The sequence below is a fragment of the Marmota monax genome, unplaced genomic scaffold, assembly GCF_021218885.2.
Source record: "Marmota monax isolate L192 unplaced genomic scaffold, Marmota_monax_Labrador192_F-V1.1 WCK01_AAM20220418_F8-fsc00008, whole genome shotgun sequence".
Classification (NCBI taxonomy): Eukaryota; Metazoa; Chordata; class Mammalia; order Rodentia; family Sciuridae; genus Marmota; species Marmota monax.
This window is the reverse complement of record NW_026694432.1, coordinates 2,870,617-3,158,974: the sequence shown is the minus strand read 5'-3', so window position 1 is coordinate 3,158,974 and position 288,358 is coordinate 2,870,617. Positions and strand designations below refer to the sequence as shown.

General features: G+C 49.4%; 1 protein-coding gene and 1 long non-coding RNA gene across 4 annotated transcripts; one reads left to right on the top strand and one right to left on the bottom strand.

Annotated features, from left to right (window-relative positions):
- Positions 1–728: 728 nt before the first annotated feature.
- On the top strand, positions 729–12,489 carry LOC131423192 (uncharacterized). The gene is made up of 3 exons (XR_009224284.1): positions 729–1,066; positions 4,680–4,759; positions 12,343–12,489. It is a non-coding gene; the product is annotated as an uncharacterized LOC131423192 (long non-coding RNA).
- A 50,187-nt stretch (positions 12,490–62,676) lies between these two features.
- Trabd2b (TraB domain containing 2B) lies at positions 62,677–280,534 on the bottom strand. 3 transcript variants are annotated; one of them, XM_046468715.2, is made up of 8 exons: positions 279,840–280,534; positions 277,287–277,847; positions 101,135–101,281; positions 95,170–95,232; positions 94,902–95,076; positions 79,422–79,512; positions 76,287–76,394; positions 62,677–68,119 (listed from the first exon to the last, which is right to left on the bottom strand). In XM_046468715.2, the coding sequence occupies exons 1-8, from the start codon at positions 279,939–279,941 to the stop codon at positions 67,915–67,917; spliced, it is 1,452 nt and encodes a 483-aa protein (XP_046324671.1). In that variant the 5' UTR covers positions 279,942–280,534; the 3' UTR covers positions 62,677–67,914. The 3 variants fall into 3 exon arrangements, with proteins under 3 accessions (XP_046324671.1, XP_046324669.1, XP_046324670.1); XM_046468713.2 differs by having other exon boundaries at positions 76,287–76,556; positions 279,840–280,532; XM_046468714.2 differs by lacking the exon at positions 95,170–95,232 and having other exon boundaries at positions 76,287–76,556; positions 279,840–280,529.
- Between the last annotated feature and the right edge of the window lie 7,824 nt (positions 280,535–288,358).

Sequence of the window (288,358 nt, the reverse complement as noted above, 5' to 3'; positions counted from 1 at the left end):
ACTCAGGGGGTGAGCAGGGTGAGTGGGGGGGGGGGGAGTGAGGGCCCTCTTGTCACAACCCCATTGAAAGTGGGTGGACCTGTCAGCAATGACAGAGAGTGAGTGAGAAGCCAATGAAGGGCCGAGCTGGTGGCTGGGGGAAGAGGGCAGGACCCAGAGGGCTCAGCCCAGCCAACGTGGACATCCAGGCAGGCAGTTCTGCCGCAAGGATGGGGCGACAGGTGCCAGGTGGTTGGCCAGGTCCTCAATCTGGAACCTCATTTTAAAATGATGACAATAGTGTAGATTGTTTCATGATGGATCAGGATGGAATTTATACCCCAAACCACTGGGGACTGGATCTTTCTGGAAACATCAGGGTTGAATGGGAGCTGGGGCATGGAGCTGGTGTGACGACAGACCAGTCCATTCAGACAAAACATCCTGTCAGGACCCCTGCAGGACAACCTCCCGGGTCCCACAGCTGATCACTGCAGACAAACAACCCACCGGCTCAGCCCAACAAGGGGTCAGTTTAGACACACAGCACATCTGTCCAACCACAACAGTCTGTTCAGTTATAAAAATGACGGGGGTGGGGGGTGGGTGGGAAGGACAACAGAAAAACAGCAATAACATCAGTTCAATTTTTAAAAAATAACCATGCAACTTCCTGGATTATTATATAAGGAAACAACCAATCAGTTCAAGGACACAATTACCCAGTAATCAACCACATGACAGACTCGGGGTGAAAACATTTAGAAACCGTCCTTTTGGTCCAGCCTGACTCCCTGTCTCCTGCTGTGGAATGGTGTGGAATTCCAATCCTGTTAGAACTGGTGGAAAGCAGGGCTTGGGAATCACACACCCAAGCTTCACCCTTCCTCACTGCAGGGGTGTGGAAGGAAGTTCAGATGGAGGAGCCCAGGGATCTCACCAAGATGCCACAGGATTTCCAGCAATTTTTCTTCTCTCTGTGTGTTGAACATCCCTCAGTGTCAGAGAGTTCTTCCTTATGTCTTACCAGACTCTCTCTTGCTGCCGGACCAGCCCAGATGCTCCTCCTAGTGGCCAATCTCCAGAGGTGAGTGTCCAGGTATGTGGAGCCTGGGAGTAGGCCAGTGACCCCTCCTCCCCTGACGTTCAGAGGGTCCGGATGGCAAAGGAGAACCTGGAGGGCCCTCTCTGTGTTTGGTGAATAAACACAAGAGTCAAGTTTCTGGCCTGTCACTCTCCAGCCTTTCATGGCAGGAGAGACCAGGTAGGCCGGAGGGAGTTCCCACTGGCTGTGCATGAGAAGAGGCCGGAGCCTCAGGGGCTGAGGCCCAGCCAGGCAAGGCGCAATCTGGATGTCCAGTCACATCAGCATTTGCAGCATGGGACTTCACACCTTTGAAAGGCTCTGGAGTGGCCCGCAGGAAAATAAACGGTCCTTCCAACCACAGCGAATGGACCATCCTCAGGGGCTACTCGTCATGCCATGAAACCCTGTAAAAGGACCCAGTGTTTCCTTTTCCACTCCCTGAAAGGAGCCTCGAAGGACTGCCAGGATTGGACAAGAGGGCTGGGGTCCCGCCTGCTCCCGGGGACAGCCACCGGCTCTGAGCCCTGGTTTACACATCTGGTGACAGGAAGAAAAGGACCTGCGTGGGGGGCAAGTTGTGTGTCTGACGTGGAATGAGCCGTGTGCCTGTAGAAGGCAGCGTGTGGGAGGGACGGTCACTGTCCTCCTCCTTTTCTGTCACCTAGAACAAGTTGAGTGCCTTCAGGAGCCATGGTGCTCTCTGTCAAGAGGGGTGAGCGCCCACATGTGTGAGGATGAAGGGAGACAAAGGGCCTGGCCTGGGGTCGGGTGCTCAAAAGGTTCTCCTTTGGTCACCCTCTTGGTTCTTCCTCACGGGGCCCAGGCACTTGGTCTTACAAATGCAAACAGTGGTGGGCTCTTGACCCACTGGGTTAAGAATGCTGTGAGGACCAACCCCTGCCAGCAGCACTCGATGACCTTGCTACACCACAGAATCACAGGAGAGGCTAGACTCCAGGTACTTGGGAAGCAAGTGGGAAGAATGCAGGGATTAGAGAGTCCTGGGATTATTATAAATCTTGTCTCATTGAATGACAGTTCAAGCAGGAAAGTTGGAAGCCTTGAGGAGAAAGAGGCACTAGTGGTCCCTGTTGTCTGTGGGTTTCCTGAAGGAGCTGTCTGTCCAAAGCCAGGGAGCTCAGTTTCCACCCAGGTCTAGTAAGCTGCAAATGCAACACACCCAGCCAGTGGAGAGATGGCCCCAGAGGGTCCATGTTCTCCTGCCTGGGCTTTTCAGAGCTGGGAAAGACAAGCCAAACTAGGATCAAGGGGGCTGTGCATGGAAGAGCAGATCCTTTCCTGAACATGTGGCAGTGGCAACTGAGCTGTCTCCAGAGGCCATGATGTCCCTGTGACAGGAGGTATCCAGTAGAGGCTGAGGACCTGTGACAGATACTGATGAGGCAGGGCACTGGATGGGAAGGGAAATATCTGAGAGATAGACTTTGGAGTCCGGCACCCTGGGGGCTCCAGTGCTGGCTTTATAATCCACACTTGAGTGACCCTGGATTAGTCTCCTAACCTTTGTAAAGTCCCACTTTCCTCATGGATATAGTTGGTAATCTCCACTTCAAAGACTTGTTTTGGGGATTAAATGAAAGAATGCTTGTAAAGCATTTAGTTCAGGGTTAGAAAGTTGAAGGAAGATCCCCCGGTCATGGCTGAGGTTCTAAGATCTGGCAGGTTTCATTTTATAGGGGGTTAAGATCCATAACTTTGAGGATTCTGAAATTACAGAAGACAGACATTAATTTAATACTTATCCTATACAGGATACTTTCTAGGGGCTTGATAAAAGTTAACTCACTTAATCTTCACAACAACCCTGTGAGATAGCTTACTACTGTTACCCCCAATTTATAGATGAACAAACCGAGGCAGGAAGTTAAATAACTTGCCCACAGTCTCACAGCCAAGGAAATGGTAGAGCTGAGGCTAGACTCTGGTCCAATGTCTTATGCACATAAGATTCTAAGACCCCAGATTTCAAAACCACTCCGTGTTCCTAACATTTCAGAGAGTTGGAGACTGAGGGGCTTTTATTATTAATAACAAACATTCAGGATGAGATTGTTCTAGAACAGGGGTCAGCAAACTTTTTCTCTAAAGAGCCAGGTGGTAAATATTTCAGGCTTTATGGGCTGCAGGTCTCCCTTCATTGTTGGGGCTGATAACTAAACAAGTGAGCATGACTGCTTCCAATAAAACTTTATTTACAAAAGTGGGTGGCAGGTGCATTTGGCCCTTGAGCTGTAGTATGCTGAGCTCTATTCTCCAGGCTCCTCGGACATCTTCTACTCTGCTGAGCACCTCAGTGGGGGCTCCTTCAGGGTTGAGCCCCATAGGAGCTCAGATCGGCCTCCCCTTGTCCCCAGCTTCCATTTGGAGATGCAGAGAGGCCTGCTTTGGCCAGGGCGGCTCCTCGGGGTGTGGGGGCTTCTGAGTGTGGCTGTCCCTTTCTGTCCTAGAGAGGCTGTTGAAAAGGCTCCTCTCTCCAGCAGTGCGGCCTCATTACTCTGGGCTGGAAAACAATGTTAATTTTCCCCCAAGCGGGAAGCAGCTGCACTTGTGAGCCAGGGCTCATTTTGCTGCATGAATATTTATGGCCTGTCCCCTAATTAAACCCAGGGGAAAAAAAAAAAAAAAACTCTATCCTGCTAACAGGGTCCACGGAAGACTGGGAGGCCATGTCAGGAACCAGCCTCTTGTGCCTGTGAAGTAGATTGGCAATGAAACATTTGTTTCCAGAGCCACTTGGTCAGGGCCAGTGTCCAGAGGAGTGGCAGGGTGGGCATTTCCCAACAGGTCAAGCACCCTTGGTGTGGTCACGTGCAGGTGCAAGGGGCTGCCTGGGCCACCTTGCCGAGCAGTGGCGGGTGGCTATTGTTCCAGAACTGCATGGGGTGACTCAGGGTAACTGCAGGCCATAGCCCTGGCAAGATTGTTTTTCTTTTAGTCAGGTGACTCAGGTATTTCCCGATTGTGCCTCAACGGTCACTCTAGTGGCAACAGCCCAGAGAGAGAGGGCCTCAGTGTGGAAACCAGGAGAGCTGGATTTGACACTGATTCTGTAGGACCTGGGCTCTCCCAGCCTCAGTCCCCAAACCCCCCTCCTCCTATGTCGTGAAACTGAGTTTGGAAATCTCAGGACCAACACCCTAGAGAAGTGGTTGCTGAGAATTATATGAAGATGATAGAAATACAGGTTTAGGGGAATGGACTCTGGGATTTCTTTACCTCCAGACCCTTCTCTTAAATCCCCAGAGCCAAGAAAAGTTGACTCTGCCCAGCCCAAGTAACCTTGAGGGTTTCCGGAAACCATAAATCTTGGCTTTTCTTTGAGGGGTCCTATCTTCAGAGAACAGCTTGGGCCCTCATATCCTCTTCCCTAGAGCCAATAAACCAAGCAAACACCATAAAGCTCCTCACCCGTCTGAGCTTTCCTGATGGTCAGAGTCAGCTGGGTCCAGATTCAAGGATATAAGAGCCTGACCATAAAGTTAAATATGGCTCCTCCCCTTTCCTTTCCAGAACAGAAAAAAGAATGGAACTTACTTTGATTTCTCTCTGTTGCAATGCTTTTTAATGATTTTCCTCTTTGGTTTCTTCACAGCACGTGGGAGACCCCAGCTTGTGTCCCCTGCCTTCTTCCGCCAGCTGCGATGACCTGGGTGAGGAGGATGCTTTCCCAAGGTGGGTCCGGGGGTGCAATCATTTCAGGGCCTTGGCAAACTGTAAATTCAAAACTTGTAAATTCAAAAGTCAACAAGATGTGGAAGTGGAGGGGACCCTCAGGCAGAAGGGGAGGAGGTGGGGACGTGAGAGTGGGCCTGGCCTGGGAAGTGGGTCAAGGGTGGCTTCGGAGCCCTTTGCCTCCCCTGACAGGGCCTGCCCCACCCCCCTGGAGCCCTGGGACTTCCTGTTCTCTCTCTACCTTCACATCCTGAGCTCAGATCTGATTCCAGCAACAGACTGGACTCCAGAAGGGACCTTAAAAGTCCTCTCTCTCACACTTTCACCACAGATGGGGAGGCTGCAAAAATGGGGAGAGCGGAAATAACACTGGGCTGCAGTCAGGAGACCTCAACCCTGGTTCTAGCCTTGGTTGGGTCCAGACCCTGGTCATACACAAAAGCCCTGAGCCTAGCTTCAGACTGTAGCCTTCATTACAGTAGCCTTTCTAATCCCAGGTCAGTGTCGAGGTAGCCATAATATCACAGCTTCCAATGGCCCATCTTACTACAAAACCACTCACTGCTGTTGGCATCCAGGACACCATTTTTACTGATAAAGGATGCTGTGCCCTTACCAGTTTGGAAGTTTGACATAATGGCCCATCAGAACACTTTAGCAAAGATGTGACTGTCAGAAAAATCACTTTACCTCTCTGGATTCAAGTTTTCTTATCTGCAAAGTGGGGGTTGTCATCCACCCTGCCCCCAGCCTAATCCCTTGGCTTCTTGAGGGCCAATTGAGATTATGAAGATGCTTTGCTAGCTAGATGTGCTTTAGTATAGATGAATGAGTGTTGAAGTTGTACCTATTGTTTATGTTGTTATTTGCTAGCCAAATTTGCTTCTGGCTAACCAGAAAGATCTGGTGTCCTCTGGCAACTTAGGACCTTAGAGCAAATTTTATAGGTTAAAAATGGACAAGAGGAGGCCCAAGAGCTTGGCCAGGGTCCCCAGACCCCATAAGACTTGGGGAGCTGCTGGGTTAGATAACGGAGACCTCATTAGCCTTATATAGGTCTGAGTCTATTGGCCAGACTGTGGCGCTGGCAGTTAACCAGCTCCAGTGTGTCACAGGTGAGTCCAGGCAGACACTTGAATGCCCAGGCTTGGGCTCTGATCATTGTGGTCCCACAGAAATTCCCAGACTCTGCTTGAGAGGAGCAAAGAGGCTCAGGTGGGTGCCTACATACCAAGGCCCCTACCTCTAAACTAGCTTCCTTTCAATTTCCACCAGCTCCTGCGTTTTGGGGAGGAAAATTCAGTCCATATACTTTTGTTTTATTTGCATGAAAACTGTCACAAAACCTTGTCAGAGACATTTGTGTTGTAGAACCCTACAGGGTCTCTTTATCACTTTTTGAAGATCTTTTCCTTCTCCCAGGGTAAACAGGAATTCATACTGTGCCAGGTCTGCACCGCCAGCCTCCTGGCAATTGGAAATGAGAAGTCCCTCAGTTTCCCTTGGAGCAATGCTTGGCCATTGCTTCCCTTTTTGATTTGCCGCAAGCCCTCCTGGTAGCATCCCCCTGCCCAACCCCACCACTGGGCAGGGAATTAGTCTGTCCGGCTATGAAGTAATGTTTGTGGACACCTCTGTTTATGCCATTCTGCTACCTGACTGAATTTCTTCCTCACCATTCCTGAAATCTTCCTTGTTCTTTGAGGCCCAGTTGCAACTCAACACAACCTTCTCCTGATCATTCCAGGTGAAGTGATTGACAGCTCAGGATTCAGTACTGTGTGACATCAGTGAAGGTTTACTACAGAATGAATGAATGAATGGAGCTGGGCACAGTGGGGCACACCTGTAATCCCAACTACTCAGGAGGCTGAGGCAGGAAAGTTCGAGGCCAATCTGGGCAACTTAGTGAGACACTGCCTTGAAGTAAAAAAATAAAAAATAAAAAGAGCTGGGAATATAGGTCAGTGGTAGAGCACCCCTGGATTCTATTCCCCAGTAGTAGGGGGGGGAGATAAAAGGATGGGTAAAATATGATGGATGATAGGTTGGCACAAGTTACCCTACACATCCCTTTTTTCCTAGAATGTGTCAGGTGGGGTTTTGGCATATGCAGAAGTTTGATGAATGCCTGAAGAATGGCTGTAGGAATCCATTTATACAGCAGGGTCTATGGGGCAGGCACAGTGCAGAGGCTGACGTGGCAGCTGAGAATCACACTGCTTCCTGCCCTGCTGCCCTCACCGTTCAGCTGAGTAAGGTTTACACAGAGAGCCACATTACCCATTTGGTGACTTTTTGGGATAAATGTCACGGGGAGGGAATATGAATAAGTCAGTAAGTGAATGAGGAATTGCGAAGAAGGGGAATGAGCAAACAGAGTGAGGGAGAAAAGGCATATGTGAATAAGTGGATAGTGGGGAAGATAAAGGAGGGGATGGATGAGGGTCATTATGAAGGGAAAAAATCCATGCCACGGGATGTAGTGTTTGTGGACACAAGGACTAGAGGCCAACGTTGGCCGAAGTCAGCCCCTCTTGGGAGAGAGGTGGGCAGGCTGGGCAGGGGGAGGCTCCCAGGGCACATGCGGGGCTCTCTGCATCCTCAGGTAGGCACCTCTGCCACTGCCTTAGCATCTCTGGGCCAGAAAGAGTGGCCATTTGGAATGAAGAATTGAATGCACAGATTCCTGGGCCTCTGGGGGCTGAATTTTGCTCCTTGCTGGGGAGGAACTGCAAGGTTTCACCACCCTATCCAGCAGCAAGGGACCCTCTATATTAAGCCAGTAGTCTTGGGAAGGGGAAGCGCACCACCACCAGTGACCTGACCTTAAGGGGCTCTAAGAGGACTCTGCTGGAACTAACCACGCCCTTTGTGGACCAGCCCTCTGCCTCTGAGCTCCTTTTCTGATCGCCTCCCCTGCAGCTTCCTCCCTCCCCTGGCACATGCCAGGCCTGCTCCTGTCTTAGAGCCTTTGTGCTCCTGATTCTCATTCTGGGATCTCTCCCCAGACCCTGGGGCTTACCTCACTTCCTTCAGTTTTTTTCCCAAACGTTACCCTATGAATGCAGGGCCTTCTGGGGCCACTATACATTTATTTGGTCGTATATCCCTTCCTTATTTAAACCTTTCTTTGGCTTTGAATTGTTTACAGAGCATTTATCCTTATTTAACGTACTGTGCAGTTTTCTTATTTGGTTTACTGTTTCTCCTATGAGGATGCCCACCCAGGAGGACTGGGATTTGTGCTGCTTTGTTCACTATTGTGTTCCAGCTGCCATACAGTAGGTGCCACTAAATATGTATTAAGTGAGCAAATGAAGCAAAGACTCCAACTCAGCCTCTCCTCCCCACACACAAGCTACCGTTACCATCTATTCTTGCCTGGATGCTGGAAAAGTCTTCCCCTAAACTCAGCTCCACCCTGACCCAGCCTCCTCCCAGACCCTAATTTATTCCCTTATTCTCAGCCTCCTATCTTAACCTCCAGCTTCCTCCCGGACCCTCAGCCTTCACCCTCACCTCTAGCTTCCTCCCAGGCCCTCAGCCTCCTCCCTGACCCAGGCAGTGAATGGGGCCTTCACATAGCCTTTTCTGGACTTGGGAGTCAAGAAGAGAAGTCATGGTACTTTGGAAAACACATGTTCTTTTAAGGAAGAATTTTTTGTTTTCATTTCAAACAGCCCTGGCTGGTGACGAGTGGTGAGGAGAGGTGCCCTGTTTTCCATCCTGACACCTATTTCCAGGTGGGGGCAGGGAGGCCTCCAAACCTGAAATGTTATTTCAAACCCTTTCCGGGCCTTGCGACTCCATTTCCAGCCCACATGCCTCAAAGCAAAGCACCATTTCCCATTACGTCATCGTCGTGTTGCCCTTTCTGGTCTGAGCACCTTTCAAAGGGGGAAGACCTGGGCTGCTTCAACACTCCCTCCTGCCCCCGTAAATAAATAAACAGCCTTGCTTGGGTACCGATGGTCACACTCCTGATAGGCCAGCTCGTCAAGGGCAGCAAACTCAGGCGGTTCCTCCCTGCCCTCCAGAGAGAGATGAAACTGGTGTTGGGCAAACACTCTGGGCCTGCTTTCTGCCATCTGAGGCACATTCCAAAAGGAGCAGGCCAGGCGAGGCCTTGTCATCTGCCAGGGTGCAGACGGAGATGGATGACGCCCTCCCTGCCAGAGAAGGCCACATTTGAGACACTCCCAGATAGCCAGCTGCCACTTTATTAACAGCAAAGATCCCCATCTGAATCAGGCTGGGAAAGAAAATATTTATCCTTGCTTGTCAGAGGACCTTCATTTTTCTTCAGAGGAAACCAGCTTTGGTGCAAGTCCAGGGATCAGGGAGTGTGGCAAGTCTGTGGGGCCACTCCAGGCCTTGCAGAAGCCCCAGGGTTGATGCCCCTTGAATGTCCTCAGGGCAACTCTGGATGGGAACAGGGGTGGTGGCTTCAGGAGAGCTGTGCATGGGGAGTGCAGGGGAGTCAGGATACCAGAAACCAGAACATGCCCTGGCACCTATTAGACAGTAAATGACGGATCTACATGTAGGAGTGGGGCTGCCCTCAGAGTCAGGTGGACAGAAAGCGTGGGTTAGTTAGAGAAGCAACTTTGTGCTGAGTTAGAAGAAAATAACTTTGCACTGTCAGAAATGTCAACATTGGAGCTGAGTCTGTCATCTTAACTAGGCATATATTAAAAACAGTTTATATCATTACTTTTAGGGTGGTTATTATTTTGATCAAAACTCGAAAGTCAATTCTTTAGCAGTTTCAGGGGTGCCTGTGAATCTGCATCTTGAGAGACAGCTGTATCCAATGACACTGAGTTATAAGGTGTGAGGCTGAACAAGCCAAGTGAGCCCAGGGAAGGGAGGGTTTGTCCTCAGAGGGGCAGGATTGTTCTCCTTGGACCCCAGTAAGATTTCCACCCCCAACTCCAAATGAAGATTGCCTGTCATCCAGTGGTGGTGCACATCCGAGTCAGAAGGCCTGGGTTCAAATCTCGATTTAGCACAGTTGCTTAGCAGTGGTGGGACCTAGTCAAGTTTTAGTCTCTCCTACCTTGAGACGGAGCTGCTAAATGTCTCCCTCTTGGGGCTGCCTGGAGGAAAGTGAAGTAAGTCTGTGAAACCTGCAGCTCAGTGAGAGCTGGGGAAGTGGCAATAAAGGAGGAGTCTCAGGCCTGGGGTTGCAGCCTCTCTCTAGGAGCGCCTTGGTCCTTTTTATTTATATGTAAATGAACAGGTACAAAGGCGCGTTAGTATGATTGCTAGTTCATATCTGATAGTGGACCCAGGCTGCTATAACAAAAATACTAAGGACACAGGTGGCTTGAATAAATAGCCATTTATTTCTTGCTGCTCTGGAGACTGGGATGTCCAAGGTTGGGTGCCTGGTGAGGGCCCTCCTCCTGGCTTTCTGGCTCTCTCTGCACATGGCGGAGGGCCTGAACTCTGGTCTCTTATATAAACTCCTCTTCTTATATGAACACTAATCCCATCATCAGGGACCCACCTTCAAGAATCTGTCTAAACCTAATCACTTTCCAAAGGCCTTCCCTACAAATAGCATCACCTTGGGCATGGGACTTCGACATAAATTTTAGGGGAACACATTTGGTCCCTAACAACATATGGGTGTGAGATCTGTATCGTTCATACCTGCAACTGCTTTTGAATCTGTGTGCTGAGTAGGCATTTATGTCTAGTTACATATTACAAGTTAAAAAATAAAGAACAGTGAGGGCCTGGGCCTTATAGCCATGTGTGTAACCTATGTTCAGGCCGCTGCATCCATGAGAGTGTAGCAAAGGTTAAGTCACAGGCTCAGACTACAGGCGTGAGTCAGTGTGTCACCTGTGTACCTGTGTGTATTTATAAGCCCCATATGGCAAGTCTCCTGCTCCCACCAGTCTAGGGCAGTTACTGAGGGGACCCAGAAGAGGGACTCAGAGGGACTGGGGACCTGTTGAGTCTGAAATCTGGCTGCAGATGCCCAATGATTTGTTTTATGCTGTGTAAGAACCCTTGGCCCTGAGAGCACAGTTTTCCTGGAGGAAGGACATGGAGTCTGTCCTTGATGTTGTGGGGACTTTATTAGCTCATCTCCATCCAGCGTGGGACCCATTTTCATCTATCCAGATGGATCATTTGTCTCACAGATCGCCTTCAGAGCTCCAGCTCAAGTGACATTTGCTTAGCAATTGGCCTGTTTGAAAAGCTGATGTGCTAGAGCCCAGGCATGCAAACGCCTCACTGTCCTTCTGAGCTGGGGTGCTGGGGGGGCCAGGCCCATGGGAGAAGGTCTGAGGGAGGGGGTGGGCATTTGGTTGGGTCAAGGATCCCACAGAAACAGGCAAACACATTATCCACTCCAGCACCGGCAATTTTTTCCCCCAGGGTAGCTAATTAGCAGGCAGCTGCCTGGGCTCTCTACTTGACTTGCAGAATTAGAATGCTCCGCACAGAGATCTGTGTTGACGCTCAAAATCCAGAGTCTTCTCCAGCAGGAGAGGAGCTCTGTGAGCTGAAGCTGACACTGTTAGATTGCCCTTCCAGGCCTGGACCAGCTCCTCTGCACAGAACCCCTTCCCTGTTGGAGGCTTTGGAAAGTGGGAAGTCGGTCAGTGCAGGCACAGATGTCACCTCACTTCCATAAACACGACAAAGGCACAGACACACAAATTCACCCAGGCTTAGGTTCAAATCTCGGTTTAGCACAGTTTAGCACCCACCCACAGAGCACACCGACTGCACACAAACATTCAGACATACCTGAGATCTGCACTGAGGTTCCCTGCTGGGTGTAGTGGCACATGCCTGTAATCCCAGCAACTTGGGAGGCTGAGACAGGAAGATCACAAACTCGAAGCCAGCCTCAGCAATTTAAGGAGGCCTAAGAAACTTAGTGAGGCCTTATCTCAAAATAGAAAATAAAAAGGGCTGGGAATGTGGCCCAGTGGTTAAGCACCCCTAGGTTCAATCCCTGGTACCAAAACAACAACAAAAAACACACCCACACACATGCATGTATACATATACTCCTATGTGTGTATGGCAGATGCACCCTTTCAGGTGCCTAGAAACACACATGTAATGCCACACAACTGGGCACAGAGAAGCTTCTTAAATGAATTTATAAAAACAAAAATTCTCAGAAACCTGCATTAGGATTCTCAATCAAATCTCATGTCAGCATCAGAGATGAGGTTATATAAGAATGACACATCAGATGAGCTACCAGATATCTGATGCCAGATTCAGAAATTATATGAGAATTAGAATTCTTGTAGCAGAATTAGTGGGGAGTTTTGTATAAAATCCTGTGACCCTCCAGAATCTGACAAGTCATTGAGTAAGATATAGAGAATTTTGAAAGGCTCCCCCATATAATGAACACAGAACATTTTTATCATTAGAAATAAAATTAAATGACCATCTCTGATTAAGAGGAAGAACATTTGAGTTGGTAAGTACTGTCAGGAATTTTAATTTAAGAGATGTTTAAAAATGATATTTTATTGTTTCAGGAACAGAATAACTTGGAACCAAAATTTTCCTGATTGATTTTTTTTTTTTAACAGATTGGAATGGTGACAATGGATACAACTTGCCCAGGAGATTTTGATGCAACTACATATGTTTCTAGTCCCTTATCTTCTTGCTATAGACCTGGAAACCGAGGTCCAAGTTGGATAAGCTCCCGATTTAAGTCATATAACTATTTACCACTTCTGTGAGTTAATGTATGTAGAGCACACAGTAAGTGCTCAATAAGTGTTAGCAGCTATATAATTTCCATGGTCATTACAATCGAAAGTCATTATCATTAGTCAGGCAAGGCTAAGAATGCAGAAATCCTTCCTCCTCACCTGATGTAGGAACTTGGGCTTTCCTTCTCAGTTGAGAAAACACTCAGGGGTTAGTAAATGTCTGGGTCCGGCACCCAGTCCTCCTGTCTTCTCCTAAGATCTAACTGAAGAATGCCAATCTTCCCACTTTCAGGAAAAAGTCAAAGGAGTGTTATTGACAATGGTAAGGGTGGCAGCATGATGATCTTTATGGGAAAGTCCTCTCTGCTCAGAGGCTTCGAAGGACAGCAACCTCCTGCTGGTCTTATGGACACAACTTTCCCGTCTGCAGGGTCGGGTCGATCACAACAGCTGCAGGTAGTGGGGTAGTGGGGCTGCTGAGCTCTTTCTGCTGACTGCTCCCCGGAATCTCTTCAGGCCAAGCAAACTCTGATTCTAACCACTTCTCCCTAAGCCAGGGCTGCTGGGTGGTCTAGGGGCAGAAGGACAGAATGGGGGCGGGGCAGGGCAGGCCTCGGGTGGAGGAAGGATTGAGAGAGGGAGTGGGGCTGTGTGGGTGAGGGTGGGGAGGGCTGGCGCATGGTGTCAGTGTTTGGGGACTTTGGAAGACTGGGAAAGACTAGCTGATGTCAGAATTCCAGGAGAAATCCGGGAACCTGGTGGGGGTCCCCAATAGTGTGGTAGACATGGAACTCCCTTTTCCGAAACCCCGTGGTCCCAGGTGGTTAGCTGGTGGGGTCCACCGCCAGCCCTGAGCCCCCTACACTTTGTGTCTGGGGCTCCAGAACATGTGGCCGACACCCCCGCCTCCAAGGTTGCCATTTGGAACGCATTTGCAGACACATGGATTGTTTTTAAGTTAATGCTTTTTAATTCACTCTGTTTCCAAGTTGTCGTTTTTTATTGAAAAGGCGGATTCTGCTGGTGTGTGTTCCTTTGCAGGGGCGGGGGCGGAGGTAGCTTCGCCGGCAGAGATCGGAGGAGAGACCAAGGAATGGCAGAGACAGAGACAAAGGCGCAGCGAGACAGGGGGAGACAGTGGGAAACGCGCAATCAGGGTCAGAGAGGAAGAAAGGAACAGACTGGGAGAGGGAGGTGCCGCGGCCGCGCCAGAGAGGCCGAGGAGCCCGGCCGGCGAAGGTCCCGGGGGCAGGGTCGGACGAGGCTGGGGACAGCGAAGTGCTGGGGAACCGCGGCCGACGCCCCCACCTCGACTAAGGTCCCTGGGATTGAGCTTGCTTTCCTCCGGCTCCCTGGTTCCTGTCGGCAGGCCGTGTAGACGACGCAGCTCTGTCCCAGGGAGAGGGCTGGAGGGATGCGGTGGGAACGGACTCAGTACGCAGGACCAGGGTCGGCGAGGCCTAGGGATCGAACCTGAGCGCGGGGAGAGAGGCCCTGGAGGCGGAGGCGCCCGCTTCCTCCCCGGCGGACCCTCTGTTTCCGAGCTGACTGTGGCCGCCAGGAGTGGAGCCCTGGGCCTGCTGCGCCGCCTGGGAAGAGTTCCCCAACCTCTCTGAGCCCGGGGCTATGCCACTTGTGCGACCGGAGAGCGGGTGGCCCATTCCAGCAGGAACGAAACGGCTCCGAGACCGGGGAAAGAGGGACCGGTCGATGACGCCTTGGCTCGGCTCGGCGGTGACCGGGGCATCTCGGCCGGGTCGCCGCCCCGGGCTCGTGTTCAGCCGGCTGGCGGCGGAGCTGGAGCGCGGGCTGCGGCGCGGTCCTCCTTCTCCGCCGAGAACAGCCCGTCCCCTCCCCCTCCCGCGACCCCTCCTCCCGGGATCCGCGCGCCCGGCGCCTGCGACCCTTCCCCCGCGGCGTCTCCAAACGCCCGGCGGCGGACTCGCCAGGCGCCGGCAGCCAGCACGTGGTGGTGGCGGAGACGCGGGGAACGCGGAGACGCGCAAGGTCCTGGGGCCTCTGGCCGGGCCCGGGGCGGAGGGCCGCGGCCGCCCGGGGGCCGGGCGCTCCCTGGTGGGAGTCGCGCTGAAAGCCCGGGCTAATGAGAGCTAATGACTGTGTGCAAACAGCCGCCGCCGCCCTCCCCTGCCCCGGCGATCCCCCGGGCTCTGCGGGCGCGGCTCGGGCCGACCAGGGCGCGCGGGGAGCCCGGAGACCCCGAGCCGGGCGCCGCAGCCCCCCCAGTGCGGCCGGGGCGCACGCTCTGCTGCTTCCCAGGTGTCCCGGGACCGCAGTCCGCTGTGGGGCCCGAGGCTGGGGTCGGAACCCGGGACCGACACCGCTGGCCTTCGCACCGAGCGGGTCGGGACGGGTCGGCCCGGGCATTCGGGCCCTGCGGCTCTTCCGATTGCTTTGGCTTCCTGAGCATCCCGGACTCTGCAGAAGATCCGAGGTGGACTGTCCAGCACCCCGCGCTGCAGGCTGTGGCGGAGGCCGCGGAACCAGGAAGGGACGGACCTGGAGCAGCCCGGCTATGCTTGGACAGGCCCATTCGACCACCGAAAAAGCAACTTCTGCGAGCCTTCTAATTGGAAGTATGCGAGGCCAAGCATGCCTCGTCTGAGGGGCCTCAGATGGAGCCCAGGGGCAAAGAAAAAGGGCTTTAGTCTAATTCAAGTATGAACAAGGCTTTCCAGTTTGCCCTTCGAGCCTGAATCAAAAATCTCATTCTGTGGGTTTAGCAGTGGCGTCAGGGGAGGGAATTATAGTTCCATAATCACAGATAAAGCTCAGAGAGGTCAAACGTCTCCCTAGAGGTCACACAGCAAGGAGAGGCAAGTGGTTTTTCGGATTTTAAAATTTTAATCCAGACCCTGGACACCTTCTCCACCCCTCCCGAACGGCACTGGACCCCGGGCACATCTTGGCGCTCCGCGAAGCCTGGAAACTGCCGGCGGGAGCAGAGCTCGGAGAGCGGTCTCGGTCGGGGGAAAGGGGCCGCCAGGGCTCGCTGCGGGCCCATGGCGCCCTCTTGCGCTCGCGACCGGAGGCGCGCCGGCTCTGGGGTTGGCTGGTCCTCCGCGGGTCTGCTAGACTTGGGACCAGGCATCTAACACCTCAGCCTCAGTTTGCTGTTGTGCAGGGGAGCTTGGTAGCTGCGCAGAGGGTGACATGAAGATGGGCTTTGTATACTGTAAAGCCCGGTGCGCACTCGGTCACAGCGTTTGGACACCACCGCAGTTTCCCCCAAGCTTCCTCCTCCGTCCTTGATTTTCCTGGAGTTCAGTGAGGCCGGCAGAGGGGGAACTAGGATTCCCACCGTACGCTTGGGGCAAGCGAGGCAGCTCAAGGCCGCTCACTGCGAGTAGTGGAGCCAGCGCTCAGACGGGGTCTGCTGTCCCTCTCCATGTTGTACCTGGCCAGGTGCTGGGTTCTGGCTGCTGCCCAGGTTAAGGAAAAGGGCTCTGGCGTCAGACTGACTTGGAGTGGGGGAGGGGCTAAGGGGCCTGACAAACTGGCGGTGAGATCTCAGGTGAACCGTGGGGAGATCTTTCTGGGCTTCAGTTCTGAATCTTCAAAACTGGGATGGTGGTGCTCCTCGGGATTGCTGTGGGTGGGTCTGTCCCAGTCAGAGGGCACCTGCACTGTGGATGCTTTATCAGGAAGGATGGCAGTTGCTGTGACTACCCAGGCTGGAGGGGGTGGGATGGAGGCTCACATCCCTGCCGGGGGCCACCCTAGACCCTGAACCTTGAGTAGCAGTGCTGGTTGCTGGCCTCTCAATCCAGCCACCTTCTGGAGGGTCTTGGGCAAGTTCTGGGAGGCCTCCCACTCTTTACTAGTGGGGATGCACAGGCCCTGAGACAGCGGCCACTTTCCTAAAGCCACACAAGGGAACTTGGAGGGCACCGGGAATGAGGGCCAGCAAAAGAGGTGGTGGCAGGTAGGGTTCTGTTCTTTGGAGAACTGATCCAAGAGGATTGTAATGCGAAGGGTCTCCAGGGCACCTTGAGGTGATACAATGGAGGGGCTAGGAGACACATTTGGGGGCCCAGTGAGAAGAACTGAGAGAAGTTTGGAATTATAACCCCTGTCCCTCTGCCAGCCTGGGAGTCTGGGACAGAGATTCTTCTTAGATGAGCCACCAGTGTGGGGAAGGAGAGGCTTTGGGGAAGACAGGTGCCCAACTGCAGGTGCAGGGAGGGGGTGCAATTTGAGCCCAGTGGCTCTCAAACTTCTGAGTCACCTGTTGGCTTGCTTAGCACTTGCTGAAGCCCTTGCCCTGATCCGATGAGTAGGTCTGGGTGGGTGGGCAGAGCTGGCATTTCTTACAAGTTCCCAGGTGATGATGATGCTCTGGGTCTGGGGATCCCACTTGGAGAATCACTGCTCTAACCCTTCAGAGAACTTCCCCCAAGGCTCCTCAGATTACCAGCTGCACATTCACCGTCCATCTTTCAGGGTGGCTCTCGTTCTGACCAGTTGCAAAGAGCAATTCCTAGCCTTGCCCACTGCATGGGCAGGTGCAGTGTGAATGGACCTCCAAGTCCCTCCCTCCTGTCCCCCTCCCTCCAAAGGCTCAGAGAAGACTGATTTTGCAGCCACTAGAGCAGAGGGGCAGGAGGGAGTTGGGGACAGCCCTGCTAGAGGCTGAACGGTGCAGACAGAGCCACTGTAAGATCCTCTAAGAGCTGCGTGTGTGCACTTCAACGACTGTGGGTCCTGCTCAACCCCTCCCGAGACACACACAGCCCAGGGCGGAGGACAGTGGGAAGGGATACTGCAATACTCACTCAAAGGAATGAACTGGTGCCAGTCAGGAGAAGGCCTGGTGTGAGCAGGACAGGCCCCGTGGTTGCCCCATCAGATAGTGGCTCACACTAGAGCAGGGTGGACTGGCCTCAGCAGCGGTCCTTCCCACCTTGACTTCTCCATCCAAGGAACTTGCCGAGTGTGTCTGGCAGTTCCCCTGACCTTCCCAGGCTGCCAGCAGGATAATATATGGAAATTGCTTTGACCTCCTGAGAAAAGAGGGTCTCCAGGAATAGAAAGTTCAGCCACTAATCCCGTCCCCCCAGACTTGCCACTAATTCCTGTTTCCGATGTCAGCCTGGCAGGTTGAGTTTAGCAAAAGAAAGAACAACTTAGAGGGATGATGGTTTTTCTAATGGCCCCTGGTTCTCCAAACACACCCACACACAATACACACACAGCCTGGTCACAGACCCACCCTCACGCACAGCCTCCGGACCCTCCCTCCCACATGCCTCCCGCCGAGCACTCATAATTGCAGGGAATAATTAGAACTAATGTTTGCACAGTGTCCTGCCGCTAACTGTGGGCTTCCACCCGGCACTTTTCGCTTAATCCTCACAATGACCCGAGAGGCAGGGATTATTGCTATTATTAACTGAGGCTCAGCAAGGTTAAGTGACTTGCCTAAGGTCACTCAGCTAGTAGGTGACAGAAATAGCTCCAATTTGGGTCTCTTGACTCAAAGGCTATATCCCTTTTGCTTCTGGAACATGCTACTTGGATCATCTGCTCATTCGTCCCTTCACTTAACAAATATTTCCTATGCCGCGGTGAAGGCCAGACCTTGTGCCAAGTGCCAGCTGCCTGACTGAAACCTTGTACCCACCCTCATCATGAGCTGGGTGCTTTCTCCCTGCTCCCCCCCCCCCACACTTTATAGAAGAAGAAATTCCAGAGAGAGAGAGGGAGGGAGAGAGAGGTATGTGGGAGGGGAGGGAGAGAGATGAGATGGAGCCCATAGTGGGAGTCCAGAGCCCCCTACAATGGTCACCTGTTCCCTGGTGTGCCCACACCCAGAAATGCCCCTGCCCCAATACCCCTCTGCTTTTCCAATCCCTCCTTTCCTAGGCAGGGGTTGGAGCAGCAAGTGGCCTGCCCAGGCTGTGTATCCAGGGCCCCAGCCTGTCCCTGTCACCTAGACATTTCAACTGAACAGGCCTAGAATCAAGGATAGGATTTTCTCCAAAATGCCATTGGCATCTCTGGGGACAGAGTCACATTTTCCTGCTGATTACACAACACGGTAGCATTTACAATAGTCACTCCATCTGTCAATATCAGTCGGAGGCAGCGAGAAATGTCCCCCTCACCCCACCTGTGCCGACCGACTGCGGCTGAGAGAGAGGCTGGATGGAAGGAAGAGAGGAAACGGTCCACCCCTCACAGCCCAAGGGCGAAAGGGAGATGTGCTCCCTCGGGGGCCCTGGGGGCTGTCGGCCATGACGCCCTTGGATCTCAGAGTTCCACAGTCAAGGATTCTGATCTGGGCTTTGTACTTTCTGAGTACGTAACTAAGAGCAGCTCAGCTCTTTGGGAATCTCAGTTTCTTTATGTGCAAAAGGGGTACATGACCTTTCTCTTCCAGGTTGTCTGTGAAGACTTACCGAGATCACATTCTGAGAACTGGGGGCTTGCAGCGCGGAGGACCTGGGCACAGGCACACCACTTGACCCCAGCCTGCAGTGGCTTCCTCCTCTCTTGGAAGGGCAGCCTCAATTTCCAAATGGAATGGCCTAGAATGTCCTCTGCTCCACGCCCCCAAAGAAGCTCTCCATGGGGGTGATGGTGAAGGGGGGTGGGCAATTCATTGTGCACCTACCGCACCAGGACTGTCCAGCCATGCTCAGAGGTCTGGATCCAGAGGTCTCTTCCCTTGACTGTGAGCTGGTGGGCGGGAAGAACCTGGGTGACCTGGTTCAGGCAACCCCAGAGGGAGAGAAGGGAGAATGGCTGGTGTGTGTGCGTGTGTATGTGTGTGTGTGTGTGTGTGTGTGTGTGTGTGAAAGAGAGAATGAACATGGATTTCTGAGCCTGGATTTATTTTCTTATTTATTTAGTAAATGTATATTGAGTCAATATATTTATTTAAGCGCTTACTGTGTGCCAGGACTGTTCTAGATGCTTGAGCTAACACCATGAACAAGTGAGCAAAACTGATTACCTCATGGAGACTGGATTTTAGTCAAGGAGACAAGACTATTTGTGTAAGTAACAATAGCAACAAATGGTTTGTAGCTCTGCTGTGTGTCTTCAGGCAAGCTACTTGGCCTCTCTGACCATGAATGGCTCTTTGGGATGTTATAGAATGGCTCCTGCCTATGGTGCTCTTCTGAGAGAATGGACGTGAACTGAAGATGTCTTGCCAACTGGAAGGCCCTGTGCTCGTGCACTTTCCTTTGGGAGTGTATAAACACGTGTGCTTGCCAGCACCCGTTTTCCTTGGCTCTAGGAGCCCAGCACCTGTGGGACTCCGGAACTGGTCCCAAATTCCATCAAATCCACAACTCCTCCCACCAGAAATGTGGGGAGGAAACCATATGGCTCTTATATCCTGACTGGGTTTGGTTTTGCCCCGAGACAATACATCCTGCAAGTTTCTCTGCTTGGAACTTATTTTCCAAGCCTCAGGCTGGAACAGATTTCATCTCAAGGAGGGCAGAGGAGGCTGGGAATGTCTTCAGCCTGGGCACAGGTCTGGCTTGAGTGAAGAGCACCTGGGCCTGGCCCACATCGGGGAGAGAGAGCCCGATGATGGAGGACTGACAGGCCACTGCTGTCATCAGTGATGTCATCCTCCTAGGCCTGCCCTCCTAGTGCCACCCAGGGAAACACCCCCCTGGACTCAAAGTGCTGGAGTTCAAGCACTGGCCTCACAGTGGCCCCCAGTGCAAAGCACCCTCCAAATCCAACCCCTGCCAATGCTGCCCAGCCCCACTCCACCAGTCAGCTCAACCACCCGGGTCTCAGACTCTCCAATGTCACCTGGTGCAACCAACCTCAGCACCCCTGAGCACAGCCAGTCCCACCCAGGCCAGCCTCACCCTCCCGACCCATCCCTCCCTTTCTGCTTGGCTTGTGGGGACAGATGTTGTAGATTTGGGCCTCTTCTCTTCCCTCTTTCTAGAGTGTCTTTGTGTCTCACTAAAAAGCCAGACTGGTCTATCAAGAGAGCTAGGGATCTGATGTGGATTCCGCCAAGTGCTGTCTATTCATGCAGAAGTGAACCAAGTGTGTGTGTGTGTGGGGGGGGGGCGGGGTGTGCAGAGGGAGGGGAAGGAGGTATCCATTTAAAACAGTATTTATAGAAACAAATATACCTCTATGTCCCCCCAACCCTGCTTCCCAGTTATGACCATTTCCCCAATTTTGTATGATCTATCCAAAGAATTTCCTCACCACATGTTTTTGGCTGGAGACGAAACCTGTCAGTGCCTCCACACCGAGGTGTGCGTTCAGCTGGTGTGGACATGCGATGAGCCTGGCTCTGGAGCCAGAAGCTGGAGCGGCGGCTTCCTGATTTGGCAGATGGCTTCCTGATGGTTTGCAAAAGAAGAGGCCGCCTTGGTGGTCCAGTTCTGCAGTCAGCTTTGGGAGCTGGTCCTGAAGATGCAGCCTAGAATCTGTTTCTTCAGCTTTCCAAATATTTCTGTAAGTCATTCAATACCATTTGTGTTTAAATTATCCAGAAAAAATTTTGTCTCTGCAGTTAGAAGCTAAGGAAGCCCCAACCTACACTGTCCTTCACTCGGTTTAACCCTGCTTCAAACTGGTCCAACTTCAACCCTTCATTCCAACCTCCAGGCCTGTGGAATCCAAGTCAAGGTTCAAGTCTAGCTCAACAAACCAGCCCCAACCAACCCAGCCCTGACTCACCCCCTTCCAGCCAGCCCATCTGAACTCAATCAACTCATCCCAAACCAGCCCATACCAACTCTTAACCTAAAAACAAACAAACAAACACATTTTATTTCCAACCCCATCTATATGATCCCCTCCAACTCAACCTACCCAATGAATCTCAACCCAACTCATTCCATGTAGCACAGCCCAAGCAACTTCATAGATACCAGATCTCTTTTGGAAGCCACTGCACAGAGCAATGAGAACTTGAACTTCTCTACAGAGGTAAGGCTGCAATCTCTGCTTAGCGTCTCCTCCTTTCCTTTCTGTTTCCTTTTTCCCATTTCTTTCCACACCATAGACCCTGCCTCCTTGCTTATGAACTTTCCCTTTGGCTACCCAGTGTCCCTACAATGATTTCTGATTTCAAGACACCCAGGGACATGCTCCACACTGTCCCAGCTCTGCCTGCCTAGAGACTGCCCCCGGACCTCTGCTCTACACAGCCTATTCATTAGCAGGTGGGATTTCTGTAATCAGAATCTAAAGATGTTCTGCCCTGACCTCTGGAACTCCTGAAGATACTGAGACATGGCTCCTGTGATTGTGTTATATGGTACACTTCACTGTAAGTCAGGGATATTATCCGGGATTATCTGGGTGGTCCCAGAGTAATCACACCAGCCCTTAAAATGCAGCAAGCTTTCTCCAGCTGCCAGCAGAGCAGAAAGTCAGAGACACACAGAGGGAAACTTAGAGGTACTTGAAATGTGACAATGACTTGCCACACGGTTGCTGGCTTTGAAAATGGAGGCAACATGTGAGAAGGCATGTGTGTGGCCCCGAGAAACCGTCAGTCAGCAAGAATCAGGGAATGCAGATCTACAGCTGCAAGGAGCTGGATTTTGCCCACCCTCTCTACGGGATTGGAAGTGCCTTCTTCCCAGCACCGCCCCAGAAGACTCCAGCCAGCACCTTGACTGGGTCTGTAAGACCCTGAGCAGAGGACTCGGATAGCCCATCTGGATTTCTGGGCTACAGAACTGTGAGATAATAAATGAATGTTTCTATAAACTGCTGACTTCATGGTGATTTGTTAAGTAGCAATAAAACAAAAATGCCTCATCTGTGTCCACTCTCTCAGAATTAACTCAATTTCCCCCCAATCAACCTGAAGGATTAATTATTATAGAATGGGGCAAGGTCAGTATTGGGCAGATACACCTGGGTTCTATCCTGGCTCAGTCACCTACTATCCAGGTGACTTCAGTCAAGTTAAATAATCTTTCTAAGCAGAGCTTTTTTTTTCCATCAGTAAAATATAAAGATAATAAGTTTCCTGTTCCATTTGCTTAGAAGATTAACTGTAGCACACATTGGGTGCCTGACCACAGTAAGGACTTACATGGTATTTTATTTGTTTGCTATCATAATTAAATAATAACAAGTAACCAGTTCAAAGATACTACAGAAAGTGGTACTATGTATTTCACTACCAGTATTCACAGCAGGACAACTTTTATTAATATGTATATTTTAGTGGACATATAGCTGTACATATTTATGGGGTACAGCATGGCATTTCAATATGTCTGTAATATGCAATGATCAGGTCAGGGTCATTTGCATATCTAATACCTCAGATATTTCTTTGTGTTAGGAACATTCAACTTCCTCTCTACTAGCTGTTTTGAAATATTCAATTGACGGTGGTCCACCACAATTATCCTGCCAAGCTGTAGAACATTATCCGTGTACCCCAGCACCCACTAACCATCCTGCCTCCATCCCCCACTCCGCACCCCTTCCCAGACTCTGGTAGCCAGGATGATTCTTACTCTCTAACTGTTGGGTGTTTCTAGTAGCACACCCCTGACTTAATGCAGAGGATGAGCTCCTGAAGGCACTGAGGGCACTCTGCTGAGGAGGGTGCTCTTCAGATCCCCCAGCCAGGCACCCCTTACCTGCCTGGGTGAGGTCTTGGATCCGTCAACTGGAAACGTTAGGAGCCCAGGCTGCAGGAGGAAGGAACTGAGCAGTGAAAATGGCCCGAGGCTAAAGAGATAAATCAGTGCAGCACCTGGAGATGAGCCCACCTGGTCTGTGGTCCAGACCACAGGAACTGCGGAGCCCAGCCCTGGCTTCTTCCCTCTGGGACCTGTGTGGGTGACAGGGCAGCTTGCTCATTAGCAAGCTGCTTGTCAGGAATCAGCCAGTTCCCTTCTTCTCCCAGCACCTCTATACTTGGTGCAGAGAATGAACAGTTTTTGCTCCAGAGAATGCCAAGCCCTGGGTGCTGGCACAGGACTGATCGCAGCCCGTGGAGGGGAAACAGGCCCTGCTCAGACTCCGGGGGCTGTCGGGGCTCAGCATTTTGTCTACCCTTTCTTCCTGGACACATGGCCTCAGCCCCACACCCAGCCGTCCCCTGGGGCTTTTGGGTTTGGTGGTATCCTGTACAGATCTCCAGGTTCCTGGGAAGGCTGGGTTCTCCACAGCGGTGTGCTGAAGCTCTTTGGGAAGGATTTCTGTCCAATTTCACTATTTGGCAACCTCACTTTGGTAGCTTGAAATCTGTCATGGTGACAGGATGCAAACTGGCAAAAGCTCCTCACTGGGCTCTACCCGTGGAGAGCTGGAGCAACGTTTACAAAACCTCTAGTCTCGGTGGCCCAGGGGAGGGACCCTCTCTGGGCCTCAGTTTCCCTCTCAGTCAAGACCTAAGCTGCCCTCTAAGGCCTTTTTTTTTTTCCTTCTTAAAAAGCACATTAGATACCCAAGGAAAGAGAGGAGGTGCTAATTCAAAATCACTGTTTTCATAATAATGCTTTAACAATAAAAATATTGCTCAAAATGGTCACTGGAAATATCTGTGTATGAGCTAAGTACACTGATAAGCTTCCCATCGTGCTTCAAACACACACTTGTATGCACGCGCGTGCACGCGCGCGCACACACACACACATACCTTATTCCATCAGCCAGTGAGCTATCCGAGGCTGATAAATTTCTTTCCCTTTGGTTCTGAACCTATAACCCCGGGTTCCACCACTTTCTAAGTATCTTTGACAAAGTTACTTAATTTCTTGGTCTCTGTTTCTTGAACAGTAGAATAGGGGTAATAATAATGGTTTTCTACTTCTTAGGATTATTCTGAGTATTAAGCAAGAAAGTCCATGAAAAATGCTTAGGTGTATCAGTCACATAGAAAGTGCTAAATAAGTGTTAAATATGATCACCCTTATGTCTGAACAGAACATCCCAGTCCTGGTCCATGGCAGAATATATTTGTATAGGAAAAGAAGGAAGAGAAATTCTTTAGATTAATTACTAAATGAATTGTTCACATTTACTTTCATGTACTTATCTCACAATCACCTTCATAGGTATTCTAGAAAGAATTGGGAATTCATTTAGTCAGTCAACAAATATTTATTGAGCACCTCCTGGTGCCAGACCCTGGCTAGATGTGAAGCTACTTACGTCAGGAATGAGTTCTGCGTTTAGCAGGTGCACAGCCCTGGAGTCTGGGGTCTTCTGGTGAGGAAATAGGCTCAGAGCAGCCATGAGCCTGGGGCTTGCTGGTGGGATGGGTGATGTCAGCTTGAGAAGCCGAGATGCCCAACTTCCAGGTGTGGTTTTGCTCCTGCTGCGGAGCTGCTACTCTGACCCCTGGGTTAGACGGTCTGTATTTGAACCCTGGCTCCTCTATTTATAAGCCACATCAGTTGTTCTTGGAGCTGTTTCCTCACAAGTAAAATCTGGGTGAAACACCCTCCCTGCTTCAAAGCTTGAGTGTGTGTGAGGGGCAGTGCTGGCCTCCGCCCCACAGCTGAGCTTTTAGAACCATCAGCTTAGACTTTCTCCTTCCTCTGGGCCACAGTCTGAGGTAAGAGAAGGAAACTAACATTTCCTAAGCTCCATAAGAATTACACAAGAAGTTAATTCTCACAGCAATTTACCTGGCAGGTGCCCTATTTTTCAGATAAACAGAGGTCCAGACAGTTCTGTGAAGAGACTTTCCTAAATCCCCTCACTGCATAAGGTGGGGGACAGGATGCCAGCCCAGCTCCTCACTGTGACTTGGCTCACTGCAGGGGGCACTGGCCCAGGATGGAAGAGAAGCTACTGCGGACCTCAGGTGAAGGAGACCCAGGCCGACTGCAGGCAGCGGGCAGGGCTGGGGTGTGGAGGTGCAGAGAATCTCTGCTGGGAGCCTCCACTAGTACCATACACATAAACCCAGGTGTGGGCCCGGGTCTGGGGCTCACTGGGGACTGTTCCAGAGAAGGGCTGGGTTTCACTTTTCCTCCAGCTCAGATGGGGAGTGACAGGCTGGGGGGCTGTCTGACAGTTCAAAGACGGTATGTGGCTCCCAGGTCGAAGTTCAGTACAGAAGTCATTCCCTGGCCCCTTCAGCTGGGAAAAATGTGTTCAAGCTGTGCGCCCGCCTTTCCCCTGCCCTGTCCCTCCCCGAACTGCTTGGCAGGGTGGGATTACTGTGGGACTCAGAGAGCCTGGCTCTGGGCCCTCCTCCTGCAGGAGGTCCCCTGAACATTCTTGCCCCCATCAAGCTCTTTATTCCCCATTCCACTGAGCACCTACTGTATACCAGGTGCTGGTGATGCTGAGGTGGATAGAACCCCGCTGTAAGAAAGAGCTCCTGGGCTCAGTGAGGGAAACTGTCAACCCCAGGAGCAATGGTAGCCTCTGTTTATTAAGAGCTTATATGAGCCTGGAGGGTTAGATGCATGATATAGTTTGATCACAAGGAATATAATGCCTGCACAGTAGCTGTTATTCCATGTGATAGTGGAGGACAGTGAGATTTTTTTCCCAGGGCAGCATGCCCATGTCACATGGCAAGGAGCCAGCCTGTCATCTCCATAGCCTTGCTCTTTCTACCACCTGCTCCTGGCCCCAGGGGCTCTGGCCAGCCTGGGGAATTGTGGGGATGCTTCCGAGAGCAGACTGTACCTGTGGTGTGCCTTGAAGGAGCAGGCACTGCCCAGCTGGCTTGGTGGAGGGGTGGTTTGCAGACAGAGATGAGGTCGTGCAAAGATCCAGGAGCTTAATGCCAGTCCTCTCTTTGGTGCCCACTTTGGGGTTCTGTCTGCATCCTCTTCTGTCTCCCCTCTTCTCCCAGGCCTTTCCCTTTTATTTTGCATCTATCTGGTGGATCCTCTTTCCCCATGTGAACTGAGCCATGCCTGTGGCTTCAGCAGCCGTGTCTGTGCCAATGACATCTCTCTCCTCTAAGCTAAGAACAACACACCCCACTGCCTAAGGCCCTCTTCAACTCCATGTCTTAAAGGGACTTGACATGCCAAAGACCCCAGACAGAACGCCTGTTCTAAGGCTGCTGGCCCTGCCAGGTACCAGCATCCAGTCAGTCGCCCATCCCACGGGACAGTCAGCCTGACACCTGCTCCTCCCTCACCTCCCCAGCTGACCATTGTCAAGGCCTGTGGACTCTGTCTATCCACATTGTCTACTTCCCCCTGCACCCGCGGTCCCTTCTCTGTCATCCCAGGCTTTCACTGTGCAACAGCCCCCTCTCCAGCTGCCTCTCCACTCCTGCCCGCAGTCCAGCCCACCTCAACACCGTTGCCAGTGTGATCTCCTGGAAGCATATTACCTTCTGCTGCTTCTTACACCCACAGCCAGCTACTGCTTTTAGGATAAGATTCCAATTCCTTCTGCGGTTCCAGGGACCTGTGTGACCCAGGCCTGCTGATTTACTTCAGCTTTACTTTTCTGCACTTATCCATGGAACTATCACACCAGCCACGGTGGTCTCCATGCTGACTCCTACCTGAGTCTGCAAAAGCCCAGATTGCACTGTTACTGTCACTCTTGGCCCAGACAAATCCAGGCCTAGTTAATTTCTCTGCACCTGTTAGCGACCACCTCAAATTATCTCATTAGGATAACTTCCCTCCATATTCGGTACCGATGAGCCTCACCTGTGAGGGGCCTCGTTGTCTCCTGAGATTTTCCTTCATAGCACTTGACCATGGGTAATTGCATATTGGGTTAAAAAGGACACTTTCTCTGTGAGAGCAGGACCATGTGTTTCTGGGCACAGTATTGAATTCCTAGCATATTCGATTGCTTCAAGGATGTCCCTTTTTCTTTTTGTCCTGTTCTCTTATCCATCAGGCTGGAAGCTCCTCCAGGGCAGGGTCCAGGCCTGGTTTATACCTCTATGCCCCCACAGTGCCCAGCACATTGCCCAGTCCAGCCTAGGCCCCAGCCAGTGCCAGCTAGGGAAGTCTACCAGGATCTGGCAGGGTTTGCTGGTGGTAGTCTTGTGCAGCTGAGGCTCAGGTTGCCCAGGGAAATGCTGAAGGGCATCTGGGGAGCACCCTGTATCTGTGACCAACGCTTCACATCCTGAAGAGCAGAGGAGCTCATTTCACCGCTTGCTTGCTGTGTGAACTGGCCAAGATCCTGCACTTCTCTGGGTTTTAAAATACTCAGGAGATTGAACGCATGACCTTGTGGCTCAGTCCAAGATTCCAAACTGATAAATTCCTTGATCCTGGAAAGAGGTCTGGAGTATTGAGGCCCCATCTGTACAGGTCCCTGGAGAGGGGAGGATGGTTCTCAGGCTGTGGAAGAAGATGTGGAGCTCGGGGTCCTTGGATCTTCTTTTCCTGTTCTTGCTGTACACAGAAGGGCAACCACAGCCTCACCCTCCATCCTGAACTTCCCCAAGGCTGCTAGTTCTCATCTCCAGAGAGCAACCCAGACATCTCCAGGGTCACTTTAGACCAGGGAACAAGGTACATGTTGTGTTCATCCAGAGTGGGTGGCGACAATGAAGAAGTGAGCACTACTGGGGATGTGCCTTCATCCTTCATTTTGGGGATCTAATTTGTTATCTTTATTTTATAGTGGGGTCAATTGAGGCCCAGAAAGGGGGAGTTGTCACCCCACAGCACACAGCTAGGCAATGAATGCAGAGCTGGCCCCTGAGCCAGCCACCTGAGGTTGGTGCTCAGGAAGATATGGTGGGTGAGGCAGGGCTGGCTGTGGCCAAGGGCAGGTGCAGGGACAGAGTGTCTGGCTGAGAGTCAGTGGCTCAGTGTGACCTGGGCAAGTGACCCTGCTTCTCTGGCCCCAAGGTCCTTGTCTGCCTGATGGGAGAAGAGCTAACAATCAGGCAGAGTTGATACCAAGGTGGAGGAGCATTGATGGTGGTCTCTTGGCTCCCAGAGGATGTGGAGGGCCCTCCGGTGGCATGATCTTCCACTGATAACCCTACAGGGCTTGGGGCCAGGTCCTTTCCTCTGCAGGCCACTCATTTACCAGGGCACAGGAAGAATCTTGTCTAATCAGAAAGGATCAAGGAAGTGCATGCTGGGGGCTGAGGAGACAAAGGGAGGGAAGGCAACCAGTCCCTTCCTGGGACCACCTGCTTCTGGACCACAGACCTCACTGGCAGACAGGGTTTGGGGCAGACAGTTCTGCTGTGCAGGACATTAGCATCCCTGGGCCAACCACTGTGACAAAACAGCCCCAGCATTCCTCATGCCCCGTGGGAGGGTCTGCACACCCGCTAGCCCACCTGCCATCTTCCTTATATTTGAGTCTATTCACCTCTATGTGTTGATGGGGGACTGGGACACCAGAGGGCCAGGGTCTTAACCAAGTGGCATGCAAGTCACTCATTTCCTAGTGGGGACAAGGACTGGGTCTCTTTCCTCTCTGACTCTGTCAAAGCCTGATGACTGTCTTCAAGAACCTGAGCCCCCTCTTGTAGCACACACCACCATCAGCCAGCACCAGGCTGCTGGGGTCCAGGTTGTCAGGAGCTTAATCCCTGCTCAGATGCTAACTTGCTGTGTGAGCTAAGGCAGCTCCCTTTCCCTTTCTGAGCCTAAGTTTGCTAGGCTGGAATATAGGGATAAATGGGAGCCCACAAGAGACCAAAAGACGTTGTCTCACCACCCAGGTAGGTGCACACAGCATTCTCCTCACCTTCTACCTGAAAGGAGCTGGTGTTTCAAGTCACCTGTCCCCAGAGTTACCGGTAGCAGCACAGCAAAGTGCAGTAGGCAGGGCAGGGATTGAAATCCCACTTCCTCCATCTGCTGAGTTTTGCCATCCTGGCAGGTTGTCTCCTCTCTCTGAGCCTCAGTTTCCTCTTTTGTAAAAAGTGGAGGAAAGAATAGGTTTGAGAGTCATGTGAGGTCACGGCAGTGCTGGGGGCTTCAGGCGTTCATTAAATGCGCAGCAGTGTCACAACAGACCTCATTGCGAAGTGGGGCTGACGGATAAAATGGCCAGGAGAGCAGGACACCTGGCCATAGAATGTGGCCCAAGGCTGCCTGGACTGTAGAGGGCCAGCAGGCCCCAGAGGGCTTCTCAGCAAGGAGCCACTCAGACCTGCTCAGAGGTACCTGCAGCACCTGGTCTGTTACAGTCAGAGCTGGGTTTCTGGTGCACTGCCACACCCCTGTTCATTCACACAGGTCACCTGCACTCACACAACCTGGCTACCCTTGAACCCATCCCTGCCTGTCCAGGGCCAGGCTCCCAGTCCCACCTGCTTCAGGAGATGACACAGACCTAGAGGGCAAAGGCACTTTCAGATTGAGACAGGGCAATAGCAGAACCAGACAGCACCCTGGGCTCCTGCTTCCCAGGGTGGCCGGTCTGCGATCCGTTTCAGATGGACGGGGGTGAGAGTGCACACCAGGCACACTCACAGTGTCACAGAGCCTGCATCCACACGGGCGGGCGCTGGGAGCCAAGGCAGAAACCCAGCACAGCCCTCCCAGCCCCACCAGGAGCCACAGGACCCCTGCAGGTTGACCAGGAACGAACCAGACCAGGGCACCCATGGCACTGAGGTCCAAACATACCACCCGGCCGTCCCCTGCCTGGGTCTGCAGGCCAAGCCGCCCTACCCGGCCGACCAGGGCGGCCCCTCGGCCTGCTCTTAACCTGGGGCTGGGCCATTATGCGGGCGCATGGCCGGCCGCGCCGGGGCGCAGAGCAAACTTAACCTTCATTTGGGAGCGCCCAGCGGCCGGAGCGCGCGGCGCAGCCATCGATCGCCGCTAATGGCCTCGTCTAAATGCGGAGCAGCTGCCTCCGCCCCGCGGGTCAGGGCGCCCCCGCCCTCGCCCTGCGCTCTGTGCAAAATGGTGTTTACCAAAGTCAATATTGGCCGCAGCGCCGCCAGCCGCCCGGGCGCGCCCGGGAGCCCCTCTGGCCGCCCCAGTCCAGGGTCGAATCTGGGCCGCCAGGGCCTTGTCCCGGGGTCCCAATCGGCCCTGGCCCTGAAGAGGAGTTTAAGGGTCAGGCACCAGCAGGACTCAGCCAAAGTCGCCCAAGACCTGGGGCCTCCGTGGTGCCTGGGGTTGTATCCACGCAGGGGCAGCGCAGGGAAGAGGGAGTGGATTTGCCCTGGGACACTCCTAGGCAGGACTCCAGACCCCATCTCTGTATAACTCTGGGCAGGCCCCTCCCTCTCTCTGAGCCCTCAGGGCTGTTCCTCTTCCCTGAGTCCTACACAGTTCCCTTCTTCATGATACTGCTGAGTTACTTGCTGCCTGTATTCGCTTATCAGGGACACAGCACAGACTGGAAGTTTCTCCACCTGAATCCTGGCCTCATCTTTACATGCAGAACCACACTGTTCCTAAGCAGCATGGCAGTGGGTACCACTGTGAGAAGCCCCCAGTGTGCCCATGCAGAGGCCTAGGCCTTTCCAGGCTGCAGCCAGTACCAAGTATTGAAATGGCACGTGTTGCGCTCATTTCATAATAAAACCACCTCCTTTCTTGGGTCCCCTTTCATTCTTGCTCTGCAGATCTTTGGATTGGAAAAAAAAAAACACAAAACAGCCAACCAACCAACCAAACAAAAACCCCATAGATATTGAAGCTTCTCTTCCCTGGCCTTCACTCTGTTCCTATTAGAGACAAAAACTTAGATGGGAGCAAGAGGGAAGTCTTGGGGGCTGGTCCCAGAGCAAGCTCCTTGGCCCACCTGGTTGGGGAGAGACTGGCAACCCTAGCCTGCCATCTGGTGGCCATGGTTATGATGACAGCCCTCTTCCCAGAACGTGGTCCTTGTCCCCAGGAACTTAGAGCCACAGAAGAGTCAAGACCCTTAGAATCACAGGCTTGCCTTCCTTTTGGATGGGGGGATTTTAGACTGTCAAAACATCATGCTCACAGAAGCTTAGAACAGTAACGGTACCTGCAAATCTCTGAGTGATTTCTCTGTGCTGGAGATGACAGAGTGTTTTATGGCAATGTTTCTTTTAATCCCCTCTGCAACGCTGTCCCATGGACACTACCTTTATCTCCATCATATAGGTGAGAAAACTCAGCTTCTCATTAAGGAATTTGTCCCAAATTACACTTCAGTAAGCACTAGATGGAAATGTGAACCCAGACCTCCCACCCCCAGGCCTATGCTGGCGGCCACATTTACTCTAGAACCTGAAGACCATGCAGCCTGAAACTTCCAGAGCTCAATGTCCTAGATGTGTTGTATTAGCGTCTTAAAGCTGGGGCATCTTAAAATTTTGGAATCTTGGAATCCTAGGAAGAGGACATCTTGGGCTTGCAGACTTGGGGACCGTGCACAGCTAGAACTAGGAGGGTCCTTGGGCATCTTTGGTTTTGCACATGAGGTCAGACAGAGAAGGTGCCAGGCTGGATGGAGCAGTATGTGATGGGAAATCCAGGCCTTCTCTCTTCTGACCCAGGGTTCTTTCTACTGTGGGTTTCTCAATCAAGGCTTCGCCAATCATGCGTTTTTATAGCCACTGCAATAAAGCTGTGGACTTTTGCTCCAGAACAGCACATAAAATATCCCATTATTTGCCTCTTAACCCAAGCTTCTGTTTTACATCTTAAGTCTAAAGTGTAAGCCTCATAAAAGGTAATCATCTAAGGCCTGTTCAAAGAGAAGTCATAAATTGGCCATTTAGCCCAATCAGCCTTTATTGTGCTCCTATAGAGTACCCAACCAGTACAAGCCTGGGCCCCGAAGAGAGGAAGGGCCAGCATAAACCTCAGCCCCTGTGAGCTACTTAACTCTTTTGGAGAGGAGTGCACAGATGCAGAGTCAATCCAAGAGACAGAAATGTCATAGGGGATGTCATTGCATGGTCAGCTACACAACAAGGTGGGGGAGATGGGGGGAGCCCCTGTGGGCTGTAAAAGCGTGAAAGCAGAGGGGGCGGGTTTTTTTTTTCTTTTTCTTTTTTGGTACCAGGGATTGAATTCAGGGGCACTCGACCACTGAACCACACCCTTAGCCCTATTTTGTGTTTTATTTAGAGACAGGGTCTCACTGAGTTGCTTAGCACCTCGCTTTTGCTGAGGCTGGCTTTGAACTCTTGATCCTCTAGCTTCGATGGCTGGGATTACAGGCAGGTGCCACCAGGCCGGGCTTGGTTTTGTTTTTGCTACTAATTGTTAACTAACAGCTACACCCTGGACCCCGTACTAAGCACTGATGTACCTTGTCACACAGCATTCTCACATAATTCTATGTGGTTGAGTGGGCACACGCAGGCTGAGGGAGATTAGTGGTTTACCCATAGCTACATAGATGGTGATTCCAGAGCTATACTTTGAACCTACTGATTTCAAAGATTTTGCTTTTAACCACTGTGTCACACCACACTGCTTTGGAATTGGGCCTTTACTGACTACAGTGGCTTATGAATGGAGGCCACACAGAGTCTGCCGTGTGTAGGGTTAGAGGGCAGGAAGAAGGTGAGCTCAGCCAGAAGACTACTTCTCCGTTCCAGCTCACCCTGCCTGCTCTGAACTCATCCTGAGCTTCAGTGGCTCTAAAATGATCAAGAAGACAGGGCTTGCCAAGCACAGTGGTGCATGCCTTATAATCCCAAAGGCTCAGGAGGCTGAGGCAGGAAGATCCCAAGTTCAAAGCCAACTTCAACAACTTAGTGAGGCCCTAAGCAACTTAGTGAGACCCTGTCTCAAAATAAAAAACAATAATTAAAAAAATGGGCTGGGATGAGCTCAATGTTTAAGTGCCTCTGGGTTCAATACCTGGTAACAAAAATAAATAAATAAATAGCAGAAGTCTTCTGCTAGCACTGGAGACCCAGAATTCAGCTTCATTCATAGACTGTCTAGGGCTGGGCCTGGCTGAACTATCCTAGTCAGTCCAGGCTCCCTGGAGCTACCTCTCAGGGGGACATGGCCCTCCACACCTCCTCAATAGAGGATGCTTCCTGCTGTCTCCTCTCTTGCTCACCAACTCCCAAATCTCCTAAGTCCCCCAAAAGTCCATGAGAGCCCAGGCAAGGGCCTTGCTGTACCTTGAAAGGAGAATGTGTGAGGGAAGAGATTTGCAATCCATGTCCCCATCAGGGTCTGCAACAGGACCAGAATGTAACTGTGGGGACTCCTGCTGCTGAGGTTGCTCGGGACTCCACTCTCTCCCCCATCGCCTGCCTCCTTCTTTATTGCCGCACACCCTCCCCACCTCACATGTCCTCAGTCTCAGGCCTTATCTCTCGCAGAGCATGAGTCTCCTCAGGTCTCCTGGCCTTCCCTCTCTCCTATTTTATCCCTGCCTACCAATGTGTTTTGGGCTCTTTTGGATACAGGGCATGGTCCTGGATTTGAATTCTAGCACTACTACCTTGGGCCATAAGATCAAGTTACTCAGCCTGTTAAACCATACACTGGGGATAATAATAGGAACCTTCACAGAGGCACTGCAGCTTAAATCACAGAACAATGTAAAGTACTCATAGCATTGCTTTGCACCTAGTAAGAACTCAATAATACCCTCAGGGTTAACTATCATCATCAATTTCTAACTATAACCTTCCTGTACCAAACCACAAGTTGTAAACTTAAATAAGCACATTGTTTTGCATCGTGTGAACTACAATTACAAAATTTTATAATAAACTTTTGACTCTTCCAAACTCATGAAGCAAACAGATAAAACATATAGAAAACCAAATTATTAAAACTTCTCACTGTGTTAACATTTGTATTTATTCTAAAAGCATCAGTTCTGTGGCTTAATTCTATGTCCTTATCATTATTATACTTAATGTTATACACTTTAAAATTTTTAGGTACTTATTTTGATTCCTAGTTAGGGTGAGTAACTTTTCAGATTGAAAAGTAATATTGAGTTTGGGCATGGTGGCGCACACCTGTAATTCCAGTGGCTCAGGAGCCTGAGGAAGGAGGATTGTGAGTTCAAAGCCAGCCTCAGCAACTTAGGGAGCCCCTAAGCAATCTAGTGAGACCCTATCTCTAAATAAAATATAAGAAAGGGGCTGGGGATGTGGCTCAATGGTGGAGAGCCCCTGGGTTCAATCTTGGTACCAAAAGAAAAAAAGAAAAAAAAAAAAAGTAATGCTGACTCATACCAGGATCTGAATTGCCAGCCATCTGATTCACGATGGGGCATGGAATGAGGTCTCAAGTCCCAAGGGTTTCAAAGAAATGTCACTGGTCCACACAGGCTGGGCTGCACTGTTTTTTTTTTTTTTTCTCCTTAATCTTCACTTGTAACATTAGTAAAATTTGTAAGCCTGGGCTTTTCACACAGTCTCCAGTTTTATTACAACCTGGTGTCTCCAAACTTTTAACACAGGGAGTCTCATGTGGCCCCGGTTACATAACCCATTGTCCCGTCACTGTGACATATGGATCTAGTCTGTGAGCATTATTTAAGACTGCTAGATCCTTTTATTATCTTATAATTAGTGGGGTCATCTGGAGGTTTCATGGGAGAAGAGGGACTGGGTCTGCCTGCTTTTCTGCTCCCTGGGACCTCCAGCCCATTCATCACCGTAAACACCTGGTGGAATGAGTGCCATGGCTGGCTGCGGGCCCGGGGCCTGTGGGGCTGGCCCACCCGGCTCTTCTTCCACTGATGGTCATGAGACCAGCCCGCTGCCCACTCCTTTCGTTTCTTAACGTGGTTTTTACCTTTTGCCATGATTTACTGACTTACTCGTGGTGATTCCCTGTGATTTTTCTTCCTATTTCCTGATACATGGCAAGCCTTTATGAAGACAGACATTTACTAGAAAAATAAGAGGTCCATAGGTAAACACTCCCCAATTTATTGAAATAATAAAAACTAGTGTATCTTATTATGTTTACCTTTTATTTTTTTATTTTTTTTTTTATGTTTACCTTTTAGTTAAAGCCACCCTTTTGTTATGTTTTGCATTAACTTTTTTTTGGTGGTGTCATGAATTCACGGCTTTTCTTTTTTTTTTTTTTTAATTTTTGAATTCACGGCTTTTCATGAACTGATTTTGTTCTAACGAGCCCTATGTTTTTCTCTCCTCCTTGCTGTCCTTCTTTTGGCTGTTCAGACGATCACAAATTTGCCCGTGGAAGGCAGTTTAAGCTGGACTTCTTAAAAAAAAAAAGAACACGCACACAACACTGATTTTCTTTAAAGCTATCTTGTTTGTTGGAAACAGCAAGATGCTCCAAATCCATCCTTATGTTTAACTCTCTCTCCAGGGCATACAGCCACCTGCCCGCCAAAAGTGTAAGTTATCTGTAGTGGACAGCAGTATCAGAGTCCAGGACTTGGGCACTGTGCTGTCAAATGCATCCTTGATTCTGTGACCTCAGCTTTTTTGCTCAGGTTCCCTGTCATGCTGCCACACAGGACAAAGGTGGTTGGGCTTCATACTCTTGGTGATCAATTGGGATGTCCTGTTCTTACCACTCTTGACCTTGTGAAGCAACAGGTACAGCTCTCCCCTCTATCACTCTGTCGGCTGGTTCCCTGCATTTTTCATAGAAGAGTGGAGGTAGTATATCTTTTAATGGGAGGGTTCACAAAAGACATGGTATTCAGCAGAGAAGAGCACAAGTCTTGCAGCCCGAAAGCAAAATCCATTCTAAGATCACTTTCCAAGCATTCCCAGCCTGACTCCCAGTCTGTATCTCTAGAAGAGAGGCTGGGTCACACCCTCCCATCCTTACCCCAGCTGCAATTCCAAGGAGGGTATCTACATCAGGGATTTTTTTTTTTTTTTAAATCTGGAATTGAACCCAGGGGTGCTTAACCACTGAGCCACATCCCCAGCCCTTTTTATTTTTTACTTTGAGATAGGGTCTTACTAAGTTGCTGAGGGCCTTCCTAAATTACTGAGGCTGGCTGTGAACTTGTGATTCTCCTGCCACAGCCTCCTGAGTCACTGGGATTATAGGTGTGTGCCCCAGCTCCAGGCTATATTAGGATTTCAAAGTCAACCATCACAAGCCTTGATGAGAAGTTTCCTCCCATGCCCAGTGTGGTGGACACTGGCCCATTCTTCCCAATGTCCAGATGGCTGGCCGTTCTGGATGGTTGACCATAGAAATGTTCATTTTCTCACTCTCAAGGATGAAGCCTTGTCCTAAGCACCCAAGACAATCAGCTCAAAAGGCAATAAGTGAACATTAATAAGTCCAAGCCATTTTAAGCTTAAATAAACGGTGGAGAACATCAATGATCAAAGTCAGTTTGAGCTTTGTCCAACCTGTTAATTGTGAATACTGGCTCTGCAGGTAGGGTGACTGGACATCTTTCTAATTCTAAGCTTAGACTCTGTGGTGAAGAGTTATTAAATAAGAACTCTCACACACAAAGCATGATGAAGTCTAACTCATATAGAACAAAGAAATATCACATCTAAATATCTATGTCAAAATTTTTGAGACACTTCTCAGAAGAAACTATACAATCAATTAACAAATATATGAAAAAATGTTCAACATTTCTAGCAATTGGAGAAATGCAAATCAAAACCACTCTAAGATTTCATCCCACTTCAGTCAGAATGAATACAAATTTTATTAAAAATACAAACAACAATAAGTGTTGGTGGGGATATGGGAAAAAATGCACACTCATACATTGCTGGTGGGACTGCAAATTGGTGCAGCCAATATGGAAAACAGTATGAAGATTCCTTGGAAAACTGGGAATGGAACCACCATTTGACCCAGCTATCTCACTCCTTGGTCTATACCCAAAGGACTTAAAATCAGCATACTATAGGGACACAGCCACATCAATGTTTATAGCAACACAATTCACAATAGCTAAACTGTGGAACCAACAGATGCTCTTCAGTAGATGAATGGATAAAGAAAATGTGGTATATATACACAATGGAATATTATTCAGCATTAAAAGAGAATAAAATCGTGGTATTTGCAGGTAAATGGATGGAGTTGGAGAATATAATGCTAAGTGAAGTTATCCAGTCCCCAAAAACCAAATGCCAAGTGTTTTTTCTGATTTAAGGATGCTGATTTCATAATGTGGTTGGAGGTGGGGCATGAGAGGATTAGGTGAACTCTAGATAAGGCAAAGGGGACAGGGAAGGAAGGGGGCATGGGGGTAGGAAAGATGGTGGGATGAGATGGACATCATTACCCTAAGTACATGTATGAAGACATGAGTGGTGGGACTCTACTTTGTGTACAAACAGAGACATGAAATATTTTGCTCTATGTGTGTACTATGAATTGTAATACATCCTGCTGTCATATATAACAAATTAGAATACAAAGTTATGTAGACATTCAAGTTATGTAGACATTCCCCAAAATGGAATGCAGTGTGGGAGTTGTGTGTTTGCTTTGTAAGATGCAATTTAATGGCTAGTTCTTATGTTTTCTTAAAACAAATGGGTATTCTGCCCTAAGGACAGAAATCACATGTAGATTTTTGTTTTCTAAAACAAAATATTTTAGAGATGGAGTATATTCACATGTCTCTAACTATAGCAATTGTACAACATCAAGTGAGAAGTTTCCCCCACCCCATCCTGTCTCCAGCTATGTAGCCACTGCTCTCCAGAGGATCCAATGCCACCAGTTTCTTATGCCCCTTTCCAGAGATATTTTATGCATTTAAAATGAATGTGCACATATGGTCTTCCCCTACTGCTTAAAAAAATACACATACATTGTATTCTGCATCTCACTTTTTCCACTGAACAATGGATCTTGCAGGTTGTTCTGCACCACCTCATAAAGAGTGTGGTTCTTTTTCCATAGTTGCAGAGAATGGCTTTGATGAATGTACCTTAATATTTGTATCCACCCACTAATGAGATTGCTGTCTATTTTTCACTATTATAAACAATTCTATAAATAACTCTGTTTACACGAATGTTACTTTGCATATGTCTCACTGTATCTCTAGGATAAGTTCCTAGAGCTGGAGTTGCTGGTCATGGATTCCTTCTTCTGTACACTGAGGTTGCAAAGTTGCCATTAAGAGGAACAGACTAGTAGACACCCCCCACTGACCTGAGACTGTTGGTGTCCATAAATCTTCCAACAGAGTATGTTATTGAACTTTTTGATCATAGTCAGTCTGGTTAGCATAAAATAGATCTTAGTGAAGTGTTGATTTACATTTCTTTTATTATATCTGTGAGCATCTCTCTATATATTTAAGGACCATTTGTATTTTCTTTTCTTCAAATTGTGTGTTTTATATTCTTTGCCTGTTTTTGGAGGTGGGGTAAAGTGTTGATCTTTTAAATTGATTTTCAGAGCTTACATTTAAAAGGAAATTGACTTTTGCCTGTGATATAAGCTGAAAGTGCTTGTTCCACTTCATTATTCCTTATGGATAGTTTTCACATTTACTTTTCCATATGAACTTTAGAAAGAGTTGGTGAAGTTCTAAAAAAAATTCTCTTGATACTTTTATTGAGTGTTTTTACCATCGAAGAAACTTTATAGTTTTTTTATAGCCAAATTCATCAGCTCTCTTTTTTTTTTTTTTACTAGTGGCTTCTTGATTTTGTCATATTTAGAAAGGTCATCCTTGCTCTGAAATTATAGTCATTTTCTCATACTTCTTCTGAACTCTTACTTTTTATATTCGGCTCTTGGAACCATTTGGAATTTATCTTGGATAAGGTGTGAGGTTACACCCAACCTTAGTTTATCCCAAAGGACTACTTAGTCATTTCTATACCATTTATTGAATAGTTCATCCTTTCCCTGCTGATATGAGATGCCAGGTTCACAGTACACTAAATTCCAGTATTCACTTTGGTCCTTCTCTGGACTTTTTATTCTGCTTTGTTGACCTGCCTGCCAGTGCCATATTGTTTAAATGTGTGCATTAATAAATATTGTTTCAGCTGTAAGGTTAGTCACCCTTCATTGCTCTTCCTTTATAGACCTTTCTAGAATAATACTGTACACTTATTTTACCATAAAAACTTTAGGATTGACTCATTCAGTTCAAAGGATATTGTTAATCTTTCCATTGGGATGACAGTTCATTTTATAAAACCCAGGGGGACTTGTCATCTTTATGACGTTGGGTCTTCCCAGTTAGGAACGTGGTCTGCCTTTCCCTTTGTTCTAGTGTGTTTTTATGTCTCTCAAGAGTATTTTCATTACATAGATCTGTCACATTTCTAGTTGAGTTTATCCTTATTTTATTGTTATTGTCGACATTATAATTTTTTTCTCCCATTACGCTGTGCCTTCTAATCGAATGCTATTTGTATATCTTAGAGCTATTTATTTTGCATCCAGTGGAATTCCTGAACTCCTTTAGCCTTCCAGTCGATTCTCTTTTGGTTTTTACCACTTCCTTTTCAATTTTTCTATGGCTTGGGTTTTTCTTTCCTTTTCTTTGGTCTTGCTTTATGTTATGGGTTGGATGTGAGGTGTCCCCCAAAAACTCACATATGAGACAACATAAGAGGATTCAGAGGGAAAATGATTGAGTTGTGAGAGTTAACCCAATTGGTGAATTAATCCCCTGATAGGGATTAACTAGGTGGTAACTGAAGTGGGAGGGTGTGACTGGGGGGACATGGGAATTAGGGCGTGGCTTTGGCATATATATTTGTATCTGGAGTGAAGTCTCTCTCTCTGCTTCCTGATGGCCACTATGTGAGCTGCTTCCCTTCACCACCCTTTGTGGCCATGATATTCTGCCTCACCTCCAGCCCTGAAGAATGGAACCTGTCTTGTATGAGCTAAGACGTCCGAAACCATGAGCCCTCAAATAAACTTTTCTTCCTCTAGATTCATTCTGGTCAGATATTTTAGTCACAGCAGGAAAAACAAACCAACAAAGAAAACCTGATTAAAACACCTCAGTGCATTGGCTAGTTCTGCTGGAACTTCACAGATGTTAACAGCAATTTCCTTTCTGTTCAAGTTCTGAACCAATGGAGACAAGTCTTTGAAGTAGAAGAGGGTCAACACTCACCAGTTTTACTGATGAGGGCTGGTTATTGGAGAATGTGGCTCCTATCTGTGGGAGAAGGGGTTTTTCTAATACTGATGCACTCATCCGGTCATGGGCAACATGGGGATGGGGGTGGTCAGGCTCACGTGGTGAGGTCGGCAGCAGCTGCTCCTGTAGGATGCAGGTATGGATGTAGGTCCTCCCAAGAGGAAGTTTCCAAAACTCACCAGTTTTCCCTGGAGTGAAATGAACGAGGGAGGCCAGATATGTTATTCTAACTAGGCTCTCTCAAAGAGGAAGGAAACATCCAAAGTGGAGAAAAAAATAGTCCTTCACTCTGCCTCTGGCAAGGGGTATCACCAGAACAAGGACAAGTGATAGTGGCAGCAGTTGGCCTTCTCTATCTGTCTCCTGGACTGCAGTGATAGTGCTTCTGCTACCTTAAAGATAATGCAAGAAAGATATGCTCAGGAGTCTCTGTTTCCATTCTCTTCCTTATTTTATTTCTTTTTCATCAAGAATGTTTGTTGAATTCTATCAAATGTGTTATCATTGTCCATGGGCACCATCATCTGAGTTTTCTTCTTAGCTCTCTCCTGAGTCTTGCTGCATTCTCCTGCTGGCCTTCAGTTCCTGGGCTTGTGCAATCTTCCTATCTCAGCCTCCTCTGTAGCTGGGACTATAAACATGCACCATCATGCCTGACTTAGAGGATACTTACTATTGACCTATCTTTTCAGTCTGGAAAACAAAATCCACTTGGAAATAGTAGTAGTCTTTTAATATTCTTCTGGATCCTGTTTGTTAATATTTTACTAAGGATTTTGCATCTAAATCCTGAAGTGCCATAGTCTTATGTTTCGTTTCTGTTTGTGCAACATTTAAAAAAAAAATTGTCGTGATCTCCTTTAAAATATTTTAAAGATTTTCCCCTGTTCCTAAACAGTTCAGAAAATGTTGGACCAACTTCTTCTTGGTGTGTGTGTGTGTGTGTGTGTGTGTAAGACAGAGAGAGAAGAGGGAATTGAGGTGCAGGGAGGAGAGTCAGGTACCTGTCTTTGACATTTTGTTTCTAGTGTAAGCTTTTATATAACAGTTCTACATTATCCACATTTTGAATAATCTTCTCTCAACATCCTCCAGGGCACTCACAATGCTAATATATCTTGTGGCTTTGTGTTGAGTTCTGTGGATCCATAGATAAACCAGATATTATTTCTGCCCCCAAGGGAAATAAGTAATTTGAATGTGATATCCCAAGTTATGACAGAGAAGGGTGGTGGTAAATGCAAATGTAGTTTAAAATGGAAGCTTTCCTTGTTCTGGGAATTGAGCATCTAAAGTCTAGAGGCTCAGGTTTCAGCTTGGAGGGCAGGAGGTGGAGGTTCCTGACATCAAATCTACCTTCATATTTCCCACTTTCTCTGACAGTGCAAGGGTGTCCCTCCTGTGTACCCTATATTTCTTTTGTCCTCCACCCACCCCACCTGCCTGCTTAGGAACCAAATAGCATTCACCATCCACTCTCCTTCAACCTCTCTCCTGGCTCCTTCACACCAGTATTAAAAATAGACTCCCTTGTCTCCCACCCTTACAAACAGAGAAACCCACAAAAGCAAACTTGAACAGTTCCCCTGTTACTGATGTCCTCCCTCTATCTCCTTCTCAGTAAATTTCAACCCCTGACAATCTGTCTTTTTTTTTTTTTTTTTCCTTCTCAAACCAAAGTAAACTCCTCTTGCAAAGATCACTAGTGACCTCTCTGGGACTCCTAACAAGCACTGGCGCCCTGCCTGGAAAGCCCTCTTCGATTCCCCTGCCTGGCGACCTCCTGGGTTCGTGTCTTAGGATCTAGCTCGTAGGTCATTTCCTCTGTGAATCTTCTCTGATGCTCTGGACACTGTGATGCTCTGGTTCCCTCTGGTCTGTCACCCCTTGTGTGAAACAGAGTATTTACAATTTGCTCCCCATCAGACAGGAAATCCCCCGAGGGCACAGCTTGTCTGACTCACCTCATTCTTTCTGGTGTCCAAGGCAGAACCTAGCATGTGTGAGGCAGCACGTGTGTCTGATGAGTGGAATTAAAAGATCTGTTTAATATTCACAATAGTGCTACAATTTGAGCATTATTATTGTCTTCCTGATAGAGACGAGAAAAGTAGGGTTCAAAGGGCTTTCTTGCCCAAAGCCAACAATCAATTAATAAGATACTTGACTCAAGGTCAGGTCAAATGTAAACTCAAATTCCTGTTTTGTCTGCTCACTCCTTCCACTCCTTCATGTAGCCGTGATTGAAACAGTGAAATGAAGAGCTTGGAGTGGATGGGTCCAGAGACCATGTTTCAGCTCTGACATTTTCTAGAAGTGGGTCCTTGAGCAGAAGCACTTTAACACTTGCCATTCAATTCCTTTCCTTCTCTGTAAAATGGGTATAATAATGCTCTCTTCTCAAGTGGTGCTGTGAAGATTGAATGAGGCAGAATGTGTAAGCACCCAGCATGGAAGGATCCAGATGCAGCTGATATTTAATGATCATCAACCAAAGCCTGGTTCTGCCCGCAGGGCATGTAGAGGTCCCCTTGCCCAGCCCCTGATCCTCTGTAATCACACAAGCCCAACACAGGGGTAACTGAGGTGAGTCCCACAGTGGTGGGAGCAGGGAGCTAGCAGTCAGGTCTGAGGTAACAGCTTTCACGCTATGGTCTCTGGTTTGCTTTGCTTTCTTTGACCGGGATGCTATGTGGCAGGCATGGTGACTGAGATGAGCTCCCCACTACTGGGGTCCAACCACTTTGTTAAGCACCAGGAGACGCTTGCTGAGACCCTGGCAAAAGGCAGACTATTGCCCATTCTTGACCTTAATCTATCTGGTGAGTCTCAGAACCCTCTCTGTGGAAAATAATTAGTCCAGAGACTTCCCAGTCTCTGATGAGGAATTTTATATAGACTATTCAGAAAACCATTTTAATCTAGATTTATTCTATATTTTTCACAATTTTCTTCTTTCAGATTATTTCAGTAATCTGAGATTTGTTATTATTTCATTACAAATAAATGACAAACTCATTACAAAGATTTTAGGACATGGAGAAAAAGAAAATAGAAAAGAAGGAATCCTCCAGAACAACCATAGAGAATATTTGAGAGTATCATCTTACACACACTCTTTCCACACTGTATTGTTATTTTACATAGATGAGGTAACACTTCGTGCATATATCATACACTGTTTCTATACTGCCAACTAGCTTGCAAGTGAGTCCTTACATTATGATAAAACATCTATGTGAAGGCTGGGGCTGTGGCTCAGTGGCAGAGCGCTTGCCTAGCATGTGTGAGGCACTAGGTTCCATTCTCAGAACCACATATAAATAAAATAAAGGTATACTGACAATTAAAAAAGCATTTATGTGAATTATTTTTAGTGATGACATAGTATTTAAATCCCACAATTTACCTGCCTCATCTTCTACACATTTGCCACTGTGTGCTACCATGCACTGAGCATTCTTACCACAGACCTCTGTCCACACAGTGGGATTGCTAGACTGATTTTTAAGGCACCTGGTCCAAACTGCATATTAAGCCTGTATTTTTAGAGGATAAGTGGCAGCTCAGGACCAGAGCGCTTGTTCCCTTTTGCAGGTCTTCCTCAATAAATACAAGTTGCTTTTAACACCTTGCATGGGGACTTTAATCTTGTTTCTCATTAAATACTTGCTGCCTTGTAACATCAACTGAAATTATTAGCTAAAGGTGAGTAGAGAAAAGCAGAACTGGAGAGGAACAGGGAAAGGCAGGCTGATCAGGTTCTAGAGGAAGATGCTACTGTGAGCCATGTCCAGACCTTCCTTGTCTCATTTCAGTTCGGCTTCAACGTCTCCATTAAGCACTCTGGGGATTATGGAAATGATGGTGTCTCAAAGCCAGGAAAATGAGGTGTGAAGATTCAGAGATGTGCTCAGAACACAGGGCAGAGCGGGCCAAGGCAGAGTTGGGTTCCACTGGGGCTGGACAGCGGTCAACTGCTCTGGCAATGAACTATCCTCTCAGATGAACTCTAGGTGGCGCTGTGGCAGCAAAAGTTTTGGGCTGAAGAATTTTGGCAAAGCTGTTAGGAATCTTTGGGAGGGAGAAAGGAAGGGGAGAGAAGAAAAGAAAGAGGACGGGAGGGAAGGAGGCATGCACACATTGACCGGAGTCGGGGAGAAGATGCTACAGGCTGTGTTTGGACTAGAAGAAATGGCTGAGGGCTCATTCATTCATTCATTCAGTAAGCATTTAAGGTCCACTTTGGTCTGTCTCTGAAAGATGGGGTGAGCAACCACATCTTGGACAATCATGTGGTTTATGAAAAGTAAGAGTGACTAACACCAATTCACCCCCAGGTAAGTAAACAGTGGCATACTCGAGATGAACCCTGAAGGATTAGGATGAGGGTGACCTGGTTTTAGAGAGAGGGAGGACTTCCAGAGATGGTTGCCCAGTGGTACTTGAGGTAAGATTTGAAGGTAGCCAAGAGCGAACAAGAGGAGAGAGAAAAGAGAGACTTCTGAGCAGACAGAACTGCACAGGCAAAGATCTGTGCCAGGCATGTGGGAGGAATGGATAGGAGAACTGCAGCCAAAGCAAGACAGGGGCAGAGGAGGGGACAGAACAGGGCAGTTCATGCAGTGCCTTACCACACCAGAGCTGGGGTCTTCATCCGAGGTGCATGGCAAGGGGATGAGGGTTTTATGCAAAATATGTGACACACACACAGGTGGTTTAGGAGAAGATTTGCTTTGGTCAAAATGTGGCAATGGGTTGGGGACTGACTGGTTGGGAGACTCTGCAGTAGGCAGAATGGAGTTGCGTCAGCTGACCGAGCGTGGGAATGGTTGGCCAGGGATGAGAGGGAGGCTGACAAAGTGTGACTGGTGAGCACTGGTGATCCTCATGGATGGACTCCTGACATTGGCCCTTGGAGGGATACTGGTGCCAGCCCTGAGATGGTGAATCCTGGAAGATGACCAAGTTTGGGGTGGAAGACCATGCCTTTGTTTTTGGACACCTTTGTAGGGACAACCACTTTCTCATTCTGCTGTCCTTCTTTGGCTCATAGAATAGGTATGCCCACTTAAGGAAGGTGAGATTCCTCCAATGGGCAGGTGTGGCCTTGCCACCTTCTCGTTCCCCTGCCACCTCAGGACGGCATGCTCTGCTCTGTTTCCTCTTTCATGTGGCGAGCGCTCTGGGGCCGGGTCCTGTCTGTCTTGTCGAGCTTTTCTGGAGCTCAGTGTGGCTCAAAGGCATAGAGATGGGATTCTACAGGATGATGCTTGATCTCCTGACACACATGTCACCTGGGCTTACGATCCCGATGACTTACATGGGGGCAAGTTTTAGGAAGCAGAATGGTGGCCATGCACCCGAGCAGTTTTCGAAGTCCAGATTCGCTGGTGCTAAAGCCCAGAGTTTTCTCCTCTCCTGGAGGATGATTCACTTGTTTTTCTGTCCTTTGGTTCAGGATGAAAGAGAGGAGTGTGACTTGTTGCCTTGGAGACATCAAAGTGCGGATGTCAAGTGGGTCTGAAGCTCGGCGGAGACGTGTGGGCCAGGGAGAGCAACGTGAGTCACCAGTGAAGAGACGGACGCAGGAGGGAGAGGAAAGGGCTTTGAAGAACGCCAGCATTTAAGGGCGGGGAGAGGAAGATGGTCTGGCAAGGTAGACCAAGCAGGAGGGGCAGAGGGAAGTCGGGATGGGGTGGCAGCTGTGAAGCCTGTAGAAGAGGGAGTTCAAGGAGGATGGGCCACGTGTCTGTTAGCTTAGGTGACAGGGAAGCCATTGGTGACCTTCGCAGTCCCTGTTCGGGAGGGAAGTAGGGGCTGCTTGTAAGCCAGATGGTGGTGGGAGACAGGGTGCAGGGTGCGGGACAGAGGCAGCTGGTGTGGACAGCTGCTTGGACATTCTCTCTGGGGGGGTAGGCGGGCACCGGCCATTCCTCTTGATTGCCCATCCACATTGCCTTCCTGTGTTTGGAGAATTCCCTGCCCATGATCCTTTCTGGCTGGAGCAGAGGCTGCCTCCCACCACACACGAGGAAGGTGCCACATACTTGTCTTCCTGGCTGGCCTTGGGCTGGGGTGGGCAGAGGACAGAGCTCGTCCATCAGAAGTGTCACCCCTGACCTGAAAATCAAAGCTGTTGTAGTGCAAGAGGAAGGGACTGGAGGAATGCTTTCTAGAGCAATGCAGGCTGTGACAGCCGTGGTCCCTGGGCTAGCTGGCAGCAGAGCAGGCACCAGTGATGTGACAGAACATTCGGCAGCACCAACAGAAAGGGGAGTGGTGGCAGCAGAAGTAAGAGAAACTGACCCAAGCTGGTGTCCTTAGGGAAAAACAAAAATGTGTGGCCTGTGTGACCACTACTCTCATCAAAATACGGACCACGTCCGGCACCCCCAAAAGTTACCTTGTGCACTTTGCAATTTTTCTCCCAACCCCCTGGCCCCAGAGAACTCCTTATTTCTCATATATCATGAGTTCTGTCTGAGTTTTATATAAACTCAGTCACTTTCATTGTATCTTGCTTCATTCCTTCATGGAGGTGAGGCTAAGAACATTTGTGTGCAAGTTTTTTTTTTTTTTTTGGACATGTGTTTCAACATCTTTTTAATCAGTTCCATTTTTGCCTAGATCGGCATGAGCTGGCTTCTGTTACTTGTAGCTAAGAAATCTGACGGCAACAGAAGGGAAGAGGAGAGATTTGCTGATTTGCTGGCAGCTGAAAGGGGTTGTTGGGTCAAGGAGAGGATTTCATTTTTAAGATGTAAAAGACTTGAACGTGTTTAAATACGGATGCTCGTGATCTAGTTGAGAGGGAGCAGTTGAGAAACGGGGAGATGGATCATGTGAATCCCTGCCAAGGTGGGAAGGCAGCGCCCTCTCTCCAAGCCCAGGTGGTAGGAATACCTTGGGAGGGGCAGGCAGGCACGTGTGGAGGAAGCAGAGCTTTTGTTTGAGAGCTTCAACTTTAGCTTTGATGCAGGAGGCCAGGTTTCCTACCCAGACTGAGGGAGGAGGCAGGGTGTCAGAGATTTGGGGATGGGGGAAACTGCAATGGCCACTGGAGTGGGGAAGGGGCAGTGAGTGGATCAAGCAGTGGGAATTCTGGGCAGCACTGAGAGCCCAGTTGAGGGTAATGACGACAACATAGCACAGTCCCCACTGCCCCATTCTAACTCCTCCTGCAGGAGCTTAGTCCTCAGAGGCAGGCCTGGAGAAAGGGCTGAGCGAATGGAAGATTTTTCAAGGAGTTAGGTGGCTGTGGTCCAAATCCTTGCCCTGTCCCCAGGATCTAACTTGAAGACTTGCCTGTGGCTGGTTAAATATTTGTTGAATGGATGTGAGAGTTTAGAGAGGATATGGGACATTGGAACCCAGCTCTGGTCTGGTGCAGCCTCCTGTGGTGTAGAGGAAACACCTGAAGTACAAACAGGGTAAGGGACACTGTCAAGGTCACACGGCAAGCTCATGGTAGCCCTCAGGTGTGTATGATCTCCAGCCCAGGGCTCTTTCCAAGACTCCCTTATCACTCTGGATCGAATGGACGCAGGTCTGCATTCAAGTCGTGTGTCTGCCTGTGACTTGCAACAGGAATCTGGACAAGCACCTAAGTGCCAGAGAAACATGATTTTCTCCGTTTTGTAGAGGTGGAGACTGAGTCTCAGAGATGCTAAGCAGGGAGCCTAAATCCATGTGGCTGGGAACAGGTGGAGCAGGGATTTCACACATTCCCTAATGTTATTAATATTTATGGGCTTTTGGGATAATTTAAATTTCTGATCCAATTTTTTTACTCCATTATAAAAGGACAACACAGCCACACTCTGCCACTTCCACTGCTTCTTCCACCGATGCTGGGTTTGGCCATATGACTTGGTTTGGCCAATAGAGAGTCTGTGGACTTAAAGGAGGTTGTGTTTTGGTGATTGCCACAGGACATGCTCTAGAAACTCACTACTCTTCCAGCCTGTCCAAGAAGGAACACTCATGGACCAGAGCCAGCTGTCCCACAGTGTGGACACTGACACACGCCTCCCCAACCCCACAGTGGAATCCAGACCAGAACACTCAAGATGAAAATGACCTGAAAGCAACTCATGGAACAGAATGAATGCCTATTATTGTGAACTGATGATTTTGGGGTGGTTTGTTATGCAGCATGGTTATGGTGGTTACTGACTGATACAGGACGGGTTCTCTGCTAAGTGCAGATGTGGGTTACAGATGATCTTGCTCTTCTCAGGAGCTCACAGTCTAGTGGAGGTGGGAATGGCATCATTTGAGATTGGTTTTTAAATCAAATTCTGATTTCTAAAATTCACTCTAAATCTAAGAGGCAAATATACATTTGCTCAACACATTTATTAAGGGCAACCTTAGATTGTCTTTAGAAAATGAAGCTGACAAATGAAAAAAAAAAAAAAAAAGACTTGCTGACTCTCTTCAGTAGTCTGCACATGATAGAATCTAATTTGTGATCAAAAGGGGCAGCTGAACAGGGAAGGTAGCTTTATTAAATGAAGTCACCAAATAGTGCATTAAATGAGGTCAAGACAAATATCAGCAACTGGTTTAATGAAAGAGGTGAACTTGATTCTTTATTTGAGTGATATAAAAACATGCATGTTAATAATAATTTCACCATCTTATTTCTTTTCTCCTCAGTGCATACTAATGACGTTCATGAAAACGTGTTAGTTTGCAAAGTGCTTGAAGCAGACTTCAACCAAATAGAAGTTCCTGGTGCAGACTGAATCCCCCGGATCCACAGCTGAATGATCCCCTGGATCCTGGGGTCCATGAAGGAGCACCTGCATGCGGGCTGCTGCTGCATGTCCCTCCTTTGGAGTGAGATGCCTCAGGATGCCACCCAGGATGCCTTGCCTCCAGGCGTCTGCTCCCTGATGGTGGTGCACCTTTAACAAGGCAGCCCCCATGGCTGATTTTATTCAAATACAATAATAGTAACTTTACTGTTTTTTTTCCCTCTCTTAGTAGGAGTCTGTAAGGAAGTCAGCCTGGCTTTGGAAACAGACGATCTTCAGAGAACTCAGAAGGTACACGTCCAGGTTCTCAATCTGTGATTGAGTTGTCTTTAATAAGTTAACTTGGCATTGAGGGGTGGAATCTATGGGAGCTTTCCACTGGCAGAAGGAACCCAGGAAGGAGGAGAGGCCAAGGGTGAAGGAGAGAGGGGTGACCAAAGGCTCAAGATGCTGGAGCAGGTGCAAGGAGAGGGTCAGGGTCCTAGCCGTGAGTGGAGGGGCCACCTGTGAAGGAGGAGGGCTCCTCCATTGGCTGAGACAGGCAGGGTGTTGTGTGGAAGTGGTTGGTTTGTCTGGCCGATGGGTGCTGGAGCAGGGCAGAGAATGGATGAAATTCAAATCAAAGCCTCAATGAAGTAGGATGCAAAGACCTTCCCTTGTGAGTGAGGGCCACAGATGTGGGAAAGAACAAGAAAGGGAGTGGCAGCAGAATGGGAAGGGACCAGGGGCTGGCAGAGGCAGTCTTGGTGATGTTGGCAGGGCTGGTCCTGATGAGGCCGACGGAGTTGCTAAAACCCTGTCTGTTCAGTTGGCGCCTTTATCTTCCAGGAATGCATCTTTGTGGCTCAGCTCCTGCAGTGCCTCCCCTAGGAAGTCTTCCCTGATTGCTGTCTTGTGTATCCACTCTTCTTCCCAAGCTGGGTGGCCCCTGGGTTTTTCCTCCTGCTGATGCTCTTCCCAAGCTTTGTAGCATCCTCCAGCTTTATATCCCTAGCCCAAGAAGGTCCCTGATATTAGCCGGTCCTGGGCCTGCTACACTGGATGGGCATGCAGACATGGCATGTTCCCCTTCCTGCAGGCAGACCTGGGCCAGATGATGGAAACTGGGCAAGGCTGCTTTGCTGCTTTCCCCTGCCCTGTCCCCCTGTTGCGGGTCTCCTCCTTCTCCTTACTTTGATTCTCCTTTGGCCCTCACACTAAGCAAGCCCCTTCCTTTCCTCCTGCAAGGAGCTTGTGTGCTTCCTTCCTGTGACCCTGCCCTCCTGCCAGGGACTTAGTTTTCCCACCTGTAAAATGAGAATGTTCTGGGTCAGTCCCTGAATGAGGCTGGATCAGGGAGGGCCTACGAGGCTTGAGCAATGGTGATTCCATTCAAAATCGGATGGGAAAGCACTGGGGACTCTGAGCAGGGGAGGACGTGCTTTAATTTATATTTTCAAGGCTGACATGACCTCACGGAGTGTAGCCTGGAGTTGGTGGCAACAATGGTGACGGAGAGGCTGGAGGGCTGAGGGTGGCTCAGAGTGATGGCCGTGGGGGTGGGAAGTGGTCCATTTCTGCATGTCTTAGGCTAGCAGAGCAACAGGATGCAAAGCAGGTAGAGGTCGAGGGGATCGTGGTCAAGGCTGACTCCGCAGTGCCTGGTTTGAAGGATTAGGTGTCACCTTTCACTGAGGTGGCAGGCTGGAGGTCTGGGATAGATATTGTAAATTTAGTTTTGAATTTGTTAATTTGGAGACGCTCTCTGACCTCCAATTGCAGAGGTCCCAGTAGCAGTAGGATATCAGGGAGAGGTGGGCTGGGCTGGAGTGTAGGTTTGGGGCTCAGCAGAGTGTTTAGACTCACAGAACTGGCTAAGGTCACGAAGAGAGTGGGTGTGGACAGAGGAGAGGTCCTGGATAGACCTACTGTAATGTCATTGAATGCCATTGCAGCAGTCAGACGGACATGTGCTGTGAGGAGACTAGCAAGTGTAGTGTGATAGGTGGTTCAGAGTCAGGGGACGCTTCTCTGAATGTTGGAATTATCTGGGGGACAAGGGTGAGCAAGATCTGTATAGGGCAAAGATTTAGGCATCAAAAGGCAGATGCTGAGGCTGGGCCAGTGTAGTTATGGGAATTTGGGGGTGTGATTTTTTTTTTTTTTTGCGTGTTTGGTTTTTGTAGTGCTGGTGATTAAACCCCAGGAACTCTACCATTGATCTATACCCTGGCCCCTTTATCTTTTGATGCAGGGTCTCACAAAGTTGTGGAGGCTGGCCTTGAACTTGCAATCCTCCTGCCTTAGTCTTCTAAGTGGCTGGGATCACAGGTATGAGCCACCATGCCTGGCATATTAAGGGTCTTAATTACTCCCAAGCTCTGAAGTCTGGGGAAAGGTCCTCATCTTTCAAACCCTCAGCATCCATGTCAATACAGGGTCAGTAGCACTAACTTCTCAGGGTCATTTCTGCACAGAGCCCCAGTGGGAACACTGGGAAAATGAGGGGCCAAGATCGTGGGTGTCGCTGGTGGTTTGATACTGGCATCTCCATGTGAGGCATGAACTTGAGTGCCAAGTTTATGAATTAAGATCTTATGTTAAGCCAGAGGAAGCCATTTTTAAGGGTTTCTTGTGTAGAGTCCTTTGACAAAGTCCCGTGGTGCTGGCAGCTAGGTTGGCTCTTTCTGGACTCCAAAATCTGGACTTAATGGTCCACCCACTCAGGATGTGTCCACACAACAAAATCTGCAAGTTTTTTTTTTTTTTAAATAACTCAGACTCTCAGTTTGGGAGTGTTTGAGTCATATCTTGGAATAACATTTGTACTCGGCTTACTGTGTAGTTACCACAATAATAATTATATTTAATCATTCTGAAGTGCCACAACAGTGGGTTCTGAGACATGTCGCCTGTGCCCTCTTCCATGTTAACTGGAAAGAATGATTGCCCAGGTAGCTGAGGGCAGAACCCAGTAATTCTTTTGGATTCTTTACCTTGCCCTTCCTGGTACTCCTGGTGTGGCCCTCTCCAGTGGCCCGATTTCCAAATGTAACCTGTTCATTGATCTGGTTGGACCTGGTCGGGTACAGAGAGGAAACAACTTTAATTTCCCCCCCAACCATCCCTTCAATGGGCTGCAGACATGCCTGGTGGACCCCTCATATAACTCCAATAGGACTCCCATCACTATTAGGTATTGGAAGAGTCTCCTTTTCACTTATTAAAAATTCTCATCTGATTACAATTCATCAAAATTTTCACCAAATCCAAAGGGTGTGTTTTCCCCCAGCTCTAAGTCCACACGTTTTGTCTTCTCATTGGAGGTGCCTTTTGGCTCCTACAGGATGGGAGGGGAAGTGAGATGGAAGGGAAGGAGGAAGCCAGCCTGGGTTTATTTAGAGCCATCTGTTCTTCCTTGATGTGATCAAAACCCTGTTCCTCTTAGTCTCCTTCAACCCCACCCCCAGCAGCTTCTGCTCTGACAGTCCACTCCTCGTTGTCACATATCCCTGAGACTCCCTGGGCTCAGGAAGTCAGCCTATCATCTGTTGGCAGTGGACATGGGGCTTGTATATGAAGTTCTGAACCAGTTTTGTTATCTCTCTGCAAGTCCTGCAGGGTGGAGGGGCCCCCTTCTTCGGCATGGAGATGCACTTCTTCACCTTTAGGGTTTTAGTTGTGACTCGTGGATACCAGGAAAAGTTCCAAGTAACATCCTGTTTTAGAAGACATTAGATCTTTTTCCTCAAATGCCTAACTTTTAAGTCTAGAAACATGGTTGAGACTGCAGGTTCTGGAGTTTGACATCCTCTGAGTGACCCTGGACAAATCATCTAACCTCTTAGAGTCTTGTGGTTTCCTCATCTGTAATTCAGTGACAATGTTCTTCACTCTCAAGTATGCTATGAAGGTCGGCTTGTTCTTTAGATATCAGGTGGCACATAGCGAGTCCGTGGTAAACAAAAGCACTTGCTTGTGCATTTCTGAGACCTCAGTTTCTCCAACCTATCCTGGATGTCAGTTCTTGCTAGGCCAGGCCTGGCTCCCTCCTGATATTTCCCTGGCCTGCAGGACTCTCTTTGATAATGACAGTACATCTTGACCACATTATCTCATCTACACCTAACAACCCTGCAGAGTCATTGACATTATTGTCATTTTCATTTGTGGATGATGAAACTGAGGCTCAGGGAGGCTGAGTCACATTGCACAGGGTCAAAAACCTCTCTAAATAGTGGAACTAAGATTGGACCCCAAGTCTGTCTGATTCTAAAACCTGTGCCTACTCAACTACTCAGTTAACCCCCTTAATCAGCTTGCCAAGAGCAACTCCTCTGCACTCTGTGGCCATAATAAAGTCACTTCCTGTTTGGAAATACCCAAGCCCTCTGGAAATCCCTCCCACCCCCATGAATGACACCTGCTGGGTGGCATCACCACAAACCCCACAGCAGCTTGTAGAGGTCACACTCATTCTGTCCACTTTCCATCTACTGTTAGTGAAGCTACAGAAAGTTTTATCTATCTATCTATGGTTCTGGGGATTGAACCTAGGGGTGTTCTACCACTGAGCTACATTTCCAGCCCTTCTTAGTTTTAAATTTTGAGACAGGGTCTCCCTACATTGCTGAGGCTGGCCTTGAACTTTTCATCCCTCTGCCTCAGCCTCCTGAGTACCGAGGTGTGTACCTCCATGTCCTGTACCTACGGTTTCATTTTTCATGAAAATCATCTAGTTAGCATTATGGCATTGATTCAACATCGACTTGGTATCCAGCACTGATTTGTCAAAAAGGAAAGGTGTTTTCTGATCTTAAGCCTAGAATCTATCTTGAGAGGTAAGACATGTAAAACACCTGCTTCTCCCACAAAAGCAATACATATGTGATCAACACCCACGAAGGGGTACAGGAAGTTAATACTTTAGCAGCTCCAAGGAGAGAGAGTTTATGCTCTGGGAAAGGAAGTCACAAAAAGCTTCCTGGAAAATTCTGGGCAAGGACTGAGCCTTGAAGGCCTGGTAGAATTTGGAGAGGGGAAGAGGAGAAAGGCCCACAGGGGTGCATTCGCTTTGCAAAGAGCTAGCAGGGGCCAGAGAGACAAGAACCCAGCATGGGCGCAAGGATGCATTCTCCCAAGCAGCTCTCTTTAATAGCCACGAGCCTCTCTGCTCCCTGCTTGGGGATTTTTATGACCCCATCCATCTGTTTGCAGTCAGCCTCAGGTTTGCTTTGAAATTCAAAAGCTGAAAGGGAAGTGTGATTTGGGAGCCAAAGCAGCAGGCTGAGCAGTTTTCTCTGGGCAGGAGGGAGCGGCCTCATGGAGCATAAACCTCTGCAGGCAGAGCACCTCTTCTTGCTGGCCTGAGTCCCTGTGAAATGTGGGACCAGGCATGCTGGCAGGGGGTGGGGGTGGCGAGTCCGGGAGGAACTTCACGGCAGCCCACGAGGGTGCGTGGCCAAGTGTGGAGAAGCAGGGTCCTTTAGCGGGGCCTTCGTGCCTGATCCTGCTCCATTCAGCTTGTGTTTGTTTCTTTTCCCTGTTCTGGCAGGCGGGCCTGGACCCGCTGGGAGAGTTGGCTCAGCCCTCCAGGCCTCCTCAATTCTCTGGCTCTGCTGCCACCCCCTGCATTCCTTAGGAGCCTCGGTGTCCCAGAGAGACAAGACTTTTCCATCCTCTGAATAAAATGCCAGTCACTGATTAAATCCAAGATTCACAGTCTGGTCTGCTGGACCCACTCCTTCCCTCAGTGCCATGTACCTAAGGCCACTCCCTAACATACTTTGCCAGGCCCCAGACACTTCCTCTAGCACATCTCTCCACCCCTCCCCTGTCATTCACACGTCCACCAGAGTATACCCACCCACTTGTTTGGGGTTCTCTTGGGTGGCTCCCAATTACCCATCCTGTCTAAACCCTACACGTCCATGTCTGCTTTTCTGATTCATTGCAATCATCTCCCCTGAGGCCTGCTCTCTGCAATATAGTCAACACTTACCCTGGGGGAGCCTCCTCTTCTGCCCGAGGGGGAGTATTTGGAGCACCTATAACATCATGGGGCTTCTTGCCTTGTCCTGAAGGATGGAAGTGGTCCCTTGAACACAGCCAAGTTGTCAGAGTTGGATGCTGGTTGGTGGGCTTCAGCATTTGACTTTTTTTTTTTTTTTAAAGAGGAGATGGCCCCAAAGCTTGAGAGTTGAACTAAGAGGTTGGAAAGTGGAAAAAGATCTTGAAATTCCAGCCAGTCAAGACTAGAGATGATCTGCTCCAACTCCTGCATTTTTCCAGTGGAGAAACCGAGTCTCAGTAAGAGATTGACATTCATCTGATAATACTTGTGAAATCAGGGATGGAACAGGACTGGGACCATGTTTGAATGAACCATAACCTTGCACTTACCCACTTAGGCCCCTGGGTGAAGGTCGGGATTGTGGAGATTTAGGCCACATGCTTCTTGCCTCTTTCAAGAACCTGATGACACTTGTTGATGATGATTTAACAAATATGAAGCATTCCAGGTCGGCTGTCTGAGCTGATGGCCATTCCAACTCTATAAATGCAATCACCTCTGTCCCCATTTCCCAGATGAAGCCACTAGGACTGAGGGTCAGGTGACATGCCCAAGGAAAAATCTCCAGCAAGTAGTCAAAGCAGATCTTGGGCCGAGGCTGTGGCCCTTTGCAGGGTATCAGGCTACCTCCCTCTCCTTCAAAAATGGTTACCCTCTTTAGGAAAACCATGCAGCAAAGACTGGGCTAGAAACAGGGCAAATGTACTTTCATTCCAGGTCCCAGGGACTGGACCACAGCTCAGAACTTCTCATTTCTCACAGCTGAGAGAAATAGACAAAACAATGACTTTCCACTCCTTCAGACCCAATGTCCCATATTAGTACAAATATTTTAGAATGCTCCTTTCCATACGGAAATAAAATGTATCAATAATTTAACACACCTTGCATAATGAATTTAAAAAATTAATTTAATGCCTTAACTATAAGGACAAAGAAATAAAAGGAAAGTTAGCTTAAAATAAAATAATGAGTAGTGTTTCAGCACTGTGCCCAATACCACTTGCAGACACATGAGGTAGTCAAAACTTGTACCTGTCTATTGAATCATTGTAAAAGTGACAGCTAACCTGCCAGGGGTACCGGTGTGTGTTGCTTTTATATCTCAGATCCACAGGTAGTGTTGTCAGTAAGGTGGGTCCAGAAATGCTGAGCTGCTCTTGGTGAAAGTTATATAGGGTGATTGCATTCCTGTAGGAGTCCGAGTATATTGAAACTTTGCAAACAAATACTTTGTGTTTATATAAAATGGATTTAAGTTCTCAGCTCAGATAATTACAGATGGATCTTCCTACTCTCAGAATGTTTGGCAGGACATGCGAAAATTGTGCAAGATGGAGGATAGTTCTTTATGTGGGACTTTTTGAAGGTCACCAAGTATCCCCTGGCTCAAGGCCTCAGCCCCTGCCGCCCAAACAACGGCATGAATATCCAAAATCCTCCCACTTGTGGGTGGTGACGCTACCCTGGTGAAATACACTGATTTGGACCTTTCCTCCTAAAGGCTGTGCATAGAGGAGGGAAAGCTTGGGCTTGCGTTGTACCTAGAGGATTTCATTTCTTTCAGTTTTGCTTTTGCTGAACATGATTTAATACTAACCTTAATGGTGCTTCATCTTCAGAGTTAAAATCGATGAAACAAACATGAATCACACGTCCTGTACTCTAAAGACCATTTACTTAGGCCATGCAAAAATGAGCAAGACTTGGGCTCTGCCTACACCATGGGCTTCACCTTTAAAAAAACAGTAATAAGACATACAGATGTCGTAATCTAAGACTGGATGGATACAAAGCCTGGCCTTTCAGAAGAAGTGTGAAGTGTGAGGCTTGGGGGACCAGGGCAGCCTCTGGAGGAGGTACAAATTAAACTAGGCCTTGAAGAATGGGAAGAAAAATTTCAGGTGAGAATGGGGGGATGGGCAAGTAGCTATAGAAGGGACAGCAGGGACTGAGCTGAAGGTTTTGAAGATAAGGTGCACTGTTCTGTTGGGTCCAGTGCTCTGTAGCAGGGTGAGCCATGGTGCTTTGAGGCCAGTAGAGGAGCCTGGGAGTCGGGAAAATGGGCTCTGCCTCCCCCTCCAAGAGGCCTTGGTTGAGCTGGCCTCTTGGGGGACCCTTTCACTGCAAAAAGCAGGGTCAGCCAAGGCTGTGTCATGCCCTCCCCTACCGGCAACATTCTAGCCCCTCCTCCTTTCAGGTCACCTGTTTAGAACCGGAAATCATGGTCTGAGCAGCGCTGCCCCCTGGTGGCAGCTTCAGATGGCAGGAAAATCAGTACCATCTTCTAGGTCCAAATTCCTGCTGTGGCCAGGGAGGCTTCTAGGGAGGTTTCTAGCTTCTCTATCCGTGGGTGTGGCTAAGGTGGGCTCCAGACTTGGAGGGGAGGGGACTTGGTCCATTCCTCTTAGGGGCTCCCAGGAGTGTGGCCAATCGTCTGCCAGTCCCACTCCCCTGTTAGAAATCCCGAGGTGCCTCTGGGAAGTAGCTCAGCAAGGCACTCTTGGCTTCTCAGAAGGGCTTACTACCCAACCTGGCAAGCAAGCAGCTTGGGGCGGGGGTGCAGTCTGTCTGTTTTTATCCCTAACACCACACTGCCCCTTACTCTGATAGGAGGAGCTTGGGGTTGCAGTCTACTGGATCTGCTAATTTTAAAATTGGGGAGGGCGAAGGGAATCACTATAGTTAAAATGGTTACAATTGGATCTTCACACGTGGCTATGATTGGACCTTATATCCCAACTATGGCTATATGCTGAATACTATATGCTGAAAATGGACCACTGAACTTTCTATTTCTCACAGCCCATGAGAGCCCCTGGGATCATGTGATTTCATGGGTCATTCATGGATCAGGTCTGGGACATGGAGCCTCAGTAAACCCACTCCTCCCTCCTCCCCTTCCTCCTCCTCACCACCAGCAGCAGCAAAGGACTCCAAGTACTCGGGCTCTATGAGGCACATCTACTTTACTCTAAGTCCTCATGGTAACTCTGTGTGGCTGGGTTTCCTTCCCATTTTATTGGTGGGAAAACTGAGGCTCAGTGGGAGGACATGATTGGCCCCAGGGAATCAGGTTTTACTCTACATCATGCCACTCTTCTGTCCTAAACCTGTCTGTGGTTCCATTCTGCCTACAGGGCAATGGCCCAGAGCCTTGCCCCCTGGCTCCTGAGTGCAGCCCTGCTCTATTATATCCCCTCAGCTGCACCTGGGAGCCCTGCCCCCTGCGTGAGAAACACATGGAGGCCCCCAGCTCCCCTGGCTGCTTCATGACCCTCTGCCAGCATTCTTGGTCTCTGTTGCGTTCAGGGGCAGCTGTGACAATGGCTAACCCATGCTGCAGCCCTTGGTTTCCAAGGCCCCTTTACATTGATTATCTCACTAAAACCTCCTTCCTCCTCCCCTTCCTCCTCCTGTGCCAGAAGTGTTTTTTATTATCTCCCCTATAGTGGTGAGGAAAATGAGGCTGAGAAAGGGAAAGAGATGACCTGGGGACAAGCCCAAGCCCAGGCCCCTGGGCTCCTGACAGCCAGCCCGAGGTCTTGACCAAACCTGGAGGACCTTTGGGTAGGGATGGAGAAGGAGGAGCTGCCCTCCTGAATGGGGGCAGCCTGGCCAGTCCTGGAAGCCATCTGTGTTTTCAGGTCTCCCTTGGAGGAGGCGGCTGCCCTCTGGAAGGAGCGGTCTCCAGTGGCCCACTACCTGGGGCCCGCGTCCCTGGTCCAACCTGCTCTGTGAATCTGAGGCCAGCTCTCCTGGCTCCTGCTGAGACTCCAGTCAGTCCTGTCTCTGCTCAGACTTTCTCTCAGCTGTGTTTTTCTGTCTTTCCCACCCGGGCCCCTTCCACCTACACCCCCTCCTCTCTGGACTGTCTCTGCTCTGCGTCTTTCTTCTCTGTCCTTACTCGCTCCATTCATCTTGCCATGTATTTTCCTTCTTTTCTCTTCCTGCATTTCTCTTCTCCCACCCCTTTGTCACCATTCTGCTTGGCCTGTTTCCATCCTCCCTGAGTCCCAGTGGAGAGGATGTGAATGAAAACCAGGAAGAGGCATCTGGGAAGCCCTTGAACCCCCAGCCCTTCCTTCCTGGGAACTTGAATCTTCAGGTTAGAAATTTGATCCCTCTTTTTTTTTGGTCACTGAAGAAAGAAATGGAAAATAAGAAGAAGAAGAAGAAGAAAAAAAAAAAAACCACAGGAACTGTTTTTAAAGTCCAGAACCAACCAACATAAAAAGTGATTTTATGAAAAATTTCTGAAAATAATTTTATTTTACAATGCCATTAATGGCGGCCAGCCCAATTGTGATCGCCTGGCTCCCTGGCTGGGTGAGCAGCACCTGAAGCCATAGTCTGTGCCTAGCTCAGCCCCATGCAACCTGATTTCTGTCCTGCAATGTCAGCCCTGGGAGGTGTGAGGAGGTGGAGAGTTTGTTGCCTGGCTCACAGATCCCTGGGGCTCCTACCTCCCTCAGCTCACGGAGCCAGGCTGGTAGGTCCAAGCATATTCTATCCACCCACAGCCCAGATATGGCCAGGGCATTCTGACTCCAAAGTACCTGGTCAAGGTTGTCCTAGACACCCAACTCCTCAGCTGGGGCCCAACACTCTGTGACACTGAGCTTGCTGCCTCAGCCTCCCCATGCCCACTTGGATGTGATCTAGGCCCAGTCTGTGGTCCCCTGTTTCAATTTTTCACCAGCAATGGAGGCCTGCTGCAGACTGGCTGGCATTTGGGGTTAGGATTCTGGTGGCAGTGGTGGACACAGCTATTTGCAGTTTTCCTCTTCACCGAGGAGAGGTAGTGCCGCCTCCCTTGGTTTCTCTCCACCTTCCCAGCTCCTCACCTTTTGCTTTGGTTTGTGGTGTGTCCTTCAAAACCCATTGTTAAAATCTTAGTCCCCAGCATAGTGCTATGGGAGGTGGTAGAAACTTGAAGACGTGGCTGGTGGGAGATGGTCAGGTCCCTGGCAGTGGGCCACCAAAGGGATGTGGGCCAGGGTTTCTTCCTTTCTTTTTTGATTTCCAGCCATAAGGTGAGCAGTTCTGCTCTGCCATATGCTTCTACTATGCTGTGCTGTCCTGCTGCAGGCCCAAAGCTGTGGAATGGATCAAAGGCATAGGCCCAAGGCAATCAGCATGGACTGAAATCTCCCAAAATTTAAGCCAAAATAAACCTTTTCTCTTTATAAATTGACTTATCTCAGGTATTTGGAATAATTTAAAAAGACTTCTCTTTCTTCTGTCTGTTGATTCCATTTCTCCTGCTCTCCTTTTCAGGAATGAAATACTAGAATTCCTCTTACAAGTCAGATACAGTATCTTCCCTCCACCTGCTTGGAGTTGGGAGACTGGTTTTCCTTCTGACCTCAAGCCTTGATGAAGGCAGCCCCCCAACTCTAGTGACCTCAGAGTCAGAGGGCAGGACTTCCTGGGCAGAGGGGCAAGCCCTCCAGGGTAATAGGCACAAACACTGGGGTAGCCCTTCTTGTCACCTGTTGCCATGTGGAAAGCCATATATCAGAGGCTTGGAGGAGTCCCTTGTCCCTTCAGTCACCCATTTCATTGCCCGAATGGGGTCCAAGACCCCATGGCTTCTTCTCCAAGTAGTTCTTGAACTGAGGATTATGGTTCCCAAGGAAGGTTGGGAGGTGGCTTCTGCACTGAGCTCCTGGCAGGTGATGGCAGGAGCTTCCATGGGGGGAGCAGCTGGTGTGGAGGGGCAGTGCATTAGGGTTCTGGCCACATCAGGCATCCTCCCCATGGATGTCACCCCTGAAGACCTTCAAGGGTCATGGGGAGCAGGACAGGGATTTTTTTTCTGGAGCTCCATCCAATAGCTGGGTGGGACCTGGGCATAGCTCACTATGTTGGGCCTCAACTGCATCCTAATTCACCCACTGGCCTGTGAAATGTGGGTGCTGATGCCTTCCATGCCATAGCTACAGCTCACGCACAGTGGCTCAAAATAGCTGGATAAAAGTGAAGAATCTGCTTGGACCTTGACAACTGGGGTTCCTGTCCTGGCTCCAGCTTTTATGAGCTGTGTGATCATAGTTTTGACTTAAACTCTCTGAATGCAGCTATTTCATCTGTAAAATGAAGTTAAGGAATAGCAGCTTTGAGATTTAAATTATTCTGGCATTAAATGCTCAGAACTTTGATACATAGTAAATACTAAACAAATGTTAGATTCCACTTGCATTATTAATACTTTTTCTAGAAACGGGGCCACCGCATGCAGTCCCTATTGCTTTTAATAGGAGCTGGCAGAACTCAGTGACCATGTCCCACGAATGGCCTCTGGTAAAGTCGTCTGGGGTTTTGGAAACAGGGAGACTTGTTCCACTTTAAACTTCTCTCCCTGGTAGAACTGCAGCTGGTCACCTATCCCAGCCAGCTGACCCTCCATGGTAAGCTGTGCTGGGCTGTGATATAAAGAGCACCATGTATCTTATCTGAAACCTTCCCTTCTCTTCTAACTTTCCTTCTGCACTGACTCCATCATTCTTCTATGAGCACCCACTGCATACAGTATCTCCATGGAAGATATAAACCGGTGTGCTCAGGGCTGACTTACACAGAGATGCCCAGCCATGGTCCTAGCCCAGGGAGCCAAGAGGAAGGCAAACAGGGGCAGAGACTCTCAAACAATCTGCAAGGGCAGGGTGCTGTGGGGACACTGGAGGAGCGCCAACTCAGCAGGGGGACAGAGGGAGGCTGCACGGAGCTGAGCGGAGCGGGTATCACTGAAACCGAGTGTGTGGGACCTGTAGGGAGCAGCATGCGCCAAGCCAGGTGGTGGGGAGAACGGGATGAACTTGGAAAGCACTGGGAGAGAAACTGTTGAGAGGTGATTTCCATGTTGGAGACACGGTCAGGGACCTGATCCCAAAGGCCTTTGTCAACAGTATTGTTGACCTTTATCAAAAATAACCAGGGAGACATTGAAACATTTCCAAGGCAGGGAGAGAAGTGGCTATTTTTGTGGGTTGTAGAGCTCACTGTGGCTCCAGGGAAGAGAGTGGAGTGGAGGGGACAGAGATGTAGGTGGCAATAGTCCTGATGAGGGCCTGGGCCAGGGTGGAGCCATGGGATGGAAAGAGGTAGGCAGGATTGGTAAGGAACAGTCACAAGTCTTGGTGCGTGAGGGAGCTGGTATAAGGGAACCTCATGGTGACCTGTGACCAGCAGGTTCCATCTGTGCTTAACATACCCAGTGCCTCCTGCTCCGCACCTGTGGGTAACTCCCTTTGGCCACAGTATTACCTGCGTCTCCTTGACACGAGCCTCTCAATTCACAGGGCCCTGCTCAGACCACCCTCTGAGCTCCTGCTAGAGCCTGTGTGGAAAGTGAGCTCACTGTAGTCTTCCACATGGTGCCTCAGGCCCTGTTGCAAAGCAATTGTCCAAAAGTGCCTGACAGGAAGAGGGAGGGAGCCCTCAGCACACAGAAACTCCAAGCCGTTGAGTTCATAATGTCTTTTATTAATATATTATGCTACAAAAATATTTTTTTGGCAAAATAACATTAATAGCATCTTTCTTTGTCTTCTATTATACTCTTAAAGAACTCTCCATGACAATTCACAGCGGCGAGGGAAGAGGTGGTCAAAGAACATTGTGAGCACCTTCCAAATACATCAAGGACTGAAGCCCGCAGGGCATGGCGAGGCAAACTGGGAGGCCATCGGCAGTCTCTGTGGGCTCAGGAAGGGGCAGGGGCTCCGGCCTCTCCTCTTTGGGGCTATAGCCACCTTTGACCAAGAGGTGGCCCCTGCCCACCCCAGCCACCAGGGACCCAAGGAGTCTGAGAGCTATTTGTCTCTGGCCGCTCATGGGAGACACCTTAGACTTGGATCCTGTTCAAAACCCACTTTCCCTACAGCAAGACTTGGGGTGGAAGGGGCCTGCTACTCCATGGTCTTTCCTGTCTGCTACATGCCCTGCCCCTGTGCGGGAGTCATGGTTCCTGGGAGACAGCTCAGCCTTGAGCCTGAAGGAGCTGAGCTTCACTTTCATGGATCCCCATTCCAGTCCCAGAAAGCAAGATCTCCATGTGACAGATGAGGAAATGGAGGCTCAGGGAGGGGCAGAGACTTGCCCAAGGTCACCAGCAAGTCGAAGGGGTACCCAGAGTACCTCTGGGGAGGAAAAGCCCAGCTTGCCTTTGAAGAAAGGCTGTGGAGAGCTGATACTCCTTGGAAAGGGTCAGGTAGGGACCAGTAAGTTCTTGTGAACCTTCTCTTCTCTTCCAGGGTTGCGGGCAGGAAGAGAAGGAGCTCTGGGTTGGGCCTGAGGGCCTGGGTTCCAGTCCTGCCCCCCACCCCTTCCAGAGGTTCCCATGCCCAGGGCAACAGGCAACCTTGCCAGTTCATGGGGACCTGGCCGGGCAGTTGTAGAATGGGATTGGGGTGAGGGGGAGGCTGGACTGAGTCCTGAACCCTACTGGTTTAGACAGCCAGCTGGAGTGCTATTTTTGGCTGCAGAGATGAATTTTTGTAAAAATAACACTGTTCAAAGAACCTGAGCCTTACTGAGCCAAGAGGCACCCTCCATGTCATCTACACCAGTGCTGTGCCAAGACGTCAATTCGCCTACCACGTCTCCCGTCAGTGGGGACGGAACACCTCCACTGACAGGAAACTGCCCCCTCAGGGCACCATCCTCCACCAGCTTGGGCTTGGTGGAAGTTCTCCCACCGGCAGAGCTAAGTCTTTCTCCTTCTTTCCTACCTTCATTCATTTCTCTCTGCTTCCTCCCCTCTCTCTTTGCCTCTCTCTGCATCTACTGAGAACCACCTTTGTGCCAGAGGAGGATACAAAGACAAATTCATGGGACCCCTGCCTGCTAGTCACTTTCAGTCTCATAGAGGAACCAATTCACAATGACAGTCACAATACATGGAAGTGGGTATTGTGACAGATGCTGTGAAAGCACAAAGCCATCAGAGGGGGCTTCCTGGAGGAGGTGCTATCTGGGTTGATCCTCACAGGATGAGCTGTTAGGGGGAAGAGAAGGGAGTTTCCAGGTCTAGGGAGTAGCAGATGTAAAACATCCTGTTTATTCTAGAAGTGACAAATACAATTCCATCTGGGAGAGATGAGAGGTGAGAGATGAGAGATTCCATAATGGGAGACATGAGAGGTGGCCAACAAGGTCAGCGGGACCAGATCATGGAGGGTCTAGAATAACAGATGGAGGACTCTGGCTCTTACCTCATAGTCACTTAAAAAACTATCACCAGCCCCGATTCTGTTCTCAGTCACAAAGGATGCCCCCAAAGATTTAATCCCTGGGTGGAACTCTTCTCCTTCATTGTGCTTTAAATAGACTTGCCTTTTGGTAAAGGAAACTTTTACCTCCACTTTGGGATCTTTTGTGACAGTGGCACGGGGCTGGAGCCTGGGCCTTTAGGACAAGGGGCCTGAGATCCCAGGTTTGTCCATGTCAAGATGAGGTCAGGTGATAGAGGCCAGAATTCCATGTGAGGAAAATATGCTCTGGGTCTTTCATTGTAAGGGTAAATGTGCCCACAGGCAGCACAGGGTTCCACTCATTATAGACTCCAGATCTTTGACCCTTGGGGTTGGAGTGTCCCTGGGCCGCCCTTTGCCACTCCCTGGCAGTCTGATTCTTACATATCCACTGTGGATGATGGGGTTCTTCCTGTCTTCACCTGGTTCTTGGTGCATCAGACCAGCCACCAGAGGATGACCAGAAGAAATGGCCTTGTGACCTGCTCCAGAGAGCTCCTGGCCATTCCATCATCATCCTTGAGAGATAGGGGACACCACTAGCATGCTGCCTACCCTGCCTACCCTCAATCTTCTGGATCTCAGGCCTTCATCATTCCTGCTTGCTTCAAGGTTCCCAAGAAATACACACAAAGATCTCAGAGGAACAGGACATTTTATAGGCTAGGGGAATAGAACGTTCCAAAGGTGGCTGCTTATAGAATAGTAGTTCTATGGCACAGGATGAGAGAATTCAAGTGCCCCAGCCATGCAGATTCCTGTTTATGAGCTCCAGGTCTCAGGTGACATAGTCATCAGGTTCGGTTTGGTGGCCTTGGGGACCCGTGAACTCTAACTCTGGATGTCTGACCCACATTAGCCCTGGCTCTCCTCTGGCACATGTCTACCTAATCTGTAGGCTACATTCGCCTTTTTATAAACACATGACTGGTTGAGGGAGAATTTGAAATCTCCCTCTGGTCCAGTGGAAGGATCTGGAAAGATGAGGGCTGAATGGACCTGAAGTCAGGGGCCAGCAGAGCACCAGCTGGATGGGGCTGCCCTTCCCATCTTGATAGTGAGTTTCTGCAGACGAGGAAGGGTGGTTACAGTCAGCCCCAAGTGCTGTGAGCCGGGCCCTGCATGTGCTCTGTAATTACATGCTGCGTTAATTCACCTTTTTGGCCCTATTCCTGGCACAGATCTGGGCACAGTCAGGTGCCTGGACTGTTTCCCCAAATGCTTCATCTTTAATTAACCTCAGGCTCAATCTCCATCATCTCATGCCATTCTCTGCCCCAAACAGAGGGGAATCTGGCCTGTGTGTTTCTAATTCCTTTACACTTATCTCATCCCAATAGCGCTCTGCACGATCCGTTTGATGTCCAACTTCTGAGCCTGCTTTATAAGTCAGCTAAGCCCTTTCCTGCTCAGAAATAGGAAGTCACATTTTTTTTTTTTTTTTTTGCCAAGCATAAACTGACTCCAGTCCTGGCTGAGGTCAAGTTCAGTTTAGAACGTGGTGCCCATGGGGCTGGGATCGACTCTCTGAAGCAGAGATCCTAGCTCCTGCCAGGTCTCAGGCTCAAACTCGTCCGCTGGGACTGAGCTAGAAAGAATTCAGTTGCCTGCCAGGATGTCAGCGAAACCTCTGGCCATCCAACAAGTGGCCCCAAATTTTGCTGCCTCAGAACAGAGACAGATGCCAAACTGCGCCCGATGGCACTGGGGTCAATCAGATACCTCCAAGTCTGCCAGGAAACCTATGTACAGAGAAGCTAGTCAGCATGGGGCTGGAGTCAGTAGGCCTGCCTAGCTGTGTTGCCTTGGAAAAGTGTCTCCCTCCTCTGGGCCTCATTATTGCTCTTACTATTATTATGATTTATCAAGTGAGAGTTGTTTTTTCTTCCTCCTTTTGCAGGATCTAGGGCTCTGAATATAATTAGTGAGCCCCAGATCAGCTGAGAGGTCAGGGCTCAGAGTCAGCCTACCTGGGTTCTCTGTCTCTTGAGCCACCACCTTGGGGAGAGAGGGGTTGGCTAAGTCTGTCTTAGTCTCAGCTGCCTGCCTGTCCCCACATCGCTGCTCTGTCTTCCAGGGCCCTCCTGGTTGTACCCCACTTCCAGTCTCTGATTTGGCAGGAAAGTCTCTCCTTGGCTCCAAGATTTGACAAGTCGGGGCATAGGACACGTAGCACCTGCTGTTGCCGAAGCTCTTAGGTCATAGAGACCAATAGGAATAACTAGTCAAATGGTCACTCGGCCGGCATGGGAAGGGTTGAAGCTTGGGCATGTCCCAGTTTGGTGGGCTCTGCCTCCTTTAGAGCTTCCCTGAGCAGAGAGAACATGGACCACAAGACAAGAATCACTTTTGTGTCACACAGATCTAGAGTTGGGTGACCTTGCACAAGTTCCTTCACCTCTTTGGGGGTGGGGCTCAGTTTTCTCATCTGTGAAATGGAAATCATCGTATCTAGCACTGGCATGAGGATCCATGATGAAGTGAATGTGCCAAGTGCCCACCATGCTGTAGGATTTGGACAAATGGCAGCTCTCATCACCATTGTTATCATCATAACAGGTGACCCCTAGAGCCCTGTCCCTGAAATTGCCTTCTATACCCATTTCTGTCTTTAAGCCCAGTTGGCTTTACTTAGCCGTGTCTTCAACAACAGCCCTTATTTAACCCAAGTTGGAACAACAGTGCCAGACAAGGCCCGGAGACCCGTGTTTTGTTCTCCCATTGGCATCCCGACCTTGGGCAGCCCCAACTGGCTCTCTTTGGATCTCGTTGTAGCATCTGCTCTGTGGCACTGGGAACGCCTCCCTCCGCACCCCTGCACTTTGGTTGAAGTACTCACCGAGAGGTCTGGAGGGCCAGTTCACAGACGCTCAGGGGTTTTAAAATAGCAGCATTCTTTTTCTCAATGTGTCTTCCAGGCCCCGGGATGCATCCAGGGGAGGAAAGGATGGCCAGCGTTCACACTTCCGGCTCCCAAAATCCAGCTTCACAAAAGCTAAGCCTGTTTGCTTGCCCCACCCTCGGAGCTCCCGCAGTGGGAGAAGCCAAGCTAGAGTCAGGAGGCTTCTGCCATCCAGGAGCAAGCCGGTTGAAAGCCACGGTCCACACGAGGTCATAGATGTCTTGACAACCGGGGATCCCCACCCCTGAGTTGATGATGTTGGGGCTAATTCAGGAGTTATAACATAGGCCACATAAAAATAGTTTTATCGGTAGAATAAATACATTTTTCTCTTTTAATATGGACACATATTTTACAAAAGAGCCCCATAGCACTATGGGAAATTAAGACCTTCTACAAAAAAGAAGATGTAACTTGGGTAAAATAAAGCTCTAGTGTTCTAATGGGTCCCGACTGGACTGCCCCAGAGGGGTTGGACATGCCCCAGAGCGGTGGGGTGTGGCCGAGGACCCTTGTTTCTCTGGCTTCTGCACGGGGTGGCGGAAGTCAGGAGGGCCCCAGATTGTGCAGCAGGAAGGGGGCCACAACGGTGGCGGTGAGGATGGGGAGGAGGCCCAGGGTGGGCGCTGAGCTGCTGGCGGGCCCTGCTGGGTCCTGCTGTTGGGGCTGGTCCGAGAGCTGGAAGGGGGTCTTGGCAGTCCCAGAGCTGGGGGTGGGCTGGAGGGGCAGCAGGGGTGACGAGGCGGTGGTGCTGGAAGGGAGGAAACACACAGTAGAGTGACCATCAGAGCCTCGCCCTGGGGCTTGGACTGGATTCTATCAGATGCGTTTTCTGATTAAAAGGGGAAGGAAACAGGGGCGTGGATAGGGAAGATGAGAGCCCAGGTAAACTCTGGAGGTCACACTCTCCTGTGCCGGGTGTCAGGCCAGATCACCTATCACCGTTCACAGGACTAGGTCCCAGGCAGAAAGAGGTACAGTGCTAGGAAGGAGACAGTTCTGGGGGTGCCTGGAGTACTGAGCCCTCACACCAGGCCATAGGTGCCCCTGCCTCCTGCTGCTTCCCCTCCCAGCTGCTGAGAGACAGAAAATGAAGCACGCTACCGTTTTTATTGTGCTCATCACTACACCACCATCTGTCAAACACCCCTTAGCCAGGCACTTTAAAAGTCATGTTTCTGGTTCTCAAAGCAAACCTTCAAAATGGGTCTCCTTTTCATAACTTTAGGAAACTGGGGCTCAGAGAAGCTACCTGATGGCCAAGCCACAGGGGAAAGCGGGGTGGCATGACCATGGGGCACTAGGCCCAGCTCACTTTGCACAGCACAGAGTGACAGGTGCCATCCTCCATGAACTTATGAAAACAGAGACCATTTTCAGAGGTAACCAGTGAGATTCTCGCCTCAAGAATGTGACAGAGGAGGAGGGAAACAGGGAGGGAGACAGGGAAACAAGGGGAGACAGGCAGGAGGACTCTGCAGGCTGAGCCCAGCCCATGGGGCCTTGGGAAGCTGGAGGGGGAAGGCAGGGCCCACTGGAGCTCAGGACCAGGAAAGAGACAGATGGGAAATGGATGAAAACAGAGGGAAAGGTAGGGATGGGGAGGAGAGGAGGCAATGACAGAGGATGACAAAGAGAGACCACAGGGGAGAAGTCTCATAGATCAGTGGAGAAGAGGAGCAGGCACTGCGATGAAGGAACGGGCCCCAAACAATGATCAAGCCTACTTACAGGGAGCTGGATGAAGATGAGAACAAAGGAACCCACGAACCCCATCACACCCAGAGGGGAAGGCAGGGCCTGTGTGCAGCAGGAACACAGAGAGGCTCTGTTTCAACACAGGACCAGGAAGGTCTTGAGGGAGTGGGGACACTGCAGCCAGGAAGGTTTGCCCATGGGGAGGGCACACCTAGTAGTTGAGGCAAGAACCCACAGGGCCCTGCTCCTGTGTGAAGCACTGGCCTTATCTTAACCTTTGGTACTCAGGATGGCACTAGGAGGTAGGGGCCACCGTTACCCTGTGTACTTAGGCAGTTATTAGAAGGTGGGCAGCTAGGAGGCTCACCCCTCCCTGGGCAGCCTATGGGGCAGGCTGGTAGATGTGAGGCAGGGCAGTTTGCACAGGTTCTGCCTGGGTAGCCTCTTCCATGTGGGTCACTGCCTTCTTCCTGATGTCTGCCTCCATCCCTGACAGGCTGCTTACTCCCCAGGTCATCTAGGGGTACCCCTGGCCTACGTTCTTTGGGCTGGTTCATTAAGTCCTGACAGCTGGCCATAATCACCATGGCAAGCCCTGGAATAATCCCCAGCAGAGCCTAGTCTCCGTCCCAGCCTGACTGTTAGCCTCCCACACAGCTCAGACCCAGCCTCCACCTGGGTGGGTCTGCAGGGAACCTAGGGGTCAGCAAGCACTCCCCTGTCTCCATATAGGTTCAGGATGACACCTCAGCTTGAGAGTGGGAATCCAAATGGCTTTTGGGTACCAGTCCAGGCCTTCTGGATCTCAGGACAGGAAAGGGTCCTTACCCTCCCTGGCTCTCCCTCCCCATGCTGCCCTCATGCTCAATCTTGCTCAAGGTCTCTTTCCAACCTGGAGCCTACAGATGTGATGTACCAGAACCTTGGTCTTTGGAAAGTCCCAGAGGAGCTATCGTGAGAGGAGAGAGCAAAACCTTGTCCCACCCCGAGGACAGAGGCACAGCGTTCCTGCAAAGTGTGCCTGTGGAACTGGGTGGGCCAATGGCTTCTAATGCTCCTTTTAACTCACGGAATCCAGTGTGCCTCGCCTCCTGTGGGTGCTGGCTTCACGCCACCAGAGACCCATCACGATCTGTTCCCATGGGGGTGACTTCACCTTTCACAGTTTCCCTACACAGTGCCTCTTCAGTCACACTCTCTGCCTTACTGTCATTGTTCCATTCACCTTCAAAGGCCTGCCTCTTCCCTGGAGGACTTCTTTGATCTGTCCTGTATCCCTCAATGCCATCTGGCAGAGTTAAGGCTCCACAAAACCTTGGGCATCTCCCATTGACCTCAGTGAGTGGTAGAGACATATTATCTGAGGTTTGAATGGGTTTTGATGTGTCTTAGGATAATGCCTGGTAGCCAGGCAGCGGCAGATGGTGGGGGCTAGTTTAAGGGCAGTGTTATATTTGTGCCTGTGTCTCCACCACCAATGACATCTCTTATTGATGAGCCACGCTATGTGCTGGCAGACGGTGTGCTCGAAGCAACCACCTGCATCATGTTCTTTTAAATTCCCACTTCCAGGATGAGGAAATTGAGCTCGAAGGAGAGGAGGCTTCCTGCAAGAGATAGGATGTGCAGGGGCCGTCTGTCCCCTCCAGCCCAAGCTGCCAAGGCACTGTCCCTGCCTGAGGTGTGAGCAAGCACACGATGCACAGCCTGGGGAAATGCTGTCTTCTTGCTGAGACCTCGCCCAGCCCTGGGTGGAGGCTGCCAGGGTCGACTGAGGCCCTGTAAGGCCTCAGCTCCTGGAGGGACCAGTGTCTGTGCCTGGCAGGGCCATTAACTCAGCCCCTTGCCTCCCTTTCTTTTCCAATGAAAAGAAAAACTAAAACCAAAAAACACAGCACAGAGTCCATAAAAATTCCTTCCTAGCTGCTGCCCTGTCATTCCAGCCTGAACAGCAGGGAGGCTCAGCGAGCTGGTGTGTCCTGTGAGGCAGTTGGAGCCGGGACCCAGGCTGGCCCCGGACGGAAGGCAAAACCAAGTAGGAGTTATGAGAACTAGTCTCACAAGGCGCCCGAAGGCATTTTCTTTCACACTTTGAAAACTCCCCCTTGGAGCCTGAGTGGGGTTTTTATTGCTTGGAAGGAGTCCCAGGGAAATGAGGTGGGACTGGGGAGGGGGATGAGCCCCTCCAAATGCCCCTACCTCACCTCCCCAGCCCACTGTGTTCACAAAACTCAGTCCGTCCCCCCACCCCACCCCGTCCAGATCCCTGCCCGCCACCCCCCAGGCTCATGCTGGGGAAAAGTCTCTCATGGCAAAGTGGCCTTGGGGCCAAAGCAAACACTCTGAGCATTCCCAGGCTCCACAGATGCCTGGCACCAAGGGCAGTCTGCTCTGGGTAGACAGGGCCCCTGGATGGGAAAGTGTCCCTCGGCCAGGGTGGAAGGTAGAAGCCCTGCGCTGGCCTGGGCTGTGTTCTTGTCTTGCTGTGTGACTTGGGCAGGCGCTGTCCTCAGGCTCAGCCTTCCTGTCTATACAATGAAGGAGCAGAAACCCAGGATCTTTAAAATTTTCCAATGATAAAAACCAGAAGGATGACCTTAGGCAGAAGCTCAGGGTGGGAGCACAGAAAAGCAGAGCCAGTGTCGGCTGTTGACCTGAGTCCCCTCCAAAGGGGTTCCTGGAGCAGAACCAAACTTCAGCACTAAAGGTCTCTGAGAGCCACCGGGGGTTAGGTGCTGGGCAACTCTTGCCTTGGATTCCTTGCTAATACAAGGGCCTGGTGCCTATGCCTGGGGAGCTCTTTACAAAGCTTCATGGAGATGTAAGGAAAACCAGCTTTGGGGCATACAGGGCCTGGGTGATGGGAGCCCTGCCACCTGAGGAGGAGACCCCATTGTGATTCTGGTTTGGGCTTCTGCCTCTCTGGCCAAGCAGGAAGACCTAGGCAGAGACCCAATGTGTCCAGTGTGCCTGCAGCTCCACTTCCTGTTATCTGGGTCCTGCCAGCCTCACACCTTTTCTGCATAGTCTCTAATGCTGGGAACACCTTCATTCCTCCCTTAGCCTGTGGACTGGCATGTTTTCAAACAGCTTCATAGCAGACCATAGCTGGAAGGGCCTGTCCATCCCTGAGATGAAAAACTGGGGCTCAGAGAAAAGAGGTTTACTTAGGAGCTGGGGCTCAAGGTCTCTTTCAGTGATACCATACTGAGGAGCCATCTGTCCCTGACCTCCAGCAGCACTAACCACAAGACTCGGCAACCAGTATGTGCCGAAAATGTCCCTGAGAGCCTGGGGGGAGTTCACAGCACTCTCTCGATGGCTCATTTAATTAAAGCTTTTAGTCTAAGACATGCTACAGCATTTCAGGCAGCAACTGGGGAGAGCCGGGGATCCTGGACCAGAGACTCGTAAGTCAAAGGATCAACATTAGAGGCAGCTGGCCCAGTGGCACTGATGGTTATTGCTGGTCTGAGGTCAGCTCAGTGCCTACGGGCATCATCTCACTTGATGTCTAAACCCCAGAGCAAATGCAGGGTGGGGATGAATTTGTACTTTTATTCATTTAGTGATTCTGTTTCTCACGTCTCATGGGGCATCTTCCGCCTCTAAATTACATAGGATCTTAGGCTCACATGGAGACTCAGACCATCCCAGAAAAAGACCTGCTTGTGTTAGGAAAAACCAGAGCCCGAGAACTTGGGCAGGAGGGGCAGGCCAACAGGAGGTGTGCAGAGCCCCCCCAGGATAGGAACACTGTGCTTCCTTCTCTTTGAGGGCTTTGTCCATCTGCTCAAACTTCAGGGGAAACTGATGCCCAGAGGGCAATGGGCCTGGCTCCTATGTGTCCTGCACCCTCTGCACTTGCTTGATGGCACTCGCCAAGGCTCTGCATCCATCACTTACTGATGCTCCCTTTGGGCAGTCTTGCCGTGGTCCTGCCCAGCGCTCAGAAGGTGTCCTCTTCTCTACAGAGTGGGTCAGCCACTCTGTTCCCTTATTGATGCAATCCTCCACCCTGATATATGCTCCTATGTGTGCATAGGTATCTGTGTGCTTGGAGATGCGCAGACTTGGAGAACAGAGCTGGCATGGCCTCCAAAGACCAGCCAAGGCCCTAACTGCATAGAAGAAGACGTGGGAGGGTTTCCACAGGGCTCACATGACTTGGGAATGGCCTCTACCTTGGCTTGCCCTGGTCACACCCCACCCTGCTGCCCACCTCTGGCTCTCAGAGGCCGAGGATCCCAGAGAAAGCTCTGTTGCCATGCAGCCATCTGCGGACACACTCTTGGCCCTTTCCATGAATACCCATAAATCATCCTGCCACGGGCTGCTGCTTCTCTAAACTTCCTCTACTGTGTTTACATCTTGGGTAATGAGGGGCGAGGGGAAGCTAGCTTGCTCCAGGTGGCGATCCGGCCAGGCACTTACAGCCCACACCCCTGGCTCCTCGTGCTCATGAGTACATTCAGCAAACACCCAGCAAGGCCTCAGGTGACCCAGAGCCGTCCAAACCAGATCTGGTCCCCAGGGCCCCCTGGCCTAGAAATACAAGTAAGGAACCTGTGGCAATGGTACCAGGACAAGAGCTGCCACAAGGGTGCTGGGGGAGGAAGGGCGAGCTCAGCCAGGCAAGGATGGGAAGGACACTCCATGGCAGTGGGTGATGAATGTGACCCTTAGTGTTGGACAGACCCGGATTCGGGTTCTGCCTCTCTGTGACTTTCTGTATGGTCTTCAGGAAGTTCCCTGATCGGCTACATCTGTTTCTTGCTTGTGAAACTGGCTTGCCTTCTGCGACTCTTGGCAGAAGCAGGCCATGATGGATATCAGCACCTGGCAGAGTGGGAGCTCGACAAAGGCCACTTGCACCTCACCCGGAGGAGAGAGAGGAGCAAGTACAACAGGGTGCAGGGCTGGGCCTGGCGCACTGGGGCCTGTACATGGCCCACAGGGGTTGGACCTGACAGTACCTGGGGGAAGAGAGGCAGCTGGGGAGGCAGGAAAGGCGAGGCTCCTATAACTGGGCAAGTTTTCCTGGCAGTGGGAACCCTGCAGGAGCTCCAATGGAGCAAGAACAATGCAGGAGGGCGAGGCCTGGTGCCAGGGGACCCATTAGGACCCTGCGGCAGGATCCTAGGAGGAAGATGAGCAGGGAGAGTTGACAGAGAACATTTGGGGGAAAGAAAATGAGAAAACTGAATAAATTAAAGCTCCAAAGAAAATGATTTGTTCAAAGGGCTACAAGTGTGTTTCAGATCATCTCTCAGAGAGCTCTTCTCTGCTTCTTCTTGGAAATTTGGGGATCCCTGGAAGGTATGGAGCCTGTGCCCTGCACTGGGCCTCTTGGGGAGCTCAGGCCCCACTTACCCCAAGAAGCAGTGAGAAATTTAACAAACAGGCTGCCCTTTGGTGGAAACTTCCTTCTGCAACCTGACCAGATGGAGAAAAGTTGGCCAACCACAATTTACCTGTTGGGATAGAGAAGGGGCTCCCTCTTGCCAAAGAAAAGCTATTTTTCTTGTGAAACCAGGCTCTGTGTTTCAGATCGACATGTTGTGAAAAGGAAACCGTTTGGAGTCATTTGCCCACATTTACCTTTCAGACGTGGTTAGGGGCTGGGGGCCCATGGCTGGAGCTGACAGCCCAGCCCTCTGTCACCTCATGGGTTGGACCCACCTCTGGCGGGACTCCTGGTCACCCTGGATGGTGGACATGAATGCCCAGCCTAATTGGAACTCTTAATGGCTGCCAGCTCTTTCTCTTGCCCCTGCCTTGTTGGCAGCATACAAAACCCTGCCCACCACCGAAGAAAGGCACTCCCTGCAGCTCTCTGCCCTGGCTCCTGATTAGACAGGGGTGGCACATATGTTGCAATAAATATAGCTACAGTGATGCCTCTACCTCAGATAGGTAGGGAGAGGGAGAGCTCGGTAGGAGTACATTTCCAGTGCACCAAGCCAGGTGCTTTGAAACCCACGCCCAAAGGCTACAAAGCTCAACTCATTTTTGTTCCAGGATTTTTTTTTTTTTTTTTAAGATAGTGCACACCCTCCGCTTTATGGCAGGGGGCTGATAACGTCAACTTTTTTGTCAAAGGCTCAGTGATCGGGCTATGGAAGAACCATGTAGTGGCAAGTGTAGGGAGCAGCCCCTGCTTCCCTGGGTGGCCCTAGACAGAGCCTCCCCCTTGGTTTATCCTCCATAAGTGCAGAGCTGAGCAAGTGTTTCCCAAAGACACTGGGAAGAATCTCCAGGTGCACATTCACACGGGCTTCCCAGGCCTCTGCCCCGAAGATCCTGATTCATTATGTCTGTGGTGGGGCCTGGGGATTTGTTTATTTAACAAGTACCCAAGGTGATTCTGTCCAGGTTGCTGAGGAAAATTCTGGATGATATCTTTAGGGTACAGATTGGACTCTGGATTCCAAGGTCCCACTGCTGGGGGCACAGGATTTGGGGTGTACTGACAGTCCCTCCCTGGGACTTCCCTGGTATTCTAGGGAAACTCTTCTCTGTATATGGAGATTTCTGCTAAACGGGAATATAGGAAGACTGCTCTATAGAGACTGCAGGCAGAGGACAGCAGAGAGAGTCTTGTGACAGCAGGAGTTCAGGTGATAGAAAGAGGGGATGGTTCTGGTGGCAGGAGGAACACACAGAAAGAGGACAGGGGGATCTCAGTATTTTAGGACGATCTGTACCTGACCATTTACACAAGGTTTACTAGGACTGCTTCTGAGATGGAGTCCCCAGCATTAGACAGCCATTGTCTGTCTCATCTCTCTCAAAGTGGAGTCCCCTCAGCAGCCTCCATGCCCGATGTCACCACTTAGACTTTCCAGGCACAAGGAGCTTTTGGCCTAGCAAGCATGTCCTATTTGTTACTAGGTGCTCCTCCTGACCATTGGACAACTAGAAACTGCTTGGCACACCTCAGGTGGCCCAAGGAGGCTAAGTGTAAAGCAGACTCCATTGCACCGGAGCTTCACTTATAAAAGAGCAGAGAATTGTTCTTGTTCTTGTCTTGAGACTAAAACTGCAAAGTCAGACGTGGATGTGCTCTAAAAACCCTGAAGGAATCCTTTGTGTAGAGGGAAGATACAGCCTCACTTGCTCAGAGCAAAGCTCGCCTGGTGACCGTGCACCCCACCTTGGGGGCATGGGAGGGAGTGTCCATATCCAACTCCTGGGCCACCCACCCCTGTCCTCCTCACCTGTCCTCGATGCGGACCCAGAGGTCATTGAATTGCCGCGGTCGCTGGTGTTTATTCTGCCTCTTGTGCCACTTTTTTTGCCGTCCAAACTCCTCCAGCTGGTTGAGGCTGTCAGGGAGCAGGAGGTGCGGGGACAGGGCTGGGTCATCCTCCTCAGGCGGGGTGGTGGGGGTCACTGAGGGTGCTGCAGGGACAGCGGCAGCTGGGGTAGCTGGGGCAGGGCTGGCTGAGGTCCCCTCAGGAGGGGGCACTGGGCTCCCAGCAGCAGGGCTGGAAAGGGGAACATCACAGGAGTGTGTCATGCATATGTGATAGGGAAAGCAATTCTGTGGGAAAGTCACTGGGGAGGATAAAAAATGCAAAGACACCCTGCCCGGCCCTGTGAGAAGAAGCCCAGGAACACCGTCATCTGGTGTGAGAGATGGGACACCGATTCCGCCTTTCACCTATGTAGTCAATAAATATATATTAAGGTCCTACTTGGTACCAGGCACTCTTCTAGGAATTAAATATCAGCACAGACCAAAACAGATACTGTCCCTGCCCTCTTAGAACTTCTATTTTGGAGCAGAAGACAGAGTCGAACATATAGGACATCAGATGGCCACAACTGCTGAGAAGAAAATAGAGACAGATAAGAACCCAAGGGAGAGAGGGTGCTGGTCAGGGATCAAAGGGTGACATGTGAGCCTAGACTAGGAGGCAGTGAGGGAGCAGGTCTGGACGGTCTATGGGCATGTCTGATCTTGGTCAAGGTCAGGGTCTCACACAGCCACAGATCTGGTTGAGGGACGGTAGGCAAGTTATCTCTCTTCAGTGTGCTTCCTTAAAAATGGGGCTATGACAGCCTGTGCCTCACAGGGCTGGAGGATGATGTAGGTGAAGATGGGCACAGCACTTAGAATAGGGCCTGTCTCCTAATGCACCTGTCTCTGATGTTGTCCATCAGCAAAAGGACCTTCCTGTTGGGCAGGCACTGAAGTGTCATGTAGGCATGTCTGTGGAATTCATGGCCATACAGGGAGGGGTACACACATAGGCCCCAGGCTGGGAACATCCTCCACTCTCCCCACTTTTATTCTCTCTACTCAGTAGCCTCAGCGGAATTCCTTTTGGGGACATCCAACCCTGGGAGAAGGTTGGGAGTGGTTTCTGAGCAGGCAGCTTGCAAAGGTAGGTGGTACCCAAGGCCGCTTACAGTCCTGAAGCCTGTCCCCCCACTTCATTCTCCCAGCACAATGGGTGAGGGGCATCTCTTGCTTTGATGGAAAAAAGGCCATCAGCTCAGCCTGTCCTCTCCCAGCCCCCATGGCAACCCCAGATTCCCAGGGTCCAGGCTGCTAGGAGATGTCGCAGCTGTTGGGGAGATAATTCAAAACAGTCAGACAAAAAGATAGATCCAGGAAGCACCTGTGGCTGAGGATGGTTTTTATTGCTGGAGCCTACTCAGCGTCCCCACCCCCACTTGCTCCCTGTGCAGGAGACGAGGCTGAGAACCTGCAGAGCAGAGCCCGTGGGGGTGCAGTGGCGGACTCCTCCATTAAGGCCTGGTTTCCAAGATGAATAGGAGGCTCCCCAGCCTCAGAGCCTGCCAGCCTTCTCTGCCTTGGACAGGCCACACACAATGAGCTTTTAGGAAAGACCTTCAGGGATGTGCCGGGAGGGGGAGGCAAGGGGAGAGGAGGGAACTTGAGGAATGTCTTGACCCTGAAACTACCTTGGATTCTCCACCTCTTAAGCAAGACTGCTGGCCTCCCTCCCCCATACAAACTGCTTTGTGCTGGGTTCAAATGGTTCCTGCGGGAAGAGCGGTCTTTCAGGTTAATGCAGAAGATGCACTGGGGAGGAGGCTCAGTGCCAGTGTTTAAAAGTTCCTCTAGGAGTGCCATGGAGCCAGGGAAGTATGGCCTGCAGCTAGGAGATCGGCAGCTCATGTCTCTGGAAGATCAAGGTCTCAGTCCTTCCAGAACCCCCACTCCAACCTCCAGAGTTGGTATAAAGAGAAGTTAGGAGCTCAGGAGGCCCAGAGCCAGGCTGTCACTTACATGAGCTGAGTTTCCTACTGTAAAGACCTTCACCTCTCTGGGTTCTTTCACTTATCAAGATGGGGACACACAGTTCCTCCACTGCGAGGTTGTTGTGAAGATAACAAGTTAGGAGTTAGAAGGAGCCCTTAGAGTTTGGTACAGAGTAAGCAGACATTAGTGACCTGCTGTGACTATTCAAGCTTTTTCTCGGTCCCTGGGCCCTATAACCTTAAGGACAGGGGTTGAAGTCATGCTATGGTCCCCTCTTACAGGTTGGTGAAGAAGGTTTTTGTGTAATGAATAGAGAGTGGGCTTCACGGAACCCTGAGTTTGAGCATCCTGACATTGACCTCTGGGACTGCATGTGATCTAAATCCTGGCTCTTTCCTGGTGCTGGTGCTATGGACCCATAGACAGACTGAGCTGGTCCTTGTCCTTGGGCAGCTCCTGAACTTGGTGTTGGGGATAGGGCAGGAAACAGGGGATAGGAAGAGAAGATGGGGAACAGAGTGGGTGTGCCTGGCACAAAAGTCAGGGGCGAGGGGTGGGTGTGTCCTGGCAGGAAAGCCAGAGGCAGCCATGGAGAGGGTGCAGGCAGGAAGGTGTGGACCAGGTGAGGGCATGACAGCAGAGCTGCCAAGGAATGGGGCTAAATGCAGGGAAGAGGCCAGGCTGTGGCTTGTCCTCCCACAGCATCATGGAGATTTAGGGCTGGGGCATCCACTAAATCCTCCAATCCCCATCCAATTCACCAGTGTTTCAATTCCAAGCCTCTGACAAATCCTAGTGCTACCCACTAAAATTCCCTAGTGGGATTTGCAAAATCCCACTGCCTCATCTGGTCCCACTGTGACCTGCCATCAAGATTGGATACCAGCACCCTTTCTGCTTTCCTACCTGCGGTCCTGCCTCCAGTTGTAGGTGTCTGGTCCAGTTGGTCCCCAGGAGGCCCCATTACAATATTATTATTTTTTTTTCCAAAACTCTACCCTCAAGCCTGAGCAGGAAGGCAGGGGTAGCCAGCCATGAAGCACGTGTTCAGGCATGGCCTGTGACAGGCAGCTGCAGGCCAGCCAGTCCCAAGATGCTCTAGGCCCCTGTTGCTTACCTGTGGATGGCCTGCCCCGCAGGAGTATGGTCCACCTCCAGCCCTGCCTGCCGCAGGACATCAATGACAGTGTTGTTCCCCAGAAAGTGACCTAAAACATAAGACACAAAGCAGGCTCAGTCACATGTCAGGTTGCCTGTCAGTGGAGACAGGCTTGGGACATCCCCAGCATTTGTGTTTGGACCAGTGAGCTGCACCAGTCAAGGCCCTAGACTCCAAAAGGCAATATGGCTCCCTGGGTAAGATGTGGTCCTGCTGCCACCCTATCTGGGTTCCTATTCTGGCTCTGATGCTCACAGCTATGATTAAATCCCCAGTTTCCTCATCTGTAAAGTGGGAATGATTGGAATGTTGGTCGTAAAGGTTATAGAGAGCAATGGCAGGCACATAGTAAGGACTCCAAGAGCTTCCAGTTGCATTATTGTGCTTCCTGCCATTAAGTCGACCCCAGCCACTGACTGTCCAGGCTGGAGAACCCTTCAGCAGTCACGTAAACCCAGCTCCAAGAAACTCTCCAGCCCCAGCAGGCCTACAGCTCATCTTTGTAAGTTCTAACTTGTGCCTCCTCCTACAGCATGGGGTAGGAACCTTTGTATCCTTGTGGGTCTCCTGGACACGTCCCTAAGGACAGAGACTACATCACCATTGCCTAGTGCCAACTCAACACATACTGGTAGGGTTTGAACATCATAGATTCATTTGTTCATCATCTACCCAACATTTCTGGAGCACACACAGTGGCTAATATCCTGGGATGGCCATTGAGGTCTCAGAACCCTGTGGGGAAGCCCAGTGAAGCCCTGCTGATTGCAGGGTCCAGCAGACACAGACAGTGGCCTAGAGGAGGTACGAACACAGAATGATCCCTCCAGGGGTGGTATCAGAAGTGTGTGTCGTGGGGAGGGGAGCTGTCTTCTTAAACACTCCCTCCACTATTCATTTGTTCAGCAAACATTTATGATGCCCTTACCCTGTGACCTGCTCTGTACCAGGCACTGTGAATATACAAATGGAGAACTTAGTGTAAATCTGCAGAAGAGAGAGGGGAAATGCCTTTTTTTTAAAATTTTAAATGCAGGCATGAAGTCTGAGAACTCAGGGGAAGCCTTTCCCAGGTTCAGGTTAGGGACAATCCTCAAAAGGCCAAGTGACTATGAAAGCAGGGACTGCTGGGAGTCAGCATCCTGCAATGCCCCTCTGTTTCCTGGTCCTCAGATTCCCTCCTACTCAACGTGAGCGTTGGCTGGGTGCTTGCCCAGGGCCCTGGCCCCTCCCACTGTGAGTCAGTCTTGTGAGGCCACTCCCCTGAGCAGCACTCCCCGCTCCTGCTCACCTTTCATCCCAGACCTGGGGGGATATCTCTGCCCTCTGACTCTGATTGCCTGTGATGGGTGGTGACAGGTGGGAAGCAGGAAGGTCAGCATGCTGACAGCCCCAGGGAGGTGGAGGAGGACAGAGAATGGACAAGCCGGCAGGAATGGACAGGCTTCCGGCGCAGATGAAGCCTGGCTGGGCCTGTGCAACAGCTGGAGCAGAGGGGCCTGTCCTACAGCCCTGTGGCCTGCCAGACTCCTCTCCTCTCCCAGGTTGCCCATCACCCACAGTCCCTGCAGTCCCACCTGGGGATCATGGGAAAGACCACTGGACTAGGAAGGCCAGATGTTATGGACCAGCATCCCCTCCGCTGAAACCCTGGGCACATCCAGTACCCTCCCATCCCTCAGGCGGGGAGAGTTTATACTGCATGGTGTCCAGGGCTCCTCTAGCTCAGTCTGTACAAAGGTTTTTGTTTGACTTGAGACCGTTACAGAAAGACATTCCCATTCCTCCCACTCCCTACCAATTTATTCCATTTGCTTAGCCAACACTAAATGCTATCTTGCGCTGGACAGTGGTGTCTAGGCAGGGGCCATTCCAGGTAGTTTTTCTTGAAAATGGGGCTCTTGTGATTGGAGTACTAAGCATGATGCAGATAGACACATGACAGCTGGTGTGGGCACACGGGAAACATCCAAGCCAGCTTGGGGGTAGGGGGGACTTCTGGGGGGTAGCTTAGGCAACAAGGTGAGTATGGGAGTGGAGTGGTACTTGAGAAAGGATGGCATGTGCAGAGGCTAGGATGGGAGTGGGGTGTGTGGGGGAAAGAGACCTGGAGAGCACAGACATGAACAGGCCCTTTTGGAGCTCTGGCCCTGACTTATGCTGTTGAGAACAGAAGACCTATGCTCTTGCCAAGCTCTGAGTCTCCTCCTCAGTCCATGGTCCTGGACAAGTGGCTTCTCTGCCACCAGCCTCTATTTTCCCATATATCAGATGAATCCATAGCACTTTGGCTCCTTGGGGAAAGTGATAAAGCTCTAATGAGGTAGGAGTGGACACCTTTTGGAAAGGCCAGAGCTCTCATGAATGATGGATGAGCTGACAGTTCTGGCTAGTCCAGAAGCATCCATCTTCTGGCTTGCTCTGTTGCATGGGTGGGCTAGAAGGGCACAGACAGTGGTGGCCTGCAGTGTCCTGGCTGCACACACACCTCTGCCAGAAGCCCCTGGACTCTGTTCCTGGCAAAAGAGGGAATCCCTCTGCCTCCATGGAGACCTGAGTTTAAAGATAAGGGCCTCATGGTCCAACACTGGTCTCTGTGTCTACCCAGAGGATTTCAAGAGTAGCCAGGGAGGGCAGCATGCGTCAGGCTGCAGTGGAGCAGCAGCAGCAAGTATCTGCTGACTGCTGGAGGCTTGGGCCTGGGCGGAGGAGGCATTCAGAGGGGCCTAGGCCCCGGCATGGCCCCAACACAGCCCTGACCACAAGGGCCTCTCAGGACACCACTGGATCCTGAGCACTGTGTGGCAGTGTTTCCCGGATCTGGTTGGTGCTTCCCTGTGTTCCCTCAACTCAAGGGTGTCAGACCACTGCTGCTCTGAACAGAAGACTCGCGATATCTGGAGAAGATGGCAGCAATCAGGGGAGATCCTGATCTTCTGAAATTCTCATCCTCTCCTGCCGCAAGCCACATCTGCCCCTCCCTTGTTCTGGGGGTGAAGAATGGTGTCCTCCCTCTGCTCCTTGTATAAGGTGCGCCGCGCCATGTGGTCTGCGTGGTCACGCACACCCAGCCTGTGCTCCCACCATCCCTCCCTCTCTGGGGCTTGACCTCACAGACCCTAGAGCTGGACTGATGAAAGCTGCACTCTCCAGGTCCCTGGACCTTCTCCTGCCCTGTGCATTCCTCACTACCCCGCATGGCTCTGGCTGTGTTCTTCCTCGTGGGCTTTTTCCTCCTGCCTAATATAATGCCAAGGCACTTGGGGTCCTGCCCTTGGTCTCTTTGCTCTTCATTCCGCTCACTCCAGGGACAAGTCATCCACCCTGCCAGGTTCAATTACCACACAATGCTGATGACTCTGGAGTTGTCCCCTTGGCCCAGACTCATCTGTCTAGCCACCTGTGGACAGCTCACCTAATGCTCCTCAGCACCTACCAACCAAGCTTGCCCTGCTTTCCAGAAAAGTCCTCCCCAGACAAGCCGAACCACCCCTGTGTGGATTCCTTTCCCTCCTCATCCTCCTTCAGTCACCAATGACCTCTGATGTTTCCTCTCAAAACACATGGGACTGCCCCTGCCACTACCACCTGCTGCCTGAGCCTCTGCAGAAACCATCCTGTTCTCCTTAGTCCCCTCTCCCTACCGCTGCTACACTGACCTTCCCATACCCCAGAGCTGACTATCAGAACAACGGCTCCCAAAGAGCCATCTGAAGGGGGGACTCCAAACTCTTCTAGAGTGAGGCCATTTCTGACCCATCTTTGTTCCCAGAGCCAAGCCCAAGTCTGATGCATGGCAGTGACTCCATGAACATTTGTGAGCGAGTGAGTGACAAAACCTGTTACTCCACATCCTTTCTGTGATTTCATCCTACCCCACGAGACCCGAGTCCCCTCCATTCATCCCCTGCCTTGTCTCTTGGTGATACTTCTCCGCATTCCACCAACCTCGGGAGCTTCGCCCTCTGCACCAACCCTTGAGCCAGGGTTCGGCATGTGTTGTCCCCAGGGGCTGGCAGACAGGGCTGAAGCTTGTCTCTTGGGTCAGAAATCCTGAAAAATGTACCACACCCATTCTGGAACCTGCAGGGAAGGTTGTGGAAAGTTTCCAAAAGGGCCTCATGGAGTTTGGACTCGGCCTGCCTGGCCTGCGCTCCCTGGGTCTCCTGGCTGCTGCTCAGCAGCTTAGCCCTTCAGCACTGGCTTCCAGCTGTCCTCTGGCCAGCTCTCTGCAGGAAGCCTCCCCCATATCATCTGCAGAGGCATGGGTGAGCAGAGAAGGAGGGAGGGAGGGTCGGGGTGGGTGGGGCACACAGACCTGCGGTGACAAAGAGAAGGAGGTAGAGAGAAGAGAGAGTCTCAGAGAGGGGCATGCAAGAGGAGGAGAGCTCCAGGACCTGTGGGAACAGATAGAAGGACAAAGAGGAGAAGTGGAGAGACAGACAGTAAGAGACAGAGACCATGTAGGGAGAGAGAAAGGGAGAGACACCAAGACAAAGAGAGAAAGAGATGGAGACAAGGACTAGATAATGAGATCTGGAATACAGAGAAGCCAGAGAAGGAGAACAAGGGAAAACGGAAGAGACCAGAAAGAGAATCCAGAAGCCGAAGGCCTGGAGGGAGACCACAGGTCTTCAAATTGATGGGGGTTGGTGGGCGCTTGCCTCCCCTGAAATAAGCCAGGTCCCACTTAAAGAATATTTATACACAACAGGACAAGGCACACTGCTCAGAGGGACCAGCCCTGTGATGTTTCAGAGCAGAGAAAAAGGCTCCCTTTCTTCTGCGTGCAAGTGGGGCTGTGCACTCTGTGGAAAGGAGTCCATACAGGGTGGTTCAGCTTGGCTAGTGGGGCACAGGCTGGGGGAGCAGAACACAGGCCAGATCTAGCTGATCAGCCGGATAGTCCCAAATGCTCCACCGATGCAGAAAGACTGGTAGGACAGGGCCTAACAGAAAGCCCAGCTCATCAACTGACCGTGTGACCTTGGGAAGTTTCCTCTCCATTCCTGGGGCCGTTTTCTCACATAGAGTCCCAGGGTCTCCTGAGTCCTCCCACCCCTGTGCTCCCATTACAGGTGACCTGAACACACACTCATACTTCACGAAGCTCCCAGGTACGTGATGCTTCTGAACTGTTTCATTTCATCCTCACAAGCAGCCCCTGGGAGGTCCCCAGTGTACAGATAAGAAACTGAGGCTCAGCGAGGGGATGGGACTTGCCCAAGGTCATACACGTGGTAAGAGGCAAAGCTTGGACTTCAACTCAGAGATGTTCCAGTTCGCTGCATGTTCCGGTACCCCCACCGTAAAGAACGGGCGGCGGTGAGGGATCCCAAGTTCGCGTTTGGGGGCAGGAAATTGTCAGAAACTTGTGCACCTTCCAAGGTTCAGCAGATTGGAGAGAAAAGTGTACGAATGCTCAGTGAGAACAATACACCAATTAACAGGGCAATTCCAAGATCACATTGGGGGCTGGGCAGAGGAGGAGGAGGGGAGAACCAGATGTTCCTGCACAGGCCTCAAAGTAACGTGGGCCAGCACACATGTTTTCTCTCCAGTGAGTACGCCGGGGCTCTAGCTTTCTCCTCCTGGAGGAGGAATCCCAAGCCCGTATTTATGTTCCGTCTGAAATTAATGCAAGGGAAACTTTCAAATGAGAATCTCATTGCCAGGGCCTCCGGCAGGATATCAAGCTACAGTAGTGTTTGTTTTTTTGAGGAAGTGTGACAGGAGGACTGGATGGGTGGGCCAGCAGAGGGATGGACAATTGGGGGCACCGAGAGCTTCCAGTCTGCCAAGGAATGTGTGGCAGTGAGCAGGCAGACATGAGCCTCCTCTTCTGTAGCTGGCCCAGGCAGGGCTGGGTCTTCTCAGATCAGTGAGGACTAGAATGACATCTTCTCTGTACCCAGCTACAGACCAGAAGCCGAGGCTCAGAGTCCCTACCCCTGAGGAGGTCACAGCGTGGAGGGGGAGACTGGCTAACAAACACTTACAGGCCAGCATGAGCCATGAAGTGATGGACGGATGCCAGGGAGGATGGGGCTGAAGAGGAAGGTGTGGGACCCAGAGGGAGAGGTGGGAGGGTGTTCCAAGAAAGGCAGAGGGCAGCGCAAGGACAGGCGCAGAGGAGAGCAGCCGAGTGGGTCTGCACCAGCAGGATCTGCAATTGGAATACACAGGGAAAGGCCAGGTGGGCTTCAGTGAGGTTTGGGGCAAAGGGACCAGTCATAGGATTCTGATGGCTTCAGGACAAGGTGAAGGGGCAGATTTTTGGCTGCGATCAAAGAATTCTCTGCCCAATGGTAAGGGAAGTGGTGCTCCATCCTTGGGGATGTGTAAGGCTGATAAGTGCTGGTCAGGCCTGTGCCAAGGGGGACACTGGCACCCTACAGGGAGTTGGTGATGTCTGTGTGGAACCAGCGCATCTTGCCACCTTAGCAGGCTTTAATTCCTGCTCTGCTATGGGTGGTGCTGGAATGTAGGAGGTCAGAAATGAAAGAGCCCCGGGACATCACTGGCCAGCATGGCTTTGCCCTCAGTATTGCAAAGGCAGATACAAATACTAAGAGGAGCAACCCGCCTATCATTGCTCCAGCACTAGGAATGTGCCAAAATGCTGTGGATTCATTTACCCATTCAGCTTCATGAGAGTCCTGCTGAGGCGAACACAACTTGCCCAGTGTCACGCAGGCAGAAAGGGGCAAGCACGGCATGGGGTGTAACTGTGTCAAGGGACGGTGGAGGCGGCTGTGGATGCTGAGGCTCTGGAGACAGAGAAGGCTTCCTCTGGAGTCAGAGAAGGCTTCCTCTGGAGCAGGATCTGCTCTGGGGCTTGCGCCACATGTCTGACAGTTGTCCAGACTGGGTCCCACTCAGGACCTCCCCTAGGTGTGAACTTTCCATTAGAAGGTGTCCCCCATTGCTTTTGGTTCTTCTAAAATCCTTAAGGTTTGAATCTTTCATTTTATTTGGGTAAGATCCTTTTAAAATTAACATTTGGTTAGAGACCAGGAAGCCTCCTCTTTGTGAATGCTGTGTCCCAGGGGTAAGGACATAAGCCCTGGGTGTTTTGACCTAAGTCTGGGCCCTGAGGGCTTGGAGCCCACAGTACTTTCTCCACAAGACTTTACTGGGGCTTACTACATGTGAGACATATGCCAGGCCCTGGGGACCCTGTGATGATTCAGAGATGGTCCCCTTTCCTCCTAAGCAAGACCATTTCAAATCCAGGCAGACTGTGCAGGGTGCTCCCAGGCCAGCACAGGAGGTGGCTTGTGATGGGTTCTGTGGACTGCAAGGGTCAGTGCTCAGCCCTGGTAATCACCCATTGTAACTCTGCAGACCCCTTTCCTGAATTACAACATCTCAGGGCCCCAGGACTCCCTGTTGGCTAGCAACCTGGGCAGGGATAGAGGTTTACCACTTGCTGGGCCTCATTGTCACTTGGAGTTGACCCCAGCTCTAGGGATTTCCTTGTACTGCCACAGAATATTTCATTCCCTCTGCCCTGTCCTCCTTTCTTGGTGTAGGAGTTCTGTCCCTAGAGGACTTCAGGCTCTGAGGGACCAGGTCACACTGATGGAATGAGAGGGCCATGCCAGGCCCTGAGTGCACAAGGGCCAGCCACTGACTCTCAGGCTTATCACAGAGGAGGCCTCTGAGGATGGGGAGAGCAACTGATCTGCCCAAGGCTAGTTCTCATGAGAGAGGCCATGAATTTCTAGGTGACACAGTCTGGCTTCAAAGCGCCTGCTCTAAACCTATGACCCCTTCCTCTCCTCTCACCTTCCCCACACTCTCCATCTAGCAAGAGTGCCAAGCCTCTAGCTGAGACCCATAACTGCTCCTTCAAAGAGCAGCCCAGGGACACAGGCTGGGATATCACTCTCCATTCCTCTTGACTCTCCCTGTTTCAGAGCAGGAAAGCTATGGAGGAGTCAGGAGGGGATGCTGCTCTGGCCGGCTGGGTGCTTTGGGCTGAACTAGGAACGGCGCCTCTGGCCAAGGATCACAGCCCATAGCAGATGTGCCAGCAGCCAGATGTATCTGTGGTGGGCGGCAGGGATCCTTTGAAGCACCATCCTTGGAAATTCTGAAACACTTCCAGAGGCTGTGTGGCAGGCCAGGGGATGCTTGCCTGGGAGAGGAGAGAGCAGCTGGGCTGGGCGTGTGCTCTCTCTACTTTCTAAGGTTTAAAGGCCCTAGAAGGACCATGGCTGCTATTCTAGGACCAGTCTCAAGCTCTGAGGGTCTTCAGTTCCTAAGCCCACTCATGAGTGGAAAACCCAGCTGGGAAGGAGGTGGGTATGGGTCTTAGTCTGAGGACTCTGGGCACAAAGGGGACCTGTGCAGGGGACATTTCCACGGGCTCACCCCTCCTCCAGGAAGCCTTCTCTGACATAGCTTGCCTCCTTCAGTGCCAGGTGCTGAAGCCTTTGCTAGCAAGCATGTAACTGCTGGGTGCTGAGGCTAGAAGAGGTTGATACCTCACTTTGTCTCAGCACCTTACTGTGCAGGTGGGTAGGGGGAAGTCACACACAAGGTCTCAGAAAGCAAGACATTTGCAGGACACCTGGCTGTTTCCCTTTTCTGCTTTCATGGCCTTGACCTAACACTCCCCCTTGTCCTTTCTTTCCCTTTTTGCTGTTCTCTTCCTAACCATCTCGCTGCCTCCTCTCCATAAAAACCCTCCTGCTTAACACTGAACCACTTCCTCGGCCTCTGCCCGAATGTTTAGTCAACAGGACCTGGGACTCTTCCTCTTAGGTCTTTTTTAATTTGTCAATACCTTTCTTTGTCTCACCTTCCAAAGGGCAGCTATGATGTTGCTGGACCCCATAGCTTCCCAACATGGGGCAGAAGACTCAGTTCTAGACCTTGTTTTGCAATGGGGTGATGCAGGGGCAGGGGCAGTTCTGCTTCTAAACCTCGGGGTTGGTGCAGTCATTCATTCAACAAGTAGGGGGTGAACACCTTCTCAGTATGCAGGGAGTGGGCAGTGGGCAGCCTGGACTGAACTAAGACAAATATGCTCAGCATGAGCAAAGCTGTGGGAGGGAAACCTTGGGACTTGGAGGGAGCCCAGTAGAAGAGGGGAAGGACATTCTTAGCAGAACAGAAGGTCTAAGAACCAGCTAAATGGTTTTCTTAGGGCAGTTGGTCATCAGCAAGAATCACTGAGAGGACTAGCAGCATTTCACTTTAGTTCTCAGACTCTTGGAAATCCCATCTGCTCTTGGTGTGCCTATTTGGCAAATGGAATGAGAAATACCATCTCATTGTCTCCCTCCAGGAGAAACTGAGGATGTGGGGTCATATGAATTGATGGATATGGGTGCTCTTCAAGTAGGATGGTGCCCATTCTCCAGGGAGCAATTGTTGTTGCCATTAATAAAAATATGTTTGGAGCTTATATCTCTCTTTGCTCTCAACTTGGGGTCTTCACTGCTAATCTGTTCATGCTCCAGCCCCAGAAGCATGATTGAATGGTTCTGATTATGGGTTTGTTGCACTTTAGCAGTGTAGGAAAAAGACAGGAACTTGGTGGCTGAATGTGATGGATATGTGGACACTCAGAGATGGTAGCTCTGTCTATAATGTTCACAGAACTGCTTTAGAACCCTTCAAATCCTGCTTTCTGTTTGGACTTTTGCTTCCTGTGTGGCAGGTGATACCAGCCCTACCAGGAGGGATCTCCAGGTCCTGGAAGGCTCTTAGCCCTACACTTCTCCCAAAGACTCCAAGAGTAGTTGAAGCAAATTGTACTAGAATGTGAGAGTGCTATGCTGCTAGAATGTTAGTATATTAGAACCAGGCAATCTTAGAAGAATATTGGGGAGGAAGGATTTTGGAATGTCAGAAGTTAGCATTCTATTCACACCATAGAGTGCTAGGGATATAGATTGTGTGACAACCACTGGCTGTCAGAGCCAGTGAATGGGAAATGAATGGGCCCTCGAGAGTACCTGGCTCACCTCTGAATCTGGTTCATGTTTCAAGCCCAGTTCTTCTAGTTCCTACATGAAAAAAAAATGGCTGGAGGACTCGTAGGTAATGACTAAATATCTTGAGAAAACCTTTTTCCTTGTAATTAGTACTAAAATTGTCATTCTCTTCTAGTGCCCAGGACTGAGACATCTTCCACACACCCACCACCACCATGAGGCCTGGGGATACCAGGAGATACCATGTGACTAAATGGAATGAATGGGTGTCTACATGATTTGATCCAGCGTGTCTTTCTAGAACGTCTACTAGGTGTTGACAACTCTGAGGTGAGTGGGCCCTGTCCTGGAGTAGTTTACATGTAATGGGGTGGTCACTGAGGAGGCGGTGCTAGGGTAAAGTCAGGAGCAAGAACTGGGAGACAGCATCTGCCTTCGCACTCTAGCTGTTTAGTGTTGCCAGAGAAAATATTAAAAATTGCTACTTGTTAGTGTCATGGGTCCTTGTTCCTAGCAGATAAAGTAGGTACATTTCAGGCATGTGCTGGCATTACAGTCCACAGCACAATCTCAGATCAAGCAGGACTTTTCTCTGTTGGACTCTGATGTGATTTGATCTCCCTGTACAGCATCACATTCCAGGTAGCTATTACCAATCAATCACAGTTGGCCCAGGTGTTAAATCTATTAACTTCCTATACTGGTGGGTCTTATAGCCAATCTCTCTTGCATTTATGTCAAATATTCTCCTCTCTTCAAATCAAGAATCTTCCCACCTTCCTCCTCTTTCCCTGCAGATGACTGCACCTTCCACTTAGAGAATGGAGATCTGATTAGAAGCCATCAGTAGAGGACTCACTCACCTTTGAAGCACCAAGCTACCTGCCTGCGGACCCTCTCCGTCCCTTTCTCTGGTTTCAGGTAAAGAGGTTTCCTCCTCTACCTGATCTCTGCTCCCTCCTTTCCTGGCTCTGGAACCTCTTTTTCTCTGTTTGTGCAGCCTCAGCCATTCTAGGGCATTCTTCCATTGTGTCTTGAGCATGCTGAACGTTTTCCTATCTTCAATAACAGGTGGGTGAATTGGGGGAAACATAGTTACCAGTTTTTATAAATACTTTCTCCAGCTTTTATTTTGCTCAGGAAGGACCTTGAGACCCCTTTCTGTCTTCTATCATCACAATTTTTTAAAGTAATGGATGTTTTAATTTCAAATAATGTTAACAAGATAATTCCAGAACACTAGATAAACCTGCAAATTGAAGAAATTTAGCTAATAAAGAGTTTACCATCATACTCCTTTTCTTCAGTTACTTGCCAATTAGAAAAAAAAAATCCAAGAATCCACTTCTACAAGTGAATGGACTAGGAGATCTCAGAGGCTCTTGTGCACATGCATGAGCCTGGTAGTTAAGAATGGGCCTCCTCTCCCCATGGGCTGGCATACATCACCCATGGCAGTGTTCACATGGTGTGTTCCACACTGGCCACAGTCAACTCCCAGTGAGGCAGGGTTTCCATCTGAGCCTCCAAATATTACCCAGGCATGGGTCTATTACCCAGGACCCAGGACCCTGACAAATAGCAGGTGGCCAGGTGTTTTTCTCTTGCATGTCTGGACTCTACTGTCTGTGAGCCTGCTGCATAACCTCTGGGAGAGGTCAAGTTGTGCCACATTGCTGAAACATCTCAGACACCAGTACACACGTACATCTGTGAGATGTGTCAGCTAAACAAACACCCCTTTGCAGGCAACTACCAACAGTTCTGAACACATCCAGCAGGGGTATAATGTGCAGGAAAGGGCTAAGACTGCACATTGTACATTGAAGGCCAGGGCACAAGTTGAAGATTTATCTGTGGGCCTGGAGAAAGCCACTCATCTGCACTTTAGTTTTCATGTGCAAAATGAGGAATCTATAATTAAACCCATCTCATGGCGTTATTGTAAAGATCAGAAGTAACATAATTGGAGAACCTGGCATGGTGGCTGGCACTTACTAGGCATTTTTATTAAAATAATTCCTCTAACAGAGCCGAATGAATGTATCTAGCATAATCTAATGAAGCAACTGCATTATCCCCATTTTTATAGACGAGAGATTGAGGCCCTTGGAGGTGGAATGGCTTTCCTAGGGTCTCCTAGCTGACAGTGGTAGAGCCAGGTTTCACATCCAGGCCTCCTGACAAGATCTCAGCCTTTGAAGCCCCTGGAGAGCAGCACAGAGAAGGACCAGACTGCCCCAAGGAGTAAGCATCCCTGCCCGTCCTGCTGGGCTCACAGGGCAGGGTTATGGAGCTGGGTGGGGAAGGGCCTTCATAAGTGCTGGAGGGTCCAGGCAGTTGGAGGCTCAATCTCTCACCTTCTTTTCCTGGGCTGGATTCCAAAGGTGACCTACCATGTTATGGCAGGACCTCAGCCTGGAAGGGCAGGACCTTGGCAGTGCCTGGTCCCACACCTGGTGAGGCTATTTCCTAAGATATTCTCTGGAAACACCCATGGAGTCTGGCTCAGAGAGTCTCTGGAGTGAGCAGACAATATGCCTGGGGTGGCTAAGTGTCTTTCTGGTGGTGTGGGCCCCCCTCATTCCCGCAGCCTTGGGGTTCCTCTGCTTTCCTTGAGGACCCAGCAAGGATTGGCAACAGGAGGCCAGCTGAGCCTCAGGTCCCCCTTCTCAGTCTGGGATGCCCCACAATGGACCCACAGAGGCCCCAGACAGGCGCTGTACTGAGGGAGTGTGCCACTGGGGTCCTGGGCATAAATCCTTCAGCCTGTCCTCTGGTGTGGGACTTGGGAGTGACGTGCCCACGGGAACCTAAAGAGCAGATTAGGCTCTTGTCACCAGTTTTGTGTGAACACGTTCTGGGCCAGTACTCTGTCTGCTACAGGCCCACTCTGTTGGCTGGCTGCCCTGCTCACTGTTCAGAGTTCTGGGTCACAGCTTCCTGACTGGTGTCCTGACTGGCTCGGTCCCCAGCTCATTGAGCTTTGCTCATGCCCCTGCCCTTGTGGCCTTCAGTTTGCCCATGGTTAGTTGTGGCTGGAAGGTTGCATAATTCCTGGGTTGAGAGATTTGCTGTGCAGAGTTGGCCATTTGTTCTAGGCATAGCTGAGTAAGAAGTGGTGGCCACCAGCAGGCTGTGTGTGGCTCCAGACCTTTTGTTTTGCCTGGAGGGTCCATGAGAGCAAGGTGGGGCTGCTTTACCCCACTTTACTGCCGGCTTAGCCTAAGAAGCTCACCAGACCAGGGGAGACCAGGATGGGAGCTCTGGTCAATGTTCATTCTTTCATTCAACATCAAAGACACAGAGACGATTAAATGGTGCCTACCCTTCCAGAGCCCAAGGTGAGGGTGGGAGACAGATGCAGCCCCATCCACCAGTTATAATGTGGGGAGCAGTCTAGAGGCGGGAGAAGGCAGGGAAGTGGGAGCTGTGAAGGCTTGGACTGGGCTAGCAGTGAGGGGAGGGACAGAGTGAATGAGTTTGGGGTCTTTCTGGTGGTCTGTCTGCAGATCTGACCAGTGCCTGACAGATTTCTGGAGATGGGAGAGTGGAGCTGGGCATGACACTTGTGTGCTGGCCTGGTATTGAGTGGACATCATGCCTCCATGGATCTGGAGTTTCAGGAGAGGAGGTCAGCATCTAGGGCTGCCCACACTGCTGTGCTTTTCCTCTTTAGACACAGTTTCCTCTGCCACAGAAGAGAGCTTCAGAACACCCAGGTGCTGGGTGACTCTGGTCCTGGGTCCTGGGGCAGGCAGGTGGGAACCATCTATTCAAGTGGGGCAGCTGGCTGTCACTGGCCTGTCTCAGACTCACTCTCTGGGGCTCCTCCCGGGGCTAAGGGGGAGGATGGAGGTGAATGACACACACTGGTTGCCCGTTGGAGTCTCTGAGGCTGCTCCAGTGCAGGATGCACTGCCCAGAGGACCATAGGGGGGTGGTGGGCCTCTGGGTGGTGCAGGAGTGGGGGAGGGTGCTTGAGGACCACTTCTCTGCATGGGTCCTCCAAATTGTCCTGACGCACACCAGGCCTTTGACAGGTGTCCTGCAGCAGGAGAGTGGCCCTGCCCTCTCTATGAGATCAGTCAATGTTCTGCTCCTGCAGGCTCCTCCAGACCCTCTGTGAGACCTCTACTTTCCCTGACACCTGTGCCTAAACAGCTCCTAGAATCCTAGATGGCCCAGGCCAGTCCTGGCTTTTCATGTTCAGATGAATAAACTAAGGCTGGGAGAAGGGACTAGTCTTGCTAAGGCCACAGTGGGCCATGGAAGTGCTCTAACATGAGCCCAGGTCTCTTTCTGTCTAGCTGCTGTGGGACTGTCTCTGAGGGCCTGTGTCAGTGTCTAAGCCCCTTCTTTGTCCTTGAACTGTGCTAGGGGATGCAGAGGAGGAAAGAGCAGCCCAGACAGATGTACCCTTGGCTCTTGCCCTTGAAGGATTTGGGGTTGAACGGGTGGTGGAGGAGCAGACCTCAAACACTGGACATACCCTATCATAAAGTCAGGGCATCCATAGGGTCCCCTGTGGGTTAGACTGAGTGCTGAACCTGGAGGGAAATGTGTCTGAGGATGGGCCAGGGAAAGGGAGGGCAGGGGACAGCAGTGATGAGCCTGGCACCAGGCATGGTGAATATGCTTGTCAACATCGCCTTTACTTCTCAAGAAACAGGAAGTGAATTCTGTCAACCCAAATTGCAGGTAATTCTAGCAAGAAAAAAATGTTGCTATAAGCTATTGAGCAAAGTTACTGAAGACATATCATATCCTGGTCCCAAGATAAATATTGCTGTCACCGGCAGAGACATCCACAGGAAAAAGAAGGAAGAGTGAAGGAGAAGAGAGACGCTCAGCAAGCCCTGCACCTGAACATCTGCATGAACCTCTGCATGAACTTCTGCATGAAGAGGCTGATCCCCCAATAGAGAGCATCAAGTTCATGGATCCATATTGTGATTATATGTGTTATAGTGCTGATGGTCATCTTGGCTGCCATTTTGAGTTCTTATTATGTGACAGGTTATTTAAATGCTGTCACTAATTCTTACCACCACTCTAAAGGCAGACATTGGAAATTCATCAAATACTTATGGTTATCACTCCCATTTATGGAAGAGGGAATTGAGACTTTGAGAAGGTAATAGCTAAGGTGACTCAGGTAGAGTGGGACCTAGAGCCAGGACTGTCGATTGCCAGAGCCCAGCACCTCCCTGGGGCTACAAAGCCCTCACAGCCTCAACTCTGGCTCTTTTGGGTGGGCCTGAGATTGGGATGGACAGTGGAAGCTCTCAGTATGGCCCCTGGGGCAGGAAAGAGCCTGGGAAATTAACCTTGACTTGGCAGGGTCACTTCCCTAGCCCACAAGGTCTGTTATGGAAGGACCCTTGTCCATAGCAGAAGGAGAGTTTAGGTCCCAGCTCTGTTGCTTTCCTGCCCCACTCTGGGCTTTGACTTTTCCCTTCATGAAGTAGAGGTCAGGGCTCCAAACCTGCTCCAAAGGCGAAGAAGCAGATCTTGTCTTCATTCTCCTGCAGAAGCGCCATGACCCTCTTCCCCATGCGTTCATTCCTCTTGTAGATGAGCTCCTGGCGGAAGTAGCTGTCAATCTCCTGGGCTGTCACTTGCTCATGCGGTGGGAGGGTAGTGTTGATAAAATTGGGTAGCTGCAAAGGCAAGACAGAGGCTGCCTTCCGTTCTTGACAGAGCAAGGTGCATATCCGATACACACGCGGCACAGGCAGGGCTGGGCAACTTACCTTTACGAGGCTGGACAGTGGGCTACATGCTTCGTGCATGCCTGTCATCAATTCCAATATCCTCTGAAATAAGTATTGTTTACAGATGAAGCAAACAAGAGCAGAAAATATCCTGAGATATGTGCAAAGTCACTCAGCTAGTGAAGTGACAGAGCCATCCTGAGAATCCTGGCTACTGCAATGGTATGTGTGCCATCCTGCCTCCTGATCTGCCCTGGCGAACCTCAGCTCCTAGACACTGAGTATGAGTATGCTGGGACCATATTCATCTCTCCCTTTAGTGCTGAGCCTAGCACTGCCACATGCAATGAATTCTGGTCAGCAAGAGGGTGTGGGGGTCAATCCATCTGCCTGGTGTGGCAGGAAGACCACAAGGTATGGAATTAGGTTGACATGAGCTTTCTCAACCCTGTCTGACACTGTGTAGTGCTGGGAAAGTTACTTAACATTTTTGATCCCCAGTTTTCTCATTTATAGGACAGGGCTGATGTTTTCATGGGGTTAAATGGGGTGCTGCCTTGAACTGCATTTGGCTCACCCCACTCTACAGAGAAGAGAGCGGGTAGCATCACCTTCAGTTCTTCCAATGTCTAAGTCACCATCTACCTACCCCTGGCTCCGCCACTTCTCAGGACATAACACAAACCCTTTGGGGTCTCTCTCTCTCTCTCTCTCTCTCTCTCTCTCTCTCTCTCTCTCTCTCTCTCCTCTCTCTCTCTCCTTTATTTTTATGTGGTGCTGAGGATTAAACCTAGTGTCTCATACACGCTAGGCAAGTGCTCTACTGAGCTACAACTGCAGCATTGCCCCCTGCCCCTCTTACACTTTTGGTCCCTTCTTGAAAATTTCAACCCCAGGACCACAGCTTCTTCCATTTGACACTTGTTCCACAACCTGTTTTTTAATTGCCAAGGTTTCCCAGCCCTGGGCTCTTCATCATCCTGCCCTCCACAGCCAGTCACGGGGACTGGCAACAGTACTGCAAATGTGCTCTTAAACTATGCAGAGAGCTGTCTGAGTTCAAAAACAGAATCTTTGTCATTCTGGGTTCCTGGTGCCTGGACAAAATGCCCTCTGAGAGGTCCTAAAACTTGAACATACATTGATGTTGACCCTTCCTGACTTCAGTTGCTCTCCTGTGTTCTTTGATGCCCAGCGTTTCACCTTTCCAATCTGGATTGCAAGCCTAGCCAGCCAGCACCATCTCCTTGAATGTATGCATGGGGCCAAGGAAGAAATGGAGGCAGTGAGTCACAGACAGCCTCTCCTTCCCCACAACCCATCAGTGTCACTACCATCTCCAGACTTTTGCTTGCAGAAGTCTGCAAGCAAAGTCTGCTGTCACTAATTCTTACCACCACTCTAAAGGCAGACATTGGAAATTCATCAAATACTTATGGTTATCACTCCCATTTATGGTCTTTCATTTCCCCAACTTCCACTTCTCTCCCTGCTTGCAGAATGTGAGACCACATTATACCAACACATAAACATTTGCTCAATCAGTGTGAGTGGGTGAGTGGACAGGCCAAGAGGCAGTAGAAGTAGAGCAGTTATATGTGTAAGTTAGACAGCCAGGACACCTTGGGTTGGAGTCCCTCTTTTGCAGCTTACTAGCTGGGTGGCCTTACTCTAACTGGAAGGTGTCTTGGCCTCTGGGAGAATCCGTTTCCAAACTGGAAATAAGGTGGGGAGCAGGGGATACATTATTGTAGGGATTACATGTTTTGGAAAGTGCTTAACACAGTGCATGGCACAAAGGAAGTCTCAATGAACGTCATCTATTACACACTTAGCTTGGGGGCTGGCGCTGGCTTCATCACCTCTTGTGTGAGGACGCAGGCAGCCTGTGAAGGGAGGCCTTGGGCTGTGGGTAGAGACGGAGAGGACAAGTCGAGGGTCATCAGAACCATGAGATCCATGAAGGCAACACTGTACTTCCCTTCCCTCTTCCAAGGGTCTCTGGGACCCGTGATCATGTGACCCCTCCTCCTAGGTTCCTGACCATAACTGTATACTGGTACAAAATGCAATTCCACTTATTCCTTAGGGAGTTTAAAAAAATTAACAAGATCAAGAGCAAAAAAAATTAAATTTCAAAGCCATGAAGAAATCAGGGGGACATTCAGGTTCCCCAGGCTGTCCAGCTGCTGGCTGACATTCTCTGCATTTTCATGCTGATGGGCCTTGACTCTGTGCCAAGGATGGGGCCTGGGTCTGGGCCAGGGCTGAAATGGGAGCAAATTAATGATGTCATTAGACTAGTCAGGGGCCTTAAATCTCCCATGACAAGTTTAAGTGCAGGATGCATGATAGCATTTCAAAGAGGACATGTAAAGTCCCCAGGGTCCAGAGCTCAGTCTGGGTTGGGGGGTGGGCAGGGCTGGTGGGGCTGCGAGAGATGGCTCAGGCTGGTCAGGTCTGATGGTCAAGTGCTCAGGTCTGCTGATGACATTGATCTCAACAAACCCTTCCATCTGGCAGGACCTTCTGCGATCCTCCACAGGTCCAGCCCTGTGTCAGGGTAGGGGCCCTAGAGCACCCTCAGACTGGGTCTGCTGCCCCAGTTGGGGCTCATAGCCTAGTAGTGGAGTCGCACATACCCCCAAGAGTGCTGTGTGATGTATGCTTGAAGAGGGCCAAAAGGAGCTCACTGGAAGCAGCAGATGGTGGGGCCACATGTCTTGGTTTGGCCAGGACAGTGCAGGTTTATGGTTGGAGGAGATGTTCCACACCTGTCAATCATTTTGACTCTGAACTGTAATTCATTCTCAAAGGAGTCTGCATTTGGACAAGACACATATGTAACTGCCCTACACCTCAGGTAGGCTGGGGGCACAGGCAAGTCTTCCTGGGGGAGGACCTCGGGATGGCCCAGTCCATGTTGGGGCAGTGACAGTGCCAGTGACCTGGGGGCTGCAGAAGCCGAGGCACGGTCAATTCTGAAGGTGGGGACAGTGCAGTAGGGAAGCAGGAACCAAGTGGGAGGTGCACCCAGTCCCTTTCCTTAGCACTGTCTACTTGGGCTCTGTACCTGTCTTGGCCTGGCCTCCAGAGGCCGCTTATCCTCTCCGGCGCTGCAGCCTGAGGCATCTTTCTGATCACATCACCCTTGGGCTCAGACTCTCCAGGCTCTCACCATCAGCAGGAGTTTTTGCCCCTGCATGATCTGCCCCCTGCTCTGCAAAATCATGCCTTCAGGTGGGCCCACATCCCCATGCCCCACCAACCAGCCTGCTCTGCCTGCCAGCCCCTCCCTCCATTCTCCCCTGTGAACTCCACTCTTGAGCCTCATTCCCATTCACCCTCCCCCTGAAGCCTTCTGTGGCTGCAGGCAGAGTGACTAGCCCTACATCCTCTATATCCTCAGCCTCCACAGACTGCAGATGCAGCTCCACCACAGTCAGACCATGTAAGCCCTGGGTTCAGCCTTGCTACCCTGACACAAGACTTTCTGTTTCTGGGGCAGAGTTGCCAGTCCTCCTCAAGGGTAGGTTCTGCCTGAGCATTCTGGTGTACATCCTGGGTGGCTATGGTACTATGGGTGGACCAGTCCTCTCATCCTCTGTCCCACTTCAGTATGGGTACTGCTGGAGGACCCCTGAGGCAGTTCTCTACTACCAGAGACAAATCAGTGCTTCTGAACACAGACCAAAGAAAATGTGAGCTCACCATCCCCTGAGGTCATCTTGCACCTTCCTCTTTCAGTTTGGTCAGCCATAGCCTGGCCAGGACCTTGTCCTACATACCCTTTTGCAGGTTGGCCACATCACAGCCAGGCCAGCCTCTCTGCCCAGAGCTCCCTCCACCTCTCTCCCAGAGGGTGATTCAGGTCAAGGCCTTGCCATAATGCTGTCACTAATGAGATTTCTACCAGCCTTGTGGTGTCCGGGTTCTCCCCTTCACTTCTCTTCCACCTAGTCACAGCCCTCAGAATCTCAAGCCTCCTACAGAGGGGTCTGTGGTTCCTTCTTTTTTTTATCTTTTAAGCTGCTCCAAGCACATAATATGCCTACATTTGCTTGTTTGAAGGTTGCTTACTGGCACATGCTCTGTGCCAGGCTCTGAGGGGTCCTCTTGGCAGCAGGAACTAAGAGATGAACAGCATTATCTGTGCCCTCAGGGAGCCCATGTCTGGAGGGTACCCAGCAGACACAGACAGAACACCACAGCTTGGCCCTGGCACATCTCTGGCCTGAACTCTAACTCCACCTTCTACTCTCTGTCTCTGGTTAGTTCACATGAACTTTTTCTGCTGGAACATTCCTTCTTCTGTCTGTGTCCAACTCAGTTTCGGTGGCTTCTCACCTTGCAAGAATCTCTCCTGCTTTTCCCAGCCCTGACTAGATTAGCTGTTTCTGTGATGGACTCCAGCCACACTGCTCCCCACAGAGCAATGGCTTCTTGAATCTCCCCAGTGAGGGGGTAAGCTCTACAGAGGCTATTTTCTCTGGCTCCCCACCATGTTCCTTTGCAGGCATAGTACCTGGCATTTACAAAGGATTTCATTCATTCATTCATTCAGCAAATAGTTACTGAGTCCTGCTGTGGGCCAGGGACTGCTCTAGCCAGTTGGGATATATCAAAAATAAAACAGACCCAACTTCTGCCCTCATAGAGCTTGTGTTCCCAGGGAAAGGACCACATAATAGTCACTAATGAGCACATCAAGCATATATTGCATTGGAGGATCTTTGAGGCCAGGGAAAAAGTGAAGCATAATAAAGGATGTAAAAGAGTGGGAGTGGGGGGTTAGGTTGCACTTGGTGGATGGTTCCATCCTCACTAAGCTGATGATGACTCCGTAAGTATTGAAGGTGGAGAGGAGTGGGCCACGGGGATGCCTGGGAAGAGCACTCCAGGCAGAGGGAGCAGCCAGCATGAAGGTAGGAGTGAGTGAGGTGGGTTCATGGACAGCAAAGAGCCTGCAAGGCTGGAGTGTATGTAAAGGAGATAGCCAGAGGGGGAGGGGCTGGGAGCAGGGCAGAAAGTGTGGCGCACAGGCCGTTGTGGAGACTCTGAGGAAAATGGAAGGCCCAGATGGTGGGTGTCCTGAGCAGGGAAGTGGCCTCTTCTGCCTAATTCTACTGCATCTTTGATGAATGGATAGCTGAGTCCCATGACAGAGGAAGCACAGGAGGACCACAGAGGTACCTGGGGGAATATCTTTACTTCATCCAGGGAACCAGAAAAGGTTTCTCAGAGGAGTTGACCATGGCCAAGGTGGAGGAACTCAGAGGGGTGGAGGGCCCCTGACCAAAGGCACAGAGGTATAAAAGGACAGGCTCCCTTAGGAGAAGAGCTATAGGCCTCCAGAACAAGCAAGGTGATTGGGTGGGGAGCTAAGCTGACAAGACCAGCAGAGGACAGATTCTGGAGGGCTTTGAATGCCAGGAAAAGTGTCTGGGAATTGACCCTGGGAGCAATGAGGAAGATGGTGGAATCTGGGAAGGGACAAACCCATGCTCAGCCCTCTCAGAACCCTATTCACTATGGCCTAATGGTAATCTTTCCTCTAGAACTTAAATGGAGGCAGAATGTCCTGGGCTGGAGTGGAGTTCAAGTTCATTGTTAACCATGGGCTTTCTCTTCCCTGGGCCTTGGTCTCCCTAGATGTTGAACTGAATCTCTCTGAGGACTCCATGGTGTTATAGGCTAAGCTTCAAGGTCCTAGGCCCCACAGCCACACAGACCTGGCACAAATCACTGCTCTTGATAAATTGATAATTCAACAACTATAGGCTGTGTGACCTTGGGCAAGGCTTTTCCGTTTTCTGAGCCTCAGTTTCCCCATCTGTAAAGGGGATGACAGCCCCCGCATATCAAGGTTGGAGAGGAGATGGCCCATGCCTGGTACACAATGGGTGTCTAATAAATGCCAGATGGGTTTCTATGGGCCTGACTCGAGGTCTTTTGAGCTGAAGACATAGGGACCGTGGAGCTAGGGCAGAGGAAGCAGCCTCACCTGGGACGTGTCGTGGTTGAAGATGACGGCGTTGAGGTCCCCGCAGTTGTAGTGCTTGATGAGGTCCTCTGTGGTGTAGGGCACCTGCAGGCTCCCAGCCCGCACGCTCTCGTGCTGCAGCAGGGTCTGGTTCAGGGCAAACAGCACCTGGCCGAGGAAAGAGAGGGGCATCAGGGCTGTGCTGAGGACTGGCAGGCCTCTAGGATGGTCCTCCTCTCTCTGGATTTCAGGGCAACGTGCCTGAAACAGGTGTGTGCACCTAGCACCAGGGGGCTCAGGAGATATTTCCATACCTCCTGCTTCCCGCCCGCTGCTCTGAGCATGGTCAGCCTGCTCATCTCTAGCTCTCTGCTCACACCCGTCCCCTCCTGCTCTAGGTTTCAATATCTTATTTGATGACAGGGCAGGATGAAGACTGTGCTTGCCTGGGTTTGGAATTTTAGGTGAGTTTATCTCTGAATTCCTTTTGTGTTCCTGTCCTTAGAAGTGTTCTAGCACATTTTGTAACTAAGAACATCCAAACAAAGCAAAACAAATACGTCTGTTAAGATGTCAAAGCCCAACAGGATGACCACCTTCTTTGGAAGCGTCCCTCATCCAGGGGAGGCCCCAGGAACTCGGTCCTCAAAATCTGGTCCACACTCATAGCAGCAGGCATGTTCACAAGAGCTGCTGTCCTCTAGGCCAACATGCCTATCCCTGGGGCCACAGTTATGCCCAGCCAGACCTGCCAGTTATCAGTGTCACTTGGAATGCTATGCAAAAATCAGATACCCAGGTCAGGCCCTCTGGAATCAGAATCTTTGTGTTTTGAACAGTGTCCCTGGGCACTTCCTGAGTAGTCCCACTGCCTGTGGCATCTGTGGATCAGGGCTCTCATGGAACATGAATACTGGGGTGCAAAGGTCCTTGATAGATTGTCTAGTTTGGTGCCATCATTTTAGGCAGGGACACTAAGACCCAGGGAGGGGAGGGCTCTTCCTCACATGGCTGGAGCTGGAGCCAGCATCACTGGACTACGTATCCCACACTCCTTTGATCAATGGGTGGGAGAAGCCTGATTATTGGGTTATTTAGGAAAGATGAAGAGAAAAACTCATTGCAATTCCCAAGCAAATATCAAGAGGTGATCTCAGATCTCCTGTCCCCACTGCTCTCCAAGCCTCAGGCTGTGTGTTCCGTCCCCATGGCCAGCTCATTCTGTTCTGCACAATGCTTTAGATGACAAGACCCCGGGCTCTTGGCCCACACCCATTCAGGCCCCAGCATCTCTCACTGGGTCTATTGCAATAGCCTCTTCCAGCAGTTCCCTCCCCTCCCAGTCCATCCCATGGTTTTTCTTATTTGTTTTGTTTGTTTTCTTTCTTTCTTTTTCTTTTATTTTTGTTAAAAGCTAAATTCTGATGGCCTCCTTCCTTCTCTTTTTTGCTCAAAGCTTTCCTGCCCTCAGGTTCAAGGGCTAGCTCTTCAGTAGTTTCCAAGGTAGTAATCTGGACCTTTGGCTCCCATCGTCTCTGTGAGTAGTAAACTGAAGGATTAACGGCCCCAGATCTTGACCCCTTCCAATGTCCATGCCCTTCCCCATGGAACTTTGTAGCCCCCTCCCTTTCTGACTCTGGACTCTCTTCGGCCAATGCGCGCCAGTAACCGCTACAAATGAAGTACCAAAGCAAAGCACTAGAGTGCTTCTGCTGCTGCTACTGCTCCTGTCCCTCTGCCATCACCCTGAGAGCAGCCCAGGCCAGTACAATGAGGGATGAGAGACACATAGGGCAGAGTGGTCCAGCCAGGCCACCCTAAATCAGCCGAATCCCAGACAGGAGAGCCCAGCAAGATCAGCAGAGCACAGCCTCAACTGACTCAGCCACATGAGCAGGAAATGCCATTGTTTCTAGGCATAACTGTGGTGATGATGTTTGATATGCCATGCTTCCTTCCCCCTTGGTGTGGACATCAGATTGCCACTGTGTTTAACTGCCAGATCCTCTCAGTAGGCCACAAACTTCTTGAAGACAGCGATTGCATCTCAAAGCGATTGCATCTCATTCATCTTTGAATCTCAGTGCTCAGCACTGTGCCTAGTAAAGGAAGGATGTCACCCCTTTTTTCTTTAGTATCTTGACACCTCTTATGGTAGTGCAAGGATGCCAGCTCAGGCCTTAAGAACAACCTGGAGGCCTCTATCACTCTACCACATGCTGCAAGTTCTCACCAAGACACATAATCTGAGCAAGAAAAGCTGCTGAAATAGGTACCTGTGGCCTGGCCAAAGTGCTGACACAGGCAGCAGGGCCAGGCCTGTGCTCATGAGAGCACCTTCACCGGTCCCCTCCCAGTTTTGCTAATGGCTGGGCAGGAGAGCTGGACGGTGTGAGAAGCAGCAGCAGCCCAGGCTGCTCCCCCTAATGAGCTGGCTGGAGATGAGGTCAGACTCCCCTACCTCCAGGCCCTCTTCAGGTCCCTAGGCTCGGGCTGCCACCACTGAAATCTGATCTGCAGCCATCTGGTACAGGGTGTCGATGGCAGCATGGTGGCTGGGGATAGATTACAGGAGGCAGTGGCCTTGTTACTGTGGACATTGCTAAGGCAACAGGCACTTCCTCCCACAGGTCACATGCCTTGGATGAAAGTGTCCGTGTCGAGCTGATCCGCTCCCCTCCTCTGAGGGCCTGGGACACACAGACTTCCTGTGACCACACCCAGCCTCTGCACACACCTGCCTGCTGCTGCTCAGAACAGCCCAGCCAAGGCGCCACCTGACCTGCGGTGAGGTCATCGGCCTAGGCGCCAGAAGACCTGGCTGGAGGGGAAATGGCTCCCTTGGCCCCTGCTTGTCTCACGGAGTCCCTTCTGTAATCATGTATGTGGCCCTCATGCAGCTGGGAGGTGTTCTAGTGGATTAAGTGTATTACAATCTGCAGGGTGTTAAGAACAGCTCTGGCACGGAGTAAGTGCTGAATATGTGTTTGTTAAATAAAACTTAGAAGAAAATAGTTCAACTCAAGCCTTCCCAGCTTGGAGCTGGGAGGGTCCCAAGAGGTCATCTGGTCCAGAGGGTTTTCAAACCTTTTTTAGCCATGGAATCCTTTTTTGTTGTTTTCCAAAATGAACCTTCCTTGGAACTCCAAATGTAGAGTAGATAAAAATGGAAACTTTGATGGCTGATGTAAGAGAGGCAGAGCAGAGCCTGAAGTCCTGCCAGCTCAATGCCCCCACAAAGCAGGGACTCCCCCAGGTACCTGGAAGTCAAGTTTGAGAATCTTATCCTATGCCCTCATCATTTAAAAGGGGAGAGGAGACAGCGTCCTGGAAGAGGTAGGATGGGGCTTTTTCAAGGTCACAAGTGAGCTGGGGCCCAGTGGGCTCAACCCTGTGCACCCTGACTCCTAACCTAGGACTCTTTGTAGTGCCCTGGACTGAGGCAGGAGTTCCAGACGTCCACTGGCACAGTTTCTGTCCAGCAATACTCATTTCTTTCTGAATCCTTGTGAAATAACCAGTAATATTTGTTATTGCTGGGTTAGAAATGGAAAAGCCAAGGCTGGGCGATTTAAGATGTGTCCCTATGGTATCGCAGTTGGAGGGCGGGGGAGCTTTGACATCCCCAACTCTGCCACCTTGGTGGGATTTGGTGCCTCTCACAGATTCCTGTCCACAGACTCTTGCAGTGGCACATGTCCCACTGAATTATCCCTTTTCCTGCCTGTCTGTTGACTCTGAATCTCCAGGTCACCCACGGCAAACACTGAGGGGACACCAGAAGAATGCTGCTCCTGGGGCATTGCTCCTCCCACTCTGCTTTTATGATTTATAAAGAAATCTTCATCCATTCATTACTAGGATTCCCTAGGTTTATTGATCACTTACTACAAGTCAGGAACTTCCTAAGCTAACTAATTATTTAATCTTTACAGGAACTCAGAGGTAAGAATTTAAAAATAAAAATAAAAAGAACTGCAGCAAAGAGATGTTAAGCACTTTGCCAAGGAGACAGATTTGGAGAGAGGTGAGGCGGGTGTTCAGGTCAGCCTGGAACCTGTCCTCTTAGTTAACCACTGCCCACTGGGGCCTCTCTCTGCTGATTTGGGGTCGGGTGCTGGTGCAGGAAGCCATCAGGAATGGTGTCCCTATTGACAGATGGGAAATGAAAGAAGCAGATGGGAGTGACAGGTCCAAGGACACACAGTTGTAGAGGAAAACTGGGTTTCAAATTACACTTCTCTGTTTCCACATCAGGTTCCCACAACCAGGACTTCAAAGCACCAAGTCTTCCTCCATGAGCACTCTTGGTGCTTCTAACAGAGAGAAGCTGCACTTATTCATTCCTTCAACAAACATTGGCTTTCAGCTCCTTCCATTTGGAATCTGAATTTGGGGGACAAAGTGGGCTGGGTCTCTGACCACATGGAGCTCTTTTTGAGGGCAGACAGGCCTCTGGCAATCATGGTAAGGGTGATACAGGTACAAGCTTTAGGATGAAGTGCCAGCCTAACTTCTGCCTCCTTCCCAGTCACCCTGAATTCCTCAGCCTGGCGCTGCTCAGATTTGCAAGCTTCCATACTTTCTGCTCTTGGCCACCTTAGAATAACAAACCTTCCTCACCCAGAGCCTCGGTGGCCCACTTGAGGATAATGTTTATGATAAGGTTTTGACATGGAATAACAAACACTGGGCCAGAGCTGCCTCACTCCCACTGGAAGGCTGTGCGGAGGCCCAGCCACCAAGATCCCTGGCCTCCAAGAGCCCTGGTTCATCCCCACAGCCCCCTCCCTTGCCAGGGCTCACTGGGTTTAAGGTGGCCCACGGCATTTGCTGTGTAGGCCTGGAATTTAAATATGTCTTCAAGTGCCGGCCTCGGAAAGAGTGCGGCAGGCGCCAGGAGGGTGGGACAGGTTTATTCTTCCAGAGTCGTCCTGTAAACAGTTCTGGGTGATCTGGAATGGTGGGCCCAAGGCCTATGCTGACTTGGTGGCCCAGCAATGTTATCTGAGAAGAAAGTGGCAGGACTTACTTTGTTAGGAAGGAGGTTTGGACCCTGGGCCCTGGGAAAAACCTGGCTCTCAGGCTAGGGGTCTCAGGTGGGCTGAGAACACTGCTAACCCTTGCTGGGGCACCGGAGGATCCCAGAACAAGCCCCCAGCCCCTCAGCCACACTCACTAAGCAGCTCTCCTGAGCCAGGCAGATTTAGGTGCCTGGGAGTTAGCCAGCGACAAAGTTGACAGAAAGGCCTGCCCTCCCAGAGCTTCCCTGCTGGACACAGGGCTGGTGAACAGAATAAGAACCATTACCAGTAACATCTTAAAATACAGCCTGTTTAGAGACACAGAGATGACTACCCTGAGCAGAGGATTAAGGTGGCCTCCTGGATCTCATGCCTCTGGGTCCATAGACCAGGAGGAGAGTGATGGAGCTGGCTGGGGTGTGGATCCTGAACCCCAAGAAGCACAGGTCCTCTCCTCCATGTGGAGCAAAGGAGAGTATCTGAAATACAGGTGAGCTTCAGGCCGTCAGCACCACCATGCCCTGCAATTAGAGTCAACACCCCAGTCCTGGCCCAGACCTTCCAGGAAGGGAGCTTCAGAACAAAGGGGGTAGGGAGTGTATAAGTAGTTGAAGACGAAGGTGGCTGTGAACATTAGCTATTGCCATGGGTGATCAGGTCCAGAAACAGGGACTGTAACTCTCATGAGGATCCGTCCTTAATGTGTTATGAATATATTTGTGTACATGTGTGAGTGTAAGCACAGTGTAGACCTGAACATACCTGGACAGCAAAGCCTACTACACACCTAGGTGAATGGTAAAGCCTATTACACCCAGGCTATGAAGCTGTATAGCATTACTGTAGTGAATCCTGTGGGCAATTGCCACACAATGTAAGTATTTGTTATCTGAGCATAGGAAAGGTATGGTGCAAACGGGAAATTTGATTCCATTATAATCTTTTTGTTTTTTTCCTTATACTGAGAATTGAACCCAGGGCCTCATACCTGCCAGGCATCCATTGCAATCTTATGAGGCCATGCTCATATTTGCAGTCCACAGTTGACCAGAAGGTCATCATGTGTGTATTGTGTGTGTATACCACTCTCAAATATCTTTGCTTTCTTCCCTTCCCTCTTATCCCCTTATCGTGAACATACATATTGAATTTATACTACAATGTTTCCGTAATGTTAACTTTACATCATATGTATTGTCAGAGTATTTAATTTATGGGATATCAAGGAGAAGGATAAATGTGTGCCAGTATTTTGTACCCTCTTCTGGGGGAGGGGTTGTGCATTTTTGGTTGTACACATACAAAACAGCCACGTCCTGTGAGGCAGAAGTGCAAACTTGTTATTTAAGATTAGGTATGGTTCAAGGAGACCTGGATGGGTACCAAGTTCACGAGGGGGCAGATGTGATGGTTCCTTTTATGTTTCAACTTGGCTGAGTCATAGTCCCAGATTTTCTTCCATCAATTTTCTGGATGTTTCCATGCAAGTATTTTTTTTAGATGAGACTGACATATAAATCAGTAGACTTTGAGGAGAGCAGATTATTCTCCATAATGTAGGTGGGACTCAGCCAATCACTTGATGGTCTTAGAAGAAAAAGTATGACCTCCTTCAAAGAAGCGGGGATTCTGCCAGCAGACTGCCTTGGGACTTGAACTGCAGCATCGACTCTTCCCTGAATTTCCCTGAACCTCCTGGCTGATGCTGTGGGTTTGGGAATCGCCATTCTCCATAACATATGAGCCACCCTTGAAATAAATCCCTCCGTCTCCACACAGGCAGTGTTATACACCACATGGTGACGTTCTGGTCAACTGTGTACTGCAAATACGAGCATGGCCTCATGAGATTGTAACAGATGCCTGGCAGGTATGAGATCCTGGGTTCACTTTTCAGTATAAGGAAAAATAAAAGATTATAATGGAACCCCCAATCCCATTTGCACCATACCTTTCCTATGCTCAGATAACAAATACTTACATTGTGTGGCAATTACTGTAGTGAATCCTGTGGGCAATTGCAAACTTGTTATTTGAGATTAGGTATGGTTCAAGGAGACCTGGATGGGTACCAAGTTCACGAGGGGGCAGATGTGATGGTTCCTTACTTCTAGATGTTTCCAGGCAAGTATTTTTTAGTTGAGACTGACATATAAATCAGTAGACTTTGAGGAGAGCAGATTATTCTCCATAATGTAGGTGGGACTCAGCCAATCACTTGATGGTCTTAGAAGAAAAAGTATGACCTCCTTCAAAGAAGCTTTGTAGCCTGGGCATAATAGGCTTTACCATTTACCTAGGTGTGTAGTAGGCCATGCCGTCCAGGTCTGTGCAGGTCTACACTGTGCTGGAGGCACACTGATGAAATCCCTTATTTCTCAGAACATGTTCTTTAAGTGATACATGATGATGGTACATACAGCCGCACAGAGAGGTACGTGCATATGCACATCCCACTGGTTTCATTTATTAGGAGAATTAATATAGAAGGTGTCATTGAAATAAAATCAAGCAGGAAAGGGGGCAGGGACTGGTGAGAGAAGGGGGACCAACAGGTGTAAAGATCTTGGGCTAATGTGAGGAGAAGCAGAGGCTACAGTATCTGGAGCTGAGTACACAGGTCGAGTGATGGGGATGAGGTTAGAAGTGACCACCAGACTACACAGGCCACTGCAGAGACATTGAGAAACCATCTCCCACCACAATCCTAGATAAGGACTGTTATCCCTATACAACAAGCCAGGAAATGGAGGCCTTTGAGGGTGGTGAAGCCACTTGCTAAAGGTCTCACCCTGAAGAACTAGAACTGGGAATCAAAGCCAGGGGCAGCTGGCAGGTCCTGGGCTCCCTCTGCTCTCTCTGAGTCCAACCTGCCAAGCCTCTCTACACTACCACTGGTGGGAAGGACAGGCAGGAACAGACATGTAGGGGCCTGTCTGTGAGGCCCAGGTCCTGAATGGTCAGATGGGAAGCGGGGCAGGGTGTTAGAGTCTGGGGTACTGCCTGAGCTGACACACGAGGAGGGCAAAGAGGGCACCCTTGCCAAGCCCCACCTGGTGCGTGGCCTCGCTGTTGTTTTTACTCTGTCCCAGATCCAGGACTTCCTGTATGGTCCCCTCTGCCTGGAGCCCTCCCTCTCCCCACCAGCCTGCACTCCCCTTGGATTAGAGGTCTTCCCAGAGCCCTGGACTGGGATCCCAAGTGCCTGACCCTTGCCAGGTTACAGTACCCCCATCTTGGTACTGTTTCTTGCTGCCTTGCGTGCTCCGAAGTCAGGCACATCATCAGCCTTGGTCTTGACCATTCCCTCGGAGAGGACACAGTGCCAGACACAAACAAAATGATGCTGGAAAGATACTTGTAGGACCAGTGCATAAGTAAACAAATGACTGAAAAGCTGGGTGAGTCACCCACTCCAGGACCCTCCCAGACCCTCCCAGACCCTCCCCTGAGCAGTTCCCCATCAGGACTGAGTGTGTCTCATGGCACAGAGCTGAGCAGAGCTCAGCCCTGAACTCTGGGCCAGACTAATCTGTCAGCACCCTGGGTAGGGGGTAGAGGGCAGTTCCGCCTCACAGGAAGCCTTCTCTGGCTTGGGGGACATTTACTGGGGCTGTGGCTACAATTTATTTATTTATTCTCCGTGCCCCATTGACAGCACCAAAGCAATGCCGACTGCTCCCGGCTTCCTGCTCAGAGTCCCGAGACTTCCAGGCTTCCGGCATAGACTCCTATCTCTGTACACTAGGCTACTGAGCAGCAGGCATCCAAATAAACACAAAGTTTCCTGGACCCAGGGCCTGCCTCTAGGTGGGACGGGGACCAGACATCTAGCCCACAACTGACTCTTCACTATGAAGCCCTGGGTAAGTCATTTCCCTTCCTGGGGCCTTGATTCACCTACTTTCAAAGGACCCATTTACACATTCATTGAGTAAATATTTATTGAGCACTTAGCTATCAGGTGCTGTTATGGGACCTAGAGCTACAGCAGAAAAGACAACACATCAAGATCCCTGCCCTTAGGGAGACTTCATCTCATTAGGAGAGAACTGACAATCAGCACAACAACCAAACTAGTAGTTTAGAGAAGGATGGTTGCTAAGGAGGAAATGAGGCCGGGGAGAGAGTAGGGGTGGGACAGATGTGTGTGTGTGTGTGTGTGTGTGTGTGTGTTGGGAGTTGACATTTTACACTAGATGTCCAGGTAAGGCCTCCATGAGGAAAGGCCTGTGGAGACCTGAGAGAAGAGCAGCTGGGCAGAGGGAACCGTGGGTTCAAAGGCCCTGAAGCAGAACAGGCCTGATGGGTCTGAAGATTAGGAAATGCAAGGAGCGAATGGAGGGCGCCGAGGGATGGGAATAGTCACAAAGGTGCAGGCAGAGAAGCAGCAGCAGCAGCAGCAGCAGGAGGAGGCTCTACTGCTCCTAAACCTTTAGGGGAAGAGGAGAGAGCAGGGACCCGAGAGCAGCCAGAACCAAGGCTGCTATGAGGCCAAGGCCTGGCTCGCAATGCTCACCCGCTCACCCAGGAGGGGAGCAGGGCGTGGGTGGGCACAAGACATATCCCAACTTTCTTTCCCTCCTGCCCACTGGTCTGCCAGTGCCTTCCTGTGAACTCTGGATAAGGGGGAGCCCAGTGATGTTGGCTCAGCCCAGGGCAGGAGGCCAGTGTGGGGGGTGTGGCTCCACAGAGGCAAGCACTGAAGTCCCAGCACAAGGCCTGGCGGTTATGGTGAGGGTGGGGGTGGGTGTGTAGGACCCCAGGGCTTCCCCTGTCAGATGGGAAGTGATGGGAGTGTAAGCTGAGGCGTGCTGGAATCCAGGGGGCAGGGGCGAAGCTGGGAGACTGTCTCCCTCCCCCCAACATTCCCAGTTACCAGCCACCACCCAAAGAGCCACTGCCTTAGCTTTCAGCACAGACACCCTCTGCGCGTGGAATCCACCAGGGGGACACAGTGGAGCTGGCCACATCCTTCTCCAGCCTGTGGTGGGGCTGGGAGGCCCGGTGCTTTCCTGGGCGGCATCGGGAGGACTGACTCACGGAGCTTTCTTTCCTTTTCTCTGGATGCCTGGTTGCTCCACCCAGAGACCACCCTTAAAGATTCCAGTGTTCCTCTCTGTCCTTCAAGTCTTGCCAGGAAATGCTCATAAATCCAGAGCCACCCACACGATGAGAGTAGCATTCTGCTGGGCAGAGAGGCTGATGGCTGGGGCTGTCCTGGAGGCCAGGGGTCTCCAGGAAAGGAGTGCACACCAAGACTGCCCTACTGGAGAAGAAGGGGTCCCCAGGTTTTCAACTTTCAGCACAGATAGGTCCAAGGGAGACCTGAGACCTAGATGAGCTTGGGGACCTTCTCTGGGACAAGGTCCTTTTGAGAAATGAGATGTGGGAGAGCCTCTCAGCTCTGGAAGTCTTGCCCCTCTTAGGGCTTAAATGGTCTATGGTTCTAGGCACTTTGTACATGGAGACTTGATAATTATTTTTATGGCGGCCCTGTGAGGTGGGTAATATTTGCCCCATTTTCCAGGAAAGGAGTCCAAGGCTCAGGGAAGTAAGCGACATCCCACACTTCCCCATGGTTGGGCTTCTTGCCCGGGGCCATGGCTCTGCCCACCTAACCATCATGCTCTCCTTGCTTCTGTTCCTGCTGTTCTCCAGTAACCACCCCTGACCTCTTAAACTGAATACACTCTGCACACAGGGAAAAGGGTACAACATGTATTGGAAAGTCCCAGAGAGGCATCTAGACCAACCTATTCTCAGTTATAAAGCTTGGAGCAAATTCAAGGAGGAGAGAGGAAAAGAACAGGTAATTATAATGAGAAGCGATAGGCTAGCAATAGAAGCAAAACAGGGCTTGGAGGCCTCTGGTGGGTAAGTGGGGGTCCTGATCCAGCCTAGGCATTGTTGAAAAAAATAGAGGCTTCAAGCTAAACTGAGGCAGATTAATGAGGTGTAGAGGGGTGTTCATGGGAGAGGGGTGCAGATGTGCAAGGTGTGTTTAAGGATGCGTCTTAGGTCAGGCCTGGAGGGGATCATAGTGAAGGGTTTTCAGCCTCATAAGTCTCGACCTACCCAGCACACACAGCTCTTCTCTACCTGCTCTTCAGATGACGCATAAATCACCTGTGGGAGCTGAAATAGATGGGGAAACAGAGATGATCTGATTGAGACCTAGGAAGGGACTGGTCTACATGGGAGGCCATCTGTCAGTAGTAGCCACGACATCATCATCATTATTGTTATTAAACTGCTGCTTCCATTGGCTTGAAACATGCTATTTTTATTTTTCCTGCATTGCTGACACAGCTGCCTAGACTTCAAAAGGCAAGTCTCCATTTTCATGTGCAAAATCAGTATGAAATTCCTAGAGGGCCTGCCTAATTCCTCTGGTCTGACCACACAGCAATTACCAATTTGCAGAGGGGAGGAGGGGGTGTGGGAGGAGGGTCCTCTGCTATGCCTTGGTCCTGGGCAGAGGCCAAGCAAGACCTGATTGGCGTGGGCACCTTCGGATGGCCGAGGGTGAGAGGAGGTGACTTTGTGAGCACTAAGTATTGCTGAGACGAATGGTAATATACCTCTGCATTTGTTTGCTAAGCCACCATTACCAAGTACTCCAGGGACAAATGACAGCAGAAAGGGCAGGAATCTGACCCAGCTCCAAACCTGACACTGCTATACATAAGCTGTGTGATGTTCTTGCTCTGGCTTTTTCAGTGATGTGCTGTGGGAACATGAGAAGGGCCTTGCTCCTCCCTGGACCTCAGCTTACTCATATGTCAAGTGGGGAGAATAGTATTTGTCCTGCCTGCTTGAGATTAACATTCTGCAAACCTCATAAAGCATTTATCATCCCTCCTTGGGATGAACACACACACACACCAAACACAAACACACACATACCACACCCCCGCCCCACACACATATATACATATACACACTTCTGTTTCCTAAGTGTTCTGTGGTTTCTGGAAGGCTCTGCTGCACATGTTCCAAAGAGGGGCCAGAGTTCAGCATGTGTAGACTGGATATGTAGTCAATCCTCAGTTTTCAGGCCCTGTGCTGGTTCTGGGGACAGGCACCAAATCAGTACCTCTTCTATCCTTGAGGACTCGGGTCAGGTGTGGGGCAGAGCAAGGGAGGGGGGTCTTCAGGGAAGACTTGCTGCAAGATGGTGCAGCTCTTTGTTAAAGGCTGGGACCAAGGGGAAGGACAAGGTGCTATTGGAGCTCAGCAGAATTAAGAGGGACCACAAATAGGACTTCCAAGGGAGATAACTCCAGGGATGCCTTGTGGGAGCATACATTTGCCACACAGAAGATAAAAGGAATTGCAGGAAGGAGGGGAGACTGGGTGAAACTGGCAAGTTCACGGGCATGGCAATGATTTCCCCCTGACTGGAGTGCAGCACATGGGCTGGAACTGGTGCAGGGGCAGTGGCAGATCCAGGGCTCAGATTTTATCTGCTGGACAATGGGAAGCCACTGAAGTTATCACACAGGGAATGACCAGCTGGGCTTTGGACTTCGAAGCTGCCCTCTGGCTGCTGTGTGGAAAAGGATTAAAAGGGCCAGGAGAGGTGAGGAAGCCCTGCCCTGGCCAGCCTCAGGGGATGTGTGAGCAACTTAGGGGCAGGAAGGATCCGAATCTTTCCTGGCTTGGATGTTTTCCACGTCCCAACTCTGGGAACTGAGGCTCTCCCACTGCCCATCACTGCCCCTTGCTCCTTCCCCAGTGTTCGAGGATGAGTCTCACTTTCTCCTCCTCCTCTTCAGAAATCCTTGGGCCCTCTCAGGGGAGCGGATGAACAAAGAAGGAGAACCAGGGAGGCAGGAAGGAGAGAAGGCTCATGGCACAGTCGGAGACCCCATGTGCTGCCAGACCGGGGAGCAGACACACTCACTAGGGTGTATCAAAGGAGACAGCTGCGTGGAACTTGGCCTTACAGAAAAAACTAGAGTGCAGTTCCAACTTCTATTTTTTGCCTGTTTGAAGCCACAGGAGACACTTCCTGGCAGATGGGAGCATTGGAGACTGGCACTACCAAGAAATTCTCAGGGGAAGGCAGGTCCTCAGATCCTACATGGGGTTCCTCACGGTGCAGAGAGGACATTGAGTCTGAGAGAGGGAAGGAAGGTGTCCAAGGCCACACAGCAAGCCAGCAGATGCAGACTAAGGCAGCAGTGAGGTATCTGTCTGCTCCACTTGGTCAGCTAGTGTCTCCTGTGCCTTGGCCCCCTCCTTCCCCCTACCACAGAAAGGGGAAATGTTTTTAGACCCAAGGCAAAAGAATGTGAAACTGAAATCTGAGCCTTAGTCTTGGGAAAAGAACACAGAGGAGTCGACACATTTTGGATGAAGGAAGATCTGCTTACACTGCAAATGGGAATCCTCGGTGCTATCCAAGGCTGCCTTGCTGTGCAGGTCCGCCCTGAGAGGGCAGGATGAGTGCAAGGCCAAGGACCCCTGAAGCTGCTGGTTAAAGGATCCAATCTGCTTCCAGGACCCTCCATGGTTAGAGGGGAGGGCTGCCCCAGCCTCTTGGCTTCCTACGCAGATCTTCTCGTGAGGCCTTGGGTGCACGTTGGCCTTCCACTGCCCTGTCTGAGCCTGCCACTGAGACCTGGCATCCTTACTGGCCCCAACCTGTCCATAGCATCCCCCTTGCTCTACCTGGAACCTCCCCGTTCCCCAGCTCCAGCCTGCGTGTGTCTTCCCTTTCCCTGGGCTCCTGTGACAGGGAAGCACAGCCACAGAACAGAGCTTCTATCCGTCCAGGGATATCCAGGACTCTAAGTGACTGAGGGCTGAGCAGGAACATGTGTGTACATAACGCGTGCAAGAGACACAGAGATAGGTTCAGGACAGGAACGCAGACTGTGCTGTGTGTCCCTGCAGCCACAGAAGGGCCTAACCACAACTCACATTCACATGTGTGGCTAACCTGTGCTTATGCCCGCCAGATCCTCTGTAAGGCTCTGGGAGGGACCAGGGTTAATGCCACCCAGTTTCCTGCTTCCCAACACCAACGAGCCCCATGGATCACTCTCCACTGGCTGGCCAGGCCCTGTGACCTGGCCCCTGCTGGGTCTGTGTCTACAACTTCACCTCGCTCCCCCCTCTCCCTTTTGCTTGTATTTTTCTTTGCTGCTAGAAGCACTGTACACCTGACCTCAGGCCCTGAGGCTGCATCTCAGATCCTGATTAGCCCTGAGCTGGCGTAGGGTCCACCAGTTCTGTGCTAAACAGAGAAGGAGGATGCTATGTGGGTTCAATCTTTAAAAATCATAAGTAAGACCATGACACTCCCCAGCTTATATCCTTCATGGCTCTCCTCTGCTCCAGGAATAATAATGAACTTCTTCTACATGGCTCCCAGCATCCCCTGCCTCTCTCTTTGGACTCATCCTGCTCCTGTTCTCCCTACTCTGCGTTTTTTATTACCTTCACATGCTGCTTTACATTTTTTTTATGTGCTATTTTTCTCCTGCCTCAGGGTCTCTGCACACACTAGTCCTCCTGCCAGCTATGCCTCTCCCAGCCTCTCCTCCCATCTCACCTCCTGGAAACTCCTTCTGTGGCCCCCAGATCAGCTCAGGTGAATCCTTCAAGGCTCTCCTTTATCCTGTCTTCTTCATTTCAAGTAATCATAAGTTTATCTTCATACATGCATGTAGTTAATATTTGTTTAATGTCTGCTCATTTTAGTAAGAACATTAACTACCACGGATCATGGTTCTATGCCAGGCACTATGAACAGTTCATCACAAGTATTGTTTCATTCAAGCCTTGACAACACTGTGAGGTAGTTCCCATTTAATCCCCATTTTTACCAATGAGGCAAAGGAGGCACAGCCAGAGTGGTGAAATGAATGGCCTGAGGTCACCCAGCAGGTAAGTGGTGGGTGCCTGAAGACATACTGGTAATTTTAGTCATGTACCAATCTCTCACCACCTTCTGTGCAGATATGACAAGGGTGGGGACCGTGTCTACTTTACTCATGGTATCTGGTGCAGGGCCTGCCACTTGTAGCCACTCACCAGAAGGAAGAAAGGAATGGAGGAAGGAAATATGGGAAGGAGGGTAGGAGAGGATTGCATGCCCAGTAGACACCCTTGAGCAGCCAGCCCTAGTGGAGCACCTCTGGAGGCCATGTCCTACCTATCCCCTGGGTCAAATCTAATGAATATGCTTTTGTATAAGAGGGTGGCAGGGGTGTATTGGGAGCCCAGATGTGGAGGAGAGCCGGGCAAAGCCCAGACATGGATCAGAACCTCAGGGTTACAGGGGTCTCTGAAATGGAGCTGTTCCCACTGGATTCTCAGTTGTGAGACTTCTTGTCCCCACCTCCTCTCTCCTGGCATATTTCATACACATCTAGATGCAGGGAGAGGGGTTGATGGTACAGTGAGATCCCTGAAGGAGCCCACCTCCTCCACCTGCTTCTGAGACTGCATCTGCTGTGCTGAGCTGAGGGCCGACCCCTGGCCCTTGGCTGCCTCCCTCGGGGTGCCAGGAGCACCCAGGCCCTGCAGCCTCAGCCACCTTGGGGACTGAGCAGGCCTGGGAGGTCAGCAAGCCAGTGAGGCTTCCACCCCAGCTCCTCGGCCCTCCTTTGAAGGGGATCAGGTTCCCCCACAAACACAATTTAACGAAAATATGAGAGAGAAAAGGTCTTTGTTCTCCCATTTACAGCGTCAGAAAATATGTAACAAATTAGCCGTTTATGAGGTAAGAGAACCGCGCTGTGCGGCAGCACAAGGGGCCTTTCAGGGCGGCGCGTGGGGTGGTGGCCGGGGCCAGCCTCGGCCGCATGGCAGGACAGGCCAGGGAGGCTGGCCTCACCCTGGTGGGGGCTCTGGGGAAACCTGCGAAGGGAAACATGGCGCCAGCCAGCCGCAGACCAAGACGGCTCCAGGAAGAGCGGCCAGGCCAGTGGAGCGGGCGGCTGCCGGCTTCCCAGCCCGCCTCCAGCCCTCGCTCCCAGCAGCCTGGACTCTTCTCTCCAACCCCAGGGCTGTCCACAACCTTCTCTAGGGGCTGCCCCCAGCTCTCAGGGGCTTCCCTGCGGGCTGCTCTGAACCTTAGCATCCAGGACACGGTTCTTCATATTGCATGGGATTTTTCTCTCATGTATCTTTGATTTTCTTCCAGGGTTTGATTAAAAATTGCAGTGGAGGAGGCTCAGTGGTAGAGCGCTTGCCTAGCATGTGTGAGGCACAGGGTTCGAATCTCAGCACCTCATATAAATAAATAAAAAGGTCCATTGACAACTAAAGAAAAAAAACATTTAAAAAATTGCAGTGGAAGCATCAAATGGTCTTTAAGGTCAGGAGGAGGGGTGGCTGGCTCGGCAGGAAGTGTCCTGGTCATCACTGGTTTCTTCTGTGTGTCCAGAATCACAAGGTGGCAGGATGGTGGGATGAAAGACACCCCTTGGGTCATCCAGTTGGATGTTCAGTTGGGATTTAACATCCTCGGACTTGACCTGCTGGGGTTCTAATGCCTCTGACGCTATGAGGGTACACAGTTTATCACTCACAGTCCTTGACTTTGGCATCGCCTTCTTTGGAGTTCAATTTCACGGTTACATCATGTTTCTAGGGCCTGCATTTTCTGTTCTAGATGCTGTGACAGGGCTAGGTGCATGGATGAGATTCTCCCCCCTGACAGCCATGGGGATGGGGCTGAATTTCCCCTCCAGTTGCTGCAGGGGCAGGAGGCTCACAAGGACATTTCTAGGCCTTTGGAGAGGCCTGTGAGATCATGGGCCTGTGCCAATCTAGTATAAGAAATCTCTGCGAAAAGTGGGGTGCTGGGCTTCTGCATGAATATCCTGAGTGTTTGGTCTGCAGTCACAAACACATCACTTTCCTGGATCTGATTTTATTTATTTTGATTGGATCTTAACAGTTCTTTACAAGGCTGAAACTGAAGACGCCTGGGGTCCCCGGGAGACTTGCTAAAAACTTCAACTGCACCCAGTTTAGCAGAGCAACTTGAAAGTTAATCAGTGGTGAGGGACAATTTGCCTCATTATTTCCAGCCCTGGAATTTGGCGGCAGATGGAATTCTAGGCCTGGTGTGTGGACACGGTGCTCTGTGGATGAACACAGCAGGGTCTGTCGCCCCTTGGTTTGTCCATGAAGGGTCTGATGCTGGCTGGTTGATATTCCTTCTGTGGGCAGGTGGTGCCAGGAAGAATTTCCCACTTGGGGGGACAAGGGCTCCTGCCCCCATCTCAGGTTCAAGGCCACTGCTTGAGAACAATGTGGACCAAACCTTTAGATACAGGATTCTGAGTGGCTATGCAGGCTTAGCCCTGCTCTAGGACTCAGGGACATGGTTACTGTCCTCCAGGATGCAGACCAGACACCAGGATACATTCTTATAGGAGAGAATTTGTGTGGTTGGTAACTTCTCCATGAAGCTACAGCAGAGAAATCTGCCCTACTTGCCAAACTCACCTTCTCAATGCTGAGGGACAATTTGACTATTTCTAATCCTGGAATTTGATGGCAGATGGAATTCTGGGCCTGGTGAGGACATGGTGCCCGTGATGAACAGTTGGACGTCTGATGTGAAATGGTACTCCCCACACCCCAGGCACTCCCATCTCCAGGTACTCAGCCTTTCTTTCTCCATAGCACTAATCACTTTCCCACACTATGTTAGTGACTGGTTTATCATATTTATTGTTGATCCCATCCTCTGTCTTAGAAGGTAAGACCTTGCATGAGGGAGAAGGGCAGGGATATTTTTGTTCACTAATATCTCCAGCCCTAGCACATACAATGTGATCAATAAGTGTCTTATGAACAATTGAATGAACTTATGGCATTTTATCACCAATTGCCATCCCCAGATTCTCCTAGGCAAGTCCATTCCCTCCATGCTTCTAGCAGCAGGGGGCTCATGCCACAAAGTCCAGCTGCCTACTTTACAAAGCTCAGAGAGGGCCAGGGAGGTGTCCAGGTTCATGCAGTGTGGGAGCATACTTTTAGACAGATCTTGGGATATGCCTGGGGAACTGTCTGCTCCCTGGTTGGTCAGTGAGAATTTGGCCCACCCTAGGCTCAGCAGAGTACCAGGAAAGAAAGCCCAAAGGGGAGGTGGATGAAGCTCTCAGGCTAGTGGCAGGGTGGTGGGTCCTGCACCCTGGCTGCTGGGTTGCCCTGTTCCAATCTTCCCTGCCTCTCCAGCCAGCCTGGCCTCATTGCTCCCCATACCCTGAGTCCTCTGAATCATGTGCCATTGTATCCTGTTAGTCTCAAACCTCCTCACCCCTCAGCAGGAAGGAAAAACAATGTTAAGTTCACAGATACCATTTCGTAAATACAGAGAAAACACACACACACACACACAGACCCACAATCTTATTTAATCATACCAAATACTGTAAAGAAATTATTTTAGTTTTAGAGATAATAAAACTAAGGCACAGAGAGGTTGAACAAATCGCCAAGGTCACACAGGTAGTGGCAAGGAGTTCTGACCTCAGTTCTTTCCTTCCTCCTGGATCTTTGGACACTCCCTGTCCTTATCTCCTCAGGGCATGTGTGTGGAAAGGGTGCCTTAGCCTGGTGTTTGTTCCCCTCCTCATTGTTCCTTTCTGGTAGAAAGCCTCCCCGATGCTCAGTCACACAGGTTCTTAGCTCTGGGCTGACAGGGGCTTTCGGCTCTCCCAGCAGTGCTCAGGATGTCATTCCTACAGTAAGGTGCTAGGCAGAGAACAAGCCTGACAGCAGTTGCCCACCCAGTGGCTGTTCTGCTCCAGACTCTGTGCGATGGGGACTGGTGAGGTGGACAGAGAATCACATGCACTATCAGGGGGCTGGGTTAGAGCCCAGTGATGCACTGATGGCAAATCTGTTCAACTTTTCCATGTCCTCATCTGAAAAATGGGTATCAGAAAGCCTGGGGCTCCTTGAGGCATGGTGGGAGCTTGCAGGAACCTGACTTGGCTCCAGGACTGGGCTGGGGGAGCAGGAATCAAGGGCCCCAGGCCTCAGGATTGGAAGGTACCTGCCTTTGTCCTCAGGGCGGGGGTTGCCATGGCAATGTTCCTGTCAGGCAGGCACTCAGGGCCGTGCCACACCTCTCTGCTCCCACAGCAGCCTGCGTCATCTCTGGACTACTCCAGCTTCTAGAAAGTGCTTTTTACATGAGCAGGAGCCTGCCCAATTGTCTGAGATCAGCCCGTGGTCCCCAGAACTAAACTGTGCTTTATGATCTGCAAAGGCCTATAGAGACTGGGGGCAGCAGCCACCCCGTGCCAGTCAGTCCTCCAGCCCCCCAGCCTCCACCCCAAGCCTCCTCACCCTCTTTGTACACCCTTCAGGCTGTCATCATCCCTCTTCAAAAGCAGCGGTTGCAGACATTTGAGGAAGAAAAACCCTCGACAAGGGTTGGAACAATGAGGCACTGCTGATTAATTCTCGGTGGACCGGAAAATGTAATTAACCTCACTGCCCACTCCAGAGCACTGGGCAATGCGCATGCGCTCTCTTGATACGTGGGAGCGCATGTATCAAGCACACTCCTGGTCACATTCAGACTCCAGTGCTCACCACTGAGACCCTGGGTTTCAGTCTCCTGCATGCCTAGATGCATGCAGACCCCAGGTGTTGTGCACACACACTGTCACGCACACACTTTCTCACTAACTCACACACACATTTATAATTCCTCTCCCACACAATTTCTCTCCCCCCCCCCCCCCCCCCCCCCCACACACACACCTGACCAATCTGCCTGGGTTCTGGGTGCTCTTCCTCCCACATGCCTGTGGGCCGGCTCCGGGAGCATGCTGTCCACCCCTGCTCTGCCCAGGCATCTGTGAATCCCAGAAGCTGGCCCCCCCTTTGGTTTTGGGGTTCTGTAGGAGTGCAGGTACCACCTCAGCTCTCTCAGGCCCCCTTTTCAGACAACCTCCCACTGAGCTCTGAGCTTCCTCATCACAGGCCGTGGGAGGTGGGGCCAAATCAGGCTGCGGAATCAAATCCCGGCTTTGCCACTGGCCCCCTCCCTCCCTCTGTGGCTTTGGGCTAGACTCTGGGCCTTTCTGAGGGTATTTTTTCCTCCGTAAAAATGGGGATGTCTTTCTTTCAGGCTATGAAAGTTATAACTTTTCAGTTTTTTACTCTTTTAATCCTACAACACTACTGTGATCCCCAGCTTAAATTCAAGGGAACAGGCACAAGGTTGAATAGTAATACATAGCTATGATATCCTTTGTAGCCTTTTCCTCTCCCAAGATGGCTCCATATTGCTTCCAGCAACTGAGGGTCAGGAGACCAGTGGTGAGACCCTTGTGTGCCTTAGTGATCTCCCATGCAGGTGGTCTTGCAGGAGAAGGCTGTGGCCCCATCCGCAGTGTCCTATGGAGAGAGAGCCATTGAGGCCACATCCTTAGATCCAGACCCTCCGAGACTCTCCCTGGTGTCATCTGCCCTGAAGTTCCCTCATTCCAGGACTGGACTCCTTCTCTGGGAGCCAGAGTGAGACGTAGGCCAGACCAATGGAACCATCCGTGTGACGAGGTCTTGCTCAGGCATCCCCTGACACGCCACAGGTTCTCATCTGGTGACCTGGTGCAGGCTGGGAAGGCAGAGGGAGGTTCTGTAGCTGCACAGGAGAAGCAGGGGGTGGGGGGAAGTCTGCCAAGTTGCTGCAGTGTCAGCACATTCTTGGAGCAAAGCACTGAAAGCGTGTCCTCCGACTTCACTTCCAAGTGAGAACGAGGGCCTCGCTACCCCGGCAGGGTCGTGCCCGGGTCACTGACTAGGGCTGAAGCCTTCGGGGCATAGGAGCAGACCTCAGAGCTCTGCCAGATGTAGTTCTGCAGAGGCAGGCCCCTCTTGGCCTCCCTGCCCCAGAGCATGGGCCCCTGTTGCATTGCCCTGGAGATGGGGAGCTACTAGCCCTGGGCTTCAGGGAAGTCCTTTCTCAGTAGATGTGCCTGGTTCTGGAGGATGGGTGTGTGCATTTGCTGGGGCAGATGGAGCATGGGGAGCTGGAGTTCTAGGAGAAAGACAAGAATAGCTTTGTTGTAGACAGACAAGAGGCCTTCAGCCCGGTTGGACGAGACTGCAGAGACCCGTGAGGTCCTTCTAGCCACACCCTCTGGGTCTTCACAAGGTGGAGCCAAGGTCCAACATCGAAGTCTGCCAATTCTTTCAGCTCTGAAGATTTCAGAACCCCTTCTGTGGGAAGCCATGTAGGGGATGAGACTTTTGAGTCTCCAGGAGTCCCCCCAACCTGCGAGGGCTCCCTGAAGGACTGAAGCAGAGCATTACTTCCTTTCTGCTGGGAGGGTCACAGGAATCTGCTAATGCGGGCAGCTTCAGGGGTTTCTGCCTGGAGGAATGGTTTGTCCTTAGTCTAGAGGCCCAGGCCCTAAGCTGGCTCTGGGAGGGAAGATGGTGACTGTATTATCCTTCTTGAGCCTGGATTTCCTCCTAGTGGCTTATATCTACCCCACAGGGTCAATTTGAGAGTCAGTGACACACAGGGAAATCACCTGGCACAGAGCCAGGCACAGAGGACTTAGGTGAGGATCCCCCAGGCTTCGGATACAATCAAGGACTACGTGGAGGGGGTGGGGGCAGCCCCTGGAAAGTTGTTGCAACTGAGAGAAGGGGCTCCAGAGTCCTGGCAGGCCATAGCCCCACATCACTCACTCCTCTTTTTCGAGAGCACAATGTCTGGCTGGTCCTCCATCTTAGAAAACAGATGCATAAACCCAATTCCTGCCAATTCTGCAGAGATAGGACTGGAGGGGACTCCTTCAGCAACAAGAATTTTCAGCCTCTGCTCAATGTTCTGCAAATTAAATCCTGAACTACTGTGACATATGAGCTCTTCGCCCTGTAATCTAATTGGCGTCACACAATCCTGTGGGTGGAGAGGGTCACCATGCCCACTTCACAGATAAGGAAATTGAGGCCCAGTATAGCAGCAATGTGTCCAGACACACAGCTCACCTGGTAGGTGGAGGAAGTGGAATTCAAACCCATGTCTGTCTGATCCCAAGCCCATATCCTATTCATTCCGCATCTCAAATTTGTTTGGAAGCAGAGGACCCACGCAGAGTACTATATGTACTAAGTACTATGAGTACTAAGATGTCCTCACAATCAAGAGGCTAAGTTGCAGGTGCAGGATGAATTATTTAGGGTGACGTTTAAGGTTCCTGGACCTCTAAATAGTTTCTTTTGGTCCATTTTCTTCCATTGTCCCCAGGCCCTGAGCTGCCCAAGAAGCAGCTAATCATGGGCCGTTACCACAGTGGCACATCATAAACAGTCTGTAAAAGACCCAGGGAGTCCAGCTCACACCCTCCTGGAGTCGGGCAGACCCCTGCCCCCACCACCCAGCACACGCACATTTGCACGGCTGTCCACTGGAGGAGGCCAGCCTGGCTCCCACAGGCCCTGACTTGCTGTGTCTTCTTCCTGATCACAAGTCCCTGGAGGAAGATTCACAGCCACCCAAGATCTCAGGCTCAGAGACACGATGACTTTTTCATGGTGGGCTATGGGAAGAACAGGGACTAGATGTCTTTTTTGCATAGAACAACATGAGCAGGGAGAAAGCCTGACCCACTGGTAGTTCCCAAGACTCTTACAAATCTGGATCTCCAGTTCTTACAGTAGCCATCTCATAAATACAGAACATGGGGATCAGAAGAAGGAACCCCCCTCTACCCCTACCACTCAGGGTGGGCACTAAGGTGGGGGAAAACTGTCACCAGCATACTGCTGGGATGACCTGCTATGGTAAAATGTTGACCTCACTGTCTTGCTGTGAAGCCCACTGTGGCTCCCAACTGCCTCCTCTCCTTCACAGCCCAATATCTTCTTTAGAGTCACCTTCCCCCCACCCACACCAGGGTTCTGAAATATCAACTTATTACTCATAAGTCCCCCAAGACGCCATTCTGTTTCATGCCTCCACACTTCTGTGGAAACTATGCTTTGTCTGAATGATTCTCCTGTCATGGCTCCACCTGGCTGACACCCCCTTGGATTGAGCATCCTTGCTTTACAGGTTTGCACTGGATGAATTCATGGCTCCCTGGGATTGCATGCCAAGCCCTACAAGGGCAGGAGCACAGGGTTCCTGAGCACAACTCTTAAGACGGAACCTTCCCAGAGAGACTCTCACTTCAGGGACCACTGTCCATACTTGTAGGAGACACCCCTCTACCCCTACCACTTAGGGTGGGCACTAAGTTGGGGGGGAAACTGCTGAGTTCCTGGTATGTAGCACTACCCCTTTAAGGGAAATTTACTCTCTTGAGGTTGCAACAGTGTGCTGGGCTTTAGACTAGGAGTTAGGGTCCTGGATTCAGGTTCTCCCTCTACTACTGACGTGCTATGTGGCACTGGGTGAGTCCCTACCCCTCGCTGGTCTTGGTTTCCTCATCTGTTCAACAGAGAGAGGTCAGAGTCTCCCACAGAATGGAGACCAGGTCTGTTTGCTTACCAACATATGCCCTCGGTACCCACAGATGGTGGATGCTCAATGAACATTTACTAACTCACTGGCAGTTAGAGGTTCTCAGTGGGGTGGGTGAGGTGTCGGACTTGCTGGAGCTGTGCTCAGAGGTCATGTGTAGTTTGAAGTTAAGCAGCCCAGCTGGCTTGAAGTGGCCTGTGGTAGGCTCCATCCATCATGGCACAGGCCAGGACAGAAGGGCTGGGCTGGAGCTGGAACAAGAGACTTAACTGTGGTCGAAGGAGTCATACCTGTCTGTTTAGATGAAAGGACATTTCTAATTTTACCTCTGAGTTTGGTTCTGGTTTAACTCATGATGTATGACGTATGAGGGACATGTCTCCCTCATTCTCTCTGTATGTAACTTGTGATACGTAATGCTTTTACATCTGTAGATACGTGTATGTAGAATGAATAAAAGAGTCTGCAGTGTTCACGATGAGTTAGAAGCAGCCATGGTGTTCAAAATACAAGGAGCTGTGTAACAGCTTTGGTTGAAGAGACGCCTCTAGTGAACCATTCTTACGGAAGGTAATATTTGAGAAGCCACCAGAAAATACTTAGGCAGAGCCCCTGAGCTCTGTTTCTGCAGTGAATATCACATGCTGTGAGAACTTGGGTAAAGCTGGGGAAACCCTGAGGCCTCAACATTCCACTCTGTCAGTGGGTCCAAGTGCCACATAAAGCCAGGTAGGGAGGAGGAGCCTGCTCCAGGGCCCCCTGCTGGGGCAGCTCAGGATGCCACCCAGATGTCCCTGTCCCTTTAACACCCATCCATCCCAGCAAGTTCCCTAAAGGTAGCCTGTTGCCGGTGTGCTCTGGGATGGAGGAGGCAACCAGCAAATTCCCAGGCCACCAGCTCAGGACTCTGAAAACATGAATGGGTCCGAGAAGTCTGTAGACAGCTCTGAAGAAGCTCTCAAACCAAGAGGTGCCTTCTCAGCATCTGCATGTGCTCTACACTGGGACCACCTGGGTTCAAGTGCCCAAGTCACCATCTCTGTGGGACCCGTGACAAGTCTCTCAGTCTCTCTGTCCTGCATAGGGGGCCCTTAGATTGTTGAGCTGTGAAACATTTGGAGCAGAGATGGTTAAAGGGGCTCCTGAAGGATCCAGAAGCTTAACAGAAACATTTCCCTCCCAGTAGATTCTCCAGGCCTTTGGCTTATCCTGCCTGTGCTGAGGTCAAGGTCTCACAGCCTGGAGAAGACAAAGGGCCACTAGGAAAACACCGTCAGAACACCCGCTCACCACTGCTCTGACAGTGGGAGGGGCTGGCAAGGGACAGCCACCAACATTTTTGACCATAATGAATCCTGCCTCCTGGCCCTTTTAAGTAGGAGGGGTTCTAAAAGTCCTTTTGTCACACTGTGCCACCCATCACCTCTTGGGTCAGCCACTTCAAGTTTCAGTCGAGTGAGTGGGATGCCACGGTTTAAGGAGGAGGGAGTCCCAGCAAGACCAGACAGGCTCTGCCACTCTCCATCCCAGTGATCTCGGGCTGGAAGCCTCCGTTTCCTGTGTTAACTCAGGGACGATGAGCCCTTCCTTGTAGGATTGTCTGAGGCGTTAACCTAAATGGGCACTTAAGGGCTTAGCACAGGGCCACACCGTAGGTACGACCTAAATGGCAGCTTGTCCCTCATTCTCTCTAAGGCTCTAAGGTTCAGGTGCACCCCGATACCAACAGGACAGCATTGTCCCACTCACTGGCTGACCCCAGAGTTATGATGAGGCTTCCAGACTCTTCTCCTTCCTCACAAACAGACCCCTGAATCAAAAATCTTCAAAGTGTCTCACAGTCTCATTGTCACTTAGAGGTCAATGGTGGAGGGTTCATGAACTGTAATTTGGCCCCATGGCATAGAGGGACAGTACAGCCAGGAGGGGTGAAGGGCATCCAAATCATGTGTCCCTCCTGCCCTCTTACTCCCTCCTGTGCTAGAGGGCCACTGTGAGTGGCAGCACAGGTCAGCTGCCTGATTGGCAGCTACTGTAGCCTCACAGGGAGTTCGAGGAGGTGTTAGCAAGTGGGTCCCTTTTGTGGCCCCGGTGCCCAGAGGCCAAAGTTGTGAGCCCTTTTTGTCAGGGCCTTTTTCTAGTCTAGATAGACTGACTTTGACCCAATGACAAACTGAGCCGCAACATCAAGCACCCACATCCTAAAAATTAGGGCTCTTAAAAAAGTAAATTCAGACTCTCACCCGCCAGGGGAAGCCTAGTGTGGTCCTCACGGCAAACAGGCAACAGAGGCAGGCCCAGGACCCAGTCCTCTTCCTGTGGTCCCTCAGCTACAACAGGCTGCCTCTCTGGCCTGGTGCCTGCTGCATGTCCCTGTCGACAACCCACAGTGAGGGCGACCGCGGTGAAGATGCAGATCGTGACTGAAAGACAGTGTTCTCAGTGGATGTCTCCTGAGCCTGGGACGTGTGCAGGGTGGGACGGTTTGTGATGGAAGAGGGGACTGAGGCTCAGAGGGGAGAATGACTGGCCCGAGGTAACCCAGAAAGGTTATAAAGATATAACATACATTTTAGCTTATGGATTTAGAGGTTCCGGTCCATGACCAGATGGACTCATGCTTTTAGGTTTCTGCTGTGGTTGCTGGATGGCAAGGAGTGGAGCGTTGTGGTGGGACAAGCTGCTCACTGCATGGTCAGGAAGCAAAGGATGAGGAAGGGGGGAGCAGGAAGGTGCCCTGGACGGGGGAGTAGGTCAGGGAGCAGTAGAGTTGGGAGGAAAGCTTTGGTGCATTTGGTGGAGTCAAAGCTGTCCCCAAAGCTGCTCCTGTAGGTGAATATGGATTATGAACCTTCTTATAGTATGGAGGTCAAATGTCCACCAAAGGCCCTGTGTTAAAGGCTTGGTTCCCCAGGTTGCACTACAGGGAGGTGTGGAATTGTGTGAAGTGGGGCCTACAGGGAGGAAGTTAGGTCATTGGGTGTGCGCCTTCTAAGGGGACTGTGAGACCCAAGGCTCTGCCTCTTCTTCATTCTCCAGTTCTAAGACCCAAGTCAGAAGCGAGCATCCATAGCATGTTCAACCAACATCTCATTAATAAATTCATGCGTGACACATAAGACTCTAAAAAGATTCCCAACCACAAAACATTCCCTACTACATCATTTTTTTGGGGGGCGGGTTATTGGAGATTGAACTCAGGGACACTCAACCACTGAGTCACATCCCCAGCCCTATTGTGTATTTTATTTAGAGACAGGGTCTCACTGAGTTGCTTAGCAAGCCTTGCTTTTGCAGAAGCTGGCTTTGAAATCACAATCCTCCTGCCTCAGCCTCCCGAGCTGCTGGGTTACAAACGTGCGCCACTGCACCCGGCTACATCCCATTATTTTTAGGACAAAGTCAATGTTGACACTGAGTGTCAGGCCACTGGTCCTCACAACCTTTCCCTCCTCATCTCTCATCACTGCTCACCCCGTGGTTATGCCCAAACCATACTGAGCTTCTTAGTAGATCTTCCAAACTGTCTGACCCTCCTCCTCCTCCTCCTCCTCTGGCCTTGAACTTGCTTCTCTCTTCTGCCCTAGCCCTTTCTGTGCCCCTCTGCCTGACTCCTGTCTGTCCTTGGATACGGAAGCAACCTAAGTGCCCATCAGCTGATAAATGGATCAAGAAGTGTTCTAGGTATGCACAATGGAATATTACTCAGCCATAAAAACAATGTAATGCTGTCATTTGTAGCAATGTGGATGGAACTGGAGGACATTACGTTAAGTGACATAAGTCAGACACAGAAAGACAAAGACTGCATATTCTCTGCGGAAGCTAAAAAACTGATCTCATAGAAAAAAGAATAGAGTAGTGCTGCCAGAGCCAGGGGAGAGTATGGGAGGGGGGATAGAGAGGGAGAGAGGCTGGTTCATGGGTGCAGGAGGAAGTTGGATAGGAGGAATCACTTGGGAAGTTCTGTAGCACCGTCGGATGATTATTGTTGACAGCAATTTATTGAGTACTCTAAACAGATAGTAGAGTGAATTTTGAATGTTCCCAACACAAACAAATGGTGTCTGAGTTGGTAGATAAGCCAGTTACCCTGACCTGATCTCTACACATTGTGTACATTTATTGAAATCACTCACACTGTCCCCCATAGATATGTACAATCACCGTGTGTCAAATTAAAAATATATTTCAAAATCATTTAGTGGCTAGCCTACAGTTTTCAATTTTGCATCAGCTTTTGTTTAAGTAATAAAAACAATAATATTTCTTAATGTTTAAATGAAAGCAAAGAAAAGAAGAAAACCCCCCAGACTGGGAATCAGAAGGACCTGAGTTCCAGTTCCAGCTCTGCCTCAAAACCAAATCAATCTCTGCTCTTCAGGGCCTCGGTTTCCCCTCCTTTTCAAAAGGGACGTGACCTTGCTTGGCACGTCTTTGAGGATCAGACAAGATAATAGCGTTGAAAGGGGGCTTTGAGGAGCACAAAGCCCTCGCTAGACATATAGGATGACAGATATTATTCAGGCACAAAGAGAGGTTTCTCCGAGGCCTGTTATCTCGTCTTTCTTTTCTTTCAAGGAAATGGCTCCGACCCGGCCGCCGGCATTATTGTTGGCACTCTGAGCCAGGGGGAGAGGGAGGCAGAGAGGGAGAAGGAATCTTTAAGAGAGACTCTCTGGGGGACACTAATATTTTTAATAGTTTGTGGGTTATGAAGTAAATCTCTGTTCTCCGTATTATATATCTCGGCTGAGCCTGAAGAATGTTTCCAGCATCTCTAATGAAACTGAAGCAGTTACCCAGCAGAGAGAGAGAGAAAGGAAGAAAGGGAGATTTATTTGCAGAGATGTTTGCTCAGAGAGAGGAGAAAGCGGCGGAGGCAGGGGGCCCGACTCAGCCACATGCCCCCAGCCCCGCGTGGCCTGATTCTGTCCACGGTCTCCACTGGACCACCTGTCCTCACCTTTGAAGAGCGCAGGCAGCCTCCTCTGCCCACGGCTGGGGGTGCCGGTGCTTTCCCTCTAATCATCTGGAGAGGGGCTGATCGGGCCAGCAGCTGGGGGACCGGCTTTTACAGCATAAGAAAGCCAGCAGTGGCCCGAGCCTCGGTGGGAGAGTGCAATTATTAATAGGTCCTACCTACCCAGGCCTCGGGAAAAATGCAGGACTTCATGGAGTTTAAAAGGTCAGCGTGAATAACAAAAACAGACTTTCTGGGGAGTCAGAGTGGGTTTCAAATACACTCCCAGGGGCCTGGGGCTCCCTTGCCACAGTGGGTGCCCCATGAATGTCTTTGTGTGTTCCTGAGGGTGTGTCCACTTCTGGGTTCTGGGGACATTTGTCATCTCCCAGGGAGCCTGCTGGAGATTTCACACTCACAGGGTGTATGCTCTGGGCAACTTGTAAGTGCCAAGAATGGCAGCCTAGCTGCTGAGTTGCTGTGGACTGGCCAGTCACCCACTCTCTCTAGGAAGCAAGGGGAGTAGATTAGCTGATCCTGATGGATTCCGGCTCCTGCCCCCACTGGAATCTAGGTTCAGATCCCCAGCAGGCCACCTGACTGGCTGGGCGAGTTTGGGTGAGTTGTGTGTTCCCCTTGGCTTCTATGGGTAGTTCCCACCTGCCGGGGTGGCTATGGGGGGCTGGCACAGTGAGCGAGCACGTGGTTCTTTCTCCTCATGCCTGGCCTCTTCCAAGGCTTCCACCGCTCATTCTATACCTGCACTTTAGAAGATTCCTTCATTCAACTAGATGAGCCTTTATGGAACACTACTGTGTACCAGGCACTGGGACAGAGCTGAAAACCCCTGTTCTTTGAAGTTCATGATCATTGGTGTCCACCTGGCTTGGGGTCAAGGAGCTGGAAGTGAGAGGTGGCGACAGGGAGCCCGGGGTCTTAGTCTTGACAGACTGACATTTACCATAATGGTAGGAGAGGTACATCTTATCTCAGGTCCTTGGTTGTCTAATCTGCACAATGAGGACAACAATAACAACTCCCCTTCCCTGCCTTTTTTTTGCTGAATGATGAAATGTATGGCACTAGTAGAGGTTTAATTAATATTAATACGTATAAAGCCATTTGTAAACTTTAAAGGGCTGTTAATTCTTCCTTCCTCCCCACCCTGTCATAGTGTTCTGCACATATGTTAAGGTTTCATGTTGAAGGGCTGCAGTGGGACTATCAGGAAACCCTCGTAAGTTCCAAGAATTCAATAGTGGGGCCTGACATTACTTGAGCACCAGCTGTATACAAGTCCTGATACAAGGGGATGAATCTGCAAGTTTCCTTGTCCTTTTTACATTTAGTGTGGTTGAGGATACCCAACTCTAAACTATTACTAACTATGTAGGGTTCCTGTTGTGGGATAGAGAGAAGCACTGGAGCTTGTGTGAGGTCTGAGAGGCATCTAATTTTGGTTTGAGGAGCTCCAAAGACTTTGTGTCTCCTAAGAAAGGGACCTTCACCCAGAAGTCACAGTCTCAGGCTCCAAACCTCAGATGGTCTTTATTTTATTTAATAAGACCCTCCCTCTTATTTTACAGGTATAGAAATCAGGGCCATGTAAATCGTTTCCTGTGGCACACTTAGAAAGTGGCAGAATCTACCAAGTTTGGGTCCCAGGCTAGGTTCCCCTTGGAACTTGCATTTCAGAAAATCTGAACTTATTTAAATATAGATGCTTGAACGTGACAATGATTTAGCATACTCCGGGGGTGGTAGGCGGGAGGTTCTAATCCAGGGAGGTCTGATCTGAGTCCTGATTTGCCAAAGAATTCTGGGTCTCCATTTACCTGGTCCTGAGCTTAGGTCCATGGGGGGAAAGGTAAATCACAGGTGAGAACAAGATGATGCTGAATTGAAGATTAAAGTCTCAGGTTCAACCTAACTGAGCAGGTCCAAAGGTACATCCTTGAAGGCAGGCCAAAATTAAAGACCTGAAAATGGCTCCCCAGAATGGAGCAGTGGCCTTTGATTGAACTGAGATAATCAACACTTGGTCAGTGGTCTGGCCAGGTGATGACCACTGGAAGAAGAGGCTGTGAAGAGACAGAAGAACTGGATGGATGGAGGTCTCTTCAGACCCTCCCTTATGGCAGCCATGGTAACTGAATATCTCACCTCCTCTAATGACATTTACCTGTATCTCAGTCTGTCTAGGCCATATTCTTCTGAGGATTCCTGTGGCCATTTTTATCATAGCCATGACTTTTGGCACTTAGTAGCTTCAAGATGTTGGCTTGTGTGCTTTCCTACACTCAGTTTCTCCTTTCATGTTCAGATATCCTGCCTCCAGATAAAAGGGAGGAGTTGGACATCATTGAATCGTTTGGCAAGGTAACGACCTCTGAAAATAATCCTTTTAACAAAAGCAATAGAACATTGGTCAAAATGATCAGAATCGACCTTTTCAGAACTCCAGAAATGAACCAAAAGCTTTTAGGATTTTGGAGGACATTTGATAAAAATAAATTTAGCTAGATCTTGGTAAGAACAGCAAGCAAGCGTTGTGTCATTTCAACTTGCCCCCATTTCCCATACCTCCTCAGCAGTAGCCCTGAAAATCAACTCTTGCAATCACAGTGAAAACCAGCCCAGCCGTCACTGGAGGGGCAGAGCAAGGTGAGCTCCTTTGAAGCTCCAGTGAACTATCACTATTGACCTGGCTGATGGTTCTCCGGAAGATTCCACTCTTGAGGTTGTCTGTATTTGATCTAAATCAGAGCCTGCTTAGTGCCCACAGCCTTTCTCCACCAGGGCTGTTTGTTGAAAACAACCAGAGGCAAGTGTTTGGTATCATAGCTGTTTGAGGCATTGGATAGTAGATGGGGCAAACAGTAGGACAATAAAAAAGTTTAAAAAAAGAAACTTGGCAAATTAGATGCCCAGAGAGGCAGTTGAAACACTCCAACATATTCTTGGGAATCTAGAAATCAGCTTGCCTGAGTAGGGCTGTGTGAATGCCCAGAAAAGACCTGAAATGAGCCAAACTCTCACTTCTGACCAATCTTGAGTCTCTGAAAACAAGACAAAGGCAAAGTTGTAAACTGCAAGGATGGCTACGGAAGGAGAGCTCCACACAGAAGGAGGAGTGCCCCACACAGGCACTGGGTCTCCAGCAAAGACTGGGAAACTTATGGGTTATATACATTTAAGAAAATCTCTGTCCAATCATTGTCTGATCACTCAGCTAATGGAGCAGGGATTTCAAAGACCACACATAAAAAAGAAAAGACTTTACAGAAATAGTTCAGGCAAGTCACTAATTAAACAGTATTGACAACAAACAGCAACAACAATAAAAAACTCTGAAGAGGAAAAAGAATCTGATTTCCAGCAATTATGTTATTTTAGATGTCTAGTTTTCTTTTTTTTTTTTTCCAGTCTCATCTTAATTTCTTTTTATTTTTATTTTTTTAATTTTTTTTATTGGTTGTTCAAAACATTATAAAGCTCTTCACATATCATATTTCATACATTAGATTCAAGTTGGTTATGAACTCCCAATTTTACCCCAAATACAGATTGCAGAATCACATCGGTTACACATCCACATTTTTACATAATGCCCTATTAGTAAAGATGTCTAGTTTTCAACAAAAAAATTACTAGACATGCATAGAAACAAAAATAGGGTGGCTCATAAATAGGGAAGAAAGTAGTTAACAGAGAATATCCTTGAAGAAGTCCAGAAGCTGGACTTAAGAGACAGACTTTAGATCTGTTGTTTTAAATATGATTAAAGAACTAAAGAAACTATATCTTAAAAATTAAAATATGAGAATGATGCCTAACAAACCATGAACATACAGCAATCTCTCTCTCTCTCTCTCTCTCTCACACACACACACACACACACAAATAAACACATACTATACAGTTGAAAAGCACAATTACTGAAATAAAAAATTCACTAGAGAGGTTCAACCTATTTGAGCTTGCAGTAGAATCAGCAAACTTGAAGATAGGTCAATAGAGATTATTCAGCCTAAGGAACAGAAAGACAAAAGAATGAACAAAAATGGGACATCTAAAGGGTACCAACATATGTATACTGAAAGTTCAAGAAAAGGGATGGAATGTTGAACAAATAATGACCCAACACTTTCTAGATTATATTACCAAAAAAAAAAAAAAACACTTTAATCAATACAGCTAAGAAACTCAATGAACTCCTAGTAGGATAAATTCAAAGAGGTCTACACTCAGATATATCAAACTGTCAAAAGCTAGAGTTCAACAACAAAGCTTAAAAGCAGTAAGAGAGAAGTGACTCATCATATAGCTAAAAAGAGTAACCCCAATATTGAAAAAAAATTGTCATTAGAAACCATGGAATTGAGGTGGGTGTGGAGGTGCATGCCTATAATTCCAGCAACTCAGGACACAGAGGCAGGAGGATCACAAATTTGAGGCCACCTCAGTAACTAAGCAGGGCCTTAAGCAATTTGGTAAAACCCTGTCTCAAAATAAAAAATAAAAATGGCTGAGGATGTAGCTCAGAGGTAGAGCACCTCTGGGTTTAATTCCCAGTATTGGGGGGGAAAAGAAAAAGAAATCATGGAGGCCATGTTATGACATATTAAGATGCTGAAATGATTACAAAAGACATTCTCATAAAGAGGAAACCACATTTGTCACCAGAAGCAGACCTCCCGTACAAGAAGTACTAAAGAGCTAGAAATCCTTTAGGCTAAAATGAAAGGGCACTAGACAGTAACTCAAGTTCACAAGAAACAAAGAGCAATGATAAAGATAACAATATAGATAAGTATAAAAGATAGTATAAACGAACTTTTTGATTTGTAGCTCTTTTTCTACTATGAAATTTAAAAGACGACTGCGTGAAGCAGTTATAGATCTGTACTGATAGGCTTTACAATGCATTTGGATATAACTTGTATAAAAATAATAGCACAAAGGAGAGAGGAGGGAAAGAGCAGTATAGGGAGAGTTTCTGTATGCTATTGCCGTTAAGTTAATATTATCTGAGTATCCCAGGGCAACCACTAAAAAATAACTAATAGTCATAGCCCTAGGTTCACATGATAGAAGTGTGATTTCATTCTAGATGATCTTGGGCACGTTACTTCCCATTTCCTCCCTTTCTCCCTCCCTCCCTCCTTCCTTTCCTTCCTTCTTCCCTCCATCCCTTCCTTTCTTCTTCCCTCTTTCCATTTTATTTAAATGTGTGGTGCTAAGGATCAAACCCAGAGCCTTGTGCATGTATGCTAGGCAAGTGCTATATTCCTGAATTACAACCCTAGCCCACTTCCAATTTTTTTTCCGTATTTTCCTCTTCTGTCAAATGGCCGTAATTCTGTGTAATTGACAGGTTTATCTATATCCCCAATAAGGTAGTGAATGTGCTGTGGACGCTAAGCAGAAGAGACTGGACTCCACTGGAGTGTGGGAAGCCTAACCTTGGCTGTGTAGCCTTGGGCCATCATTCAACCTCTCAGAGCTCAACTTCCTGTACAATGGGGGAAACAATAGTCCCTAATCAGGATGTTACCGAGGGTCCTGTATGCTGTCCTTATTCAGCGAAGCACTTGGCATAGAGTAGGTATGTGATAAGTGCTGGTGATTATTCTTAACCGCAAACAACTCAAGGGCACAGATGCCCTGCGCCAGCAACCAAATGTTAGTGTTATCTCAAAATTTGTATGTTAAAACATAATGCTCAGTGTGACCGTATTTGGAGTTGGAACCTTCGGTGGCAATGAGGTCATGAGGATGAAGACTTCATGAATGAGATCTTATTAAAAAAGACCCCAGAGAACTCCTTTGTCCCTCTTGTCTATCATATGAGGATCCAGGAAGAAGACAGCCATCTATGGACCAGAAAGGAAGCTAGACACATAATCTGCTGGTGTCATGACCTTGGACTTTCCGATCTCCAGAGTGTGAAAAATAGGCTTCTCTTGTATATAAGCCACCCAGTCTATGGCATCCTCTTACAGAAACCCAGACTGACTAGGACACCCTCTTAATCATCTCTGGGTTCCCAGAGCGTGGCATAGAGGAGCTTCCCCATAGATGGGGTGTTTGTTGAACTGAAGTTCACTGTCCCTTTTGTCATCTAGATAGAAGTCGGAGAGCCTGTGAAAGTTCGTTCCCAGAGGAGAGGACTGGGGCTCAGGAGGCCAGAGTTGAAATCAGGAGAGAAAAGTCACTGTGGGATCCATTTCTTTCCCCTGCTGGGCTTTGGAGTCCACAGCCAGGCCCAGCGGTGCAGTGGACTCCTTAGCAGGAAATGTCATAACCTCAGCACCCAGAGGAGCAGATTTGCGTTTTTCCCACATTAGGACATCTTGCTAAGAATGGGTTCCTGGCCCTGAAAGATATTTGGGATTTGAGGCTGACCAGGACCATTTAAAATCTCTTAAAGGAACCAGCACATCCTGCCTCTGCCCAGTGATGTCCTCCTCTCCTTCACAGCTGACCTTGACAGTTCCCACTTGCCACCTCCCATCTCTTACCCACTCGAACCTGATTTTTACCCAGACCCTCTCCTATTTCTGTTCTTTCCAAGGTCTCCAAGAGTCTCCTGGAGACTGAATCCAATCCAGAGTCTTGGACTCAACTCCTGTCTGGCTGTATCACCTGTCCCTCTAGGTGCAGAGTTTGTAGACAGGGGAACCAGCTTCTAGAGAATGCATCTTCCAAGCCTCCTGAAAGTTCAAAGAGTGATGGGTTGAAAATAATTCCAGGGGCAATACTGCACCAGGCTGGCACAGAGGGGTGAATGAACAGGAAAGGAGGACTGAGGGTGCTAACTGTGAGCAGGCTTTGTCCCTGGGTCCCCTCATCCAACACAGAGACCCTAGGTGGCAGATACTATTATGATCCCCGTTTCATCCTATCAGTAAACTGAGGCATAGAGAGACACAATAATATGCTCAGAGTGAGGGTATGGGGCCAGGACTGGCACCCAGGTATTCTCGGGGCAAAGCCCGTGTGCTTTGCCACAGTCCACACAACTCAAGGTAAGGTTCCGCTGAGCAGGCGAGGAGGCTGCAGCGTCCGGCCTTTGTTTAAGTTAGTGCTGATTCACAGAACACCAGGAGGAGGCAGAGAGAGAGGAGACAATATGATTTGTTGGCAATCAGACTTAGCCATTGTCCTCTCCTCTCACCACACCCCTTGCCAGGGACACTGGTTTATTTTATCACACATCTGTGGCTGGCTTCTGAGCCAGGCTAACCTTTCTAGAAATCATTCTCCCAGGGACCTGGAGAGGTAACCAAGTAAGAAAGAAAATGCTTGGAAGAGCGGGGTGGGAAAGCCTGAGGCTTTTGAGGGAATCAGTGCTCACACAGAATGGGTTTTCCAAGGAGGAGGCGAGCACCCCATCTCTGGAAGAGGGTCAGCAGAGTCTACACCCCAAGCAAAGAGGCTGCAGGTCATGTGTGGGGTTTCTGATTCTATTGGCTGCTTGCTGGGTATCCTTGGACACTTCATTAACTGCTCTGCATCTTCTGTTTCCTGATCAGCAACACATGAGTGTGGAACAATGGTCTCTAGCTGGCAGATTTAGGTCTCCACCCCCAAGTCATCCCTGGAGAAGACTAAACCTTTGGTGGCACTTCTTAAGAGAGGTAGTATAAATCACAAATGATCAATGCTAGAGGGGACTTGGCCATCAAATGGTGCCACCCCACAGATGAAGACAAAGGCCCAGAGGAGTTAGGGACAGACGGAGGGCCACAAAACAGATCCAGCATGTCGGGGCCCTATTCAGGATAAGAGAAGATGGAGGAATGAGCAGCTCAATCAGAAGGTCAAAGCTGACCCCTAAGTTCTCCTGGGAGGATATAGGAGATGCTCAACCCCCCCTGGGGCAGTTCCTGCTGGCATTACTCTGTGGTGTCTGTGTATGTGGTGTGGGCACTAGGTGGGCAGGGAAACCGTCAGTTCTGGCTCACTGTCCCTGGTGTAAACTACTCCCTTTGCTTCAAGCCCTGTGGTATGGAGAGGATCCAGCTTATAGGCCAGGGGGCTGGGCCTTAGGGAGATCATGGATGCAGAGCACTCTGATGACCTGCGACACAGGGGGAAGGGTCACCTGACAGGCCACAACCCACTACAACCCCAGTTGTCCTCAAGAACCTGCTGGGTAGAGGGCAAGCTATGACAGACACAACCAGGACCAGAGGGGGTGTCAGGGTACAGGCTCTGTACTGTGCCCCTACTGCACATGCTCAAAGCCCCGCCTCCCGTCATCCCTCCCACTGGTTCCCACCATGCACACGCTGGCATCAGACCAGTATCCTGGCTGCCAGCTGAGAAGGTCTCTTGAATATCTGGGGCCATAGCCTTCTCTTTACCACGCTGACACCGCCTGCCTTACTGGTCTAAGGATATTCCAACCCAGCGACTCTACAGTAACTCAGCTTCTGTGCCGGGTGAGTGGTGACTGGGCACGCCTAACAGTGTCTGCATCATCACTGCCATTGTCACCACAGCTTCCAGCAAAGGCCCAGGGCCATGTGCTCAACATCTGCTGGGCTGCTTCATCTCTGAGACCTTCCTCAGCCACAAAGAGGAGACCTCATCTACCTGGCAGAACAAGGGGGAGGTTGAGAAGCTGGCACCCAGGCCGTGTGGAGTGTGGTATCTGGCAGGGTGATAGCTGAGCTTGTTGATATCCCTGCTGTCACCTTGTCTATGAGCCCAGGTTGGTGTGGACATCTGCTCTGCAGACTGGGAGACTGAGAATATGTACCTGCCCTGGGTACAGCTCAGGTGTGCTGAATGAACAATCTGAGCCCCTTGTTTGAGACTATGTCAGGTTGTAAGAGCTCAAGGTGCAGAAAGAGAGGAGAGGGCAGGATGAGGAAAGGCAGGCTCAGAGAGGAAGGGCACATGCTTCTCATAGAGCCCTATAGATTCTCTCCAGGCTGTCACGTAGGGAATGAGGAGGTGAAGCAAGGGCCACTCTGTCAACATTAAAGGGAGTCACCATGTGCAGGACCTTTTCACATATATCATATCCAGTAGTCCTTACCTAGGCCTCCAGAGGTGTGTGTCATCCCATCCATTTTCAGAAGCAGAGACTGAGCCTCTAAGAGCTTCTGAAACTCCTTCAAGGTCATATCAGTGGTGCCACCATGATTCAAACCCACTCTCTGAGTCTGACATTTTTTTTTCTGCTCACATAGACTCTCTAGGCCCAGTTCCTTGTCCCTCCCTGAGGAAAGGCAGGATCTGAATCAGGCACCAGCCATGGTCCCTAGCACCCCTCAGAGCACTCATGTTTGGGAAGAGAATTTGGCAGCCCCACTGGGATTAATTAATTACAGGCCTATCTTGAGGGTGGCCCAGTCGGCTACCGAGGCTGCTGCATACCTGTTGATTGCGTAATCCATAAATACATTTGACATCTTTAATTGGAATCAGCCCCCCCCCCCCCCAGGCCTTGCCCATGGTTGAGTTACAAGCTCTAAACTCCCAGTTGGCAAAACTGAGCTTCTGCCCTGAATTGGGGCCCAAGAAGGAGGAATTCACTTGGGGGTGTGATGACATTTCTCAGGGATTAGGAAGCAGAGAAAAAAAATTATTGCTGAAGTATAAAGATGGGGATGGTCCTCCAGCTCTATAGCTATGGATAGCTTTCCCGTCCTGTCTCCCCACCTCCAGAAAGTTTTCCTGGACCTTCTGAATGCTGGGCTGCTGGACCCACATGACAGTAAAACTGTTCCAGACCCATGTGAGGTTTGACACATGGTTTTGAGCTCTCTTGCTAGAATCCCACACCCAGTCTGCCTCACCCAGCTCATCTGTCAAGATAGGCCAAACCCCTCCTCAACCCAGCACATACCCCAGATGCCACAGCCATAAGACAAGACGTCCCGCTTCCCTGGATACAAGGCCCTCATCTGCTCCTCAGCCTGCAGGGGCCCCCAGATCTGGAGGGCAGGTGGGGTGCTGCTTTACCTAGTGTGGGCAGGGAAGGCTTAACTGAGAGAGGGACAATGTATCAGAGATCTGAAGGGACTGAGGGGTGTCTCAGGAACATTCTAGACCAAGGGAGCGCCATGAGGTGAAGCATGGCAAGCCTGGGCGAGGAAGAGCAGGACGCCAGTGTGGCTGTGTGCTGAGGAAGGGGTTGGGGAGGAAGCTTGAGATGAGGCCAGAGTCTGAATCCTGGAACTGTCCCTCAGTCATGGCTTCACTCTCTCATCATGTCTCCAGGCTCTCTGAGCCGGCAGGGAGCAGTGGTGGATGGGGGGCTGTGCAAGCTGTGACTCCCGCCTAGAGAAACATGGTCCAGTGGGAAGCGTGGACAGAGGGCCAGGTTCATGAGCTCAGCTTGGGAAGAGGCAGGCGGAGGGAGGGGAAGCTCCCAGAGCCTGCACCCGTGAGCTGGGCCAGGTCTCCCTGGACAGAAGGTTGGGCCTGACCAACCCTCTCCTCGTTTGTTAGCAAGCCTGGCTGATGTGAAAATTTAAATAAAAGCTTGTAGGAAGTACCTGGTCCGATGCAGCTGTTTGGTATTAGGCTCCCTTTCTAAACCTTCCTGCATCTGGATTCACATGAAAAATGAACAGTGACAGGGAAGACTGGGAGAAAAGGTCGAGACTGTCATAACCCGAAGTCCCCAATCCAGAGTCTGTGGCCACTTCAGCCTTCTCTCCACCATCCAAGGGCTCAGGGGCCCATATTTTGCCTCACACCGTGGGGAAGCCGTTCCTTTGGCCATGGTTTGGGGCTCCAACTTTCCCTTTGCTGCCTCTAAAAGTTGCATCTGCTCATCTCCTGCCTTGCTTTTCTCACTCTTCCTGGTCCCCTACTGGGGGAGGAGACTACTCCCACAGACATCTCCCCTGCTGTCCCTCTCAGCACCAGCCCCTGTGGAAAGGTGATACAGTTTGGAAGTCCACCCTCCAGGAAAGAAAAGTTGTGTTCTGTGACAGGACAAGTGTACAGCCAGACCTGGATTTAGTTCCCAGGGTGGCCACATGCTAACTCTGCCACCGTGGGCAATTGGTGGCTTCTCTGTGTTTCACTTGCCTTCTCAACAGTGCTTACTGGATGGCTAAATGGATGATTCACTCTTATGAATGTGTCTACTTCATTCAGAAACTGTTTTAGATTCCAGGCATATGGCAGTGAACAGAAGAAACTCCAATGTGTTGAGATTTCATTCTAGAGGGAGAGGTGGGAATTAACCAACCAGTAAACACGTTGCCTGTTGGGTGGCGAGAACCACGGTGGGGAGACAGCAGGCTGGGAGCCTGGAGGGCAGGTGGGGTGCTGCTTTATCTAATATGGGCAGGAGGGCTTTACGGAGACTGGGACCATGAATCAGAGATATGAGGGGACTAAGGAGTGTCTCAAGAACATTCTAGACCAAGGGAGTGCCATGAGGAGAAGCATAGGAAGCCGATGTGACGAAGAGCTGGATGCCAGTGTGTCTGTGTGCTGTGGAAAGAACTGGGGAGGAGGCTTGGGATGAGGCCAGAGTGGTAGCAATGTGGGGACTGGAGACGGTGCTTAAGGTTCTGATTATCATGGAAGACTTTAGATCTCTGAAGACATGGATTTTTCCTTAGTGCAAGGAACAAGCCATTGGAGGCGTTTAGGCCAGGGGTGATAAAACCTAACGTGTACTTTATTATTTGCAATACTGGGGAGCAAACCCATAGCCTCATGCATGCTGGACAAGGTCCCTACCCCTGAGCCACCTTCCCAGCCTGCATCTTAAAAGCTACCTCTGCTTGCCATTTGAAGGAAGAACACAAGAGACAAGGGCAGAAGTGGGGAGCCCAGTTGAGTGTCTACTGCGCTGATCCCAGGTGAGGTAGCGAACGGGGTTAGAGCTGGGAGGTGGAGGGAGAGATCATGAGCAGTGGATGTTCCTGATATTCCTAGAAGATAGAATCAATGGAATTTGTTGACAAATTGGGTGTAGGATGTGAGAGACAAAGGGATCAAGAATGAACCTGGTTGTGTGGGCCTGAGCAACTGTGGGCAGGGAACCCCATATCCTGAGTTGGAGAAGAGCATGGGAATAGCAGCTTGCGGGTGGGGGCAGGGGCAAAGTCAGTTTGGTTGGGGATATGCTCATCTAGATAACTGGATGGATAAGGCTTCTGGGTATAAGACTCTAGTGTCCTGGAGGGAACTTCATGACACAGCTACAAATTTGGGACATGACTTTGAAGATGAGGGAAGACAGAGGAGAGAGAGCTTTGGGGAGGCAGCCCTGGAGCACTCAGCTTTGAGAGATCAGAGACAGAGGAGAAACCAGAGGCAGAGGTGCACATGGAACCCGCAAAGGAGAGGAAGCCAGATAAGGCAGTTTAATGTCTTTCCCACCAGGCCAACTTGGAATGGGTCTCTTTGGAAGTAGAATGGCCAGGGCTGTTGGATCTCCCTCGATGGGTACCTGGCCTCCGTCTCTAATTTGGGGAAGAAAGTCCCTGTAGAAGCTGAATTTAGTCTTAATTCCTGGAATGTCTTTGAACCCCACAAGAAAAAGCTGGAGCTCGGAAGCAGGTAATTTCAGCCAAGTGCACTGTGTTTGCTTAGAGTTTGGGTGCAGCGACCAGTTAATTACTCGAGTAAATCATGTCACCGTCCCCTGCAGCCCCAGTGTAATAACATCGTGCTGACCACACTTTTAAGAGTGATATAAGCCTCTGAGTGTGAGCTAAAAGGTTTTATAGGCCACCCTTTGAATGGGCCTCTTTCTCCGAGAGCCCACAAAAGTCGTGTGTGTCCACGCCTGCTCCATGGTGAGGAGGGAGGGTGGCTCTTGCGGGGCCCTTCTTAGACAAGGTCCATATGACTTGGGACCAGGCCAGGGCTGGCAGGCAGCCCAGCTGGGAGGTGGGAGAGACCCATCTTGTCTGTGTCCTTTGCTTATGTCATTGTACCATGTTTCACCCACTGCCCTAAAAGCCATTCAGCCCTCTAACTCAAATCTGTATCCGTTCTACAAACATCTATCTGGCCAGGCTCTTAGCTGAGTGCTCAGAACTCAGGTGTGTCAAGGATGGGCTCACCCTCCACTCAAATGCAAGAGAAAGGCAGCAAATCTGCTCCAGGGGCAAGGCAGAATAAAGTATGTGCTGGGGAGCACTGAGGAAGGGAGGACGATTTGGGAACATCTGCTGGGCCTACCAGGTAAGATCTCAACAGAGAGGACTTGGAGTATGGGAATCCCAGGCAAGGCAGGAAGATGAGCAAAGGCCTTATGGGCTGGGTGTGTTCTCCAGCTGGACATTTAGAGGTTGAGATCCCTTGATTTACATCCTCAGAATCTATGGACTTTCCAGTTGCTTGAGTCACAGACTGGTGAGACCTTGGAATGCAAAAATTGAACCTTTTTGAGCAAGACAGAAGCACACCTGGTCAGTTCCTTCCCCCAGGGCAGGACAGCCCTGCACTAGTCACTGACAGGTGGCACTTTCCAAGATGGGTGGAGACACAGACCAGGATTCCTGTGCATTGTCACTGCACAGGCAATGGCTCAGCATCTTTGACCCCATCCATCAATCTCTGGATGCCAGCCAGGTGCATGCTTGTGACCAGCCTTTCCCTACTGTGGTCCAAAGACTCAGCCCTACTCTGTCCACCCACCAGCAAAACTTACCATCCTACCAGAGCTGGCTTCTCTGCCATGTGTCAGAGAAAGTGCTGGGTTCAGTGGTGTAGTAGTGATTGACAACTGGCTAGGATCTCAGGAGCATGGTCCTGGGTCTGACCCTACCTGCCATATTTTATCTCCCTAACCCATAATTTCCTCTTCTTCATCCTTAGGATAAGGACAACCACAATGCTGAGCAATTATTTTGCACTTAGTTAAGTGTCTGGCACTGGGTTAAGAGCTTCACAGGAATAATCTCTGCTAAACCTCAAAACAATCCATGGTACGGGCATGTTAGTCTCTTTCATCTGAGCAGACTGAGGTACACAGAGATGAGACCACTTGCCCACAGTCACCCAACTAGTAAATGGTGGTACTGGGAGATGGCCCAAGGAAGTCTGATTCTGGATCCTTCTATTAACAACAACAGAGATAATAATAATTTTATACAATCACTCCTCAGGCATATGCACAGCAGATTCATTATACAAGTGGATGTTTAAAGTCTGTATTTAGAGACTTTGGATATAAAGTATGCTAGTATATGGCCAGAGGCAGTGTGGCTAAAAATTTGTTATTTCTATGTAGTGAGGAATATATTTTTATAATCTGAGTAATTGCTCCTAATGTGTTTAGTCCTCATTAAACTGTGAGCTTTTAAGGGAAATGAACACATTTTATTCTATTCGAAATCCCCAAACAATGCCCAGCGCATGGTAGGTAGTGGGTAGATGCCTACTGAGTGAACCGAGACTCTTTCTGGACCTACATACTGGCTTCCTGTCTCCAAGCTGACCCACAACTGGGCAAGTCAAAGGTGCTAGTCCATTTGCTGAGGGGATCTGGGTGCCTGGCTGGGCCCAGGAGCTGCCCATGTCTTGCTTTATGGTGATACTTAAACAGCTGCTGTGTAAAGACTCCTAAAGCCTCTCAGTGCAGGAGCTTAAAAAAAAATGAAAGAGCAATATATGGCTAAGATGTGGTTAATGCATTCAGCATGCTTCCCCCTCCAGTTAATTAGAAAACTTTATTACAGGAAAATCGAAGTGGCTTTTCTTTCCAAGGGAAACGCACCAACTTCTGAGAAGTGGGAAAGGGATGCCAAGAGCTGCCCTGTGGCCATTTCCATCCTGCTCTCCTCCAGGCCTGCTGACGCGTGCCCTGCGCCCGTCCAGCTCATCCCTGAAATGGCTCAGGTCACTCCTGGGCAGCGAGAAGGAGCCAACATGAGGAGGAACGTGTGTGCTGATCTAGGAATCAGAAGGCCTGGGATCTCATCCTGTTCCTCCAATTTGCTGCATGGCCACAGCAGGGGAAGTGACTGTTCTGGGCTCCAGTCCCCACCTAGTGAAGGGACGGATTCCACCCCATCTTTAATAGTGCCTGGGAAATGGAGGGAGATCGTCAAGTTCAGAAATGTGGAGGTGGGGTCTCAGGGGTGCTAATGCACCTGGTCAATTCCAGAAACAAAGGGGAAACAGTCCTTCCCATAGACTAAATGTCTGGGGACTCACTGGTCTTTTATAGTTTGAACCCTGTTGAGCAGATACATGGATAATGGGTGACCGACCATATGGGGCTGCAGTGGCCACCAGACTGGGAACAGTTCACATCTTATAAGATTCCGGCTTAACCAAGTACAGGCCAGGGTAAGTTAAAGCACATCACCCCTCCCCCTCCCCATTCTCACTCATAAGAGAGGTCTGGGTGCCCTCTGACCCTCAGCTCACCAGCCGCTTCCCAGGCACTGATCCTGGAGAGAGAGGAGTGTCCAGATCAAAGCGGGGAGGGGGCAGATTTATTGGTGTGCAGGGGCTCCTCCCAGGTGTTTCTGTTACCACCCGCTCCCCACTGGAGCATCTGGGGAGGAAGCATTGGCTTTGGGAAGGGAGAGAGAAAAAGGGCTTTTCTTGGAACCAGAACTACCTTGGAGGTAGTTCTGCACTCAGGACTGCTGGTGCCCACTGCCCAGGCCCCAGCTGGTAAAGGGGACAAGTTCTCAACTGAAAAAGTCTGCAAGGGATCCTTCTTGGCCAGGCTCACTGAATTCACCCTTCATGGTGCTCTGTGCAAGCACCACCACCCCCAGGACCCATCTCCTCTGTGTTCTCAAAATAGGCACCTGCTTTCATAAAGTTCTACCCTCTTGGAGGGAGAGCCCATATTGACTTTGCCCTTGTGTCCTCAGTGCCCAGCAGAGTACCTGCCATGGGTAGACATGCATGACATAAGGGGTAGGGTCACCCATTCATTGAGGAGTTTCTGACATTATTATGTAGACTGATTCTAAATCATGCCCTTTCATTGGACAGATGGGGAAACTGAGGCCCCTACTGGGAGCAGTCACTTGTCCCAGGTAGCTGCAGGAGTTGGCCCAGATGTGGGGCTGAGCTGCATTCCCTTGCACCCTGCCAGTGCTCTGCAGCTCTTGCACACGGGTCTTGGCTTCAGAAGAAAGCCCCCCGCTCCCATTCTGACTTAATCCACTCCACTAGGCTGTGCACAGCCCAGTCAGGAGGGGAAATGTCCACATTACAAAAATCATACGAAAGAAATTATGGATGGAAAAATCATTACCTTATAAATCGGCCAAGCTGTTCAGAACTTGTAGGAAACAGGGCATATAAAATTCATATGGCACGTTGGGGCTTTGATAGCGCCTCATTACAGCCCTCAGACTCCAGTGAAAAATGTCCTCACCCAGAGAGAGCTAATTTTCCTTTATTAATGACAGAGGGTGGGGCTGGTGCCATAAATTCCAGCTACCTGAGGGCCTGGGGCTTTGGACAGATGCTTTTGAGAGAGTTATCTCCCAAGCTGTGATGCCTAACCCCTGTTGTATTCTACTGCGCCCAAGGGAAGAAGAAGAGGGTGGCCTCCTGCTGCCCAGGTTCCCAGCCTGCAGAGCACAGAAACACAAAGGAGGTACAGGGGGATAGAGGACTCTTTTTTCTCTGATGAGGGCCAGGCCTGAAATATTTAATAATTTAGCTTAATAGGAGGTGAAGGATCGAGAGAAGGGGATTCATGTACTATTGCTTCAAATTTTAGGTGTGATTTATGTAATGGGAGTGGTGTGCATTATATCATCCACATCCTTCATAGCCAGTCTGTGAGCAGGATCAGAGTTCAGGCTATGACTAGGATCAAGGCTCAGGTTGTGACTAGGATCAAGACTCAGTCTGCTCAGCAACAGAGCTCAGTCTATAGTTGAGATAGGGGTTAAGGCTGGAACCAGGGTCAGGCTCAGGCTATACTAAGTGGGTAGAACTGAATTCTGGTCACAGGCCCACAGGAAATTCAAGAATATAGAGTCATAGTCATAACAGAGAATAGTCAACAGAGCCTGGCCCCTGAAGGTAAACTTGGCTTTAGCCCAGAGTTTGCCTTTGTTACAGCTGCGGTCAGCACCCAGCGTTACACAGCTTAGAAATCTAGTTTAAATTCTATCTTTGCCCATCATGCAAATAAAAAAAAAATTGAGGGCCCACAGATATTCTGCAAATGCTGGGGTAGTGACTGGAAGATTAGGGTAAGCATGACCAGGTGACTTAACTCTCAGCCTGACACAATTTCTTAGTGGACCTCACTTCTTCCCATGCTAAGCCACGAGGGTAAATCATGGCCATCAAAGTCTGGCCCTCTGGTCATAATGCCTGGATCTTCTTGACGTTATGTCCCCAAGAGACAAGGAAGGGGAAGGTTGGTCTGTCTTCTCAGACAGTCACATCTCCTTAATATCTCTCCTGTGGCTAGGGCTTCCTGAAATGCAACAGTGGCTTTCATCCCTTTGGGTCCCCAATTTGCCATCCTTCCTATCTATGTATGGCCATGACAGGTTTTGTGTGCGTTCCCTGATTTGAACCCTAGAGCATCCCTTGGTCCTGGTTACAGGTGAGAAAATCATTGAGGACCAGAGCAGTTAAGTGGTGGTTACATGAATTGTGTCCAAATTGTACTTCCAGTATTTCAGGCTGTGATTGTATTTGGAAATGGGGCCTAAAGTGATAATTATGTTAACGCGAGGCCTTTGGGCGGGCCCTAACCCCATGCCACTGTTGCCTATATAAAAGGAGATTAGAGTGCACAGACTCCAGGGCCCTGTACAACAGGATGACCATGGAAAGAGGCACAGGATAGCTGAAGACTGCAAGACCAGGAGAAAAGCCTCAGAGTATATGAGTTCTGAGATGACAGAGGTTGTAAACTCCAGCTCTCCCTTTGGCACTGGGTGTTGTTAGTCTTTGTTGTTTTGCTGGGTGAGGGGATGAACAGGGCAGCTCTAGGAGTTGAGGAGCAGGGAGGGCAGGTTGACTCTGGCTTCTGAAGGCAAGCTTGGCCCCTACCCAGTGCTTTTGCTTTGGTTACAGCTGTGGTCAGCACCCGGCCTTACACAACTGCCTTTTTGCTCAGTCCCCACCCCCTGCAGCCAAAAGTAGAATCCCCTGATGGGCCATTTGGCTCAACCTGGGGTTTCACAGGCCCATTCCTTCCAGAAGAAGCTGTAGACCCAGCCAGCTTTGGCCCACAGACTCACAAGAGAATTGCAAAACCCGAGGCATTCACCCCAGATCAAATTCCCTTGTCTTGGGTCTTTGAGCTACTTGTTTACACTGAAGAAAATCTATTTCCCACCCTCAGCTGGGAGGTGGCTGGACCACAGACAACTGTGTCACTGGGTCACGGAACAGGAGGTGTGGCTTCTAGGGGAATCTTCTTCTAGTCACAGTCATCTTCAGAGGATGCTGCAGACTTTCTGCAGGACATAGCTGCCCAACCCTTCTCACCCAGGACAGGGACACAGGCCTGGACACAGAGTCAGCAACTCAGATGACAGCTGTTGGAGAACTTTCTCACAGTCAGTTGTCTGGCGAGGTAGTAGGCTGTCCCTGGCAGTGTGGAGCTGCCAGCAGGGCTGGTATGCATGCTACTGTTGGAAATTGAGGCCAGGTCCCAAGCATCATATGAAAGTCTGGCCAAAATGACCCAAAGGGCCTCTTCTAGCCTTGAAAGAGCAGAAGTCCAAGAATCTAGATTTATTCATTCATTGAACATTCACCAAGTACCTATGAGGCTTGTGTTGTGATGAGTGAGACTCTGCCCAGAAGGAGTGTGCAGAGACACAAAGAGGATGATAGTCCAGCACCATGTACATGGTGACAGATGGAAGTACAGGACATGCTGTCCATGCCATGCCCATGGCCCTTCACCCTGAAATGCTCCTGTCTGACTGCCAAAGGACCCATGCTTCTTGACCCAAGTCTTGCTCTAGCCCACAGGTCTCTCTCTGCTTGAGCAGGCCAGCATTGAGGAATGAATGCTCTTCTCTGGACCACTCCCTGATGGAAATTGCAGTATGAATACCTCGGCTTCCTCACCACTGAGATGGATGAATAGGAGACATGTGCTCTCTACCATTTCCAGAACAGATTGAGCTCTTCCACCCAAGTGACAACTGGCTTTGTGTCACGCCCTTTAGTGGTTTGTTTCCATCTCCCCCTGGGTTCAAGTCCTCCTCAAACTATTTGTCTTCATATCCTTCCCTCCAAGTCTACTTCTTGGAGAATGGAGACCACCATCTAAGACAAATGAAAGATATCCTAATCCCCCTCCATAAAGGAGGGTGGAAGGCTGGGGCCAGAGTTGGCTCTCCAGAAGAGAAAGAGATTCTTACACTAGCTCTTCCAAGAAGGGAAGGGAATCCTCAGGTGGACAAGGGCATGAGCTTGGATGACAGCGTGGGGATGACTGAACCTAATGGGCCAGTGTACCAGACATGGACCCAGTGTGGCTTCCTTGTCAGCCAAACCATGAAGAGGCAGGCTGTCCATCACCCAAAGGGCCAGCCCTCCCACTGCCCGGGCATATCCCTTTCCTTTTTCTTGGTCCACATATTTCTGGTCCATATTGATGCAAATCTCCACCCAGCTTCCCTATCCCTCCTCTGGGAAGGCTTCCCTGGCCACCTCTTTGTCTCAGGTTGGCCTGAATTCTTATTCTTCTTTCCATGTCATGCTCCACCACCGACCCCAGTCCTCATAACTGAAGTAACTTATCAGCACCTAAAATATAATGTATGGATAAATCATCAAAATGGGTACCTGCTCTCTGAAATATGAGGCCTCTTGGGACTGAAGGAGACTCACAAGAATGTATCTAAACCTATGGAGTGGCAAGTGCAGAGTTTTGAGTCAGAGTGGTGCATCATGTGTAGAAGAGGGGAGAGAGAGAGAGGGAGGGAGGGAGGAGGGGAGAGAGAGAGAGAGAGAGAGAGAGAGAGAGAGAGAGGTTTTTGTCACTATGCTCTGTAAGAAATGTAGATATTCTTTGCAGTTATACTTGAGCTACAGAAATATCAGATCATTTTTTATAGTCTGAGGCCTCTGTTAGAGTCCTTCTCTGTCACTTGCTGAGGCATAATGGGAGTGATAACCCCATTCACAGGGCCACTGTGAGATTGAGTGAGATGAGTTTGTATGTGTATGTATCTTACAGATGTTAATTCACAGCTGGCCCTCTGTATCCTTGGGATCTGCTTCCACAGATTCAACCAACTGTAGATTGAAAATATTTGGAAAAAAAAACTGTGTCTGTGTTGAAGGTTCACTTTTCTTCTTGTCATTATTCTCTAAACAATGTAGCATAACAACTGTTTACATTGTTTTGGGTATTATTAATCTAGAGACAATCTAAAGTATTTGGGATGATGTGCAAAAGCTATATGCAAACACAGTGGAATTTTTATATAAGATGCTTGGGCATCCCAGGATTTTGGTATCTACAGAGGATCCTGGAACCCATACCCTGCCAAACTGGGGGACAATGACACAGGACATGAGGACCTTTCTTCACGTGCAGCACTCTACTGAAACTTTCTCTCGGCCCTATGAGGCAGGGACTGTGGATGAGGAAGCGGAAGGTCAGAGAAGTTGAAGGAATAGCCCCGGTCAGCTCAGCTATTAGACGCTGGCTGTGGGACTTGAACCCAGGCCACTTGGCTCCAGATTCTGTGTTCTTAATCAATGTGAATAACACAATGGACCCTTGACAAGTGTCCTAGAAATGACAAAAGAACAACCAGAAGGCAATGCAAGCAAAAGCAGAGGAAGCTGTCAAGAGTCATTTCAGAGCTCTCTGCTCCAGTCTAGGCTGGGAAAGCAAAACATAAAGATAGAAAATGTCCAAAGAATAACCCCAAACCCAAACACCCACAAGCCACAGCTGTGGCCCCTGGTGGGCTGTTTCCAAGAAACCTCGGGGTGGGGGGTGGGGACTGTGGAACTGCAGCTGGGCTTCGACTGTGGCTGAGACACAAGAGGCTGGGAAGGGGGTTCAGGGCAGAGCTGTGAGGTGCTCCCTGCCCCAGGGAGCCTCACTCACAGGATTCTAAGGCTGCCTTTGTTGCTGTAGGAGACTAAGAATTCCACACCAAAGCAATCCAACTGAGCATGAACAGAACTGACTTCTGCCTCCCCCACTGCCCAACCCACTACGGGTTCTTTTTCACAATCCCCTTTGAATGGTGTAAGCCTGTTTCAGAGAGCTGAAAACAGGTCCCATGTGGCTACACAGCGCCAAGAATCTGAGCCTTCCCAGCAGCCCAGTAGGGCCACCCTTGCTGGTCATGTCTGGCCAGAGCTCTCAGCAGTATCAGCAGACTCTCAAAGCACACTGTGAGTGCCCCGCTCCCTTGGAGCCTATCCATTTCTGCCTGTTCCAGGCAGTAGTTATAAATTATTTCACTGGATCTTGGAGGTGGAGGTGTTATTATTATCTCCAATCTGCAGATGAAGAGATGGGCCTGGGGGTGGTGGGGGTGTTGAGGTTAATTCATTTGTCCAACTTCATCTTCCCAAGTGTCTTAGTCTCCAAAGCTCTTAACCATAACACCTGCCCCAGAGCTGCACATTCCAAAGTATATTTTTCTTGGTTATCTTTAAAATGGAGGTGATGGTGACTGATACCTCCTGGAAGGCCTGGCTGTGTTCTCGTATTTTCTTTGATGTTTAAGAGTTTTGCTTCCATGGCTTCCCAAAGGCAGCCAGGGCTGGTGGGGCAGGTAAAGGGGTCGAGGGAGCCTCCCTCACCCCCTGGAAACAATGCCTCGCGGAGAAAAGCCTTTTCTAATGAATGTTGGTGAAGCAGAGCGGCCTCTACAAATACCCTGAATGGAGACTTGCTGGGGCTGAGGGCCACTCACGGGAGAGTGGTCATGCTGAGGAATGTCAAACTCTGGGGGGTGAGCAAACACAGATCCCTGGACATCCACATTCCTTGGCCTGCAGCCTGGGGTTCAAACCCATCAATGGGTCCCTGCATTGTCCGGCAGTGGCCTGAGCTGGCCCAGGGGCAGGATCAATATTTGCTGGTACACACTGGGTCCCACCTCGAGCAGCATCTGTGTTTGGACAGCCCTGCCTCCCACCACCCTGAATCTCTTTCTAAAGGCACTATGGGTCCACAGGATGGCAGACACTGGACTTGGAGGTCGGGGGTTGGGGATAACTCTGGTGGGATTTCTCATAGTGTATGACCTTGAAACTTTTCACATATTTCAGAGCCAGGAAAGTCATGCAAGGAAGAGTCTAAAGGGATCTGGGGGCTCAGCTCAGGGCCTGGTTAGAGTCATGTTGATTAATATGGGGTATCTTGGGAGGAGTCATCTATGATCCTTCTTCTCTCCTTCCAGACCCAATCTCCATCCATCCATCCATCCATCCATCCATCCATCCATCCATCCATGTATCCACTACTTAATAAGTTTTAAGTAGCTCTTTAGCTCTGTCTTGTTTTTCTTTACCCCTGGTGATGCCCAAGCCTTAGTCCCACTTGTTTAAACAATATCAACAGCCTCCTGACTGGGTTCCCTGCTTCCTATCTCTCATCCTGCAATTTATTCTCTAAGTTGCAGCCTGTGCAGACTCTCACAAATAGTATTCTTTACCCTGCTTAAACCCTCAAGGACCCACGGCCTGCAGGACTGAGCCCCACACCTTAGATGGCTTATAGGAGACCTTAACCATCTCATGATGGCCTCCTTCTGACTTCTCCCCCACAGTTCACATGCTGTGACAGCTATAAGCAGAACTTTGGAATCATGAAGACATGGGTTTAAACACTGCCACTTACTAGTTATGTCATCTTGGGCCAGTTGAATTTCTGAGTTCTGCAAAATGAGGATGAACTCTTGGGCATGAAATTAGGGAAATGGAGGTCAGAGCGTTAGCATGATGCTTACTGCCTAGAGTTGGTGGGGTTGGTCATGTGACAACCACGAGACCGGGAAAGGGGCCATTCGGAGGTATCTGGAAGCCTAGTCATCCTTGTTGTCTCTCTCTCTCACTCTTTTTTTTTTTTTTTAAAGAGAGAGAGAGAGAAAGAGAGAGAATTTTTTTAATATGTATTTTTCAGTTCTCGGCAGACACAACATCTTTGTTTGTACGTGGTGCTGAGGATCGAACCCGGGCCGCACGCATGCCAGGTGAGCGCGCATTGAGCCACATCCCCAGCCCCCTTGTTGTCTCTTAAGATACTTTCATAGACCCTCTTTTCTTCCTTCTTTTGACCCCACCACTCCAGAAATACTGGAAGGAAGGGGAAGAATGGCGGGGGAGGGGGTGGTGCTTTGGGTGTCTGAACTAAGAAGTCCTTCCTCTGAGGTGTTAAATCCAGATACAACTGAGGCAGAAATGTTTCATCTAGTCAGTGAAGCAGATAAAATCACTTATTGCTTGGAATAAATCATATAGTCCTCTACAACGTGATGGTGAGGGTCTCAAATCTGAGTGTAGGACACCACAGGCCATAATGACACTGATAAACTGTTTTGGGTCCAGAGAAGCGAGAACACAATTTGCATTTTGCAATTAAAGCAAGCGCAGCTTGAAAAGGGACAGCAGCCGGCTGAGGGTCACAGGTGGTAACAGGTGGAATTCAACGTCAGGCTCCAGCCTCTCACCTTGAGCTAGTTTGATTCCATTTGGTGATTGTTTGAGTTTGCATTTTATTAAGGCAGCTCATGTAGAGGGCCAGAGGTGAGGGACAGAAGGTGGCTTTGGCGACGTATATCAGAGTGTGAAGCTCACACCTTCCATTTAGTAGCTGTGCGATGTTGGGCAAGTTGCTTACCCCCTCTGTGTCTACTTGCTCATTATGAAGGCAGTCAGCCTTCTTGGGATGATTGAAGACTCATGCACAAATATTTCGAGGAAAACCTTGCAAAGTGCTGGTACTTCAGGCCCTTAGACTTGCAGTTCATATAGGTTTTCAAGCTGGAATGTCTGGATTTTGTTTAAACATCTTTATTTAAAATGAAAATTTCAAACAAACAAAGAAAAGTACAGAGAAGTCTAACAAACATCGATGCATTTACCATGGTGCTTTAACACACAATGATCTTCTACTGTTGATTTCAGATATTTTGTAAAAGGAATACAAAGTATAGAATCAGAAGTCTCCTGCCCTCTGTGATTCCAATCTCCTCCCTTCCCCTCCAAGGGTGATCGCCTCTGAGGGTGGGAGGGGGCCCATTTTTCCTTTTGTTATGTGCATGTGTGAACATAAACAATGTGAAATACTGTCCATGTTTCATTGGGTAGAAGTGGAAGACTGCCAATATTGTCCTACGATTTGTCTTTCAGCTTGATAAGTTAAAAAGGCAAATCGCGCAAATCGCAAATCTAGCTGCTGACTTCCATTGTGGGAATGGTATGATTGATTTACCCTTTTTTTTGTATCATTATGGACTGCACATTTGTGCCCTCAGATCCATATGTACAGACTCTAATTCCCGAAGTGATGGTTCCTGGACACGGGGCCTTGGGGAGGTCACCAGGTCCTAGGGTGCAGCCCTCATAATAGGGTTAGTGCCTTATAAGAAGAGACCCAAGGCAGCTTGCCTCCTCTTCTCTCTACTACCATGTGAAGACACGGCGAGAAGATGGCCATCTGCAAACCAGGAAGCGGGCCCTTGCCAGAACCCGACTATGCTGGCACCCTGATCTTGAACTTTGCAGCATCCAGAACACTGAGAAGTAATTGTCTGTTATTTAGGTCACCTGGTTGCAGCAGTCTGAGTAGACACACACACCAACTGATGAAAAGTGCCCAAGGCTCCCCCTAACCCTGCCGGAGCATGCTTCACTGTGCTACCATGAAGGAGAGGGGCATGGGGGACAGAAGCCACTCACCCTGGGGTGACAGACAAGCCTCTTTCTGAATGTAAGGCTGGACTCGAGCAAGGCCCTGCCATGCCATTCAGTCTTGATGTACAGCACTGAGACAGCCCAAGTGCTTCCCACTTTGTGAGCAGGGGAGGTGAGAGGACAATGGGCAGAACCCTGGACCCTGCTCTGTCCTCTGCAGTCCTGCTGTGGGCACAGTGCTGGGTATACAGTTAGTGCTCAGGAAACAGCAGTGAGTGAGTGTATAAGCGAGTGAGGGAAGAACGAATGTGTGAGTCATGAAAGAACTAAGTAGATGAATGCAGTTAGTTCTTGTATTCAGAATAAGTTAAAGTTTAGAAAACCATCTCCCTCTACCCAGGGAAGGCAGCATGGGACCAGCTGAGAGTCCTGGTGCTTGGTTCTAGGCCCAGCTCTGCCAACGGTGATCAGAGAGTCTCTGAGTCTTTCCAGTTGGAACATCTGAGGTTCTGAGTGGACCACTTCACTCTTTCTGCACACCCCACCCCCATATTCTGGCTACATTATGTCTGCACACAGCCTCTCATTTTTCAGGAGCACAGTCTGGGATGAATTCCTTGCTCACCACCTATGGTAAAGGAGATTTATTGCTCCCTCAAGTTCTTTTCATCCTCCTCCTGCCCAGAGAATTTGATGGATTTTATCTTGATTAATGATGAGGCTGAGGCCCTGTGGGCAGAGGGGGTGGGTGTAAGCCCAGAAAGAAGAAGGAAAAGCAGAAAGTACCAGAGGCTGCCTGCCATGGATGTGTAGGAGGGGCTGTCACTCAGAGCTCAGATGTGGCTGGAAGATCCTACCTGGATAGGAGATTTTTAGAGAATTCTAGCAAAATTTCCATAACTTGGTAGGTGACCACAGTAGCACTGTCCTTGAGCTTGCTAGGAGGCAGCTGTTGGAACCAGACAAGCTGTGGCCTCTGCTCAGCTCTGTGCTTTGGACTAGACTATTATGAGGAGACTTTCTGCATTTAAGTGGGTGACACTGGTGCATGGCAAGGATTTTCCTGAAAGGGCCTCCCTTCTCTCAGTCCTGGGCTCTAAGCAGGTGCTCCCTAATGGGGGAGCCCCTGGTGTCCTAAGCCATCTCTTCCCCGAAGCAGAGCTTGTTGCTTTGTTTTCACGTGCAAACTGGGCAGGCACCCTTGCTGGGGCAGGAGGAGCTGAGGGCCAGGCCGCAGGTGCTGCTTTGGCCCTGTCCCACTGTGTGCGCACCTGGCAACCTCCTATTCATTCTTCTGAGCCACAGATCCCTGCTGGGGAAGCCTTCCCAGATCAGCTGGACCAGGTGTGTACTTCTGTGTGTCCTGACCACTCTGCCCAAGGCCTGGCTAATCACCTGTCTGTCCCTTCAGATGATCTCCTGGGACATCACTCTGAGCCACATCAACATCCCAAGGTCCAGCAAAAAGAACGCCTCCAAGAATAAGAAGGACTGAGGGAAGGAGCAACTCCCTGGGATCCTATCAGCTCCCTGGACATGGCCACTGTCCCTTATTTCTCTTAGTGTCATTTTGACGCACAGTGTATGCTCAATGAGCAAAACTACTGCTGAAAATTTCTGTACGCTAGGCACTTTATATCTCATTCAGTACTCTTTACGGTCCCACCCTGTGGGCTTATTACTGCCTGTGTGGGTAATTCTAGGCCTCAGCAAAGACAGGCGGCTCCCGTCTACAGAGCTGGTGAGTCCAGATCCAAGCATGACCGCCTGGCCCCAAGCCCTGCTGCTTTCCCTCTGCCTCAAGCTGAGCAGTGGACAGTGAGTGCCGCAGCTTCTTCCAGAAGCCCGTCAGGCAGCAAGAGGCCTGGAGCAGCTGAGCCTGCAGACATCCTGAGAAGGGCTACAGGGGCTTGGGGGCTGTGGTGGCTTGGTCAGGTCCCGTCTGCTCCCTCTATACCAAATCCAGTCACAGTTACCTCATCCCAACCACGTACACATGGCCACTCACACACTTTGTCCTGGAGTCCACGGTGAGGCAATCTCTGCAGTCAGCTAGCTGAGGCCTCTGCTCACCAGGCAAGGAGCAGAGGGGACCTACTGGGAGGTCACCATTTTCTCCAGACACAAAGCTGTCCCTCCTGATGCTGCCATGATGCTTTATTCTAGCAGATCCAGCTTTGCAGGCCTGACACCTTTGTGTTCAGCCCACCACACAAACACTGCTTCCTTCCTTTATTTATTTTTTTCTTTTGCCCTTTCTAGCCCACATGGCCTGCTCCTCCTACCTCTGCCCTCCCATTCTCAATGCTGTGTGGTTATCCAGAGCCAGCTGCAGCCCAAATGGAAAATGGATGAGCTCACTGGATCCATCCGGGCAGACTCCTGCCCTGAATCTAGAATCAGCCTCACAGCCCTCTCTGCCCCTCTCTCCTTTGGTACCTCTTCTCACCAACTGTGTCTAAGAATAGGCTTTCGTACTTCTGTCATTACATGCCTTCGTTTTGACTTGTGAACCTCTAGCCACAGAATTCAGAAGTCTATCTGCAGCAGCCCCTTTCTGGCCTAGCTCTGGGGTTGAAGGAGGCTTCTACATACACCAGCAGGCATGTGGGCAGAGCCCAGGCCAAGGCCCGCCTTAGGGGCTGCTCACTAGGAATCACACCCTCTGGCCCAGAGTGGCCCCCTTTCCCTCCCATCTCCACCTGCCCTGATCAGACCAAGCTGACAAGGCTTTACCCTCAGGGTGTGAAGTCCTCAGCACCTTCCCAGCTTGTTGGTCTGATCTCATCCCACTGGGTATGATGATGATCACTTCTCACCTAGGGCAACTCTCTGTGGTTAACTAAACCCTCAGATGCTCCTGAGGTCACTTAGTCCTGACCACTACCCACCTGGGGAATTGGCAGATGTGAAATGATGCTCAGGGATGTGAAATATCTTGTCTAAGCATATCCAACCGGGGATGCAGTCAGTGCACTCAAAATGTGAATCTGCCAGCCACCAGGTACAGGGCTGGGTACCAGGGCTGTGATGGTGGGCAGTGCAGGCACTGGTCCTCTATGACCTGGACAGTTCAATACTTATTGATCAGAATGGACTGAAATCACTACATCCACTTCTTTATTCTTGCTGCTTCTCTCGCCTAAAACCCTGCTGGAAATTCCCAAAGGCTCAGCTTAAGTTTGCTTTCTCAAAGAAGTTTTTTTTTCTACCAGTGTCAGACCCTTGCCTGCCTTCTAGACACCACATCTGGGCAAGCTTATGGATGATGTGCAGGCATGGACATTACTGTAACCTAGATGAGCTTGATTGACTGGAACATCCTTGTGCCCTCCTTGCTCTTGTCTCTTAATGAGTGCTTCCTGGCACAGGATGGGCACTCAAAAATATACCTTACAAACCAGCTAGGAGTTTGAGTTGATTTGGGAAATGGTCCCAACTGTCTAATATTTTATGAATGACATAGAGACCTGTATAAGTCTGGATTCCTGAGTGACAGTAGGCATCTCGCTTTTCTTCTCTGGTCCTGAGCATCTTATTAGTAAAATGAAGAAATTGATGGGATGTTAGTCTTGCTGATCATCTCCTCCAACCCTTTAGGAGAGGAAACATGGCCTTGAGATGTCCTCTGGTTCCCAGGAGAACCAGCAATATCCCTGGCCAGGTTTTAATGTCTTCAGTAATCCCTTCCTTGTTTAAATTATTTGATTATCTCCAGCAATGACTCTCAACCTGGGGGTGAATTTTGCCATGCCCTAACCCAGAAGACATTCATCAATCTCTGGGAGGCAATTTTAGCTGTCAAAAAAATGGAGGGGAAGGTTTTGCTGCTGGCCTCTAGTTGGTGGAGACCAGGGGAGCTGTGAAACATCCTACAATGCACAAAACAGCCCCCATCCCCAAACAATGAAGACTCAAACCTAAAAGGTTAACAGTGAGAGGGCAAAGATTGCCAACTGCAGAAATGAAGGAGGGGGCATCACTACAGATCCTATGAACATTAAAGAGATAGTAATGGGATACAATAAACAACTCTATGCCCACAGATTTTATAATAGATGAAATGGATCAGTTCTTAGAAAGACACATTCTTCCAAAACTTGCACAAGAAGAAATATATAATCAGAATAGCATATGTCTATTAAGGAAATTGGGTTATTAATTAATACTTTCCAAAACAGAAATTATCAGGCCTACATGGGTCCACTGGTGAATTCTGTTAAATGTTTAATGAAGAAATCATACCAATTCTCCAATTTCTTTTAGAACATAGAAGCAGAGAAAATACTGTCTAATTCATTGCATGATGTCAGTCTTGTTCTAATGCTCAACCCAAAGATATTACAGGATTACAAAACCAATATTATCCATGAACACAGATTAAAAAGTACTCAATGAAATGTTAGCAACTGAATCTAATAATGTATAAAGAGAATGAAGTACCACAACCAAATGTGATTTGTTTCAAGTATGCTAGCTTGGTTTTTGTCACCCTTCTTCCCTTAAGAAACATTTAGTAATGTATGAGAGGTATGATTGTTATAAATGGAGGTGGGGCGGGCTCCCAAAAACATCAATTAATGTAATTCATCACATCATTAGTCTAAAGGAAAAAGATCACATGATCAGATAGATGCAGAAAAAGTATTTGACAAAATCTAATACATTCATGATAAAAAGTCTTGGTAAACTCAGAGGGAACTTCTTTAGGTTGATAAAGAATACCTACAAAAAAGATCTATAGCTACCTTTATATTTTGTGGCAAGAAGCAAGGAGCTTTCCAACTAAAATCAGGAGCAAGGCTTGTATGTCCCCTCTCACTCATTTTCAACATAATGACCTGGACAGTTCAATACTGATTGATCAGAATAGACTGAAATCACTACATCCATTTCTTTATTCTTGCTGCTTCTTTTGCCTAAAACCCTGCTGGAAATTCCCCAAAGGCTCAGCTTAAGAACTAGCTAATGTGATTAAAAAAGAAAGGAAAATAAAGGGCAGGAAGAAATAAAACAGTCTTTGTTCACAAATGTCATAATAATCTATGCAGGTAATCTGAAATAATTGCCAAAAACAAAACAAAATAACAACTACAACAAAAAAAGCCCCACAAAACCCCAAACTCAAACAAACAAAAAAAACCACTTAACATACAAAAGTCAGTTGTCTTTCTGTATACAAGTAATTATAAGTAAAATTTGAAATTAACAGCACATTTACACCAAAAAAATCAAATACTTGCGTGTGAGTCTAACAAAATAGATAAAAGATACATATGAGAAAAACTACAAAATTCTTGTGAAAGAAATCAAAGAGGAACAAAATTAATGGAGAGAGATTCCATATTCATGGATAAGAAGACTCAATATTGTTAAGATGTCGGTTCTTCCCAACTTAGATCTACAGATTTAATGCAATCCCAAACAAAATCTGAGCAAGTAATTTTTTTAGTATTGACAAACTGATTCTAAAATGCATATGCAGAAGCAAAAAAACAAAAAACCAACAACAACAACAACAAAAAATTTCTCAGAATAGTGAACACAACATTGAAAGAGAACAAAGTTGGAGGAATGAAACTACCCCAACTTCAAGATATATCACAAAACTATAGCAATTAAGACAGTGTAGTATTGGGGAAAATAATAGACAGACAGATCAAATAGAACTGAACACTGTGCCTAGAAATAGACTCACAAAAATATAGTCAAGTGATCTTTGACAAAGAAACAAAGGCAATAAAATAAAGCAAATACTATCTTTTTAATAAATAGTGCTAAAACAAATAGACACCTAACTGCAAAAAAAAAGATAAAAAGAATCAAGACACAAAAATTAACACTTCACAAAAATTTAGTCAAAATAAAACACAGACCTGAATGTAACACACACAATATAAACTCTTAGAAAATAATAAAAGAAAAGGTCTAGTCATTTCTAGACCTTTTTATATAGGACACCAAAGTCACAATCAATGAAGAAAGAACGATTTACTGGATTTCATTAAAATTAAGATTTTCTGTTCTGTGAAAGACACTGTCAAAATAATGGAAAGACAAGCCACAGATTGGGAATAAATATTCACAAAAGACATAGTGATAAAGGGCAGTTTCCTAATATGTACAAATAGCTTTAAAAACTCAACAATAAGAAAATGAACAATCCAATTAGAAAGCAGGCCAAAGACCTAAACAGACAGACACCTCAGCAAAAAAGATCTATAGATGGCAAATAAGTTTATAAAACAGTGCTCCACATCATATGTCATCAGGGAAATGCAAATTAAAATGATAATGAGATACCACTACACACCCATCAGAAGGATCGAAGTTCAGAAGGCTGACAGCATCAATGCTGGAGAGGATATGGAGGAACAGGGGCTCTCATTTATCACTGGTGGGAATGCAAAATGACTCAGTCACTTTGGAAGATGGTTTGGCAATTACTTATAAAATGAAACACCCTCTTACCATATGAACTAGCAATTGTATTCCTTAATAGTCATCCAAAGGAGTTATGTGTACATCAAAAACTGTACACAGATGTTTATAACAGCTTTATTCATAATTGAAAAAAACTTCGAAGCAACCAAGATGTCCTTAGGTAGGTGAATGGGTAAATTGTAGTATATCCAGATAATGGAGTACTGCTCAGCTCTAAAAAGAAATGAAAACAAGTCATGAAGACATAAAGGAAAATTAAATGTATATTGCTAAGTCAAAGAAGTCCATCTGAATAGGCTGCATACTGTATGATTCCAACTATATGACATTCTGGAAAGGGCAAAATTATGAAGACAGTAAAAAATATCAGTTGTTATCAGGGGTTATCAGGGAGGGAAGGTTGAACAAGTGGACTACAGATGACTTTTAGGGCAGTAAAAATACTCTGTATGACACTATCATTATGGATGCACATCATTATACACTGGTCCAAAGCCATACAACATCAAAATTATGCCTATGTAAATTATGGAGTTTGGGTGATAATTTTGTGTCATTGTAGGTGCATCAATTGTAACAAATATTTCACTCTGGTGGGGGATGTTGACAATGTCTGCAGGCTATGCATGTGGGGGGGCATGAGGTATATGGGGCATCTCTGTACTTTCTGTTTTGCTGTGAAACCTAACACTGTTCTAAAAAACAGTCTTTATTGACTAGGAATAGAATCATCATATGATCCAGATTATACCACTCTTCAGTATTTATCCTAAATAATTAGTCAGTATACTATACTAATACTGTACGTCCATGTTTGTAGCAGAACAATTCATAATAGCCAAATTATGGAATCAGACTAGGTGTCCATCAACAGATGAATAAATAAAGAAAATGTGGTGTACATTTTTATTCAGCCCTAAATAAAAATGAAATTATATTATTTGCAGAAAAATGAGTGAACCTTGAGAGCATTATGTTAAGTGAAATAAGCTAGACTCAGAAAGTCAAGGATCATATGTTTTCTCTCATATGTGGGTGCTAGAGAGCAAAAGGGAAAAATTGGAGTGGGGAATCCCATGAAAATAGTAGGGATACCAATGGACTAGAGACAGGGGGAGGGAAAGAAGAGGTATGAGGAAATGAGATTGATCAAATTATGTTACGCACATAATTGGTACATACATATAACTGGTACATACAAATATGTACCAGTGACTTCTACTGTTACGTGTAATTATAATGCACCAATAAAAACCATAAAAACAGAAAAAAGTCTTTGAATTTTCAGTGGTGCTGAGGTTCAGAAACCCTGAGCCATACTAAGGAATATCATAATTCTCTCAAAATTTCCTCCTTTTCCCAGAGTGTTTGGAAGCAGCCCCAGTTTGCTTGCCAGGAACTGATGGTGCCTCACTAGGTTTTCTTCTTGGGCTGACTTTCCTTCCCCTGCATCAAGCCTCCTGAGAGGTTCTTCAAAATCCATGTAACTCTGAGGAGAGATCTCCTGCCCATATGCTGAGGTGACCAAGGCAGATAAAGGTCCTGGCCATGGCATTAGTGGAAGGGGGGACTCCACTACCCAAACCCCAGTTCTACCTGGCCCTAAGATTCTGGTCCCACTTGGGGACCCCAAGGATCTCAAGAAGTGAGAAGCTCTAGACCTACCTTGAAATATTTGCTTTCACAATGCTAGCTGTATGTCCCTGAGTGAACCATTAGCTTCTGTGAACCTAAGTGTCCTCGTCTGCAAGTTGAGGGTGATGATGACTACCTCTTGGGGTTATTGTGAAGGTCAGCTGAGCACCTGAGTGGGACCGACACACAGCAGAGCTGATAGGAGTCACTGACCTCCATCACCATCTCCTCTCCTCACCCCACACTGTCTGGGTGCTTACATCACTCACTGCAGTTTGGACTTAAGCAAAGAGTTTGCAAAAGGTAGAAACCCAGGCTCTACCTCTACCTTTCTCCTGTCCATTCCCATTCTCTGGCCAGTTTTCCAGAGCAAGTTCTCAGGATTTTTTTTCTGGAAGTTTCTGTGGGGTTGTTCTCTCTTGTCCCAATATTACTGTCCTGTGCAGGCCTATACCACTGGTCCCAGCCTCTACCCACCCCCATGTAATTAGGCCATCTGGATGGCAGACTGGTCTTTTTGGAACCCAGCTCTAACCCTGCTCAAGAGGCTTTGCTAGCCAGTCCCTCAGTGCCTGAAGGATAAAGTCCTTGGGCTATACTTGGATTGGTGGATCTGCCCTTCACACCCTGGCTTTCAGGGCTGTGCACTAAGATGCCCACGGATGCGGCCATCCTGCCCATCCTGGCAACTCCCTCCTGTACTGGGGTCTCCACACCAGGCAGCCCCCTTTACCTAGACCACCTGTCTCTGCTCTCTCACCTTCAATTTCCTGCTCACCTTGAAGCACTAGGCTTCGATATTGTGGTTGCTGTCAGGCCTCTCTGGCCACCGTGCCCAGACCATAACTATCTAATGGTCATATCTATCTAATGGCACAGAGTAGGCTGGACAAATGCCCAGGGCAGACATGAGTAAAGACACCAACTGAAGGGATGCAGGCTTCACTGTGCAATGAAAAACCTTTCTTCTGCTCTCTTTTTGACCCTCACATGATCCTATTAGGGGCCTTTGTTACAGAAACTATACCAATGAGCAGAACCAGGGACCTTTCCCAGTGATCAGAAGTGAGGCTGCCTTTTCACATCAGGAAGGTCTTGAACACAGACACCCAAGAAGTCAGGATAGTGACCACAGCCAGTCATCATTTAGCTAATATTAGGGGCAGCAGCAGGAGCGTTCCTTTGAGCTACACACCTGCCTTATTTCATTATTCCTTCTAATGATGCTGGAAGGTGGGTGGGTATTTTTGTTTCCCTTTCATGAATAAGGAAACTGAGACTCAGAGAGAAAGAAATATTCCCAGGGTCACACAGAGCTAGAGCTGTATTTCAAAGGAAGACACCCTTCCCACCTTGCTACCTTGTCTCACAGCAGCAGGTCTGCCAATTCCAGGATAGAGGATGCCAGAGGCACAGGACAGAGGCACTTGTCCCAAGGTGGCACAGAGCGGGACACGCTGCTGCATGCAGGAGGAAAACGGCTGCACCTTCCCCCTGGAGCCCTTCCTTCTCCTCCCCTCCATGGACTGGATGGAGGATTAAGGTTCAGTTAACCCAACAGCCCCCATGTTACCCCTCTTCTGTCAAATAGCCACTCCTGAATCCTGGGTGGATCAAGTCCTAGCTGTCTCTGTCTCGGGCAGGCCACTCAGATCCCTTGGCCTCTGTGACTCCCAGATCCCTGGTGGGGTGTGGGGGTGGGTGGGTGAGGAATCTTCCAGGGAGGCAGGTGGAGTCTTCAGGAAGACCCTACTGCTGGGGGGAGAGGGGGCCAAGGGGTGCTCCCCCAAGAACTGGGCATAAGGCCTAGCCATCTGCTCCCTCTCTTGAGCAGCACTCCTGTGAGGCTGTTGTCTGTTTCAACCCTCAGCATCATAGCTGGGCCCAGGCAGCCTCTGCGGGTGGTCATCCCCTTGGCCTGCAACTGGGACCAGCAAGCCAGGAGCAGGAGATGAGGCCCAGTTTCCTCCTCACTGGTGGTCTCACACCCTGCCAGCCTGCCTTTGCTGGCTCCTTTTTCTACAAGCTGACCTCCACACCTCCCTCCTCGAGGTGTGGATTTATAGGACCTAACTTCTCTACCTCAAAGCTGAGATACAGGGCCTGCCGGGTATTCTTGGTTTACCTGGTCAACTAATTCTCATGACAAACTTTTCGTACTACAGAAGTCACAAGGCAAAGTCCCAGAGAGGCCAAAGCAGCCAGACCCCTCAGCATAGGGCTGGTGAAGATTGCCAAGAGCAAAGAGAACACATTTCCAAATCCTGCAGGGGAACTTTTAATTCCTAGGAGATCAAAGAAGGCTCAAGAGACATGATTTGATATCCTGAATGTCTCTTACGTCCTCTCTTCCTCTGGGATAGTGGGGAGCACTCTGAAACCAAGAGGAAGTCCATCCCATCTGCTTCCCAAAGATGAGAGCTCAGGCTTCAGGAGGGAAGTTTCCTCGGTGCTTCTGAGCCAGTGCCTGCCCTGGCCAGGCGGTGCACCTTGTTCACCAGCCCCGTCATCATCAGCACAGACCTCCCAAACCCTTCCCATTCCGGCAGAGGCCTGGGAAATTCCCCAGACACACACTGGAACGAAGGTGAAGGATAAGGCAGAGGAGGCCCTTGGCTGTGTTCCTTCTGTGTTTTAGAACTTGGCTGTGCGAGTGATTCAATTTAATGGTTGTCTCCCCGGGGCCCCTCTCCTCCCCACCCATCCCATCGAAGGCTGTTACTCCCCAGCTTTCTAACAAGTGCCCAAATGAAGGCAGGCTGGAAGGCCTCAGGGGGGCCTCGATGTCCAGGAATGGGCTATTAGTGGATTTCAAAAGCCCAGCTTTGACTGCTAAGCCACAGCCAACTAGACCCTCATTCTCAGGCCCTGTCACAGCCAATCCAGCCCTTATTAACCAGTCAGAGGTTTCCCTGCACCCACCCATACTGTCAGACTTCAGAGCCACTGCCTGTCTCCTGCAAGGAAGTAAAATGTGTAACAGCAAGTGTGTTTACAGAGCTGCCCTGGATCCTGCACCCGGATGCTCTGAAATCATTGTTGGCTGTGAGGCTTGCAGTGGCGCCTCCTCTTACAAAGGAGAAATAGGGTCTTTAGCTGAGATGTTAGCCTTTTTCTGGCTTCCATATCTACACCTATTTACAAAGTGGGATAAAGAATGGCACATGGTGAAGGATAAGGCAGAGGAAGCCCTTGGCTGTGTTTACCAGCCAAGGTGTGAACCTGGCAGTTGCCCTTGGAAGGAGGGAGTGAGCGGTCAAGATGCAGCAAGGTGAGACGGCTGGCAGGGCTCTGTGGCTGGCTGACCTGGGCCAAGCTAGTCAGCTTCTCCCAGCTTCAGAAGGGGCTGCGGGGAGGATTAAATAAGATAATGTTTGTAAAATGCTTAGCATTACATGCACTGGCTTCCTTCCATTTTTCTGGAAGGAAGGAGAGAAGGACAAAAGGAGTGAAGAAAGAAGTGGTGATCCCTTCCAAGGACCGGCAAACATGCCCGATGGACATCAGAAGTGTAAAATTGTGTTTTTGCAGGCTCCAGAATAACTTTCCTGTGACATTTTGGGTTTTAATGGATTCCAGAAACCTTAAAAGTTTCTCTACAGTCAGAACAGGATGTTTAACTTTTGTCCTTTATGGAAAAAAGAACAAAGATGCACTCACTAATCTCTTCATTCACTGGAAATATGTGGGAATCAACAAAAAAAAAATGGGCTAAAAAAAAAAAAAGTGAAATGTGCTGCTTTTAAACACTAGCAACCAACCAAGTGTTGCAAAATGTGGCTGGAATCAATAACAAAACTTTTGGAGATGAACCATTGAAATCCATGCTTTATCAGGGGTAAAATGCTTGAGAAGCTCCAATTCTGGAGGCCTGAAATGGGGTTTGGACTTCCTTTTGTACCTCAGGGGCAGGAAGAGGGGACGCTGTTGTCGGAAGGAGCGGGAGGTATTTACTGAGCAAACACCAGCTCCTTGTTCTTTTCTCTTGAATCCCTTCCCGATGTGAAACAGGGAAAAGGAAACTATTTTATAGAAAACATCAACATGGAGAAACTCAGCTGTCCTGAAGCACTGTTGGCATTTGGAATTTGGAGGGGATCGTATTGCTCTTTAATTGAAAATAATTTTAATTTCTAAAGACATTTTATGAAGCCAAGGCCTGTGTGGCTTGCCTTGTACATCCACTGTTCCCAGAGCCCAGCACAACACCTGGCATACAGCTGCTGTGCAGTAAACCCTAGGACAAGGAAAGGAGAAGGAAGAGAGGCTGTCTCACTGGGATCCTGAGTGGGACTCTATGACTCTAAATTACGGTCAGATGGCAGGTGTAATGAGCCTAGAGACAGGTGAGGATTTTGAACTGTGAAAGTTCAGCTTCCTCAGATTGGCAGATGCCATTTTTTTTGTAAAAATTGAGATGTCTTTCAGCCCAGCTATCCCTTCCTCCTGGGGCCTCTCTCTTGACCTTGCTCATGAGCATCACACAGTGGTCAGAGAAAGGTTTGACGGTTCTGGGAGAGTCCCCTGTCTGGTCCCCCTCCCCCTCCATCCATGAATTGGGCTTGTCCTTTATGGGTGCTTCTCCTATTAAGAACTCCATGGAATTTTCTCTTTCGGAAAAATTTTCTCTTCCAGCTGCCAGCAGAGTCCACCTCTTCCACCTACATAGGAACTATCTTATAACTATTCTGATCACAGAGTTGCATAAAATTTTACCAAATGAATGTACAGATGTTTCTGTGATTAGTAGAGAAAGAAGAGGAAAAATCTCAAGAATTGCTGAACATAAAACAAATCAAAATGCCTTCTGATTTTGGATAGGCATATCATCCACTAGAAGGGAAACACACTGAAACTACCAAATCAATGAGCGGAGACAGGTGTGATGAACTGAGCAGATGTGTGTCCTGTGGTACCCAAAGGAAGGTGATGCTAAGATGGGGTGCACCTGTCCCAAAGATTGCCTTGTCTCTATCCTGGCTCTCTGAAGCCTCCTAGGCTCAAAGATCTATCAAGAAGGGCTGGTTTGCCAAGTCTTGGAGTTGACCAATTCTTGGCCACAACCACTTCCTCTTCATGGAGGGAGAGGGCAGGGAAAGAAGGCTTGGAGAACATATTTCTGAGGCTCAAAGGCCATCAGATATCACTCAGAATCACACTGGCTTTGAGCATGGGAGAGCTGAATCAGAAACACATGGCACACACTCCCTGCCAATCACACACAGTTTGAGAAATCAAGGCCAATGACAACCAAAGAAACTTGGAGGCCACAGAGGCAGATGGAGCTGGGTCCCAGCAACCTGCTAGGAAAGGGGTTCATGGGCTTGGAGGGGCAGATTCTCTGTAGACCTAACATATTAGACCAATGAGAAAGTGAGAACCCTAGGGTATCAGTCAGGGTCCAAGCAGGAGACAGAAAACATGCAGTAATTTAAGCAAGTGGTAACTGGTACACCTGGTGTCCCAAGAGCTGGGCCAAGATACCTATTTATTCTCTTAAATAATGATGCCTTTGCCTAACTGGTCAGGAAAGCTGCAGCTAAACATTGAACATTTCAGCCACCAATGTGCTGGCTGGTATCTCTTGTACTCCCATCCCACCTGCAGCTAAAAGGGAGAATCAGCTTCCTCTAGGGTAGACATGGGGATTAGGACTGGAGCTTAGGGATCCGGGGTGGAGCACTCCTCCATCAGAGCTGCAGACCCGAGTCCAGCTTTGATGACAAAAAACTACACAGCATGACAAGGTTTTGGATTGCACAAAGACCAGTGTGAAATGGGAATGAGTATGAGATAGGGATCTCACACTGGTGTCTACAGGGCAGTTTCCACCTGTGAAGCACTTTTATAAAGAGCCCAAGTCCCCACCCTTGCCTTGACTTCCTCAATACCTCCCAACCCCAGTGAGAATGACCCTTTCCTAGGTACCCAAGTCAGTCTGCCCCTCCACTATGGTGGTTCTCATCATGCATCACAGTTCTTCATGCACATGTCCCCCTCCTGTCTTCCAGCCATGCTTACAGCCTGTCCTGGGCCTTGTACTTAAGTCAGATGGAGATGAGTCAGAGCTCATGATCTAGCATGGAGACAGGAGATAAATTAGGAGATAGCATGACATATGCTAAATGTGAACAAAGAGCTGCAGGAAGTACAATGGGGTATGATGGATCTTCTACTCAGTGTGTCAGGAAGAGAGAGGGTGGGCTCCAGCTGATCTGGAAGGATGAGTGGGAATTTTCTAGATGGATCAGACAAAGAAGGGCATTTAGGCAGACAGAGAGGAACATGTGAAAAATGTGGAGGCACTGAAAAGTGTCAGGGCTGCAGGGAGAAGTGCCTTGGGGTTAGGGCCACAGCATTCAAATAATCATAATCATAGTAATAATGACAGCAACACTTACGATATTTCATATCTTATTTTCTGTTTGCCAGATGGTGTTCTAAGTGGTTTACATGCGCTAACCCTTCTTAATTCTCAGAGACGCATGTGAAACAACTGAGGCACAGTTATTCAAGGACCCACAAGTAGAAGGGGGTTATTAGGGCAGAAGCTAAAGAGGTGGGCAGGAACAGGGGAATGGGACAGGGTGAAGCTCCAATGTCCCAGGAAGCCTCATATACTTGCTGCCCAATGTCGCCTACCAGACTTACCCTTGCCCTATGTCCTTGCACTAATTAGGACCAGACCTGGGTCAGGGATTGAAATTTGATAGGAATCAGCCAACAAGAAAATGCACTCATTTCCAAGAAAATTACATTGTTTTAAAACAAGAGAAGACCCCCTCCCACTTTTGTGGAGTAGAACATTGTGAGCCCCGAAAGAACTGGCAGCTGCCAGAGGGTCGGGTCTGTTCACACCTGATGTGCTGGTTCCTGACAGGCTCAATTTGCTACCCAGACACCCAGAGGGGAGATGGTCAGCACAGGTGGGAAGAAGTGTTCAAGGTAGCTGGTCATGCCCCTGGCTTCACAGGTGGGGAAGGCAAGGCCTGGAGAAAGTAATGGAACAGGTCAGAGGCAGGGTCTTCTCCAGGATCCTGGTCCCTGGGCCTCCATTCCAATGCTTTCCTTACTTCATTCACCCATTTCCTCCTGGCCTCCTGGGAAGGGTCATTAGCTCTCTGTACAAGCAAGTCATGGATCCTGGTACAAAGGTCACGTGACTTCGGCAGTGATGGAGGCTTCTACAAGGAGGGGGAAGAGTCACAAGGGCCGACATGTGTCTGCGCCCCGTGTACTGTGGCACAGAGATACGTGGGGTTTGAGTCACTCCCTGTCTGTCCCTGGGGAACAAGTGTGCACTTACGATCCGATCAGACAGTCACCCTGGAAGGCAGGTGACTCTGTGTTCAGGTTGGTCCAGTAGGTGGTGTGTCAGCTAAAGATACTTGATGCTGTAGTTACCACCTGGAGGACAACAGTCTACAGGAGTCATGGGACTTGAGTGCCCCAGTCACCATCTGGAGGACAACAGCTTACCTGGGTCATGGCAGTGCTATTTCTATCCTCTCTGGGGATCCTATCTTTATCACCTCATGTCTATTTTGTCATTTACTACCTAACTGGCTCCAGTCCCCCTGGATCTGTGTTCTGCCTCCCAGGATGAAGTCCCAGTGCTTTTGGACTACAGCTCAGGCTGTCTGGTTAGGCCATTATGGTTTCAGATGATCTTGAGCAGGTTGCTATAGCTTTTGGCCTTATAGACCTCTTTGGCTGCCACCCTCCTGCCACCCTCAGGAGATATGGAAAGTATAAACTCATGGAGGAATGAATGAATGGGTCAATGCTAGGACCAAGGCCCCATGGAAGTGGGGCAGCAGCAGAGCTGGAGCCCAGGTGTCCTGCCCAGTCCAGGCCCCACATGTGCTCCCCCTCTTGCTGCAGTCCCTGATCGTGCTGTGGGAGGCAGCTGAGTTATGAGGGTGAGGAGTTGGTGTGAATGGGTGAGAGAAGGAGAGACAGGTGAGGGAGGGGGAAGGCCAAGGGAGAAGCAGAGGGAGAGTGGCAGAAGGACCAAGGTATCAAATACCTTCTTGGAAAAACCATCCAGACAGGCTGTTGGTATGTGCCTCAGAAGCCAGCCTGCCCAGATTCACTCACTAACTGGTGGCCCACAAGTTACTTGACCTCTTTGTCAGAAAAATGTTACCCTCATGGCCCTTTCTCCTCCTCAGAGAAGCCCTGATCACTGCTGAGGCCACGTGGTCTTTGTACCAAGATCCATGACTTGCTGGAAGAGGGAGCTGGTGACTCCCAGGGGGCCAGGAGGAAATGGGTGAATGGGGTAAGGAGAGGCGTTGGAACAGGGTCCAAGGACCAGAATCCTTGAGCAGGCCCTGCCTCTGTTTCTCCATTTGTAAATTGGGGATGCTATCGCTGCCAATGTTACCGATTTCTTATGAGGTTAAGTGTGCTGATATATTTTAAAGTGCTTAAGACGGAACTGTTATATGGTGCTATAGATTAGAAGGATGGACACCCATTAACTATACAAAGCTGACCATCAAGCGGTGTCACCAAAGGGGTGAATAGAGACCTCAGCCCAAGGCTGTTATCCTATGTGCCAAGCAGGTCCCACCCCGCAGCCTGGCCTTGCCTTCACCAGGAGTTTTCGCTACTGGCTGGTCTCAGGGGTGCCGCTTGCTTTGCCACCATCCCTCCGTGGCTGTGTGGGTGCCCAGGTGCCCAGACCCTGCACCCTCCAGCACTTGCTCTAAAATCCTGTAGACATTTGTACCTGTCACTCCATTTGCTTTCAACAGCTTCACAGGTGGGGAGGACATATGTCGTCTTACACAGGACGGAACTGAGGCTCTGAAACATAAGCAACTTCTTCAGGGGCAAGAGAGCTGCCAAAGCTTGGTGGAGGGTGAAGGTGCTGTTCAGGGTTTGGAGGGTCCCCTGGGAGCCACTCTTTCATGGTGTTTACTTTCTCTCCAAGGAAGAGACACGGATTGGAGAGAATCCGGCTCACTGAAGGGACTTTGAGCAGCTTGAACTCTGCGGGGAAGGTCTAAGGAGGTGGGTGGGGGGTTAGGTGCTTATGGCTTCCCACCTGGGAGTGGCTGCTGCCTGTGGGAACCCTCCTGACAGATGCTGCTGCTTGCTATCTTAGTCCTCTTGGGCTGCTCTAATAAGAAGCCATAAACTGGATGGATTACAGACAACAGAAACTTATTTCCAACAGTTCTGGAGGCTGGGAAATTCCCAAGGTGTCAGCAGATTCAATATTTGGTGAATGTTTATTTCCTATTCATGGAGGGCTTGTCTTGCTATGTGCTCTGGTGTTAGCAGTGAGCTACTCCTGGGGTCTCCTTTTTAGGGGCACTAATATCTTTCGCAGGAGCAGAGCTCTTAGGACCTAACCACCTCCCAGAGCCCCACCTTCTAACGCCACCACCTTGGGGTTAGGAGTTCAACATATGGATTTGGAGGGACACAAACATTCAGACCACAGCACCATCCTGCTTAGAGCCTAGGACCCAGGGTGGGATGTGTGGAGTGTTCCCAACGTGTCCTCAATGATGACAGCAGCACATGATCTTTATTTGCCACTCTCTACCAGATTTACTGGGTGGATGCATCTATTTCTGGCTCACAGTCTCAAGAGCTCCAAACACACACTCCTTATAACCAAAAGGAGCATGGGTGGCAGATGGTGTGTGGCTGTGGGGAGGGACCGGGTGGCACAGAGCAAGCTGACAGGGCCAGGACAACAAGGGAAGTAGAGTGTCAGCTATGCTTCAAAACACGGCACCGTCTTCCAGATGTGTCTACACCACTAGATTCTGCACTGTCTTCCAGATGTGTCTACACCACCAGATTTTCCTGTCTAGACCACACAACTGATTTCCTGCTCACAGTGGAGAAGGTCTGAACACATTTCTAACAATGTCCAGCCTCAGTGGCTCTGTGGAACCTGAGAGAGCGACACTCTGACCATTTATTGTAGGCCAGGCCTTGGGGATTAAATTCCAGATTGTTGTTTTACTACGTCAGAACCTGCTTGAACCCATGTAAAAGTTAACCCTAGCAGTGGGCTTGGGAACTAATTGGATACAAAGTGAAGTTGGTCTTTGCTTTTTAAGATAAAACTCCAGATTTTTACATAATGACATGGGTTATGAGAGGACGCTGAGGGTAGAAGGAAAACACAGGATTAGAAAATGTGCTGTCACATGCCTTGGAGCAGACCACAGCCAGGCTGTGATCTTATCTTGGAAAGAAGACTGCCTGCCTAACAGGGGTCAGGACAGAGTGCACAACGTATAAATTGGGAACTTGCAAATCGAACCCTTGTTCAGAGCCAGGCAGGGAAAAGGGGCTGAATTCTTAATAAGCCAAGCAGGCTGATAAGTGAGCAGCTCTGCAACTCATTTGTCCAAAGAAGGTCAGAGGAAACAGGACTTCAAGCTGGACTTTAAAGACAACAGGGGTCTTCCAGCAGACACGAGGTAGAAGAGAGGGCACAGTAGAACTGAAGGATGGATTAGCAACTGTACTGACTGGACAGGAGAGAGCCATTGCAAAGGTGGCTGGAATGCCCCCCCGCAAAGAGGAGGGAGTCTGGAGGTTACCGGAGGACCTGGTTTGGCTTCTGTTCTGGGGCAGCATGGCCCTAGGCAAAGCCTGAACGGTTTGCAATTGGTATGCACTTGAATGACAGCACTACCAGGCTTACTGCTCAGCCGGATCAAGACAAAACTGCAAATTCTCTCAACAGGAGCCTGCCTCCTGGATGCTCCATACTGGCACCAGGCAGCCTGGCACAGCATGGAGGGCTGTGACGGTCAGAGCCTGGCATCACGCCTAGCTATTTGTCAAGAAGCTACAAGGATGAGAGCAGAACTGACCTCAGCTTTCATAACCACAAAATGGGAATCAATGTTCTGTCCCTTACGCCCTAACAATAAACGCAGTTCACAGAGCCTTTCACAGAAATAAAAAGAGAGTAGATACAAACATCAAAAATGGTGGCACACGCCTGTAATCCCAGTGTTTCAGGAGGTTAAGGCAGGAGGATTGGGAGTTCAAAGCCAGCCACAGCAAGGTGGAAGCTACTCAGTAAGACCTTGTGTCTAAATGAAATGCAAAATAGGGCTAGGGATGTGGCTCGGTGGTTCATGCCCCTGAGTTCAACCCCTGTTATCCCCGCCACCGCCCCCCCCCCAAAAAAAAAAAGAATGGGGACAGTCAAGGAGTAATTTTCAGTTACCTTTGAGATCCCCTTCCTTGCCCTCCCATTTTAGAGATGAGAAGACTGGGGCATTACTGTTGCGTCCTCACTCATTGCTTCCCATCCAGGAGCTCCTCACATTTTGGCTCACATAGTTTCTAGGTCTGGTGGAGTTTGGTGATGGCTTCAGTACTTTCACCTGGGCTCTGAACACTGAGTCAGGATTGGTGCTACAGGGCTCAAGCTCAGACTGAGAGGCCTGGGATATCTCTAGGGCAGGCTGAACCTGAGGTGTTAAAAGGAGATCAGCCCCTCCCAGATAGGAAATGGTCTCTGTTCCGAGGTGTTAAAAGCCTGTTAGCACCCATGGACTCTTCCTGAGTCCAGGGGAGGCCTGAGAATTTCCTACTTCATGGGGGCTGGTACTGTTTTCTTCTCTTCCTCCCCATCTTCTCTCTCTCTCTCCCTCTCCCTCCCCCTCCTCTCTCTCTCTCTCTCTCTCTCTCTCTCTCTCTCACACACACACACACACACACACACACACACCACAATGGCTCTGGATATGTTGCTTATAAAACTTAGGGGCCAACAAACTTTCTCTTCAGTTAGAACACAGTGACTCATTCCTCCCCCAGAGAGGTCATTAAACTTTCTCAATATCCCAAGCCCCCCTGAGAGCTCTGACCCTGACCTGCACCACAGACTTGTACTGACTCTGGCCACTGCCCCAGCTTCTGGGTACGCTTTCATCTCTTAATTCTGGTGGTTTCCACTGAGTCCTCCGCTGACCTTGTTCTGCATGGACACTCAGTATGTATTGACAGAATGAATATGTGAAAGAATCTAAGACAGACGGCTAGGCTTCTCCCCAACAGGGAACCAAGACTTAACAAAAACTAGGAGGAAATGGTGTTCCCTCTGGCCTCACTGGGGCCCCAGCCCCCTGGGAGGTCCACCTCACTATTCCTACAATGACAGTAATGAAGACTCTGGAGTCAGACAAGACTGATCTGTCACTGAGTAGCTGTGTGACCTTGGACAGGCAGGTTGCCCTGCTCTAAACTTGAGTTCTGTCAACTCCAATAGGGAGAATAAGCCTCAGATCATAGGGCTGCTGGGAAAAATCAAATAAAATGACTCATGGGAAAGAGCTGTGTAAACTCTAACATAGAACTATGTGATGTCATCGTTGCTGTGATTAGGAGAGAATGAAGGAGAGACCCAGCAGGGGGACGTGTGAGCCTTGGCAACCTTGAAACTGTAACTGAGTGCTGGCTGAGGGCACAGACTCTGGTTTAACCAGCTGGTCCCATTTTGGAGCACGGAATCCTTAAGTCAAAGGGCGAAGCCTGTGTCTGGAAGCTGGGCTGGGTGCATGAAACAGTGTATATGTGCGAGGAAGAGGGCGGTGGTAAAGGGCTAGGACATCCACGAACTCCCAAGATTCAGAGCATTCTGGAGAAGAAACTACAGGTGTATGCAGCAGGAAGCCACAGCTCTGTTCCCTAGAAGCCCACCTGTTAGCATTCTAGAAACATTCCTGGCCCAGAGTCAGCCCTCAGAGTCCAGTAGGCCTGGAGGTATTCCGGGGTGGGGATGTCTGTGGATGCTACCCCACCCAGAGAGTGGTGACAGCAACAACACTCACTCGTTTTTCTGCTTATTAAGTGTGCACATGATGGGTGCCCACCATGTGCTGGGCACTGGGCTACCCGCAAGTTCATTTGTCATTCCTGCAACAACAGTGTTTGTTGAGTCCTTCTGACCTCGTTCTGCATGGACACTCAGTATGGATTTACAGAATGAATATGTGAAAGAATCTAAGACAGACGGTTATGTTTGTTGAGTTCTTTGTGTGCCAGGCACTGCCAGGCACTGCAGATCTAGCAGTGGACAAGATGCGCGTGGGCCTGTTTACAGTAAGCTTACAGTTGGTCAGGGGAGAGGCAGAGAAACGCACGTTGCAAATTGAGCTGAGCATTGATTGGGAAGGGATCAAAGTAGGCTGGAGAATATAACATAGGAGCCAGGAAAGAGGCTCCAAATTGGCAGAGCTTCAGAACAGGACTCTGAAATGGTGAAATATAAGTGAAGTCCCAAAGGAGTAGAAGCATGCAGCCACAAGCACATGGTGGTCATGCAGGTGGGCAGGAGTGCTTCTAGCCAGAGCAAAGAGCATGGCAGGGCCGCTTGGCGGCAGAGCGTGGTGCATGGTCAGAACACTCTCAGGGTCCAGCATGGCCAAAACAGGGAGGGCAGGGGTACAGTGGCCAAGCAGGGCTCAGGGATCTGGGGTCAATACACCACTCCAACAGCACGTCCAACTTCAAATGGCAAAGACTTTGGAGCCCTTGAAAAAGACAAACACACTGGTGTCATCTTCTCCTTCTTCCCTTTCTTCCTCTTTGTGTTCTGTCCTCCCTCCTTTCCTCCTCCTTCCTTTGCCTCCTCCTTTCTTTCTTTCCTCTCTCCCTTCCTTCCTTCCTTCCCTCTCCTCTCCCCCTTTCTCTTTTATAAATGATTCCCTTATATTAGAAGGTGTTGTAAAAACAGATTCATGGAAATTTCCCAGAGGGTATGTTGTTTTCCTTATCAAAAACTTTAAAAAAAAATATGCATCCTTGGGCTGGGGTTGTGGTTCAGGAGTAGAGTGTTGCCTAGCATGTGTGAGGCACTGGGTTCCATTCTCAGCACCACATATGAAAAAATAAAATAAAAAATTTCATTAACAACTAATAAGGATATTTTTAAAAGAACCTAAAAAAAAAGTGCATCCTTTCTGAACAGTAGTTCCACACTTTGCAGGCATGCCAGAATTCCTTGAAGGGCCATCTGTGGTAGGACCATTTATAAAATGACAAATAATCTAAAAGTAAAAAATAGAGAACTGATAAAAAAGACAGTCTGCTATAACTAGTATATTACATCACTACTAAAAACAAAGTTGCAAACTGTTTTCAGTAGGCAGGTCACAGTGGACCTCTGCGATGCACTTAGATAGAAAGGAGTACACCAGGGTGGACTCAACAAATGCAGCCAACTCGTGTCTGACACAGCTTTTGTTTTTAAAAATGAAAGGAATGAGAAATGCAAAATTTAGGGCATTGGCATCTCTGGAGAGGCAAAGTCCAGGACAGACAGGGAGCACAAAGATAGACGTGAGTTTCTGGTGAGATTTTTAGCTCTTTGATTGAGTAGTATGTTCACAGTTGTTTATTATGTTATTTAAAAATAAAATGAGCAAGTAAATGAAATCATAATAAAGTTATGCATAGACCAGAGATAACAGCACAGCATGTAGCAGGAAAAAAAACATTATAATAAAAAATATCCAATGATATGTGGCTTGGTTTGCATTTCATTGAAAAAAACACAGGCATATAAGAGTATTGCATCAAAAATAGATAAGAAAGCAATACACTGAAATAGTGATAATGATTCCAGACTTATTTTAATATTATTTATACTTTTCTACTTCTACAAAAAAATATGTTTTACAACTAGGGAAAAAATTGTTTTAAGAAGAGTTGGCTAGTCGGGTATGGTGGTGCATGCCTGTAATCCCAGTGGCTTGGGAGGCTGAAATAGGAGGACTGTGAGTTCAAAGCCAGCCTCAGGAAAAGCAAGGTGCTAAGCAACTCAGTGAGACTCTGTCTTTAAATAAAATACAAAATAGAGCTGGGGATGTGGCTCGGCGGTAGAGTGCTCCTGAGTTCAATCCCTGGTACCCTGCCCCCCCCCCAAAAAAAAGAGATGGCTAATTCAAATGCCATCTATAACTTCTCAGGGAGGTCAGAAGGGCCAGAGGTGTAGTGGGAGGACCTGCCAGCTCAGCAGGTGGGTGTAGGGGTGGAGGCTGTGCTGTTGTGCATGAGGCGAGCATGGAGAACTGGGGAGCCCCAGCTCCAGGCTGAACTCCTCTCTCACACCTTCTACCTCCCATTTTAGGCACTCAGGGCAATTCCTTGCCCAGAGTAAGAGTTGTTAACATACCATTCTACTTGTGTTGGTCAGTTTTCCATCAGTATAATGAAATACTTGAGATAAATAGTTTATAAAGAGACTAAGTTTGGGGATTCAAGTCCAAGATGGGGTGGACCCATATTCTTTGTGACTCTGGTGGGTGTGCCAGATGGCAACGGCAGGGAGTGAGTGGCTAGCAAACTGCTCACCCTGAGACAGGAAGAAGAGAGAGATTGGAGTGGGGCAGAGAGAAGGAGCTGGGGTCCCACAATCGCCTTCAAGAACACATTCCCAGTGATCTAAGGAACTTCCAGGGGCCCCACCCGCCATAATGCCTTTTATTTCTCAACTGTTTAGAACTAGAGGGGCACTGTTTGTTGGGGGCCCCCTGGGAGCGTGTGGGAGCAATCTCAGCATGGACGCCCATAATTCAGGCCAAGGAGGCTGGATCCTGGCTCACGGGCCATGGGGAGCCACAGAAGAGTCTGTGTGTTTTAGTGGCTAGAAGCTGCACCACACGGCATGTGCCTCCTTGGCCAAGAATGCCTTTGGTTTTCCTCAACTCTGCAGGGTTTGGTCACATGCCCGTGATAACTTTTGTTGGCGGTGGTGGTGGCAGTAGGAACGTGTGTGAGCACAGGCCTGCAGGGGGCAGGTCTATGCAGGCTTGGCCCCGGTGTGTGGATCTGCTTTCTCCCTAGACTCTGCAGGTCACTAGGCCCATGTGTGCCTTAATGAATGTCCTGTGTTTCCACCCGAGCCCGTGCCTGCTGAGGGTGTTAAGAATCATATCATTAGTGTCTATAGAGTGCTCAGTCTGCAGCAGGAGCTCTGCTAGAACTGTTCAATTTCTCATTTTTATCTTGGTGTCACCATGAGATTGGCACTGTGGACACCCCACTTGAGGGTCAGGAAACTGAGGCACAAAGAGGTCAAGAAACAATCCCAAGATCATGCATTTAGCAAAAGGCAGATGGAAGCTGATGGAGGCTTCCTGAGTCTGAAACTGTGTCCACATGTGTCCTGGTGAGTCTGTGGCTTTGTGACCACGTGCCTGGGTGACTGTTCTCATGGGTCCTGAATGGTCTGTGAGCCAGGTTTATCTGAACGTGTGCCCAGGCCACCCCTGTTTCACTCTGAGTTCACAAGCACCCATGTGTCTGCGAGTGCTCTGGGCGTCTGTCTTTGTGTCCATGTGTCCATGAATAACCAAGTATCCCGGTGGCCCTGTGCTTACTGGCGTGAGTCGACATGTTCATGTGTCTGTGAGTCTCTGGCTGCCTGTATGTGGCCATGCCTCTGCATACCCCCATGGGGAGTCAGGCAGGGCTCGGAGCCACATCTGGCATTGACGCGCTGCCTGTGGGGAGAAGGTGGCTGCCACACTAATCCTTGCAGTGGGAGCCCAGTGTGTTTCCCGCCCTCTGAAGCCTGGAGAAGTCCCGTAGACGCCCGCTCTGCAGCAAGCAGGCAGGCGGGCCACACTGCTGGGGGCCTGGCTGGGTTTATTTTCAGCAGCCGAGGAGGCCCTGCGGCATTTAATTAATTCCACTCCCTATGTAAACACCAGCAAACACAGGGCTCCAAAGGCAGAAACACATCCCGCCTTGTGCCCCCCGCACTGCCACTGCATGGGGACTTCCCCATGGTAACCACATGTGTGTGCCTGAGCGCCCGCCCCCATGATCTCCTCCATTCCAGGGGGATGCCTCTTCAATCCCTCTTCTCCACCCTTCCCCACCTCCTGGGCTCAGGCCTCACCAACTTCAACGGAGGAAGTCTCCGGAGCTGGTGTCTCTGTTCTCAGCTCTCTCCACCCACTGGACTCACCCCGCCTTACAGGGTGAAGGAGAAGCGACCCAAATGCAGGTCCAGAGTCTCTTGACTCTGCCGTGCACATGTGCTTGTGTGTGCAGCAGCCACCTTATGCACAGCACAGGGCACCCACATGTGCAGAAGCAGCCAGCCACCCTAGCTCAGGGGCCCTGGGCTCAGGCGCCAGCTCCACTCACAACCAGCTGGAGGAAAGCTAACATACATGCCCTTGTAAAGGGTAGCAGGGGTCACTGAGACCTATAGATTACATCTGGGAAATGGCTTGAAGTGGGTATTTTGTGGGGAATACTCTCTTTTGGGCAATGAGGAGGGGGAAGGTGTGCATCAGGAAGAGGCAGGTAAAGTCTTTTAGAGGGACCCAGCACCTGAAGGGGTTGAGAGTGGAGTCTTGGAGAAGCTGCCATTCCCAGGACATTCAGCAAAACATGCTGACAGTACAACTTTGGGAAAATCCCTTGACAACAAGCAAACTTTCTCCAAGTGCGAGCTTCCCTTTAAAAGCTTATAAACGATGACTAGCACTTTAATAGTTCTCATGGCTTAAGATGCTGTGCCAGGGGCCTGGTCTGTCCTACTTCACTCAGTCTTCTCAGCATCTCACAGCTCTGCCTCCACATCTCCCAGGTTGTAGCCAAGAAAATGGAGGTTCAGAGATGTGAAGTGAAGTGGCGGGGTCAGGATCCACCCCAAGTTGGGCTTCTCCCAGAACCCTTGCTCTTGACTTTATCTCCGCTCTCTAGCTCAGAGTACAGGTATTCTGGGCTTGGTGTTCAAGTTCGTTTTCAGTCATTTTAACTCCACTGAAATTCATATCTATTGGCAACCACAAGTCAGAGACATAACAAGGGGGTATGGAGTCAAAAAAGGAAGGCAGACAAAAGGCACAGTTGGAAGAGACTCCTAATGGAGGTTAGTGTGGCCCTAGATCTGGGGGCCTAAAAGTGAGGAAGGCTGCATCTTGGGGCTGCTTCTCTGAGATCCTGGAGGGACCAGGAGCCTGAAGCCCTCCACCGTCACATAATCAGGACATCTGGATGACTAATCAGACCCAGAATAAACAAATGCCCCAGGGCATATACAGCGTCTGCACCAAAGCAAAACACATTTACAATCTTCTTATTCCAACTACAGGGAGGCAGATGCTCACAGGGATGGCAAATGCAAACCCACTGATCGGTCTCCATGATGTCTCACTTAGATGTGTAAATGCCGTTGGCTTAATCTTTATTTAGCAAGTTGCTTTTATTGCTCATTTTAGTGAAAGTAAAAAAATAGGCATAAACCATTTGGGAGGTCCATACCCATTCAAATTTCCCAGAAGCTCAGAAGTTCCTGAGCTATTAATTCTCTCTCCATGGGGATTTCAGGAAGCTTGAGACAAGGCTTGCAAAAGATGACTGTGGCTGCCACCCCCAGCCCCACCCCAGGGATGGTGGGAGGATGGAATGTGGCTAGGCACATGGTCACAAGTTCTGAAAGCCCTGGACCACCATTTGTGATAGTTATGTGTGGGCAGGTGCAGAGCCTCCAGCCACATGGTGCTGGTCAATAGGGCGGTGCATAAACTGCCTGGCCCTCCAATTCTCAGAGTCCTAGAGGCGGCTCTTTGGTACCTGCTTAAAAATGGAAGAGGCAATAGGATTTGGTTTGGACAATGAGAAGTGGATGGAAATGGTGCCTGTCACTCTGAACAGTGGTGTGAAACCAATGTGCTGGGGTGAAATCTGCCTGTCCTCTTTCCTGCTCCAGTTCTGGATAGTGGCTGCCCTGAGGCCCCCAGCCAATTTGCAGCTTTCCTGTAGTATAGGCGAGAAGCAGACCTTTGTCATTTGAAGAGTTTTAGGGTTGCCATCCCAGCAGCACACCCCAGCAATCTTGACCATCACCTCTCACAACCCACACACCTGCCGGTTGTCTCCGCAGACACAGTGTGAAAGGCATCTGGTTTAACCCAACACTTCTGATGATGTCCAGCTTCTGCCCTAATTGTCCACACAGCAGTGGGGCCATTTTCTTTTAAGCCACAAACTTGATCCCAGCAACATCCATGCCAGTCACTCAAAACCACAGACGATAAGACTCAAGCACAAAATTATTTCAGTCATTCAAAGGTGCCATGCTTTCTCTCACCTCCAGACATGCTCTTCCCTATACCTAAGATACTCTTGTCTGTCTGCACATCCTTTGGTTCTCAGCAAACCCCGTCTCCTCCAGAATTCCCTCCCTGACTCTCAGGCCAGGTAAGGTGCCCTCTTCGTGCCTCCACTCTTATAGTTTGGGTCTCTGCGTGGTGTTGGTTGACTTACTGCTCCCCTTTCAGGTTGTGGACTCCTTGAGAGCAATGGCTTTTTTTTTTTCCCACTTAGGAACTCCAGTGCCCATGACGGACACAGTGCTGAGCACTGCTGAGTGAGTGGATAGTGGGTCCCTCATGCACAGGTCCTCTCACAGTGGGAGGGGCATGCACAGGTCCTCTCACAGTGGGAGGGGCAGTGGTTTAATGAAGGTGGGCAGCTTCTATATGTGCCCTCCCCTAAATCTCTGGCTTGAAGGGGAAAGCAGGGAGTTTGTGGTGATAAATGGAGGCCTTTCAAGTGGCTCAGTGGCTGGGACACTTGGAGGGCAGCAGCCTGGGGCCTCCTGGGGAGCTAATGGTTTTCAGGAGCAGTTTGGAAGGGAGTCCTGCAAACAGCCCAAACAAAACATAACCTCTCCAGGCCCTCTCTATCCTAAGAGCTGAGCTGAGATAGAGCTCAAAGGAGCTTAATGAATTATTATGTCCACATTTCTCACTGATAAATGACAGTCTCATGCTCCATTACCAAATGCTGGTTGTAATATTTAATCAAAGTCTAGTTTTATGCATCAGTTGGTTTTGGAAATGATATTTATGGGTCTGGAATGCCTTCAATCTTCAGGCATAAGGCCGAAGAGGATCTTTGTTTTGTAGCTACTGGACACGAATATGGAAAGTAAGATAAAGATACTTTGAAGTGCATTGCTGACTGCTCCATGCCAGGTCCTCTGTCAGGCTTCAGAGATGTCAGAGTGGATGCAAATTAGTATCTTCACATTCAGAACTCATCCTCAAGTCCAACCTCCATCCTCACCCAGACCTGATTCATCACCCAGCCTCCTCCTTCAGGGAGCCTTCCATGACTAACCCAGCCTCTCCTTGCTCTCTGCCACCACCCAGGGCTCATGCACCAGAACTTTACCCCAGGAAGTCCTGGCCATTCCACAGGACTGTGGGCTCCCCTCGGGCAGGCAGGTTCTGCTTTTTGTTCCTTCCTCTCCTTGTGGCTGAATCCCTTGCTGGAGTTAGTGAAAGAACTTGAATTTATAGCCTCTGGACCTTGCACACAGAGGAAATCCAAAAGCTATCTGAATCTTCTGTAAATCACTCCTTAAATTCTGTTCCTGTCCCTGTGCTCTCTATCTCAGTGAACAGACCAAACCAGACACCTGGAAGTGTCCATGAGTCTTCCTTTTGCCTCTTTTCATTGTTCGATGTTCACTCATTCATTAATTTATTTATTCTTCCATCCATCCATCCATCCATTCATTTTTTTTTCATTCATTCAACAATAATGACAACAACAAAATGCACGGTGTTCTATGCTGACTCACTACCAGGCCTTATGATAGAAGCTGGGGCAAATGTGGTGGATGAGCCAAAAATGGTCATGGAATTTTTACCTTCTACCTAGTTGTTCAAATGGTTTGTCTCCTGTAAACCCATAAAAATGGGCACATCCTTGGCTTGGAGCCTCTTCACCTCTCACAGGCCCCTACCTAATTCTCTGCCTCTTACCTGCAGCCCTGTCCACCCCCCATCCCCATCACACCTGGTGAGTACCTTTGAGAAAGTGGATGTTGGAGCAGGGCAGGCAGCTCTGAGCTAGGGGTCAGGAGGGCTGAGCTCTAGCTGTCTTTGGGAACTAGGATGAATCTTTCCATCTTTAAAGCCTGGTTCTCTCCACCCCCAAAGTTCAAGTGGGCTAATAACCTCCACCTTAAATGTGGATCTACCCTGGAGGCAGAGCTGAAAGTAGAAATAGGAACCATTTCTGAAGAGGCTGAGCCCATTACATGTATCCACCCATTCCTCTCAAGGATGGGGCAGGCAGCAGCTTCCATTCTGCAACCAGGAAGCTGAGGCTCAGAGAGGTTAAGTAGGTTGCCCAAGATCAACACTTATAAGTGTAGAACTGGACTTCCATCCCCAGGACTGACTGACTGCAGAGCCCCTGACCTTGACCTTGACATCCTACTATCTCTCTCTCTCTCTCTCTCTCTCTCTCTCTCTCTCTGTGTGCGTGCGCGCACGCATGTGTGGTAGTGGTGGAGGAGGAGGAGGAGGAGGATCCACTTATTATGGCTCACGGTTCTTTGAGTGGAGTAGGGTTTGGGAGTCATGACTCCTTTCCCCTAAGTAGGGAACAGGAGACATCCTGTCTGGGGAGGTTAATCACACTTAAATTTCTGACTTGTCAAAATATTTCCAGGTTCTTTACCATACATGAAAGGTGTGAGAGCCTCAGGGGCTTAACTTGACCAATGCATGTGAATCCTGCCACGGGCACTGGTGACAAGCAGTATGTCCCCTGGGGAGCTGGGCCTGCTTCCTATCAGCGCTGGGGAGCAATGAAGGAAAGGTGTACCTGGGGAGGGGGCAGGGGCCAGGCTCTAGTCTCCCTGAATTGCCTTTAGGCTCATTCCCCCACTCCCACCAAGCAGTCCTGGGTGCTCCCACCCCCCCACCAGCCTCCTCTCTCATTAGGTTCTCTCTGACAACCCAAGGATTTACAACGTGAAATGTTTCCATTTCCCTGACATGATGTCTCTGCTTCAAAGCACCCGCGCCTGCCCTCTGGAGCCCGGGATGAAGGTGACTTCACGAGGGAGACAAATGAATCATGGGGCTGACACCCATCCCTTTCTTTCCCCATAATACATCTGTTTATTATTGAACGGGGGCTTGCATGGTTCCATGATGAATTGCCTTCTCCTCCATAGCCCTGTCCCCAGACGGCTGGGAAGGCTGAAGTGTCTTCCAGGAGCATCTGCTTTTGATCTCTGGTCCTTTTAAATCTCGGGTTAAAATCTTAGGCTGACGGGCCAGAAAAACCAGCGGCAAAGGAACTAACCTTGGAGAGGACCATCTGGGCTCTCAGGAACCCACAGGACTTCCTTGCACAGGCTGAGAGCAGAGCATGGCTCTGCCTGGGGAAGGGAAGCCCCACCCACTGGCTCAGAAGGTGGGTTTTCATCTGCAGGTGCAGAGCCCTTGGGACCCCAGGAGGGCAGGAAGCGGGGGCCCAGGCCATTCTGCCCACACGGAGCTGGGTACTGCCTGGAGAGTGGCTGGTCTGAGGCCCCCTGATCAAATCACCTGCCATTCCTCCCTCCCTGGTTTAAATCCCAGCCCTGCCCCACCACAGACGCCAAGCACCTGTGGTCATTCAGGCCACTTCTCTAAGCTTTGGTTTTCCTTGCTTGTCAGCTGGCACAAAGAATATTCTCACTTCAACAGGTTTTCAGGAAATTAAGGACAGAGAGTCTGTAGAATGGTCAAGCATAGTGTGTGGCTTGTGGGGGCTAATGTCACATCAGTGACAGGTACCTGGATGTCAGAGGTGGACTGCTTCTTAGAAACCCAGTGTTGGGTCTCCCCAAAACAAACTGTGAAGAAGGTAAGGATGATGTTATGGGAAGATGGTAAAAATAAGACACAGAGAGGTTTAGTTACTAGGTGAAAGATTCACAGCTACTGAGACTTGGTGAGTGAGGGTTCAGTGGGAGACTATTTTCCAGGCCTCTGGGATCCTGGGCTAGACATTTCCTCTGAGGCATGGGCTCTGGAGCCAGGCAGTACCCTGACATGGACCAACAGGGTAATCCTGGGCACAATCCTTACCGTTACTGAGCATCACCTTTCCCATTTTGTAAATGAGGAAGACAGTATTCACATCTTAAGGTTGTTGTGTAGATTAAATAGGTTAAAGTTTGTGAACATGCCTAGCCCTGTACTTGACCTAGAGGAGTTTCCCACAAGTTAGATGATTAGCTCCCTTTGTTTTCTGAGCTTTTGATTACCTGGCATTGTTGCTGAATGTGTCAGGCTAAGCCTCTCTTTTCCCATCTGTACAATCGCCCCTGCCTGCCTGACCAGCCTGCTGTGATAGTCAAAGCAAGTACGGTTGTCACTCTGCTTTAAGCGAGGCTGTAGAGCAGGCTCTTATGTGTTGTCAATAATAATAACAGATATTAGTAGTTGTAATAATAATGTCAGTAGCTGTGGTTGAAAATGATAGCAGTAACTATATCAGAGTCTGGTTACAGTCTCAAAAGTCGGTGGTGGCAGCAGCAGCTGTTGTGATGGACATAACAGCAGTGAAGGTGATCGATGCCTAACATGTCCCCAGATGTGGCAACAGCAGTGGCTGGCATGGTCATGGAGTTAGCAGCTACAGTCAGAGTGGCAGCAGTGACCTACTTGATATAAAGGAGGTGACAGTCACCATGCTCAAGCTTTAGGGGACCCTTTTCTATTAGGGGCCCCATGCAGCCGTCTGTCCTGAGTGGTGCTGACAGGGCTGCAGCCCTGCCTGGACCTCCATGTTCTATGGCATTCCAGGCAGTGAAAGGGTATCCAGTAGGAGTCCACAGGTGACGGTGCACGGAGAAGCGGGCCAAAGGATCACTGCCTGGCACTCCAGGCCTCGGCAATGGTCACCCAAATGGGACCTACTCTAGAAGCCTTCAAGAATCCCCTCAGGCAACATTAGGTTTTCTTTCCTCCACTGTCCCTAACACTCATTCAATAAACATTCACTGGTGGCCTACCAACGGTCCTGGGCAAGAACAAATGACGCTCACTTTTAAAGAGGCTACAGCTCGGGAGGAATGCTACGTGCATCTTTGTTGCAGGGGAGGGGCTGCTGTATGAGGGATGCTTACCAGGCTGTCAGCACCAGGGCTGCTCCCACCCTCACCTCCCTGCATGGGGTCTGCTGGTGCCCAGCAGCCACACACCTAGCTGCATCCCCTTCACTCAGCAGATATTTTTGAGCTGCTCATGGGAAGGCATAGAGTGTAACGGTAAAGAGCCACTGCCAGATCCCAACCCTGGCTTAGTAGGACCTGGGGCAAGGTGCTTAATCTCTGTCTTCAACTGCGTCAGAGGTTTGTTTAGAGGATTAAATGAATTATTACTATAGGTGCAGTGTTTAGAATGCTACTTAGTCCATGCAGTAATGCTATGGGAGCATTAGCTATAAGAATGTGCTGGAGGCCATGTTAGGCATTGGTCACATAGCAAGGAGCCAAAGTCCCAGCTCTTGTGGAGCTTACATTTTAGCAGGGAAACATGTGATAAATACATGTCAGGCAGGAAAAGGTGCTATAAGCAATGAAGCAGGGTGCAGAGACAGAGAATGAGGAAGGCCACCATTTAGGGAGGGAGGGCTTCCCTGAGCATGTGACATTCAACTCATGCCTGGGTGAAGTGAGGTATAAGCTGTGACCACGTGGGTCAAAAGGGTTCCAGACAAAGGCAGGAATATGTTTTGTGAGTTCAAGGAAGGGCAAGGGGACAGTGTGGCTGGCGTGGAGTGAAGGGGGGTGGGGGCAAGTGAAGTCAGTGGGGAAACTGGGATCTGACTACCAGGGTCTCCTAGTCTAGAGTAAGGACTGGGCTTTACCAGGAGTAAAATCAAAAGCTGGTAGAGGGTTTTGAACAAAGGAGTGTGAATTGATCAGAAGTACTACTTCGAAGGATGGCCTCATATGCCTTAAGACTGTGGGAGCAAGGAAGGGCAATAGCAGGGAGACCAGTTAGGAAGCTACTTACCACACACAACCCATGACAGTGGCCTGGGCCGTGGACCAAGCGGGGGAGGGCAGGGCAATTCTGCGTGTGTAGAAGGTGGAGATTGGTTTGTGTGTTGTGTGAAAGACAGGCTGCATTCAAGGATAGCTCTAAGAACAACTAGCCCGCTGTAGCTGCTGTTGGCTGAGCTGAAGGGCCCCTCTGAGAATCAGGACTGGGGAACACTGAGGACGAGAAGGAGCCAGCCCTTGGGTTCTGAAGTAGTTGAGTTTGAGGTGGGTGTTTGTCATCTAAGTGGAGATTTCTATCATGGTCTGATAATGAGTTTGAAGAGCTCATACAAAGGGAAAATTGGGGCTGATGATAGACATAGGTGTCCTTGGGATAAGGATTAGGATGGGGAAGTGCAAAAAGAGAAGAGGCTGCTATTGAGCCCTGGCACCCTCCACAGCGCGTAGGTCAGGGAGATGAGGACGAACCAGCAAGAAAACTGAGAATAGAGGCAGGTGAGATGGCAGGGACGTGGAGAGAGGTGGCCTCCCTGGAAAGTCAGGGGAGGGAGTGTTTCTGGATGGAGGGTGTGCTGATAGGCTGAGGAAGGACTGAAAGATGAAGGCTGGATCCACTGCGGAGAACGCACTGGGAGGAAGTGCAGGCGCTGACAGCCGCAGGAGGCACCCGCGATCCAGAAGAAACGGAAGCTCTCATGGCACATAGGTCACCCCCGAGGCTCCCGGAGGCCAGCAATGAACCAGCAGGTATGAACCCAGTCTCCAGTTTTAGGGCCTTGGGAAGTGCCGTCTGACATGAAAAGCTTTTAACATTTTATGAGAGCGTCCAGAGGCCCAGGAAGGGGAAAAGGCACATTGGTGGGGACTGATTTATACGAGCTATGCACGCACACAGGCAGTGCGGAGGGGTCCGGGCACCCTGCAAAAGCCATCTTGAAGTCAGCAGTGGGGTGGCTCTACTGAAGCCAGATGTAAAGTCACCTGGCCCGATGGTTCCTTAGCAGGTAGACATGTCTCACCTCCCCGGGGTTGCCAAAAGGAGTGGATAAAATTACTGACTCCTTTATTGCTTTCTTCCACATTTCCATTCAGTTCATTATATACAGCTTTCAATATCTGATAAAACAACTTGCTTTCTGGGAGTGGTCATCTTCACCCTGATTCTAGCTTTGCAAGGAACAGAGCGCTTTCCTGGACCTCCAGGGGAGGGACAGGTAACTTACGGAAAGAACACCTTTTGACATGAGGCTTGAGAACAGACCCCACTCCATCCTTTGCCACCTGGGTGATGTTGGACAAGTGGCCCCAGCTCACGGAGCCCTGGCTTCATGGAGATCTTTTCAGGAAAGCCCAGCTCACCCCAGGTGGCTGGGTTCCCTTCACAGCCTTGCTCCTGGCGCATGCTGGGGAGCTGTTCTTGGTTAACCACGAGCTCCCTGAGGAAGCGCCTGCGTTTGATTGGCAAAGCTTACACTGCACAAAGAAGCCCCAGGACACAGAGTTGTTGGATAAATGTCCAGTCACTATCTTCATAGGGTTGCTCCAGGGATGAAAGGAGAAAAGATATGGGAAAATTCCCTGTCTACAGCTGGACAGAGCAGGGCTCTGTCATGTCTGTGGACAACCTGGATTCTCTAAGTCCCTAACTTCTCTGGCTGCTCTAGGACCTTTGCTTTACTTGTGGAGTCTTCACAAGATGATTTTGTGAAGCTGTGATCTCTCAGGTCTGTTATTATCTGTGTAGTGGAGGACAGGTCCCGCAAACCCCTATCTTCCCAAATAAACTGCTATGCACCCACCTCTGAGAATTAATTGCGCTCCACCTTAACATCGCTTACACTCTCAGCCAACATTCATGTATTCATTCAGTCATTCCTATCTTTTTTTAATCAATAATTCAAATAGTATTACTGAATGCTTAGAAAATGTGGGGCTTTGTTCTGTGTGCTGGGGAAAGTAAGTGTGTGGACACAAGAGTAAGAATCTTCAGGACTCTAGAATCAAGAGCCAAACTGCCATGGCTCTGACGCTTAGTAGTGTGACCTGGGGCAAGTTACTAAATTGTGCCTCTGTGCCTCAATTTCTGTATCTCCATAATGGAAATATAATGGTACATGGTCACTGGGTTTCAATAAGTTAATCACAAAGTGCTTTGAACAGTGCCTGACACATGGCATGTGCTCCGTAAGTTCTGGCTATTCTTGTGAATATGGCAAAGTTCCTGTCCTCCCAGGGATTACATTCAGCCAAAAATGCCACAAAGGACCATATAGCAGGATAAAGGAATAGAATGTGACCAGAATTGCTACTTGAGATATGCTGGTCAGAAAGGCTTCTCTGAGGAGGTGAGATCTGAGCAGGGCACCAAGTGAATTTCTGACGATATGCGATATGGGGATGAGTTGTGTGGCCATCAGGGGAACCAGTGATCCTAGCAGAGGGGAAAGCAAGTGAACAGTGCTCAGGGGAAGTCCACCTTCCCTTTCTTTCCTCTACACTCCTTTTCACACACTCTGTGGAGCACTGGTGCAAATGGGTGGGATTGAGGGACTGTCCATTATTCCTGTCTCACCCTGGACTCCCTACACTTCTCCACCCCTGCTTTCATTGCTTGCCAACTGTGAAAGGGTGGAGTCTTGGGCAGAGCAGGGCAGGACACAGGTAGAGGGTCTGGTGCTGGAGCTTCTGCTTGGCCTTGATTTCCCCTTTGTGAAGTCAGGGGCTTGTGTCCTGGCAGTGTGTGGACTCTGCTTCTGTGACCTCTGGGGTGGCCCTAGGAGTCTGTACTAAGTGACTCTTAAACACAACTGGGGGACTCCAGGAAAGCCATGCTGCCGATGCTTCTTAGTCTACTCAGCAGCTCCTGGGATAGGATGAAATGATGGGAAGGGGCCTTCCTGGCTGCCTGTCACCACGTCAACTGGCAAGCTCAGGTGACAGAAAAGGTCTGGGGTAAGCCAGACCATGCAGAGCTTCCCAGTCAAGGAGCTCAGGAGACAGGCCAGTTGCCTTTTAGAGTTTGTTACAGGTATTGAACATGGCAAAGTTCCTTCAATTATCATTTGAAGATAATTGGCAACCCCAGGGTTCAGAGATCCTAGATCCAGATCCAGTGCTATCATTGGCTGGCTGTGTGTCCTTGGGCAGGCCTTATCTCTGAGTCTGAATCCCCAAACCACAAGCTGTCCCCCCATCTGTCAAGTGCGATCTCTCCTGGGCCCCCACTGGCCCCTCCTGGAACCAGCCTCTGTAATGTGGGCTCGTAGGGCTGCCACAAAGATTAGCAGAGAAAAGTGTGGGAAAGGGCTCCTCTGTGAGCTACCTACCATGAACCTCACATTAGTGGCTACTATTATTGCAGAAGAAGTTTATCATTTGAAGATAATTGGCAACCCCAGGGTTAGAAGGGCTGCTCCTTTTTACATGGGATGCCGGGGTCTCATGGCTGTACCAACATGGCACAGTGCTTGTGATAGGTGGGATAGTCCCTTACTTAGGAATTAGGCTTCAGATGGCTCTGACAATGGGAGCAGATGAGGTTCTGCATCATGCTGGCTTTACACAGGGCAGACCAGGAGTAAGTACCATGCACGTGCAGAGGGAGCTCTGAGATGTGCAGGCTCCTTCTCAGGCAAGCAGCTTCCACAGAAAGGAAAGGTAGGAGGTGAAGAGTCAGAGGAGAGGCCATGTTTTTGTAATGGGTCATCAAATACTTCCTGACACCTGCTAGGAGAAGACCACTGTCTTCCTCTGGATTCTCTGAATAGACCCTGGGATAAGGATTCAAGCCCAAGGAGTTAATTTTGGGGAAAAGCAGGAATGCCAGGGAAGAATTAAGAGAGCTGATAGAAATCCATTAGGAAGCAACTACCCACTTGGGGAGCAGGAGTGTGGTCCCCCTGGGAACTCTCGGAGTCATCTCAGGCTATGGGGCCAGAGAGCTGGAGAACTGGCTCACCAATGCCCTCCACTGTTGCTTGAAGGCTGTGCTCTGGGGCCTTTATTTCCCCAGCATCTGAAGCCAGAGCAGCAAAGCCAGCTCCAGCAGACAGAGAAAGCTCTCAAGCAAAGAAATGCAGCTGGACTTCAGGCTAGAACATGCAGAGAGGTGAGGGACAGGGCAGTACACCCAGATCATCCATGCTATGTCCTCAAGGAGCCAACAATTTCTACAAGTTATATAATACAATGAAATAAAGCCAGTGCTAGAGATTGACTGTGGAAATCAACTGCATCTTAGTAACCTAGCTTCATTTCAGGGTAAGGGCAAATTCAACTTCCATTTATTTTTTTTTTGTGGATTCTCTTTTAAATCTGTCTCTTTATAAATCATTTTATTGATGTATAACATACATAAGAAATATGAAGAAGTCCATTTGCATTCAGCCAGCTGTGAGAATTCCAGCTGTGAGGGACACTGAGGGAGGGGGGTGTCCAGTAGAAGGATGTGCAAGCTAGAAGCAAAGCATGTGCACGTGGAGGCGGCATGATGTGTCACTCATTCTGCAAATAATTTGGGGTACCTGGTGGAGGCATGCTCTGCAACACGTGCTGAAGACACAGGTGTGGTTCAGATGACACACCTGCCCTCAGAGGAATGGTCAGGCACGATCACAGACAAACAGGGCATCAGGTAGGAGAAAACTCAGGGGAAGGAGGCCTGCCAATGCGGGACAGGACAGAGGCTGCTGCCTCCTGCTGCCCACTCACCACCTCATTCCAGCTCTGGTTCCTGCATCACAAGGTTCTCAAAGAGCACCTCAAAGAGGCTGGGAGATACTCAGAGGCCTCAAGACAGAAAATAGTTCCTGGAGCCCTTCTGCCCAGGATGTCAATAGGATACTTGCTGAGGGAATGCCCCAGGAGAGGGTCACAAGGGAAGAAGACTTGCATTTCCCAGCCTGAGCCCCACAGCAGACATGGAGGATGAGCCCAAAAATGTGGATGATCTCTTTGGACTACTTGTCCCCACATCCTGCCCGGAACGGGGAAGCCCAGACCCTCATTACAGCTTCCATGAAGCACAGCCGATATCTGATCACTCCGTGTGAGCACTGAGTGAGCTGTGGGCCGCTCCACTGAGCAAAGGGAAGCTCACAACCTTCCAAGTTCAACAACCTCTATGCCTGGCAGTGGTTGCCCTGGGACTGCCCAGCCCTGGATCCCACTGCCCCCTCCCACCACAGTTACAGAAAGGCTCCTTGTTGAGCAGAGGAGCTGGTAAGGCCGCCTCCACGTCTCACTTCCCCAAGGACCAGGTGTTTTGCTCGGCAGCAAACCAGAGCTGTCCTGGAACCAACCCTGCCCAGACTCTGTCACCCCGTCCATCACCCTAGCTTGGCTGCAGGGCCCAGGGTGGCAGGAGACAGAGTTCACTCCTCATTTATTTTCAAAATTTCCCCTCTGGGGAGGCTGGAGTAAGTCTTATGGAATGACAGTGCCAGACAGGCCTTGGGTGATCCTCAGGACTTCCAGAGACCTATGGAGCAGAGACCTCTTCAGGTCCTACTGCAGGGGAGGGAAGGACAAGGATGGAGCCAGTGTAGATCCTGTGTCCCTCCTACCCCTGCAAGCTTCCTGGTCTTCCTCCTATGCCAGCATTTGCCACCCCTAGGCCTGCTCACATTCCCCATCACTGGGGTTTGTCCTACCAGTGAAGGGGGAAAGCTCCTGTGTGCCTTGGCCCCAGACGGAAGGCCTCATTCCAGCCATGGCTGTTAGGGGCACGGTGCCCAGCGTTGGGCTGCACAGGCATATACTGTGATCTATAGACCCCAAACCACAGGCTGTCCCCGCATCTGTCAAGTGCGATCTCTCCTGGGCCCCCACTGGCCCCTCCAAACAAGCTATCTTTATGAAATGCAATGACTGCCCTTCATATATTAAAATAACACCTCCCCAGGAAGGACCTCACGTCACGGCCGCTGCACAAAGAAACATTCACAGGCTGGCAGAGGGAAGCCGGTGGAGGCTTGGCCAGGGGCCCAGAGGGAAGAGAGGATCAGAGCTCAGGGTTCTGGGGTTACAGACAGAAGGGTGGGTTACAGGGGGCAGTGATAGGGGCTGTGGAAGTTCAAGGCTAACAAAGAAACTGGGTTTGACCAAGCAGTGTGACCCACTCTGCACCAACAGGGCAACCCAGGGCTACCTCCAATGGTGACCATGGGTGTGGCTCTTTCTGGCCTGGTCCCTCTTGCCATAGCTGGCAGCATTGCCCAAACCTCACTCTAGAATGAAAACAGGGACTGTGGCTGGGAGATAAGGGCAGAAGACATCTCCAATGTCAGGATATGCTTCCCAAAGATGCTGTAGCAAGAGTGGGCACAGAGGCCCAGCCAATGGGATCACTGATCTCAGGCAGGCTTAGGGAAACTGGGCTTGTCAGACTGTCCACATCTTGCCCACTGGCTGGGTTCACCCTCTTGGAGATGCCTCCATCTCTGAGTCTGGGGAATGTGGTCTAGACTCAGATCAGGTAGAGACCCTGGAACGGCTTCTTCCTGGCAGAAATTCTGTCTCCTTTGGAATCAGTTTCCTCATCTGAAAAGTAAGATCAGTATGGCCCCAGTAATAGCAGGCACATAATTAGGCCCTCAATGCTAGTTAACACTCTACCATGTATCTGGGCTTTTAAATAAGTAGAGATATTTCATTCCCAGAACTCCCAGTCTAATTAACAAGGTTGGAAAGACATTCTTGAGTGGTGTTTCTGTGTGTGTGTGTGTGTGTGTGTGTAACTACAAACACAGAGGAGGTAGGGATATTTAGTAAGGTTCCTGAGACCATCAGAACAAAATCAAAAACAATGCTTACTGAGCTGCAACTATGTGCTGGACACTGTTCCAGGACCTTAGATTATTCAGCATGCCGCAGACCCAAATCCCTACACTCTTGGATCTCACACGAGCTGGGGTGGGAGAGGCAATAAGCAGAAGACGTAGTAAATTTACATAGCATGTTGGTGGGAAGTGCTATGGGGAAAGGAAAAGGAGGAGCAGGAACAGGGGACTGGAATACTGGGGCTGCAGGTGGTCACTGAGTGGTCACCAAGAAGGTGACATTTAAATAAAGACATGCAGGAGATAAGGGAGTTGGCCATGCCACCTTTTGACAGAAGTACATTCAAGGCACAGGGAGCAGTCGGAGTGAAGGCCTTAGGAAGACCATGCCAGCATGTCTAAGGCCCAGCAGGCCAGCCAGAGTGGCTGAGGTGGAGGTAGGAGGTGATCAGAGAGGATGAGAGTTGGGGGTCAGCTGCTCATGTGTAGCTATTTCTTGGGTTATCATGGAGGGAGTGAGCGGCAGACTGGCTCTTGATGGTTGAAGAGTTCACTGAGCATGGAGTTGGAAGGCCCAGAGATGTGTCCAGAAGACAGGCCTTTCAGGGCCCCTGGAGGGTGGCTGACAAGATGTAAGGTTTCTGATAGAAGCTGGTAAAAGGAATTCTGATAGAAGCCGGTAAAATGTGAATTGCATCTGAGGAAAATTAGACAAGGCAGGCCTGCCAACTGAAGCCCTGGACATATGACTTTTCTTCCCAAGTACACGTCGGCCCTTATTGTAGCTCACTCCCTCACTGCCCTTTGCGCTCTCTCTCTCTCTCTCTCTCTCTCTCTCTCTCTCTCTCTCTCACACACACACACACACACACACACACACACCCTGGCTACTGCAGTCAACACACTCTATCCCTTTGAATTCTTGAGACCATAGCTTCTTCCCAGGGCTGCTTTCTAGTGAGAACTGAAGTAACACTCGCAAAAATGCCTCACAAACCATGGCACCCCACACCCGCTACAGGAAAAAAAGAACTGAAATTTGCTTTTATCCTAGAAGAGTTTTCCTTCGCTATCTATATTGTCCCAGTTCCCTGGGTCTCAGCTCACCCATCCATCAACACATAGTTCAGTTGGCACACAGTATGGGCCCAGAGTATTTCTGTTGAATGAAGGAATGAATGAGTGAATGAAGGGAGCAAAGAATCCACACGTGAAAGTGTGCAGTCCTCCACCTCCCACAGGCAGTCATGGTGGTGAAGGCGGGGAGGCCTCTCATCGCTGGGACTGTGACAGTGCTGAAGCAGCTTCCCATATTCCAGGTGGAGCCCGGATCTTGAGCCCAAGGCTCTGGCCCTCCCTCTGATAAGGTCACCACCCTCTCAGTTAGGTGCCATTAGGACGCTAATGAGGTGTGATTAGACCTGATCTGAGACTCCCATTTGACTGACCTCAGGATGGCCGAGGTCTGCACTGGAGGCAGAGAAAGAAGGACATACAAGATATGGAGAAGAGAGACCTGGGAGCTGAGGCCCAGCTGAGGCTCAGCAGGGAAGCCAGGGAAGGCTGGGAGGCACAGGCAGGAGGGAGTGAGGTACTCTGCAAGGGACTGGGAAGCCAGAAAGGACCTTATGGGTCACACAGGCTCCCATCTCCTTAATCCACAATTCTGAAATCCAAACTGCTCTGAAGAACCACAGACCTGAAGAGACACACAGCTATGTGTAGGCTGAATCTATCCCCCTTTTAGTGAATGCTCGTTTTTTTTTTTTTTTAATATTATTTTTTAGTTGTTGATGGACCTGCCTTCACCACCTCCACTTGCCCTTCTGTTGTAGGGAAGGCCTGGTCATCTTCTTTTTCACTGGCTAGTGGCCAATGAGTCTTGCTGGATGGGAGACTGAACCCGGCCCAGAGGGCTTGTCTTGCACACCCCTCGTTCACTGTACTTGTCCACTGGACTCTATGGTCCTCTCTTTCCACCTGACTTCTGCTCTAGGTCAGAAGGAGAGAGCCTGGAAGCTGGGTCCAGGGCAGAATCTTCTGCTTGCCCAAAAGAGCTTGGTATGTGTGTGGGTCTCAGCAAAGAGAGTGTCCTCAAGAATCTCCCATAGACATAGGGAAGTCCCAGGCCCTGCTCTCTAAAGTGCACATGCATACCCAGAGCAGCAAGTCACCCTGAGTGGGATCTGGGGGAACTGCAGACCAGAGGGGCAAGAAGGCCCTGCCAAGGCCACCTGGATCTACTCCATTACACACCATGCCAGTGACAGAAAACTGCTATCCAATAAGAGCATGTCTGCCTTTCTAGAAGTCTGCTCATGATTCTTGGGAGCTGTGAAAGATGTGATAAGGGGAGAAACCAGGGGAGGCTTTCTGGAGGAGATAATGTTAGAGCATTTGAAGAAAGAAGAGGATTTTGATTAGCCTTGTGTTTGTGCAGTGGTGCTGTGTGTGTGGATGCAGCATTCCAAGGGAAGCGCTGGCCCAAATGATGCATCCTGGCTGTGGTGGACAGAGCGAGGCAGCCCCTGAGTCAAAGTCAAGGAAAGATGCATTGTCCCAGCTGTGAGCAGTGCAGTCAAAATGCACCTTCAGCTGTCAGTCCTTCCGGGACGGCTTCAGTTGCGGAGTCGCCACCTCCAGAAGTGACCCACGGTCAGCGAGGTCCACATCCGGTGCTGGATCAAGGCATGTGCACAAAAGCCCAGCCACTATCCCCAGGAGAAAGAGCTTGCTTTCTCCTCCACTTCTCAGGGCCTCCCCAAGAAACAAGCACACGATACTACCTCCTCTGCTTTCCCAAGAATACAGCTGTGGCACTGGGAGAGCTCACAAGAGGATGTGTGAGCAGACTATTGGAAAAGAAGGCCAGAGAGGCAGGCAAAGTCTCCCTGCCCTTCAAATCTGCTGTCATGAGAGCTCGGGGGAGGGGCGGCTGGTGTGAGCGCAGACGCTCTCTCAGGACTGTACTCCTGTCACTGGTGGGATCTTTATGACTCTGCCTGCAGGAATCACCTCTCCTTGCTCCTCCTAGATGAAGACACTGAACGGCGCCACCACAATGGCCCAGATGATGCATCTAGGAAATGCCAGCGCCTGGACTTGAATGTGAGTCTGATTCCAAATACGCAACCTTGTATTTCCCGCACCCTGGCCGCATCCCTCCACAGGATAAAAGCCCTGTGATCCTGGGGGCCTCTGCTGTTCAAAAAAATCCATGTTCTCTAAATGGAAAGTGAAAACTTAGTTTTCATCTTTTGCTGCTGGCTGAGCACAGGGCAGGTCAGAGCACAGTCTGCGCCCAGAGGCGGCTGTCACCGCCAGCCCCCGGCCTGAGGCCCAGGTGAATGAGCTCAAGTTCAGTCTTGCGACCATAGGAAGGCATTTTTGTCCTGGTAAAATTAACTACCCGTGACCCCAGTGGAGCCATCCTGCTCTCTGAATCTAAACACCACCTTTTCAGAGAGAAAGAAAGCAGAAGGGGGTGGGAATGGGTGCCAAGGAGCAAGGAGATGGATTCAGAGGGTTCTATTCAACCTTTTATCCATCATCAAACCCTCCATCATTAGGAAAGCTGTGCCCGTCTGTCCCATAACATTTACCGATGATCATAAAAGGGAGGGTAATGACTGCAATTACAACTGAAGGACTGGCTTAATGAATATTAAACAGCTTTGAACATCAAAGTGTTGACTGGAGTGGAAACCTAATACCTCTCCTCACAGCCCCTTCCGCCCTGAGAGAGGGCAAGGCAGATGGCCTGGCCTTCTGCGGGGCTGTCAGGAGCAATTTGCAAGAGTCACCAAGTGGCACTTTGAACAAGTCCTTCTGCCTGGAGGCTGGCCCAACATATAAAGGGATCTGCCATTATCCTTTCTGCGGCAATCAGCAGGGAGAAGAGCCCATCTCCTGGAGGAAATATGGAGAGCCTGAGGAGCAGACAGGGGTCTCCTTTTTTGGAGGATTCTGCTTGGGTAGGACTGGAGGAGAGATCTTGTTTAACTGAGTTGGTTTAGCAGCAAGGAGGCTGGGCAGTGCCACCTGGTTAGCCTCCGCTCAGCTCCCTGCCCTGCCCAGGCCCTCTCCTGATTCTGTCTGCCCAAAGGCCTCAGCCTCCATAGAGGCTATGAAAGAGTGATTCAGGCCAATGAATGGACACATTTAATCAGGTAGGTCTGCACTCAAGTTAGGGAGACATACATGGCAGCAGTCTGTGGCACAAGTGTCTTGTGAAACCCACATAAGGGGTCATTGGGGTTCCTTGACCTGGGAAAGCTGCAAAGAGGAGGTGACCCTGGAACTGGGCACGGAAGAGGGAGAAACTCTCTGCACAGCAAGGAGGCAGTGTGCCCTAGGAACGGGCAGCTACTCTCCCCAGTAAGCATCCTCTTCCCCATCCCTCCACCCACTCCACTGCCCACTCCTCAGCATGACTGTCCCCTGGCCAGTTCCCCATGGCTGCTGTGCTGGTTGTTGCTCATGAAGTGCTGACAACTTCAACCAAGCCTCCCCTAGCAGCACCTTCCCATGTTGGCCCTGACCAGCCTTTGCAGAGAGTTTACTGGGCACAGGTGCTGCACTTGATGCTTTCTCTTTGGACTCTTGGACTCTCACAGCAACTGAGATTTCTGAGGAGGCTTCTAATCCTTCTCCAGAAGCCAGGCTCTCAAGTGGGTATCTGTCTTGTAAAACAGGGCTGTGGAGCACAGAATGAGAGAATGGTGGAAGGAGTGATAGCCTGCGTGCCCCAGGTGACCACCACCACACAGAGGGCAAACAGAGGCCTGGGGAAAAACAGTAAGCATCTTCCCTTACTGGGCGGAAGGGGCCGTGAGGAGAGGTATTAGGTTTCCACTCCAGTAAAAACAGTAAGCAGCCCTCCCTCCCCAGCAAGGTGCCCCAGAGCCCTTGGTAGGTCATTTGAGGCCCTTTGCATCCCCAGATGCTATACTGTACTTGAAGGGCTGGACAATACCACTTCCTGGGATGGGGGAAATTCTAGAGTGTACCTGATACTTGTGGCTATTGTACACCTGAAAGGTGGCTAGTGAGACTGAGGATCAGATTGTTAATCTTTTAAATTTTACATTTAAATGGCACGCAGCAGGTGGCTCCCATAGCAGACAGCACAGGACCACCCATAAATTCATCCTGGTTTCAAACCTGACCAATGTTTCCATGTCATTCACCTTGGAATATACCATTCCCCTTACCTACAATGACACTCCCCCTTCTCTGTCTGCTCTCATACTGCAGCTGGAGATCCACCTCCATGCAGAGCCTGCCCCAAGCTGAGTGTGGTGCCTCCTCCCGTCTCCCTCTGCCCTCGGACTTCTGGTCCCAGCACCTGCCATGGCTACTGTTGCCTATCTGTGTCTGTCTCAGGTTCTAGGTCAGCAGTATCTGTGGGAGAGCAGTCTTGGAGGGTGTACACCAAATCCCCTGGGTATTTCTACACACCCCTACACCGGGGGCTTCTGGGCATCCCCATCCGTGGGGGGTTCTGCACACCTCTATTCCCTGCCTTTCCTAGAAATCTAGCTGTGCCTCTCCTCTTCCTTGGTTGAGCCTCAGGGTCCTGGTGCCTCAACTGTGAAAGAGTGGGCAGGAAGAAGATTTAGAACCATTTATCAGGACACGGGCTCCTCGGAAGGAAGGAGCTATGTTTGTATCGGGTCTGTGTCCCCAGTACCTAGCACAGAGCCTGGCACAGACATGGGGTGAGGCTTCTGTGAGAAGCAGGGAAGGAGGCATGGGAAACTGCCAGGGGTGGAGTCAGGACTTGGATAATTTTCAGGGTATTCTATGGTGAAGGGCCCCTTCCATGAGGCTTTCTGGAGCATTCTGGCCAGGGTGGGGCCTGAATGGTCTGCAGAAAGGAAGAGGGAGTGCCTGTCCCCCAATCCCCTAGGGCCCCACATGCCTCTTATTACCATAAATAAGAATGACTGCTAAGTCCTGCATTAGGCGAAAAACTTAACACCCAGTAAACATTTATTGATCACATGTAACCCTGATTAACCCCCAGAGTGCCAGAGGCTCCGCCACTCCAAGGCTGCAGGATCTGCCTGCCTTGCAGATGAGTGGGACAGATGCCCACCAAGCACACCCTCTGGGTCAGGCCCTGAGTGATGCATGGGACTCTCCTTCCTCTCTGGGGGCATGTTCTCCCCCAACCCACCTTTAGCATGAACACGAGTCCTGCAGAAGGAGTTGTAATCAGGCACCAGAGAGGGGGCTGGTGTTTACAGTGGAGAAAAAAAGGTTGGGGTCTGGGAGACCACTAAAACGGAGGGGAATAGAGTGAGCAAAGTCTGGGTTGGGGGTGCACCAGGGGCTGGAAGCAGGCAGGAGAAACGCAGAGTTGAGATTTGTCTCTGTGGGTGAAGACTACCTATAGGAGTAGTCCTTTCCCATTGCTGGCCACCTCTCATTGGAGCAAATCTCCCACTCTCTGCCAGAAACCCATGCTCCTGACTCACAGCAGCAGAGCAGAACACAAAGCTGGCACAAGAGCCTCTATCAAAGTGCCCAGGGGCTTGGGGTTTTGCTCTTCAACCAGGCTCAGTAAGGAAGAGACCATATGTCTCCTCTCCTCCTGCACAGGAGAGGAGGGGGAGAGCCTAGAAAGCCATCGGATCCCCACCCCAGTTGAGGACTCGCTTTCAGCACTTATCCCTGCCCTCACCTCTGCCAGTGTGCCCCCAACTCCTCCCCATCACACTCACCTGCGTGCTGAAGTCCCGGCACTAGAGCAAAGCGCTGCCCTCCACACACTACACTCTGCTTTCAAAATACAATTCCCTCCTTCCTCTCTCCCAACACAGCTGACTCCTAGTGCTGCAAGTCACATAAATCCAGTAACCTTCCTTCAAACTGATCAGATTTAATTTTACTATAATTCAACAGAAACCTGTCAACAGGCTGAGCATGTAGCTCGGGGCTGTGGAGGACATCAACAAAAGTAGACAAACGGCTGAGCCTGCCCTCAAGGAGCTCACAGTCAAGGGGAAGAAAGGGGATCAGTGTACAAATAACTGGAACTAGGGAGGATCATGAGTGCCAAATGTGACTCATGGAGTAAGGGTGCTTGAAAAGACACACTGACTGGGGCAATGTGCGTGTCTAGCTCACTCCTGGAGGCAGCAGTTTCTCAAGAAATGTTGCTAGGTTTTCTACTCCCTCACTTTTCTCAAAGGACCCATGATGGGGGGTAGGCGTGCGAGGAGCAAAGGGAACCAACTTTCAGAGCAGCAGGCCAGTGTGGACTGGCAGCTGGGGGCGGGAAAGGAGATGGTAGCAAGACAACTGAATGGGGAGGTGTCTGAAGATCCCCCAACTCACCTCCATCTTTGGGCCTGTTCCAGCTAAGGTCCTGGTGGAGGAAGTTATGACCACCCACCTACTCCAAGCAGCATCTGTGTCCTGCATCCATGTGGTTCTCCAATCACCCAGCCCCAATTTCTGGTGGCTGTGCCTCTAGCTCAGAAGGAAAACCTACATTTCACTTCCTTTATACCCAGCTCCAGGGCACAGTGTTCCCCACTCCCATACCCCTCCTGTAGCACCAACTAGGGCTACATGGAAGCAGAACAGTAATGGCTGCATCACACGGTACCTAATGTGAACCAGACACTGGGCTCAGTACTTTGAAAGACTCATGGAAGAAACATAGACCCCATTAACTTTAATGAAGACCCTATGAGATGGATGCTATTATTTCCACTTCATGGGTGAGGAAACCTAGGCTTAGAGAGATTAAGGAACTTGCTAACAGTCAACAGCATATATATATATATATAATGATATATAGCTTATATACATATATACATAATATATATTAGGTTGCTAGATTCAACCTAAGATGTCCAGCACAATCTCTGAGGCAGGATAGTGCCTGTCTGAGAACCCAGGAACTCTGATCCCAGTGTCAAGCTTACCTTTCTTTTCTATGTCTCATCTCTATTCTTTCCTGATGGGGTCTGAGTGAGGCAGGGCTCCATCAAACCTCCCTTTGGGGACAGACTGATTCCCCAAGCCTGGACCAGCTATGCTATAGCCCCAACTGGTAGCAGCCTGGCTGGGAGCTGTCAGCCGGCTGTCAGCCACACCACAGGAAAAGTAGGATTTCTGCACAGCTGCCCCAGCAGTTCAAAGAAACAGGGGCCCAGAACTTGGCTAAGATGGCCTGTATTATGACAGGTCCGGGAACCTTAAAAGCAAAAGACAGCTTAATAACGCAGCAAAGAAAACACAAGTCCCTTGGCCTGGCTCTTGAGGGCAGCCAGGAGCTTAGCAGGGGGGTGGGGAAACTGCCAACGCCAATCCCTTGTGCTGTCTGTCCCCCTCTGGCAACAGGCATGATGTGCCCTAGGAAAGCACAGGGCTTGCCCAGTTTCAGCCCCTTCCATGGACAATTATGGCCCAGCCCCTGGAACAGGCTTAGAAGTCTCCCGCCTGCTCGTGACGGGCTACCATGTGAGCACCAGCTGGGTGCCGGCAGGAGGAGGGGGAGTCTGGCTCCAATAATGCACATGTTCAGGCACAAAAGTACGGCTGTTCAGGCGGGATACTGTAACGTCCAGCTGCTGGAGCTGCAGGCCCAGGTTCCCCTGGCAAATACTTCTGAGCTTATTAGAAACACTTTCTTCAGGGCTGGGGATTTGTTCATTATTTGGGTGGGGCTACCAACATGGCTTTTTTTTCTTTTTTACAAGGGACACTTATGGTCACCAGATTCGATTCCTCAAGCCACTGAAAAGAGGGGCTAACAGGTAATATACAGATTGAGTATTCCTTATCTGAAATATTTGGGACCATAAGTGTTTGCGATTTGGAGTTTTTCAGATTTTTGGAATATTGACGTATATACTATAATGAGGTATCTTGGGGATTGGATCCAAATCTAAAAAGTAATTTCATTTATTGTACACATACACTGTAGGTAATTTGATACAATATTTTAAACCATTTTGTGCATAAAACAAAGTTTCATGGTGTGGAATTTTCCACTTGTGGACTAATATCAGTGATCAAAAAATTTCAGATGTGGAGGCATTTCAGAGTTCTAATTTTGGGATTAGGTATGATCAACCCGTAATATAAAAATTATTGTTAATCAACTGTTCCGTTTCAGGCACCCACTAGGTACCTTTCACAGTCTCTCTTTTCCTCCCATATAACTGAGGCTCAGAGTTGCCCTGGGATATGTAGGGAACTGGGATTTCAAACTGGTCTGACGGTCAGACCTGGTGGAAAAGCCATCCCCCAGTGCAGTCAGGCTTATTCTCACTCACACTCCACAAGGCAGAGGAGGATCCCAGGTCCCTGGAAACCAAGAGAAAGGCAGACGAAGGACTCCTTGTTCCAGAAACTAAGTCAGTGGTGATGCTGCCTTTGACCTGATTTCCTTCTGTGTCATAATTGATTGAAAGAGATGAGTTTCCAGGGTCCTTCTATAATAAAGTTAAATTGCTGCAGGATTCATGGAAGGCATAATAGGGTCTTACAGTCACCTGGCAAGTCAATAGGGTTACCTGGTTGTGCAGGGGATGAGAAAAAACAGACCAGAGCTTTTGCCCCTTGTTTTTCCCCAAATTATCTGGAATTCTTTTCCTTTGCCATTAAAAAGTAACCTGATAACTGTTCTCTTCCACGAAACTGTGGAAACTGGGGAATGATCTAAATGTGCTTTGTGGCCACTAGAAATGATACCATGGGTATGTATTTACTGGAGCGGAAAGATGTTCATGATACACAGTGAATTGAATACAGGGGGTTTCTGAATAGTATGTACAATAATGATCCCAGTTTTATAAATATGTATTCATCTATATGCACATATATAGGGAGACACAGATTCACATGGGGAAATGTCTAGAAGCATATACATCAAATGTTAACAGTGGTTATCCCACCAGATGGTGGAATTTTATAATTTTTTGTTTATGCCTTTTATAATGATTACATACCATATAATAATACATAACTAGTATGGTTTATATTTAAAGAGGAGAAAAATAAATATCTTTGCAATTGGGACACTGATTGGGTGAATTCAGGCAAATCATAAAGTCCTCTGAGCCTCAGCTGCCTCATCTGTAAAACAGCGCTCCCGCCTCACCTCTAGAGTTGGTGCAAGGCTGGGTAGGTCACATGGAAGGGCCTGTGGCCCAGGGCCACCTGAATCTGTACTGGCTCCTATTCTCAGCCTCCCAAGCCTACCCCTTCCTCTCATTTTCTGTCTCTCCCACCTCCTCCATCCCCTTTCCCTCCTTATTCTCACTGCAGTCTTTCTCCTCCAACCCTCTCTGGACTCGTCTTCTACCTACAGTGACTAAGGAGCCAGCCCCACTCAGGCATAAGCCCCACGAATGTCCCAGTGAAGCAGCAGCAGACCCTGCCAGGGTCCCAGGATCCTTTATTTGCTAATGGAGACAGTTCTGGGCGAAGGCCATCAGCATTTTGAAACAGCTGTCCCTTGCAACCCTGACCATGCCCAGCTCCCTAAGGAGGCCATCCCTTGGACAGCCCTGACTGGACTGCAGCTTCCATGAGATGAAGCAGGTCTACTTTTTCTAGCTGCAGTGCACAAATCTAGCTCAGGAGAGAGAAGCTGAGCATAAGGAAGGCCTTTCTAAGTTCTTTTGCCTTATCTTCTGTTCCCCACACCCTAAATGCCCACTAGCCAGCATCAACCTCATAGAGGCCCTAACGATGGCATCTGTGAAATACTTAGGCATACATGTCATCATCTTTGCTCTGACTGTATGAAGAAGGGACTCTGTTTTTTTTTTTAATATTTTTTAGTTGCAGATGGACATAATTTATTTATTTATATGTGGTGCTGAGAATCAAACCCAATGTCTCACATGTGCAAGGCAGGAGCCCTACCACTGAGCCCCAGCCACAGCCCTGAAGAAGAAACTCTTACTACCCCCATTTTCCAGGTGAGGAGACTGAGGTGTAGAAAGGTTAAGTCACATGCCTCAGTCAAAGGGCTAGAAAATAAGTCCAAACTATCCTCTAGGATTGATTTCCCCAAAACATGGCCCCCTTGGGAGGCACTTCCTGACTCTCCAGCCTGGATCAGGACCTCACCTCAGCCACCACAACTCTTGTCCAGGGTGCTCTGGCCGTTATTTACTGAACTGAAAACGGACAAAGTTCTTGGATGGCCAAGAAGTAGTGAGCATCCTGTCATTCAAAGTGTGCAAGAATGAGTTAGTGACCCTCAATTATGAAGCCTTGCAGTGGTTCTGCACATGGTTGGGCAGACTTTCCCCTCAGAAGTCCAGGGGACTTCTTGAAGCCCAAAACTCTGAGCAGCAAAATAGTGTAGTAGTTAGAAAAAACCCAGAGGTGATGCTGTGTGACCTGAGCCAAGTCATTTCTCTCTGACCCTGTCACCTTATCCCTAAAACAGAGGCAAAAATACTGAATAGGACCTATGGAATAAATTGTGTTTTTTTACCATCATATCCATTCTCTCCTTTTCAATAGTTGGGGGAAAAAAAAAAAAACCAAAACATTTTTCAGCCAGGCACGTGGATACCTGAAGAGATCCCATTTCCTAGTCTCCCTCACGGCGAAGCCTGCAACCAGTGCAACGTGGACAGAACTATTTGCACACTCTGCCCTTCTCTTTTCCCAGGTCTAGAATGCTGGTGGCAGGATGTGGAGCCCCTGTGGGCTGCAGATAATGCCTGGCCATGGTGGAGAGGGAGAGAAAGGACCCTGATCCCTTCACAGCTTCCTGTAGCAGAAGAGCAGCCCCATCCAGGATTTCCTACTTGAGGGAAAATATAAGCATCTGTCTTAAAGTCTCTCTACTCTTAGGTCAAATCTATATTCCTTCTAACAGATTTATTAGACAATTAAATGAGACAATGCATGTACAGGGGTATAATAAATGGGTGGCACTCTGATGGTTAAATTAATTTTCTCCACTGGAGCGACCCTTGGAGGGTCTGCACAGACCTGGGGGAGATGCCATGCCCACCAAGAAGAGTCTCCTCAGAAACTGCCAGGTCCCATTACAACTTTTCCCCAGACCTTTCCTATGGTGTAAGGATGACACGTGATGGAAATGAAAGAAAGACATGGATTGGAGGCAGTGAGGGTCTCTTTTTCATAGAAAACACACAAGCCAAAGAATTCCTGATTCACCGAAGCTGTTATACTCACTCGGGACAATGCCCTGGCCATTCTATGAACAAATACCCATTTTGCAAACACCATCCACAACTAGATGAGGCCTGTCCCTGTCCCAGAAGGAGATTCTGGGCTCTTGTGAGCACCTTGAGTCCTAGACAAAGCCACAGCTCTCCAGGGCCGGCCCCACCTCCTCTATCTCTGTCTTGTCTTTATCCTCGTCTCTCCACTAGGATCAGTGACACAATTTTCAGGGCCCACAGCAAAACAGAGAAGAGGAGCCCCTCATTGATAAATTATTAAGAATTTGAAAATGGTGACAACAAGCATAAAAATAAGCACGGGGCCTTGCGTGGCACATGGGTCTCACGCCCCTGAAGCCACCCTGCCTGCCCGATGCCTCGGGCTTCACTGCACACAGTAGGCAGTCGTGGGGCAAACGTTTGCTGGAGTGAATGGAATCTGCATGGAACGCAAACCCCCAGTGCTTTGGCTTTACCATCAAAAGCAGTTTGGGCTGGATGTGGTTTTGTTTTTCTTTTTCCCAGGCCCAATTCTTAACATCTCTTAGAGGAGGGGACTCGGGGAGGCACAGAGGTCAGAGGCTAGAGGTCACCCAGAAAACAAGCTTCCCTGAATGAGTGAGTGGGCAGGAGTGAGCACTAGGTATTGCTGGGCTGTTCTCCTTGTTTCTTGCCACAAGATATAAACTAATCTATTTAGTTAGAAAAACATGGTTTATTGCAATCTAAGTAATTTGTATTTCTTTCTCTACCACAAGATGTAAACTAATCTAGTTAGCTAGAGCAAGTTGGTTTAACTGAATTCAGAGTAATTACCCTCCAAAGCAAAGCGATGTGTGTGTTTTTTTGGTTTGCTGGGCATTTTTTTTTCCTTCCCAGTACTCAAAGGTTGAGATGTATATGTACTTATGGTTAAATAAAACCCAGCCGCCTTTTGGTTTGCCGGGGACTTGGCCTTTCTGGAGGGTCTCGGCCTCTGTCACCACCACCTGGGATTTCCCGAAAATACGCTGGAGGTGGCATGGAAAATCCCATATGCACTCTGGTGGAAAAACAATTTGTAACAACATTTCCTGGAGCAGTGGAGTTCCAACTCATTGGGAGGGTATTTACCATATGTCAGAGGGCTTGGAGAGGGCAGCTCAAAGGCTGGGACAACGCTGGGCCTCGTCTGGGTCACTGTAGACTGGGGTTCCTCTGAGACGGCCCATGTGTATGCCCAACCCTATATGGCAGTGGAAATGCCTCTCTTAGGTTCACCACGTACCAGGAGCTGGTAAGGAAGCACCTCACACTCCCTAGCCGTTTCCATCCCTACAGGACAAAGGAAGACTGAGGCTCCTTTGTCTGTGGCAGCGAAGCTAGGTGGCAGCGAAGCTAGGTGGCAGCGCAGGAGCCCCACAGCACTCCCAATCCCAGAACCCCCCTACCCTCCCAGCAGAGGTCGCACTACTTCCTACTCACACACCTGTGTCCTGAGCTGGGTTGCTGACCAATTCTGAGTGTCTGGACAGCTCTCCATGGTAAGAAAGCACTTCCTTACATCACTAATTTTGTCCCTACGACGTCCAGCTTCAACTTCTATGACCCTGTCCTTCCCTTCTTTTCTAGGACAGCCCTGCAGACATTAGGGGACAGTGACTTCATCCTCCCCAAGCTTGTTCTCTCCAAGCTGGACCCCAGTCCTCACAGTTCCTTGTAGCTCCCTGGGTTTGCTCCCACCAGCATCCTCTGGATGAGACCCCTTCTCTCCTGAGCACAGTGAGCACTGCAGAGGGCTCAGCCTTCTCTCCAAACCACCCTGGAGCTGGGAACAGGATTGAGCAGGATAGTCCAATATGGTTTCCATTGGTGGTCCCACTGGAAGTGGGACACCGTAGAGAGACCTAAGCAGGATACCATTTCTAATGCTGGAGAGACATGCAATTGATTCAGGCAAATCGAGCTCATGGCTCTCCTGGCATCTACTCTGCCCTGTGTCCTTAGATCAGTTGCCTACCTATCCCCACTTGACTTTTACAGATAGCACTCTAAGTGGCTGCTTTTATGTCCTTTGAGGGCCCAGAACAGACCCAGGACAGGAACCCATGAACATGACCCCTATCAAAGTAGTGTGGAGTTTCTACTTCTGCTTTGCCTTCCCACCCTACTGGTCCATTACCTGACTCCAGGAGAAGAGCAGACACATCATTCCTGATTAGAAACATCAGGAAAAAGGTAATACGCTAGAAAATAAAGGAACCTGAGATGAGGGGAAAGAGCCTTCTATGAGCCTTCCCAGGCGAATAGCAACTCCGCTAATCTTCATGTCAACTCTAATGAGGTGTCGTTCTAACGGCATCTTATAGATGAGGAAATTCAGGTCAAGAACCTGCCCACATTCAGCAACTGAGGAAACGGCCGTGCCGGGCTGGAACTGGACGGCCTGATCCTCACCCTGTGTCATTCCACTGTGTGGCTGTCTGCCTCGGGTAAGTGCTGCAGCTGCCGACTCTCTCTCCATTTCCAGGCTCTTTGCAGTCTTCCAGTGTTCCCAGACACACCAGAGGGCAGGGCCTGGATAACTGGCAATGGGGCAAAGCATCCAGCTTTGAAAGAAATTCTGGCACCTGACAGGTGAAGAAGCCGGGAGCCCACCCCGGCCTGTGTCGCTGACTGTAGGGCCTGAGATCACAAACTCCTTCGTCTCAGGCACTTTGTTAAAAGGACCCCATCCCAGAGCTCTGAAGGCCAGAACAGCCCCAAGAGACAAAAGAGAGACAGACAACAGCAGCAGGAAGAAGGGGGCTGACCTGAAAACTCCCACAAACACAAATGTTTTTCTTAGGGACTCCCCCCCCATCTCTTCTCTCAGGCTCCCCTCTGACCTGGTGACTTGGCTGTGGCTGCTGGGGGAGGAGAAGGAGGGCCAGGGAGCTGGGCATAAGGTGAAGGAATGTGGGAATTCATGGAGGCAGCCCGGAGCCAGCCCCTTGGCCCGTGGGCAGTTTGAGTGGCCGTGTGCAACTGGTTAATTGAAGTCAGGGCAGAGCGCTGGTGCACAAGGAGCCGGCTCCAACACAAACAGAGACATCTTTTTGGGTACCCACCAGGGTTCTCTCCCTCCAAGGTCAAATCTTCCAGGGTGTCTGGGCCTCGCACCTCCATAGAAAGAGCCAGTCCATTGGCACTGTTAAGGAGGCCAGAGTCAGCAGAACCTGCATGGGGCCCTGCTAGGGTCATGGAGACAGAGTTGCCTGTCTTGCACTGGCCAGCGGGTAAGCAGACCTGCCTGAACATTCATTCATTCATCCCATTCATCACTGGCTGGGCCTGAACCTTACCAGGCTTTAGGATGAATGCTGGGGAGTCAGTAGTGAAGCAGACACTGTCCTCTGTGCTCTGGGTACAGACCTAGCTAGTCCTTGCCTCCAGGTACTCAAACAGACTGCTTTAGGACAGAGAGATAAACACCATAGGGCAGATGTATATAGCAAAGGATGGGTGGTGGGGAGGAAGACAGGCAGGGCTTGTTCATTAGTGCATTCCAAGTACTTGGGACAGTGCTTGGCACATAGTAGGTGCTCAGTGAGCATGTCTTGTTACTGTAAGGAGTGAGACAATTGTTGACATTTCAGACAGATGGAACATTATGCACAGAAGTTGAGAGATACAAAAGAGGGGGTGACCTGGGCCGAAAACTAGAATTAACAACCTGGAACTTAGCCTCAGGAAGTCAAAGAAGTGGGGTGCAGGCTCCTGAAAGTGGAAGCAGGTTCACGTGGTTTGCAGGGATGGGTTCTGGGGACAAGGCCTGAGGCTTACATTGAATACATGCATGTTATACTCAGGCCTGCATGAGGTCATTCCATTCCTGCATGTAGAAGCTGCCTTACCCACTTCACCCCACAGCAGGTCTGGAGAGTCTTCCTCACCCTTTTTGCAGATGAGTACAGTTAGACTCCAAGAGGAAAAAAAAAGTATTTACAAGGGGTTAAGGGGGATTGAAAGCCAGGTGATTTAGGACACACAGTGCTCTTTCACTCATTTGGAACAGAGCTGACGTCTGAGACAGTGGGACAGGAACAGGGGCCAGGGCTTCATCTGTGCCCAGTGCCCTGGCTGCTCTGGCTGGTGGAGGGGTATGTGGTCAGTCTCTTACAACAGGGCATGAGGCAGCTGCCGTGCCTGTGCTGGGCCCTGGGAGCGAATGCACAGGGTGAGCCCTGTAGTGCCCCAAAGCGGTGACCCCAGGCTGCCACGCAGCCAAGGCGGACAGGTCGCTGGAAGACACCTGTTTTTCATTGCAGGCCCCTGTGGCTCTCTGGTAGTGGCTGTGTTTGTTTTCTGGGGGGATGTGGGCAGGAGAGGAAAGCTGTTTCTCCAGGGGTTGCTGAGGAGGCCACAGATGGCCCTGAAGGAAACAGAGCTGGGAGGCCATCCCCAGAGTAGCAGCAGACCCTGGGCTGGTGGCTGCTCCTTGCTCCTCGCTTGTGGAGGGATGCAGACTTGGGGGGAGGGATGTGTAAGCAGTGGAGGGAGAGGAATCAGCCTGGGAACTGGCCTTTAAAGAAGCCCCCCGCCTCACCTCCTCCCCATGCCGTCATTCCTTCGTTCATTCATTGGACATTCCAGTGGTCACTCACATTTGTAAAGAGCCCATTACTGTTGGGAGCCTGAAATCACAAAGATGAATCAAACATGCTGCTGGTGTCAGGGGCTCCCAGTCTAAACAGGAAACAGCAAAGGCTGGGAGAGGTATCACAGGTCAGGTCGAGAGGAGCTGGCTACCAGGAACGAGGTCAATCAAGGAGGGCCTCCAGAGGAGGGGGCACTTCATGGAGTCTTGGAGGTCAAGGGCGGGTGGAAGAGGAGGAAATGCCATCTCGCACAGGACGAGGGAAAGGAAGGCTCAAACTGCATGTTGGCTGAATGGCAAGAAATCCCATATGGTTGGAGAAGAGAGTATGGGAAAGCACAGGACACAGGCCGGCAGGACAGGGTCAGATGGGAGCTCTTTGCCCCCCTTTGAATGCCTTCATTCCTGGCCTTGTTCCCTGTTCTAACCCACTTCCCTGTTTTCTTCTTTTCCCTATTCTTCTTCCCATTCTCCCTTCAACACCCTCCTGTTGCCGTTCTAAGCTGACATGCTAAGAGGCACATGCGAAAAGCTCCTGCTGTCTCCAGCCCCGGCCAAAGAACTGTACATAGTTTAATGTTTGTACTTAAATCTGGGCTATGAACAGGTGCAATCTTCCCATCTTATAGGCAAGGAGACAGGTCCAAGAGGCGAAGTCATGGCCAAGATCACCTGCAGCTCTAGCAGAGCAGTCAGGGGCTGCGTCTGTGAACCAAGAGCCCCTGACAGGTGCCACAGACTGAGTGCAGCACAAGGGGGACCAACCCCAAAGACTCCCCTGGAAGATCCTGGGTCAACGTGGTAAGAACAGAGTTCCAGGGGCCCTGGAATTCCAGGACCAACGAGCAGGGGTGACTGTGCACCAGATGCTTATATCTAGGAGGTTCCTCAGAGATTCTGCAGAGTTTATTCCCTCGTGTGGGGTGGTGGGCATCAGGGCAGCTCTGGAAGAGATGCTCTTCTGTCACTCAGAGCATTCTTCCCAAGCTCTCAGGGGTGAGAAACTTGGGATACTACCTCCCTTTTGTCTTTTCCTGGCAAGTCCTGAATTCCTGCTGCAACCTAAGACATGCATGCTCTAAAGAAGAGCTCTAGTCGGGATGCTTGGGTTGGGTTCCATTTGTCTTGTGAAGAGTTTGTCTTTTCTGTTGCAAATTCTGTTGCACACAGTATTCTGTGTTGTTCTCACAACAGGTATTATTTCCATTTTATGGGCAGAAGAACTCAGGGTCAAAATAAAGGAGCAAAGTAGAGATGATGCTTAGCCTCGGGCAAAAAATGCCACCTATATACTCAGCTTTCTAGAAAGTCAGAATGTCACCTCTTTACAGTCGTCAATGGCTCCCTGGACCATCAGCTATACCATGCTGCTTAGACAGCATAGATTCATGAGTCCATCTCTGTGCCTGGGCTGTGAATGCTTTGAATGTGTGGATGGCTGGCAGTCCCATATACAGCAAGTGCTTGGCAGTTGTATAGATGGTGGATAAATAAGGAAGCACTAGCCACCATATCTGGAGGACCTACTGTCTGCTGACAATGAGGACATAAGAAAGGTGATCAACCCTGCCATTTAGAGCCTAGCCTTTAAGTCACGTTTTTTACAAAGAAGACGGTCTCGAGGGGTCTGTCCCAGGCCACCAAGCTCATAAGTAGAACAGAATCTGAATCCAGGTCTGTCTGAGTCCCAACTCAGTGGCCTTAACTTGTGTCTTCTGCATGAGGAAATTTTTGTTGACTTTACTAATCCCCCGTCCTCCCTCCCCTTCCTCCGAGGCAGGCAAGCAGCAGTAAAGGGGCCAGGTGGAAGTGCACAGACAGATAATAATCTGGAGGGCTGGCCATGAGCCAAAATGAGCTGGAAAGAAAAGTAGACCATCTCTTCACGCCCAACCAGACCACCCCCTCCACAGCGCCCTGCAGACTGGAGAAACCAAGGGACCAAGGCCGCAGAGTCAGGCCTAGAGGTACACAAACCCAGGAACTTGAGCTGAGCCACAGTTTTAGCTGTGGTTCCTTCAGCCCAGGCTGACGGGCACAGAGGGAGCTGGGCTGCTTCAGGAGCTGAGGACTCGCATTCTTCCCCTCTTCACCTGGAGTTCTCTTGCTCCTCCTGGAGACCCCTCCTCTAGAGTGTCTCCCCTGGGTTTGCTCCTCCCTACCCCGTCACTCTCTGGCTCTGATGGAGCTCCTGTGGCCCCCCCAGGCTGCCCACCAGGCAGTCTTTTTGTGCTGGAGTCTGCTTATTATGGGGTTCCCCAATTAGCACACGAAGCCTGCTCTGCATCTGCTTCTTAAATGAATGGGTCAGTAAACAAACAAGGGGGTCAGTGAGTAAGTGAATGAATAAACAACAAAATGAACAAAAGAAGAAGGAAGTAATTTGGTAATAGGTGAATGCGGGATGAAAGAGTGAGTGAATGGCTGAGTGGCAGCTGGCTGGCCCAGCCAGGGAGGGGAGGGAGTGCTTGGTTTAACCCAGGAGACTGCACAAGCCCTTTGCCACAGGGAGCTCTGGAGATGTAAGGTGAGCCAGGCAGCCATGTCCACCTTGAGGCTGCCTGAGGCTGCAGTCCTAGCCTGGAGGGGTGCACACAGGAGAGCTCCTGCCCTTGAGTCCCTCCAGGGAAGTGAGGAACACAGCCCAGCTGCTGGCTGGCAGCACCCACCATTACCTGCAGGATAAGCTCTCTATAGGCCTCAGTTTTCTCATCTGTAAAATAAAAGGATGGGCAGACTCACAGTGCACAAGGAACTTCTAGTTCTAGGGAGGTGGGCACCTAAGGGAAGAGAGCTTGGCTTGCTGTGTGCCAAGAGCTCAGAACAGTGTATTGAGAGGGCTTCCTGGGGGAAGGGGTGCTGGCACTGGGCCAGGAGGTGGGGCACATGTGAACAGGTGGACGGGGCGGAGAGTTATAGCAATGCCCAAGGCAGCATGCGCCCTTGGTACCAGCATGACAAGATGGAGAGGAGGCTAGGAATAGGCAGGCTTCAGCTTCAACAGCCTTCTCACAGAAAGCTCAAATAGCTTTGAGACACAGGGCTGCTACTTCCAGCTGAATGTGTGACTGGCATTTTTTCAGGTGCCAATCATGGTGCCTTGGTCACAGGGTTTTCTTGAGGATTAGGTAATGTAATACGTGCTTTTGCCTGGCAAGCAGCAGGAGCCCAGAGTCTCTATGAGGCCAGGAGGCAGGTGCTGTTACCTTTCTGTATCAAAAACAAACAAACAAAAAAATCACACCGAAAAAACCCCCAAACAACCCAATCAATAAATGGAAACTGAACAGACACTTATCAGAAGAAGATATACAATTAATCAAGAAATATATGAAAAAATATGCAACTTCTCTAGTAATTAGAGAAATGCAAATCAAAACTACTCTAAGATTTCATTCACACCAGTCAGAATGTCAATTATCAAGAATACAAACAACAATAAATGTTGGCAAGGATGTGGGGGGAAAGGCACACTCATACATTGATGGTGGGACTGCAAATTGGTGCAACCACTCTGGAAAGCAGTATGGAGATTCCTCAGAAAACTTAGAATGGAACCACCATTTGACTCAGCTATCCCACTCCTTGGTCTATACCCAAAGGATTAAAATCAGCATACTACAGTGATGCAGCCACATCAATGTTTATAGCAGCTCTTTTCACAACAGCTAAACTGTGAAGCAACCTAGATGCCCTTCAATAGATGAATGGATAAAGAAACTGTGGCATATATACACAATGGGATGTTACTCAGCGTTAAAAGAGAATAAAATTATGGCATTTGCAGGTAAATGGGCGGAGTTGGAGAATATCATCCTAAGCGAAGTAAACCAATCCCCCAAAACCAAAGGCTGAATGTTCTCTCTGATAAGTAGATGCTGATCCATAATTGGGGGGGGGCATGGGAAAAACAGGAGGAATTTTGATTGGGCAAAGCGTGGAGAGGGGAGGGTGCATGGGGGCAGAAAAGATGGTGGAATGAGATGGACATCATTACCCTAGGTACATGTATAGCTGCACATAAGGTGCAACACTACATCACGTACAATCAGAGAAATGAAAAGTTAGGCTGAAATTGGGTACAATGAATCAAAATGCATTCTGCTGTCATATATACCTAATTAAAATAAATAAATAAATTTAAAAATAACCCCAGTGCTACAGATTGAAGACAGTAGACTCCCAGTCCTCAGAATGCAGCGTGGTCTAAGCCATGGGACTGAGCCAGAGCGTCCGCATACAAGAGCACTTCTGCTCAGGGCAGCAGCCCTAGAGGGGTGCTTCCCCCCAGGGAGCTGCCACACCTACTCTGCTCTGAGACTGGAGGACACTCTGAAGGTTGAGAAATACTCTTCAGGATGGCTCTTACTGGGAAACCTTGGTCTTCTGAGTAAGGTTTCTAGAAACAGCCAACACTCATGTAGTCAAATCTCAGACATAAATAGAGATTTAGCCACATTACAGAGGTCTCTGGCAGTGCCTGTCCCTGTGCTGGGTTGTAACTCCCTGTGGGACAGGGACTCTTGTTTTCTTATCTGTTTCTGCAGGTGCTGAGCACAGAGCTGCCTGTAACAGGTGCTAGGGAATGAATGACACTTGGGAGATCTGGAGGACCTCTGAGGCCACACCTAACCAATCTCATATTTGACAGCCCAGCAAGGGGAAGAGGCTTTCCCAAGGACACACAGAGACAGTGGTGCATCCAGACCTGCAACCCGTCCTCCTGGGCTCTCCTTCCACCGCACAACCCGCCTTGACTATGGAGACTACTAGTTTTATTAAAGGAATTCAGAAAAGCCTTCGAGGTTCGCGTTCTCAGAACACTGCATTGCACTGGGCCCAGATGCACATTGTTTGCTGAACTGGACCCCAGAACTTCATTGGTGCTAGGAGCCCCCCAAGACCTCTATCTGCCATGCCCTGCCCTGGGTGGTCTCTCTCCTGCCTTCAGACTCCCCAGTTTGGACAAGTCAGGGTGGACTGGCTGAGGGTTGGGATGACCTGGGAATTTCTGGCAGTAAAGACATTCCCAGGCTAGAGATGGTAATCTACAAAGACACAATCTTGGCTGCCTCAGCCAGCAGTCTGGGAAGACAAATCCTGGGACAGGATGGTGGGCTGAGCCCTTTCTGGGCTCTCCCCAAGACTTCTCAGGTTTCTGAGGGGTCTCTGGATTGGGACACGTATAATGTTCATGACTTGAGAGAAAAGTTAAAGTCACTGTCCCCTCCAGACATCCCAGCCGTCTCTCTTCCCACTCAGCAGGGTCTCTGCACCATTTGGGAAGTGGTCATTTGGATTTCTGTTGTACGTGCAAAGATGCTTCCTAGAACCTGAAAACAGGGGGCCCCGAGAAGTCAACCATCTCTGAAACCCTCTTTGGCTCTATGACCTTTTATTTGCAAAGCATCTACTATGCGGGATAGAATGTGCTAGAAATTCTGATTCAATGTCAGGAGACTCTTATATCACTTGTTACCCTTGTCTCCCTAGTATCTGGTAAAGGATCCCATAACAATAGTAGTTATTTAACAAATTTCTGTAAAGGAAATTAAGGGAGTCAATATGTACTGAGTACTTCATAATGTGTTAGAATCCACACAAATAATATGGTGAATCCTTACCTCAACTAGAAAAGTAGGTCCTGTGATCCTCAGTTGACAGGTAAGGAAACAAATTCAGAGATGGAAAGTAAGTGGCCCATGGCCGCACAGCTAATTAGGGGCAAAGTAGGTTGCAGAACCAGGGCTATCCATGGGAAGCCCATGTCCTTTTTGCTGTTTGTGTTGCCACAGTCTTCAAGGCCTCTATTTAGCCAGTGGGATGATTCTTATCAAGGCTCTCATTTGTTTCCTGGATAAACAATGTGTGAGCTGGCCAGAGCGGTGGTGATAGAATCCATAGAGGATGATAGAATCAACAGGCCTTGGTCAGGGCTCTACCAGAAGCCAAGAGGAAGACTGAGGTGGTGACCAGGGTCAGAGCCGCGTCTGGGGGCCAGGTAGGAGTCACACAGACTTTGGCCTTGGCCAGGGCTTACTCCCAAGGTCAAGGCTGGGAGTTGTGGTTACAAACTCAGAACGGACAAGGTAGATCACAGGGCCTAAATCTTGTGCTTTATGAGCACCACACAGAATCTGGCTGAATTGGAGAAAAGCAGCCAGCAATGTGCCAGGGATGGTGTCCAGTGGTCTAGACTACATCCTGCTGTATGTGTTACGGGTTGCGTAAGTTTGGGCAAATTACTGGGTCTGTCTGAGACTCATTTCCTATCTATAAAATGGGATAATTACATGCACCTTTGACCTCTCCCTCTGCCTCACCTCTCTGATTCAATCCATCATGAGGTTCTGCCGGTTCCACAGACGGGATGCACCTCAACTCTCTTCATCTCCACGGTACCTCCTTTGTTTAAGCCACCACTGTCTCTCCCCTGGAAATCGGCAACCTCATCCCAAGTTCTCCCCATATCCACTCTGGCCTCCTCTGATCCTCTTCTCTGCAGTCCATTATTAGTGACTCTTTCAAAAAAGCCAACCTGCTCCTGGGAGTCCCTTGTTTAAAGCCCTTCAGGGGCTCCTAGTGCCCTTAGCCTAATGTTAAAGGTCCTGAGTGGGCTTACTGAGCGCCCATCTGGCCTCCGACTTTCTCCCAGCCTTAAACAGGCCCTCCCTCCCTCCCTTCCATACTATACAACCCATGTCCACTGCCAGACTCCCAAGTGTCAAATGTGCCAGAGGCTTTCCCATCTCAGGTCTTCATATGTGTGGTTCCTTGGCCTGAAATCCCCTTCTCCACAGCCTTGCTCAGCCCACCTGCCACCTTCAGGTCTCAGTCTGAGCATCAGCTTCTCAGAGGAGCCCTCTTGGACCCTGGTCCTAGGCCCGGTCTCGGGTCTGTCACCTGCACTTGCTCTCTCCTACTTCTGGTAGGAAACGCTGCCCTGGTATTATTTAATATAACCACATTTGGGCTATTAACCCTTCAAGATCAGTTTTCCTAACTGGATTCTCAAAAGGGAAAGAAATTTCATGATTCATTACATACAATATCTTCAGTACCTACCCTAGTGCCTGGTGCAAAGTTGAGGCTCAATGTGTCGAGCCAACTGGCCATTGATGAATCCTGGCCATCCCTGACTCCTCCACAAGGCTGTTGGAGAATCGTGAGAAAGGAGGGCTGGAAAGGGGTTTCTTCATATAACTGGTTCTTAGGATGTGAAGTGGTATAATGGTTAATTTTATTTGTTGACTTGGACGGGCCCCAGTACCCAGATATGTGGTCAAATATTATTCCGATATTTCCATAAATGCATCTTTTAAAATGAGAATAACATTTAAATCAGTAGGCTTTGAGTAAATCAGATTCCCCCCATAATGTGGATGGGCCTCATTCAGTCAGTTGAAGACATTAATAAAAACGAATGACCTCCCTGGAGAGAGAGGGAATTCTGCCTGCAGATAGCTGTGGAGTCTCCCCTGGATTTCTGGTCCACCAGCCTAATCTGCAGATTTTGGACTTTTACCTCTGCAATCTCATGAACCAATTTCTTAAACAAACTCTCTGCCTCACACATACTACCCCCAGCCTCTTCCTCTCCCTCTCTCCCTCTCCCTCTCCACCCTGTCAATTCTTTTTCTCTGGAGAACCCAGACTTATACAGGTGGTACCTGGGATTTATGTCTAGAATTTTTCTGGACTTTAGTCTTCAGCTCTGTCTCAAGGAGCAGCTGCAGAGCCTGGGGTCTGAGGACTCACAGTACAATCATGACTTTGCCACTGAATACATATGTGGCCTTTCCCTGCACCAGAGCCTTGTCTAGGTGGCTCTGGTTAGAAAGGAGGTCCCAGTGAAGCCTGCCCTATCAAGAGTCCTGGATACATCCAGAAACAGGACTCAAGAGACAAGGTTTCCTGCTTCTCAACCCTCCTGAGGCATGATATAAGATCACAAGCAACTGGAAGCAGCTGACCCAGCAGAACACTGTGAACTGAAAAGTCCAGCCACAGCTGGAAGCTCTGGGCCCAGTCCTCACCACACAGACCAACCATGGTGAGTGCAGGGCCAGCATCAAGCATTAGGTTGTGACCCGGATGGCTTGACTCCCAAGAAGTCACCAGCTCTGAAAGCAGCTTAATCTTCTCCCTTACCTTCCCAGCAAACCGAGTCTGTTTGAAACCCCATCAGGAGATCTTTCTTCTCAACCTTCTAACACAGGAGAGAAACTGCTCCTGATCCCAGTTCCACTAGTCTTACAAATGGTTCCTTCTTGTTATCTTCCCTCAAAGCCCCCCTGTTCCAGCCCTGGTCTCCTCACACATTATGATGGGATGGAAAATAGACTTTAAGGACACCGGCACATCTCACAGATGTTTATCCTTGTAAATGAAGACCCTGAAAAGGTATCAAGGAATTAATTTGAAGAAAGAGGGGAATGACCAAGGATCAGAAAGAGGAATTCTTGCCTTTTATATTGAGAAGAATTCCAGCTAGCAGTGTACATCGTGAGATTTAAGAACTGACTTTGCAGTGAGCAGTAAACCTTAGTCCCCTAATAGCAGCAGTGGCAGCCAATGACATTTACTGAGAACTAATAACTCACCCCGTTTTGTCCTCGGTACATTCTAGGCTTTAGTCCTCAGAGAACAGCCCTGACACAGTTCCCATCATCTCCACTTTACACAGTGCTTCCTGCCCCTGTGTGAGTTAGGAAGACCCCAGACCTCAGAGGACACAGTGCACCTCAGAGTCATGTACTTTGTTCTATAGTGCTTTCCGGGGGTTTGAGAGCTGGGTCTCACCTTTCCTTGAGCACCTACTACATGCCAAGCACATGCTAAGCAGTTTAGGAGCATTGTTTTGTCTAAGTCTCAGATCAGCTTAAAAGACAAGAATCATCCATTCTTACAGACACAAGAAACAAATGCTCCCACGTCTGAGCCCCTGTGGTACCGCAGAGGAGGGAGTCAAGAAGGGGCTGTCACATACTGACATGAATCTATATCCTCGTCACCTTCAACACCTTTTATAAGTTTCCGGGCAGAACAGTTACACATCTTTTGCTCAAGTCTTCCCTATGTAGTTCCTATAAGTTCCTATAAATATCACAATCATTTAAATTTCATGCTCCATCCATTTCTGATGCATAGTAATACAGTTGATTTTATATGCGGACATAATAGCAAGTGACTGCCAAATTCACCTGTTTATTAGCATAATCTGTCAGTGTACTGCTTTGGATATTTTAGGCAAACCATATATTTACCTGTGAATAATAAAACTGGGATTATTCCTTCTCAATAAAAGAAAAACTAAAAGAAGTGGCTGGGTCCCTGTCCCCGGGCTTCTTACTGTGTTCCAGAGGAAAAGGCATCAAGGCCCGTGGACAGGACTGGGGAAGGAGCTGCTCATGCCACATGATGGATGGTGCTGCTCCAAGAGTGCGTTGCCCCTTCTTCTGCAAATCTTCCCCAGCCAAGTCACAGCTCCTTGAGGCTTTTGAGGCCAGGAGGAAGTGTTCCCAGCATCTGGAGAGGGCTCAGGGCTTCCACCCAGAGGCTTTGGCTCAGAGTTAGGAAAGCTTATTGTCTGGACCTGACTTGGTGTGCCAGGGGTCTCTCCCACGTGGCAGGAATCCCCAGGCCAGGCCTGTCTTTCCACAGCCCCTCCCCTGGCAAACCACTCAGACCACCTCTGGAGCCTGCCATGAGGCTGTTGACTGTGGACAAGGGCTGAGCAACAGGCCCTTTTCCTGTTAAGAGGTACGACCACTGTGACCCAGTAGCCATGGGTGTTGAGGGTTGCGGGGATGGGAGGGTGGAGAGTGAAGCACCACATCCAGTCATTTTTACAGAAGGAAGCCTCACGGGCTGGTACCGCTTCTTGGCCCTGTTCCCTCCCTCCTTGTGCTCCAGAGAGCTCACCCAACAGCCATTGCTAAGTGCTCGCTGTGGGCTCAGCTGAGGAGTGTAGCTGAGTATCAGTCCTGGCTCCTAGGTTTAAGAAGTGGGTGAAAAACAAGAGCCATCCACAAACAAGCCCATGCAACATATACAGGCAGAGCAGCAGGCAAGGGCTGGACTGTGACATACATCTCAGGGCAGGTTCACAGAAGAACTGATAGAGGCGAGCGGGAAAGCTCCCTCGGAGGGTCTCGGAAAGCCTGGAGGAACAAATATGGAGAATGGCAAGAAAGTAAGGCATCCCTGACAGGGGTCCAACTGGAGCTGGAGGATGGAGGCTGAGTTGGCCTTTTGGTCTGGCACAGGTGAAGAGCTGAGACCACCACACGTGCCAGGTACAGTCTTCCTGCTCTGGGTGACTCAGTTCCACAGCCCTGTTGCCCTGACAATATGGTAAATACGAAGACTGTAAATCCATTTGCAAACATCCACTCTTCCGGCACCTGCTCCCTCCTAAAATCAACAAGCCCCAAGTCGTTCCATGGAGCGTGAGCATGGCAGTGCCAAGCCCCGTGAGCTGCCTGCAGACAGAGGGCAGCCTTCCCAGGTGGAAGCTGGCTCCTGCTTCTGGGTGCCTCCCACCAGGGAGCCATGCCCTTCTCAGTCAAGGCAGACTGCAAGGTGATGCCCCAATGGTCACCTGCAGCAGAAAAACACCTAAGTCATAAACGATGCTTCATCTGTGTCAGGAGGGACCTGCCTATTAGGAAAAGTATGGAGGCATCTGTAATGGGAGGTGCCTACTGAAGTGAAGATGCTGACCCCTGGGAGGCCGAGAAGAGGAGGCTGCTAAAGGGAAAGAGACAGAGAGGAGGAACAGTGGGAGGTATAGGGGAGAGTGCTGGACCAGGCCACCCCAGACCCAGGTAATCCCTGTTCCCTTTCTGAGCCTCGGTTGCTCATCTATAAGGAGGGGAGATGTTCTCCTGGCCTGACCTTTGCATAGAAGCTTCATAGAACGGAAAGGAATTTCAGGAATGATCTTGGTCTGAGCAAGACTATGTCTGTCTGTTTGCCCTACCAGAGTCAGTGTTCATGGGCAAGCAGGCCCTAGTTAGATGGTCCAGTCTTTAGGACTCTAAGTGTGGTCTATGGACCACAAGCACCAATGCCACTGGGAGCTTGTCCTGACTCTCAGGACCCACCTCTGATCTTCTGTATTGATATCTGCATTTTAACAAGATGCCCAGGTGATTCATGGGCACAGTCAGGATCAGAAAGTATTTTTCTAGTCCATCAAATGGACTAGTCCCCTTTCTATTACTCAGGTCCACTGGGAGTAGTTCCCTTGCAGGAGGCCACATAGTTAATCAGTGGTGCATAGGGTCCCAAGGTGCACTGAGTTACAAAGGAGGATCCTAGCCGTGCAATCAGAGCAAGCTAGGCTTGAACCCTGCCTCTGTCTTAACGTGCTGGGTGGCCTGGGAAGGAAGTTAGCTAATTTTCTGAGATTTGGTTTTGGCATATGTAAAAATGGGTGTAAACACAGCTACCTTTAAGGATTAAGGTGAGCATTAAATGGATGACATATTGGACGCCTTGCACAGTATGTGCTTCATACTCAGTGTTGACAAGTTTTGCCTTCTATACACCCCACAGCCTCTAAGTTCCACACCCCATGACTACTGGTCCCAGGAATCTGTGAGAAGACTGCTTTCCTGACTCCAAGAATGCAGACTCAGTTGCTGAGCTGAAAAACGGGGGTAAAGAACAGGCAGTGGACAGCTAGGCTCTTTAAGTCTAGACTGCCTAACTCTCTGCATTCTGAAAAGTCCCCAATCAAGTCCTCTAGCAGAAAGTCAATCTGCAAACATCATTATTAGTACGGTGCCTTAGTGTGGTACATAGCCCATGCTCAATAAGTTTTCAGTGTGGGCCTGAGCTCATGTAGCCTCATGTTCCCATTTTTGTGGGTCTGGATTCTGGTCACCCTTCAAGGCTCCATTCAAAACCCGACTCCTCCAAAAAATCCATTACTGATCTCCCTGTTGCAACTGATTTCCAAGAAATTTCTAACTGCATTACCAGAACCCACAAGGCTGAATTCTCCTAGTCACATATTGTGACCCTCTTTAGCTAGGCCAGATGACTTGCAGGTCCCAGGGCCCAGGCACCCCATGCCTCGAGGTCTTTGTGCATGCGGATCCCTTTGTCTGCAAGGCTCTTGCCCAAACCTCCTCTTGAACATTTGTGACTCGGTCTACATGTTAATTGAGAAATAAACTTTTCTTGCAGAGCCAGGGCTAGGGTGAGGCAAGTGAGGCCTGCAGCACAGAACTGAAGGATGCCCTGGCTCTCAGGTGCCGGCTCTGCCTGTGAGTGACTCAGGGGTGGGGAGGAGACTGATGTCTGCTTCAATTTGTCTCACAGTTAGAGTCCTAGGTGCCTCCCTTGGCTCTTCCTGGTCCTCTAGCTCTTTCTCTGCATTCCTGCCATCTGGGTCCCTGCATTGTGTCAGCCCCTCGTCACATCCTTCCAGAAGAGGACTGTGCTAAGCTGAGTGCTTCTCAGTCTCTCCCTCTGGACTGAAAGCTCCTGAGCCAGGACCACTTTTATCTCACTCCCCACTTCATTGCCAGAGCCGGGCACAGGACAGGCATCAAACCACCCCTTGCTTAATGTTTCATACCCACTCTTTGGTTCTGTCAAACCCCACTGAAGTCACCAGCATCTCCTGCCTTCCACTCCACAAAACTGTCCTCATTGGCTGCCCTGTACTCCCTGGGACCAGCCCTCCCCTCCACATGCCCGGTACCCAGCACAGGGCTTGATGAAGAGTGGGGGCTCCACATATTTATTTGCAAGGCAGGGCCCTCGGAAGGACACTGTGAGGATGGAGCTCCAGAACTACGAGAAGCTAGGACTGGACTTGGCCTGGACTACTCCGACAGTGTCCTCTCCTCCAAGGCAGTCCCTCCAGGCCACCTCCCGTCCAGCCACATGGGCCTGTTGGAAACACCTTTGCTGTCTCCAGCTCCCTGATGCTGTTTTCAACAAAATTCTACGTTTTGGAGCCCAAACTCCTCAAGCAAGGCATCCCAGGACCCCCATGAGGCCCGCTGCCACCAGGCTGCCTTCACCTCTGGATGCCAACCCTGAGCAGCCTGGCCTTTGTTCTCCCACCTACCCCACTTCTTTGTCTCTGCCTCTACCTCTCTCTGTCACACATCCTCTGTGGCATTTCTCACCTTGGTGCCCCTTGCTCACATGAACCTCTCTGGCTGTAACGGCCTCTCCCAGGCTTCTCTTTGAGACTCCCAGAGGCACTTTCTTTTCCAAGGAGCCTCCCCTGGCACTTCTCTTTCACCTCTGGGCTTTTGCACATGCGGTTCCCTCTACTTGCATGCTCTTCCTGCTACTCTGCATTGTCTAGTTGCTTCTTTTCCCGAAGCTACCCTAAATCAAACGCCCTCTCCTGCCACCCCACTGCACAGCCCTGGTAGGAAAAGAGCGGGTTATTGTGTGGGCCTGCCTCCCATTTCCCCTCTCTCCACACATATACCACTTTGATCAGCCTGGATGCACTGGGGGACTAATGCTCCCCTACCTCCAAGTCCCTAGCACCCAGCCAGGTAGGTGCTCAGGTGCAAGGTGGCGGCCAGGCCAAACCACAAAACTTGGAATGTGGTTTCCTGAAATGACACCAGGTTTAGAGTCTAATTTCCCAAATACATTTTGGTACCTGACAGAAGATGCCAAAGAAGAGAAAGACCAGGAGGCCAGTGATTTATGAGGGAAGTCTGGGCTTACACTAAGTTGCAGCCCCCAAAGACCTGTGGACAGGAGCAGAGCATGCAGGTCCTTCCTGCGTGGGTACATCTCCCAGTGCCTGCACCTTCATCCTCAGTGCTCAATTCCTGGCTAACTCTGGCAATTCCCCAGTCCTGCATCCTGGGACAGCACCAGGGATAGGCAGTTTGGGGACACAGGGGACAGGGAGGAAGCCATGGTTTCAGGCCTGCTTCATCCCCCTACATCCTCCCTACTGCCCCTCTGAGGACAGCAGGAGACTTAGATCCAGCTGTATGACAGAGGACATGCCTATATCTTGGCTTATATGTTGGCATCACACAGATGGAGCCTAGCCCATTCACCCTCCACGCACCCTTTGACCTGAGGAAGGATATCTCAAGGCTGCAAATCACAGGAGTCTGCTGCCTTCCTTGGAGCCTTCACCTCCAGGGCTCAAGGTGATGAGAATGTGGTCAAGTCTTCCCTTAGGAAGGCTGAGACCCAGAGAGGAGAAGGGATTAAGCCAGGATTGTACTGGTGGCTTATAAGCAGAGCTGGCACCAGACCCCATTCCAAATTCCCACCGCGGTGCTCCTCAAGAGGACACCCATGAGTCTTCTCGGCACATCTGTCCAGGTGAGGAAACATAAGGAGGGTATAGCTGCTGGTGGGGAAAACAGAAAGCTCTGACTACACCTTCATGGAGCTAAGAGGCTCTCTAAAGTTCTTCCTACTCTGGAACATTCCAGGACTCCACAACATAAGGCAAAGAAAGATTAATCAACTCTAATTTTTCCAGTAAAAATTTCAAAGGAATCTAAAGCCTGCACATGACAAATGGCTTATTCTCCATTTAACCATTCGTTCGTGTATTCAAACATTTGTCAATTTGTTCTGATCCATCCTGTGCACTGTTTTATGGACTGGGGGTAACGTAACAGGGTGAACAAAAAGAGGCTGCAGCCCCCACATGCCTACATCCTGGAGAGCCAGGTGAGACTACAAGAGGAGTGGGTGACCAAATGCTGGGACGCCAGAGCCGTGGAATGAAGGAGGCCATGGCATCTAGCCTTTGGCATTATTCCCATTGAGAGGTGGGGTCTTTGTCCCCACTCCTTCAATCTTAGGGATTCTGTGACTATTTTGACTAGGACATAGGCAAGGAGCAACGCTATGCCAGTTTTCTGGCCCAGGACTCAAGAAGCCTGACAGTTTCTACTTCCTGACTCTGGTGGAACTCTCACTCTTGGATTCCCAAGCTGCCACATGAGGAGTCCAGAGACACCGTGTGGAGAGCCCCTGAGACTACATGGAGAGGGCGGCATCCCAGCTGAGCTGTCTCCAGCCTACCTGCCTTCCAGATGGAAACCTTCTTGAACTTTGCACATTAGCACGGCTGTGGCCGAATACCCGCACTGATCTCCCAGGAGGCCTCGTGGAGCAGAAGGGCCCAGCTGCTCCCTGTCGGAATCCCTGGCCCACAGACCAGGAGCATGACAGAAAGGCTGTTAAGCCATTAAGTCTGAGATGGTTTGTTATGGGATGAGAGATAACCCCGACGATCCAGTATTGACAAGACCCCACAGAGCAACAGGAGAGTGGCTTCCTGAGAATGTGCCTGAGAACGTGGCATTTGATTAGAGGCCTTCACAAAGGGTAAGAGCCAGGCACCTGGGCTCTGGGATCATCCAGTGAGACAAGGGACTTAGACTGGCAGGAGACTGGCTCCTTCAAGGAACAGCAGAGCAGCCAGAGAGCTGGAGGCAGGTTACCGGGGTCCAAAATGCACTGAGAGATAGATCCTGCACAGCGAGATCCCAGGAGGCTCTGGGAACCCAGTGCAGGCTTCAAACTTCATTCTGAGTGTGAAGGGAGGAAGCCATAGATGGATTCAGGAGGAGAGCTTATGACCTGGATGAAGGACCCGTGTGGCTTCTGCAGGACAAATTGTGGGGGCACAAGCACCACAGCAAGCTCATCCACTGGGAACTACCACAACCAATGCATGTGTCCTGCATGAGGCAGTGGCAATGGAGAGGGTGGCAAAGGGCATGATTCAGAATACAGAGTGAAGGAGAACAGTGAGGACTTTCTGATGCTTTGGGGGTCTGGGGACAGAGAAGAAAAGGGAGAATCAAAAATGCCTCCTGGGCCAGGAACAGTGGCACACACCTGTAATCCCAGCAGCTCAGGAGGCTGAGGCAGGAGGATTATGAGGTCAAAGCCAGCTTCAGCAAAAGTGAGGCACTAAGCAACTCAGTGAGACACTGTCTCTAAATAAAACACAAAATAGGGCTGGGGAGGTGGCTCAGTGGTCAAGTGCCTCTGAGTCCAATCCCTGGTACCAAAAAAAAAAAAAAAAAAAAGGTTCTTGGGCTTTTGGCCTGAGCCACTCACTGAAATTCAGTCTTAAGGAGGAGCAAGCTGGGTGGTGCTTGAGGGAGACTTAAAATCAAGAGTTTGTTTATCTTCATGTTAAATTTGAGTTGCCCGACGGACGTCTTGAGGCTAGAGATATAAATTTAGAAGGAATCAGCATGTTGCCAGACAGCTCATACTTATCAAGTCCTTGCAAATCCTGGTCCCAATTCTAAGACCCCTATAGTGTCCAGGATATGAAGGAATGACACAGGTGGAGTGTTGACAAGGTAGTCAGGGCCCTGCCATTGGATGGGAATGGCTGCAGTGTAGACAGATAAGGCCCATCAAGCCCAGCACCAAATGGCTACGACTGGATTTAAGAAAAGTAGTCTCTGCACAGCAGGGAAGGCGACATAGTGCCAGGATCAGGCTGAGAAGAGGACGGGAAGTGAGGAAGGGGAGAGTGAGGACCCAAGGGGACTAGAGGAGCTGAGCTATCCAGGGACGCAGACAGATGAACCAGAGAGGCTGGGGAGGGAGGGTGGGTCAAGGCAGTTGCCTCCAGAAGGGTTCTGTCTCCTGTCATGCGTCCTGTCCCTGGGTCGCCCCTTCTCAGCCCTGCCTTAATTTCCCCATATTTCCGGTCATTCTGCACCCACACATGGCTGCAGGGTGGAGAAGGGGCAAGCATGGGACGAACACCCGTCATGGGAGAAGGAACCTGTGGTCAAGCAGCTGCAGCCGAGCAGGGGTAATTTATCATGGTCACAGCTGTGACACAGCAGAACCCTGGAGGCTCAGAGGTAAGACCACAGGTGACCAGTTCCAGCCCCACCACTTAAGGTGGGTTAACCGTGAGCAAGTCACTGCTTCCTCGGACGTGGGAGTGGACTCTCTTCATCTCTCAGGGCTGCTGGAGGAATCACACAAGTGAACACCCGTCAAGTGACTAGATCGAGGACAGGTGGCTCTAGAAACAGTTAATATGGGGGCCTGTGATCCCAGAACTTGGGCTTATATCATGTGCAAACCTGAGCTGAGCTTTGTGATTCAGCACCAGCAGGGGGGAGGGAGGACAGGTGGGAATTAGCAGACCTGCAGTACTGAGCCCGGCTCCCACCTCCTGGGCATGCAGGGAGAGCAGCCTGTCTCCTGCCATTGCTCACCCAGCAGTTTACCATCTAATAATGATGAGTTTCTGGCAGTCTCCTGTGGGCATAAGCACACATCTCGCATGCCCACCAGTGGGCAGCTAGGTATTCCCTGCTTCCTATAAATCTCTTCTAACCCTGCACATGTCAACCAGTTTGGTATGTCTGGAAATGCTGGCATCCCTGTCACTCTACCTGGAATGTCATTCTCCACTTTACGTCTTATAAATACCAGCTCAGGCGTTCCCCCTCCAGAGAACCTACCCTGACTCCCTCTGGTCCCACTCAGGTGCCCTTCCTCTGAGCCTAGCATCCTGTGCATAGCTCTCTATTAGTCTACCATGTGCCCTTGGAGGAACAGAACAGAGTTCCAATCATCTCTGTATCCCCAGAGCCTGGCCCATGAGTAATGGCTGGGCCAAACTTTTCCCATGCATCAGGGGTTAGGCAGCACTGCCCAACAGCACTTTCTACAGTGGCAGGGATGTGCCTGTACTATCCAAAACGGTGACCACTTAATACATGCATGTGCTGGACCTCTGAAATATGCTACTGCAATGGAGAAACTGAATTTTTAATTTAAATCAAGTTTAACTAGTCCAGATGGCTAATGACTGACACTGGATGGCACAGGGAGAGGGTACTGAGTTACATATTAATCTTTACAGTGGTCCTGTGAGATAGGAAATACTATTAATCCCATTGTACAGATAAGGAAATTTGAGTCTCAGAGCAGTGATGCCCTGGTCTCTCAGTTTAAAGGCTGCACAGCAGCTCTCTGGTTCCCAGATCTCTGGTTCTGCTCATCACACTCACTGACTCTACCCTGTTCCAGGGCCTGGGCCTGGAGGTGCTCTTGTGGGGCCACTCCTTGCCTGCATGCCCCCTCCCACAGTCCCTGCAATAGATCAGAGCCAGGCCAGTGACTGTCCTAGTTGGGAAGGCACATTTTTCAGGCAGCGCTGCAGCAGCTGCTTGTAGACCTCCGGTCCTAGCCTGGGTGTGGTGGGGCAGGAGGCCTCGAGCTGCTGGCAGGAGGGGCAGGCGGCCGAGGGTCCCCCTCGCGTGCACAGCTCTGGGGAGTTCTCTCGGCGCTGTTGTAATTTATTGTTTCTGCTCTAATGATTGCTCCATGTCTGATTATAAATGCCTTCTGGCTGGGGGCCCAGACTCAGAAAATTCCCATGATCTGCTTCCAAAGTTGATGGAGCCACAAACCGGGACTCATGTCTCTGTTTCGTCATCGGCCACGTTTCCAAGGGAGGAGGGTCCAGGGCCAGACACAGGGCTCAGTGTGGGGATGTAAGAGGAGAAATCTGGCAGTCTGGAATTCCAGTAAGAATCTCAACAAGCCATCTCGTAAGTCCTGAAGAACCTTTGAGGTGCCACTAGAATCAGCCTGTTCCTCTACCTCAAAATCCAAGGGCGAGTCTGCATCCATGTCAGATGATGCAGGTGTCAGGGCAAAGAACAGAAGGGGCCTCCAGACATGCAGCCCACCCTGCTCACAAGGTTCTCTTTACCCAGCTGGCAAATCTCCACCCAACCTTGAGGAGGCGCTGTGGTCACTCCCACAAGCAGCCTTCTCTGACTCCCGCATGCCCACCAGTAGGCAGCTAGGTATTCCCTGCTTCCGATAAATCTCTTCTAACCCTGCACATGATAATAACAATTGCTTCTATTATTTACTGAGGGTCTCCTCTTTGCTATGCACCATGTAACTTAACTCATTTCTTCACCCCATAGAGACACTATCATTACCCACATTTACCGATCAGGGGAAAAAAGCTCAGAGGGGTTCAGTGACTTGCCTAAAGTTAGATAGCAGTCCAATAATGGAGTCGGACTTGAATTCAGACAATTCCAACGCAAAACTTAAGCATCATACCCTGAGTGTTCACACCTGTCATTACTGGACCATGATAGGCCATTTCATCTCCACTTCATTGGAACAGTTTCCAGGGGCAGGAAATAGGTTTGACCTCAACGAGGTGGGTGCTCAGGAAATGACTGCTGAGTGAACTTCGTGTGAAGAAAGTCCTACTGCACAAAGTAGGTAATAAAATTAGGACAGTCACTTATTACTGGCAAGATAGTTAAGTGGACTCAAAAAAGCGGTGGGCAAAGGCTTGAATGAGTAGGATATAATTGTAGAAACAAAGGCCACATCTCAACAGGGACTAAAAGACCTGAGTTTTCTGGGTTAGTCCTAATTTTAAATACCATATCTCATTAGCCTCTTCTATCACCGGCATGGCCTAGAAATCCCAATATTTAGATATCTAAACGGCACCTCCTAAATGATACATCATGCCCAGGAGGAGGCATATCAAAGGTCACACTATGTCTTTCAAGTGGGGATTCAGGAAATAAAGCCACTCGAAGAAAAGAAAAAAAAAAAAGATCATCAACCTTAGAGGCAGGCAGACACAAGCTCCCATTCCAATTTTGCCACTCATTAGCTGTGCAATCTTGGACAAATTATTTCCTTTCTCTGAGCTTCAAATGTAAAAATGGGATGAGAGGTGCTGCTCGCAGGGCTGTTAGGAGTAGCAAATAGGAGAACAAATGGGAACACACCCAGGAGGACACCTGTCCCACAGGAAGGGCTCAGAAACTATGAGGTCTCTCTGTTCCTCTCAGCTGAGATCAGGGAAGAGAGTCATTAAAAAAAAAAAAACACAACAAAACAGTTTATTGGTTTTTAATTATACATGACAGTAGAGTCCATATTGATGTAATTATACAAGCATGGAATATATCCTACTCTAATTAGGACCCCAGTCTTATGGATGTGAAGGATAGTGAGGTTCACTATGGTGTATTCGTATTTGCACATAAGAAAGTTGTGTCTCATTCATTCCACTGTCTGAGAGTCACTCTTACCAACAGATTTGGCTGAATGCAGAAGGCACAAAGCTCTGGTGGACCAAGGATCAGAGAGAAAAGATTGCTTACCTGTGGCTGAGATCATGGGTTGAAAGCTTCATCGCTGAGATAATCATAAAAAGTGTGGATCAAATAATAGGCTAATCTAACAGCAGCCCTACACTAGGGCAGAGGGAGAAAGATGGGTAAAATCCTGCTCCCAGCCAGGGGCTCACTGTGTGCTGGAGTGGAGAAACAACATGACAGGAGAAGACCTGGCAGGTGTCAGAGCAAAGAACAGAAGACGATGAAGACTCAGGGAAAACCTGTGGAAGAGCTGAGCGTTAAGGAACGGGTGGAACTGAATGGGAGGGTATCTTTAGTTACAGAGTGGCTCATGTGACAAAGGAGAAGGCGTGAAAAAAGACAAGAAACATAAAAAATTAGATGACTATTACATATAACCTTGAAAGAGAGCTTTAAAAATCTACTGAACTCTTCTTGTGGTCAAAGGTATCTTGCATCCCCCGCTTACAAGCTGTGTGATCTTGGCCAAGTTAATCAGTCAGTACTTACAGTTTTCTCATCTGTAGAACATAGATGATAACAGCACCTAGCACCCTGAAATGTTCTAAGGAATAAGTATTTAGAAACCATTTACAACATATTGATCAGTCATCATAATCATCACCGTAATCAGCCACCATCACACCATCATTTCCATCATCACCACCACCCCATCACCTTCACCACCACGACAGTCACCATCACCACCACCACATCATCACCACCACCACCACCATCATTACCACCACCACCATCATTAACACCATTACCATTACCTTCACCACCACCATCACCATCACCTTCACCAGCACCATCACCATCATTACCACCACCACCATCACCATCACCATCATTACCACCATTACCATCACCTTCACCACCAGCACCATCACCACCACCACAATCACCACCACCACCACCACCACATCACCACCACCACCACCATCATTACCATCACCACCCTCATCATCACCATTCATTTCCATCATCACCATCACCATCACCATCACACCATCACCACCATTACCACCACCAGCACCTTCACCACCAGCACTATCACCACCACCACAATCACCATCACCACCACCACCATCATCACCATCACTACCTTCATCATCACCATTATCATCATTATTACAGATGAAAAACCTGAGACCATGAAGAGGGAAGGGATTTGTCTAGGATGACCCAGAGAGTTGGAGGCAGGTTCTAACACTTTTACTTCTCTAACATTCACTGGATTTAAAAAAAAAAAAAAAAGCTTCTGGTCATAAATGGTAGGAGATCCCTGGTAAGGAAGCAGGGGTGATGGAGACTGGGCCGCTCAGTGTTTACATAAAGGTATCTTCTTTCAAGTTCAATCTTTCTGCCTTGTTGGTGCCAATTGTGCTTCAGCTAGGATCTCACCATCTGCCGTGGATGAAAGAGGGCAGCATGCTATACCCAGATACCTGGGGGAGAGGAATCTAATGTCTATGCCTGGTGAGCGGTTGCAGGGTGACATACATCCATCATGACTTCCTTGTTCCAAGAGGAAACAGGAAAAACCCCATCTCCCCACCCCAATCCCACAGCGGTCTCCAACAATATTATCATTCTCCAGTTCTACCACCATTATATATTTTGCCAGCCGCAAATGGGGCCTAAATTACATATCATAGCCACCAAACCTTGGGCACAGGCACATAGAACAAGGCCAAAGGGACCTCAGTCCTGGAAAAGCCTAGAAAACAAACAGAAAGGCATATGCGGTCCATTTTCAGGACCCTTTTCTCTTTAGAGTGTTTTTATCCTAATGAAGCTAACCAGAGAGCAGGGCAGGTGGCGGAGGGAAAAGAGGGGTCCATCAAGACAGAATGTAGGATTCAAGAGTCAGAAACCCTCTGGTTATTTTAGTCCCAATTCTCTCCCTTTCTGGAATATGGCTTTCTACGGACCTCTTCACTTGCTCTTTTTGCCTGTTTATGGAAACTATGGTCCCTTCTGTCTCATACCTTGGGCTAAATGTAACGAGGTCAGGAGGAGGGAGAAAGGCACACACCTCAATCTTTCTTCTTTCTGGAATCACTAGGTGTTGGAAAAAACACTTCTCTCACCTGCTTTGAGAAATAGTGTCTATTCCTTGACTTTAACTTACTAACCCAGCTGGGGGATCCCAGAGGAAGTCTGCTTTCTAGAATTGAGGTTGGGGAAGGGAGCAGAGGTGTTCCCCACTTTCCCTTCACTGGAATCCTATATCCCTGTCTGTAAATGATGCTGTTGGGCTGGACTCAGTTCAACTCAAGCACAAAGCACACAGTCTTTGAGACCTGTGTGGTGGAGTGATATGTGCAATCAGAGAAAGGGCTGAGCCCTGGGAGCGGGGTAGGGGGGTGATATGTCCTTTTTATAAGTAGGGATCTGAAGTGGCTTCTTGGAAGAGGTGAGATAAGGGGTTGATTTTAATGTATTCAGAATTCCATAGATAGAAAAGTGTGTGTTTGTGTGCAGACAGACATGTGGTGTTAGGAGGAAGAAGCAGCCTGGGGGAAGGTCTGGGGGCAGGAAAGAGCTTTCCAGCCTGAGATTCCTGGGGCAATAACAGTCGTGAGCAAAAGAACAAGGATCACCAAGACCCATGGGGAAAGGAGCCTTGAATTCTTAATATCCCCCCTGGTTTCTCCCTTTATCAATTAATAAGCTCTACTTTGGATAGGGTCTGTGGTCAGAGGATGGGACTGAAAGAGCAAGAAAGCAAGTCTGGAGAGTTTGTGGCGTTCAAGTCCAACAAGAGCCACAATGAGGATGAAGAGAGGACACCCACAGATCAGCTGGCTGCATCTGGAGGAGGGTGCAAGGCCAGGTGCTGTGATTTAACTTGGAGAAGTTCTATTGCATGAACATGGAATTGTAAGAAAAGATTTTAATTGATAGTAACAATAATCACGAATGAGAGAAATAAACGACAGTGAGCGCTTATGAAGAATGGTTATTTTCCAGGCACTGTGCTCTGTGCTCTGTGCTCTGTCTGGATTCTCTTTTTCAATCCTATGAAACAGGGGCTACGGCTATCCCTTGTACATTTAAAAATCAGTGGCCTTGAGAGGTTAAGTTATTTGCCCCAAATCACCCAGTCAGTGAGAAGCTGGCCTGAGAGTCTACTTGTGATATTAGCCATGAGACTATTTCAGTATCAGAAAACCTGGAGCTGTAGGAGGTGACTTACTCAAAATTGTATCATGAGCTCATCTCCTCCTTTCCAACTCATCCACTCAAACATTCACTCAGGGCTTCCTAGGCACCAAGGCTTGCCCTAGCTCAATCTGGTGATCCTGCCTTCCAAACTCTTGTGTGTATCCTCCTCATTGGCCACCCTCTCTGGCCCATCTCCCATACTGCACCCTGAATGGTCCTTCTGAAGTCCAAGCAAAGTTAGAAACCCTGCAGGGTTACCAAACTCCAGCAAACTCCATCATGGAGAGCCTGTCACCATCAGACCTCAACCAGCCTCTTGTCCCACACCATCCCTGAAAGGCTTTTATTTCAGAAACATCAGGCTTCTTCTTGGCCCCAGCTGCCATGCAGTGTCCCACGGGGGCCTCTGCTCAACATGCTGACTCCTGGTTTACAATGCCCTTAGGCCTCTGCTCTGTCCTACAACTCTGACTCTTCAAGATGCAAACTTGTCACGCCCCTCCTGGCTCCCAGATCACATGGAGGATGCCCACCAGTACCCAGCTCCTTGTAGGACTCCAGTACAGCAGGATCACCTGCACCTTGTCTCACGGGGAACTGGATGTTCACTATATCCCCATAAGATCATGAGAGACTAGAGACAAATGATTGTGCCTGTTGGCAGTGAGGATAAGAAGAATGACAGAATTTGGTGAAGGGAGGTATGAAAGGCACTTTGGACAGGCACTACTATGATCTCATTGTACATTTGAGAAAACAGATACAGAGAAATAGATAGAGGAAGCTCTTCAGGTTTGCATACCCTGGAAAGGACCAGTCTAGGACTGGCACTTGCCTACATCTCCCAAGGCCCAACAGAGACAGCCAAAACAAAGCCCAGGTCCTTTGGGCAGTGGCAAGGGATCAAGATGGGACGCAGAAATAAAAGCAGACAGGCTTCAGTCAGGAAGAGAAAAGAAAGTGAGCAATGTGGGAGGGAACTTCAGGGGGAGGCCTGGCAGGGCAGGAATATGGGGAGGGGGGAAGCCCATAATGGCATATTTTCCAGCAGTGAAAAACATTAAGACCCACTTTAAAAATGTAGTTCTCACCACAGCTATTCCTGGACTCCAGCCCAGAAGAGCAGCCAGGGCGAACGAATGACACTCTCTGCCCGCACTTACCCACTCCCGACTGGTTGTCTCTGTCCCAGTTATCTTGTGCTCCGTGCACCTTCCCAGATCCACCCCACTCCCTGCTCCCGGCATCCCCTGGGCAGCAGAGAATGCTACAGCGGGGCAGGACCCTGAGACTCTCACCTCGCCCTTCCCTCATTCTAACTCAAGAGAGACTGAGAAGAGGACAGGAGACCTATTCAAGATCCCAGAACCCCAGTGGCAGAGCCAGGATGAACATCTAAGTCTCTAGAGTAGAAGTCCCTCAGTACTCTCACCAGCCACGTGGTCTCATTCCCCTCCCCAACCCACCCGACCCCTTCCAAATTAACATGCTCATGAGTGTACACAGACACACCGACATACATACACACACGGGTGCACACAGGTACGTGTGTGCCAGCACAAACACACAGGGAGACACCTGCACACACATAAACACAGGTGTGCCCACACTGACTCACACAAATGCAGCTGATGTAGGAAAAGCCGAACTACATCCTGAGCCAGGAAACTTGACTGGCCATTCACCAGGTGTGTGAACCTGGCTGAGCCACGACACAGCTCCAGTTCCCCCATTGACTAACCAGGCTGAGAATCCTTGCCTACCTCCTCTGCCCATGGTGAGGCTCAAAGGAAAGAAGCCCCAAAGGTGCTGGTGAACTAAAAGGCTGATGGCTAGGCAGCTCTGAGGCCCAGCTACTTGGATTTCAGTCCCTTCTCTGCCACACACCATCTCTCTGACCCCGGGCAAGTGACTTCCCTTCTCTGCCTCAGTTGCCTCATCTGCAAAATAGGGAGAATCACAGAATTGACCCACCAGGTTTTAGGGTAACAGTTAAGTGAATTCAAGGTTGTGAAGTTCTTTGGATAATGTCTAGACTATTATCTTTCTAATAAATGTTGAGTCAACAGAATTGCCGTTGTCAAATTAATACCTGTTAGCTTTGTTTTGCCTGGTGCAAAGCACGTGTTTCTACAATGAATGGACAAACTCTATGGGGCCGGACGGGGATGCGATCCTATTGACTCACCCCCACCTGTTACTGAGAACTGGTCTGAAACGCCTTCTCTCCCCTTTAATTTTCAGACTCCCTGATTCACAAGGGAGGCCAAGAGCCCCAGAATCTTGTTAAGGTTGTTCTGTTCCCACCTGTGAATGAGCAAAAGCCTTTTGTGCTCTTTGGATTATAACTAGGGTAGCTCCTTGACCCAGGGCACTTAAACACTTAATATCAAGGTCAGGGCTGGAAGATGCAGGCAGAGTGTGGGGCCACACAGGGGAGACAGAGATACCCACTTGCTGATCCAGCAAACAACTGTCTTCTAGGCCAGGCAAGCTCAGGTGCTGTGCTGGTCCTCTGCCTGAGTCAAATGGGCTGGGGCTGCATCCATGATAACACTCCCAGAGGACATGCCTCACCACACACCTAGTGCCCTCCAGAACAGACATCCCATGATCTCAGGCTTGGATCAAATGACAATGATGACAACAACAACATTATCATGCTAACCCTTATTGCTTATTTACTAGGTGCCAGGCGGGCACTGTTTTAAGCTCTCTGTCCATATTAACTTGTTTAATGCTTATAACAACCCCCATGGGATGGGGTATGAAATGGAAGCAGAGGCTGTTGAAACACTTGCTCAAGACCACAAGGACAGCAGGGAGCCCAGCTGGATTGGGACAGGGCTGGCTACTTGAGAGTTCATGTCCCATATATTCTAGACTTAACAATCCACCGACTTGTCATTTATAATGTTTTCAAGTAGTTATTGGATTTTAGTTTTCTTTTTGGCCAAGGCACAGAAAAAAGTGCACAGGGATTAGAAACATGAAGAGCTGGCTCAAAATCCAATCATTCGGTGGCTCTGAACCTTGAGGAGAGTTTCTTCCTCTTTTTGAGCCTCAGTTTTCTGATTTAAAAAAAAATGGGAGTAACAGAATGCGGTTCTGGAGATTCAACAAGAACCTGAGAACATGGAATATGGTGAGTGTTTAATACATTTTCATAAATGTTAATTTTCTTCATCCATTTTTGGGAAATTTTACCTATGCGTGAAAAATATCTATGTTTCCCCACTGGTAAATTGTAAGATGTGATTAATATCATTATGAAGCAAAACATAGGTATATTTCGTAGTATTACAAGAAAATATGATAAACTCTGAACCTTCATGGAGAAGGAGCCATCCATATCACAGGATCTTACTTCTGTAAGGGTCCAGGAAATCAGAGTCAAATTTCTATTGTAGATAGGGAAATGGAGGCCCAGAGAGGGACAGAGCCACATATCAAGCTATTGGCAGACCCCCAGGCTAGAACTTAAGTCTCCTAACTACAGCCCTGTGCATGACCACCTCATGAGACAAGCACATTTGCATCCTATGTCTAAAGAAAAAATAACACAACTTCACTATCCCTCTCTTTTCCCACTATATGTAGGATGCATTGAGGAAAAGAAGACAGAATATGATAGGAGGAAAGAAATTAGCTCCGATTTATGAGATATGCTATCAGATGAAATTTGCTAGAAATCAGTCACGAGCATCTCCCATGTCTATCTGCCCACAGGCCCTGGGCTTACTTCTTGGTAGATACTATATCTTGTAATCAGTCCTGACGACAGTTATGTGAGAGTCAGTAGGACACTCAACTAAATATTTTCTGCAATCTAATACATGCTGGGTATTGTCATGAGTGAGCAATCACCGGGGTCAGGTTCCACCAAGGAAGGCTTCCTAGATTTGTACAAGACCTTAAAATAGGAAACCACCTGGGGATAAGAGATGGTATGGCAGGACCCAGTGAGAACCTCCAGCACAAAGACAGCCCCTAGAGGAGTTTGGGAAGAAATGACCAGGCCCTCCATACACTGAGCTGGGCTGTTAGCTTGGAGGTGCCAATTCTCAGTGCTCCCTGGCAGCAGGCTGTCCCTAAAGGGAGCTGTGAGCAGGGCAGGGCTATAGTGGCCACAGTCGGGGATGTGAGCAGCAAGCAGTCTCAGGAATGCAAGGGAGGAAGCATCCAACTCTGTCCTGAAAGACAAGATGTCCCAGGAGGAAGCATCTGAGAAGAAACTCCCAGGAAGGGGGCTGAGACTCTGGGAATAGAGAACAGCCGCCAAAGGCCCAATGTGGGACTAGTCCTGCTTGGTACCGCAATACCAAGGTCAGTGCTCCTGCGGCTCAGGAGGGGCTGGGGAAGTCGGGGCTGGGTGGAGTGGGAATACATCACAGAGGGCCGTCTGGACTGTGGAAAGACTCAGACTTCACAGCATAAGCAGTGGTGACTCCAGAAGGAGGGGCTGCCTGTGCACTTCTGCGGCAGCCCAGGAGTCTGGGGACCAGGCAGGAGGGCAGGTGGAGCAAGGAGAAGGCTGTTGAGGCCTTGAGCCTCAGGGCCGTGAGCCTCCAGAAGACATGTTGGGTTGGACACTCTGAAATCAGCCTGAGGAAGGAACTTCGGGAAAGATCTTACCGGGTCCAACAAACCCTTGCAAGCCCTTTGCCTTAAAACTTCACTAACCTCCGCAGAACTTGCATTCTTTTCGGTGTGCCCATTTTGGTGTACAGTTCTGTGAGTTTTAACAAACACATAGGGTCAAGTAGTCACCCAAATCGAGATATAAAAGAATTCCAATACCCGAAAGAATTACCATGGCCTTTGTAGTAAACCCCACCCCACACCCACCCTCTGGCAACTACTGTTTTCTGTCTCTCTATATTTTACTGTTCCCAGAATGTCACATAAATGAATCATACAGTATGCTGCCTTTGAAATCCGATTTCTTTCACTTAGCATCATGCATCTGAGATTCATCCACAATATTTTCCTAATGACGAAAGATGTTAACCGTCTTTTACATGCTTAATTGCCATCGGTATATCTTCTTCTTCTTCTTCTTCTTTTTTTTTTTAGAGAGAGACAGAGAGAGAAATTTTTTTTTAATATTTATTTTTTAGTTTTCGGTGGACACAACATCTTTATTTTATTTTTATTTGGTGCTGAGGATCGAACCCAGTGCCCCTAGCATGCCAGGCGAGCACGCTACCGCTTGAGCCATATCCCCAGCCCGGTATATCTTCTTTTGAGAAGTGTTAAATCTTTGGCTCTCTTATTATTGAGTTTTAAGAATTCTTTACGTATTATGGATGCAAGTTCTTTATCATATATGTAATTAGCCTTCTTCCTGGTCTGTGGGGCAAGTATTCAATTTTCACCATTATATAGGATTACAATTGTAGGGGTTTTTGTAAATGTCTTTTATCAAATCAGTAGCCCTAGTTTACCAAGAGTTTTTATCATGAATGGTGTTTAGTTCCTTCAAATAATTTTTCTGCAATCTATTCAGATGATCATATGGGTTTATTTCCTTTAGTCGGTTGATGTAATGAATTCCAGTGATTGATTTTTGAACATTAATAAACTTTGTATTCCCCCCCCCCCAAGATAATGCCTACTTGGTCATGTGGTATCATCTTCTCCATATTTTGCTTAATTGGAGTGACTAATATTTTGTTGAGAATTTTTGCATCCATGTTCATGACACAGGACCTTTTGGTACATGGTTGTCTTGTGATGTCTTTGGTTTTGATATCAGGGCAACGCTAGCCTCATAAAGTTGGGAAATGTTCCCACTTTTAATCTCTCAAAGCTTTCTCTATTTTCTTTTCTTTTCACTTTTCTGTGTAGTCTTTTCCACCAGGGCTATCCGTGTTGCTAATTCAATTCTCTTCAGAAACTGCATATAACAGCCATCGGAGATGCCAAAAGATTTTAGGTCTAGATGATTCCTCGTACAGAGACAATAATAACAGGTACAACTGATGCAGCATCTGATCTTTTCCATGCATTACTATTAACACCAAACCCTTATTACAACCCTCCTGTACCAGTGTTGAAGATTTTTAAAGACAAGAAAGTTGAGGCTTAAAAGAGGTGAGCAACCTGCCTGAGGCCATATAACTCACAAGGAGTTATATGAACTGAGAATCAGAGCTTATATTCTTTCTACTTTATTTTGGCATCTTTGCTAATGTTGATGAGCAACTACTGAGTACCAGCTATTTTTAACGCTTTATTTCTGGTCAAGGGTCAGGACTATAGCTATAGGAGGTATGTGCTACTTTCCCTGTACTAACAATGAGGAAATTAAGACTCAAAAAAGGCCAAGGACCTTACCTAAGGGCAGTTAATGCTGTTAGATACCAAACACCCAGAAATGATGGGGCAGGAGTTCTCTTGCATAATGACATAGTTAACACATATGTATGTAATTCCTATGCAGAGCTGCTTTGCAGAGTGCTATAACAGAGGCATAAACAGGGGGTGGAAATGCAGGGATTGTGACGTGGGAACTATGGAGAAGGGAAACCAGGGGAGAGAGCTGGAGAACCAACTGAGTGAAAAGTCTTTGGTAAACAGCAAAGGGCGGATGCGGCCCATACACCAAATGAAAGCCAAAATAAGCAGGGCACGAAGTTGGATTTTCCAGTGTCATGATGCTGATGCTGAGCAGGGCTGACAGGCACTGGAATAGAAATAGCTCACATCTGAAGAGCACTTTCCTCTCCAACACGTTGTCTTCTCCATCCCCACAACCACCCTGTGAGGTTGCTTGTGCTCACATTTGATAGGTGAGGAAATGAAGCTCAGGCAGGAGGTCACTTGCTGGTGACTATGCTCAATGGATCAGAAGCCCCAGGCGCAGGTCTGAATCTCAGTCTGGCACTCCTCAGGCAGAAGGCAAGCGAGGAGCAGACTAACTGTCATGCCTCTGCTATCAGACTGGCAGTCCAAAAGGCTGTGGTGGCAGGGGCTCTTAAAACCACACCAACAAAAATTCTGAAGTTTGGGTGCCATGGGCTTTGGCATCTTGAGGTTGAAAGTTCTGAAATCCTGATGCCACAGGCCATAAAATCTTGGAATCAGAGACCAAGAAATGGTGGAGATGAGCTCTAGGAGAGTGGGGACAAAAACTCAGGCAAGAGGGACAAAGGTGTTGTCATCCTACGGGCATTTCCTGGGTGATGGCTTGCCAGGGATGTCCTTTAGGGGGAGCAGACAGACCAGCTAAAGGCCAGCAAACAAAATGGCTTTGTGAAAGGTAAAAGAGCTCTAGTCAAACATTAAGCTGGACAACCAGGTCAGACCTGTAACCCCAGCAACCTGCAGTACCTGGAGCACCTGGTGATGTTAAATATACCTCTCTCAGGCCATTAACTTCCTGCTTCCCAACGTCCCTGGCAAAAGGGCCCGAAGTCAGGAGTCGAGGATGGAGTGCAGTCCTCAGATTGAAAACCAAATGCCTAGACCTCCCTGCCTCTCTCCACCCCTGGGCTTTTAAAAATCAAGGCCATATTTTCATTTTCAGGAGAGTGAGAAAGAGGAAATCCTGCTCCAAGACCTTAGCCCAAGTTCCTTTCTTGGCACTTGCCATGCTGGGAAGAGGAATGCCAACTTCTTACCCCTCTATAAGCTTCCAAAACCCTCCAATGAGCCAAAATTAGATGGCCTTTCTCTCTCCTTAATCTGTATTCCTCTTTTAAAATTAAAAGATGTTTCCCTTCCTCTCAGCTACTCCTTTTTTTCCTGGGTGGGGTGGGTGGGTGGGGGGTAGAATGAGTACCAGGGATTGAACTCAGGGGCACTTGACCATTGAGCCACATTCCCAGCCCTATTTTGTATTTTATTTAGAGACAGGCTCTCACTGAGTTGCTTAGCACCTCACTTTTGCTGAGGCTGGCTTTGAACTTGTGATCCTCCTGCCTCAGCCTCCTGAGCTGCTGGGATTACAGGCGTACACCACAGCACCAGCCCTCTCAGCTACTTCTATTCCCCACTTCTCTGCCTCTCGTTCACCAAATCTTGGCTGGCCCCACCTACCTCCAGCCTCCACACCACCCTTCTTTCACCATGAGCCTCTCTCCCTCCTTCTGTCCATGGTCATCAGCTCCCAGGCCGTGGCAGATCACTTGGTGTGCACTGTTTCATTATATCCTCATGACAAATCCATGCAGCTAGAATACTATCATTAACCACACTTTCTAAACGAGGAAACCAAGGTTCAGGGAGATTACATGACTAATATAAAGACACACGGGTTATAAATGTTGGAACTGAGTTTGAATAATAATTTAACTATGGCTATTACTAGTAAAAAAATGCTAATACATACTAGTAACTGTAATTAATGCTAATAATATACTTACTATGGGCTAATGTTCCAAGTGTCTTTCATACAGTGACTTGTTTGCTCCTCAAAGAAATTGTTAAAGGCAGTACAGTATTTTTGTCACTCTATGATGAAGGGAGAGATCTCCTGGCAGATGAGCTCATGTGCAAAGGCCCTGAGAAAGAAATGAGTTTAAGGAGCTTAAGAAAGAACAAAAATGGAATGGGACTCGAGTGGGGAAAACAAAACAAAAGTATTATGCAGAAGCTGGAGAGGCAGACACAGCAGATCACAGGCCAGGGCATGGTTTTGGGTTCTAGTCTGTGATGAGTATATTCAGCCAGGTTACAAGAGAGGGAGAAGAAGGGCTGCAGACAAGCAAGCAGGGACTACCTCAGTTGTCCCCAGCCTCTGTGGATCCACTCATCTTTGCCTCTACCTAGAGTAACAGAAAGACGCAACCCAAATCTCAACCACCCACACCTCACTGTGAGAACGTGAAAACTCACCCACCAACCCCTTAGAGTCTCCATCTGCAAAATGTCAATGGACCTCAGATGGCGGTGAGGGAGGGTGCTGGCTTCATGTGTGGGGGCACAGTGCTGGCATTTTTATGGACCAATGGGCTCCAAACAGAAAGATCAGGGAGTCCCAGGGGTGTGGCGGCCTCAGAAGTCCTGCAGGGCCTAGTGAACTGGGCTGGCTGGATGGGCCAAGGCCTCAGGCCTCTCCTCTCTCTCCCTTCCCAGTAAGTAAGCCAAGTGGGCAGTGGCAGGCCCACTGGACCAAGGGCAGACAGGCAGGCAGGCAGGCAGGCAGGGGGGCGAGCCTTCGGGCATAGGGAGAAAGGAGAGCATTGTCTGCCGAAACCCAACCAAAGGGCCGGGGCCACAATGCGGGGGATTCTTTGGGGGAAAAACAGACAGGCCTTTCTTTCCACCAACTGCTGCTAAAACAGCCCATTGGATTAGATTCTCTCCCACTTCACCCCAAACAAATGATAAATAAATAAACTCCCTGAGCTCTGAGTGTGGAGCCAGAACCCCGGGCCGGGAGCAGACTGGACGCCATCCTCCCCACGAGGGAGGTTGCTAGGCCAGGTGGGCCTGCCTGTGTTCCTGCTGCCAGGAGCGTGGGCGAGTCTGCAGAAGGGGCCAGGCTCCAGCCCAGCGGCCTGAGGAAGTCCCTCCAGATGTGGGGTGGAGCTGGCCGGGGGCTGTGCCATCCCCAAACCCAAGGGAACAAGTGGCAGGGTGTGGGGGGTAGTGCCTCTGAGGAGGAGGACGGGCCCGACCTCAGGAGAGCAGTGCCCAGTGGGCCTGGCATCCCCTGAATCCCTGCCTTGTCCGTAGGCTTCCTCTGGAATGATCTCTCTGGCACCATCTACGCCGTCCTCCCAAATGCGTAGTGAGGTGACAGAGCAGCAGGGCATCCTTCTCTTCACTTTATAAATGTCCCAGGAGCGATGTCCTTACTCCCAGAAGGTCAGAGGTCTCCTCTCACATCCTTGCTTTCAAGGTGGTCAGAGGTGTGCAGTGGTCAAAATCTGCTGGAAGCCCAGGAGCTGGTTGTCTAGGCCCGACTCTCTCAGTGCCCTGAGTAGGGAGCAGCTGCTCCTTTTGCAGAGCCTCTCCTGACCCCACGATTCCTCCCAGCCTCACTGCCACTCAGAGAAGAGAAAGCTATAGCTTCATCAGCAGGTGCCCAGCACTGTGCTGTGTCCCACCACAAGGCACCCTACAGTTTGAGGACCCACCATGCCAGGCTGCCACTGGGCCTCTGGCTCTTGGCTTCTGTTGAGCTCCTACCCTGCTCTCCTTCCTACTTGTCCAGACCCTTTCCCTTACTGAGGCCCCAGGCCCATGTCCCCTTCCAGGAAGCCTATCCTGCTCCCTCCTGCCTCCACTGATCTAATCCTCCTGATAGTCTCTGCTGTGCCTCCTGTCTGCTGAGACCTAGGGAAAGGCATCTGGCAGGCCCTAGGGTGCAAAGGGCAGCCAAACCTATGCTAGCCCCAAACTGGGAGCATGCTGGGCTACTTTAGGCCTGTAGTCCTGCCCACTGGCCGCTATACCCTAAGACACTTTGTCTTTCTTTTCCTCCTCCTCTAGGAGTCTTTCCTAACACCCAAGTCCCTTGGGTACACTCCTGTAATCTCAGCACCCACCACCCATTCTGGACTCACATGTGCACACCGGTCTCTCCCACCAGACAGTGAGGCCACCCCAGGCTCCTGTGATTTGTGCCTTCTCCACTCATTCCATATTTGCTCCCCCACGTGACACACTGTCTGGGGATCATGACTTCCCCAAGGCCATGTCTAGATTTTTTTCCTCTCTGGGTCTTCTCGACTGTGAGTTCCCACGAGAAAGGCCTGGGTCTCCCCTGACTGCCTCCTTCAGCAGAGGAGGAGCTCTGCCCAGCCCCACCTACAGCCCAGGTTCCATCCAAATCCAGGGGCAACTCAGTTATCCCCCCTTATCATTTGGGGTTAGGGAAAGGTTTGTCTTATTTTAGTTCTCTTAGCTCTTGACAGTGTGTGATTGAAAAATGTCACAGAGTGCCACCCAGTCAGCCAGAAAAATGGGGCCAAAGGAGCCAGGCATGCAGGACTTGCCCCAGTGCAGATGAGGCACAGACGGGCGTGGATAAGCTCTGAGGAAGAACCACGGACTTTTTGAGAGAAATCAGGACAGCCGAAAATTGAACACATACGTACGTGCAAAAGACTAATTCCTTCCTTGGAGCTACAGAGAGACACTTTCATAGCTTTTCATGACATCATGTCAAATATTTCCAGGCATCCAAGACAGAGTTTGGCCCTAAATACTAAGTTCAAGTCACACGGTTCTTTGCTCTTAAGAGTCACATGGTTCAACTGGACATGGAAAGCTCCCTTCCCCTGTCCCTTCCTGAGGGCTCACCTTTGCCCCGTCTCAGACAAGTGCCTCTCCTAATTATAGGCTCCTCCTAGTCCCTGGGAATGGCTAGGCAGGTGTCCAGTGCAGCTCTGGACTTAGGAGAGAGGGCATCAGTGTCAGAGACATGATTCAGCAACCTGTGTCTTAACACTTTACCTCTTTGAGTCTCCCTATGTCCTTCCTTCTTTCCCTCCTTCCTTCCTTCCTTCTTCCTCAGTGCTGGAGATGGAACTCAGGGCCTTGAGCATGCTAGGCAAGTGCTCTCCCATTGAGCTACATCAGCCCTTTCTAGTACATGAACCAATATCCTCAGATTGCTGTGAACATTCATAAAATGAAACACATACTGAGCTTTATTATGCTTGGTTCCAGAAAATGTGCGTGTCCAGGGTGGGAATTGGTGCTGAGAAGGGCAGAGTCCACCCAGGACGCCTGCTTTCACTCCAGCACTCTTTCCAGTAAATGGCTCAGGCTCCTTCACAAGTGTTCCAGCAACTTGAGAAGCAGACCATTCGAGCCCCTTTCTCCCTGGGAGTGGTGGTCAGTTTCTCCTCTTATAACAGCTCCCGTTTTACGGACAGATGCAATTCCTCTCAAACAAATATTTTCTGAGGTCCTACTATGTGCCTAGGTACAAGACAAGTTCTAATTACAGCTTTAAAGGACTGTACTGACCAGAGACACCACATAACAGGGAAAAGCCAGTGAAGATCACAGCAGATTCAAATCATGACATAGATGGAAGGATATCACGTGCCTAGGAGATGAGTGAGCGACTCCTGGTAACTCGGATGATGGGCTCTGTTCTTAATGGACTTCCCCACTCACCATCTTCTACTCTAACTGCAGCCTCAAAGGCCACAGCTGAACACTTACGAGCTTTTTAGGGGTCTCTGTTTGCTCCATCTCCCTTCTGGAAATTCTCTCCTCAATCAGCTGCCACCCATTCAGGGCTCCCATCTGCAGCAGATCTATCTCTATCTGTGGCACCACAGAGCGGGTTCAGACCTGCAAGGCTCACGGTCTGATGGAAGGATCCTTTCTAGAGCGAGGAGTTGCAGTGCAGTCTGATAGATGCCATGACGAGGTCAGGGAGGAGCTGTGGGCACCCAAGGCAGACATCTAAACTGCACTTGGAGCAGGGAGCTACCGAGAGCCTCCCAGGGAAGATAACACCAGAGCTGAGCCTTGAATAAAGTTGTAGGATTGAGCTGGGGAGCACATGTGTGCACGCGCTCATGCATGCGCGTGCCATATGTGCACACACTTTGGGGAGCGTGGACCAGCAGAGAGGTCAGCCTGGCAAAGTGGTAGAAGCCCGTGGTTGCTGGACACAACAGGGAGTTGCACTCTCCCTTTGCCTCCTAGTCTCCGGCCCCTGTGACCCCTCTTTCTGAGGCTGCTCCATCTGCTCTCCTTCCTCTTGGCCCCAACGATGGCTGTTGTCCCAACTTCTGTCATTGGTCTCCTCTCTCTCTTTCTCCATCCCTCTGCACTTCTGGTTTCATCTCTGCTCAGAGGTCTCTCACATCTTCATCTCCAGCCCAAACCTCAGTTCTTAAGGTCCAAATGCCTGACAGCCTGTCCCCTCGGGCCCTTCGCGGTCACCTGGAGCCCTATAGGATGGAAACGGAATGCATTTCTATCTGCAGCCGGCCTCCCCTCAACAGGCCCCGGCCCCCCTAAACACACATCCTCTGCAGCTCATCCGCCTCTAGGCCCTAGGGCTTTCCCTTCAAGATTCTCCCACCTCTCCCCTCCTCGCCACTCCCTCTCCCTCTGCCCAGGCCTTTCACGTTCCAGGCTGTTGATCAGGACTATTAAGAACCTGCTCCAGCTGCCTCCGGTCACTTCCTCCCCAGTGCCTTTCTCTCCCCACCACTCTCCAGAATCCTGCCTCTCCATTATGATTCAAGTTTCTACAGTACAGACAGAGAGAACAATACGGACACTATGCCACCCTCAGATTCATCGTTGTAATATTCAACTCTGCACATAACTGTCTGGTCAAAACTCAGCCATTGGCTCTTCACCACTAGCCTGGCCTTCAAAGCTCCCTGCCCTGGCCTTGTTTCCTCAGCTCCTCCCCTGCGAGACAGGCCATCACTCTGTTCCAGGCACTGTACTCATATTTCTGGTGGGTCCAAGCACACCAGAATCTTCACTCCTTCCCTCTGCCTGGAATCCCTTGGTCTTGGCCATCTGAGTCCTGACCATCCACTGGGACCCCATCTCAACTCTAAGGCCCTCATGAAGCCACTCTCACCCCCAATTCATTGGCCTCAGATGTCTCCAGACTCCCCACCTATCTATGTAGTTGATATGGATTCTGCTTATGTGGTCCTTAGACCAAGCCCACCAGGTCACAAGTCTACTAATGAGCCATCCCAGGAGCAGGTCTGGCTCCCATGGACTTGACTCTAGTCATTCATACCTGCCTAGAATTCTGGGCAAAATATATCTACTAGGGCTCAGTTTCCCTGCACTTAGATGAATCCTTGAAACTTGACCTACCTTGTTAGCTCCTGACCACCCTGCCAGATCTTGCCAGTTTCCTGGGTGCTGTTTGCCAAACTCCCTGCAACTGAGTTAGAGAGATGGGGCGGGGCTAGGGGAGGAGAGAACGTGTGTGTTGGGATCAGGGGTGTTTGCTACTCTGTCTCTACTACTGTAGAAGACCACCCATCAGAAAAAACCTGAAGGTCAAAGAGAGTTACAGATTCAAAAATCCAACTCCCATTTCCTCATACCCTACCAAGCAAGATATTTCCACTGTAGCTCCCATCGTTTCAATCATTTAGAGATGGAGCTTTCCTACACAGTTTGCTCAGTCCCCCATTCTGACCCCTGCCTCTCCCTCCTCAACCAAAACAGCATGAAAATAACCTAATACTTCTTTGTCCTGACCATATCCAGGCACTGCTCTAAGTACTTGACCCCTCTTGATTGATTCCTTTAGGTTTCACAGTAACTCACTGAAGCAGGTACTATCATATCTTCATTTTAGAGATGAGGGAATCAAGGCACTGGTACACATGGTAAATTCACATGTGAACCCACCAATCTGGGATTATTACCTCTCTGTCTTCAGATCCCATCCTCTCTTAGGGCCACCACACACAGAAATACAATTTCCACCCCTGCCCAAGATTTCCTGGTGAGGATAAGGCATGAATCCACTGTGAGTTATTTTTGCAGTTTTGCTTCCAACAGTTTTGGGGCTTTCTCATTTTTAGGAACACGGAACAAACTTGGGATTTCAGCTTTTACTTTCTCCATAGCTGGGGCTGCAGCCACTCAGGGAAAGAGGTGGCTACTTGTATTTCACACAAAGGTTTCACACTAGTAGGTTTGCTGCCCTGCTGTGAAACAAAGTAAATCTGACAGAACTTTGAGCTGGGACCGAATCTCTGTAATTCTGTTGTCCATTCACTCAGTCATTTATTCACAACATATGGGTTGTACACCTGCCATTGTTAGGTACTAACTCTGTCCCAGGGCAGTGTGCACAAACTGACTTTGACACATGTATGCATTTATCTGATGGGTCTTTTCCCAGTGGGAATTAACAGGTTCCTGAGAGCACAGACCATCTCATAAATAGGTCTCTTGCAACATGCACTCAGTAGGTGCTCAAAGGCAGTGGCAGATGGCAGTGGCATTTGGATAAGATGACTATCTCCATCCCTGGATTACAGGTGATACTAAAGTCAGAAAGGCTGGAGCCCAGAATCCATTCCTTCTGACACACAGGCCACAGCATGTTCCCATTGCCTGCAGCTGCCTCTTATGGACCAAAGCAGTCCAGAGAAAAAGAGCAAGCCATTCCCCATAACAGGGCATGAAGGAACCGAAGAAACGTGAGAGGAACCTCAATTAATCCCAAATGTGGGAAGAATTCTGAAGGTCAGAGGAATGGAAAAGGTAAGTCAAGGAAAAAGTGAGCATTCAGCAGTGGAGATAAACTGAGCTGATAAACGGCCTTTGAACACTTGGGTTATTTATTTATTTGCTTCTAGTTCTTGTGCAGTTGTTAATTCCAGCTAAAATTCCCCAGTGCCTTGCTCACATGTGTGGTACATTATGTACCCATCTGGCAGCAAGACTGACACCTCCCCTGGCAACTGCCCTCTGAAGTTTCAAACACACTTACGTGTTTGTATCCCCACAACAACAACACAGAAAGGAAACAGGAAAAGGACACCCTGGATAAGTTTATTGCACAGACTCTGGCAGGACCGCTAGTGAGCAGTATCTAGTCTGCAATAGGAGCTCCACAAACAAGCGAGGAAGTGGACCGGGGCCAGGCCCAAAGGCTGGACCGACTGAGATCCTTTGCAAAGCGAAAGAGAGACCGGAATCTGAGGTTCCCCTTTGCAGAAATGAAGATAATTTTTCCTGGGGATTTTTTTTTTCACAAACCCTCTGTTTAAGCAAACTCTGGTGAAAAGAACTCTTGCTCTGATTGTCCATGGAAAGGTTCCCTGGAATGTTGGACCGAGTCTCTGGAATGTATAGATTTAATGAGCCAATTTGGAAATTAACTGAGATGAAAAGAGAGCCTTATGGTCACATTACACACAGAATCACTACCTGAGCAAGTGCAGGGGGCCAAGGAGGTCCCTTAGAGTTTCCTGTGAGAGGGCTTAGCACATTCCAGACCAAAAACCTTGGCCAGTCTGCAATTTTAGGAGGGGGAGAGTCTGCAACCATCACCCATAGGCTTTTTGAGGGATGGGCACGAAATTCATGAAGAGTTCTAAGTGCCAAAAATACGGTTTTCAAACTTTTTACTGAAAAATACACCCCCCGCCCCACCCACTCCTAGTCTACTGAGTGCCATATTTGAAATATTTAAACAAACTGCATCTCTGTCCCAAATGATTTTGTCAAAATGCCAGTCCAGGCTTCTGATTAGGAAAAAGATAAACAGTGTTGGAGCCCTGTATATTGATACAATGGGGGCAGGGGTTAAAAACTCGAAATTTGAATTATCTTTACAGTTTTGCTTCCAACAGTTTTTTGGTGGGTTTTTTTGTTTATTTATTTATTTTTAATATTGAGCAGCCTTGGGATTTCAGCCATTACTTTCCTCCAGGGCTAGGGAGCTTAGGGGCCCAGGCTGGGAGCAGGCACTTCATCCAGTTTCTCTCACGTGGCCCATGAGGCAGTGGAAGCCCAGGGAGAGGAGACGCTGCCTCCACCAGGCACTGCCAGGGTCAGCAGCCCTCAAAAGCCCTGCCCAGGAGGGTGCTGCCCTCACGTCCACCCCAGGCAGACACCATTTCTTCTCTTCCCCAGGGTTTTACCTAACTCCATAGAGCCTTTTTCTCTCCCTGCAGGGAACTGAGCCATCTGACCCAATCTTCAAAGACTAAGTCCTTTTTGTTCAGGGACTTTGGGCATTGCACATGATTCTTCCTCAGTAGCCTTTGATTTTTCTTCCAGGACTTGATCAAGTAGGTTCAACTCAAGCTTCAAGACCAGGTTGTAGTTTCAACTCAAAGTCCCTGGAGAAGAGGGACTATTCTAAATGAGAGAGAGGAAGGAGTTTCAATTCTATCAGAAGCCCTGACTTTTCTGGGAACTTGGGGCTGCATCTCTGCATTACAAAGTGATGGGGTATGTGGCAAGGTCAAAACCAAGTCACAGACCTGGACTCACAGTTAAGCATCCCCCTTCCTGCAAAACAAAATCCCCTTTGGGGCCAGAGATGCAAGTGAACTCCAGTGGAGAAACCTGGGGGCAGAAGGTCAGCAAGCTCAATGCCTTTGACCAGCTTTAGTAACAACTGAGAGTGTCTTCTCCCTCCCCTTGTCCTGGAAATAGCTGCCTAACAGACCCTGGCTCCTCCCTGAACCCCAACTCCAGTGGATGTGGAAGAAATCTGTTTCTGCCAGGCCTCTGAATGGTGCTGATTATCTAAATGTGGAAGTCACACCTCTCTTGCCTCGTCTGTGTGAGGAAATAGGGCTAACCTGGAGTCAAGAGTCAACCCTGAGTTCCTCCCAGTTCTGACCCCTTAGCATTAGAGATCATACAGAGCCAGGGTACTCAAAAAGGACTTTTGGAAATTTGAGGCTGCCTTCAAGCCACAAGGAACAGAGAAGGGAAGGAAAAATGACCTCTCTTCCCTTGTTCCCCCCCCTCCAGAAAAATATTTTGCAGCAGACTCTCCTCATTGTTTACAAAGGGAGGAAAGAACCCAAACAAACCAAAGCCCCGGGCACACCCAGTGTCGAGGCCACATGAAGCCATACGTGTCACTTGAAGAACTCTTTGGAACTGTTTACAAAGAAGCCTGTTAAGGCCTTTGAACATCAGCACAAGGTCTCAAAGGGTTTGAGTCCCAATAGTGACTCAGGCACAGAGAATAGGGAGGTGGCAGGACTGTGTGTGAGATGACATCTGGGAGCAGCAGGACAGAGGGGCTGTGGCCAGGCCATAAGAACCTGGTGGCTGCTCCCCAGCACTGACCCACACAGCTCATAGCCTTCAACACACCTGCCAGAAAGTGGCCCAGCACCCTCCTTAGTATTTATGGCCTGACTTGTCTGGCTATCAGCCAGCTCCAAAGGAAATGTCATCCATTTCTACTTGTACAGCATGAAGCTCAGGCGAGAAGGGACAAATTTCCAGCCAGCTTCCTATGAAATGACCCAGGAAGTGCTTACCAGAGTGCCTGGTGAATACATGACAGACCCCAGTCACGCAGACCCCTCCGGGAAGAGGATCACTAACCTGAACTGCGTATGGACGCTTGATGTGCAGGTTTCTATTTAGACAGCACAGCTTTGCCTAATTTCAAGAAGAGGGTTCTAGAAATCAATCAGGCCAACCATTCAAATATACAGTTGAGTGTACTTTGACTACACTTTAACAAAGTGGAAAACTTTCTTAATTACAAAAATATTTCGATCACTTGACAAGTATTTAAATCCTCTCAATCATGTGCTTAGATGACTAGTTACCTGTCCTTTGCTGGCATGGCACCCATGGCAGGAACTCCGGGCCCTCAGGGCAGCTATTGTAAGATAGTTATTAGTCAATTCTTCATTTAGTGAGCTGACACTGGGCTCCTAGAGGCTTTTACCCTAAGCAGGCATATAAAGAGTGGGTTGAGTCCCTGTGCCTAGGGAGAGCCCTTCAGAAACCAAATTAGCTGAATCGCCCTCCACCCTGCGTGTATCATGAGTGTATGTAAACAAACATGAACACACACACATGTGGAATACTTAACCTGAAGTCTCAATCCCGCAACTTCCCACATCCTGAAGGCATGTTCTAACAACAAAATCAACACCACCAGCACTCATGCACTTGACTCCTAGCAGAGCCTTAGCGTCTTCATCTGAATTTGTTTAGTTTCATTTTGGATTCACTTTTCCAAAGTCTGGTCCTCTGGCTTCCTGGCTTACGAACGATGAAAAGCAACCAATGAATTGCAAAGGATGCTCGCTGCACTAAGAAGTCAGAATGTTCAGTTGACTCTGAGCGGGGAGGATGTGTAGTCAGAAAGACTTCCAGGAACTAGAAAATAATAGTAGCCTAGAGTCATCTCATTGTATGATGTTCAGGGCAACTGTAGGTGGCCCTGAGTCTTTAAGAGAAAGTCAGCTGCAGCATGTGACAAACATCTTTTAAGAAGCTTTCCATCCTATATACTCATGTCAGAGTAACAGCATGAAGCCCAAGAGTTGTGACTTTATTTTCTAGAACATTCATTTTCAGTGGAAGAGCTCACTCTATGCTGATGTTGCCTAAATGAGATGTCACTGTGAGCTATCTCACTGTGAAAAGCACACTGTTCAACAACAAATAGAACTGATGACTGTGACTCTAAGTGCAGAGATGGGCATGTGGTGGGTACCATCCTGGTTGACTGATCCCCATGGTAACAGGAGTTAGGCAAGAAAGTATCACCTACTGAAGATGCTTCCATTACCTGGTCCACAGAGATAAGAACTATTGAAATTAGCATATTCATATTTGATTCAAAACATCCCTGTCTTGTGACAACTCTGTGTGCATGACCCAGATGCACATTTCTTCATGAATATGTATTTGCCATTTTAATTAGCTCAGTGATTCCTTTTCCTAAAGATCCCAAGAAGGTAAACTGTACACTGCTCCCATGGCAATAATTGCAGTTTTATTCCCTCCATAACCCAAGTCCCCAAGTTCCCAAACGAGCTGCCAGAAGGTCATGATATCAGGCATGGGCAGTCATGAAGGGACAAGAACTCTTGGTTTCCTGGGCATCTAGAGGAAGTCAATGCCAAACAATGGTTAATACCAAGTCATTCGTCTCGGGTTCGGGAACATAGCATCACACCAGGGTGCACATCTACACACATACACACACTCCAAGACCACACACCCTGTGGAAACACCTGAACCGCTGAACAGGTACAAGTCCTTGGGGTGGAAGCTCGAGCAAGTGAGGGGCCATAGGTTGCTCTGACTGCATCAGACAAAAGTAGCTTCAGGGGTGGAGGAGGGGTGGTACTTCCGAGCCCCATTACCCTGCCCTGTTCCTATCTTCATAGTAGATAACACCTCCCAATCTACTGTTTCATTTACTTCTTGTTTATTATTTGCAGCCCATCTCTTTAGTGTGAGCTCGTTTTGTCTTATAGTTGCAGCTTCACACCCAGGGTGTTCCTGGACACAGGGCAGGTGCTCAGAATAGTTTGCTGAATGAATGAGTGATCCCATAAGCTGAAGAAATACACTGGCCTGGCAAGCACTTGGCACATGTGTCACACCGGTTTCTCCTGTGCCCTTCACTGATTTATTGTAGCCCTGTGTCTTAGTTAAGTTCCAATGGAGTCTCTGAATTATTCTCAAGATCTAGGGTAGCCACCGCCATTAGCTTCCCAGTTAACATAGGAAATGAGCTCTGCTTACCATCCCTAGCCCAGACTATCCTCACTGAAGCCTGGAGGTTTCGTTTGCCAATTTGTGTTTCTATTCCAAGTGGTCCACAGGCAGGGATTTAATGTCTCCTGACCTGGGGCTGGTACAAGAAATGCTCACTGGGTTTGTGACCTCAGCAAGGACCAGGATATTTGCTACTCTGGGGTAGCCCTGACCAACAGGGTGTGAACTTGGGGCTTTATCCTCATTTCACCCAGCCTTGTGTACTTTTTAATGGGCTGACATTCTCTAAAGTTACACTCTGCCTCTCTTTGACATGTTGTCCCAGGATTGTCACACTTACAGAGAATATTAGACCACCTTGCAAAGGAGCTTAGTCGGGCAGTGATCTGCTCAAGGTCACACAGCCAGCAAGGGGCAGAGCTGGGATTTGAACCCAGGCCTGTCAGTGGCCATTTTACAGAAAAGGACACAGACTGGGAGAGGTCCAAGATGTGGCAGAAGTCATTCTTTCAGGACTTTGGAACCACAGGGCTGTGTCCTCCTTTAGACAAGGGTCCCCTTCTTAGACATCCATGTTTCCCCACACCCAGCCAGGAACCTGTCCCAGAGCAGATTATGGAATGCAGATATGGACACCCAGCCTAAAGAGATGGGACAACTTGGTGTTAGGAAATTAGACTAAAAGGAAAGGACAGATGTAATCAGAAGTCACAAACCTAGTGGCCTCTGCAGAACTAGCCTCCGGGTTCAGTGGGAGTAAGAGTGGCATTGTCCCTGTCTCAGGTGAAGCCAGCAAAGATGAGGCTCCCACCATGTCCATGTGACCAGGAGAAGGGAGTCCCTCTCCCTGGTGCCTGACTTCACTTCTCCCACTGTTCCTCACTCTCACATTCCAGTCTTCCCTCCTGGATGGCCTGAACCCCTTTCTAGAAAATATGGGGAAGGATGCTGTAGATCTCTGCAGGTTCTGTCCAGCCTAGAGCCCAGACTCAAGCACTCTCTAACTGAAGCATGAAGTGAACATTGGGGAGTGAATAAACAAAGACGTGAATTACCAGAGACACCTATGGTCTAAGTGCCCATTCTCAATTTCATTACACATTCATTCAATTAGCAAGTGTTTCTCAAGTACCTACCACATACGGGTCAGAGTGCTAGGTTCAGGGATAGGGAAGAGAGCAAAAACTAACTGCTTCCTACTAGGTCTTTTGGAAAGCTCTCCAAAGCAGGAGGCATCACAATACCGAATTATACTACAGAGGTATAGCAGCAAAAACGGCATGGTATTGGCACCAGAATAGACTGGTCGACCATTCTGCACTTACTTTCAAACTTACCCTCTCTAGCTGGATTTGGACTTAATTTTTCTGTGCTGAATGATTTCCAATGCTTCCTTCCCACAGCTTACTGAAAAACGACTGAACTCCTTACCCTAACAGTGAAGACCTTTAAACACCTATACTCCCAGCCTCATCTCCTGTCTGGCTCTCTTTCTTTCCCCTCCTTGTGCATCTTGTGGTCCAGCCCCTGCCTGAGATGCCTTTCTCATCTGCATTAGTCAACTATGGTTACAAACCACCCAAGACCAGTTGAAACAAAAAGTCATTTATTCTCACTTGCATGTCTGTGGGTCAGCTGGGGCTTGGTTGGGTCAAATCGTGTGTCCATGTGGCTTTGGCTCTTCTAAGGGGATTGGGCTCAGGTCATCTGTGTTCATTCTGGGACCTAGGCTGGAGTAGAGGGGACAGAAACTACATGGGGAATCTCTTCTCATGGCATGGGCAGAAGGGGGTGATGAGCACATGCATCTAAGACTCTGCTCATTTCATGTCTGCCAAAGTGGGTCACATGACAGAGCCCAAAGTGAATGAGGAAGAACATACATTTTCCCCACCATGCAGACAAAGTCAGCTCATGGTCAAAGCTTGCATCTTTGGAGGCTAGGGAAAAGGAGAGACCAGGATTATTGTAAACGATAATCGAATCAACAAACCATCTCTACCTAATGAGACTGGGTAGTAATGGTAAAAGAAGAAGGTAGTCTTAGAAGTGGAAAGTCTGAGTTGGTATCATGACTGTAAATCCTACCTTCTGAGAGGCCCCTACACAGTCCACTCCAAAAATACTTCACGCGCGTGCACACACACACACACACACACAGAATCTACTATGTGTGGAAATGGCATTCCAGATCCTGAGCTTGGTGACCCACACAGATGTGTCCCGCAACCTCTCCAGGTGTTACCAATGAAACTCAGAGTGTCAGCTCCCTTGTCCAAAAAAAAAAAAACTAGCAGCTTCCCCTGGGAAGCTGGCCTTGAGCATAGTTATGATATCTCCTTGGAAGTGAGCTCTCACCAATCCGTATCCTTAAAACAATGAAGCACCATAACAAGGTTCATCCGACCAGTGAGAATGTATGGGGTTCATCTTGTCCCAGGTAAGCCTGCCCAGTCCAAACTCTCTGCCTCACAGACACTGCTTTCTAGCAAGAAGACAGGTGTGCTCTTCCTGGCTTTGCTGTTGCATGCAGCCCAGGGATACTTCACAATAGGTGCTCAATATATACCACGGACCAAGACTCTAGAACCTCTGCAACCATTTTCCTCACTCTTTCCTGGAAACAGCCTCAACACTGAGCTCTCCACTAAAGCCTTCCCAGTCACCCAGAGAGAAAAATGCAACTAATCAAAGCAATCTGGATTTTTCTTTCCATTCCCACCACCCCTCCCACCCCCACCCCAGAGCAAAACCTCCTGAAGTGATTAAATGTTATAATAAGGATTTGGCATATTTACCTTGTCAAAGATTGTGCTTTTGTGGTATCTGGTGGAGCACAGATTCAAGAGCCAACAGAGAGATGGACTATCAGTAGAGACCAATGAGGGAAGAAAACAAAACCTCAAGATAAGTCAATAACCCCTAATCACACACAGGCGGGCCAAGCATGCAAGTAACTGGGTCTTTCCGGCAAAAATAACGCTAATTAAGTAGTTATAAAAATTATTGTTATTATTAGCAGTATCATTATTATTATAATAAATTAAACACTAGCTAGAAATTCAAAAGTCTTTCTTTAGGATCTGGTTTCCTCCAGTCTTCTTGCACATTGTTTATATCCAGTGGTGGGTCTCCCCAGCCAGGGAGCCACTGAACTCCAATCCCAGTATGGCAGGGTCCTGCAGGCTCTGGTGAAAATCTACTTTCCAGTCACTCACTCATTCAACAACTAGTTTTTCAGCACACTTATGTACTAAGATGTTTGTTTCCCCCTCAAATTCATTTGTTGAAATCCTAATTCTCAATATAATGGTATTAGGAAGTGAGTCCTCTGGGAGGTGATTAGGTCATGAGGGTGGAGTCCTGGTGAATATATTGGTGCCCTTATAAAAGAGACCCCAGAGAACTAACTCATGCTGCTTTCTACCACATAAGGATATGAGGAGACAGCAGCCTACAGCTGGAAGAGGGTCCTCACCAGAACTGGACCATTCTGCTTCCTTGATCTCAAGACTTCTAGCCTCCAAAACTGTAAGAAATAAATGCTTGCTGTTTTTAAGCCAAGCAACCTTTACTTTTTAACAGCAGCACAAAGTAACACAAGTACCTTTTTAGACCCTTGTTGTGGTGGATAAGCCACCATTTGACCTCTCCAACTCCTTCTCTCCCATTCTCTAACAGAAACCATGGCCACATGACCCAGTCTGTTCAATGCCCTTTGAGTTGGCAGTTCAGTTTCCACCTCCACCTAGAAGCAGTGACTCTGAGGACATGTGCTTTCCCACTGGTGGCCAACCATACTTTTACAGCTGTGCATTCACTCTGAATGTGTTCCACATGCTTGTCTGCCCCTCACCTCTATGCTTTATCTTTCATCTAGACAGGACTCAAGCCTCAGAGAACATGACTCAGCAACTGGTGACCAATAAATACTTGTTGATGGACTTTACTGTGGACATACATCAACCCAAACCTATCTATGTTTACTTAAAATGGATTCCTGTGGGATGGCCACTAGCAGAAGCTTCAAGGAGGTATTCTGCTCAGTGCCTGGCACATAGGTTTGAGTCCAGCAGGATGCAGGGCCAGCAGCCAGGCGCTTGGTAACTGGCATGTTCTTTATCAGGATGCAGGATGACCCTCGTTGATATTTGACATTTGCATCTCATGCTTCAATAGTGTTAGCAACTCAAAGGTGCTGCTCACAAATGGGATTCCAGTGGAACTTCTCTAAGGAACCACACAGGATTTGTACTTGTGCCTTCTAAACTCACTCCTCCTCCAACCTCCCCTAATTTCAGTTATTGGTATTACCACAGACCAAAATGTGCAGCACCACATTGGTATCTCAATCTCTCCACAAGCCACCCATCAGGTGCACTGACAGCTCCAACTCCAACAAGAAGTCAAACCCACCTCACCTGTTCCCCCAGGTCCATGCCACCACCATCCCTCCCCCACCTGGACTATTCCAGCAGTGTCCCACTGGTTCCTCACTTCCTTACTCTGGCCCCTGAGAACCATTTGGCATATCATAGCCAACGGGATCTTTTATATAGAGAAGTAAATTAGTCTCACCCTGCTTCAAACCAATGGTTTCTGCTGTTGGAATAAAATCCAGATGCTTTCCCATGGTCTGCAAGCCCAATGAGATCTCACCCCACCTCCTTCTGCTCCATGTTCTGACACTGTCCTGTGTATACATGGCTCTAGTCACATTGTTTCTGTCCCTTAAACAGGCCTCAGAGCTTTGGCTTTGGCTGTTCACAACCTAAAATTATTTATTCATTCATTCATTGTTAAGTCATCTCTAGAATGAAAGTTCTATGCAGGAAAAGAATCTCTTGTTCCCTACTCCAATTCTCGCCGTACCCAGCACACAGGAAGCACTCAAAGCACATCTTCCAATGAGGAACATAACTCCCCACCCCTTAGGTATGGGCAGCACACAGCAACTTCTTTCCACAGTGTACAGTATGGAAAGATGGTGGTGGGGATGGAGAAACCTGACAAACTCCACCTCATCCAGGTGATTGAGGTCAGTATCAACAGGGATTGGTCATGTACCCTTGCTTTTATGTGATAAAAATGCCATTTTACCTCTGTGATCTTCTTCCCTGAAACACAAAATTCCAGTCGAATCATGAGGGGAAAACATCAGATGAATCCCACTAGAGGGAAAAAGGTCTGATCAGTACTCAAAACTACCAAGGTCATATGTAACTGTCAAGGAAAGTATGAGAAACCATCACAGCCAAGAGGAGTTTAAGAAGAGATGACAACTGTATGTGCTATGGTACCCTGGGTGTCATCCCGGAACAGAAAAAGGACATTAGAAAAATTCTGAATAAAGGATGAACTTTAGTTAATCATAATGTATCAAATTTGGATCATTAATTATGACAAATGTATCCCATTAACGAAAGATGCTATTATGGGTATGGACAACTCTCTGCACTATCCTCTTAATAATACTAGAAATCAAAACTGTTCTGAAATAAAAAGTTTATTTCAAAAACACATTTGTTCCGTGAACAAATGTACAGCAATAAATGCTGCACAGATATTTTCTGGTCTTTTATAAGAATGTACTGAGCTCCGGCTGCAGCAGGACATCAGGAAGCAGTGCAGTTGCCAAAGTCTGGTAAGCATTGTCTGGGGCAGACTGTTTGCATCATTACTTCGTTAACAACACACTCGAAGCACTATAAAGGCAGACAGCAGCCCACCCTAACTGAACCGCCAGTGGTTCTAAATGAGGAGAGTTTGGGTCAATGACAGAAATAACACAGCCTGCCCTCTCAGCAGCGGATGAATCACAATTTCCCGCTACTCTCAAGCCCTTCCAGCCGCTGCAAGTGCCCCTGAGGGCCTACTGTGTGCCGAGCCTGGCTTGGCTTATGAGCCAGCTCCTGTGCTAGACTGACACACCCAAAGCTGGTCAAACACAAAACTCTTTTCCACGTGGTCAAATGGTGCAGCACAAACAACGAATGGCAGAGATGTTCCGAGAAGGCAGGTGGTGGGAGCTGGACCACTCAAGGAAGACTTCCCACAGGAAGGGCCAGGCTAGACCTGGAATAGGAAACTGCTTATGGGGAGATAAGAGGAAGAAGAAGAGGCATACAGGGCCCAGGGAGTCCAGAAGCAGGGAGTGGTCTGATTAGAGCTGCGAGGTTCCCTAGGGGCAATGGAAGAGGAAGTTATTAGTAAACTGAGCTGAGACCAGACCAAAAAAAGCCTTCCATACCATCTGATTGTAAATGCTTCTGCTACATTCTTCCTTTCCATGTGTTGCTTGCTTGGCTGCCTATCTCCTACTCACCTGACAGCCTCCTGAGGCAAGATCCTTTCTGCCCCATCTCTGCCTGTGCTATAGGGACCTGCACAGAATAATGGCTCAAAGCAACACCTAGTGAATGAGCAAGAGAGGGAATTAATGAGTTGATTATGATCCAAGGGACTTTACCCCTTAACAGTGGGGATGCCTGCAAGGTTTGTCCAAAAACCACCATCAAAACGACACTTCCTCCCCTATCTCCCCAGCCCTTCCCTGCTGTTTTCCTCCAGCATCTACCCCTCCCCGACTTCTCACTCATCATTTATGTACTTGTTTCCTGTCTGTCACTTCTCAGTCATTCGACAAACATTAACTGGTTACCTGCTATGTGCCAGGTGCGTTCCGAGTGCTAAGCACACAGACAACATGAACAAAAACCTTAGTGTCATGGAGCTGCCATTCTAATGAGGACAGCAATAAGTGAGCAAAATATATAGAAAGCCAATGGGTGACAAGTGCTTCGGAGGAAAAAGGCAGGGAAGGAAGATAGTAAACTTAAAGGAGTGGCTTGCTATTTAAATAGTGTGGTCCACTGAAACCACCTGCAAGACGTGGGGACAAGGATTGTTTGTGTTCAATGACACAGTAGCTAGCATGCTGTAGGCACAGAAGAATGCATAAGTGTGTAAATGAGGCCGTTGGCAAGATTAATCCATTATTTTAATTAAACTTTATTTTTGAGATGATTGAAAATTCAAATGTAGTTGTAAGAAAAAGGAATATCATTTCCCCCAATGACACATTTTATACAACTATTGTATAATACCAAACCCAGGATACAATCCACTGATGTGTTAGGTTTCATCAGTTCTATGTGCACTGACTTTTCTTATGTGTGTGCCTGGTGTATTCAATTTTATGCAATTGTAAGGGTTAATTCACTTTTTAAAATATATTTCTAGTTGTTGATGGGCCTTTATTTTATTTATCTAAATGTGGTATTGAGAATTGAACGCAGTGCCTCACACATGCAAGGCAAGCACTCTACCACTGAGCCCCAACCCCAGCCCATGGGGTTAATTCATTTTTAATGTGTAAAGTAGGAGGTCACTTGAAGAGTCCAGGGCTGAAGAAAAGGGGGGTGAAGCAAACCCCCAATTATCCAGCATGCATGAGTTCTGTTTACCCATGCAACCATCATAAGAAGGTAGGTATTCTGATCCCCATATTACACATTGGAAAATTCAGAGAAGGAAACTATTGAAAGTCCCATCATTGGCAGGAAGAGTCCCTAGAACCCAAACCCATGAATGTGTAGCTGTCTTTCTGGGGCTCTTTCCTGACGACAAGAATGCCCTGGATTGAAAAACAAACAACAGAGGAACTGGAGGTGAAGAGGAAAGACAAGGTTGAAATGAGGGAGGAGTTCAATGGTGCTCTGGGGACACAGAGTCAGGGAGAAGAGAAGTACCATCCACGGAAAGGAAATGAAAGAGGTTCTAAAGGAGAAGGGAAAGGAGATACCCTGGTTCAGCGCTGATTTCATGTGCAATCTTTACATCCCCGGGCTTCATGTAGCTCATCAGCACTACCCCATCCAGCCACTACTATCATCTGAATGTTTGCAACCTCTTGAAATTCTTAGGTTGAAGCCTAATCTCTAGTGTGATGATAGTAGGAGGCAGGGCTTTGGGGAAGGGATTAGGCCATGAGAGTGGAGTTCTCCTGGATGGCATTAGTGCCCTTAAAGGGACTAAAGAGACCAGAATTGTCCCCTTCCACCACATGTCTGGCCTTCTATGAACCAGGAAGCCAGGCCTCACCAGACACTGAGTCTACTGGCACTTTGATCTTGGACACCCTAGCCTCAGGAATTGTGTGAAATAAATTTCTGTTGTTTGTAAATAAGCTACTCAGTCTATGATATTTTATTACAGCAGTACAAACTGACTAAGAGAACCACCCAGGATTGCTCTGAGGCCAAGGAGAGACAGCAAGGTAGCCCTATGCAAAGCAAAAGTGCTAGGCCAACTGCCAAAACCAGAAGCAAGGAACCCAACCCGACTGCCCAGACTGTCTAGAGTCTCTGACCAGGATGGCTGGCTGTCTTCCCCAGAGATGAAAATGTAGAATTTAGGTCAGCACACACAGAAAAATCTCCCTCTGTTTACAAGAAACAGAGAGTGTGTGTTCCTATTAAATGCCTTTGAATCACAGCAAGGAGGGAGACCCAGGGCTGTTTATGGCTTTGGATATTTACTTTTCTCATATACAAATCAGCTCGGGTGCCGTCAGAGCTGACGCCACCTCACACTGCGGCCCTCTGACGTCCTGGCTCCTCCCAGTGCCCCACACATGGTTTGAATTTATTGGTTTTAGCAGCTTTCATTTATATTGTGTGAGGATCACGGAATGACCAGCAAACAGAAGCTCTGATCCATGTCCTGGAAAAAATACAGAAGTGTGAGGAAGGAGGTTCTGGGGGAGGGCTGGGAAGACCCATCCAACCAATGAGAAGCATCTCCCAACATGGGGTGGTCCATTCAAAGCCCGAGGGGCACTCAGGGGTTAAACAATCAGTGAGATATCAGGACCATGGCTCTCCCAGGAGATGGTCAGAACACACCAGAGTGAGAGGGTGCTCATCCGTCAAAGCCACCCAAAGCCGCAATACTCAGTGCTACAGTGGGACACGCAGGTGCCTGCTGAGATGTTTGGCCTCTGGGAACCAAACACCTGGAAATGGGGGTACAATGGGGAGGAAAGTTTGGGACTTTCTATTTTCTACCTGATACTCAGACAATGATTAGATAGATATGACCAATAATTTTACAACTGCACACAGAATCCCTGAGTGTGTACTTGAAACCAGCCCCTGGGGAATTACATGAGGATCCTGTCCTCAAAGAACTTCAGTCTAATGGGAGAGACGGAGCGTAAGTATATAACAGACAATAAAATGTAAAGTGTCGTTTTCCAGTGAGATCAGAGCAGGCTTAGAAAGTGGCTTTGCAGCAGCAGGGGTGCGGTTTCTGGTTTACCAAACAATCTCACACCAATAAGGGGGCTCAGCCAGGGGAGGGCCTGCCTGGTGCATGCTGCTGGGCTCCCAACCCAGAGTTCTCACAATTTATGGACTGCAAACCCTCTCACGCCCCACTTCTGCTCCAGAACATTCAGGAATCTCCTGCCTCCACCTACCCCCACTTTGAACAGGTGGAATCCCTAAACCTGCCATCAAATAGTTCACACGAAATACAGGAACATGAGGTCCTACAGAAGCTATGCTAGAAATGATTGTTGGGATCTCAGGCTCCTTTCCAAAAGGCCCTACAATATGTAACTATGGCTGGTCTCATTCAACAGTCTGCCCACTTTACCATCGAAGAGCAAAGACCCCCCTGAGGTCCTGTTCCAGAAACTGAGAACCTCTTCTCCTCTGGGCCAGCAGTGGGTATACCCTGTATCTGACACATGAAAAAAAGACTCACAGGCAAGCCTGGCTGAGGGGCTTCAGTTTGGCAATGAATGAATGAGTCAACATGAACCAAATGAGTCATTAATGACCAAAGAACTGCAGAACATAGGTGTGAGGACACTCTTGTGCCCCCATAATGCACCCAGGACCAAGCCCAAACTTCTTCAAAAGGTTACAAAGATTCCATGATGTGGCCTTATGTGTTTCTATAGCCAACGGGGGACAATCTCCCTGTGAATCTGTGTTTTCCAGGGAGAGTTACAACATTCTATCTGGATAATATTAACACCACACCCTGCCCCACATCTGGGTTCCTCCTGAAGCCAGGGAATACCACTGGTCCACTGGAACTGAACTCAGGTAGTAAAGCCAGGCCAGGTATTCAAAAGGTAGGGAAACCTGTCTACTATATATACTCCAGCATCTACAATCACAGAGATGGCTGGCTCCTGGACAGCAAGGATGCAGGCCCATTCCTTTTGATAGCACACATAGGATCTCCAAATAATCTGAGCCCCTGAAAAGCCCCAGTCATCCTGGGGGTGGTACTCAGCAGTGACACTGGGTATTGCATGATGGATAGGTGGGACCTGACATTCTGTCCAGCCACTCTGATCATTCTACCAGGGATTCTTCAGGGCTAGGGGTGGCCATTTGTCACATTTCCCCATTCCTGCACCCAAAGAGCCTACAGAGAACCAAGCCAGCCATCCACACTGGGTGCTGTTATGAATTTGCTGCCTCCATATCTGTTGGGGCCTCAGCCACTCTGCCATCATCCCTTCACCTGTCAAGGTCAGCTGCTACTGTTAATTCTAATCACAGCCTCTCTCTTTACATCCTATCACCCGCCTCACCCCAGCTCCTGCAAGAGGACTCCCTTGCTCTCTCCTTTCCAGAGCCACAGCCTTCCTCAGGAGGAAGTTCAGAAATCTCTCAACTCCCCATCCCTGTTACCACTAACCTGTCATACCTCCAGTCTCAGAAGAGCTGCCCCCATTCTCAAATTCCAGTTCCTCCTCTGTTATGGTTAAGATATTAGGTGTTCCCCAAAAGCTCATGTATAAGACAATGCAGAAAGGTTTAGAGGTGACGCAATGGAGTCGTGGTAACTGAAGGCAGACATGGAGTGTCTGGAGGAGGCAGGCATGGGGGCCATGCCTTTGGGGTACATATTTTTATTTAATGAGTGGAATCTCTCTCCGCTTCATAGTGTGATATCTTAAGCCACCTCCCTCCATTACACTCTTCCACCATGATGTCCTGCCTCACCTCAAGCCCTAAGGAATGAAGCCAGCTATCTATGGACTACAACCCCTGAAACTGTGTTCCCCCAAATAAATTTTTCTTCCTCTAAAAATTGTTCTCATCAGGTCTTTTAGTCACAGGTATGGAAAAGCTGATTTAAACATCCTCCTTCTCTGGATCACACCCCCCCCCCTTTTCACTAGAGGCAGAAGAGTTTCGAGTATAGGTTCTATAGTCTAACTTGCTAGGTTTAAACTCCAGATCTTCCACACATTTTCTGTGTGACCCCAGGCAAGTGGATTAAATCTCTGGGCCTCAGTTTCCTCACCCATTAAATGGGGCTGAATCCACCTGAGAGCCTGACATGAGGATGAGGTGGGATAGTGCATTCTGCCACAGTGGACCTCTCCCTCAGGTCATATCAATCCCTTCCCTTCCCTCTATCTCCACATTCATCTCTAAACCCTCAGAATATGGAACCCAGCATGGCACAGTGAGGTTCTTGGAAGTGAACAAAATGAATAAATAAACAAAATGAGCAAAAGAATAGTGACTGGGTGGACCATTTACTAATATCTAATTCAGATCACTAAATATTTCTCCTCAGGATAAAGAGGAGAAATGCATGCGTACTAGAGCTAAGAGCACAGAGCACTTGCTCGTAGTCCTCCCGGGGCTGTATACCACCTGATTCTTCCAGTAACTCAGCTACTGCTCTTAACAGGCGCCTCTCTGAGCAATGCACGAACAGGGAAGAGCCCCAGGTCATGGGATCTAATCCATGGAAAAGCTAAGGCTAGAGCTGGGGGTCTCAGCCCAACTTTTCAATCCCTCCTTTTTGTGTCTCCACTCCAGAAAAAGTAGGAGACCATGGGGAAGCCAAGCCAGAATGATTACTCCAGACAGGAAAAAACGACCATGCTCTGGGTGGTCTGACCACACAGTTCCCATCAGGCCACCCAGCTGCCCATCCCTGTCCTGGATGATGCTCAGTAAGCAAGACCAAGAGATCGAGAACCATCTTTTGTATAGGATGGGCTTCACCTCAACATACAGCCTGAAAACAGGCCAATACTAACAACAACTATAATGACCACTATTTAACTACAGTTAACAATCATTACCTCTTACTCTGTGCCCGGTGCTCAGCTGTGGGGCTGACAGGCCTCATCTCACTAATTCCTCACAACAACCCCAGGGGGCAAATGCTATTGTGAGCCTCACTTTTTTCAGATGCGGAAACAGATCTCAGCCATCCAGCCAAAGTGGGGGAGATGGAATTCCAACTGCGGCCCAGTTTCTTGCTTAAGGCATCAAAAGATCTAAGCAGAAATCCCAGATCCATCATTTTGCACAAAGTACTTATCCTCAAGTTCCTCAAAATGGGGAAAATAATACTTACCTTTCAGCATTGTTTTAGGAATTTAAAGTGATAAACTTGAGGCCTAGCACATAATATACACTAAATAACAATCGCTCTCTTGAGGGCTGGGTAGAGAAGGGAAAGGACAAAGCCACAAAGCCAACTGAAGGAGGGGTAGAAAGCCCCCCCACCCCCACACACTTTCCCATCCCCAAGATTGAAGGCTTTGCTTAAGAATCTTCTTCCTCCCAGAATGGCCCTCTCCACTCCCAGCTCCAGAGCCCAAATCCTATTCCACCTGCAGTCTCCCTTAAGCCCACCTCCATCAGGAAACCTGCATTCCTTTCTCACCACCCTCCTCAGCAGGACATGGGGGTTCTACATGCTGAATGAACTGAACATCCCAAGCGAAATGACCAAGTGTTGTTCCCAGGGAGGATCCAAAGCACCTCAGTGTACCCATCCCATGACAGATCCACAGCTCTTCAAGCTGCATCTCAGCCCCAATACAGAGCCCAGTGCTCAAACATGTCCATAATCAAGTGACTGCCACAGCCACCCAACTGGAGATCTGGGAGACTACTGAGAGTCCCAGTACCGGAGGAACCAGTGACCAGAAACAAACCTGGTGCGGCTTCTGAGCTCAGGAGCAGCACTGGCAAACAAACAAACAAACAACAACAACAAAAAAAAAGGGGATCCACGAGAAAGCAGAGTAGAGGAGGGCAGAAAGAAAACACCTTGGGGCATGCAAAACCCTCTGGAGACTGCAACCAGGCAAAAGAGGGTAGAAATTATCATTGCCAAGGGGGCTTTTGTCTCAGACTCAAGGCCAAACAGCCAGAAAGGGAAACCTTGCATACTAGAAGATGAGGGAGGGGGGGATTTCCAGAAGGCTTTCTCTGCTTGTATCATGCTCAAAGGGGTTTTTAAATGGGACCCAAGGCTTAAATTACTAAGGGCCTCCCAGGCCCATTAAGTCCCTGGGAGATAACACTGGCCAGGAAACTTTAAATAACCCTAATAGGGAGGAAGGCGGTAAATCCCTTAAACAGCAGAGGACTAAGGGGATAGTGGGGAGGCCTGGCCTTTATCTTCGCACCCTGGCTTGGCCAGCAGGGCTGGTCGTGCGCCCCTGCCTCCGCCGCCTCCGCCGCCTCCGCCTCCCAGGGGAACGCGGCTGTGGCTTGCCTCGAGGTGCCAGCCCTCCGGGCCCCTCCCTTGTCGCCACCGCTGGTGGCCAAGGCGTAGCTGGGGACGTGAGCATTGCGGCCCTGAGCCGCCCGCCCGCAGCTGTCTTAGAAAACGTGCACTTGCGCTCGCTCGCAGAAGCCGGTGCAGGAAAGCGGCGCGGCGGCGCGGCCGCCCGGCCAAGCCCCGCGGGAACCGGGAACCGCGCACCGAGGTAGCGCTCCTTTGCGTCCAAGGGCTCCCCAGACGGAGTTGGACATTGCCCTGCCTGCTGTTCCAAACGGCGTCGCGAAGAGGCACCAGGCTGGAGATTTCATTTAGCCTGGACTCTAGCTGCAACACATGCAGAGCGGCCGATCTTCAGTAAACCCCAAGACGCACCCTCCTGGTGCTCTTGCAGCTGCCTTAGGCACCCCCAGTTTCCGGAGCTTAGATCCCCGCCAGTGTCCTTCACCTGGCTAATTTTTGATTCCTTCCCATCTGGCTTCCCCAGGCCACCTACATCAGGAAGCCTGTAGGAAGCCTTCCTGGGTCTTCCCAGGGCTGGGGAAACTGCATCTCCTGTGCTCCCACAATCTTACCTGACCTCATCTGCTGCAGCAAAAGGCCTGTCTGACTGCCAGCCCCACTACCCAGAAAGGATGCACCTGGGCAACAGAATGGCTACTCTTGCTCATTACTCTACCTCCTGCACATATCCTGTATCTGGCACAGAGTAGAAACTAAAAAACATTTCTGGAACAATTGCAATGATGATAATTTTTTAAATGAAAAAATTACAATGAGCTAGTATCTGCTGAGTACTTACGGGTCTGCACTTACTACAGTGCTTTACACTACTTAATCCTCACAGCAATTCTATGAAATTGATAGTTAAGGAAACGGAGGCAAAGACAGAAATTGAAATTGCCCGAGGGTACTTACACTGCTAAGTGCATCAATTCTGGATACTGAAGGAGCACTGGGATATGGTGGGCCAATGCCTAGAGACTTTCCAGTGGAGGGGGCTACTGAGCTGAGTCTGCCCATGATGTGAGAATTTATAAAAAAGACTGATTTTGGCTTCTAAAGGTAGAATCAGATCAGAATGTTGCTGTGAATAAGGGAGGTGGGGAGGGAGCTTTGTGCAGAGAACACATGTTCAAGGGATCAGAGCAAGTTAAGAGTAAATTCAAATGCTTCCTCCTGCTCTCCTTGACTCAATGGAAAGAAAACAGAGAGAATCCCAGGAGTAAAAGGTGACAAGGTCTGGGGCCTCCGGGCAGGGAGATCTGTGTACTGCCTGCAAGAGATGGAGGGTGGTCACATGCTGGTCCAAAGGCTGGCAGGTTCCCCCACAAGCCACCTTGCCTGAGTCAGGGGAAGACACAGAATCTAGCAAGGATGCAGATGTAGAGACCCACATGTTCCAAGGCCCTAGGCTCTCCTTCAGAGATGGCCCCAGGGCCCTGACTTTTATAGCCTAGTCTGATGATCTCCTAGGTAGCTAGGCATTCAGTGTGGCTCAGTACAACTCACTCACCAATCCTTTCAAAACACAGTCCTGAAAGCCAATCCCATTGTTGCACCTAAACTCAAACTACTGAATTATATCAGGTGGCATCAGGCCACAGGACGAAGTCCAATCTGGTGACCAGGAATAAAAGTCTTGCTATAAATCAGCATTTGTTTGAAGAGCCCAGGATTTTAATGAGGGCAGCCACCAGGAACCTTCAACAATTCAGAGGAGTAGAAGTTAGCCAGACAATAAAAACTGGAATCGATTCTCAAATAGAGGGAACAGCACAAGCGAATGCACAGAGGCATGACCAAGTACAGCATGTGAGAGGGAGGGAGGGGACTCCATGGAACCCCGTGGCCCACCATCACTGGAGCCCCCTAACTATGAAAGTGAGAGGAAGATAAACACTTTAAAATGAAAATAAATGGAGGATGGAGTGAGCCTGGAGAGGCTCAAGTGTCCCAGGTACTAAAGAAGAGGAAAAAAGAGGCCTTTGTTCACAAGTCACAGGTAAAGAAAACAATAAAATATCCCACATGGAGAGTGACAAATCCAACAGACTCATGGATGCTACAAAGTCCTCACCAAGTGACCCAGTGACAGAACCGAAGTACTGGACATGTCTCATGTGGGGAGTCTGCGGGCTTATGTGACACAGAGGCCAAGATGTCCTCCCTTTTCAGCATCCACAGCTGCCAAGTTCCCAACCACAGAATACACCACAAAGCCCGACTTCAGAACTGGAGCCTATTCAGCCCGATTTTGGAATCAATTATGAGTACATTCGGATCAGGAAAGAAAGACTGCCCAAGTAAAAATTATAAAGTAAAATACAGGCGTGCTGAAAGAACATCATAAAATGCCATAAAGGAACTCCATGGAGGGAATTAAGGAAAGCTTTGGTTCAAGTCTTCTGGAGCAGATTAGACCTGGGAGCATTCTAGGAAGACTTCCTGGAGGAGGTACAGTTTTGAGCTAAGCCTTGAAAATCTCTGGATTCAGATGTTAGAAGAGAAAAGGAGGAAATTCCTGGAGAAGGAGGGGGCCTAGCAGAAGCAAGGCGTTTCCAAGCTTGGGGCAACAGTCTTGTATTCCAACGGATATACTGCACAGATTTAAAAGCCTGAGGATCCTGGAGGGGCGGCCTGGCGAGACGGCTTGGCAGCTGCTAAGCAGAACTGAAGGCTGGGCCACCGGCTGCCTGTGGATTAAGTGGGCGGACAGAGAGCCAGTGATGGGAGATAAAAGGGAGTGAAGTGGATAATATTTAGAAGCAAACTCAAGGGGAAAAGAACGTCAGCAGTCCGGCTGGCAGGCTGCTGTGTTGCCGGCATTCTTTAGTTTCCTCCCTAGGAAAGCTGCATTACCAGGCGACCTCGTCCTGGCTTTGAGAGATGTCCAAATGGGAACTATTAACAAAGGCATGCTCCCATTTTTATCTCTATCAGAAAGTGCTTTGCCGGTATGGCTTTCTCTCTCTGGCCAGGGATTGGAGAGCAAGTTGGGGAAAGGAGATCAGACAATGTGTGTGCAGATGGGCTTCTTGGAATTCTGGAGAACTGGCCCCTTCCAACTCTAAGATGTTAGAAGTCTGTGTCAATGAGCTGAAAATTCTTCAAAGCTAAGAGGCTAGGATTTCATGACATGAAGATTCTTCCAGTCCCCCAATGTCTCTGAGCCTAAACTTCTAAGATTTCACCATTCTTTGGTTCCTGGAGCCTCAAAGTTTGGGGCTTAGGGATGGAGATTCTCTGAGCCTGGAAGTCTCTTACTGTGAGTTTCTGATTTAATGCTAGAAGATTTCATGACCTCTTGGTCACCTCTGACTTTAGGGCCTCATGTTCCTTTGACAGAAATTCTTAAGTCATCCTATTCTCCTGCCTCTGAGTTTGTCCCCCTCTAAGTTCAGATGAGACATTAGATGTTAAGGTCTGAATCAACCAGGTCACAGAGAGGGGATGTACAGAGCCTGCTGGCCATTAGCCCCCTGTTTGCAAAGAATCTGAGTATATATGCATGTTCAGGGGTCACCCAAGGGACTTCCACACCATGTGACAGACATTTGCTGAATAGCTCCCAGCCAGAGGGCGCTGTGCGGGAGGCATAGTAGATGTGATGGCTGCAGAAGCTCAGGTCGGGGGAGAGGAAGCCTGCTTTCCAGTTCAGGTTCTGTACTCTCAAGGTGCAGCCCAGGCCAGCCTATATTTACTCCAACCCTGACTGAGGGGCTCTCGCACTCAGGATGACTTCTGAAATAGACCATGCTGAAGCCATGGTTTGAGGTCCTCCAGGGGTACCCAGCTGCCTTGGGGGAGGTGTGTGCGCCCTTCATTCTGTGGAGAGCATATAGATCCCACAGGAGGCCCGATGGTAGGGCCTAATGCTGTGGATTTGAGGGCTGCTGTGGAGGCTCAGAGAGGGCTGGAGCACTCAAGAATGGCCATTCTTGGAGATGGGAAATCAGAGATTGATTTTTGAAAGGAAGATAAAGGAAGAACATGGTCTCTTGATGAAGAATGAAGAGCCAGGACATAGTACAGATAATATCAGACGCTGCGTGCCTCAGTCACACAGCTGTAACAGAGTGCTAGTCATGCTCACATTTCAGGTGATGAGCTCTCCACAGGCAAAAACTATGCCATTCCCAGGTCTCTGCTCCCAGATCCTGCACTGAAGTGTTCTGGCTGAATGACTGAGGAACTGAGGGAGGGAGAAGAGCCATAGAGTAAAGAGAGAATCAAGCCTGGGCAGTGACCAGAGGCTATGCCGCAACAGGCTGGGTACCCTCTGCTCTGCAGACCAGCAGCAGAATCACCCACCAGAACTAACAGGTCCCAGGACAAGTAGGTATCGGCAGCAGCCCACCAAAGACAAGTGGCCAATGATAGAAAACTCAGGCTCAATGGGGGTTAGTTTAATCTCTCTAAGAAACAAAGGCAAAGGATGAGCACCACAGATGGCAGAATTGGGTGGGCACTGGAAATAACCTAGCCGACCTCTCATGGGACAAGGGGACAACTTAGACCTACAGAGGGAAAGGTCTATCCCAAAGTCATAGGCAAGGTAGTAATTGGGTAAAGATAAGTATCTATTTGAATCTTGACTAATGCCCTAATAAAGAGGCTTGTTACTCCCTTTTCCCCTTCTGCCACGTGAAGGCACAGAGGAGACCCATCTATGAAGAACAGGCCTCTATAGACACTGAATCTGCTGGCACCTTGGTCTTGGACTTCTCAGCCTCCAGAACTGTGAGCAATAAATTAACACTGTTCATAAATCACCCAGTGTAAGGGATTTTCTTATAGTATCTCCGATAGGCTAAGACAACCCATTGGATGACTTTGGTATTTTGTGTCCTTTATGTAAGGCACGGAGTGATTGAAGTCCAAGAAAGGTGCTCCTCACTGTGCCCTATGCTTCTTTCTTCACACATTCATTCATTCAGCAGTGCTGGATGGTAAAAGGGAATTAGGGAAGGTCATATCATGGGTTCTGACCATTTGGTGTTAATTCCTTCATTCTGCAAATATTTACTAATACCTGCTGGCCTCCCAGGGTGTAGATATGGGAACCTTGACTATAAACCGAGGAGATCTTTCTTTATTCAACTGTTCAGTCTTAGCTTGTATTAGGGCGGCAGCCTTCGCAGTGGTCCCTTGGAAAGCTGGAGATGCATTCCAAGGAGGCAGCTGGTGCCCAGAATGTCTTTGGAAACTCCTATTTTAGAATTACCTTCAGATCCAATTTATAAACCAGGGAGAAAATCAGTTTCAGCACTTTTCAATTATTTCTCTTTCTCTATTTTGCTTTTTTTAGCAAGAAATGAAAATCTCCCCCCCCCATACACTTACACACAAACACACACACACACACACACACACACCACATATACATACAAATCCACCAGATAAAGCTGCTTGACTATTAAAAACAATAATCAATTCATCTCTGAGATGCTTGGAAAGCACAGGCTTTAGCAATGGACACACCTGAATCTGACCCTGGAGTCTACCTAGCCTGTCTATGTAATCACAGCCAAATGACCCAACCTTTTCAAGTTTTAATTTATTGTCTTTAAAACAGATATGACAATTGACCCTGCAGCATTGCCATGAGGATTAGACATCACATACATGTGAGATCTAATGTAGCACCCAGCACAGAGACAAAGTTCAGCAGGTAATTTTGTGATTTCTAGCTCTAGTTTTACAAACATTTTGGACATGTTTGGCAGGCCTGTCCCAGAGCTCAGGCTCTACACACACTGGATGGGTGGCACCAGCAGACTGGCTAAGGCACAGCATGGCAGTATCCTTGTTTTCTTATTATATCTTGGAGCACCATATAACTTAAAAGGTCTTCTCATCCAGTGCCCCCACTTACAGGGGTATGGTCGGGGAGGACTGGAGATTCCCAGAGGGAGTAGTGACAGCCAGCATCAGTCCCTTGAGGCAGCAGGCAGAACTGATAGGAATCTACAGGTCTCAAGATTGTCATAAGATCTGGGCTCAAGGCTCAGGTATCCCAGGCCCCCAAAGGCAGGGCCTCATCACTACCTCTCAATATTCCAGTTTCAGTTTGCTCAGCAAAGGTTGGACAGTGGATACAGCTGCTGGAAGAAATACATGGTGGCTTCCCATGTAGCCTTCCTCTTCCCCGGAGCTAGTTACTCTTTGCCAAGCTCAGAACCACCATGCAGGAAGTCATTTACTTTTTCAACAACCTTCTACAGGGAGTGTCTTCTCACATACTCATAAAACCAGCTCCACTCTAAAAGACTGGCAGCTACCATCCCATTGGATAGATTAGATGGGGATACCAAGTCTCGCCCAAGCTTATATATACAAGTCTCCCACCAGGCTGAGCTGCCTACAACACACGAGGAAGCCACACTCTTCAGAGGATCAGCCTTCACCATCCCCTCTCCAGCCTCACAACCAAAGGAAATAATGTCTCTACAAGTACAAAATCACCAAGAAATAAAATTTTAAGCCCTAAAGGAAGTATACAGCAGAATAACAGATACCTAGACAGAAGTCTAAAGAAACAGTACCAATGTCAAGAAGAGCACATCCTTCATATAGAGGCAGGCAGACGGGCTCTGCTCCTTATTAGCCACGTGACCTTGGGCAAGTCATCAACCTTTCTGGGTGCCCACCTTAGAAAGCTATAGGGTTGCTGTGGGAATTCAATGAAATGGAAACGCATGTGGAGCTTCCTGCAGGGTGCCTGGCACGTGGAATTGATTAGAATCATCCTATGGAATGTCAGGGCTGGAAGGGGCTTGAAAGATGACCTAATCCTGGTGTCTCATTTCAGAGACAGAGAAAACAGGGCCCAGAGAGAGGAACTGACTTGTCCAAGGTCACATGGCAAAGCCATGGTGATGCTAGGTCTGGCACTTTCAGTTTATTTTGAAATGAAAGATCAAAACCTACCAACAGACCTGACCTTCCAAGCTAGGCAAGATCAGTTACCAGCCTTCCAGTTTTTCAGGGGTTCCTCCAGGCCCTGAAGTCCCCAAACTAAATCTTTCTTTCTCTGCTTAAGAAGCAAAACTGCTTCTTCCCAGAAAAAAAAATATGTCTATAAAAATTTTTTGTAACACCAAAATTAAAACTAAAATCTCAGACCTTAACAGAAAGTGACTCTTTTAAGCCTTTTTCTAGCCTTCCTCTCTCACTGCCCCCCCCAAAACCAAATATTTTGCAATAACAGTAATGCTTCGAGGAAAGAAAAAATAAAAATCTGATGCACTTAACAGATATTTCGGTACAATAATGCATCACAGATGTTCATATCAAACTGTGCATGCGCGCATGCAATTTTACTGAGTAGGCTGTTGCATTTCTAACTTTGAGTTTGGGGATCCTTAATGACCCCATCTGCCCAGGTTCTTAATCCCACCTTTTCCAGTTAGCCCACGTCTGCCCAAGGGGTTGGAGGAGAGATTTCATCACCTCGGTCCAAAATGATAACAGAACAAATTGGCCAGTCAGGCACTCTGGCAGGTGGTGAAGGGTGTGTAGATTAGGGAGCCAAGAGGAGACCTGGTTTCTTTTGTTTGGAACTTGCTTTCTGCAGCCCTAGTGAGAGGCTGGACCCCCAGAACAATTTGAAGAGCCGGCCTAGGCTGGAGATGGGATGGGTACGTTTTTGAAATAGAAATTGGAGTCTGTTTGATCTTCAAACATGGGCTTTGGAGACTGTCAGCGGGCTCCTTGCCGGCCGATGAATGGTTCTCAGGAACTTTTCCTAAAACATAACCTTACACACTTCCCAGCAAATGTTTTCAACCTAACAGAGCCGTCATTTGGTTGTACAGCAGCATTTCCAGACCCCAGAGAAAAGATAGTTTTGTTGTTTTAAGAGAGACAGATTAAAGCCAGGGGCTGTTTAAGCAGAGCACTGGAGGGCTCCCCTCAGCCCTCGCTGGATTCCTCTGTGGTTGGTACAAAGAGGGTGTTGAGAATGATGGTGGATCCCCCGCCTCCCCAGCCTAAAAAAGATATAAGGCCAGACATGAGGCTCTGAGCAGAGAGGCCCCCCACAAATCTGCCTCCAAAATGAGATGGGCGGTGAGCGCTGGGGGGCCCCAACACAGATAATATCAGCTCCCGAGGCTGGCAAGGGAAAAGTCACTTCAGAGGGAGAGAGCCGCTATGTTCAGAGGAATCAACACTGGGCCAGAGAATACGCAGGATTTTCCCCCGTGGAGAAGGAGTCAGGCGTAGTCAGAACCCTGCGGGGCGTGACTAACTGCCCCAATATTCCTGCCACCGGGCCCCTCTGGGTAAGGACTCCACAATTATGGGAGAACCAGCAGGAGAACCGACAAACCCGCCTTTCATTTGGCCGGCAAATCAATCTGGCTTCTTACCTCCCTGGGGACAATATTGCATTTCCCCTGGAAAAACAAAGGCCAGAGATCTCGGAAAGGGGGATCGGTTTCTGCCATGGTTTCCCTGGTGAAGAGCTTGCAACATCTGAGGATCAGCGGGCAGGTCTGATCCCAGTGGTAGATCGTTCCTGGTCCCATCATCTTATGGTGCTGTCTCCTTAATGCGGAGCATGCACCTTTCAGGGCCTCACCGCTCTGGGGACTTTGGCCTGAACCCCCTCTTGAGGCCTCCTTGCAGGAGCCACCAGCCGAGGAGTCCCCATCCTGGGAACGACAGCCCCTTTCTCAGGGCACAGATGTGAACTCATTGTTCCCAGGGCCTCAGAGTTGAGTTTGGGGCCAGTGAGTTGCGAGTGACCTCTGCCCATAGAGAAGGCCTTTAATGACATTTTGCTGGCTCAGGTCTCTGGCAGTCAGAGACTTTAAACCTGTTAAGCCCCTCCCTTTTCTCTGTCCCCACTCATGAGGTTCAGAAATCAGAACTGTCAACCTTTAAGCAAACACATGTCTCTGAAATTATTAACCCCCAAAGTCTCTTTGCTGACTTTCTCCCAGTCTTAAGGAAGCAGTCTCAGAGTTTAGTAAAGGCCCAGGAAATTCTGTAGTGCTTAATCTGAAACAGCAAACCAGTGCTTGTAAAGGGCAGGTCCAGGACACGTCCCCTGCCAGCCCAGCCCAGGCACCATGTCCTCCTCTGTACAACACCACCGCTCCAGGTATTTGTCCACACAAGAGCCTCACAATAGCCTCTTGCTCTCCAGACACCATGGCTTTGGCAAAGCCTGACACAAACTGGCAACCCCCTCTTTTTGTTTTCCATCACTCTGATGCTCCCAGGGAAATTCTTTCTGCTCAGGCAAGCACAGCAAGTACGAAGTGGATATCCCCAACAGGTAACCCTGAAATACAAGCAAACACTCTCTTACCCCAAACTCTGGCATGCACCCTTTCCTCATCCCACCAAAGCAGCCCCAGAGCCAGAAAGAAGCTCTTCCTTAGGGGAAAGACCTGGCTCTGGCTGCCAGCTCCAAGCTAGTGAGCGTGCCTACCTGGGAGAAGTTGAGCCCATTGAGTGGATGGCACTGCTCCTCCACCCGCTCCACAGCCCCTGTGCTCTTCTTCATCTTCTCGGCCTGCTGGGCCAGGTAGAGGTCCAGCACGGGCACACCACGAGAGCGCACGTCCGTCTCCGTGAGAGAGTTCACCATGAGCATCACCCACACAGGCCTCTTGCGCTCCCAGTTGCCTGCAATGGCATTGAACAGGTAGTCCGCGTAGAGCCCCTTGCCCCGCTGAGCAGGAGTCATCCATGATGGCATCATCAGCTTCACATAGTCCAGGTGGCGCTTCAGCCGCCAGTAGAGCTCTCGGGGCAGCACATCCTGCAGGTTCTCTCCGTGCGGCAACAGCTGGCAGCTGGCCAGTGCAGAGATAGTATAGGGGTCTGTCAGGTCCAGCTCGAAGTAGACGCGGGCACTGGCCTGGAAGGCCGCCTTGGAGTTGTCAGGGATGAAATCCCAAACGCGGGTGTAGGGGACATGGATGGTGCCAAACAGGTAGGCTGGGGGGTGACGCCGAATAGTCCACAGGAAAGAATTCAGGTCCCTCTGCTGCAGGAGAGGAGAGGAGAGGCAGTGAGGCTGAAGGCAGCAGAGGAGAGCCAGGCTTGGCACAGAGGAGTGGGAGGCGAGGTGGGACAGAAGGCAAAGACTCACTTGGGCTGTGGCAAAGAGCAAGAGCTTTGGAAGCGGAAAGACCCATACTGGAATCCCGGCTTTGCCCTATCTTAGATGCATGATCTGGAGCGAATCATTTCTCTTCCCACAGACTCAGTTCCTCATCTGTAAAATGGGAGTGAGAGCAGGGGCTGTTGGGAGGATTGAAAGATACAATATATGTAATGACGTCCTCTGAGCAGTGCCTGGCACAGAGGAAGTGGGCAATGAAGGGAAGCTCTCATTATGACCAGCTTTCACTGTGAGAGCCAAGCACTGCCACACCACCTGAGAACATTCATACTGGGCCAAGGCAAACCTTCCCTGGTGTTTCATGTGGAAGGTGGGGAGAGGGGGACCAAGAGTCCTGCTCTGGCAAGAAGGGAGGAAGTCATATAACTTTTAAATCCAACCATTAGAAGACATATGCCAAGAGCACTTTGAAAGCAGAACACCTATTAAAAATAGCACACCTATTTCAACAGCTACTTCCCATTCACCAGGGTGGATACAGTTTTCTTCTTGGAGGGCAGGTCTGGGGTGTTAGCTACTTTGCTCCAATAGCTGAGACCATAGATGAGAAAGTGCTTTAAAACCTCGCAAAGCCAAGTCAAGTCTCAATTTCTGGTTTGAGAAGAGAGGATTCCATAGAATTAATCCCAAGAAATGTACACATTCTGGATGCTTTCCAGGCTCCTGCATCAAAAATGTATACCTGGTCTTTATCCCCAATTCTGTCATCTTCTATGACCTAAGCTCCCATTAGGGTTGTGTGTGTGTGCAGGGGCACACAGACCAGGGCCAGTTCTCCAGATTCAGATTAGGGTCAGTGGGCATGGGAATGTAAAGGGGACTATCATTTTCTCTCAGGCAACGCCATTCTTCCATCCAGAAAAAATCCCTGAAGTGCTGAATGATCTGGCACAAATGAAAAGTATGTGTTGGGCAGGTAGAGGAATAGAACCTTACTTTACTAATAAGCAAAAATTGTAAATCCCAGCTTACTGGAAATAGACGGAGTGCCCCAGCTAATGTGCTCCCTGTTTCTGTACAAGTCAGTCTGTTGGAGGTGCACCTTGCCCAAGGTCAATGAATTCCCTGCTAACAGGGCAGTGAAGGAAGACCATACAACACAATTTCTTGATCTCCTGGCCTCCAATTCAGGGTTACTGCCAATGAATTAATTAACACTTAAAGAAAATCAAGAGATTTTTCATTTTGGAAAGAAAGTTAGGAGAACCAGTAACTTTTTCCACCCCCCAAAGAAATATTAGGCCAGCGTGTCCTGGCATTTACTTTTCCTCTCCTCTGGACTCTTCCCCCTTTTCGCCAAACTGAGGCACTTGGGACAGTAGGTGCTGGGGCCTGGACTGCAGAGGAAGAGAGAAGTAGGATCCAGTACCAGGAGAAAGTTTGCCTTAGGTTAGAATAGGAGGGCAGGGAGAGGGAGGGAAGCCGGGGAAGAGGCACAGAGTGTGTGAATGTAAGCGCGAAGGGGTTTGGAAGGAATCTGAGAAGACAGTCAGAAATGGGCAGCAAGAATAAGGAAGGATAAGGCCAGAATAAAAGTCAGAAAAAAAGAGAGTCCGGGGGGGCGGCACACGGAGAGGAAACGTCCAAACAGGACCTAAAGTCTAGAGGAGAGCCCGAGAGTGTCAGGGAGTAGAGAAGGAATGGGAGAGAGGGAGCGCCCCATCTCAGCTCCGGCTGGGTTCCGAGCTAGAGCCAGGACAGGCAAAAGCCAGGAAGGGCGCCCAAGACTGCGCCCAGCGGGCAGAGGTAGAGCGAGCGGGCTGAGATGGGTGCGGAAGGCAGGACTCAAACAGTCGCCCCAAAGGCTGGAGTGCCCGGGCGGGCGGGAGAGTGGCGGGGCAGGCGCTCGCTCACCGATCCTGGGGGCCGGCACTGTCCTCCGTCCGGGGGCTGCGGGCGGGCGCGAACGGTGGCGAGGAGGGCGGCGAGCAGCGGACCCGCTAGGGCGGCGTGCATCCTGCCGGGGCCCGCGGGGAACCCTCCTAGGCAGCACCCCCTGAGCAGGGCGGGAGCCCCCAGCTGGGCACTGAGGAGCCTCTGGAGCGCGGGGCTCCAGACGCGGGATGCTGGAAGCCCTCTGGGGCGTGGCTGGATGTCCCTATCAGACCTGGGGGTCCCTCTGGGGCGGGGCTCCGACTGTTGGAAGAGGGGGACCCTCTGGGGCGGGGCCCCCCTCACTAGGGCGCGCAGCCCTGTTGGCCGAGCCCGGGGGTTCTGAGGGCGCGCAGGGTCTTGGGGCGCGCGGGGGTCCCCGAGCTGCGTAGGGGTCCAGGGGCACGCAGGGTTCCTGGGGCAGTACCGAATCCCGGGGTGCGCAAGGCTCTCGGGTTACGCTGGGCACCCGGAAAACGCAAAGGTCCCAGGGGTGCGCGGCGCTCCAGGGGGCGCGCAGTGGGACAAGTGCGGCGGAGGGCGCGGCAGGGCGGGGGTCGGGTCTGGGGCGCCCGCTGCCCCAAGCCCGGCTCAGAGGGGCGGCGGGCGGCCGCGCGGCCGCTGCCCGGGCTCCGCCATGCTGCTCCGCGGCCGGGAGGGAGGGAGAGAGGAGGGCGGGAGAGCGGCGCGGAGACGGGCCGGGCGGGGGGCTGGGGCCGCCGGGCGGGGGGAGGGGAGGACCCGGCGCGGGGGGCGGGGGGCCGGGGCAGCGCCGGGCCGAGCCGGGCCGGGCCGCAGGGAGTCGGGGCGAGCTCTGCGCCCGTGCGCGGCGAGGCGGGGTCTGATGGGCATGGCAGGCGCTCGCTAGCTCCCCTGTCGCTGCCGCGCTCGCTCCCTCACACACGCGCGGAGGGAGGCGAAGCCCGCAGCAGCCACTTCCCAACTTTCCAAACTTCCCAGCGCAACTTTTTCCTCTCCTCCCCAGCCCGCGCCTCCTCCTCCCTCCTCCCTCCTCCTTCCCCTTGCCAGCTCCCTGCCGGGCCGGAGCTTCCGTGCGCCGCCGCCAGAGGGCGCCCGGGCCGAGGTCCTGTTTGGCCAACCTCGCAAGCTCAGTGGTGGACACAGACCCAGTAGGAGAGTGGCTACAAATTTGTGGATGGGACATGGGCCAGTCTCTCCCAACGTGTTCGCTGATTCTGGCGGGAGTGAACGGCCAGAGGGGCAGCAGTTGGACGAGCCCTTGTAGACTAACTTAAAATGTAGCAGTCACAGGAAATCCAGAAGACGAGGTATACAACTTTTTATCACGACGCTGTGCCTAACACTGGCACGTGCTTCCTAGTTGCCCCGCAAACACTAACTGAATTACAATGAAATTTATAAGAGGAACAGAACAAAATCATCCTCCAAATTTCTTGGAAGCTTCCATTTAGGCAATCATCTCCCATCTATTTCCCTGCGTCGCAGAGATCCTTGTGTGAGGTTCTGAAAGGGAAAGGCTCTGTATCCCAGGTTCTCAGGCATTCCTCTAGGAATTCAAAGAGCCTTCAAAACCAACTCCCTCTGGCTTCTCAGGAAGAAAATGAGGGCTTAGAGAAGGCCACGGGGTAAAACCAAAATTTCTGGACCATTTCTACAAAATGAGGAAACTGAGTCACAGCACACTACTTAGTTCTATTAACACAAGAGTTTACTGACTCTTCTATCCTGTCATCATAGGTTAAAGAATGTATCTGATGATATTGTTGCAAGCCAACTGCTGAGAAAGGAAGACAGGGACAGATATGCAAGGAGGCAATTAAAATGCAGATAATGGTGCCAGAAAACACAGAAGCACAAGGAAATGGGAACAGAGAGAAAGGGTTATTTCTAAATATTTCTAAAATATTTCTAAAATGGTGATGATTGCACAATGACAGCCCAGAGACCCAAAGATGAGAGTCTTAAAAGATAGTCAGAGGTAGCTGAGAGAAAGAGGTGCACTAAATCTTCCAAGTAGAGGAGGAGCAGGTGACAGGGTGTCCTGGTGTGAGTGCACAGGTGCATGCAAGGCACTGCTAACAGCTAGGTGAGGCTGGAGCAGAAGCAGTGGCAGATGAGGCTGTATCTTCCAGTCAGGACTCAAAAGATCCGCCCTTTGTATGTACAAGGTAATGGAACAGATTTGAAGTCAAGCGTAGTGGAGCACTTCTGTACTTACAGGGGCTTGCGATTGGAGGGAGCAGGATGGGGGCCAGGAGCTGGGTGAGGAAGAAGGCAGAGAGTGAGAAGCCAGGGCCTGAGCTTGTGCGTCCTGACTCCCAGCTCAGTACTCTCCCCTTTCTCCACTCATGTCTCTGGGCACCAGATTGAGCATCTGGAGAATGGCCATGCTAGAAGATTGGGTGAGAAAACCTGCTGGGCTGGATGGACAGAAAGGTTTCATAGAGCACAGGATCTGTGCCACTGAGAGGAACACCAGAAGGAAAGGAAGAGGGCACTTCAGACTGGCAGGTTAAATCACATGAGCCATATGAAATCACCACTCTTATAGTCCAGAAACTGATTAATGTTGGCAATTTCATATGGTTCGACTTACTAGGTGCCCGGAGCAACCTCTGCCTCTCAGCATCTTAGCCACACACATACTTGGTGACAGATAGTGAGCAGACCAGAGTGCCCAGACAGTATGGTACCACAGCACTGGACAGATACATGTTTCCCATACACACTCTGTGAGCTGCAGCTGCAACATAAGAGAAGTCCTTGAAAAAACTCTAAAACTCCCTACAAAGTCATCAGTCCCCTTCCGTAAGGACAAGGTGAATTTGGGGGGAAGGGAGGACTTAATTCAACCAAAAGGGAAGCCATGGTCTTCACTGGAGAATTAGAAGACACAAGGCAGAGAGTGAATAAGCAAGAACCTGATCAAGTTAAAAGTGGTGGTGTGTGAATACATGTTGGCATTTTAAAATTCTACTTATTTTAAACAAAAGTTCCCTGGCATCTTTTTTTTTTCCCTAAAGTTATAAACATTGTGGTGGCAGATTATCATGAGTGCCAGATGTAACTCCCTCCTCCATGACCTCACGTAGTTAGTGGCTCTGACCAGAGGTAGAACAATTAACATCTCTGTGCCTCTCTTTCTGCAGCCAGCTTCTTATCCTCCACGATTTTTCTAGAGTCAATGCATACATGCTTTTAGGCTCTTCATCAGTATGGATATTGATGTTATCAATGAGATGAAAGAACAAGTGAGTTTTTTAATCTGAGAAAGTTGAAAACATCCATTCATACAAACTCCTGAACATAAATGTTCCTAGCAGCACTATTCCCAATAGACAAAGGATGGAAAGGACCCATGTGTCCATCAACTGATGTATGGAAAAACCAAATGTTATATATCAAGACATCATATTGTACACTTCAAATATATACAATATTTAATGAGGTAGATATGTATGATGGAATATTATTAGGCTATAAAATGAAAGGGTGTCCTGATACATGCTGTTACATGGGTCAATCTCAAAAACACTATGCTAAATAAGCCAGTCACAAGAGGATATATATCACATGAGTCCATTTCTATGAAATGTCCAGAATAGGCAAATATATAGAGGCAGAAAGTAGATTACTGATTGCCTAGAGTGAGCTAGGAGGAATGGGGAGATTGAAGAGCATAGATTAAGGGCATTGGGTTTCTTTTTGAGTAGTGAAAATATTTCTAAAATGGTGATGATTGCACAATTCTGAATAAACAACAACAACCAAACTTTATATAGTAAGTTGTATGGTATGTCAATTATGTTTCCATAAATTAGTATTTAAAAAAAAAAAAGACCAAACAATCTTGATGCCCCAAGAGACTGCTCTTTCAGGACCACGAATCTTAGTGTTTTCAAACAAGCTTCCTCCCACCTGTTAGTGTCAAAAGCCCTGAATGATGACAAGTCCTAAGTCCTGGAGACTGGGCAGCATGGGTCATTCTGTCCCCTCTGGACCTGAGTGTGAGCTGAGACACTTTATCATCAGTGTGAACAAGCTTGTGTGGTAGATAACCTTTAAGGGCCTCAAACCCAACCCTAGAGCTCCAAGTTCAGTAGCTAAGGGCTTTAGACAGGATGTGAAAAGCCTGGGCTCAAGAGGGGCCTGTGGACTCAGATTCCTGACTCTTTTCCCTGGGGCACATCCGGCCTACTTTTCCTTTTATTGCATTTTAATTGCATTGTTCAATCAGATTGGTACCAGGAATCTGTAAGCTATAACAGCCAGGGCAGGGGCAGAAGCCTTGTAGCGTAACTAAACCAACAAAGTCTGCCTCCTGAACAGATTCTGGAGCCCATGCTGCTGAAGGGCATCACTTGCAGAGAGGGAGATGAAGGACTCTTCTACTTGTGATGGCCTGAGGGAGAAGATTTGCCTGAGGGCTACCCTCTTGTGGGACCATTGTGCTGGGACCTTTGATAACTCTAGCATTTTCAAGTGGGTGTGGTCCAACTTCCAGCTCTGACTCCTATCCCAGTCTTAGCTCCTCCCACGCAGCCCCCAAGCTGTCTTCCCTATCCTTGGTTGGAAATTGATTCTTGATGATTGAAGGACACGATTGCCTTGGGGAGAGGGGAGAAAGGAAGCTAACTCCAAGGCCAGGCAGAGGTCAGCAGTGCTTTTTTTTCAGTCCAGAGTGAGGGAGAGCTCCAGAAAAAAGTGTAGACACTGAGATGATTCAGAAAAGGGCATTCCTCCCGGGAGCCAGGAAATATATACTTGGTTACAGAGGTGCAAACAGGAATTAGAGTTACCTATGTAAGATGGCATTCATTAAAAACAAAAATCTCACAGTGGCCCAGCGCGTGGAGGAGTGGAGGGTAGTGATCAGCCCAGGATTTTGTCCTCAGAGGATTTGCAATCCAGTTGAGAGGACAAAGATGCAAACAAACATCTTGGAAAACATAGGGGGTGGTGGGGGAGAACAAATAAGTCAGCCTTAGGAGAGTGGAGATAGGCAAAGGCCTTTGCCAAGAAAGTGATGTAGTTAATCTTTAAGGATGAGTAGGAGTTGGACATGGAGGATGAGAAAAGAGAGGTCATTCCAGGCAGTGGGAACAGCATGTGCAAAGGTATGAAAGACTAAGTATTTGATCTATTTAGGGAACTGCAATCAAAGAACTAGAATGTAGGAGAACCATTGGGGATGGTCAGAAATAAGACTGCACCAGAAATGTCTCTGCCTGATCTTCAGAGGAGCTAGCTTGGTCTGCATACATTGTGGGTGCCGGTTGAGGGTGGCTAGCATGACAGGTTCCAGATGGGATGTGTGCACTGCCAGATGTGTGCAGCCTTCAGGGATATAACAGCAATGATATGCATTGCCTATATTAATTCACCCATATTTATGGAGTCCCCATACGTACTGTAGTATATTACCACAAATGAATAGAAGATCTGCCCTCTGGTTAATTGCAACTCTGAACAAGGCAAAAAAAAATATGTAGGTGGCAAATTTAAAATGCATGTGAATGAATATGGCTGCAACGAACTTGGAAGTAGATGTCTCCTTGAGATACTGATTTCATTTCTTTTGGACATATACTCAGAAGTGAGATTGCAGATTGTAATTTTTTTGAAGAACCTCTGTACACTTTTCCATAATGGTTGCATCAGCTTACATTCCCACTAAACAGAGAGCAAAGTTGGTCAAAAGTATGAACTCTCAGATGTAAGATAAATGAGTTCTGGGTATCTCATCTACAGCATGGGTGGTGATTCATGTGTTAACTAATTTGACTGTAATCATCCTCACACCAAGTATGTTACTAAATCCTCATGTTGCACACCATACAGATATTCAATATTCGCCAAAGAAATATTTTTAAATAAAGGAAAAAAAGACATAAAGAATGAATATATATATATATATATATATATATATATATATATATATATATATATATATATGCCTGACAATCCAGGCACTGTCAGTGAGAAGTGAGGGGTCAGGGACATCTTCCTGGAAGAGGTAACATTTGAATTAGTCTGAAGGAAAAGAGAATTTCAATACTGGAAAAAGCTTTGTTTGTACCCCAGGTAAGGGGAATGATGAGAGTGAAGGGGCTGAGTGAGCCAGGACAGGGAGAAGAGCATTCTGGCTGAAGAGGAAGGGGTGGCAGTGAGAGTGGACTGGGGTAGGGCTAGAGTGGCATGGGGCCATATAGCAAGTGAAGGAGGGAAAGGAGCTTGGGGTTATTGCAGACCAACATGCGCCAGGCCCTTTATCCAAAGGATCTCAGCAACATTGTAAGACAGATATTTTAACCCCTATTTTATATATGAGGAAACTGAGTCTCAGAGGGTAGGCATGACAGATTCACGACAGGCAGCTGATAGTCAGAAGGCCTGACTCTCTAGACCTTTCCACTGACGTCCTTGCTTCCTTCAAGACATGAATGGGAAGGGAACACAGGTAGCACAGGCCACACTGGATGTGGCTTGTGAGCGCGCGCACGCGCACACACACACGCACACACACACTCACACAATCATGGAGGACACACTCAAACTGCATGGAGCAATTCTGGGATTTATCTCCCCATCTAATTAGGACAGTGGGGTGAGAGTCATTTAGAATTTGCCTTTCACATTAGCCCAAGCTGTGCGATGCTTCATTCCTCTATTTAGAATTCAATCAAAGTATGGAAAGGGAAAGAAGAAATGTGATGCTTGAAACAAAATACCCCATCAAGCTGACCACTAAATGGCACTTAGACCCCAACTGTACACACAGCTGCTTTATGTAATGAAGGCTGTGGACCATGTTCCTGGATATAAAATAACAAACCACATATAAAGTTTTACGTTGCTGTGTAATTAGCACGGATCTGTGAGAGTGTGAGGCGGCCAGGGCGAGGGCAGGGGGGGGGCTTGGGCTTGGCTTGAGAATGGTGAGCTGTGGAGGAAATATCATGCCCAGGGACCAGGAAGACAGGGGTTTGAATCTCTGCTCCACCACTCTGTGCCCTTTGACCTTGGGCAAATTATTGAGACTCTGTAAACTTTCAATTTTATATCTGTCCAAGGAGGTGATAGTACATGTCTTACAGCAGTGGTTTTGCCCTCCTCCCAAACCCCAGGGATATTTGAGGACTTTTAAAGACATCTTTTGGGTTGGGGCTGCTGGCATCTGGCAATAGAGGCCAGGGTGCTGCTAAAAATCTCACGATGCACCTGACATCCTCTTCTGCAGTAATGGGTTGTTCCACCTCAAATGCCAATTCTGGCCAGATTGAGAAATCCTGCCTCACAGGATTGCTGTGTCATGATATATCATTTCTAATTCTTATTGGGCATTTATTATATTACTTTATCACTTTATTTAGATGTATTATCTCTGACCTGTTCATACAAAATCTGTGAGGGAACTCCTCATTCTATAGATAAGAAAACTGAGACACTGGGAGAAAACCTGACCAAAATCACACACTGAGTAAGGGTTTGAACCAAGGGTGTGGCTTCCTTGACAACTGCATGTTTCAGTACCTACTGCCTGGTGCTTGGTGCGTGGCAGTGACAGTGACCTTTGTAAAGATTTATTCATTTATACATGCCACATGTGCATTGAGAGATTTGGTGCATGGTGCTAAGGACTTGGTGAATGCTATAGGCAAGGTCCTTGCTCACACTTAACTTGCTTTCTAGTTGATGAAGAAAAATAATAAGCAGGTCATTAAATAAAAATATAGAGAGTGTAAGAGGTAGAGAGTGTCTGGCAAATGATGAGGAATCCACCAAGAGAAGATCTGAGGGAAGGCCATTATCAGCAAAGAGAATAGCCTGGGCAAAGACCCTGTGTTAGTCAGCTTCTGTGATCAAAATCCCTGACAAGAAAACTTAGATGAAAAGTTTATTTTGGCTCATGGTTTTGAAGGTTTAGTCCCTGGGGGCTACTCCATAGCTCTGGGCCTAAGACAAGGCAGAACATCATGGTAGAAGGATGTGGCGTAAGAGCCCTACTCCATTCATGGGGTCAGGAAGCAGAGAGAAGGCAGGGAAGAGACTGCAGAGAAAATGAACCCTTCCATTGCATTCCTCCAAGTGACCCACCTCCTCCAGCCATGCTCCTCCTGTCTGCCATTATCACCCAGTCCATTCAAACAAGGATGGACTGATTAGGTTACAGCTCTCACCATCCAATCATTTCATCTCCAAACATTAATGCCTTAGCACAGGAGCTTTGGGGTGACACCTTGTATTCAAATCATAACAAGGTAGGGAGGTACCTTAGTATGTTAAAAAACAAAACAAAACAGAGAAGTCTAATGAAGTTGAATTTAGGTCCTGAAGGAGAAAATTCTAAGAGCCAACAAGGAGTTGGAGTAAAGCAAGACTTTAAAGATCAAGGTTAAGTTTTAATTCCAGCTTTACTGAGAAGCTATAGGAGGATTTTAAAGAAGTTAAACACGACCTGATTTAGAGTTTTAAAAGACCATTCAAACTTTGGTGTGCAGGATGATGAGGTGGCAAGA

Excerpts from the sequence above, each read along its gene's own strand:
- Trabd2b (XM_046468713.2), bottom strand. The coding sequence starts at position 279,941 with ATGCACGCCGCCCTAGCGGGTCCGCTGCTCGCCGCCCTCCTCGCCACC. Across the intron at positions 277,848-279,839 it reads AGTGCCGGCCCCCAGGATCG|CAGAGGGACCTGAATTCTTT; the intron begins GTGAGCGAGCGC and ends CCTCTCCTGCAG. Across the intron at positions 76,557-79,421 it reads GCGGGGCAGGCCATCCACAG|CCCTGCTGCTGGGAGCCCAG; the intron begins GTAAGCAACAGG and ends TCCCCTTTCCAG.